The 288358-nt window shown below is 46.9% G+C and overlaps 3 protein-coding genes and 3 non-coding genes across 8 annotated transcripts; 3 read left to right on the forward strand and 3 right to left on the reverse strand.

Annotated features, from left to right (window-relative positions):
* Window positions 1–1357: 1357 nt before the first annotated feature.
* On the reverse strand, window positions 1358–124521 carry REXO1 (RNA exonuclease 1 homolog). The gene is made up of 16 exons (XM_038770601.1): window positions 124219–124521; window positions 85082–86817; window positions 73530–73631; window positions 70259–70478; window positions 49075–49235; window positions 47476–47613; window positions 37883–38006; window positions 25358–25471; window positions 24489–24626; window positions 15069–15182; window positions 14359–14432; window positions 10480–10590; window positions 9807–9922; window positions 9001–9139; window positions 3117–3237; window positions 1358–2825 (listed from the first exon to the last, which is right to left on the reverse strand). The coding sequence occupies exons 1-16, from the start codon at window positions 124373–124375 to the stop codon at window positions 2737–2739; spliced, it is 3654 nt and encodes a 1217-aa protein (XP_038626529.1). The 5' UTR covers window positions 124376–124521; the 3' UTR covers window positions 1358–2736.
* On the forward strand, window positions 21618–21755 carry LOC119949773. The gene has a single exon (XR_005457308.1). It is a non-coding gene; the product is annotated as a small nucleolar RNA SNORA7 (small nucleolar RNA).
* A 30419-nt stretch (window positions 124522–154940) lies between the features above and the next one.
* KLF16 (Kruppel like factor 16) lies at window positions 154941–170766 on the reverse strand. The gene is made up of 2 exons (XM_038771274.1): window positions 170265–170766; window positions 154941–157758 (listed from the first exon to the last, which is right to left on the reverse strand). Exons 1-2 carry the CDS (start codon window positions 170764–170766, stop codon window positions 157466–157468), a joined length of 795 nt encoding a protein of 264 aa, XP_038627202.1. The 3' UTR covers window positions 154941–157465.
* A 35709-nt stretch (window positions 170767–206475) lies between these two features.
* ABHD17A (abhydrolase domain containing 17A, depalmitoylase) lies at window positions 206476–223364 on the reverse strand. Of its 3 annotated transcripts, XM_038771115.1 has the most exons (6): window positions 223202–223364; window positions 221488–221854; window positions 221289–221430; window positions 212453–212647; window positions 208652–208831; window positions 206476–207641 (listed from the first exon to the last, which is right to left on the reverse strand). In XM_038771115.1, exons 2-6 carry the CDS (start codon window positions 221615–221617, stop codon window positions 207416–207418), a joined length of 873 nt encoding a protein of 290 aa, XP_038627043.1. In that variant the 5' UTR covers window positions 221618–221854; window positions 223202–223364; the 3' UTR covers window positions 206476–207415. The 3 variants fall into 3 exon arrangements, with proteins under 3 accessions (XP_038627043.1, XP_038627042.1, XP_038627044.1); XM_038771114.1 differs by having other exon boundaries at window positions 221289–221854; window positions 223202–223361; XM_038771116.1 differs by lacking the exon at window positions 212453–212647 and having other exon boundaries at window positions 221289–221854; window positions 223202–223362.
* A 16644-nt stretch (window positions 223365–240008) lies between these two features.
* LOC119949719 lies at window positions 240009–240146 on the forward strand. The gene has a single exon (XR_005457261.1). It is a non-coding gene; the product is annotated as a small nucleolar RNA SNORA7 (small nucleolar RNA).
* Window positions 240147–245614: 5468 nt separating this feature from the next.
* Window positions 245615–245752, forward strand: LOC119949741. The gene has a single exon (XR_005457279.1). It is a non-coding gene; the product is annotated as a small nucleolar RNA SNORA7 (small nucleolar RNA).
* The last annotated feature ends 42606 nt before the right edge of the window (window positions 245753–288358 follow it).

Here is a 288358-nt window from a genome sequence, read left to right on the forward strand (position 1 = left end):
ACACATAGGCATAGACTTCCACACTTTTTATTTAAAAAATTACAAAAAAAGTAACAGATTAGAATACTTATGTACAATCAAAAATCCCACCTTCGCTTGATAATTTTTTTATGTTTCAAAAGTGTTTCAGTGATTCATTGCATTTCAGAATTCAGAACTTTAACTCTAAGGCCCTGAACCCCAGCTCCGGTTACCCTGTATCAACCAGAGAGCCTTACAGGTGAGAAAAAGATGTACTAACATCAATGGTTACATGTTGGCTTAGCCAACCCACAGCTACACTTGGCATCCACTTACCTAACTGGAACTATAAGATCCCAATTGAATAATGAAGACAAGAGGAAGGTAAAGGTCATGGTTTCTTAAATTGATGTAAATACCATCATTATCATAAGGAGAGAAGACTATACATTACTTAGTACACCTGCTTTGCCCCTGCACATCACTTTGATCCAGCCACTTCTGAGGCAGCTGCTGGTTCCCAGTGCTTCAGATCGGTTTAGAAAATGGAAAAATTTGGATACTGGAGGAGAAACATAATTTTTTGAAATCTTTCTTGACCCACCCCTTCCCAGCCATTTCTCCTTCCAAAAGGAACCTCAGACTTTACTCCTAAACATACTAGGCTTCTGTATTTCCTGGGGGGAGTGGTGATGTTGGAATAAGGAACACACCAGAGGTCCATGGCTGACAGACTGCCCTTTTCTGAATTTTCCATGCACCTTCTGATTGGCATAAGCCAATTTCTGAGAAGTACAAATTACCAGTTTCCATATCTTGAAGTTAAGGCAAAGAGGCAGCTGCCCTTCCAATGCTACTGCTTGGAAAAGGAGTTGGTGGCTATTTCCTGCTGCTTTAGTCTGAGCTCTCAATGACAGGAAGCTGGAGGGTCAAGGATGCAATGCAACATGGAACATTGAAAAGCGTTTCATTGCCTATTCTTTTGACTACTGATTTCTAGTCACCGAGAACATCTTTAAGTTAAGTGACTTGCCCAAAGTCACACAGCTGACGTGCCAGAGCCGGGATTTGAACCCACGACCTCTGACTCCAAAGCACGGGCTCTTTCCACCGAGCCACGCTGCTTCTCCCCAGCGCTTAGAACAGTGCTTTGCACATAGTAAGCACTTAATAAATGCCACTACTATCATTATCTTTACAAAAAATGAAATCTATACCTTTTTTTTCTTTCAGGAGAGCTGGCAGGAAGAAAACCGGACAGTGGAAGAGAAAGGGCCCTCGGCTGTAAACTTATCTCTAGCCAATTCACTGAAAATTTGTTTTGAATGCGTATGCCTTGTTGTCTACTTTAATTCTATTCAACTTGGCAAGCCATCAAATGGGGGGGGGGGGGGGGAGGAGGGAAGAGAGGGAGAAGGAGAAAGAGAGAGGGTAGAAGGGGGAGGGGGCGGGAGGGAGAGAGAGAACATACGCACACCAGAGCCAGTAACCAATTCCAGCTGGAGAGTGATGCTTAGCTATAGGCCCAGCACCTTCCATTCTGGAAGCTGGGCTCAGTCACAGTTATGGGTGAAAAAATGGCAGGACCAGCAGTCAGTGATGCTGTGGCAAGCTCCTAGGAAGTCAGACCGCCTTATCAGTGGTAGCACCAACTACAACAGGTTCCAGCACCACAGCTCTCAGCCACACTACAAAGTACCAGAGCAAACCACTGAGCATTTATTAAATCCTCTCAGTTTTTAATACCACATTCCACCCATTTTAAACAGATGCACAAGAAGCCTTCTCTGGACTCAGAACCAAGACTACTTGAAGGGCAGACAGAGCATGATAATTAGAAAAGCTTGATCAGGAGTTACAAACCAACCGGTGTAGGTTCAGAGGCTTCCTTGTCAATCCCCTGACATTAGCAAGGGCAGAGCTGCAAAGCCCTTTGTGCAAGAACAGGCAACGGTTTCCCTGATGCCCCAGGCACATAAGACACTGTTGGCTCCTTCAACTTTTGCTGTGCATCCTCTCCCCACAGAAGCCTCCAAGACCTCATAAGAATCTCCTGGAGCTGTGGGCCCAGTGGCCACCATGATACCAGGCTAAGGAACAGGAAGTCTGGCAGCCCTTCTGTACTCCTGTCCCACATCCTCTGTGGCTAAGAAGTCACTGCAATTTTAGCGATCAAGGTCATCCATCCCCCTGGAAACTTTCATGAGGCTTAGCTCTTGTTTATGCTCTGGGACGCTGGAAGTCAACCTCTTGACATATGCCTTGGGCCAAAATGTACGCAAATTATTTCCCAGTCCTTAGGCAAGGCGGCAGAGGATGCTTTCCAGAAAGCAGGTGCTGTGCAATTTTTCAAGTTTAAATTAGAAAAAATATATAAAAATAATAATAATAAAAAAAAACACCAACACACCTCAACCAATCTCTAAGTCACATCAAAAGGATCGGTACTTTGGGAACTACTCAAAGTGCCTCTTGGGCTCCTCATAGAGAATAAAAAACTGATTGTGCCACTCAAAACCACCTTGTTGTGCCAGAAATACAGGTACCAGGATTGGGCATCTGACTGGACAAGAGGCTTCTGAGTGCTACAATCTTCTCGCTGAGCCAACTGAATTCCATCAATATCTGGAAAGTGCATAGGAAACCTGGGGTATGCATGCTGCTTTGCTAGGTTTATTTTTTGCAGGTTCAGAACAGTGTTAAATCTCAGTATTTATTGCACTGCTTTTAAGGAAGATGAGGGAATGGGGAGAGGAAAAGGAACGGGAGCACAAGTCATCGCTTGACTTTTGCATCTTCTTTAATCTTCCAGATCATCAGCTCCATGCAGGCGCTGGCGTCTTCACTGGAGTCATGTCCTTCCACTGGTGAGAAACAGACGGAGGTGGGGGGGAATCCAGTTAATTTCTATGAGCTGAAAATTAACTGGCCTAAGAATTCTTCCCTTAGAGTAACAAGAACCTGTTTCCCAGTGATTCAAAGGGCAAGCATTTTAACCCTCACTATTGCAACAAGGGGAAAGTAAACCACAGGAATGTTTAAAAACTTGCTCAAGATTATGGTAAAATAAGCAACTTGAGGCAAAAATCAAACCTCAGCAATTCACCTTTTTTTTTTAAACCCAGTCCAAACTGCTCCCTTTGGCAGCTTCTTACCATTATCTTGGATGATGCGCTTGAGGTAGTCTGCCATCAGCGTCCGTAATGCCCGCTTATAGGGAAAACCCAGTCGGTGTGGAAAAACAACTGAAGTGTCCACCACGGTGGTATGGATAAGCTGGTGAAGGGAGAAAAACAGAGTCATGGTCTGTTTCCCCATTCCTTCATTCTCCTTGAAAAATCAGTGACATAGACTGGATTCTAAAAAGGTGCAGCCCATGACACCTAATGGAATAACAAGTCACCCCAAACTTCCTCCCTAGCCAGCCCCAATGGAGTCTCTGTCTGGCTGAGGACAAAGGCCCAAAGCAGGACACGGACACCTGATAAGTTGCCACCGTGCCTGAGAGTGGACTGTTTAATTCTCTGAACATTCAAAGCTCCTTAACTTTGACATCTAGATCTAATCAACCAAACTTCAGAAACAGGAGGGGATAATCTCTTTAGTGAGGGCTGAGAGAACCCAAGAAAACCACACCTGATTTCTTTCCAAAAAAAAAAGAAAAAAAAAACACTAAAGCAAACTGGGCAAGGTGCCAAGTTCCACTAGAGTTAACTGGAGCTTCGAGAAGATCTATTGTTCCCCAATTTGCATGCTTCACTCCTCTCATTCCAGTCTAATCACTGTGCCTCTCTTTCTCATCTCTCTCTCAGCCAACCTCCTGCTCACCCACTCCCCCCGTCCTGCCTGGAACTCACTCCCCGTTCACATCTGGCAGACCGCTGCCTCCCCGTTTTTAAAGCACTTCAGAAAACATGTCTCCTCCAGAAGGCCTTCTCTGATTAATCTCTCATCTCTTTCTCTAACCCCATTTCCCCACCTATTGCCACTTACATCACGTAAGCAGTTGGAGCTCTTCCTCCAGACTGTCAGCTACTTTTTTTTTATTATGTAAGGTATTTGTTAAGTACTTACTATGTGCCAGGCACTGTACTAAGTGCTTGGGTAGATACAATATAATCAGGTTGGACACAGCCCATGTCCCACATGGGGCTCACAGTCTTAATCCCCATTTTACAGATGAGGTAACTAAGGCACAGAGAAGTTAAGTGACTTCCCTAAGGTCACACAGCAGACAAGTGAAGAAGCTGGGATTAGCGCCTTGTGAGCAGGCAGTGTGTCCACCAATTCAGTTACATCCACCAACTCTGTTATACTGTACTCTCCCAAACGCTTGGTACAGTGCTCTGCACACAATAGGTGTCTGATAAATACAACTGATTGATTAGCCCCTTAGATGCTCAACCTCTGGGTAGGTGAAGGGATGGGGACTTTCAGAACAGTGCTTGGTACATAGTAAGTGCTTAACAAGTACCATTAAAAAAAAGAAAAAAAAAGAAATAGGCATCTGATTCCCCTCTAGATAGAAAGCTCCTTGTCGGCAGGGAACATGTCTACCAACTCCATCTTATTGTACTCTCCCAGGCACTTAGTACAGTGCTCTGCACACAGTAAGCACTGAAAATATACCATTAATTGACTGATCTGGCTTTCCATAGCCTGGCTGGGGCATCCTGAAGGAGAGATGGGTCAATTGTGGCAAGATAGTGGAGGCAGAAACTATGAACAAACTACACATAACCTGAGTGGAAGAGACAGTCTAGGATGGAATTATTCAGCCACATTCATGCACACAAGGAAGAAGCACATTAAAATTCAAGGACATAAATACAAACACAGTGTGCAACACATGAAAATTTCTATTTCATATTTATCTGCACTTCCCAAGTCACACCCACCCTCTAAGCTTGTTCCAAAAAAACCCTCTAACTTGTGTGAATAGTCCTGTTTACAGGCATAGAACTCCAAATCTGCTTTTCCTCAAATAAAGTGTACGAAATTAGGATAAATAGAAGGACCCCAGATCCCATTCAGACTTGGTCTGAAGGAAAAGATGAAAGGTCAGATCACTTTGTGATAACAGAGTTCTTGCAACTGACCACTTGTTGTGGAAATACCCTTTTTAAAAAAAGTATTAATTTCCTTTTATTTGTTAAGTGCTTACTATGTGTCAAGCACTGTTCTAAGCAGTCGGTAGATGCAGGATAATCAGGTTGGATACAGTACCTGTCACACACAGCCTAAGCTGTAGAGAGGAGGATTTAACCTCCATTTTACAGATGAGTTAAAAGGCACAGAGAAGTTAAGTGACTTGCCCAAAGTCACACAGCAAACTGGAAGGGTTTGGATTAATTCAATTATGAAAGGTCTACGATGGGTTGGAGTCCTTCCCTAAACACTGGAGACAAGGCCCAGAAGGGCAACCATTACACGGCCCTCACCAAGCAACTTGGTGCCAGTTCTGGAGAAAGAAGACTGAAGTGGCCCAATAATGGCAAGTGGGCTTAAGAATCTAATACGGAAACACAGAGTCAAAAGCACCATTCAACCTCCCCTATCCCTCTCTTTCCCTTCCTACCACCCACTCCAGATACTAGTGGCAATCACCTACCACCCTCCAGGCCCCACCTCCAACCTTCTGAACCATTTTGATCCCTTTCTCACACTTCTCACGTTCCCAATGCCTACATTGATCTTTGGGGACTAGAATATCCACACAGATGTTCCTGACAACCCTTCCACTACCCGCTTTCTATCACTCCTCAACTCCACTGACCTCCTGCCCCACCTCAGCTCTCCCACTCACCAACTTGGATACACGCTTGATCTCATCACCTCCAGTCACTGTACAATCTCCACCCTCACCAACTCTGAAATCCCTCCTGACCTGCCTTCTCTCCCACACACCTCTTCCTCACAAATCTGTCCTGTTCCCCCAGAGACCTCCGATCTTTTGATGCCATCCGATTTTCTCAAGTCATCATGCCCCATTTAGCCTCCATACCCAAACTACCTTCCCTAGACTACCAAACTGATGCCCTCAACACCACCATCTCTACTGAACTCAGTGCACACGCTCCCCTATCCTTTCAATCTTGTACCACTAACCCACCGTCCTGGATCAACTCCACAATCGGCTTCCTTCTCTCTTGTGCATGAGTTGCAGAGCGCTGCTTATGGAAAACCAGATATCAGGTCAACTGTGTCCATTTCCAGTTCATCCTTGTGTGTTTTAACTCTGCCCAACAATTATTTCTCCATCCTTATTGACCCCCATGCCCACTGCTCTCACCAGTTGTTCCAGATGTTTAACTCTCTCCTAAAGCCCCCTACCTCCCGCCTCCCCATCCCTCACGCCTAATGACCTGGCTACCTAATTTATTACTTAGGCATGATCTCCCTAAAATCCCCCCTGCCTTCCAGTCCCTCCCTCCTCCCTCCCTCCTTTCTTCAACTCTCCCATCCTTCCCAGTAGTACCTCAAGAGGAAATCTTCTGCCTTCTCTGAAAATCCACCCCCTCTACCCACATCTGACCCCATCCCTTCACACCTTATCAAATCACTTGCCTGACCATTGGCTTTAAAGCACTCAATCGCTTTGTCCCCTCTTACCTCTAATGTTAACCTTCTCACTGTATCTCGATCTTGGATATCTCGCCGCCAACCTCTCACCTATATTCTGCCTCTGGCCTGGAACATCCTCCCTCCCTCCTAGTATACGACAGAAAATTACTCTCCCCACCTCCAAAGTCTTATTGAAGGCACATCTCCTCCAAGAGGTCTTCCCTGACTAAACCCTGCTTTGCTCTCCTCCCACTCCCTTCTGCATCACCCTGACTTGCTCGCTTTATTCACCCTCCCTCCCAGCTCCACAGATTTATGTATATATCTGTAATTTACTTATATTAACGTCTGTTTTTCCCCCTCTAGCCTGTAAGCTCATTGTGGGCAGGGAATGTGTCTGTTTATAGTACTCGCCCAAAAGCTTAGTACAGTGCTCTGCACACAGTGAGTGCTCAATAAATATGACTGATTGATTGACCCCTTCCCTTTTCATTCATTCATTCAATCATATTTATTGAGCACTTACTGTGTGTAGAGCACTGTACTAAGCGCTTGGGAAGTACAAATCGGCAACATATACAGTCCCTACCCAACAACAGGCTTTCCCTTCTTCCCTCCCTGACCTTCTTCAACCATTCGCTCTCCAGTGGCTTCTTCCCCACTGCTTTCAAACATGCTCATGTCTCCCCATCCTAAAAAAACCCCTCCGTTGACCCCACAGCTCCCTCCAGCTATCACCCCATTTCCCTCCTATCATCCCTCTCCAAATTCCTTGAGTTAAGTTGCCTTTACCCACGGTCTCAAGTTCCTCTCCTCCAATTCTCTCCTTGATCCCCTCTAATCTGGTTTCTGTCCCCTTCAATCCACAGAAACTGCCTTCTCAAAGGTCACAAATGATCTCCTTCTTGCCAAACCCAATTGCCTCTACTCCATCTTAATCCTCCTCCACCTCTCAGCTGCCTTCAACACTACTGACCGCCCCCTTCTCCTGGAAACCTTACCCAACTTTGGTTTCACTGACACTGTCCTCTCCTGGTCCTCCTCCTGTCTCAGGCCACTCATCCTCAGTTTGCTTTGCAGACTCCTCCTCTGCCTCCTATCCCCTAACTGTAGATGTCCCTCAAGGTTCAGTTCAGGGTCCCCTTCTATTCTCCATCTACACCCACTCCCCTGGAGAACTCATTCGCTCACATGGCTTCAACTACCACCTCGGTGCAAATGATTCCCAAATATATATCTCCAGCACTGATCTCTCTCCCTTTCTGCAGTCTTGCCTTTCCTCCTACCTTCAAGACATCTCTACCTGGATGTCCTACCATCACCTCCAACTTAACATGTCCAAAACAGAACTCCTTATCTTCCTATCCAAACCCTGTCCTCCCCTTGATTTTCCCACCTCTGTAGACAGCACCACCATTCTTTCTGTCTCACAAGCCTGTAACCTTGATGTTATCCTTGACTCCCCTCTCTCATTCAACTCGCATATTTAATCTATCACTAAATCCTGTCAGTTCACCCTTAACAACATCACTAAAATCCACTCTTTCCTCTCCATCCAAACTGCTACCATGTTAATCCAAGCACTCATCCTATCTCGGCTTGATTATTGTATCAGCCTCCTTGCTGATCTCCCTTCCTCCTGTCTCTTCCCACTCTTCTCTCTGCTTCCTGGATCATTTTTCTATAAAAACGTTCAGTCCATGTTTCCCCACTCCTCAAGAACTTCCAGTGGTTGCCCATCCAACTCCACATCCAACAGAAACTCCTTACCATCGGCTTTAAAGCAATCACCTTGTCCCCTCCTACATCATCTTGCTACTCTCCTACTACAACCCAGCCTGAACACTTCACTCCTCTAATTCCAACATACTCAATCTTGTCTATCTCCCTGCCAACCTCTTGCCCACGTCCTACCTCTGGCCTAGAACGCTCTTCCTTTTCATATCCGACAATTACTCTCTCCACCTCCAAAGCCTTACTGAAGGCACATCTGCTCCAAGAAGCCTTCCCTAACTAAGCCCTCATTTCCTCTTTTCCTACCTCCTTCTGTGTAACCCTGACTTGCTCCCTTTATTCATCAGTCACCCTCCCCCAGCCCAACAGCACGTATAATAATTATGCTACTTAAGCGCTTACTATGTGCCAAGCACCATTCTAAGTGTACACTTATGTACATATTCATAATTCATTTATTTATATTAATGTATGTCTCCCCATCTAGACTATAAGCTTGGTGTGGGCAGGGAATGTGTCTGTTATATTATTGTGTTGTACTCTCCCAAGCGCTTAGTACAGTGCTTTGCACACAGTAACTGCTCAATAAATACAAGTGAATGAATGAATGGGTGCAGTGCCTTGGTCACAAAAAAGGCCAGTTAGGAGACAGGCCGCAAATACAATACTGAAGGAAAGGATTAAACCACCAAACAAAGGGACAACTGCAACAATCAAAGGGCACAGAAAGAATAAAAGTACCTTTAGTGCAAATAAGTCGCTTTCCAAACTGTGTCCAATCAAGATGGTGTCAGCACTGAACATGTTTAATAAAACTGCTTGAACATCCCGAAGAGTTATACAAGTATTCCTCAGATCTTCTTCTGTCACACCAGAAAACCTGTGGGATGGGAGAAGGACCAAAATCCTGAAATAAGCTGGATCTACTCCTCCAGACAATAAGCAACCTAGAGGTATGTAAGCTTCTAATTTTTGTAAACACTCCATCCTCAATCCACAAGCAAGTAATCCTGGGTCTGAGTACTGTAAAAGCTACAACTTTGAAAGGAAGATCCCAAAGTGGTAAGCTTTTTTCAAAATACTTCAACTTTGTGTCTCCTAATGAGTTTTGCTGTAAGTGTTGTCCTAGGAATACTAAGATTTACCAAGAGTATCAATAAACAGGTAGGGTGAACGGATCAAAAGTTGAAACTTTGGGACTGAGCTTTTAGCTGACTGGTATTTAAACTGTTCAGCTTGAGTTTAATCCATTAGCTCAAGGATGGATGTAGGTGGGATGAGTGGCACACCTACTGCAATTAACATGAGCACAGAGCTATGGTATCTTCAAAAGGAGAGATGACGGTCATGAAACAAGTCAGAAACTGGTGAGAAGGAGGAAAAGCCCCAAGCCTCAGAGAAAAAGAATGGGCCTCAAATGGAAATTCCAGTAATGAATTAAGCCAATAAAACATTACCTAAGTGCAAAAGCCACTGGAATGGCCTCAGAGAGCTACACACCATTAATAATACAGGACGTCGTCCTTTGGGGAAAAGGTTGTTCTTACCTGGTGTTGTAATCCACCACTTTGTTGTCAGGTTTGACAAAGGTGTCATAGACTACTTTCAGGTCTGAGTTTATCACGGTTATACGTGTCAACTCTAACCCCTGTTTGGTGTAACACTGAAAAGAGTACCCAAAAAAAAAAAAAGTTTTAAACTCGGTCAAGTGACAGACTGCATTTATTCCTCTTGATACCACTGTTAGATGCACACAACTTCAGATTTGGATTCTCACCACATTAACTCTTCCAAGAAGAAAAAAGCTGCATTACAAAAAGTTTCAAATCAAGTCTTTTGCTCTCCGTTACTTTCCCCCATAGGAATCCCTTTCTATCTTCAGAAGTGCCACTGAAGCAAGTGCTTAAAATAAGAATTTCAACACCAAAGTTTACAAAAATAAATCTGACCCTATGTAATTGTTTTTTTTGGGTTAGTTAATAAACCACATTTTGCAATTTGCAGTTTTCAGAATTTATGTGCAGGGGAACGGATGAGCTTAACTGGGTAGGCAGGGGTGAGGAGTTCTTAATGTAGAAAGGAAACCAAAGCTGTCTACAGTCTGTGTAGTTTGGGGGAAATAAGACAAAAGGGAGAGAATTGCAGGCGGTTTGCTTAGAAATAACCTGCTACTATTTTGTGTTCTCTCCTGTAAACCAGGTGACCTTCCTAAAGACCCACCATTTCACAATCCAGAGCGTATATTCCTGGATACCCAGCAGTGGAAGGCAGTTTCTCAAAAGTCTTCACGAAACCCCCAAGGTTCTCTTTCCGACCATCTTGGACGTGTTGCTGCAGAGGGGAGAGAAGGAAGTCAAAGCACATTTACGACAAACAAAAGACACCAGCAATGAGAACAATTTCGGGGAGGTTAAGGGGATTTCCTGCTCCGTCCAATCTCTACTCAGAAGCAGTCACTAAAATGTTCCATTCCTGCAGGCTCAAAGGAGGAACAATTCTTGCTAATAAGCATTTTTGCTATCCAGGTGTCCAGCAAAGGTGGCTAGTGCAAACTGCTTTATTCACCGGAGAGCTGAACAATCACTAATTCCTTTCAAATGGAGAAGAGGTCCTAGGGCCTGGATTTTCAGGCTGCGGAGGAAACCTGGCCTCCAGACACCTCCCGCCTGAATATATTCCAAATAACGCAGGTAACACTATACCCAAACACTCAGCTGCTTACCTATAATTCTTTCTTAGGGATGGACGAACAATGGGAGTCTTTGTTAGAAATAAACATAATTTGATATCCCTGCTTAACTCGTATTCTCACAAACATAAACAATGTTATACATGGAGGTGTTCCATCTGAGTGATATGTATTCAGCTGGAAAAAGAAAGCTTTTTAAACAAAACAAAAAACATTCTTCCCCCTCCCCAAAAAACTACACAAATATAAGGGAAGATAATTGCAGGTTGAAACAGCATTTCCCCCTTCTTTTAAAATTCGGCCCAGCACCTGGGAGTTTATCATGGTGGCGTCAGACTGCCTGATTCACTTGCCCTACAAATATCCTTCTCAGAAAACTTTAGGATAAATGCAGTTTACCAACATCCCCCTTCTCATACGTTAGAGGCAAAGGGATTTCTTTGATGCTTTTGACATAAGGAAGGGCTTCTCCGTTGTGCCATTTGATTGTGAATAAAGTATACCCCACTGAGCTCCAACCCAACTGATCGTTGAGGGGAGAGATCAAGATGTAGAGTTGCAGGTGCTCAGCCATGGCAGAAACCTTCACTGGACTTCCTACCCCAGGCCTCAGTTTCCCAAACTTGAGATTTGGAGAGGCGCTAGAAAATAGCTGTAAGTAGTTTTCTGCCTAGAACGCTGTTTCAAATTGCCTCAAAGGCTTTAAAGCACTCAATCACCTTGTCCCCTCCTAACTCATCTCACTACTCCACTAGAACCCACACTGCACACTTAGCTCTTCTAATGCCAACCTTCTCACTGTACCTTGATTTTGTCTATCACAGCACCAACCTCTCACCCATGTCTTGCCTCTGGCCTGGAAGGTCCTCCCTCCTCCAGCAAATAATTACACTCCCCAAGCCTTCAAAACCTTACTGAAGGCACATCTCCTCCAAGAGGCAGTCCCTGACTAAGCCTTCTTTTCCTTTTCTTCAACTCCCTTCTGCAACGGCTTGACTTGCTCCCTTTATTCATACCTTGTATCCTCCCCAGTGCTTAGAACAGTGTTTTGCACATAGTAAGCGCTTAACAAATGCCATTATTATTACAATCCCTCCTCCCAACCCCACAGCACTTATGTACACAAGTCTCTCCCTCTAGACTGTAAGCTCACTATGGGCAGGGACTGTGTTTGGTTTTTGTTATATTGTACTCTCCCAAGGGCTAAGTATAGTGCTCTGCACATAGTAAGTGCTCAATAAATACTATTGACCGATTGACTCTACAGCAAAGAGAAAAATGAAAGAAACATACAAATCCCAGTCTGAATTACAAAGCTCAGGTTTCCAAAGGAGTCAGAGCACCAAGCTAAACAATAATTATCTTTACAGTCTTTTGGCTGGCCTTTGAGCACAAAAGAGGAGGAAATCTTCACAATACAGAAACCACACAAAAGCAACTGGGATGGAAACTAAAGCTCACTGCATTTTGCCCAGAAGGTGCCACAGACATATCATCAGATATCACTGCATTATTTTCAAAAACTACAGAGTGGAGGCAAGAAGTTTCTTGGGTTCAAAAATACCAAAAAAACCCACCAATGGGAGACACAAAATTTCTAGGGACTAAAGGAGTTACAGCAACCAAGTTGGCTGGTATCACTAAATATGCTGATTTCTGGTTCCCCTTTCTTCACTCCACTGCCTCTTGTCTGTGGCTGGACTATTTTAAGGCTCAGCTGAGAATAGTTCAGGTCAGAATAACATTTCTGACATGCTTGAGAAGCAGCATGGCCTGGTAGAAAGAGCATGGGAGTCCGAAGGACCTGGGTTTTAATCCCGGCTCCGTCATTTCTCTGCTGTGTGGCCTTGGTCAAATCACTTCACTTCTCTGTGCTTAAGTTCCCTCATCTGTAAAATGGGGATAAGCCTGTCAGCCCCATGTAGGCCAGGGACTGTGTCCAATCTGATTATCTTGTATCTACCCCAGCACTTAGTACAGCGCTTGGCACATAGTAAATGCTTAACAGCGTGGCTCAGTGCATGGCTTTGGAGTCAGAGGTCATGGGTTCAAATCCCGGCTCCACCACTTTGTCAGCTGTGTGACTTTGGGCAAGTCACTTAACTTCTCTGTGCCTCAGTTACCTCATCTGTAAAATGGGGATTAAGACTGTGAGCCCCATGTGGGACAACCTGATCACCTTGTAACCTCCCCAGCGCTTAGAACAGGGCTTTGCACATAGTAAGCGCGTAATAAATGCCGCCATCATCATCATCAACAAATACCATAAAAAAATGCTCGCAATTCACAAGGCTCACTCTGCCCTCTGCTGCTAAATTTCGGAACTACAATTCAGCTCTCAGCATTTCAAAACACAAGATGAATTCGTCATTCAGGCTTGGGTTGTTAATCCACCTGGAGGAGAACTAGCAGACCCAGATTTCACCCCTTCACTTACCGCACTGCAGCTGAGCACAGCATCTGCTGCAACTGCCACCTTCCCTCCCACTCCCAAGGGTCCCTGCTCCGGACATGCTCTTGCGCAGCAAGCCACAGGGATAAAAGTTGCTGTCACACACTCTACCGCAGCCAAGCTGTGGCCCTCACATCAGCGAGAGTCCCTGCTCCCAACATACTCCGTGCGCTCCACACCATTGATAAAAAACGCTGCCACGTACTCTCAGCGTGCCCCTTCCCCAACCAGACAGCCAGCCACCATGCCGCCTCAGGAACCGGCATCGTTTCTCCTCTGAGACACCAAGGAGACTCCTCCTGCTTCCACCACACTGGGGGTAAAGAGAAGAATCACCCACAGCATGAGGCCTTCACAAAACCTCATACTGGTGACTGCTGTAGCAAATACTGTGGCTACAGATATGCCTGCGACACTAAGCCACAAAAAGCCTGAAATTCTGCTCCTCTAGCCACAGCACTCTACTGATTTTATTTTTATTTTGTATATTTGCCTGTGTTGTGTTTTATTACTTCATCTTCCCTGATGTGGCTGTCACCAGTCCCCTCTCCTACTGATATTTTTAGATTGTGAGCCTCCTTAGGGACAGGGGCCATGTTTAATTCCTACCTGGGTATTTTCTCCCAGTGCTTAATATAACGCTCTGCACACCGCTAAGTGCCTAATAAATACTATTACTATCAAGTCAAAAGTGCCTGGGAAAACTCATCCTTTCCTCCAAAACATCGCAGGGGCTGGCTGACCCTTCAGAGAAAGGCTCTTTGGAGAAAGGCTCTTTGAAGTTCTAACCACAAATTTCTCCTGTCTCCCTCAGAATAAATTCAACAGTTAATGGACTCCAAAAATGGAGAGGGGGGGAAAAAGCCAAAAGAATGAGGTTAACCTATAAGAGTGGGGAAAGACATTATTTGTATGAAGGGTTGAATCCTGGGGTGGAAAAACTTGTTTGAGAACTTACTTTAGCAACTTGGCAACCAGTTGATCCAACAGGTCCAGAGCAGCAGGAGTATTGGGTTTCCCATCCACCAGCAACTAAAATCCCAAAACATGAAAAATATAATCAGTCATCCATGTTTATGGGATAAGCCATTTACAGGGAGATAATTCTACAGCTTCTCCACAATCCTCATTACGATATCTGCATTCATTCTCCAAGAATGAGATTGGTGACATGGAAGTAAGGACTTACTACTTAGGACATTTCCTTAACAAGGAAGGTTGTTAATCAGCAACTACGCACTGGAAGCAGGTGGGAAAAAAAAACACCACCACAAGCTTCGGATAAAAGCTTTGGTTTTTGTTCAACTTTCTGCCTCATTTGTAGAGCCCTCCCTAAAATCATTACCCTCCAAGAGTGAACAAGGCACCTGGATAATGCTCCAGCTTAAAAATGGCTACTCCGCAACATATCCAACTACAGCTTCATGTTTCAGCTTCAAGAACCAACAACACAGCTAGAGTGCTTTCCTTTTGGGATGTGTTGACACCATCTTGGGGTCAATTCACACACCTGTCATGAGGTTATTTTCCTGCACAAGCTGAATTAGCCAGGTGAAGGAGAGGGAAAGAATAACTGACTCCTAAGAAGTCATACTGGTGAGAAGAGAGGAAGAAGCATCCTTCCCACCCCTCCACCCTCAATTTCTTGGGGGGGGGCAGGGTCACAACCTCGCTGTCTGCGGAGTCTTCCCCAATGGTAAATACATTCTTCACTCCGAATGCAGTTGCCAGTCGCAGAGACGACGTATTCTGTACCACAGCGACAGCATATCCGGCAAGAAGCTGCAAATCAATAACAGATAGGGCAATGATAACCTGTACCTCAGCCATTTCAAATATCACCACTTAAAACTCAACTTTTAATTTACAACACCCGGGAAAATCCCCCATATCCCTCTTGCCACATAATTACACCTCAAAAGAGGTTGAAAAATTGCCACGGCAAAGACTCTGCTGCCGAGAGAAAAAATAATAATAATGATGATGGTGGTATTTGTTAAGCGCTTACTATGTGCCAAGCACTGTTCTAAGCGGGAGGGTGGGGGGGGGTAAATACAAGGTTATCAGGTTATCCCACGTGGCGCTCACAGTCTTAATCCCCATTTTACAGATGAGGTAACTGAGGGACACAGAAGTTACGTGACTTGCCCAAAGTCACACAGCTGACAAGTGGCGGAGCCGGGATTAGAACCCACGACCTCGAACTTCCAAGCCTGTGCTCTTTCCACTAGGCCATGCTGCTTCTCAAAATGAGAAGGGAAAGTGGGAGATGCTGAAAGGAAAGAAGCAAATCAGTCTGTTGGGTGCCCAATTTGTACAAAGCACTGAGCTAGGTATGGAGTTTCCAAGTAAGAGCAAAGCAGTCCTTGCCTTCATAGATCTTACAGATCCAACAAATAAACAAAGAAACAAAAGTTACAGAGGTATAGAAAAAAAAAGATTCAAATCCCAAAGATAGACACCTGTACAATAATTTAGAACATATGAACGAGAAGCAGCATGGCTCAGTGGGAAGAGCCCGGGCTTTGGGTTTTGGTCATGGGTTCAAATCCCGGCTCGGCCAATTTTCAGCTGTGTGACTTTGGGCAAGTCACTTAACTTCTCTGGGCCTCAGTTCCCTCATCTGTAAAATGGGGATTAAGACTGTGAGCCCCACGTGGGACAACCTGATCACCTTGTATCCCCCCAGTGCTCAGAACAGTGCTTTGTACATGGTAAGCGCTTAACAAATACCATCATTATTATTATTATTAAAAGGGACCTGAAGTGCTTGGAATGACCAAAAAACAGCAATGACCTGGGAAAGCAGCACTGAAGAAGGGGAGTTTTTACTTAAGGAGGGTAGAGCTTATTTAATGAGAACAGGGAGACAGAGAAGGCCTGAAAATATTAAGGGCAAAAAAAAAAAAAAAAAAAAAGAAATGGGGCTAGGGGAGATTTTTTTTCCAAGAAAGAATGAGAAGGGGGCAAGTGAAATAAATCTGATGAGCAGAGGAGTGGCCACTTAAATTAATCCCAGTCCCAGAGAGTTCTTGGATCTAGAGTGTCAGGATGTAAACAGCCACCCACTCTCCCTGCCTAAACTTCAGCTTTGGGTCTCAAAGGAAATCACCTTTTCAACCCCACCCCTCGAGGTGTAGAACAAGACAATGCTTTTGATTAGTTTCATAATCAATATTCATTCATTCAGTCATACTTATTGAGCGCTTACTGTGTGCAGAGCACTGTACTAAGCACTTGAGAAGTACAACTCGGCAACATATAGAGACGGTCCCTACCCAACAACAGGCTCACAGTCTAGAAGGGGAAGACAGACAACAAAACAAAGCATGCACATAGGTGTCAAAACCATCAGAATAAATAGAATTATAGCAATATGCACATCATTAACAAAATATATAGAGTAGTAAATATGTACAAGTAAAATAAATAGAGTAATAAATCTGTACAAATACATTCAAGTGCTGTGCGGAGGGGAAGGGGGTAGGGCAGAGGGGGGATGGGGAGGAGAGGAAAAATGGGGCTCGGTCTGGGAAGGCCTCCTGGGTGAGGTGAGCTCTCAATAGGGCTTTGAAGGGAGGAAGAGAGCTAGTTTGGCGGATGTGTGGAGGGAGGGCATTCCAGGCCAAGGGAAGGACGTGGGGCGGGGTCGACAGCGGGACAGGTGAGAATGAGGCACAGTGAGCAGGTTAGTGGCAGAGGAGTGGAGGGTGTGGGCTGGGCAGTAGAAGGAGAGAAGGGAGGTGAGGTAGGAGGGGGTGAGGCGATGGAGAGCCTTGAAGCCGAGAGTGAGGAGTTTTTGCTTGATTCGTAGGTTGACAGACAACCATTGGAGATTTTTGAGGAGGGGAGTGGCATGCCCAGAGCGTTTCTGTACAGAGATAATCCTGGCAGCAGAGTGAAGTATAGACTGAAGCAGGGAGAGACAGGAGGATGGGAGATCAGAGAGGAGGCTGATGCAGTAATCCAGTTGGGAAAGGATGAGAGACTGAACCACCAAGGTAGCGGTTTGGATGGAGAGGAAAGGGCAGATCTTAGCCATGTGTGGAGGTGAGACTGGCAGGTTTTGGTGATGGATTGGATGTGTGGGGTGAATGGGAGAGCGGAGTCAAGGATGACACCAGGGTTGGGGGCTTGTGAGAAAGGAAGGATGGTACTGCTGTCTACAGTGATGGGAAAGTCAGGGAGGGAAGATAGGGAGCTCAGTCTTGGACATATTGAGTTTTTAGATGGCGGGCAAACAGCCAGATGGAGGTGTCCTGAAGGCAGGAAGAGATGTGAGCCTGGAGGGAGGGAGAGATAACAGGGGCGGAGATGTAGACTTGGGTGTCATAGCGTAGAGATGATAGTTGAAGCCGTGAGAGCAAATGAGTTGAGCAAGGGAGTGAGTGTTATCATTAGGGTTTGCCCGCTACACATCATCATCATCATCAATCGTATTTACTGAGCGCTTACTATGTGCAGAGCACTGTACTAAGTGCTTGGGAAGTACAAATTGGCAACATATAGAGACAGTCCCTACCCAACAGTGGGCTCAACATCAAAGGCATTTGAAACAGAAAACACTCTAGAAGTTAGTACTGGATCAATTCCACATAGTATAGTGTAGGATAAGGGCTCGATATAATAACTGACCAGGTTACCTTGAAGTCCTAAATTCAACAGTTCCTTAAAATTGATTATCTATTTATTCAATTTTTAAATCTGTTCCCTTGTATAATCTAAGAGAAATAATAAGTATATAGTGGTTATGGATATTTAGCACAAGCCCAAATCTAGAAAGAAGCTAGGCCAAAGCATCAAAAGCAAAATATGTGAAGGAAAATCAAGCTTTGGGCAAAGAACCAAAAAGCCAACCCACATTGATGCTGTACTTCTTCAAGCTATTAGGACACCTTGAAACACCAGAAAGCATAAAATTTTGCATATCAGGAAAACTGGTGGGGTTCCTGACAATTTGAAGTCATATCTGTAAATGTGGTTTAAAATATTAATAAAACAATTGCAACCAGGGACCAAAGGCCAAAATAACGTGAGGGGGCCAAACCTCAGGCACGGCCAGGTTCTGAAAGCTAGAGCACCTTCCACACAACGAGAACTTTACAGGAACCTCAAAAATCTCCACAACACTGTAAAGGCCAAAAGGGGCTACACCTGAGTTTTCCTCTATTTTTGAAGTGGGGAGCCTGAAGAGAAAGAGCCCGTGATTTAGTCAAATTCATAAAAGAGGTCGGCAGTGAAGCTTAGAAAAGAATTTGGACTGCACGCTAGCTTATAGGTAAGGGCATAACCTGGGTTAGGGTCACCCCGCAATATGCACAACCTGGATAGATGGATGAACGGCTGACATTGCCCACAATCCCTAAGCCGGCCCTCAAAATTGCACCTAATAAATGCTAGTAAATAATTCCTTCCCCACCCACTCCTCCCTGCACCCCATTCTCCCATATTACAAGCAATTTCCACCCAATCCTGAAGTCAGTCCCCACCTCCCAGGTTCACTGTATATATTTTTTTAAAGCTGTGATGCACACAGTGCCCCACTTAAGTCATGCACTGCCATCACCAGCAGGAAGGTGATAGGAAAAAGTTACCAGGGTCCCAAAGCCTCCTTCTTTGATGCCCACATCAGGGTTCCACAGTTCCTGCAGCTGCAGTCCTGCTCAAGCTGCTATGCCTGCCCCAGAACCCCATGGAGCTCCATCCCTGGGGCATTTGGGTCAACATCCCTGTGCCCTTCCCTTTCACCTGGCCACCTCACTCCCCACTGCCTCGTGGAGGTGAATGGCTCTCTGCTTGTTGGCTCCTTGTGACAGGAGCTGATAATAATAATAATGGCATTTATTAAGTACCATTCTCCATAGCGACAGGGCTGACTGCTCTGCTAGAACCAAGAAAGGAGGATTATGAAGGGAAAGAGAAGGAGGGAGCTGGCCAAAGAGTGGTCCAGGAAGACTGAGCAACTGCAGAGACCGCAGAGCCCAGAGACAGGCAGGGGTAGGTCTGAGACAGACAGAGCAGTGAGAGAAAGGTAGCTTGTGCCAAGGCAAGCTGGCTCCCAGCTGCCTGGGGCAAGGAGAAGCAGGAGGGCCTAGGGGACAGAGCACTGGCCTGGGAATCAGGACCTGGGTTCTAATCCCTGCTCTGCCACTTGTCTGCTTTGTGAACTTGGGCTTAACTTCTCTGGGCTTTAGTTACCTCACCTGTAAAATGGGGACTAAGGCTGTGGGCCCCATATGGGACATGGACTGTGTCCAACCTGATTAGCATGTATCTATCCCAGTGCTTAGTAAAATGCCTGGCACATAATAAGCGCATAAATAGCATTAAAAAAAAAAGAGGCAGGGCCAGGACCTAGACAACCAGTGATTAGGAGGGCCCCAGCTGGGATCCTGGTGGTAATTTCCTCTCCTCTCTTGCTGGCAGCAGCACGCAGCTTGAAAGGGGCATCCCATGCATCACTGATTTAAAATTTAAAATAAATCAGAAGTGGGGTGGTTTGGGGAAGCAGGGGAAGAGGAACTGAGCCTGCATGCAGGGAGGTCAGGAAAATCCCTAGAAATAGAAAAGGGCCAAAAGGGATGGGGGGTGGAGAGAAATTTATACTGTAATTTTTTTACTTACCTTAAAGCTCAGCCGTCAAATCAGGCCAGCCCCTGAACAGAACCTACTTAATTGTATATACATTTATGGGAAAACATACCCAACAAGACAGCCCCATTTTTAATGGACTGGGACCCGGCACTATCACAGGGCATGCCTGTAAAATTATCTTCCTTGTTACAGGCAAATTTTTCATAATGTTCTCATTTTTCTAATTGAGCAAGGTATCTTTAGGAGAGGATGCATGCATATGCGAGAATAATGGGAAGAAAGAGATGAGGGAAGAAAATTTTATGTAATGACTGTTCACTTCTAGAAATGTGAGATGACCATAAACCTACAATACTTTAATGTCAAAACTGTAACATCTCCTTAAAACTGCCTAGCTTTTGATCATCATGGCACAGGGAGGGCACGTGGGTCTACTGTGATTTTACTGTCACTTGATAATTTTTCCATTTCTGAGCTTTCCATATTTCTGTGCCCATTCTAACTAAATTTTGTGGCCCCTCACATTTTTTTTTTACCCTCACACCATTTCTTCTCATTTTCCCTCAAATGGTTAGCCTTAGTACCTTCTTCCCCTCACAATATTCCATTTCCTTAGCTCTCTAAGGCCTTGATCCTAATTCCAAGAATTAGTAACTGAATGCCATCCTTAACACAAGGCATCCTGAATCTTAATCCAAAATTCCATTTTAACTAATTTTCCTCTTTATAAAAGTATATAAGCATTTACCATTCTTAAAACTGACTGCAGCCATGCTTTGTAGTCCACACAGTCTCGTCTTACGCAGTCATCTCTGACCCATAGCGATGCTATGGACACATCTCTCCCAAAACACCCCACTTCCACCTGCAATCGTTCTGGTAGTGGATCCATAGAGTTTTCTTGGTAAAAATGCAGAAGTGGTTTACCACTGCCTCCTTCTGCGCCGTAATCCTGAGTCTCTGCCCTCGACTCTTTCCCATGTTTCTGCTGCCCAGCACAGGTGAGATTTGACTTGTAGCAGATTGCCTTCCACTCATTAGCCACGGCCCAAGCTGGGAATGGAATGGATATGACTCTCCCTCCCATAGTCAAGACTGGTAGAGTACTGGAAACCCTCCAGGTTGTAACCCTGAGAGAGGTCCACACTAAGAATTAGCATAAAAAGTAGAGAATGGACACTGTGCATCATCAATAGTGTAGCTGCAATACAGTACATGGGCAAGTAAAACTCTAACCAGTGTATTTTGGTTCACAGAGGAAGCTAGTGATAGGTCTGACGGGTTCCAACTTCCCGTAATGCATCAAAATTTGCAAGAACAGCAGTGAAATTATGAACTCAACCCAACCTGCAGATGATGTTGCATCTTTGGAGTAGATGCTCTCTAATGCGATAAAAATGTGACGTTTCACAAACAATACTGGAAACAAGTTTGGAGGAGGGTTACTCTGGCAGCAGATGTAACATTTGACAAATAATATTGGAAATGGGTTTGGAGTTTCTGACAGTTACTCTGTCAGCTGAGTGCAAACGTTGTCATTAATAAGAGTGGAGAACACAAAGCAAGTGGATTGCCAGGCCTCTCTATTGTTCAAGGAAATTAACACAACTAAATCGACCATTCACCCTCTCAGGGTCGCATCTGGGGAGTTTCCAATACTCTACCAGTCTCGACTACGGGAGGGAGAGTCAAGCAGAGGCATATCCATTCCATTCCTAGCTTGGGCAGTCGTTAGCTAGTGGAAGGCAAACTGCTACAAGTCAGAACTCACCTGTGCTGGGCAGCGGCGGCAGGGGAGAAAGTCGAGGGCAGAGACTCAAGTTTACTGTGTGGAAGGAGGCAATGGTAAACCACGTCCGTATTTTTACTGAGAAAACTCTCTGGATACACCATCAGAACGACTGCAGATGGAGAATGGGGCATTCTGGGAGAGATGTGTCTGTGCTATCACTAAGGGTCAGAACGACTTGACAGCATACGACAAGACAAATTGGCCATTCACTAGTCGAAAAAAAGTCTTGAGACTGTTTTAGTTTTTCTTGATCTTCACAACCTTCCAGATATTGCTTGCACTGGTTGTGTACCTAGTCCAGTAATCTCAGAAAAAAAACAAAAACCCTCACACTATTAACCAACTCTCAGTTACCGCCTCTCTGATGCCAGGAAATAGGAGTCAGTAGGGAGCAGGATGCAGGAGTGTAGCCTGGCAAGGGATGCTCCATCTTGAAATGATAATGGTATATTACAGAAAGCCCCTACCCCTACAGCCTCGCCTTGCAGTTCTTTCAAATTACAACCTCGATTACAAAGATTTGAGCTATTTTCAATGCACTTACATAATCACTACAAAGGTTTGTCTGCCTTATTGTGGGGATGACTGTGAGCTTGTTGTGGGCAGGAATGTGTCTGTTGTCATATTGCTCTCTCCCAAGCACTTAGTACAGTGCTTTGCACACAAGTGCTCAAATACGACTCAATGAGTGAATATTTTAATACTAGTCAAGATCTACCAGTCCTCAATTTCCAAGCACTGGGTTAAGAAATTTGGTGAATTTGGTGAAGTTCAAGGAGCTGAATGTAGCTCATGAAATAAAGGGTATATGGCCAATGGAGAAATGGTTTATGGTAACCTCCAAGGGAGACAATGTACTGCTTTCCTAGGAAGAACTTTCAGAAAGCAGGAGTAATCTTCTTCAAAAGGACTTTGTCTACAATTCTTAAAAATCACTACCAAATTAAAAACACACTAGGACAACATACTATTCGATCGAATTACTTCAGTCTCCAGCTAGCTTGCAAACTGCATAAAGGCAAAAATCAGGTCTACTAACCCAAGAATGGAAAACTATAATTCTACCTGAAAATTGGATAATGTGCAAACTTGATGCAAGGGCTCAATGAAATCAGCCCCCAAACTCCACTATTTCTGACTGTGCCTGATCAATGATGTAATGTATTTTATAATCAGGGCTTAGGAGAAGCAGTATGGTTGAGTTGGCTAAATCAAAATGTAGGGTTCAGGAACTCTGCCATTCTAATCCTGCCTTCAGAACCTAACTCTGTGACTTAGGGCACACAGCTCAAATAGCATGCAAGGCTTAATCTTCCTGTTTAGTTAAGAGCACAAATAAAAGAGGAAATATAATGCTGCCCACCCTGCTGGAAATGATACTTGAATTAGCCTTTGTTTTAATATGGTGAATCAACCACATGGAACCATGAACCACATGAGTCAGTCTGGGACTCAATATGTCCAAGACTGAACTCCTTATCTTCCCTCCCAAACCCTGTCCACTCCCTGACTTTCCCGTCACTGTAGCCAACACTACCATCCTTCCCGTCTCACAAGCCTGCAAATTTGGTGTCATCCTCGACTCCACTCTCTCATTCACCGCACACATCCAATCCGTCACCAAAACCTGCCAGTCTCACCTCCACAAAATCGCCAAGATCCGCTCTTTCCTCTCCATCCAAACTGCAACCTTGCTGGTTCAATCTCTCATCCTATCCCGACTGGATTACTGCATCAGCCTCCTCCCTGATCTCCCATCCTCCTGTCTCTCCCCACTTCAGTCTATACTTCACTCTGCTGCCCAGATTATCTTTGTACAGAAATGCTATGGGCATGTCACTCCCCTCCTCAAAAATCTCCAGTGGTTGCCTATCAACCTACGAATCAAACAAAAACTCCTCACTCTCAGCTTCAAGGCTCTCCATCACCTCGCCCTCTCCTACCTCACCTCCCTTCTCTCCTTCTACTGCCCAGCCTGCACCCTCCGCTCCTCTGCCATTAACCTCCTCACTGTGCATCATTTTCGCCTGTCCTGCCGTCAACCCCCGGCCCACGTCTTTCCCCTGGCCTGGAATGCCCTCCCTCCACACATCCAAACTAGCTCTCTTCCTCCCTTCAAAGCCCTACTGAGAGCTCACCTTCTCCAGGAGGCCTTCCCAGACTGAGCCCCCTTTTTCCTCTCCTCCTCCCCATCCTCCCCAGCCCTACCTCCTTCCCCTCCCCACAGCACTTGTATGTATCTGTACAGATTTATCACTCTATTTATTTTACTTGTATATGTTTGCTATTCTATTTTGTTAATGATGTGCATATCGCTATAATTCTATTTATTCTGACAGTTTTGACACCTGTCTGCATGCTTTGTTTTGTTGTCTGTCTCCCCCTTCTAGACTGTGAGCTCGTTGTTGGGTAGGGACCGTCTCTGCATGTTGCCGACTTGTACTTCCCAAGCGCTTAGCACAGTGCTCTGCACACAGTAAGCGCTCAATAAATATGATTAAATGAATGAATGAATGAAAGAACCATTACTCTGGCCTGGAAATAGAGGGGATTAAATGCAATGTCAAGTGCTGTCACGGGCAAGATGAAAATCATGCATGTCATTACAGACAGCTGATTTCAATTACTTAACTATATTCTAGAGGCTCAAATGCCATTTTCCATCAGGCACTTGCAAAAGATGGCAATTTTAAAGAACTTACAGTCCATAACTTTCTTCTCTTCTGTGGTAAAAACAAGAGCCCGGCCTGGCTTCTCAGGGTGTGGAAGAGGGTAACCATTTTCTTTCAGCTGCTCCTCTGTGAGCAGATATTCCTTTAGTCTTCTGAACAGTGCAGCTCCTAGAAAAGACACTGTAGTCATTTAAATGCACGGCCCAGCATTAGAAACTGTCTGAAGCAAAAAGTGCAGCATTCCAAAGTCTCCATAAAGGGATATTCAAAAGAAATGGCAAATGATAATAATAACAGTGGTATTTGTTAAGCTCTTACTATGTACCAAACACTGAATGGGGTTGGACACAGTCCCTGTCCCCCGTAGGGCTCACAATCTCAATCCCCATTTTATAGGTGAGGTAACTCAGGCATAGAAGAGTGAAGTGACTTGCCCAGCAGATATATGGCAAAGCCGGGATTAGAACCCATGACCTTCTGATTCCCAGGCCCGTGCTCTATCCACAACACCATGCTGCTTCTCATACAAAGCCTTAACACAGTACACACTGAAATTCATTTTTTCATAAAGTATTTTACTAGTAGTAGAAAGGGCATTTACTGGGTGCAGTGCACTGTACTAAGTGCTTGGAAAAGTACAACAGAAGCAGGAGACACATTCCCTGCCCATAAGGGAGGGAATCATGCTTAACTCATTATGCTTAATGAGCTTCACAAATGACATGGCTATAGAGAGCCCCAATCTTTAACTGAGGAGGGGCTGGGAAGGGGAGTGAGAAGAAATTTGAAATTTGCTTGAAATTCCTGGGATTTGCTTACTACTTAGAATGTCTCCTAATCCCTTAAAGCCCATGCAAAGATGAACTGTAGACAGGGAGCTAGAGAAACCAGGTACTTGCCTGTCAAGTCTTCTGCTCGCAGGCTGCCCGAACGATTCAGTGTAAAACTTGTTTTAGCTGCTAGTTTCCCTCCAAGGACTGCTTCATGGGACACCACTTTACGATTACTGTTTCCTGAAATAAAGCAATGGTACAAATGAAGACATATCCAGTTACACCCTCCTCCCCATTACACACTTTAAGCACGTGCAGCAGGGCTCAACTGTCTTGGACACTGTGAACCTAAGCCCTTATTCCCCGCCCCCCTTACCCATTCTCCCCTCTGTGTCGACTAGGCACTTGCCTGTGTACCCCTAAAGCACTCTGATGCTCACCTCAGCCCCACAGCACGTACGTAAATATTCTTATATTCTACTATTTCCCCTATTTGCAATTGATTTTAATGTCTCTCCCTCTGTAGACTGTAAGCTCCTTGTGGGCTGGGATAGCACCTACCAATTCTGTTGTACTGTACTTTCCCAAGCACTTAGTACAGTGCACTGTACACAGTAAGCATTCGAAAAATATGATCGATTGTTTGCTTGATTGATTGACTGACTACCACCTTCTCCCGGAAGCTTGATCTCACTTTGGTTATGCTCTCCTATTATCTCTGGCTGATCCTTTTTAATCTCTTTGGCTAGTTCTTCTTCGGCCCCATTCTATAACCACGGGTGTCCCTGATGGCTCTGTTGTGAGTCCCCTTCTCTTCTCAGTTTATACCCCTTTGGGGAGCACACTAGCCCCAAAGGCAGAAACTCTGCAAACTGATTCCTGCAGTGGCAGCATGGGGCCCTGAGCAAGTTATCTTAGGCTGGGCTGTCAGGTGTCTGCTGCGCAGGAGAGGGGCCACACACGTCCTCTCACCTCCCGACTCCCTGGGACTCCCACTGGACCCTTCTTTCCAAGCCAGGAGGGTGAGGAAGCAGCAGCAGCAGCATGTCTTTACTACTTTCAGAAAGTTGGGAAGGCTGTGGCCACTGCTGCACCTGTGACTAATTTTTCAACTCTGATCCGGGAAAAGCCTGAAACGCTGCTCCTCTAGCCAGTGCCCTATTCTTCTTGTTGTATTTATCATTCTCCTTGTCTTCTACGGCTTTTGTTTTCTTATTGCTTCCTCTTTCCTCATGTGTTTGTCACCTGTCCTCTAACCCCCACCTGATTCTAAGATTGTGAGCCACTTGGGGATCAGGGACCGTATCTAACTTTCACCTTGATATCAGTTTTCCCAGCGCTTAGCGAAGGATCTGCATCTACTACTACTGATCAATCAATCAATGGTATTTATTGAGTGCTTACTGTGTACAGACCACTGTACTAAGAACTTAGGAGAACAGAGTTAGTAGACCTGTTTGTTGCTCACGACAAGCTTACAGGCTAGAGGGGGAGACAGACATTAATACAATATAAATAAATAATTGATCTACCTCCTCCACTGCAACCTCGTATTTCCTCCTACCTCCATGACATCTACACCTGAATAACTCAACACTACCTCAATCAAGTTAGACATGTCCCAAACTGAATGTCTCACCTTCCCTCCAAAACTCTCTCTTCTACTTAACTTCCCCATCACAGTTGACAACATCACCCTTCTCCCTAACTCCCAAGCTTGAAACTTTGGTATTATTTTGACTCGTCCCCCCTTTTAGACTGTGAGCCCACTGTTGGGTAGGGACTGTCTCTATGTGATGCCAATTTGTACTTCCCAAGCGCTTAGTACAGTGCTCTGCACATAGTAAGCGCTCAATAAATACGATTGATTGATTGATTGATTTCAACCCCTATATCCAGTCTGTCACCAAATCCTGTCAGTTCTGCCTTCGCAATATTTCCAGCATCCATCTCGCTTATCTTGCCACTGACCTCTCACCCACATCTGGCCTCTGGCCTCGAATGCCTTCCTTGTCATATCTGACAGACAATCACTCTCCCCATCTTCAAAGCCTTTTATTAAAAGCATATCTCCTCCAAGAGACCCTCCCTAAGCCCTCATTTCCTCTTCTCCCACCCTCTTGTGTCACCCTTGCACTTGGATTTGCACCCTTTATTTACCACTCAGTCCCACAGCACTTACATACCTATCCATAATTTATTTATATTAATGTCTGGATCCCCCTCTAAACTGTAAGCTTATTGTGGGCAGGGAAAATGCCCACCAAATCTTATGTTGCACTCTCCCAAGTGCTTGGTACAGTGCTCTGCACAAAGTAAGTGCTCATTAAGTAGACTGATTGACTGATCCATCCCTATGGCCCAGCCTACTCCTGCACATAATAGTTTGTATCTGCTCTCTGTGACATCATTATCTGCCAATTTTATTATTGCCATAGCATATTGATTAACTGCACCCTGTGATGCCATCGCCTACTTATATCATTGCTACTGTTTTATTGTTTCTGCATCTCAATTGTTAACCTCCCGCTGTACTGTCACTCGCCCTGCTGACCTCACCATGAACGTTCAATTCCCTTGCTCCCAACTGCCATTCCCATTCCTCACCTTCCCCTTCCCCTCTCCCACCCAGCTTTTTCCCTCCCTCTCCCCCACCAAGACCACTCCCCCTCACGCCCCACCAAGGATCCCTCTGTACCAGTGCCAGTCCTCCACTCCTTCCTCCCGGGCCCCTCCCTCCCCTTCTCCCTGCCCCCACCTCATCCCAGTTCTCCTTTCCCATCGCCACCCCTCTTCCCACTCTCCCCGCCCAGGCCCCCGCCAACTCATCCCAATCCAAACCCTCCCCACCCCTCGCACCCTTCCCCCTCCCTCCCCTCCCTCGACAGCTGCTGCCAAGTGTGGCCTTTGGAACCGCCGCTCCATTTTAAGTAAGATCCCTTTCATCCTGGAGCTATTCCTTTCCAGCTCTCTACTCCTCCTCGCCCTAACTGAAACATGGCTGTCTCCAGACGACACGGTCTCTTCTGCTGCTCTCTCCAGTGGAGGCCTCTTCTTCTTCCACTCCCCCAGACTCACCGAAAAAGGAGGAGGTGTCGGTTTCCTTCTCGCCCCCCAATGTCGCTTTCGCACTATCCCTCCTCCCCCTTCCCTTTCCTTCCCTTCCTTTGAAGCCCACATTATTCGCCTCTACCACCCCCTCCAGATTCTTGTAGCCATCATCTACCGCCCTCCCGGCCCCACTTCCAACTTCTTTAACGACTTTGACCCCTTCCTCACCTTCCTTCTCTCCTTCTCCATGCCCACTCTGATCCTCGGAGACTTCAATATCCACATGGATATCCCTGACGACTCCTCTGCCGCCCGCCTTCTATCTCTCCTCGACACTGCCAACCTCTTCCTCCACCCCACCTCACCCACTCACCAACTTGGTCATACCCTCGACCTCATCATCTCCTATCGCTGCACTGTGTCCACCCATACCAACTCTGAAATCCCTCTCTCTGATCATAATCTTCTCACCTACCTTCTCACTCACACTCCTTTCCCCTGCAAATCCATATTACTCCCTCACAGAGATCTCCGCTCTCTGGACCCCATCCATCTTTCGGAGCGCCTCACACCCCACCTTGCCTCCCTCTCCTCTCTACCCAGTCTTGATGATCAGATTACTGCTCTCAACTCTACCCTTTCTACTCAGCTAGACTCACTCGCTCCCCTTTCCCTTCGCCACTCTCGTACCACTAACCCACAGCCCTGGATCACTGCCACTGTCCGCCTCCTTCACTCTTACGCTCGAGCTGCCGAACGCTGCTGGCGGAAGTCTAAACACCATGCAAACCTCGTTCACTTCAAGTTTATCCTTTCCTGCCTTAACTCAGCCCTCTCTTCTGCCAGACAAAACTATTTCTCCTCCCTTATTGACACCCATGCCCATCACCCCCGCCAGCTCTTCCGTACATTCAACTCCCTTCTCAGGCCCCCGGTTCTTCCCCCTCCTCCTTCCCTCCCCCGCAACGATCTGGCCTCCTACTTTATTAACAAAATTAAATCCATCAGGTCCAACCTTCCCAAAGTCACTTCACCCCCTTCTCCAACCCCCCGGCTCTCAACACTCTGCTACTCTCCCATCCTTCCCAGCAGTATCCTCAGAGGAGCTCTCCTCCCTCCTCTCAAGTGCTACTCCAGCCACCTGTGCTTCTGACCCCATTCCCTCTCATCTCATGAAATCTCTCGCTCCATCCCTTCTCCCCTCCTTAACTTCCATCTTCAACCGCTCACCCTCCACTGGTTCCTTCCCCTCTGCCTTCAAACATGCCCATGTCTCTCCCATCCTAAAAAAACCCTCTCTTGACCCCACCTCACCTTCTAGTTACCGCCCCATATCCCTCCTACCATTCCTTTCCAAACTCCTTGAACGAGTTGTCTACACGCGCTGCCTAGAATTCCTCAACAACTCTCTCCTCGAACCCCCCCAGTCTGGCTTCCATCCCCTACATTCCACGAAAACTGCCCTTTCAAAGGTCACCAATGACCTCCTACTTGCCAAATCTCTCCGGTCGTTCATTCTCAGTCTCTTTTGCAGGCTCCTCCTCGCCCTCCCATCCCCTTACTGTGGGGGTTCCCCAAGGTTCAGTTCTTGATCCCCTTCTGTTCTCGATCTACACCCACTCCCTTGGTGACCTCATTCGCTCCCACGGCTTCAACTATCATCTCTACGCTGATGACACCCAGATCTACATCTCTGCCCCTGCTCTCTCCCCCTCTCTCCAGGCTTGCATCTCCTCCTGCCTTCAGGACATCTCCATCTGGATGTCTGCCCGCCACCTAAAACTCAACATGTCGAAGACTGAACTCCTTGTCTTCCCTCCCAAACCCTGCCCTCTCCCTGACTTTCCCATCACTGTGGACGGCACTACCATACTTCCCGTCTCACAAGCCCGCAACCTTGGTGTCATCCTCGACTCCGCTCTCTCATTCACCCCTCACATCCAAGCCGTCACCAAAACCTGCCGGTCTCAGCTTCGCAACATTGCCAAGATCCGCCCTTTCTTCTCCATCCATACCGCTACCTTGCTCATTCAAGCTCTCATCCTATCCCGTCTGGACTACTGCATCAGCCTTCTCTCTGATCTCCCATCCTCGTGTCTCTCCCCACTTCAATCCATACTTCATGCTGCTGCCCGGATTGTCTTTGTCCAGAAACGCTCTGGGCATGTTATTCCCCTCCTCAAAAATCTCCAGTGGCTACCAATCAATCTGCGCATCAGGCAGAAACTCCTCACCCTGGGCTTCAAGGCTCTCCATCACCTCGCCCCCTCCTACCTCACTTCCCTTCTCTCCTTCTACAGCCCAACCCGCACCCTCTGCTCCTCTGCTGCTAATCTCCTCACCGTACCTCGTTCTCGCCTGTCCCGCCATCGACCCCCGGCCCACGTCATCTCCCCGGGCCTGGAATGCCCTCCCTCTGCCCATCCGCCAAGCTAGCTCTCTTCCTCCCTTCAAGGCCCTACTGAGAGCTCACCTCCTCCAGGAGGCCTTCCCTTCCCTTCCTTCCTCTCCCCCTCGCCCCCCTCTCCATCCCCCACATCTTACCTCCTTCCCTTCCCCACAGCACCTGTATATATGTATATATGTTTGTACATATTTATTACTCTATTTATTTATTTTACTTGTACATATCTATTCTATTCATTTTATTTTGTTAGTATGTTTGGTTTTGTTCTCTGTCTCCCCCTTTTAGACTGTGAGCCCACTATTGGGTAGGGACTGTCTCTATATGTTGCCTACTTGTACTTCCCAAGCACTTAGTACAGTGCTCTGCACACAGTAAGCGCTCAATAAATACGATTGATGATGATGATGATGGCCACTACGCTGGTCCAAGCACTTATCATATCCTGACGTAACTACTGCATCAGCCTTCCCTTTCAGACCTCCCAGCCTCCAGCCTCTCCCTACCCCAAACCATATTTCACTCTCCTGCCCGGATCATTTTTCTAAAATCATATCTCTTCATAAGTCTCCCACTTCTCAAAAACCTCCAGTGGCTGCCCAATCCTCTCTGCGTAATTATGATAATTGTGGCGTTTATTAAACTTTGGGATAGAAACAAGGTTATGAGATTGGACACTGTCCCACTGTGGATGCACACCCATTTTACCCCCAATTACTTGCCTAAGGTCACACAGCAGAGAAGTTGGCAGAGCGGGGACTAGAACCAGGATCGACTACCCACCCTGTGTTCTTCCCACCAGGCCACATTATAACAGATAGAGCACGGGCCTGGGAGTTGGAAGGTCATGGGTTCTAATCCCAGCTCTGCGCTTGTCTGCTTGCTGTGTTGCCCTGGGCAAGTCACTTGACTTATCTGTGCCTGTTACCTCATCTGTAAAATGGGGATTGAGACTGTGAGCCCCATTTGGGACAGGGACTGTGTCCACCTTGATTTGCTTGTATCCACCCCAGTGTTTAGTACAGTGCCTGGCACATAGTAAGCGTTTAACAAATAACCTCATCATCATTATTAGGCATGCTGAGCAAGAATTCCTGACCATTAGCTTCAAGGCACCAACCAGCTCTCTCCCTCTCACTTGTCCAGTTTCTCCCTCCAATTACACCTCAGCTCACCCTTTCCGTTCCTCTCAAGTAAACCTACTCACTGTGCTTCATTCTTTCATCTTGCTCATGCTCTCCTGAAACGGCCTTGAATTCCCTCCCTCTTCACACCCAATACACCACTGCTCTAAGTACCCTGCTCTTCTGAAATCACATCTTCTCCAGGAGACCGACCTTGATTAATCTCTCATCTCCAAACCTTACTTTCCCACAAACTGCCACTTCCTCATCACCTTGGTTATTCATTACTCCCCTCCCCTGGGCCCCGTTAATGTGTATTTGCACTTTATTTCTTCCTCTTACCTGTAATTAATTTTATTGTTGTCCCCCCACCCCCCCATTAGATTGTAAACTCCTGGACAGCAGGGACTGTGTTTCCTACTGCTATTGTACTCTCCCAAAACCTCAGTACAATACTCAGCTCAACAGAGTGCTCTTTGCAAAAAGTAAATGTTCAAATTCTATTGATTGAATGAGGCTTTCCCCAATTATTTTCTAATCTCCCCACCTCCCACATTAACATCTTGTGCCATCTAAGCATTCAAGTACTCACAACCCCCGTCCTCAATAGATATCAATTACATCCAAGTCTCATGCCCTCTATTGCTTCCTCCGATCTGTAATTTATTTTAGGGTCTGTCTCCCCAACTAAATTTTAAGCTTCTTGAAGGGCAGGGATGTCTTCTAATTTTACTGTACTATCCCAAGTGATTAGTACACTGCTCTGCCCACAGAATGTGCTCAGTAGTACTGATGGAGTGGAAACCAAATAAGAGCTAGTTAATCTCTTTGAACCAACGTGATGCTTCTGGAATAATCCACAAATCTGTCTTTTAAAAGTTTAACCCAAGTACATAGACCTATTTCCTCTACCCCAAATTAGTTCAGCCAAGAAAATCAAATTATTCTGAATTCCAACTTAAGCTTTTTGGGTTTTTTTTTTTGGGGGGGGGGCGATGGTTATGGTATTTGTTAAGCACCTACCCCCTTCTCAGGGTCGCACCTGAAGAGTTTCCAATACTCTACCAGTCTCGACTATGGGAGGGAGATTTTTACCAAGAAAACTCTATGGATCCACTACCAGAACGACTGAAGATGGAGAGCGGGGCGTTCTGGGAGAGATGTGTCCATGGCATTGCTATGGGTCGGAGACGACTTACAGCATAGGACAAGACAAGCACCTACTATGCGCTGGAGTATATAAAAGCTAATCAGGTTGGACACGGTTCATGTCCCACATGGGGCTCATAAATCTAATCCTCATTTTACAGACGAGGTAACTGGGGTTCAGAAAAATTAGTGACTTTCTCAAGGTCACAGAGCAGACAAGTGGCAGAGCTGGGATTAGAAACCAGGTCCTTCTGACTCCCGGACCCGAAATCTATTTACTAGATACAGTGGTGTGATATGGCTTCTCTAGAGCTATACAATCAAGGGAAGCCATCAAGAACACGGCACCTGCTTCCTTGCTCTCCACCCTTCTATTCCACCTACCATCAGTACCTCAACAGTGCAGCATCCTCAGCTGCAGGCCACAGTGGGGGAACGCAAGGGATACAGTTAGGTCTGTCAATAAGAATTAGATGGGGCCTTTCAGATTGAATACTTTTGGTGCTCCTAAACACTTTCAAAACCAGCAAACAAGGCAGCTTCCATTCTGCAAATACACTGCTCTGCCAATAAATCCCTACAGATCAATTTCTGCACTGGAGTTTTCACTCAGAGTAAAAAAAAAAAAAAAAGTCAGAGGAGCTTGTCTCTTGGGAATTCATTTAACACTATCTACTTTTGACTAATCATTAACTGACAGCCATCCTAAAGACAACCTCCCCAAGTTCTGAGTAATGGCTGTGATCATAATGGAGATGGAGGGTGGGGGGAGAGGAATGAAGAGATCAAGAAAATTAGGAGCAGGCACAAATTGATTGCTTGATGAACCCTCTTGAGAGCCAATAATGAAATGTTTAGACTCTGTTAGGGTTTTTTCTTCCTTAAAACTTAAAATGTGAAACAGAAGTCTGCCTTGAAGCCCAAGTCTATCACTCTGAAGACATGTCAAAGTTACTACACTAGTAGAACTTTCCAATTAAACAACATCGGCTTTTAAAATAAGATGAAGGAAAAAAAAACCCTATATTTCAGTAGTAGTAGTAAACAGGCACTTAATAAATACCATTGATAATAGTATTTACAGAGCACCTGAGTGCAATGAATTGTACTTAAATCGATGTGCATGTTCCCTAAGGATCTTACACTTTAACTAGGGAGACAAACATAAGAAATATTGAATATATACATGTGCTAAGGACAGTCAAATACAAAAGATCAAGAGGTGGCCAAAGAGTCTACATTTCTGCCCCTGCTGTCTCTCCCTCCCTCCAGGCTCATATCTCCTCCTGCCTTCAGGATATCTCCATCTGGATGTCTGCCCGCCATCTAAAATTCAACATGTCCAAGACTGAACTCCTTATCTTCCCTCCCAAACCCTGCCCTCTCCCTGACTTTCCCATCACTGTTGACGGCACTACCATCCGTCCCGTCTCACAAGCCTGCAACCTTGGTGTCATCCTCGACTCCGCTCTCTCGTTCACCCCTCACATCCAATCCATCACCAAAACCTGCCGGTCTCACCTTTGCAACATCGCCAAGATCCGCCCTTTCCTCACCATCCAAACCGCTACCCTACTCGTTCAATCTCTAATCCTATCACGACTGGATTACTGCATCAGCCTCCTCTCTGATCTCCCATCCTCATGTCTCTCCCCACTTCAATCTATACTTCACGCTGCTGCTTGGATCGTCTTTGTGCAGAAACGCTCTGGGTGTGTTACTACGCATCAGGCAATCTACGCATCAGGCAAAAACTCCCCACTCTCGGCTTCAAGGCTGTCCATCACCTCGCCCCCTCCTACCTCACACCTCCCTTCTCTCCTTCTACAGCCCAGCCCGCACCCTCCGCTCCTCTGCCGCTAACCTCCTCACTGTGCCTCGTTCTCGCCTGTCCCGCCGTCGACCCCCGGCCCACGTCCTCTCCCTGGCCGGAATGCCCTCCCTCCGCACATCCGCCAAGCTGGCTCTCTTCCTCCCTTCAAAGCCCTACTGAGAGCTCACCTCCTCCAGGAGGCCTTCTCAGACTGAGCCCCCTCCTTCCTCTCCCCCTCCCCATCCTCCCGCCTTACCTCCTTCTCCTCCCCACAGCACCTGTATATATGTATGTTTGTACATATTTATTACTCTATTTATTTTACTTGTACATATTTATTCTATTTATTTTATTTTGTTAATATGTTTTGTTTTGTTGTCTGTCTCCCCCTTCTAGACTGTGAGCCCGCTGTTGGGTTGTACTCCACAAGCGCTTAGTACAGTGCTCTGCACACGGTAAGCGCTCAATAAATATGATTGAATGAATGAATAATGATCAGGATAATCATAACTAGTTGGGGAAACCTTGTTGGAGGAGATGGGATCTTAAGGAGGGCTATGAGGGTGATATGGGCTGAGGACTGATGGATTTGTGTAGGATGGGCGTTCCAAGCTCTGGGGACAATGTGAGCAAGGCGTCAGAGGCTGGCAAGGCAACAAAGTACAGTCACAGGAGGTGGACTTGGGAGGGGCAAAGAGTGCAAGCAGGAGAGAAGGGAGGAGGGCTGATAAATACGATGGAAAGCCTGGAAGCCAATGGTAAAGAGAATTTCCTTGACAGGAAGGGTGACAGGCAACTAACTATTGGAGGATTTTGACAAGAGGGGAGACACACACTAAGTGTTGTTTCAGAGAGTTACTCTGGGCAGCCCCTTGGGGTATAAACTGAAGGGGGAAGATCAGCGAGGTGATCAATACAATGGCCAATTGTGACGTGATGAGCGCTTAAACCTGGGTAGTGACTGCATGGATGGAGGAAGGGGCAGACATGTAAAATGTTTTTTTTGGGGAAAATTGGCAGGTTTTAGCAGCAGATCAGGTGTGAGAGTAAAATGATAGTGAGGAGTTGGACAATATCAAGAAGGTTGCAGGCTTTAGGAATAGGGAGTATAGTAGTGTTCAAAACGGAGATGGGAAAATTGGGAGAGTATAAGAAGTTTAGTTTTGAACATCATGAGTTTGAGGTACCAGTAGGCCACCCAGGTGGAGGATATCCTCAAGACGAGATGCAGGATTCGATAACAGGGCTAGAGAGTAGATTTGATATAATTATCTTGCATCTCCCACAGTGCTTAGTACAGTGCTTGGCTATAGTAAGCACTTAAATGCCACAAGTAGTATCATTATTATTGAGAAGCAGCCTAGTGGACAGAGCATGGACCTCGAAGTCAGAAGGACCTGAGTTCTAATTCCAGCTCTACCACCTGTCTGCTCTGTGACCATGGACAAGTCCCTTCACTTCTCTCTGCCTCAGTTACCTTATCTGCAAAATGGGGATTAAGACTGGGAGCCCCGTGTGGGACATGGACTGTGCCCAACCTGATCTACCCCAGTGCTTTGTACAGTGCCTGGAACATAGTAAATGCTTCACAACACCATTATTATTAGTGAATCATCTGCATAGAGATGTTAGCTGAAGCCACTGTGAATCAACAGACTGTAAGCCCTATGTGGGACAGGGACTGCTGTCCAACCTGATTATCTTGTACCTACCCCAGTGCTGAGACCAGTGCTTGGCACGTAGTACGCATTTAACAAATATCATTAAAAAATTGATAATAATAATAATAATAATAATTTTGGTATTTGTTAAGCGCTTAGTAAGTGCAAACCACCGTTCTAAGCGCTGGGGAGGATACAAGGTGATCAGGTTGTCCCGTGTGGGGCTCACAATCTTAATCCCCATTTTACAGAAAAGGTAACTGAGGCACAGAGACTTGCCCACAGTCACACAGCTGACAAGCGGCAGAGCCGGGATTTAAAACCATGACCTCTGACTCCCAAGCCAAGGTTCTTTCCACTGAGCCATGCTGCTTCTCTAGTTCCCCAAGTGATTGAGTTTAGAGTGAGAAGAGCAGGAAGAGTAGTTGGAGAGGCAAGAGAGAGAACCAGGAGAGTTGAGTCGGCATAACCAAGATCAGAAACCACTCTGAGGGGAATGGGGTGGTTCGTAGTGTCAAAAGTTGTCAGGAATCAAGGAATACAGTATTATTTTAATTACAAAGTCTAAAAAAGCAAGAATAGGCTCCTCTTGAAGAAACCAATTCAAGATTGCCAAATATGCCAAAAACATCTGTTTTGCATTTCCATGGGCGTCTGAGACTTTCATCAGACCAAGTCTGGATCCACTGGCCCAATATTGGCTTTTCTGCCTTCATTTTCAGATTTTGAAGCCAAAAAAATTTAGGCCAGGGAAAATGTAGCTAATAATAATAGTAATAATAATAATAACTGTGGCATTTATTAAGCACTTATTATGTGCCGGGCACTGTACAAAGCACTGGGGTGGATACAAGCCCCCTGTCCTGCATGGGGCTCACAGTCTTAATCCCCATTTTACAGATGAGGGAACTGAGGGACAGAGAAGTGAAGTGACTTGCCCATGGCCTCACAGCAGACAAGTGGCGAAGCCAGGATTAGAACCCATAACCTTCTGATTCCCAGGCCATGCTGCTTCCCCAAATCTGCAGCTGAATCTGTAAACACTTCATGAGCTCCATTACCAATCTGATAATACTCCACGATTCCTCTCCAGGCGGAGATATGGAAATGTGATAGAAGTAAATAAAATGGTTTTCCCAATTTCTAGATTTCAAGAGTCCTTAACCCATACCTTCTCTCACCCCACCTTCCAGTGTTGTCTTGTGGCTGTGCCACTAAAGGCTCAGTTGGAAGAGTGTCCTATTCCAAACCATGACAATACAAATAAAGTGCTGGTCCCCTCACCTACTACACAGAGTGATGGCAAGTGTCAGGCAGCAGTTTTTTGCAGCAGCTAGTCTCTAAACCCTACATTCTCCTTTCCCACAATCCCTGCCCCTGTTTTTGCACAGTAGATACAACAGATATAAAAATAAACGGAGGAAAGTTGACTGCCGCTTCAGTACTTACTGTTCATAGGTGAAGTGGAGTTGGGTGCTAAGCCTCTTAGCTTCTTCAGCGTATTCACTGCCACATTCAAATAGATATTCCGACTGGTACTGCGTTCATAAGCCACCTTCTCCTCTGAGAGAGCCTGACAATAAAGCATGCTTTGTTTAGATGTAGATCGAAAAAAAAAAAGCAAGCTATTACCATGAATGACCAAATAGAAGAAACAAAAAGATCATCTAAATACTATAGAAATTAAAGGACACTTCAGTTTTCCCATTTCCTTGAGCTGAAGGGGTCTATGAGGTTCCAGAAGTCAAATATTGGTGCACTTCAGTACAAGCAAGTTTCTTCCTGTTCCCGTAAAATCACTTCTGTCTAGGCAGGCTGGAGGAGCAGGTCTGAGGGTCTCAGGTCCAAGAACACTGCCAAATAGATGTTCCCTTGAATCAATCAATCAAGAGCATTTTAGTGCCAACTGTGTGTGGAACTCCATAGGAAGCATTTGGGAAGAGTACAGTAGTGGTAAGGGACACAATTCCTGCCCTCAAGTGGCTTACAAACTAACAGCGGAGGGACAGGCACAGAGAGGGGGAGAGACTAGAAGGCTGGAGAAGTGAAAAAGCACTTAATATTAAGTATACAAATTGATAAGTACAAAAGGGTCCCAAATGGCTGTGGGTGTAAAAGTGCAGAAGTGGCAGTTGAGAAGATATAACCCAAGGAGAAGAAAATGCATTAGGGAACACCTCCCGGAGGAGCTGGAATTTCAGAAGTGAAGAGGCCCAAGCAGGATAAAGCAAGAGAATTGAGAACAAGGAACAGTGAAAAGGTCATCTTGGGAGGAAGGAAGACTGTAAGTTCGGGTGTAGTGGGAAAAGCAAGCTGAGAAGTAAAAGAGGGAGTGGTAGTAATAGTGATGGTATTTATTAGGCAATCACTGAGTAAAATGCAAGGTTTAAAACAGACATTGTTATTGGCCCAAAAAGGGCTCACAGGTTAAGTACGGGTGAGGGAGAGAACAAGGTAAATAAAACAAAAGGAAGGTAAAACAAAGAACAGGAAGTGATGGAAAAAAACCAAAATAAATATCATAAACGTTTCATGTTCCTGACTATCTAGGTGGCACTGTTTAGAATCTAAGTCACAAAAGTAATTGCCACAAGAACCCAAATTCTACCATTCTAAGAGCTTGGAAAATATGCTGCCATTTCATCCTTATCCCGCCGTGACAGAATGAGCAGATGTTGAGGGGAATGGACGCTGCAGGGCATCTTCTGGGTGACGGGGCTGGAACCTCAGTATCGGGGGAGCGGGAAGAGACCTCGGGCTGCTTTTTCTTATCCCGCTGAGATGAAGAGAGCAGGATGGGGGCCCAGTGAGAGAGCTGATGGAATGTCTTAAAATCAATAAACAGGAGTTTCAGGACATGTGTGCAGAAACACATTTCAGAAAAATGACCTTTGCAATAGAAGTACGGACTAGACAAGGAGACCAATCATCAGTTAATCAATGCTATTTATTGAGTGCTTACTGAATGCAGAACACTGTACTAAGCACTAGGGAGAATACAATGGAATAAGTAGACATGGTACCTACCCTTAAGGAACTTACAATCTAACAGTGGAGACAGACATTAAAATAAATTACAGGTAGGGAAAGCAACCTAGTACATACCATGTACATAAGTTCTGAGGAGTGTCAGGTGGGGTGAGTACGTAAATGCTTAAAGTACATGGGTGAAGCATTAGGGAGGTAAAATAGGATGGGAAGTTGAAAGATTAGATGAGAAAGAGGGTGGAAGGCATAGGAGGAGCCAGAAAGAGACTGAGAAGGAATGGCCAGAGAAGTAGGAGAATCAGGAAAGAACAATGTCAAAGAAACCAAGGATAATAATAATAATGATAGCATTTATTAAGCGCTTACTATGTGCAAAGCACTGTTCTAAGTGCTGGGGAGGTTATAAGGTGATCAGGTTGTCCCACAGGGGGCTCACAGTCTTCATCCCCATTTTCCAGATGAGGGAACTGAGGCCCAGGGAAGTGAAGTGACTTGCCCAAAGTCACACAGCTAAGTGGCGGAGCCGGGATTTGAACCCATGACCTCTGTCTGACTCCAAAGCCCGTGCTCTTTCCACTGAGCCACGTTGCTTCTCTGATGATAGTGCTTCCAAGAGAAGGGAATGGCTGCAGTGTCAAAGCAACAGCCTGAGAGGTTAAGGGAAATTAGGATGGAATAAAGTTCATAAAATCTGGCAAAGAGGAAGTCATTGGTGACTTTAGAGAGGGAACTTGGAGAGGGAGTGGAGCAGGAGGAAGCCAGACTGCAGGGAGGTAAAGAGGGAGTGGAGGCAGCAGGAATACACTGTTCGTTCAAGGAGTTTGGCCAGGAATGGTACAGGGGCAAAAACTGGAGGGTACAGTGGGTTTGGGAAGAGTTCTTTTTTTTCCTTAAGACATGAAATACATGGATATGTTTGAAATTGCAGGGGAAGGAGCCATAGAATAGTGGCAGTCAGGATGAGAAGACGGGTGGGTACAAGTGTACAGTGCTTCACGCTGTGAAGCAGCGTGGCTCAGTGGAAAGAGCACAGGCTTTGGAGTCAGAGTTCATGGGCTTGAATCCTGGCTCCGCCAATAGTCAGCTGTGTGACTTTGGGCAAGTCACTTCACTTCTCTGTGCCTCAGTTACCTCATCTGTAAAATGGGGATTAAGATTGTGAGTCCCCCGTGGGACAACCTGATCACCTTGTGACCTGCCCAGCGCTTAGAACAGTGATTTGCACATAGTAAGCGCTTAATAAATGCTATTATTATTATTATTATTAAGTGCAAAGGAATGAGATGAGGTCAGAAGCACAGGCAGAGGGGATAAATTTAGAAAAGAACCAGGAAATCTCCCATTAAGAGACGCTGGAATCGATAAATTGTATACACTGAGCATTTACTGTGTTGGGTGCAGAGCACTGCATTGTTTGGGGGCGTACAATGTAGCAGAGTTGGTAAACATGTTCCCACAGCACATACGTATATATCTGTAATTTATTTATTTAATCTATTTATTTATATTAACGTCTGTCTCCCCCTCTAGACTGTGAGCTCACTGTCGGCAGGAATGTGTCTGTTTGTTGTTGCATTGTACTCTCCCACATGCTTAGTGCAGTGCTTTGCACAGTAAGTGCCCAATAAATATGATGAAACGAATGAATAGAAGGGGAGACAGACATTAAAATAAATTACAGACATAAACATAAGTGCTGCAGGGCTAAAGGTAGAGTGAATACAAATTCAAGTGCAAGGGTGAGCAGACGGGAGAGGGAGTAGGGGAAATGAGAGCTTAGTCAGAGTAGGCCTCTTGGAGTAGATGTGATTATAATAAGGCTTTGAAGGCGGGGAGAGTGATGGCTGTCAGATATGAAGGGGGAGGGAGATCCAGAGTGGAGACAGGACATGGGCCAGAGAGATAAGATCAAGGTACAGTGAGTAGGTTGGCATTAGAAGAGAAGTGAGTGTACTGGGTTGTAGTAATCAGTAAGGTAAGATAGGAGGGCAAGGTGATGGAGTGCTTTACAGACAATGGTAAGGAGTGTCTGTTTGATGCAGAGGTGGATAGACAACCACTGGAAGTGTTTGAGGAATGTTCGGTTACGGGTCTCCTTCTATTCTCCATCTCCACCCACTCCCTTGGAGAACTCATTTGCTCACATGGCTTCAGCCACCACTACTATGTGGATGACACCCAAATCTACATCTTCAGCCCTGATCTCTTCCTCCCATCACCTCAAACTTAAATGTCTAAAACAGAACTATCTTCCCACCTAATCCCTGTCCTCTCCCTGACTTTCCCATCACTGTAGATGGCACCACCATCCTTCCTGTCCCACAAGCCTGTAACCTTGGTGTTATCCTTGACTCCTCTCTCTCATTTAACCCACACATTCAATCCATCACTAAATCCTGTCAGTTCCACCTTCACATCGCTAAAATCCGATCTTTCCTCTCCATCAAAACTTCTACCATGTTAATCCAATCACTCCTCCTATGGCACCTTGATTACTTTATTAGCCTCTCTGCTGACCTCCCTGCTTCCTGTTTCCCCCCACCCCAGGCCATTCACCACTCTGCTGCTGGGATCATTATTCTACAGAAACATTCAGGCCTTGTATCCCCACTCTTCAAGAAACTCCAGTGGTTGCCCATCCATCTCTGCATCAACAGAAACTCCTCACCCTTGGCTTTAAAGCACTCAATCACCTTGCTTACTCCTACCTCACCACGCTACTCTCCTACTACAACCCAGCCCGCGTGATTCCCTACTCTACTGCAAACCTTCTCACTGTACCTAGATCCTATCTCACGGCTGACCTCTCACTCACATCCTGCCTCTGGCCTGGAAGAACCTCCCTCCCCATATACGACAACTACTCTCCCTTGTTTCAAAACCTTATTGAAGGCACATCTCCTCCAAGAGGCCTTCCCTAAGCCTTCCTTTCCTCTTCTCCCACTCCCTTCTGCGTCGCCGTTGCTTGCTCCCTTTATTCATCCCCCACCAGATGCATAGCACTTATGTACATATTGCTGTATTGTACTTTAAGAACTTAGTACAGTGCTCTGCACACAGTAAGCGCTCAATAATTACAATTGAATGAATGAATATCTGTAATTTATTCATATTAATTTCTGTCTCCCCCTCTAGACCGTTGTGTGCAAGGACTGCATCTACTTATTGTTATATTGTACTCTCCCAAGTGCTTAGTACAGTGCTCTGCACAAAGTAAGCGCTCAAATACAACTGACATGAACTGAATGGTTTTGTAGGAAAATGATCTGGGCAGCAGAGTGAAGTATGGACTGGAGTGGGGAGAGACAGGAGGCTGGGAGATCAGCAAGGAAGCTGATAGAGTAGTCAAGGAGGGATAGGAAAAGTGCTTGGATCAAGGTGGTAGCAGTTTGGAAGAAGAGGAAAGGGTGGATTTTTGTGATGTGAAGGCAGAACTGACCGGATTTGAGACGGACTGAATATGTGGGTTGAATCACAGACGAATCGAGGATAATGCCAAGGTCATGAGCTAGGGAGAATGGTGGTGCCGTCTACAGTGATGGGAAAGCCACGGGGACGACATGGTTTGTGTGGGAAGATAAGGAGTTCTGTTTTGGACATGTTAAGTTTGAGGTGTTGGCGGGACATCCAAGTAGAGGTGTCCTGAAAGCAGGAGGAAATACGAGACTGCAGAGATTAAAAAGCACAGAAGCAGTGTGGTCTATTTGATAGAGCACGGGCCTGGGGGTCAGAAGGACCTGCGTCCTAATCCCAGCTCCATCATTTGTCTGCTGGGTGACCAGAGGCAAGTCACTTCACTTCTCTGTGCCTCAATTACCTTATCTGTAAAATGGGGATTAATACTGTGAGCCCCATGAGAGACATGGACTCTGAACAACCCGATAAGCTTGCATCTACCCCAGCACTTAGTGCAGTGCCTGGCACATAGTAAGCACAACAAATATCTCCAAAAAAAAAAATTATGAGGGCTAGAGATGTAGATTTAGGAACCATCTGCATGGGGATGGTAGTTGAAGCCATTTGATCGAATGAGTTCTCCAACAGAGAAGGTGTAGATGGACACTAGAAGTGGGCCGAGAACTGAGCACTGAGGGACTCCCACAGTTAGGAGGTGGGAGCCAGAGGATGAGCCTGTGGAAGAGACTGAGAATGAGCAGCCAGAGAGATAGGAAGAAAACCAGGAGAGAACAGTGCCAGTGAAGCCACGGTTAGATAATGTTTCCAGGAGAAGGGGGTGGTCCACAATGTCAATGGGAGTCGAGTGGTGGATGATTAGGATGGAGTAGACTCCATTGCATTGGGCAAGAAGGGGATCATTGGTGACCATTGAGAAGGTAGTTTCCATGGAGTGAAGGGGGCGGAAGCCAGATTGGAGGAGGTTGAGGAAAAAATTGGAGGACAGGAAGTGGAGGCAAGCAGGTACAAACAATTTGTTCAAGGAATTTGGAGAGGAATGGTAGGAAGGAAATGTGGAGATACCGGGAGGGATGTATGGGGGCCAAGGGAGAGTTTTTTTAGGGTGGAGTATACCTGAGCATGTTTGAAAGCAGTGGGGCAGAGCCATAGGAGAGTGAACAGTTGATGATGGCGGGCAGGAAGGGAAGAAGTGAGGGGGCAAGTGTTTTGTTAAAATGCGAAGGGATTGGGTCGGAGACCCAGATGGATGGGGTAGATTTTGAGAGGAGGCAGGAGACTTCCTTCACTGCTGGGAAAGATGGGAAAATCAAAGCAGGAGAAGGAGAAAGTGAGGGAGGGACTGGAGAGAAGCAGGAAAGACTTTAGGGAGATCTCACCTGTTCATTTCAATTTTCTCAAAAGTACATGGCCAGATTAGGGGCAAGAGAGGGGGAAGAGGGAGGACGAGGGCATTGAGGAGGGAGTTAAACTTCGGAAACAACGGGTGACGGTAATGGACGTGGGAGTCAATAAGGAGGAAGAAGCAATACTGCCAGGAGGAAGAGAAGGCAGGGTTAAAGCAGGTGAGGATGAATTTAAGAAAGGATGAAAGAGTGCATGAAGCGGTAGGGGCAGGGTCTGGAGAAATGAGGGAGATTTTGAAGAGTTTATGGCTGATGGTTTCAATTTTACAGTGCGGGGGACGGAATGGTGTGAGAGCCGTATTGGGGGACAAGTAGCAGGCCAACTCTTTCCCCTTTCCCAGCGAGTGTTGGAAAATGGGAGATAAAACCCCTTCAGGAGAGCAGCGGCAGAGGAGACAGTGTCATCTGGGGACAGCCAGGTTTCAGTGATGGTGAGGAGCAGTGACTGGATCAGAAACGGGTTGAGGATGTAAGGCAGTTTGCCCACATAGCAGCAGGGGTTCCACACGGCTGCATCTGGCATTTGGCTGGAGCTGTACGGCAGAGGAAGGGACAAAGGGATGGCATGAGGGGTGGAGTGCAGTTGAATGGGAACGAATTGCCTGGGACCAGGATAGAGTGATTATATGGAGTGGTTCAAGGGGACACAATGAGATCAGAGAGTCTTAAGGGAGGTAGACTCTAGATCATGACATGAAGTGACAGTCCAGGGAAAGCAAGGCAAATTCTTGATCTGGAGTTTCTGTGGTGTCTAATTAGGGATCTTTCTGATGGTTGTAACAAGTTGTTGCCAACTTGTACTTCCCAAGCGCTTAGTACAGTGCTCTGCACACAGTAAGCGCTCAATAAATACAATTGAATGAATGAATGAATGGAATGGTGACTCGCTCCCAGCAGGAGGGGCAGGTGGGAAAGGGTCTCTGATGTACATTGAAGCAGCGCTGGGCTGGGCCGTTAGTTGAATCCCGGAAGGTGATTGAAGCTTGGAGGGAGGGCAGCAATGAGTGGATGAAGAAGGGTGGTCGGGTTCTCAGAAGTGTATCTAACCCAGGTCAATCGGGTTCCCTGGTGGGGATTCGGACCAGATGAGTACAGTTCTCAGATGTGGATTCAGGTCACCTCAGTCAGGCTCTCTGGTGTGGATTTGGTTGGGCCACCCAGAGAGACAACACGTGGTGGGGTTCAGTCCCCAGATCCAGAAGTGTCATTTCAATGACAGACGGTAATGTTTCTGTGGAGTTTCCAATAATGTAAAAGTCTTAGACTTGGAGGGGCAAGCAAAACAAGAGTGGTTTTCGGGGCAGATTCGAGCTGATCAGCAATGGGGGAGCAGACTAAGGTGGTCTCGGAGACTCAATTCAGTCCCAATAGACGAAATTGTAGTCGTAACATAAAAATAAGATGTAATAATAAGCGCTTAACAAATACCATAATAATAATATGTATATAATTATAATTATTATTATTGTGATATTTGTTAAGTGCTTACTATGTGCCAAGCACTGTTCTAAGTGCTGGGGTAGATACAAGGTAATCAGGCTGTCCCACGTGGGGCTCATAGTCTTCATCCTCATTTTACAGATGAGGTAGCTGAACAGAATTTCAGTACTGAACAGTATACAGTACTGAAAGGCAACAGTATCAAGTGCATACGGTGTGCAGAGCATACTAAGCACCAGGAAAGAGTACACAGATGGGAACTAGACACAGACTCTCTCTCAAGGGGCTTGCAACTTACAACGGTGGAGTTTCCAATGTTAACATCACCTTGGGCACAACAGAGTTAGTAGAAGGAGCAGTCTCAGTGAGGTGGGGGGCGGCAGGATGAGGAGTTCGGATCTGTGGTCCCTACTGTAGTCACTGCAAGCTGTTCCTTTAGAGGTTTCCAGTTGGGCTGCCCACTACCCAATTCTGGCTGGGCTGGTGAAAGGTTCGGCTCAGCGGCCCGAGACCAGTGAGGAGGCTAATAGAGTGAAAGGAAGTTGGAACTGCCTGGAATGGAGCACTGGTAAAAAAGATTAGGCCAGGGCTGCTTATCTGACATTATTTCAGAATGGACTTGGTTTTTTTTCCTTCCTTCAATGCTGAGTCTCCCTGGTTCTCCAATGGAGAAGCAGCTGTCTGTCCCTGGTTTATAAATCTTTTGAAATCTTACTGTAAGCAGAGTTGTTAATGGGGAGACAAATATGGGAAAACAGTGGTTGGTTAGAACCCAAAGGGATGATTAGCACTTTGGCACCTAACATGCAAGACAAAAGCAACGTTCAGGGTAGCTGCACCAGTGGTTGTCTCCTGGCATTCACAAAGTGCCTCAAAAACTCCAAGTCCCAAACTGCAAGTTCCATTTGGGAGAGGGCTTTCCATCTTTTATCATACCATACGTAGGTGGGGAAGGGCTTTCCCCAGAGAATCCAGAATCAATCTGTTTAGGATGGCTGGCGATCCTGCCTTGGGGACCAGGAACCGTCTTCCATCTTCGGGATTCCAGTCTTCCTGAATGATATGACCATCTTGGGGCTGGCATAATGATGGGGTCTCCGGACCAGACCAGAAAGTCCATGGCAATGCCAAAATCACAATGGGATGGGTATGTGGGGAAAAGCCAACCCATGCTGTAGTTCTTCCATCTGGCATGATGAAGCCCCCCATCAGCCCAGCCAATGCACCTGTGGGGCTCCCACTGTCCTCACCTGGATGAATGGTGAGCTGGAGCAGCTCTCACTTCAACAGGGGCCTCTACCGACAAACCCAACCCCCTAACCACCCATCACCTCCAACCCCCTGCACCATCCGCTTACCATTCAGGAGCCCCTGCTGATACCACAATCTAGCTAGGATTATGACAAATGTCTGGACCAGAGTGATGGCTATTTGGATTAAGAAAAGGTCCAGAAAATGATGTGGAGGAAAAACTGGCAGGATTTAGTGCCAGACTGAAAAATGAACATTAAAGGACTGTAACCAGTCAAGAAAAGTGCCATGGTTTTAGGCTTCTGGCACAGTGATGATGGATATGGCTTCCTTGGGGATTAGATCAGATAGGCCTGAAAAGTACTAACATAGGTACAGAAGAAATACATAGAGGTAAAGGAATTGGTGCCGTATGATCAGAGCCTAGATGCCCCAACGCTTTGTGTAGATGAGTATTTCACGCCCCAAAACTCCACAGTGCAACATTTTACATGGAGATGGATAGGACAATTCCTCCCCTTCCACCCCATCAAAGATACTAACCTTGTCAAAAGCTTCCTGGGATGATGAGCAGAATTTAAGGCACTCATCAATAAAGAGATTGAGATACCTTTGACGGATATTGGTGGGCACTTTGGCACCAAACTCCGTCGGGATAACTGGCCTCTTTAAGCTTGCACTCTGGCAGGACACAAAACAAAAATATGAAAGATGTCAGAGAAAGAGAAAATTGTAGATTGCCTTTCGCATTCCTCAAGACCCCTCTATCCAAAATAATCCCCAGACTTTTCCTTTCTGAAAAACTGCCTTTAGTTTCCAGTTGATGTATCACGCTCAGTCCTAAAATAACACTTTCCAATTGCTCTTTTATTACTCTAGCAGCAGGGAATTTGGGGTGAGACTTCTGTTGGGCAATTTTTCAGCAGTTGTTGAGGGATAAAATGAAGAGTACTAGAATGATGCACATAAAACCTGCTTTTCCTGTGACATACATTTGGAAAGCACTTGAAGGACAAAGGAATCACCTAAATTTACAAGCTGCAATTTTACTGCTGTTATAGATCTGACCCGGGAATGTCTTGTCAAGGGAAGGTGTCCTTTCCCAAAAGTATTTTTTATCTTATACCTAGGTCTTTATAAACAGCTAAAGGGGAAGCATGCCTGCTATATCTTCCAAGACCTTCCAGATTTAGCCAAATTTCCATGGTATTTAAGGATGATAATAATAGTGTTTGGTAAGCACTTACTATGTGCCACACACTGTAGATACAAGATAATCAGGTTCCATATGGACTCAGTCTAAGTAGGAAGGAGAACAGGTATTTAACCCTCATTCTGCAGATGAGGGAACTGAGGACAGAGAAATTAAGTGACTTGCCCAAAGTCACACAGCAAACGAGTGGCAGAGCGAGGATTAGAACCCAGGCCTTCTGATTCTCAGGCCAGTGCTCTTTCCACTACGCCCGTGCTGCTTGATTATCCTTATTATTAGGATAATCTAATGCTGAATTGTAAAAGAGTTTATATCATTTTAGGTTCAATAACCACAGTAGCAGTTCCTTAGTACCCGCTGCTAATAAAAAGATGTTTTTTTATTAGATGGTTAGAGAGCTAAAAATTAAGTTCAGACTGGCCATAAAAGGGGAGGTAGGAAGCTGATAATGTTTTAAAAATTACATTTCAACATTATCTCCAACTCTCAAGATGTCTCACTGCTATAGGTACTGTGGCAAAAGATTGCTAGGTACTTCAAATCTACAATTACAATCCAATGTTCCTACCTGAAAGGCAGGAATCAACCTTAACTATGAATAATAATAATAATAATAATAATTATGGTACTTGTTACGTGCTTACTTTGTGCCGAGCACTGTTCTAAACCATGGGGTAGATATGAGTTAATCTGGTTGGACACAGCCCCTGTCCAACATGGGGCTGACAATCATCATCATTTTACAGATGAGGGAACTGAGGCCCAGAGAAGTTAAGTGAGTTGCCCAAGGACACACAGCAGACACGGGGCACATCTGGGATTAGAACTCAGGTCCTTCTGACTCCCAGGCCAGGGCTCCAGCGGAGCTTTTAAAACCAAGAAAGAAGCTTACAACTCTTCAGAGGAGTAAAATTTCTGAACTTGCTTACTTGAAGAGTGGGCAGATGTGCTATCCTCTTCGATATGGATGTAGTGGTAGTCTTCGAAGCCATCCCAGCTAAAGTCCGGGCCTTCAAGGCTTGATTGATAGTTGAGCCATTGGCTCTTGGAATGCTACAAACTGAAACAGTCTTCTTGGCAACCTCTGGGACTAAAATAATTACGGGAGACATGATGATACAGAGAAACAATGTTCACCACTTTGCACCACATGATCAAGCAATACCAACCATTTAATGTTACTAAAACACGCATCCCGCTCTAGAAACACCTCCCTCTAGTCTGTAAGCTCACTGCATGTAGGATTGTGTCTACCTACACTTTTTTTTAATGGCATTTGTTAAGTGCCTATTATATGCCAGGCACTGTACTAAGCACTGATACACAAGCTAATCAGGTTGGACAGTCTATGTTCCACACAGGGCTCATGGTCTTAATCCCTGTTTTACAGATAAGGTAACTGAGGTTCAGCAAAGTGAAGTGACTTGCCAAAGGCTGTAGTATACTCTCCCAAGTTCTTAGTAGAGGGCCCTGCACATAGTATGGGTTCAATAAAACAACTGACTGAGTGATTCTGGGAGATTAGTCCAAATATGGTTTTAAACAACACTGTAGAAAGATGACATAATCCATCTTTGGCAAACTCAGGGAAATAGCCAATACTCATTCATTCATTCAATCGTATTTATTGAGCACTTACTGTGTGCAGAGCACCGTACTACGCGCTTGGGAAGTACAAGTTGGCAACATATAGAGACGGTCCCTACACAACAATGGGTTCACAGTCTAGATAACTGATGGGCTAAATGCAGGTTATGCCTCATGGTCAAGTCACTAATGCTGAAGCATTTAGTGTCTAAGTTATCAGTGTGATGAGTAACTGTTCTTGGCCCTATGTTCCACTCCCTCTTATGTCATGAATAAAACAGTCCAACAGACAGTGAACAAGGGACTACTTGCAGTGCAGCTTAGTGGAAAGAGACCGGGCTTGGGAGTCAGAGGTCGTGGGTTCTAATTCCGACTCCACCACTTGTCAGCCGTGTGACCTTGGGCAAGTCACTTCACTTCTCTGTGCCTCAGTTACCTCATCTGGAAAATGTGGATTAAGACTGTGAGCCCTACGTGGGACAACCTGATTTCCTTGTATCTCACCCAGCACTTAGAACAGTGCTTGGCACATAGTAAGCACTTAACAAATATCATAATAATAATAATAACAATTATTATTTTAAAGGCATAAAAACCAATCACCAGCAAACAGTCCCTTCACTGCATGGCCACCAATGACCTCTTCATGCCAAATCCAATAGCCTCTACTCCATCCTAATCACCCTCAACCTCTCAGCTGACTTCGACACAGTGGACCATCCCCTTACTCTGGAGCGAAGCAGGCGGGATTTTAGGAAATCATGTCTAATGGCTTCAATTTTATCAATATCGCCAGGTCATTAGGAGCAAGAGATGGGGAGGGGGATGGAGGTTTGAGGAGGGAGTTAAACACTTGAAGCAGCTAGAAAGAGCAATGGGCTTGGGAGTCAATAAGGACGGAGAAATAATGGTGCTGAGCAGAGGAGAGGGCATAGTTAAAACAGGTGAGGAAGAATTTGAGATCAACAGGGTCAGCCTGATTTCTGGATTTCCACCAGCAGTGGCATTCGACCAGCTAGTATACAGAAGTGAAGGAAGCAGACTTGTGGACGTAATCTAGGGCTATGGGTTAGTTGTATGAGACTAGTGAAGGAATAGAGGGCAGTTTCCGTCCCCTACATTCCACGGAAACTGCCCTCTCAAAGGTCACCAATGACCTCCTGCTTGCCAAATCCAACGGTTCATACTCTGTCCTAATCCTCCTCGACCTCTCAGCTGCCTTTGACACTGTGGACCACCCCCTTCTTCTCAACATGCTATCTGACCTTGGCTTCACAGACTCCGTCCTCTCCTGGTTCTCCTCTTACCTCTCCGGTCGTTCTTTCTCAGTCTCTTTTGCAGGCTCCTCCCCCCCACCCCCCATCCTCTTACTGTGGGGGTTCCCCAAGGTTCAGTGCTCGGTCCCCTTCTGTTCTCGATTTACACACACTCCCTTGGTGACCTCATTCGCTCCCACGGCTTCAACTATCATCTCTACGCTGATGACACCCAGATCTACATCTCTGCCCCTGCTCTCTCCCCCTCTCTCCAGGCTCGCATCTCCTCCTGCCTTCAGGACATCTCCATCTGGATGTCTGCCTGCCACCTAAAGCTCAACATGTCGAAGACTGAACTCCTTGTCTTCCCTCCCAAACCTTGCCCTCTCCCTGACTTTCCCATCTCTGTTGACGGCACTACCATCCTTCCTGTCTCACAAGCCCGCAACCTTGGTGTCATCCTCGACTCCGCTCTCTCATTCACCCCTCACGTTCAAGCCGTGACCAAAACCTGCCGGTCTCAGCTCCACAACATTGCCAAGATCCGCCCTTTCCTCTCCATCCCAACCGCTACCCTGCTTGTTCAAGCTCTCATCCTATCCCGTCTGGACTACTGCATCAGCCTTCTCTCTGATCTCCCATCCTCGTGTCTCTCTCCACTTCAATCCATACTTCATGCTGCTGTCCGGATTATCTTTGTCCAGAAACACTCTGGGCATACTACTCCCCTCCTCAAAAATCTCCAGTGGCTACCAATCTGCGCATCAGGCAGAAACTCCTCACCCTGGGCTTCAAGGCTGTCCATCACCTCGCCCCTTCCTACCTAACCTCCCTTCTCTCCTTCTACAGCCCAGCCCGCACCCTCCGCTCCTCCGCCGCTAATCTCCTCACCGTACCTCGCTCTTGCCTGTCCCGCCATCGACGCCCGGCCCACGTCATCCCCCGGGCCTGGAATGCCCTCCCTCTGCCCATCCACCAAGCTAGCTCTCTTCCTCCCTTCAAGGCCCTGCTGAGAGCTCACCTCCTCCAGGAGGCCTTCCCGGACTGAGCCCCTTCCTTCCTCTCCCCCTCGTCCCCCTCTCCATCGCCCCCATCTTACCTCCTTCCCTTCCCCACAGCACCTGTATATATGTATATATGTTTGTACATATTTATTACTCTATTTTACTTGTACATATCTATTTTATTTTGTTAGTATGTTTGGTTTTGTTCTCTGTTTCCCCCTTTTAGACTGTGAGCCCACTGTTGGGTAGGGACTGTCTCTATATGTTGCCAATTTGTACTTCCCAAGCGCTTAGTACAGTGCTCTGCACATAGTAAGCGCTCAATAAATACGATTGATGATAGAGGAGTGAGGGAGTGGAATTCAGTAGAGAGGGCAGTGTTGAGGGCATCAGTTTGTGTGTCAAGGGAAGATAGTTTGGGTATGGAGACTAAATGGGGCATGATGATTTGAGAAAACTGCAGTGGTTCAAAAGATTGCAAGTCTCTGTGAGAGAACAGGACAGATTTGTGGGGAGGGGCTGTGGAGGGGAAAAAGCAAGTGAGGAGGTTGTGGCCGGATAAAGGGATTTCAGAGTTGGTGAGGGTAGAGATTGTACAGTGACTAGAGATGAGGAGGTTGAGCAGGTGTCCAGGTTGGTTAGTGGGTGAGGTGGGGTGTAGCAGGTCGTCACTGGGGTAGAGGAGTTGGACAGTAGAAGCGCTGTCAAGGACATCCACATGGATACTGAAGTCCCCAAGGATCACGGTAAGAATGGAGAAAAAGAGAAGGAATGTGAGAAAGGGATCAAAATGGTTCAGAAAGTTGCAGGAGGGACCTGCGGGGTGGTAAATGACTATGACTAGTAACTGGAGTGGGTAGTAGAGGTAGATGATGTGGAGTTCAAAGCAAAGAGAGGAATGGGGGAGGTAGAATGATGCAAAAGCAGCACTGGTGAGTGAGAAGGGAGTTGACTCCTCCCCCTTTCCCAGTAAGTCTTAAGGGATTGGGAGAGAGTGAGGAACCCTCTAGAGAGAACAGCAGGGGAGACGGTGTCATCTGGGGAGATTCAGGCTTCAATAATGATGAGCAGCAGCAGTGACTGGGTAAGAAACAGGTCATGGATGAAGGGAAACTTTCTCCATGACCAAGCTGATTGCGAGGGCCGGGGGTGCAACCCACAAACCGCACTTGGCTGAGGCTGTGGAGAAAGTACTGGGGGAGAGGACAGTGAGAAAGGTAAGGAGTTGTTGGATGGGAGTGAGTTGAATGGGGCCAGGGTGGAAGGAGGGGAATGAGCAGGGGAAAAAAGGATAGATATGGGATGGGTGCGGGGAGGCCAGGAGGAGTGGGGAGAGTGCGGAGGGGTTGGATGGAAGGGGGATAAGGGGAATTGCTGGGAAGGAAGGACAAAGATGGGCTGATTAGAAGGAGGGGATCGAGGGGACTTGGTGGGGCCAGTGAAACAAGGGTTATAGGTGAGGTTATCAGCAGCAATAGCTGCTTAATCCTGGATTCCCTAGGTTAATTGCTGAACTGAATGTGAATCCTTGGGTCCTTGAGAGTGGAGAGGCAAGTGTTTGGGAATAACTAACTCCTCACCATTGGCTTTAAAGCACTCCATCACCTTGTCCCCTCCTACTTCACCTAACTTCTCTCCTACAACCCAGCCCACATACTTAGCTCCTCTGGTGCTAACCTTCTTATTCTGCCTTGATCTCTCCTGTCTTGCCACCGACCCTTGGCCCGAGTCCTGCCTCTGGCCTGGAACACCCTCCCTCCTCAAATCCGCCAAACAGTTACTCTCCCCACCTTCAAAGCCTCATTGAAGGCAAATCTCCTCCAATAGGCCTTTCTAGACTAAGCCCCACTTTTCCTCATCTCCCACTCCCTTCTGCATCACCCTTACTCCCTTTGCTCTTCCCCCCACTCCAGCCCCACAACACTTATGTATATATCTGTAATCTTATTTATTGTATTGATGTCTGTCTCCCCCCGCTTAGACTGTGAGCTAGCTGTGGGCAGGGATTATCACTGTTTATTGTGGTACTGTTCTTTCCCAAGTGCTTAATATAGTGCTCTGCACACAGTAAGTGCTTAATAAATACAACTGAATGAATAAAGAGAGGGCTGTGTTGATTTGAAGGCAGGCAGCTGTTGGTATATAAAAAGCCACATTGGTTTCCTCAGGGAGTCAGACAGCCACAGGCAGGGCTGCAGGGAGAGGGAAAATGAAGGAATGGCCTTCTAGAAAGTAAGCACTTTGTGAGCAGGGATCCATCTACTAACTCTGGTATATTGTACTCTCTAAATCTCTGAGTATAGTGCTCTACAGTAAGTGTCCAATAAATATCATTAATTGATATGCAACTGGAAAAACTCCCTGAAATGTTAAAACACTATCTTCTTCAAACCTAGAGCCACTGCTCCCTGTTAGGAAAAGACGTTCGGGACAGATGTTGCTAAAAAGCTGGTCCCTTACAACTAGCAAGAAAATACTCCCATCAAGGCTTTTTAAGACAGCAGGTAGAAAGATGGAATACATCCAAGATTCAGATAGGAGAACATTTAGCTAATATAAAGCAAGTCCTCACTGACCACCCTGCATCCTGTCTCTCCTCTCTCCAGTTCACACTCACTCTATTGCTTGGATCATTTAAAAAAAAAAAAAAAGTTCAGCTCATGTCTCCCCCTCCTCAAGAATCTCCAGTGGTTGCCCATCCACCTCCACATCACACAGAAACTCCTTATCAACTGGTTTAAAGCCCTCAATTAGCTCTCCCCCTATAATAATAATAATAATGGCATTTATTAAGCGCTTACTATGTACAAAACACTGTTCTAAGCGCTGGGGAGGTTACAAGGTGATCAGGTTGTCCCATGGGGGACTCACAGTCTTAATCCCTATTTTACAGATGAGGTAACGAGGCACAGAGAAGTTAAGTGACTTGCCCAAAGTCACACAGCTGACAAACCTCACTGATTTCCTACTACAACAACCCAGCCCACACTTCACTCCTCTAAGGCCAACCTACTTGTTACCCTTGCCCTCCTCAGGCTTGGGCTCCAAGGGACGGTCTCTGAGCCCCATGCCTAGAGCCTATGCTGCTACATCCCCAATCAATCAATCAATCGTATTTATTGAGCGCTTACTATGTGCAGAGCACTGTACTAAGCGCTTGGGAAGTACAAATTGGCATCACATAGAGACAGTCCCTACCCAACAGTGGGCTCACAGTCTAAAAGGGGGAGACAGAGAACTGAACCAAACATACCAACAAAATAAAATAAGTAGGATAGAAATGTACAAGTAAAATAAATAAATAAATAGAGTAATAAATATGTACAACCATATATACATATATACAGGTGCTGTGGGGAAGGGAAGGAGGTAAGACGGGGGGATGGAGAGGGGGACGAGGGGGAGAGGAAAGAAGGGGCTCAGTCTGGGAAGGCCTCCTGGAGGAGGTGAGCTCTCAGCAGGGCCTTGAAGGGAGGAAGAGAGCTAGCTTGGCGGATGGGCAGAGGGAGGGCATTCCAGGCCCGGGGGATGACGTGGGCCGGGGGTCGATGGCGGGACAGGCGAGAGCGAGGTACAGTGAGGAGATTAGTGGTGGAGGAGCGGAGGGTGAGGGCTGGGCAGTAGAAGGAGAGAAGGGAGGTGAGGTAGGAGGGGGCGAGGTGATGGACAGCCTTGAAGCCCAGGGTGAGGAGTTTCTGCTTGATGCGCAGATTGATCGGTAGCCATTGGAGGTTTTTGAGGAGGGGAGTAATATGTCCAGAGCGTTTCTGGACAAAGATAATCCGGGCAGCAGCATGAAGTATGGATTGAAGTGGAGAGAGACACGAGGATGGGAGATCAGAGAGAAGGCTAGTGCAGTAGTCCAGACGGGATAGGATGAGAGCTTGAATTAGCAGGGTAGCGGTATGGATGGAGAGGAAAGGGCGGATCTTGGCAATGTTGCGGAGCTGAGACCGGCAGGTTTTGGTGACGGCTTGGATGTGAGGGGTGAATGAGAGAGCGGAGTCGAGGATGACACCAAGGTTGCGGGCTTGTGAGACGGGAAGGATGGTAGTGCCGTCAACAGAGATGGGAAAGTCAGGGAGAGGACAAGGTTTGGGAGGGAAGACAAGGAGCTCAGTCTTCGACATGTTGAGCTTTAGGTGGCGGGCGGACATCCAGATGGAGATGTCCTGAAGGCAGGAGGAGATGCGAGCCTGGAGGGAGGGGGAGAGAGCAGGGGCAGAGATGTAGATCTGGGTGTCATCAGCGTAGAGATGATAGTTGAAGCCGTGGGAGCGAATGAGGTCACCAAGGGAGTGAGTGTAGATTGAGAACAGAAGGGGACCAAGCACTGAACCTTGGGGAACCCCCACAGGAAGAGGATGGGAGGGGGAGGAGGAGCCTGCAAAAGAGACTGAGAAAGAACGACCGGAGAGATAAGAGGAGAACCAGGAGAGGACGGAGTCTGTGAAGCCAAGGTCAGATAACGTGTTGAGGAGAAGGGGGTGGTCCACAGTGTCAAAGGCAGCTGAGAGGTCGAGGAGGATTAGGACAGAGTATGAGCCGTTGGATTTGGCTCCCCAGGCTGCTACTATCACAGAGCCCCGCCTAAAGAGCTTTTGCTGCCTCGGTGCTTTATCCCCACTGTTCCTTCCCTTTCCTTTATTCATTCATTCAATCGCATTTACTGAGCGCTTACTGTGTGCAGAGCATTGTACTAAGCGCTTGGGAAGCACAAATCGGCAATCGGCAACAAATCGGTTTCCTGACTTCAAACCACCGTCTGGGTTGAGGTCTGAGGTGTGGGGAGGGAGATTCAAGCCACATCGTTGCCCTCGCGGTCCAAGATGGCCCTGCAGCACAGAGGGGGCTCCAACCTGCTGATGCCTCCCCTCCTTCCCTGTCCCCTCTCACCTGCAGCACCCGCCACAAACACATCCCAACATCAAAGGGGTTGCAGCGTGTGCCACAGCCTGCAGCTGTTCCTGAAGCCGCTGCCGCTACAGGCCACCTCCAAAGCCCAGCCTATCGTAGCCTGGGACTGACCCTAGTGCCCCGTGTTTCCCCAACATCTTGGTATTTTGAGGGTGCTCCCCCACCCCCACCCAAGGCCACATGGCTCTAAAATGGCAGATTGGGCCACGAGGTGGAAATCAATGGACCGTTGGAGGAGGGACTAAGAGTGATGGACAGGGGACCAAGAGATGCCAACTTAATGCTCCACCACCAATGAGAAGCCATTGAACCCAACGGACAGCCCGGGGACTAATGAAGGTTGGCTCCGGTGGGAGCATCTTCGGGAGGCCCAAGCTGACTGTGTCAGGTCCCAGTGGGCTTTTGCAAATGAGAGGATTTGTTAAAACCCTGCCCCTGGGATTAACTAGTCAGGGTGCCTGACTAACAGCAAGCTCTGGTTTCTGTATTCTCGATGCTACATCTCACTGGGAGTAGTAGTACTACTGACTGTACCTCAATCTTATCCATCTCACCGCCAAGCCCTTGCCCTCTGGCCTGGAACTACCTCCTGCTTCATATCTGACAGACCACCACTCTCCACACCTTCAAAATCTTAATAAATTCACACCTCCTCCAAGGGGCCTTCTCCAACTTTCCCCTACTCCCTCTCCCTTCTGTGTTACCCATGCACTTGGATCTGTAGGCTTTAAGCACTTGATATTCACCCCCACCTTGGCCCTACAGCATTTATGTACATAACTATGATTTAATATATGTCTCCTCCTCTAGATGGTATGCTTCTCGTGGGCAGAGAACAAGTCTACCAACTCTGCTGTATTATACCCTCCAAAGTGCTTAGTACAGTGTCCTCTACTCATTAAGCATTCAATAAATACCACTGATAGATGTCAATATTGACAGGAAGGAAAAATCAAATAGCACAATAAGACAAACCAGTTCAGCAAACTACATTTTCCACAGAAAATGAAGATTCATTTTTCAGATTTTAACAGCTCATAACTGTCTTGGGAATGAGATTTTAAGGTTTACCCAGATTTACTGGAGAATTCCTTCTGAAATGGTCTTTATGCTTTTGTGTATTTAAACAAATGCCAATTAAATATTAAATTATTGAGCACTTAACAGTGTGCAGAGCACTGTACTAAGCACTTGGGAAAGTATGACAGGCAATATTCCCTTTATTGATAACTAGAAAACTGAACTGCTTTTAAATGGCTCATTTTACCATATATATGTGATTTGCATAAATGTATTCCTCATTTTATATCCATATTTTTACAATACAATTTGTGTTCTTCCCCTTATTCATACTCACTACTTGGTTCTTAGTTTATTTAAAATTCCAAATAGTAGACAGGGATAGGGAGAGATAAAAGGTTAAAAACTCAAATCATTTCATTTTAATTCTATTTAGTATCTCTTGCAAACATTTAGTACGAGACCGGATTGAAACCAAAGGTTAAGACTTTTGGAATACCTATGGAACTCATTTAGGGGTGCTATCCCTTATTCTTCACTTACAGAGGTGATCCTGATTCCCAGAGCCGTGTTCTTTCCATTGGACCAACAGCTGGATATTGCACAGATACAGTGACACAGCCTCCAACTGTGATGCAGCGTGAAGCAGCGTGGCTCAGTGGAAAGAGCACAGGCTTGGGAGTCAGAAGTCAAGGGTTCCAGTCCCAGCTCCGCCACATGTCTGTTGGGTGACCTTGGGCAAGTCACTTCACTTCTCTGAGCCTCAGTTACCTCATCTGTAAAACGGGGATGAAGACTGTGAGCCCCATGTGGGACAACCTGATCACCTTGAATCCCCCCAGCGCTTAGAACAGTGCTTTGCACATAGTAAGCGCTTAACAAATGCCATCATCATCATCATCATCGAAGGATGGCTGTTCTGTACTTATGCTTACCGGTCTACCATCTCCAATTCTCCACTTTAGGAACTGGTAGATTATTTTAAAATTAGCAAATTCTACTAAATTTCCATTTTGAGATTGATTCTTCCACAATGCCTATTAGATTACAAGTGATTTTAACACAAAGAATTATGAAGATGTTCTAAAGGACAAAAATGTTTCCTAATTCTCAAAGAGAATACAGAATTAAACTTTTAACTAAAAATGTGAAGCCCAATATTATTGTTTTCTTCAGAGAGGTGGGAGAGGAGCTGGACCCTCCTCTTCTGCCTATTCTTAAAAGTTTCATTTAGCCTTCTTCCCCCCCCGCCCCCCCCACAAAAAAAATGGGAGAGAGTTCAAAATTTACAGAGAGAATAAGGAAAGTATTCATTTCATCCAGAACCACTATAGAACAATTATTCCACCAGGTGTTTTACATAGTAGTTACACATACTTGTCAAGCGCTTACTGTATGTTAAATACTGTTCTATGTGCTTGAGGAAGGTACAAATTAATTAGGTCGGACACAGTCCCTGTCCAACATGGGGCTCACAGTCTAAGTAATGAAAAAATATTTTGTTTGATGTCAGCAATCCACTGTAGTAATAATAATTATGGTATTTGTTAAGCACTTACTATGTGCCAGGCACTGTTCTAAGCACTGGGATAGATACAGTATAATCAGGTTGGACACAGTCCCTGTCCCACATAGTCTTAATCCTCATTTACAAGATGAGGGAACTGAGGCACAGAGAAGTGGAATGACTTATCCAAGGTCACACAGCAAACAAGTGGTGGAGCCGGGATGAGAACCCATGAGCTTCTGACGCCCAGGCCCATGCTCTATCCGCTAAGAATATTTTTAATCTCCTTTAAAAAGATTAATACAAAGAACTTACATGCACCGTAATAAAGTCTTTCAACATTGGTGCCTTTGGTTTCATTACAAAGAAATTCTACTGCATTAAGCCAATTAGCTAGAAATTAAAATAAACCACAATCCAAAACAGATTTAATCACCTTTACTGGGACTCAAGATGTTTTTCTCAAATGTCTATCTGCTAAATTGAATTTGTCAAACACAATCTTTAGACAATTCTCTCCTTCACTTGATAGTGAATATCCACTTGGTTATAGGTAATAGGTCAAATCCGGGCTCTGCAACTTGTCAGCTGTGTGACCTTGGGCAAGTCACCTAACTTCTCTGTGCCTCAGTTACCTCATTTGTAAAATGGAGATGAAGACTGTGAACCCCACATGGGACAACCTGATTACCTTGTACCTACCCCAGTGTTTAGAACAGTGCTTGGCACATGCTCTGTGACTTTGGGCAAGTTACTTAACTTCTCTGTGCCTCAGTTACCTCATCTGTAAAATGGGGATTAAAGTCTGTGAGCCCCACGTGGGACAACCCAATTACCTTGTATCTCCCCCTGAGCTTAGAACAGTGCTTGGCACATAGTAAGCGCTTAACAAATACTATCATTATTCCAGCACTTAGAACAGTGCTTTGCACATAGTAAGCGCTTAACAAATGCCATCATTATAGTAAGCACTTAACAAGTACCAACATTATTATCTTCTAGACTGTGAGCCCGTTGTTGGGTAGGGACCATCTCTATATGTTGCTGATTTGCACTTCCCAAGCGCTTAGTACAGTGCTCTGCACAAAGTAAGCGCTCAATTAAATGAATGAATTTGGTTCTAACAATACTAACTAGAGATAAACATCAACCATATTTATTGAATGCTACTGTGTGCAGTGCACTGCACTAAGCACTCGGGAGAGTACAATATTACAGAGTTGGTTGCCCACAATGAGCTTGCAGTCTAGAGGGGGAAACAGACATTAATATAAATTACAGATATGTGCAGAAGTGCTACGTAGCTGTGGGAGCAGTGAATAAAGAGGACAAAACCAAATGCAAAGGGAAGACAGGCAGTGGGGAGAATGAGGAAATGAGGGCTTAGTTAGGGAAGGCTTTAAAGGAGGGGAAAATGATCAGCTGTCAGATATGACGAGGGGGAAAGTTCCAGGCCAGAGGCATGAAACTCCTTACCATCAGCTTTAAAGCACTCAAACACCTTACCCCCCTCCTACCTCACCTAACTACTCTCCTACTACAACACAGCCCGTACACCGCACTCTTCTAGTGTCAACCTACACACTAACTTCAATCTCATCTATCTCGCCATCGACCTCCCACCCATGTCCTGCCTCTGGCCGGTAACGCCCTCTCTCCATATCTGACAGACAACCACCGTCAAAGCCACAGCTTCTCCTCACCTTCAAAGCCTCACTGAAAGCACATCTCCTCCAACAAGAGGCCTTCCCTGACTAGGCCCTCATTTCCTCTTCTCCCACACCCTTCTGTGTCGCCCTTGCACTTGGATTTGGTCCCTTTATTTACCCTTCCCTCAACCCCACAGCACTTATGTAAATATCCATGATTTATTTATATTAATGTCCGTTTCCCCCTCTAGACTGTAAGCTCACTGTGGACAGGGAACATGTCTACCAATTCTGTCATATTCTAATATTTTACTCTACCAAGTTCTTAGTACTGTGCTCTGCACAATAAGCCCTCAATGTATACAACTGATTGATTCATTCATTCATTCAGTTGTATTTATTGAGCTCTTACTATGCGCAGAGCACTGTACTAAGCACTTGATGTGGGCAAGAGGTCAGCGGTGAGAGATACAATATGACGGTACAGTGAGTAGATTGGCATTGGAGGCACAAAGTGTGTGGGCTTGGTTGTAGTAGGAAATCAGACTGTGAGCCCGTTGCTGGGTAGGGACCGTCTCTATATGTTGCCAACTTGTACTTCCCAAGCGCTTAGTCCAGTGCTCTGCACACAGTAAGTGCTCAATAAATACGATTGAAAGAATGAATGAAATCAGGGAGGTAAAGTAGGAGGGGGAAAGGTGACTGAGCACTTGAAAGCTCTCAAGGAGTTTCTGTTTAATGGATGGCCAACTACTGGAGGTTCTTGAGGAGTGGGGAAATATCGATTAACTGGTTCTCTAGAAAAATGATTCAGGCAGCAGAGTGACGTATGGACTGTAGTGGGAGAGACAGGAGGTAGGGAGGATAGCAAGGAGACTGAATCAGTAATAATAATAATGACGGTATGTGTTACGCGCTTACTATGTGCCAGGCACTGTACAAAGAGCTGCAGGGGGTACAAGAAAATTGGGTTGGATACAGTCCCCGTTCCACATGGGGCTCACAGTCTCAATCCGCAATCTACAGATAAGGGAACTGAGGCACAGAGAAGTGAAGTGACTTGTCTAAGGTCACACAGCAGACAAGTGGTGGAGTCGGGATTCGAACCCACAACCTTCTGACTCCCAGGCCCAGATTCTATCCACTAAGCCATGCTGCTTCTGAGAGCTCACCTCCTCCAGGAGGCCTTCCCAGACTGAGCCCCCCGTCCTACCTCCTTCCCCTCCCCACAGCACCTGTATATATGCTTGTACAGATTTATTACTCTATTTATTTGACTTGTACATATTTACTATTCTATTTATTTTATTTTGTTAATATGTTTTGTTTTGTTGTCTGTCTCCCCCTTCTTGACTGTGAGCCCGCTGTTGGGTAGGGACCGTCTCTATATGTTGCCAACTTGTAATAATAATAATAATAATGATGGCATTTGTTAAGCACTTACTATGTGCCAAGCACAGTTCTAAGCGCTGGGGAGGATACAAGGTGATCAGGTTGTCCCACATGGGGCTCACAGTCTTCATCCCCATTTTACAGATGAGGTAACTGAGGCTCAGAGAAGTTAAGTGACTTGCCCAAAGTCACACAGCAGACACGCGGCAGAGTTGGGATTTGAACCCATGAACTCTGACTCCTGTACTTCCCAAGCGCTTAGTACAGTGCTCTGCACACAGTAAACGCTCAATGAATACGATTGAATGAATGAATACTTCTCTGTAACCAAGGTGCAAGAGGATAAACGCTTGGATTAACTTGGTAGCAGTTCGGATGGAGAGAAAAGGGCAGGCTTTTGCAATGTTGCAAAGGTTGAACGGACAGGATTTGATGACAGACTGAATATGTGGGTGGAATCAGTGGGATGAGTTAAGGATAACACCAAGGTTACAGGCTTGTGAAACAGGAAGGTTGGTGGTGGTGTCCACAGTGATAGGAAAGTCAGGGGGAGGAAAGGGTGAGGGTTGGAAAATAAGGAGTTCTGTTTTGGACATGTTAAGTTTGAGGGGTTGGCGGGACATCCAAGTAGAAATGTCCTGAAGGCAGGAGGAAATACGAGACTGCAGAGAAGGAGAGATTAGGTCTGGAAATGGAATTAACTGTTACCATGGTAATACAATTACTGATCCTTCCTCCCTTCCTTCCTCTCCCCCTCGTCCCCCTCTCCATCCCATCTTACCTCCTTCCCTTCCCCACAGCACCTGTATATATGTATATGTTTGTACATATTTATTACTCTATTTATTTATTTTACTTCCACATTTCTATTTTATTTTGTTAGTATGTTTGGTTTTGTTCTCTGTCTCCCCCTTTTAGACTGTGAGCCCACTGCTGGGTAGCAACTGTCTCTATATGTTGCCAACTTGTACGTCCCAAGCGGTTAGTACAGTGCTCTGCACACAGTAAGCGTTCAATAAATACGATTGATTGATTGATTATCCTATTTCACCTCAATTACTGTATCAGCCTCCTCGCTGACTTCCCAGCCTCCTGTCTCTCCCCACTCCAGTCCATACTTCACTCTTCTGCCCAGCTCATTTTTCTACAAAATCTTTCAGGACACATTTCCCCACTCCTCAAGAAACTCCATTGGTTACCCATCCACCTCTGCATCAAACAAAAACTGCTCACCACTGGCTTCAAAACACTCAATCACTTTGTCCCCTCCTACCTCACCACTCTCCTACTACAAACCAGACCGCACACGTTGCTCCTCTAATGCTAATCTTCTCACTGTTCCTCGCTCCCATGTTGCCAACTTGTACTTCCCAAGTGCATAGTACAGTGCTCTGCACACAGTAAGTGCTCAATAAATACAACTGAATGAATGATCGCAGCTATCTCACCTCCAACCCCCCACCCCCGCCTGTAACCAGGAACACCCTCCCTCTTCAAATCGCACAATTACTGTCTCCCCATTCAAATTACTCAATTAAATCAATTACTTTCTCCACCTTCAATGCCTTATTGAGGGCACATCTCCTACAAGAGGCCTTCCCTAAGCCCTCCTCCCCTCTTCTCCCACTCCCTTCTGCATTGCCCTGACTTGTTCCCTTTATAATAATGATGGTATTTATTAAGCGCTTACTATGTGCAAAGCACTGTTCTAGGCGCCTTTTCAGCCCTACAGCACTATGTACATATCTGTATTTTATTCATTTATATTAATGTCTGACTGCAAGCTCAATGTGGGCAGGGAACGTGTCTGATCATTGTTGTATTGTACTCTTCCAAGCACTTAGTACAGTGCTCAGCACATAGTAGGCACTCAAATATGACTGAATAAATGAATTTGGGGATAATAATATTAACGGAATTTAGTGCTTTGTATATGCCAGGCACCATACTAAGTGCTGGGGTGGACATAAGCAAATTGGGTTGCACACAGTCCCTGTCCTACATGGGGTTCACAGTCTCAATCCCCATTTTACAGATGAGGTAACTGAAGCACAGAGAAGTGAAGTGACTTGCCCAAGGTCACACTGCAGAAAAGTGGCAGAGTCGGGATTAGAACCCATGACCTCAACTCCCAGGCTTGTGTTCTATCCACTACGTCACGGGGAATCATCCGCATAGAAGATAGTTGAAGCCATGGGACCCCCTCCCCTTTCTCCATCCCCCCAACTCTCAACCCTCTCCACTACTCTCCCATCCTTCCCAGCAGTATCTTCAGATGAGATCTCCTCCCTCCTCTCAAGTGCTACTCCATCCACCTGTGCTTCAGATCCCATTCCCTCTCATCTTATGAAAACTCTCACCCCCTTCCCTTTTCCCCTCAACTTCCATCTTCAACCGCTCACTCTCCACTGGTTCCTTTCCCTCTGCCTTCAAACATGCCCACGTCTCCCCCATCCTAAAAAAAACCCTCTCTTGACCCCACTGCTCCTTCTAGTTATCGCCCTATTTCCTTCCTACCTTTCCTTTTCAAACTCCTAGAACGAGTTGTCTACACTCGTTGCCTCGAATTCCTCAACTCCAACTCTCTCCTAGACCCCCTCCAATCTGGCTTCTGTCCCCTACACTCCACCAAAACTGCCCTCTCAAAGGTCACCAGTGACCTCTCTGCTGCCTTCGACACTGTGGACCACCCCCTTCTCCTCAACACGCTATCCAACCTTGGCTTCACAGACTCCGTCCTCTCCTGGCTCTCCTCGTATCTCTCTGGCCGTTCATTCTCAGTCTCCTTTGCAGGCTCCTCCTCCCCTTCCCATCCCCTCACTGTAGGGGTTCCTCAAGGGTCAGTTCTTGGTCCCCTTCTGTTCTCTATCTACACTCACTCCCTTGGTGAACTCAGTCGCTCCCACTGCTTCAACCATCATCTCTACGCTGATGACACCCAAATCTACATCTCCGCCCCTGCTCTTTCTCCCTTCCTCGAGGATCTTACCTCCTCCTGCCTTCAGGATGTCTCCATCTGGATGTCTGTCCGCCATCTAAAACTCAACATGTCCAAGACGGAACTCCTTATCTTCCCTCCCAAACCCTGGCCTCTCCCTGATTTTCCCGTCACTGTAGATGGCACTACCACCCTTCCCGTCTCACAAGCCCGCAACCTTGGTGTCATCCTTTACTCGGCTCTCTCATTCACCTCTCACATCCAATCCATTACCAAAACCTGCCGGTCTCACCTCCGCAACATCGCCAAGATCCACCCTTTCCTCTCCATCCAAACCGCTACTTTGCTGGTTCAATCTCTCATCCTATCACGACTGGATTACTGCATCTCTGATCTCCCATCCTCCTGTCTCTCCCCACTTCAGTCTAAACTTCACTCTGCTGCCCAGATAATCTTTGTACAAAAACGCTCTGGGCATGTCACACCCCTCCTCAAAAATCTCCAGTGGTTGCCTGTCAACCTATGAATCAAGCAAAAACTCCTCACTCTCGGCTTCAAGGCTCTCCACCACGTCACCCCCTCCTACCTCACCTCCCTTCTCGCCTTCTACAGCCCAGCCCGCACCCTCCATTCCTCTGCCGTTAACCTCCTCACTGTGCCTCGTTTTCGCCTGTCCCGCCGTCGACCCCCGGCCCACGTCCTTCCCCTGGCCTGGAATGCCCTCCCGCCACACATCCGCCAAGCTAGCTCTCCTCCTCCCTTCAAAGCCCTACTGAGAGCTCACCTCCTCCAGGAGGCCTTCCCAGACTGAGCCCCCTTTTTCCTCTCCTCCTCCCCTCCCCATCGCCCCCGCCTCTGCCCTACTTCCTTCCCCTCCCCACAGCATTTGTATATATTTGTTCATATTTATTACTCTATTTTACTTGTACATATCTACTACTCTATTTTATTAATGATGTGCATATAGCTATAATTCTATTTATTCTGATGGTTTTGACACCTGTCTACATCTTCTGTTTTGTTGTCTGTCTCCCCCTTCTAGACTGTGAGCTCACTGTTGGGTAGGGACCGTCTCTATATGTTGCCAACTTGTACTTCCCAAGTGCTTAGTACAGTGCTCTGCACACAGTAAGCGCTCAATAAATACGACTGAATGAATGAAATGCATTCTCCACGGAAGTGGGTGCAAATGGAGACTAGAAGGGGACCCAGAAGTGAGCCTTGAGGAACTTCCACAGAAAGATTGGGAGGCAGAGGAGGAGCCCATGAAAGAGACCGAGAATGAGAGGCCAGAGAGACAGAATCAGGAGAGGATTAATACTAGGTCAGCAAACCCAAGGTTGGATAATGTTTCCAAGAGAAGAGCGTGGTTAGACAGTAACAAAGACAGCTGAGAAGTTGAGGAAGATTAGGATGGAGTAGAGGCCACTGGATCTGGCAAAAAGGAGATCATTGGTGACCTTTGAGAGGGCGGTTTCTGTGGAGTGAAGGGGACAGAAGCCAGATTGGAGAGGGTCAAGGAGAACTGGAGGAGAGGAATTTGAGACGGCGGGTGCAGACAACTCGCTCAAGGAGTCTGGAGAGGAATGGTTGAAGGGAGATGGGGTGATAACTGGAGGGAGCCATCGGGTCAAGGGAGGGTATTTTTTTTTTAGAACAGGGGAGACATGAGCATGTTTGAAAGCTATGGGGAAGCAGCCACTGGAGAGTGAACAGTTGGAGATGGCATTTGGGGAGGGAAGAAGGGAAGGGGCAAGGGGGCAAACATGATATTCAGAGCTCTTGGACTAAATCAATGCCCTAGAATAGATCTAAGATTAAAAATAGAGTGCACTGTGGCTGCTTCCCAGAAATTACCAATTCACTTGGCTGCTATGAATTCTGTACATTTAAGAAAATAAGTAAAAGATAAATCAATAGACTATCATTAGAACACTAAAGAGTTCTTTAGCACTAGGTTTTAGAGCCTATAAACAGAATTTGAAGATGTAAAGACAGTATAAAGTTTATTGCGAGCAGGGAATGTGTCAACTCTCCCAAGTATTTATTATACTGCTCTGCACACAGTAAGCAGCATGGCCTAGGGGACAGAGGACAGGCCTGGGTTCTAATCCCAGCTCCTCCACTTGTCTGCTGTGTGACCTTGGACAAATCACTTCATTTCTCTGGGCCTCAGTTACCTCATCTGTAAAATGGGGGTTGAGACTGTGAGCCCCATGTGGGACATGGACTGTGTCCACCCTGATTATTTTGTATCTACCCAGGCGCTTAGTACAATGCCTAGCACATAGTAAGTGCTTAACAAATACCATGGGGGTGGGAGTGAGGGGGGGAAGGAAGCCCTTAATACCATTAATTGATTAATCAATTAATTAATTGATTAATTAAGCACCATGATGAGTCCACCAGGTAGACGAGCTTTCAGAGATACGGTTTGCATTATGCCTCAAAGAAAGTTCAATAATTTGGTTAGTTCCACTTTAAGCTGCTCTCATCTCTTAGTACAGTGCTCTGCACATAGTAAGCGCTCAATAAATACGATTGATTGATTGATCTCTCCAGCCTGTCTGGAACTCCCTCCCCCTTTCCACACCACAGGCCACTGCTCTCCTCATCTTCAGGGCCTCTGGCAAATCACATCTCCTCCACGAGACCTTCACTGATTAATTGATAATTCCCCAGCTCCTACATTAGCATTTTTGTACCACCTATGTGTTTTAAGTACTCAGAACCACTCTCTGTACCATTTATGTACATGTCTTATGCATGCTATTGATGATGGTGATATTTGTACCCAGTTACTATGTATCTAACACTGTTCTACGCACTGGAGTAGGTACAAGATAACAGTGCTTTACACATAGTAAGCGCTTAACAAATGCCATTATTACTACTATTATTATGAAGATGGACACAGTCCCTGTCCCACATGGGCTCACAGGCTTAATCCCCATTTTACAAATGAGGTAACTGAGGCACAGGGAAGTTAAGCAGCTTGCCTGAGGTCACAAAGCAGAAAAGTGGCGGAACTGAGATTAGAACCCATGACCTTCTGACTCCCAGGAGTGTGTTCTATCCACTAGGCCTTGCTGCTTCCCCATAACTGTAATTTACTTTAGAGTCTGTCTCCCCTGCTAGATTGTAAACTCCATGAAGGCAGGGAGCCTGTCTATTCAGACTATTGTACTCTCTCAAAGCACTTAATCCAGTGCTCTGCATTTGGAAGGCACTCAAACAATTCTGATTGACAGGGGTCCAATCATCCAATTAAGTCATACACTGTACTTCCCCACCATTCAATCACATTTATTTATTGAGCACTTACTTTATGCAGAGCACTGTACTAAGCACTTGGAAAGTACAACAGTATGCTGCTACAGAGAAGTAGCGTGGCTCAGTGGAATGAGCACAGGCTTAGGAGTCAGAGGTCATGGGTTCTAATTCCAACTCCGCCACTTGTCAGCTGTGTGACCTTGGGCAAGTCATTTCAATTCTCTGTGCCTCAGTTACCTCATCTGTAAAATGGGGATTAAGACTGTGAGCCTCATGATTGCCCTGTATCCCCCCAGCGCTTAGAACAGTGCCTGGCACATAGTAAGCGCTTAAATGTGACAGCACTACCATCCTTCCCATCTCACAAGCCCGCAACCTTGGTGTCATCCTTGACTCCGCTCTCTCATTCACCCCTCACATGCAAGCCGTCACCAAAACCTGCCGGTCTCAGCTCCACAACATTGCCAAGATCCGCCCTTTCCACTCCATCCATACCACTACCCTGCTCATTCAAGCTCTCATCCTATCCCATCTGGACTACTGCATCAGCCTTCTCTCTGATCTCCCATCCTCGTGTCTCTCCCCACTTCAATCCATACTTCATGCTGCTGCCCGGATTGTCTTTGTCCAGAAACGCTCTGGGCATGTTACTCCCCTCCTCAAAAATCTCCACTGGCTACCAATCAATCTGCGCATCAGGCAGAAACTCCTCACCCTGGGCTTCAATGCTGTCCATCTCCTCGCCCCCTCCTACCTCACCTCCCTTCTCTCCTTCTACAGCCCACCCCACACCCTCCACTCCTCTGCCGCTAATCTCCTCACCGTGCCTCGTTCTCGCCTGTCCGACCCCCGGCCCACGTCATCCCCCTGGCCTGGAATGCCCTCCCTCTGCCCATCCGCCAAGCTAGCTCTCTTCCTCCCTTCAAGGCCCTCCTGAGAGCTCACCTCCTCCAGGAGGCCTTCCCAGACTGAGCCCCTTCCTTCCTCTCCCCCTCTCCATCCCATCTTACCTCCTTCCCTTCCCCACAGCACCTGTATATACGTATATATGTTCGTACATATTTATTACTCTATTTATTTATTTATTTTACTTGTACATATCTATTCTATTTATTTTAGTTTGTTAGTATGTTTGGTTTTGTTCTCTGTCTCCCCCTTTTAGACTGTGAGCCCACTGTTGGGTAGGGACTGTCTCTAAATGTTGCCAACTTGTACTTCCCAAGCGCTTAGTACAGTGCTCTGCACACAGTAAGCGCTCAATAAATACGATTGATTGATTATTATTATTATTATTATTATTACTATTATTACTACAACACAGCAATAAACCACCATTCTGTACACCACTCTTCATAACCTAAAAACTTGTGTCTGTTTGGACAGAGGCAATTTGCACTCTCTAGATATCATCAGGCTGCATTTCAGAACAACCTTGAGTTTAAGGTAAAAGAAGATATTACTTCTTTCCCCCTTTGGGCATTTTACTGTTTGCTACCCTGAGTCGTCAAAGCACCAGGTTTTGGTAGGCTAGCTAGAGAAAAATCCAGGGAGACACAGCCTCAGTAATTACCTTGTCTGGCTGCTGAGACCACCGATGCATTTGGCACATGGGCAATCCTCTTCTTTTCTCCTGGCAGGGACAGCTTGGTAGAATGCTGCTGGGATGCCAACTGAGCGGCTTGCACCATTTCTGATGCCTGTTGCTGAGCCAGTTGAGTCCTCCGATAGCAGATCTCCTGAGCAGTTGGAAGTTGGTATGACCGGATTACTGATTTGTTCGGGACATCTGCCTGCAGGAACACAAAAAAAGGTGACCTACTCCCAAGTCTAGACATCCGCTTCCGGCATTTGCGATGCCTCTTGTTCTGGCAGCTGAGTACCATGAGACTTGGGTCTCACAATCTAAGAGGGAGGGGAAAACAGGCATTTTATCACCAGTTTTTGCAAGAGGAAATGGTGACTCAGAGAAATTAAGTGACTTGCCCACGTTCACAGAGCAGGCAAGTAGTGGAACCAGGAGTAGAACCTGGGGTCTTCCGATCCTAGGCCCGGGCTGGGCACTTTCCACTTAAGCTGGCCTTCCCACTCTCCTTTCTGTGTTGCCTATGCACTTGGGTCTGCTCCCCTTAAGCACTTTGATATTCACCCCTCTCCCAGCAGCCCCACTGACCATACGTACATATCCATCTGTAATTTATTTTACCATCTGTCTTCCTCTTTAGTCCGTAAACTCCTTGTGGGAAGGCATCGTCTATATCTACTCTTTTGTACTCCCCCCAAGCGTCTAGTACAGTGATTACTTAAATACTATTGATTGACTTATTGTCTGACTGAGTCTTGACATCAGTTACATCACTTCTGATGTTGGCAGTTGGGTCAGCCAAGAATTTTGGCAGCAGAATCAATGATACTTACTGAGCTTTTTTTTTTTTTTTGGTATTTAAGCACTTCCTATGTGCCAGGCACTGTACTAAGAGTACAATACAACAAAGTTGGTAGCTACGTTCCCTGCCCACAATGAATTTACAATCTGGAGAGGAAGACAGGCATTAATATAAGTAATTTATAGAGATGTACATAAGTGCTGTGGGGCTGAGGGTGGGGTGGAAAAGGGTACAGGTCTAAGTGCTTAGTACACAATGCAGAAGGGAGAGGGAGTCGGGGAAAAGAGGGCTTAATCGGGGAAGGCCTCTTGGAGTAGATGTGACCACAGAATGACTTTGCAAAAGGGCTGATTCCCTTGCCTGTTCTGATGCCTACTGAAGGCACCCAAAGAGAAGATCGTCCTGTTTTTCTAGCAAATGGCACTTCAAAGAGGCAACTGAAAAAGAAACTGAACACTTCCTAACATTTTGATTTTCAAGAGCACTCATGGAAGTAAACAGATCCCCATGAGTACTGCTGCCTCCATCCTTTCTAATCTTCAGTCCAGGCTGAAAGAGACTCAAAGCTACATAGTTTAAAAGCCTCTGTCTGGGAGGAAGAAAAGCAGATGCAGCAAAAGTAGTAAGTACATCAACTTCATTGTCAGATGACAGAATACGGACTGGCAAAAATGTCAAATTTTGAAGGCAAAGAATGTATGTAGTGATCCCGTGAGAGTTTAATACAATGATTACCAACTTGTAATGGTAATGTTGCCAACTTGTACTTCCCAAGAGCTTAGTACAGTGCTCTGCACACAGTAAGCGCTCAATAAATATGACTGAATGAATTACGTATGAACCACCAACATGGGACCGGTAAAAGTCATCCAGGCTGGCTGAGTTTTTTTGGTTTTTTTGGTGGGCTTTTTAATGGTATTTGTCACGTACTTACTACATGCCAGACACTGTATTAAGTGCTGGCATAGATACAAGATAATCAGGTTGGAGGTGGTCCCCGTCCCACTGGGGGCTCACAGTCTTAATCCCCATTTTACAGATTAAGTAACTGAGGCACAGAGAAGTTAAGTGACTTGCCCAAATTCACACAGCAGACAAATGGCGGAGCTGGGATTAGAACCCAGATCCTTCTGACTCCTAAGTCCATACTCTATACACCAGGCCACACGGCTTCCCAGGAAGAAGGGTGGGACTGTTAGCCCCATACAGGCCTCTAGACTGTATTCTCATTGTGGGCAGGGAATATGTCTGCTACATTGTTATAAAATGCTTCTCAGTGGACTTGAGTAGTTGAAAGCTGAACTGCGTGGCTAAGATTTTGTCAGTATTTTTACTCTCCCATAGTACAGTGTTCTGCACACAGTAAGTGCTCAATAAATACAACTGATCAATTCTCTCACAAAATGGGATTTTCACTTAAAAGTTTTTCTCCCTCCTTTTAGAGGCTCAGAAGTGCAACCGTAGGTCCAGGATCACTTACAGCTTTTCACCATCATTTTCTCATTTCTTTCAGAGAGAAAAGGCCCAAATATTAAGATGTTTTTGGTCTCATGGCAACAAAGATAAATTAATGCATTCTGACAATTGTAAAATAAAAACACAGACCACTCATGTTTTAAAACAGAAACTTAGGCTTGGAGCCTGAAAGGAGCAAGACTAAGTCTAAGAGCAAACAAGCTTGCAGGCAAGTAGTAGTAAACTGAAAAGGTGTCTTTTTGTACTGCTACTCATGTTTTCTGCTACAATGCCTTCAGATGGATCAACTTCCAGCCACATATTATAAAAGGGAAGACTTAAAAAAGGTCCCACAGGATACAATCCTCTCCATAACCTAAGAAATTAGTAGGAAGAGATGCTGCTGCTCAGAAGTCACCGCTCCACTACTGGCAGTCTTTTTTGGCCTTTTTTTTTTTTTTTATCCCGTCATGCTCCTCCTCCTCTCCCACTGAGACTTTGAAAAATGAGGAATTGTGCAAAGAGGGAGATAAGGGGGCGGTCGGGGAAGTGAGGGTGAGAAGAGGGGAAATGGACAAGCCCACTGCCATACATTCTTGATATTTTTATGGTACTAAAAACGAGCACCCCTCTCAATATCACACCTGGAGAGCAACCAGTACTCTACCGGTCTCGACTATGGGAGGAAGAGTCAAGCAGAGGCAAACCAATTCCATCCCTAGCTTGGGCAGTGGCTAGCGAGTGGTAGGCCATCTGCTACAAGTCAAAACGCAGCTGTGCTGGGCAGCAGCGGCACGGGAGAGTCAAAGGCAGACTTGGATTTACTGCACAGAAGGAGGCAATGGTAAACCACTTCCGTATTTTTACCAAGAAAACTCTATGGATACACTATCAGAACGACTGCAGATGGAGGTGGGGCGTTCTGAGACAGATGTGTCCATGGAGTCGCTATGGGTCGGAGACGACTCGACGGCATAAGACAAGACAAAAATGGGCACTTACATTTTCTTGCTTAGAAAGATGAGAAATTCTCCTTTTTTGTCCCGGAAACAGGGTGGTCAAGTTGTCCTCGGTCTTTTCATCATTGTTCTCTTCCCTGGATGGCTGAAACACAAAGAGGAAGAGGAAACTTCTCCAGCAGGTTGCTCACATGCTCCTTTTCTCTGGGGGTGCTGGAAAACTTCCTCTTTGCCATCTTAGAGAAAAAGTGTTACCAGATAACAGGGAAAAACAAATCACTGAATCACTGAAAGGCTCAACTGCAGAGTGAAAAGTTCCGTGACAACACACACACAAAGGTTCTCATTTCACAAATCTCTTCATCAGCCGTTGAAGGAAAAAAAGCTTCCCACAACATCAGGATATTTTGTTAGATCTGCAGTTTTAATCTTTTACCAATACAGACACTTCATGAAAAAAAATTAAGACTCAAAATCTTAGCCAGGCAGTTCACCTTCCAACTACTTAAATCCAGAGAAGCATTGTAAAACAAGAAATTTTTAAGAGTACGAGAGAGACTAATTTCCTCCCCATGGTAATCATGCCCTAAAGAGAAGATCCTGAAAAGCAACAAGCAACATAATGTCACCACTTACGACATAAGAACCATCATACACTTGGCTGAAAAAATATTAGTTCCATTAATTCTTTGGGGCAAAGTTCACCAAACAAAACCCCCAATATTGCAAACTATTAAATACTGTAATATTACAATATTACAAAACCCTCATTACAAAATCCCTTTCAATAGAAAAAACTTCCTAAAACCCCTTCCCCACTGCTTATGTCAAGGACTGCCTAAGTTCTTGCCAGAGTCCTTCATGTATGAGGATAATGCCACTGATGGTGAAATTCAACTACGGGAGTAGCTGAAAAGGCCAATGTGGGATTGTCTCTCCTACACCACGCACACCCAACAACTGTGCATTGTCTTTTGTTGTGCTTTCATGTTTGCTTGCAGGGCCTGGCACCATTATTGCTTTGGCTTCCTTTTTTCATGATCCATACAAACCTTCTGGTCTTTTCTTGATTGCAGTGTGCCACGCTGGTCCATTCATGTTAACTAACTCCCAGTTTACAACTCAGATGATGATGATGGCATTTGTTAAGCGCTTACTATGTGCAAAGCACTGTTCTAAGCACTGGGGGGGATTCAAGGTGATCAGGTGGTCCCACATGGGGCTCCCAGTCTTAATCCCCATTTTCCAGATGAGGTAACTGAGGCTCAGAGAAGTGAAGTGACTTGCCCAAGGTCACCCAACAGACATGTGGCGGAGCCGGGACTGGAACCATTGACTTCTGACTCCCAAGCCTGTGCTCTTTCCACTAAGCCACGCTACTTCACGCTGCATCACAGTTGGAGGCTGTGTCACTGCATCTCTGCAATATCCAGCTGTTGGTCCAATGGAAAGAACATGGCTCCGGGAATCAGGAGACCTGGGTTCTAGTCCCAGCTCTGTGAGTTGCGGGGAGGTATGTGCTGGGGCTCTGCCAACAGTGGTAAAGGTTTCTGACTGAAGAACCACTTAGTGTGTTCCACAAGGTGGGCAGGCCCAGAAAGAATCCTGAAAAATAGCTGGTAGGTATGGGCAGCAAAGGCTACAGTGGCTTTGACACATTGCCAGGTCATGTCACTACAGCACAACACTGGCAATGTGTGGCAAAGTGAGGCCCGCACATTAAAAAAAAAACAGAATGAATGAATGATGGCATTTGTTAAGCGCTTACTATGTGCAAAGCACTGTTCTAAGTGCAGAAAAAAACCCCACAACAGCATGCACTTCACAATATGCTGCATCCCTGCTGGCCTACTGGCTTGGGGCACTTTGCACCAATAATAATAATAATAATAATGGTATTTGTTAAGCACTTACTATGTGCAAAGCACTGTTCTAAGCGCTGGGGAGGTTACAAGGTGATCAGGTTGTCCCACGGGGGGCTCACAGTTTGAATCCCCATTTTACAGATGAGGTAACTGAGGCCCAGAGAAGTTAAGTGACTTGCCCAAAGTCACACAGCTGACAGTTGGCGGGGCTGGGATTTGAACCCATGACCTCTGACTCCAAAGCCTGGGCTCTTTCCACTGATTACAACTGGCAGGGAAGAGAAACTGCATGTGGTGTCATGCAACCACTAGCACTATAATCAAATCTTCAACGCACTTTTCAGCCTCCAAACTTCAGGATGAAATTTTGTCTGCCGTAAGCCAGAAGACTCCATCTTCATCTTGAAAACACTCTGTCTACTTGGCTTTTAGTTTCAACTCAGTATCTGGGTATCTTACTGTCATCCATTCTCCTCACATGTCCCACTCAGTGCCGCTCTGCTAAAGTAGGCAGAGTTGGAATGATAGGAGACTGGCTTCTTTCTAGGGCTCTGCTGCTTGTAATCTTGCCCTGCCATTTGATGTGGAGTAAACCTTTAAGTGTCACTGATGGAACAGCTGAAAGTCAGATGCGGCGTCTGCAGGGGTCCGGGGTCTCACAGCCGGAAAAAATGCTGGACCGCACTTCAGCCCTTTAGTTTGGTCTAGGTGACAGTCTTCCAAAGGCTGTGTCAGCCTTCTTCACTCTATTCTCTACTTCCTTACCTATCTCTGCTGCTGCCCCTGGCTTCTTCCCCATCCCACGTGGTGCAAACATGAGTGCAAGTGGCAGCAGGACTCAACTGGCATGAACTCTGGCCGGTCCGGCTTGAGCAGTGAGGAGCATGAAAACAGCCATCACGCTTGGAAGCTTTTTACCATATTCACTGTTCCCCTTGCCTTTCATGATATTGTTCTCTGTTTTTACCGTTTCACCTTTCCCCTTGTGTCTTTTGCTAACCCTCCCCTGTTTATTCTCAGGTTGCGAGCCACTTGGGGCACAGAGACAGCATCTAATTCTCATCTGCATTTTTTCCCTTAGGCCCTCAGTACAGTACTTTGCACACAGTAAGCATTCAAAACAATACTGCTAACTGCATCACTGACTAGTGTGCTACTGTCTAGGTAGAATCAGTTGTAATGTCTCTTACTGAGCAATTAATATATGCAGAGAAAGCACTGTACTAAGCACTGGGAAAGTACACAGAGGTGAAATTAGGCATGGCCTCTGGCCCTCAAGGAGCTCACAATCATAGAATATAAGGGGGAAGAGAGAACTGACAACAGGCACATAAGGGACAATAAATCACAAAAGTGGCATACAAGGACAAATGCACCACATCAAAACAAAAAAAAATCAGTACGGTGCTGTGGCTACAGGAACAGAACCTTGGGCTCCTCGTGGCTCAGAATCTAAGGAACATCTGTAGCCACAGCAACTGCTACAGCAGCCCCCAGTCTTCACGAGGTTTTGTCAAGGCCTCGCGCTATGGGTGGTTTTCTCTTTCGCACTGGGATGGCAGAAGGTTGGATGGGATGGAGTCTCCCCCGACGGCACAGAGGAGAGCTGGTGCAGGTTCCCAGGTAGGCAGCATGGATGTTCGGTGGTGGATGGGAAGGAGGGGGACACCGAGGGCATTCAGCGGCAGCTGAAATCCCTGCGGCCTGGCACACACCGTGAATTTCGGGAGCAGGAACCCTGGGTGGCATAGAAGGAAGGCAGCAGGGTTCACGATGAATTCTCTCAGCTGCGGTGAAGCGGGGCTGAGGCGGCTCGGGTGCAGTTTAATTGCCCGTGGCTCAATGTGCACAGAGCATCTGGGAAGCAGGGGCCTTAGGTGGCACAGAGGGAAGGCAGCAGTGGCCCCAGAGGATTCACTCGGCCGCAATGCAGAGGCCGAGTGAATGATAGACTTCTGTGACCCCATATAGCTCTGTGCTACTGTGAACATTTCTGTAACATCTGGCTGATTCAGTGAAGCAGTTCAGAATAACCTGCACATCTCGGGTTGGTGCCCACCCACATTTAGCAATCCTTGAATAACTGTCTCTACGACTTCGGGTGATGGGCAAAGCCTGTGGAGTTGGAAGTATTTCCCAGGGGAGCATAAGACTATACTAACACCTAAATCCCATCAAGGAGTATTTTTGGCGAGGATCTTGTGGCAATAGAGAGGAATGAGATGCCATGACAACTTATCTACCTTTTTTTCCCCACCTTAACACAGTTATGCTGGGTGGGAAAGGTGAGGAGAAAGAAGACAACAGGATACCCAATACAGCTACTGGATGGAAAACTGAAATTGAGAAACTCAAGGCAAGGAGGGCGGAAGAAGCATTTTAAGGATCCAGTAAAACAAAACTTAAATATAAACACTGAATCCCAGCTAAAAACCTGGGGGGGGGGGGAGGGTTCAATTGCTGAGGACAGACCTGAATGGCACACTGCCCCATCATCAGGAAAGGACGAGTCTCTTTGAGCAAAAGCTACAGATGGAACGTGAGACATGGAGAGAAGTGAGAAAACAGCACGAAGCACTGCAAACATTACGCATATCCACATGTCGAGGGATTACCTTACAGTTTGGCCAAGACTGCCAATTCCACACTGGCTTTTTTCAGCCCCCACCACCACCACACTCATATGCAAACTTCACCTTCAGTGGTGTCTTCTTTGAATATGGAGAACAACTCTACATGTTCTTCTTCAGGATGGCAAATCCTATGGCATCTCCTCAGTGTTGAGGAAGAGTTTATATATGTCTGAGTAGGGTGCACCCTCCATGCTTGTAAATCTCAGCGGGTATCCCAAAAGGTCCAAGTGCTTTACGATTTTCCATGGCTCTGACTGCTGCAGTGACTTCCTGGGTCCCTCATGTTGTTCCTGACAGAAGACTCCATCATCACTTGCTTTCCTACGAATACTTTTGCATCTTGGAGCCATTTTCACCAAACCAATCTTGATGACTTCATCTGCCAATATGTGGTGCTTTGACATGTCTTAAGCGAGGCAACGTTCAAGCCAAGAGGTGGCAACAGACTGTTCAGAGGACACACTTAGCTCCACTGGGTGCACTGCCCCAATTCTATTTTTTTACGGCATTTGTTCAACACTTACTATGTGCCAGGCACTGTACTAAACACCAGGATAGATACAAGCTAATGAGGTTGAACACAGTCCATGTCTCACATGGGACTCACAGTCTTAATCCCCATTTTACAGATGAGGTAACTAAGGCACAGAAATTAAGTGACTTGTCCAAGGTCACACAGCGGACAAGTGGCAGAATCTGGATTAGAACCCTGGTCCTTCTGACTCCCAAGCCTGTGTGCACTTTCCACTAGGTCATGGTGCTTCTCTGATTTGATCAGAGATATGACATGATCTCTGATCTTCACTTCTCTAGATTCAGCCCCTTCCTCTCCACCCAAACTGCCATCACACAGGTCCAAGCACTTATCATATCTTCCAACTATTACATCACCCCCCTCACTGACCTCCCTGCCTTCTGTTTCTCTCCACTCCAGTCCTTACTTCACTCTCCTGCAAAGATCATTTAAAAAATAGTCCACGTCTCCCCACTCTTAAAAAACCTCCAATGATTGCCTATCCACCTCTGGAAACAGAAACTCCTCATCATTGGCTTTAAGGCACTCCTCTAAACTACATTCTAAGCTGCTCGTCTAGCCTCTGCACCCAGCTGATTTTTGAGCACCTGTGTGTGTGTCTATTACTTATTTTGTCTGTGTTGTGTTTTAATGCATGTCTTCAATCCTTTCTCCTCGCTTACACTATTAGATTGTCAAGGGACAGGCAGCATGTCTAATTCCCACCTATGTAATTCTCTCCCAACACTTAGTACAGTGCTCCACATAGAGCAAGCACTTAATAAAAGCTATTACTACTACTACCACCACCAACAACAACAACCAGCTCTTTCCCTCCTACTTAACTTCACTCCTCTTCCACTTCCATTTCACTCCTCCAACCCCAACCTATTTTCTGTGCCTTAATCTTGTCTCTCTCACTGTCAATCCCTTGCTCCTGTCCTCCTCACTGCATGGAACTCTCTCCCCTTTCCTATCCAACCCACCACCACTCTGTTCCTATCTGCAAAGTCCTACAAAAATCACATCTCGTCCAAGAAGTCTTCCCTAACTAACCTCTCAATTCTACACCCTATTCTTAATAATAACAGTAATAGTAATAATAATTGTGGTATTTGTTAAGTGCCAGGCACTGTATTAAATGCTGGGGTAGACACAAGATAATCGGGTTGGACACAGTCCCTGTCCCATACAGCGTTCACATTAATCCCCATTTTCCAGCTAAGGTAACTGAGGCACAGAAGTTTACTGAGCTAAGGTCACCCAGCAGAGAAGTGGCGGAGCCAGGATTCAAATCCCGGTCCTTTGACTCCCTGGGCCATGATTTTTCTACTAGGCCACACTACTTCCTCTCTTCTGCATTTCCCGCACTTGGGTCCGTACTAAGAATTTTGATACTCACCACTCCCCCAGTAGATTATAAACTCCTTGAGGACAAGGATCATGTCTTCCAATTCTACTGTCTACCAATAATAGGCTCTTAATACAGTGCTTGGCCCACAGTAAGTGCTCAATACATACCATAGATTGATTTTTTTTTTCCTACAAAAACTGGTCCCAAAACAGCCAACCTCCAGGCCCAAACCTGATAGTAAGTCCCAGAGTGTGTATGAAAGGATTCCTTAGTAATGTTGGGCCTAGAGACCAGAGGTAGGAGGCACTGAATAGTTATATGGGGATATAACCCCCCTCAACCGATTATCCCTTCCTTGGTGTTTGCATACCTGCTGTGGCATTTATTGAGCAACAGGGTTCTTTTCATCTTTCCCAACTCATGCTTTTTTCAAAATAAACAAGTCCAATGGAAAATTGTCTCAAAATACATACATTCATCATTCCATATTGCCCATTCACTCTATCCTTTCTTCTCAATTCCTCCCTTCTTCATGTGACTTCCTACCTCCTCTCAATGTTTGGTTGCTTCCTTCTCCCTCTGACTCTCCCCCCTCAATCATCAAGCAACAAAGAAATACTCAATGTAACCACACAAAAATGATTTGATTAACTATCATGCTTTGCATGGGATGATGATATTTTACCATCCCTTAGCAAGGGCTATGTACCTTTGGATGCACCTCGGTATATAGCACTTTGCAATTCACAAATATTTTTTAAAATGTTAATAGTAAGTCCTTAGAAAGCAGCAGTAAGTACCAAATACACACTCAAATCATCAGACACACACACACACACACACACACACACACACCTACTGGTGAATTTCACCATCAGTGGAGTTTTCATCGATTACAAAAGTCGGCAGTAAACTCTCAATATGAACTAGCTGTGACATCTAATAGAACATAAAGTCATATGGACAACTGGTATTTCAGCATTTACTGTTTGCTTGAGGCCACTACAGACTGTTATATTATCTACCTGAAATCACATGAAACTCTCTCACCCTGATTAATTCACTTTTGGAGACATTTTTCAGCAAACTGTCCACTTCCAAAAAAACCTCAGAAAAAACAGACAAAAATAGCAGTTGCCAGCCAAATCAGAGCCTTCATAACTAGCAATCTGTAGGACCAAAATTGCTTTTAATGAACAAAAGAATAACTTTATCTAGCTGGTGGACAATTAAGTCAGGTAGCCACACTGGGCCTCTTTTAGTCTTCCACATCAAAATTAAGTTCAGGGGTTGAGAAAAGGAAAGGCAAGAGGAATTCTTCATCTTCATTATATATTTATATGATCCTTAAAAAGTCTGAATCTTCCCAAATCTCTGCTACCTGCAGCTCTCTTACGCACTATGTCAGGTTCTTGAGTCAACAAGTCACTTACCCTTTAGTGCTGGACTTCATGCACGATGTGCATGCAAATATGGGTGTGATGCTCTATAAAGCACTTGGGAAAGTAAAACAAAAGCAAGAGAAATGACACCTGCCCACAGGGAGCTTACACTCTTAACATGACAGACAGATATTAAACTATTCACCAATAGGATAATCAGAATACTGACTGTGAAAACAATTATACATATGTACGTAAGTGCTGGATGAGAAAAATCGATAAATGCGAAGGGTTCGAGGTGGATGATGGGCTGATGTGACTTGGGATGTTGAGAGTAATTCTGGGAGCTAAGTGACCATCTAAGACATGAGATCTAGTGAACCATTTCTTCCAGCATGGCGGCTGACTGTTAAAATGAGCTCTTCAGTGACGATTGTGGCCACACAACAAAAGGCAGCAGAACTCTGAAGGGCTCCAAAAACCAGCGACGATCCCTCACACTCCAATTCAGCAGGCAGTGGTTACAGTTGGGGTCCGGTAAAATTCGGAGAGCTGCAGATCTCGGAGCTAGTGAGACCACTGAGCTGCCTGAGATGCAAGCTCTCCTCTGTCTCACAAGCACCAACATTTAAACCTCTGCCTTGCTCAACAGCCTCATGACCCCAAGTACCCAGACGTGTGCCCTTCGCACTTCTTAATCAGTAACAGATGGTCCGTGGGCTCCTGGCATTCGTACCCTGTATCTTCACCCAATGCAGAAGGTCCTGGGCCTTTCTCCTGTGGGTTGAACCCTGGTGAGTACAAACACCCTATCAGTCACACCCTATAGAGCTGCAGTAATAGTACTTATTGACTGCCCACTAGGTGCAACGCACAGTCTCCTAGAGGGAATGACAGATGAGAATTAAGGACTGAAAACCCGGTGTGAAGGAACTGATTAGAGTATGAGTGGTTCGCGCAGCACCACTAGCACTCTCTCTTCCCTGTCAAACACATTCCCGTTGAAGGCATGTGACTAGGCAAGAACAGATGCAGCACAGTGTGAAGTTCATGGGAAGTTTTTTTTTTTAATACTCGTGACCCATTAACAGCACGGCATCGTGTTGATGCTGTGCCACAGTGCCATGACTCAAAAGGCAGTTGCCTTGGTAGCTACTGAGATCCTTGCTGCCCACATCAGCTAACTATTTTTCAGGAGCCCTCTGGACCTGTCAGCCTTGCACAATGCCTTAGTTGGTCCAGCAAGGCAGAAAGCCTCACCACCCAGAGCACTGACCAAAAGGCAGAACTGGGACTAGAACCGAGAACCCGGCTCTCCTGTCCTCACCAGCCTCTAGACGGTAAGCTCGTTGTGGGCAGGGAACATGTCTACCAACTCTGTTATACTGTGGTCTCCCAAGTGCTTGGGACAGTGCTCTGCACCCAGTAAGCACTCAAATACCACTGACTGACTTACCTCCTATCTTCTTCCACTGAACCAACAGTACAGTACTGGGTTGCACTGTACTAAACATTTGGGAAAGTACCAGAGAAACATCAACCCCCTGACCTTCTAAAAATACCTGAGTCCCCTCTTCTTCTCCTCTCCCTGACTGCCATCTCAACAACTCACTCTCGTAACTCCTTCCCTTCTGCCTTGAACTACACTCACAACTCCACTGTGCTCAAAAATTAAAAAACCAAAAACAACCCCTTCAGCAGACCACAGTGCCCTCATCTCTCTCCTCCCATTCCTGTCCAAGCTCTATGAGTAGGCTGTACACACTTGTGGCCTCCAACTCCCTCTCTGACCCTCAGAAGTCTGGTTTCCAACCTTTCCCTCCACCGAGCTCACTCTCCACAAGGTCACCAATGGGCTTCTTGCCAAATCTAATGTACTCTAATCGGTCCCAATCTTCCTCGAACTTGGCCTGATTCTACCAACTCTTGTTCTGTACTCCCCCAACTGCTTAGAACAGTGCTCTGCACAAAATAAGCATTTCAATGGCTTCAATCATCATATGCAGATAGATGAATGACTCCCAAATTTACTAGCCTGACCTCTCTCCTTCTCTGCAACCTCACATTTCCTCCTGCCTTCAGAACATCTCTGCCTGGATATCCTGACAGTATCTCAAACTCAAAATTCCAAACGTGCCCACCTGCTCCTCCAAGTCCTCTCCTCCAACTAACTTTCCCATCACAGTTCACAACTCTGCCATCCTCTCCGCCTCTCAAGCCCTCAACCTTGGTATTATCCTTGACACCTCCCACTCTTTCAACCCCTATCTTCAGTTTGCCACTAAATCCTGTTGGTTCTTCCTTCACGTCATTTCCAGAATCCATTCCCTCTACCAAGCAGCTATGATATTGGCCCGGGCACTTGTCATATTCCGGATTGACCACTGTATCAGCCTCCTCACTGATCTCCCGGCTCCAAACCTCTCCACTCTCCAGGTAAGAATTCACTCTACTACCCCAATTATTTTTCTAAAACATTCTGCCCACTTCTCCCCATTCCTCAAAAACTACCAATGGTTTGCCCGTCCTCTCCAGATCAAACTCCTGGCCATTGATTGGATTCAAGGCATTCAATCAGCTCTGATCTCCACATCCACTCTTTCCCCACTATACTCCAGTTCTCACAATCCGTTCCTCTCAAGCTAACCCACTCACCGTGTCTTGTTCTCATTTCTCCCACTATGGACCTCTTGTTCATGTCTTCCCTGCTGTCTGGAACTTCCTCCCCCCTTCATATCTTCAGCTTTCCCCATCTTCAAACCCCTTCTGAAATCACAACTCCTCCAGGAGGCCTTCTCCCTATTTTATATCCCCCAACTACTATCGCAGCATTTCTTTCAGCCATCTTAGCACTTAGGTACTCATAAACCCCTACGTGCTTAAATTATAGAATTTAAGCACGTACCTTTGTGACTTCCTCCTATCTGCAACTTATTTTTAGTGCCTGCTTCCCTTGCTATATTGTAAGCTCCTTGAGGGCAGAGATCATGTCTACCAATTCTCCTATACTCTCCTAAGCACTTAGTGCACTCTACACACAGCAGGTGCGCAACAAGTACTACAAATTGAAGGAACTTACATTGTAATGGGGGTTACGGGGGAGACACACAAAAATACAAATAGGGCAGTTAGAATATAGATAATTGATTGTACAATTGATTACACACATTTACAGCTGAGGAAGGGTATAAATAATGTACCTCATGTTAACAGGGGGCTTTGGGGAATGCTTTGTGCTGAGTTTCATGGCCGTGAGCTGGCCAGGTAAAACTCATCACAGTCTGTTACTTACCCTTAGTATAAAAATAAGAGGAATCTGCTTCCTCCAAACACACACACACACACACACACACACACACACACACACACACACACACTGTGTGAAGAGTTACAAACACTTCATAGTATTTTTTGTTGTTTCAACTGTCCTCTCAGCTTCTTCCAGTTGCAAAATAGTTTATCACCCAGGCCTCTCAGTTCCCATCAAGTCCCGTTTACAAGTTACTCCAAAATTTCTCTGTCCTTATAAGCTGCTTTCCTCTTTCACTAAATACCAAAGAGTACAGAGAAAGGGTCAACTAACCTACTTTACCATTCTTAGACACTTCAAAACATGACTAGTAAGAGATACCAACTCTAAATACAAATAAAAATACTACACATTCCAGAAAACCCCGGGGCCAAAACACAACAAAAAACCACATAAAAAAATCCCCTAGTCATTATACTAGCGTATAAATGGGAGATTATCTGAGAAATCAAAAAGGAAATGGATAGATACCTGCTTAAAGTAGAATAGATGAAAGGAGAGAAAAGTGACCAGCTCTAACTGGAAAAGTATTATTACCTGCTTGCCTAGCCTCCCCTTGTCCTCAGTCTTTACATCTGTAGATTCATTAAAAATCCGGAGACATTCTTCCATTGGGTCAGAATCATAGTCTACGTCTTTCTCCAAAATGGAATAGTCAATATCATCTGAGGTCATGGAGGACGAAGAGGACGTAGCGGGCCAGGAACGTTTGGGGTGCTTTACCCCCTCATCACTCTGCGAACTCCAGTCACCTTCGTCTCCATCTGAATCTGACCTGGTGTTTGCAAGAACAGCAGGCATAGACTGAGATGCCCTTTCGCCCTCGTCTCCACTCTCATCACCAAAGAGATCAACATGACTCAATGGCCATTTCTTTTGGCTAGATTTGCCCTTGGAATTTTCTTTTAGGGAATTTGCTTTCTCCTCTTCCAGCCTGCCAGATGCAGGGGCCTTTCCCCCTTTATCATCTATACATTTACTACTAGATGCGCTTTTCCCACTTTTCGTACCAGCTGCCTTTAACGAAGAGCCTTTTTTGCTAATTGCTCTTTTCTCTGTGTTGAGATTATCATTCTTGCTTTTTTCTGAGTTAAGCTTTGGTTTCTCCACTTTAGTCATATCTACCTTTTCAGATTTTTGCTGTGCAGGTTTGGTAATATTCCCATCTGTCCTGGCATTTGTACTTTTCTCATGTTTTGTTTTTGCCTTCTCTTTGCTTGCTTTGTCTTTCTCTAGGATTTTACATTTTTCTTTCCTGTTCATCCTATTCTTATGGCTAGAGGTCCTACTGTAATCTGGCTTTTTCATTTTCATTTTGTTGCCCTTACTGCCATTCCCCTCCTCTTCATTTGTCCTAGAAGGCACCTTGGTGGCTTTCACGGTTCTCTCAGGAGGATCTTGGCCTAGATTTTTGCATGTACGCTGGAGATCCTCCATATCATATTGCACTGCCATTTCCTTCTTTCCACAGGAGTCTGCAGCCTCAAGCTTGGAGTGCTTTCCTTTGGTGGACAATCCATCGTTGGTCACGCTCTCTAAACCAATTCTAGATTTCAACGGGCTAACAGGGCTTGGTTCTTCTTCAGAGTCAGAAAACTTGGCATCTGTCTCATAACCGCTGAGGTCATCACAGTGCTTCTTGAGTGCGAGAGGGTAGCACTCATCTTGACTTGATCCCCTTCTCCGTTTGGTCCCCTTCCGATCTTTTGAGTTGGTTTTGCTTAAAAGTCTGGCAGAGTAATTTGAAAGAGGGTCATATTCTAAATCCGTCAAAGGTTTAGAGTTATCAATTACATACTTGCTGTTGGGAACAGTTTGGCTATATTTTCTGGGCTGGGCCACAGCCCTGGGAACGTATTCCAGAGCACTGCCTTTGGACTTTGATTTGTCGGAAGAATCCAAGGTATATTTGTTTGATTTATTAACAGCAGCAAGAGGAGTTGGGTGGTAGTCTGTGTTATTTAAGCAATAACTACCTGGATTATATTCTAAAGAATCAGCTAAGGAGTCAATTATTGGCCCAGCAGTGTTAGTGGGGCTTTTGGAAATGCTAGGTGAGGCCTCAGAAGTGTTGTACTCCTTGGTGTTCTCCAAAAGCTCTTCATATTTCTTCTGTTCACGCTCAACCTCATTTCTGACTACTTCGATGGCTTTATTAACCAATTCCAGCTCCAGAATCCCAGCACTTGGCTTGGCAATTTCCCCCAAGGATCCATTTTCTATTCTAGATGATGGTTTAGGAAGTTCTGGATTGTATGGATCATAACCAAGCTCTGAAATGGAAGCGGGGAGGGGGGGAAAAAAAACACAAAATATACTGAGTTCTTAGGAGGACAGGTACTATCAAGAGTATCTATTGAGTGTCTACTGTATTAAAATAGAGGACTGATTATAACGCTACTTTTTCAAAGGAGAGCCTGCTTTAATAGTCTGAAAAACAGTTCAGAGTTAAGAAAAAAAATCATCCTAGCCCTAACTCGCTCTCAGAGCTCTCTTTAAAAATTGGGGAAACTACTACACACTTGAGGGTGACTGTTGGCTAATAATGATAAGCCTCCCACAGCTGATGGTCAGTACTGAACTATTTTGGAAATATTTTTAAATCGTAGTAAATGAGAAAAGATCAACATAAGAGATACTGAAATTGTACACTGGCTACTGCATATAGGTCCACTCTGTTTTATTAAGGCTGGGGTTCTTAAACCTCATGATAAGAAAAAGACACATTCTAGAAGTACACGCACCTCAGCCTGACATCATGCACACATGCGAACAACCATTTTTTCCAGCATTACATCATGTTCTAAAAGATACGGCTACTCTTTCAAGTGGGTATCAACTGCACTCCCTTACATTTCTTCCCTAGCCTCCTCTCTCTCTCTCTCTCGTCCCCCTCTCCACTACATTAGACAGGCATATGCTGTTGGAACTTTCCCAATTCTCTAAGAATTCTCTCCAGAACATATACTGAAAACACATTTAGACCGTGAGCCCACTGTTGGGTAGGGACTGTCTCTATATGTTGCGAATTTGTACGTCCCAAGCGCTTAGTACAGTGCTCTGCACACAGTAAGCGCTCAATAAATACGATTGATGATGATGATTCCAGAAGAGCTGAAGTGTACTTATTTCTCCTACCTGCTTTTATGCACTTAATGGTCTAACAAAGTGTTTGCCAGGAAGTACAAAACGCGGAGCTGGATTTCATTCTACAATAGCTAGTAATTTGTTTGTCAATGCTAAAGCTCTGACTCCAGAATCTTTACTGCGGGATTTGCAGCAAAATAAACCATTTCCTCTTTCCTCAACTGAACCATTTCCTCTTTCCTCAACTGAATTTACTGTAGTAACGGGAAAGCAAGGGAATATAAGGAAAGTAGCAGGGCCCGGTGGAAAGAGCACAAACCTAGGCGTCAGAGAACCTGGGTCCTAATCACAGCTCCAACTCTTGCATGTGTGTGACCCTGGGCAAGTCACCTAACTTTTCTGAACCTTGGTTTCCTCATCCATAGAATGGGGACTAAACAACTGTTCTCCCTCCTACCTTGGACTGTGAGCCCAATGAAGGACGGGGGCTGTGTCCAACCTGATTATCTTGTATCCACCCCAGTACTTAATACAGTGCTTTAATCAATCTATCAATGGTATGTATTGAGCACTTACTATGTGCAAAGCACTCACTGGACTAAGTCCTTGGGAGAGTACAATGCAACTGGTGGGCAGGTTCCGGCCCTCTACAAGCTTGCAGTTTAGAGTATCTGTGCTTGGCACACAGTAAGCACTTAAATACCACCATTATTATAGCTCTCCATCCAAAAGGTATGCTTTGCATTAGAGGGGATGTCTAATATGTCCCATCAACAAATATTAGCATAACAAAAATGGAAAGAAACAATCTCTCTCAGAGTGAACCATTTGCCCCCATCAGGACAATTCTCTTCCACCACATCACTTTTCTAAAGCTACCAATCAATCGTATTTATTGAGCGCTTACTGTGTGCAGAGCACTGTACTAAGTGCTCAGATCCTAAGACTACCAATTTTCCTCAAAAGCTGGCAAATTTCTATTTGGTATCTTAGGATGCTGTTCTTGGTTTAATTTCCTGGTGCTAAACATCCTGTGCGCATCCAATAAATAACTATTAATGTTGAGCATCTGAATTTTTTAAAATTCTAAAATATTTGGAAACTTTTTGACTTGGAAATCAATAGCTCTCTTCCCTCATACTTCTTTCCTAGCTTCAACTCTCACTTTCTTCCCGTTCCACTTCAGCAGGGTCAGCTTCAGACATTTGGCCACCTGAAGGAGGGAGCAAAAGGGCCACCCCCATATTCCACATGATGCCATCACATCATGCTGCAACACAAAACAACATACCCACATTATGGGCAGCTTTTCACAGAAGAGATTCTTTTCTGTCGCTGCGACCCACACAGCTGCTTCTCAACTGAGCACTCAGGACAGTTTGGTACTGAGACTCCAACCTACTCCTAAGACAGCACTTCCTTCTAGTTGCCATCTTTGTAAAAGTCCCTCCCGGCTACCACCTTTGGATCACTCCACGCAGTCCGCCATCTTCGCAAAGTCCCACATGCCTTTCCGTTTTCCCCATGCCTCCCTGCCCACTACCTCGAGACAGCAGCTTGCTATGCTCATCATCTGAAGCCATACCTGTAATAAAGTAGCAGCTACCTATGGCGGGATGGAAAAGGGAAGTGGTAGCTGAGGCTCCCTGGGGATTTGCCCGACCATGAGGTTTCTTGTCAAACAGAGACAGCGTCGTGTGAAGAATAAAAAAATAGGCTGCAAAACAGCTCCATCATCTTCTGGCTATTCCAGAAGATGAAGCACCTACAGCTACCTTTTGAACTTCTGGAAACTAAGACACTGACACGACTGGACGTTTCAGTTGGGGTGAGCCCAGAGTCCCTGCTCTAGAACACAGTTACCTTAAAGTCTACTTTAAGTCTACTCTTGGCTGGACTCAATCAATACTACTTGTTGAACACTTACCCCAGAAAAGCCACTCAGAGCGTCTGGGCAGAACGAACACCTGCAGCTAAGCTACCTCTCCTTTTGGAGCTGGAAAGCATCCAGAGGTGAAGCCCTAATGTCAGTTACACCTAATTTCCACTATTGGCAGGACACAGACCTCAGCCCTGTGACCTGAGGAGTTCTGATCAAACCTCCCTGTGCTGTGAGACCTCACCAGAGGCTCTTCTCACCCCTGGCCCTGGCACTAGTGAGAAGAAGCCATTGCATTCCTTCCCAGCCCAGTAGTGCCAGAGCTATCTGTCAGCAGCGGTGCCAAGGATAAGCCAGCTGAGCCCAGGTGTGGCGGACAGCACTGGGCAGGGAAGGGGTACAACATCTCTGGACGGCTTGCCCTTGCCAGAGCCATGGGAACAGACCAACCCCACAACCTGGGGGCGGACTGGCTATGTGGCAACAGTGCCCAAGGAGGAAGGTGAGACAGTGATGAACCAGTGAGAAGGATAAGTTCTTTCATTGAGCAGCTACGTACAGAGCACTGTACTAGGCATTTGGGAGAGTAGAACAGGAGAAGAAACACAATCAAGTGCCCTCTTACATTCCTCTCCCCTTTCCCCTCTCATTCCACAATTCAGTCATTCAATCATATTTATTGAGCGCTTACTGTGTGCAGAGTACTGTACTAAGTGTTTGGGAACGTACAACAATAAACAGTGACATTCCCTGGCCACAAGAAGATCACAATCTAGAGGTGGGGGAGACAGACATTAAAACAAGTAAATAAAATTACTGATAAATACATAAGTGCTTTGGGGCTGGGAGGGGGGGAAGAGCAAAGGGATAAAGAAAATTACAGATATGTACATAAGTGCTTTGGGGCTGGGAGTGGGGGAAGAGCAAAGGGAGCAAGTCCGGGTGACGCAGAAGGGAGTGGGAGATGAGGAAAAGTGGGGCTTAGTCCGGGAAGGCCTCTTGGAGATGTGCCTTCAATAAGGCTTTGAAGTGGGGGAGAGTGGTTGTCTGTCTGATTAGAAAAGGGAGGGCATTCCAGGCCAGAGGCAGGATGTGGGCTACGGGTCAGCAGCAAGACAGGCATGGTCGAGCCACAGTGAGAAGGTTAGCACTAGAGGAGAGAAGTTTGCGAGCTGAGTTGCAAAAGGAGAGAAATGAGGTGAGGTAGGAGGGAGCAAGGTGATGGAGTGCTTTAAATAATAATAATAATAATAATGATGGTGTTTGTTAAGAGCTTACTATGTGCCATGCACTGTTCTAAGTGCTGGGGTACATACAAGGTCATCAGGCTGTCCCACTTGGGGCTCATAATCTTAATCCCCATTTTGCAGATGAGGTAACAGGCACAGAGAAGTTAAGTGACTTGCCCAAAGTCACCCAGCTGACAAGAGGCAGAGCCGGGACTGGAACCCATGACCTCTGACTCCCAAGCCCGGGCTCTTTCCACTGAGCCACGCTGCTTCCTAAAGCCAATGGAGAGGAGTTTTTGTTTGATGAAGAGGAGGATGGGGAAACCAATGGAGTTTTTTGAGGAGTGGGGTGACGTACCCAGAACGTTTTTGTAGAAAAATGATCCAGGCAGTAGAGTGAAGTATGGACTGGAGTGGGGAGAGACAAGAGGCTGGGAGGTCAGCAAGGAGGTTGATGCAGTAATCCAGGCAGGAGAGGATGATGAGTGATTGCATTAACATGGTAGCAGTTGGGATGTAGAGAAAAGGACGGATTTTAGTGATGTCATTAATGGTGAACTGACAGGATTTAGGGATTGATTGAATAAGTGAGTTGAATGAAAGAGATTAGTCAAGGATACAGGCTTGTGAGACAGGAAGGATAGTGGTGTCATCTACAGTGATGGGAAAGTCAGGAGGAGGACAGGGTTTGGATGGGAAGATAAGTTCTGTTTTGGACATGTTAATTTTGAGGTGATGGAAGGACCCATCCATCTTTCTGAGCGCCTCACACCCCACCTCGCCTCCCTTTCCTCTCTACCCGATCTTGATGATCAGATTACTGCTTTCAACTCTACCCTCTCTACTCAGCTCGACTCTCTCACTCCCCTTTCCCTTCGTCACTCTCGTACCACTAACCCACAGCCCTGGGTCACTGCCACTGTCCGCCTCCTTCGCTCTTATGCTTGAGCTGCTGAACGCTGCTGGCGAAAGTCTGAACACCGTGCCAACCTCATTCATTTCAAGTTTATCCTTTCCTGCCTTAACTCTGCCCTCTCCTCTGCCAGACAAAACTATTTCTCCTCCCTTATTGACATCCATACCCATCATCCCCGTCAGCTCTTCTGTACATTCAACTCCCTTCTCAGGCCCCCGGTTCCTCCCCCTCCTCCTTCCCTCACCCCCAACGATCTGGCCTCCTACCTTCCTTAATAAAATTAAATCCATCAGGTCTGAGCTCCCCAAAGTCACTCCTCCTCCTTCTCTAACCCCCCGGCTCTCAACCCTCTCCGCTACTCTCCCATCCTTCCCAGCAGTATCCTCAGATGAGATATCCTCCCTCCTCTCAAGTGCTACTCCAGCCACCTGTGCTTCTGACCCCACTCCCTCTCATCTTATGAAATCTCTCACTCCGTCCCTCCTCCCCTCCTTAACTTCCATCTTCAACCGCTCACTCTCCACTGGTTCCTTCCCCTCTGCCTTCAAACACGCCCATGCTTCTCCCATCCTAAAAAAACCTCTCTTGACCCCACCTCACCTTCGAGTTATCACCCTATCTCCTTCCTACCATTCCTTTCCAAACTCCTTGAACGAGTTGTCTACACGCGCTGCCTCGAATTCCTCAACGCCAACTCTCTCCTCGACCCCCTCCAATCTGGCTTCCATCCCCTACATTCCACGGAAACTGCCTTCTCAAAGGTCACCAATGACCTCCTGCTTGCCAAATCCAACGGCTCCTACTCTAACCTAATATTCCTCGACCTCTCAGCTGCCTTCGACACTATGGACCACCCCCTTCTCCTCAACACGCAATCCAACCTCGGCTTCACAGACTCTGTCCTCTCCTGGTTCTCCTCATCTCTCCGGCTGTTCATTCTCAGTCTCTTTAGTGGGCTCCTCCTCCCCCTCCCATCCCCTTATTGTAGGGGTTGCTCAAGGGTCAGTTCTTGGTCCTCTTCTGTTCTCTATCTACACTCACTCCCTTGGTGAACTCATTCGCTCCCACGGCTTCAACTATCATCTCTACGCTGATGACACCCAAATCTACATCTCCGCCCCTGCTCTCTCTCCCTCCCTCCAAGCTCATGTCTCCTCCTGCCTTCATGACACCTCCATCTGGATGTCTGCCTGCCATCTAAAATTCAATATGTCCAAGTCTGAACTCCCTATCTTCCCTCCCAAACCCTGCCCTCTCCCTGACTTTCCCATCACTGTTGACGGAACTACTATCCTTCCCGTCTCACAAGCCAGCAACCTTGGTGTCATCCTCGACTCTGCTCTCTCGTTCACCCCTCACATCCAATCCGTCACCAAAACCTGCCAGTCTCACCTCTGCAACATCGCCAAGATCCGCCCTTTCCATCCAAACCGCTACCCTGCTGGTTCAGTCTCTCATCCTATCCCGACTGGATTACTGCATCAGCCTCCTCTCTGATCCCCCATCCTCCTGCCTCTCCCCACTTCAGTCTATACTTCACGCTGCTGCCAGGGTCATCTTTGTGCAGAAACGCTCTGGGCATGTTACTCCCCTCCTCAAAAATCTCCAGTGGCTACCAGTCAACCTACCCATCAGGCAAAAACTCCTCATTCTCGGTTTGAAGGCTCTCCATCACCTCGCCCCCTCCTACCTCACCTCCCTTCTTTCCTTCTACAGCCCAGCCCGCACCCTCCGCTCCTCTGCCACTAACCTCCTCACTGTGCCTCATTCTCGCCTGTCCTGCCATCGACCCCCGGCCCACGTCCTCCCCCTGGCCTGGAATGCCCTCCCTCAGCACAGCCGCCAAGCTAGCTCTCTACCTCCCTTCAAAGCCCTACTGAGAGCTCACCTCCTCCAGGAGGCCTTCCCAGACTTAGCCCCTCCTCCCCCTCCCCATCCCCCCGCCTTACCTCCTTCCCCTCCCCACAGCACCTGCATATATGTTTGTACATATTTATTACTCTATTTATTTGACTTGTACATATTTACTATTCTATTAATTTTATTTTGTTAATATGTTTTGTTTTGCTGCCTGTATCCCCCTTCTAGACTGTGAGCCCGCTGTTGGGTAGGGACCATCTCTATATGTTGCCAACTTGTACTTCCCAAGCACTTAGTACAGTGCTCTGCACACAGTAAGCGCTCAATAAATACGATCAAATGAATGAATGAATGACATCCAAGTAAAGATGTTTTAAAGGTAGGAAGAGATGTTAGACTGGAGACGGGGAGAGAGATCAGAGCTGGAGATGTAGATTTGGGTGTCATCTGCATAGAAGTGGTAGTTGAAAACATGGGAACAAATCTCCCCCCTTCTACACTGTGAGCCCATTATGGGCAGGGATTGTTTCTGTTGCTGAATAGTACTTTCCAAGCGCTTAGTACAGTGCTCTGCACAAAGTAAGCACTCAATATGACTGAATAAATGAGTTCTCCAAGGGAGTGAGTGTAGATAGAGACTAGAAGGGGACCCAGAACTGAACCTTGAGAGATCCCCACTGTTAGGGGGTGGGGGGCAGAGAAGGAGACCGCGAAGGAGGCTGAGAATGAACAGCCAGAGGCATCTGTACTTCCCAAGCGCTTGGTACAGTGCTCTGCACACAGTAAGCGCTCAATAAATACGACTGAATGAATAAGAGGAGAACCAGGAGAGGACAAAGTCAGTGAAGCCATGGCTGTATAACATTTCCAGGAGAAGAGAGTGTTCCACAGTGCCCGAGGCAGCTGAGAGGTCAAGGAGGATTAGGATGGAGTAGAGGCCATTGGATTTGGCAAGATCATTGGTGACCTTTGAGAGGGTGGTTTCTATGGAGTGAAGGGGACAGAAGCCAGATTGGAGGGGGTCAAGTAGAGAATTTGAGGAGAGGAATTTGAGAAAGCAGATGTAGGCAACTCACTCAGGGATTTTGGAGAGGAATGGTAGGAGGGAGATGGGGTGATAACTGGAGGGAGCCGTAGGGTCAAGGGAGGGGGTTTTTAAGATAAGGGAGACGTGCATGTTTGAAAGCTCACCTCCCTTCTCTCCTTCTACAGCCCAGCCCGCACCCTCCGCTCCTCTGCCGCCACTAACCTACTAATCACTGCACCTCATTCTTGCCTGCCCCGCCGCTGACCCCCAGACCACGTTCTTCCCCTGGCCTGGAATGCCCTCCCTCCACAAATCCGCCAAGCTAGCTCTCTTCCTCCCCTCAAAGCCCTACTGAGAGCTCACCTCCTCCAGGAGGCCTTCCCAGATTGAGACCCCTTTTCCCTCTCCTCCTCCCCATCCCCCCCGCCCTACCTCCCTCCCCTCCCCACAGCACTTGTATATATTTGTACAGATTTATTACTCTATTTATTTTACTTGTACATATTTACTATTCTATTTACTTTGTTAATGATGTGCATATAACCTTAATTCTATTTGTTCTGACAAATTTGACACCTGTCTACATGTTTTGTTTTGTTGTCTGTCTCCCCCTTCTAGACCGTGAGCCCGTTGTTGGGTAGGGACCGTCTCTGTATGCTGCCGACTTGTACTTCCCAAGCGCTTAGTACAGTGCTCTGCACACAGTAAGTGCTCAATAAATACGATTGAATGAATGAATGAATGAAAGCAGTGGGGAAGAAGTCGTTGGAGAGTGAATGGTTGAAGGTGGCTGTTAAGGAGGGAAGAAGGGAGGGAGCAAGAGTTTTGATGAGGTGTGAAGAAATGGAGTATGACGCACATGTGGAGGGGGTGGCTTGAGACGAGGCAGGAGATGTCCTCTAGAGAAATTGTTGTGAAGGACGGGAGAGTTGTAGAGGGGGTTGGAAGGGGGAGGATCTGAGGAAGGGCTGGGAGGATGTCCCACCCACCTTAAAAAGAAATGTTGGAATGCTTGGAGCCTATTGTATACAAAGCACTATATGCAGAGCGAAGGAGATGTTTTAGGAAGATGATCTGGTTCCGGCAGGAGCGGTTTTGGAAAGATTAACTAGACTTCAGGACTGAAGAGGGGAGTGGCTGGAGGCAGGAAACACAGGGAGGCAGCTGATACAACAATCTACCCATGAGATAATTAGAACATGAACCAGTGTGGTGATAGTTTGGGAGAAAAGAAAGGCAGCAGATCTGAAAAATACTGTGAAGATAGAGCCAGCATGATAGAGCAACAAAATGTCCGTGAGAGTTAAAAGAGTGAGGAATCAAAGGTGGAACCAAGGTTGTGGGTTTCTGGGGGCAAGAAGATGGTGGTGTTGTTGAGATGGGATCCTTAGGAGAATGGATGGGGTTTACGAGGAAAGAGTCATGCATTCAATTGTATTTATTGGATGCCTACTGTGTGCAGAGCACTGTATTAAGCACTTGGGAGAGTACACTACAACAATAACCAGACACATTCCCTAACCACAACGAACTTACAAGTCTAGAGGGGGAGATGGACATTAATATAAATAAATTATAGATATAAACATAAGTGCTGTGCGGCTGGGAGGGGGGGAATGAATAAAGGGAGCAAGTCAGGGCAACGCAGAAGGGAGTGGGAGAAGAGGAAAGAACTTAGAAGGCTGCTCGGAGGAGATGTGTCTTCAATAAGGCTTTGAAGGTGGGGAAAGTAATTGACTGTCAGAATTGAGGAGGGAGGGCGTTCCAGGAAAGGGAGGATGCGGGCGACAGGCTGGCAGTGAAATAGATGAGACTGAGGTACAGTGAGAAGGTTGGAATTAGAGGAGTAAAGTGTGTGGGCTGGGTTGTAGTAGGAGAGAAGTAAGGTGAAGTAGGAGAAGACTTTGATTGAGTGTTTTGAAGCCAATGGTGAGGAGTTTTTGCGTGATGCGGAGGTAGATGGACAACCACTGGAGTTTCTTGAGGATTAGGGAAACACGGCCTGAACGTTTTTGTAGAAAAATGATCCGGGAAGCAGAGTGAAGTATGGACTGGAATGGGGAGAGACAGGAGGCTGGGATATCAGCAAGAAGGCAAGGTGGGGTAGGATAAGTGATTGTATTAATGGTAGCGGTTTGGACAGAGATTGTGAAGATGGAACTGACAGGATTTAGTGATGGATTGAGTATGTGGGTTGAATGAGAGAGAGAAGCCAAGGAAAACCCCATGGTTACAGACTTGTGAAAGAGGAAGGATGGTGGGTGATGCTCTCAAAACTACCCACTCTACTAAACTCAACTCACTCACTCCTCTACCCCTTCAATCTCGTACCACTAACCCACAGCCCTGGATCACCTCCACAGTCTGCCTGCTTCACTCTTGTTTATGAGCCGCAGAGCGCTACTGGTGGCAATCTAGATAGCAGGCTGACTTTGTCCACTTCAAGTGTATCCTTGTGTGCTTTAACTTGGCCTTCTCCTCTGCCCGGTAAAATTATTTCTCCACCCTTATTGACACCCATGTCCATCGCCTGTGCCAGATGTTCCAGGCATTTAACTCCCTCCTCAAATCCCCTGCCCCCAATGACCTGGCCACCTACTTTATTGAGAGAATTGACACTATCAGGTGTCGTCTCCCTAAAATCTCCCCTGCCCCTTCTTCAATTCTCCCATCTCTCCCAGCTGTATCTCTAGAGGAAATCTCCTGCAATCTCTCAAAATCCACCCCGCTACATAGATGTGCATCCAACTCCATTCCTCTGCACCCTATCAAAACACTTGTCCCCTCCCTAGCAGCCATCTTCAAATGTTCTGAAGAGTTCAATTTCAGATATGTTCATCTTAAAGTGCTGGTGGGACAAACACATGGAGATAATCTCAAGGCAAGAAGAAAGGTGAAATCTTAAAAGAGAAGGGTTAGGGCTGGTGAGGTTGACTTGGGTAGCGGAAACAATGTGAGTGGATGAGCTGCCCACAAGAACAGAGCTTTGCGGGATACCCATTGCTGGGATTATGAGATGGAAGAAGAATCAGTTAGAAGAGACAGAAAGGCAGGCATCAGAGAGGTAGCAGAACCAGGAAGCTATCTAGGTGGTGAAACCAAGGAGATACAGCACTTTCGGGAGTAGGTAATAATAATTATGGTATTTGTTAAGAGCTATGTGCCAAGCACTGTTCTAAGCACCGGGGTGGATACAGGGTAATCAGGTTGTTCCACGTGGGGCTCACAGCCTTAATCCCCACTTTACAGAAGAGGTAACTGAAGCACAGAGAAGTTAAGTGACTTGCCCAAGATCACACAGCAGACAAGTGGAGGAGCCGGGATTAGAACCCACATCCTCTGACTCCCAACCCCGTGCTCTTTCCACTAAACCCTGCTGCTTCTCTCAATCACCAGTGTCAAAGGCAGCCAAGAGGTTGTGGAGGATTAGGACAGAGCTGGGAAGGAATACAAAGGATATGGAAGTAGGAGGGCAGTAAAAAGGTGAGGGTAAAATTTAGGGAAGTTCAGATCCGATGGTGTGTATTTTGCCAATAAAGTAGTTGAGGAGGTCATCAGGGGTTGGTGTGGGGAAGGGCCCTAGTAGCTTCAGGAAGGAGCCAAAGGTCAGAAATATTTGGTAAGGGGTAGTGCACATGAACCTCAATGGAAGAGGAAAAGTACTATTGCTGGGCAGAAGAGATGGGTGAGTTATAGCAGGCCAGGGTACATTTGAGGAGCAGCAGAGCATGGGTTTGGGAATCAGAGGTTGTAGGTTCTAATTCCGCTCCGCCACTTGTCTGCTGCGTTACCTTGGGCAAGTCACAACTTCTCTGTGCCTCAGTTACCTCATCTGTAAAATGGGGATTGAGACTGTGAGCCCCACGTGGGACAATCTGATTACACTGTATTTACCCCAGTGCTTAGAACAGTGCTTGGCACATAGTAAGCGCTTAACAAATACCACAATTATTATTTGAAACAGCATGGTCTAGTGAAGAGAGCACAAACAGAATCAGGAGGACCAGAATTCTAATCCCAGCTCTGCCACTTGTCTGCTGTGTGACCTTGGGCTAATCAATTAAATTCTCTGTGCCTCAGTTAACTCATCTGTAAAACAGGGATTAAGACTGTAAACCCCACGTGGGAGAGGGATTGTGTCCAGCCCTATTTGTTAGTATCCACCCCAGCACTTAGTACAGTGCCTGGCACACAGTAAGCACGTAACAAATACAATTATTATTATTATTTGAAGTGGTGAAAGTCAGGCTGGATTCTGGATTTGTGTCATGGAATGACAGCCTACGGTTTTGTACCAGGCTGGGAACTTCCAAAAGTGAGCAGATTGGGGACTGGTGGGCAGGTGTGAAGTGAATTCAAAACCACTTCACCCAAACTAGAATTCTGGGCTCAGCATGAAAGTCTGGGGTTGGTCAACAAGTGGCAGAATGGTCTGGTGTGCCACACTCTGGCAAGGGGAGTGAAAAGGAGCATGGCCTAGTGACAAGAGCATGGGTTTGGGAGTCAGAGGATGTGGGTTCTAATCCCAGTTCCTCCACTTACCTGCTGTGTGACCTCGTCACTTAATTTCTCTGTGCCACAATTACCTCATCTATAAAATGGGAATTAAGACTGTGAATCCCATGTGGGACAGGGACTGTGTCCAACCTGATTACCTTGTATCTATCCCAGAGCTTAGGGCAGTGCTTGGCACATAGTAAGCACTTAAGTACCACAATTATTAATTACTATTATTAAGGGGTTCCAGGTTCCTGATTTAGCACTACTGGTGGGACAGTGGCTCACTAAACAAAAATTTGTGTTTGATATAATTGTCCCATCTTTCCCCAATACACTCTTCAATGGCCTTGCACTTACTTTCCTTCCTTAACTACAATAAACTGTTGGGCTTTTATTATCAGTTAATGATTAGCAAAATAACCAATTTTGTTAAACAACCTTCCAAATTCAAACAGAATTCCCTTTGCATCCCTCCCCTTAAAAAAGGGGGGGGGGGGAATGAGAGGCGGGATCAAAACAATTCAGAAAATTGGAGGTGGGGGCCGGTGGATGACTGCAACTCTTAGTTGAAGTGGGTGGTAGAGGTGGATGACGTGATAAAATGGGGGGGGGGGGGGGGCGGGAAGAGAGGGAGAGGGGGAGGGGGAGAGAGAGAGAGAGAGAGAGAGAGAGAGAGAGAGAGAGAGAGAGAGAGCAACAAAAAAGGCTGGAAGAAGTAGTGACTGCATCAAGAACAAGTCAAGGATGGAACCAACTTGTCCACCAAAGTCTGTTTGGACACTTTACACTCTCCCAACAGGTAAAACGCACATCAAAATTATCCAAATTGAGGTTATTCAGAATTAGGGCAGACTGGTCCAGTTCTGTGAGCAGTGGGAGAAGAGGTGGGTTATCAAATATTCTTGAGTGCTACCAGTGGCCACCATATTCAGAGTTCTAATAGCACCACGCGATTTGCGGCATATACTAAAGGGAATAAAACACCCCCAAAACTAGCACCTCCACATCTCTAACATTCTTTTTTGTTTCTCCCCCCCCCAAAAAAAACCCTCCTTGCCCCACTACCAGAGAAATCATTGGTAAAACATACTTAAAAAGAAGCAGCAATCTTAGTGGCAAGAGCCCAGGCCTGGGAGTTAGAAGTATCTGGATTCTAACCCTGGCTCTGCCACTTGTCTGCTGTGTGACCCTGGGCAAGTTGCTTAACTTCTTTGTGCCTCACCTGTAAAATGGGGATTAATACTGTGACCCCCATGTGGGACATGGACTGTGTCTAACTTTGTATACACCCCAGCACTTAGTACAGTGCCTCAAACATAGTAAGCACTTAAACACCATTAAAAAAAAAAAGCTGACCATTTTCACCCTGTTTTGGTTACTTTCTAATTGGGGTTAAAAAAAAAATCAAATGAATAACACTTCATTAATATAAAATAATAAAATAGTGCCTACCAAACTTAAGACATTTTTAAAGGGAAATATGCAATAGTAACCTATGCAGAGTGTTTGTTTTTTTAGTTTTTCTGGATTTTTTTATCTCCACCTTTCAACAGTAAAATGTTCTCTAGTTTAAATACTTCTGTTCACCTTTTCTTACAGATCTTCTGAGATACCTATAGTTTCTCAGGCACTTCTAGCAAAGTCTGAACTATGTGTTTCCTCAATTGTAAAACTTATTAAAGCAGTTCCCAAACTGTGTTAACAATGGGATGGAGTGAAGATACGATTAAGTTCGGGGGGGGGGGGGGGGGGGGGGGGGGGCGGGGGGGGGGCGACACACACAATATTTTCTAAATGAGACGTGGAGGGAAAAATGTTTTCCAAAATCAAAGACAAAAAGATGAGAGAAGATCAAGCCAACAGTTTAAACTTCGTAGTCAAAGGTTGATATGCTTGTAAGGATAAAAAGTCAAATAATATATACTTAAATTGGATCACTCAGTTATTCAAGTTAGTTCATCCAATTTGGGGATTATCCAAACTTCACACTCCTCCCTCCCTCCTTCTCTAAATATTTCACATTAGAAGAAAGCAAAGCAGGTGAGAACCCAAGTCCAGAATAAATCTGGGTGAGAGAAGATAAATCAAGTAGGTAAAATGAGGATTTGAACTGTTCTGGTTTTCCTTCATCCACGCTATTAATCAATGGTACCTACTGAGAGCTTACTGTGTGCAGAGCACTTGTACCAAGCATTACCATAAGCACTTCTTCCCCCTTCCCATCCTCAACAGATTTTGGCAAAATCTTTCCATGTTCTGGGAAATTTGGATCACCTAATTTCAAGGAACACATAGTTTGATACAATAGCAGAAGTGAGACAAAAATATTTGAGATAAATGCTTTTCTTGTCAGGGACTCTCTAATTTATGGGAAGAGTGAATCCAAGTGGTTGGAAAGATAAGTGTGCCTTCAAGAACTACTGTCTGGCCCAATACCTTGCTCATGAACTGAAAATAATTTATACTTTACCTCTCAAAAATGGGAATTCTGAATACCGAATGGCCAAATTTCAAGGTGCATACCTCCTGTTGGGAAGCACAAACTTGAAACCCCCTAACACCACTAACTGTATGGGCATGGAATGTATATGCTTTGTTGTTGTGTTGTACCATCCCAAGCACTTAGTGCAGTGCTCTGCACAGTCAGTGCTCAATAAATATGATTGACTGAAGGGGAGAAACAGACTTGAGTGTAGTTGTCTAAGGAAAAAGCCAAAACAAATTTTAGCCCAGGAAAAAAAAAGGCACTGGCATTTTTTTTTTAAAGACCGAGTAACAACTCTACAGAAGGTAATAAAAACAAAGGGTATGGAGCTGTAAAGACACATTCAAACAACTGAACTACTATTAACAACTGAAGCTGAACTATAAAAGCCTTCCATAATTACCCCGAGCATTTCAGTCCACAAAGTCCTTTTCAGTAAACAACTAGAAGCCAGCCTCTTTCCAGGGTTAAAGTTTTAGGTCTTCAGAAACAAAGCAAATGCCTAAATATTTGAAACCACAAAAAACAGGAACTAAGACGCGATCTGCTCAAAAGTAGAAATTAAAGAACTGAAATAAACCTGACTTTGCAATTGCTAACCCATTAAAAGCAGGAACTGATCATATACAAGTCAATCAACACAGTCTTCAAAAATGTACCTGATACCTCCTCGGTTAGTAAGTGATGAAGATATTTGTTCATGTCGATTCATTTAGTAACATCTGCTTTTCGCTTGGATAATCCAGAGAAAACACATGTCTATGCTGCTGACCTGTAAACCGAGCTCCTTCTGGGCTCAAAGATAATCTTGCTAGGAGTGTAGTTGTTAGAATCCCTCCTCCCCTAATTAACTCTTGAAGCACTTTACACTGAGTAAGAAGTCAGTCATGTGAGTGGTGAAGGATGTGTCACAGCTGGGATTTAGAAAAACCAGTTTTGCATATACTGTATGTTATACCAAATGGCAGATAGCTCAAATGAACACCTGCAAAGGAAGTCATAGTTTTAGAGCATTTGAAGCCACTCAGTACAGGATGTGAAGGGCTTTGAATTATTTGATGTTCTCCAAGATATACTCGAGGTCAATTTACGTTATACCATACAAAACTTTTTTGGTAGAAAATATTCAGTATTGTAGTGCCCCTAAATCCTGAAATAATGGGGTCACAAAAACTCTGTTCCTGCATTCTTCGGGTCAATTTCCCCAACCTTCCCTAAGCCCCTGAAACATTTCAGAACAGCCTAAAATAAAGAGAAAACCCCTCTCAAATGAAAAGTCTTATTTCACTGCTTCACTGTTGCACATTTATCTGGGCTGCACTTTAATTCATTCATTCAATCATATTTACTGAACGCTTACTGTGCACAGAGCACAGCACTAAGCACTTGGGAGAATACAACAGTCACACTCCCTGCCTACAACGAGCTTACAGTCTAGAGGGGGGGAAAGGCATCAATACAAATAAATAAAATTACAGATATATAAACTACAGATATGTACGTAAGTGCTGTGGGGGTGAAGGGTGGGGGGAAGGGAAAAGGGAGTAAATTGGAGCGACACAGAAAGGGGTGGAAGATGAGGAAAGGTGGGGCTTAGTCTGAGAAGGCCTCTTGGAGGAGATGTGCCCTCAATAAGGCTTTGAAGGGGAGGAGAGTAATTGTCTAATTTAAGGAGGGAGGGCATTCCAGACCAGAGTCAGGATACAGGCTAGGGGTCAGCAGCAAGACAGAGATGGAGCCAGTGAAAAGGTTAGGATTAGAGGAGCGAAATGTGTGAGCTGGGCTGTAGAAGGAGAGAAGCAAGGTAAGGAAGGAGGGGGAAAGGTGGTGGAGTGCTTTAAAGCCAATGAAAAGGAATTTATGTTTGATGCAGAGGTGGATGGGCAGCCACTGGAGTTTTTTGAGGATCGGAATGACATGTCCTGAACGCTTTTTGTACAAAAATGATCCAGGCAGCAGACTGAAGTATGAGCTGAAATGGGGAGAGAATGGAGGCTGGGAGGTGATCAAGGAGGCTGATGCAGAAATCCAGGCAGGAGGGGATGAGTGACTGCATTAACGTGGTAGCAGTTTGGAAGGAGAGAAAAGGGCAGATTTTAGCGATGTTGCAAAGGTGGAACCGACAAGATTTAGTGATGGATTGAATATTTGGGTTGAATGACAGAGAGGAGTCAAGGATAACACCAAGGTTACAGGCTTGTGAGACAGGAAAGGTGGTGGTGCCGTTTACAGTGATGGGAAAGTCAGGGGGAGGACAGGGTTTGGATGGGAAGATAAGGAGCTCTGTTTTGAACATGTTAATTTGGAGGTGATGGGAGGACAAGCAAGGAGAGATGTCTTGAAGACAGGAGGAGATGTCAGACTGGAAAGAGGGAGAGAGATCAGGGCTGGAGATGTAGATTTGGGTATCACCCTGTCCTCTCCCGAACCTTCCCGTCACTGAAGATGGTACAACCATCCCTCCCATCTCGTAAACCCGTAACCTTGGTGTCATCCTTGACTCCGCTCTCTCATTCACCCACATATACAATTAGTCACCAAATCCTGTCGGTCTCACCTTCACAGCATCACCAAGATCCACCCTCTCCTCTCCAACCAAACCTCTACCACGTTAGTACAATCACTTATCCTATCCGGACTGGATTACTGCATCAGCCTCCTTTCTGACCTCCCAACCTCCTGCCTTTCCCCACTCCAGTCCAAACATCACTCTGCTGCCCAGATTATCTTTCTACAGAAACGTTCAGGGCATGTCACCCCCCTCCTCAAAAATTTCCAGTGGTTGCCTATCAACCTCCATATCAAACAAAAACTCCTCACTATTGGCTTTAAAGCTCTCCATCACCTTACCCCTTCCTTCCTCACCTCCCACCTCTCCATCACCTTACCCCTTCCTACCTCACCTCCCACCTCTCCTTCTACATCCCAGCCTGCACACTCCACTCCTCTGGTGCTAACCTTTTCACTGTGCCTCAATCTCGCTTGCCTCGCCACCAACCCCTGGTCCACGTCCTACCTCTGGCCTGGAATGCCCTCCCTCCTCAAATCCACCAATCACTTCCCCGCCGCCACCCCCCGCCATCAAAGTCCTACTGAAGATGCACCTCTTCCAAGGGACCTTCCCAGACTAAGCCCCACTTTTCCTCAGCTCCCACTCCCTTCCATGTCACCCTGATTCGCTCTCTTTGCTCTTCCCCCCCACGACCACCCCACACAGCACTTACGTATATATGTATATATCTATAACCGTATTTATTTATATTGCTGCCTGTTTACTTGTACTTACATCTGTCTTCCCCTCTAGACTGAAAGCCTGCTGTGGGCAGGGACTGTCTCTCTTTATTGCTGTATTGTACTTTCCAAGCACTTATTACAGTGCTCTGCACACAGTAAGCGCTCAATAAATATGACGGAATGAATGAATGAATCATCCGCATAGAGGTGGTAGTTAGAGCCATGGGAGCGAATGAGTTCTCTAAGGGAGGGGGTGTAGATGGAGAATAGAAGGGGGCCTAGAACTGAACCTTGAGGGACCCCCACAATTAGGGGGTGGGAGGCAGAGAAGGAACCCGCAAAGGAAACTGAGAATGAACAGACAGAAATAAGAGAATCAGGACAGGACAGAGTCAGTGAAACCAAGCTTGGATAACATCTCCAAGTGAAGGGGGTGGTAAACAGTGTCCAAAGTGGCTGAGTGATCGAGGCGGATTAGGATGGCATAGAGGCCGTTGGATTTGGCAAGAAGGAGATCACTGACATTTGAGGGGGCGGTTTCTGTGGAGTGAAGGAAACGGAAGCCAGATTGGAGGGGGTCAAGGACAGTATTCGAAGGGAAGAACTTGAGACGGTGGGTGTAGACAACTTTCGAGGATTTGGAGAGGAATGGTAGGAGGGATAACTGCAGGGAGCCACGGGGTCAAGGCAGGGATTTTGAGGATGGGGGAGATATGGGCATGTTTCCATCATTCCTGATGCATCTGTCTCCAGCCCCTTCTCCCTACTTATAATTCTTGCAATGTGAGCCCCACCAAGGACAGGAACTGTGTCTTATTCCTACTTGGGGTATTCTCTTCCAGTGCTTAGTATCACGGTCTGCACACAATAAGCACTTAATAAAGAATATTACTCTTACTAAATGAAAAATATAACCTAATAAACTTTTCTATTTACCCCGAAACCCATGCAAAGCCTTTCTAAAGGTTTTCCACAAAAGGATACCATCAAGGCAGACTGGAATTTGGGTGCCAATAACAACACTAATTGTGGTACTTGTGTGTCAAGCTCAGAACTAAGCATTTAAGGGTTTTCTGCTTATAGTCAGTTTCACAGCTCTTCCCAAAGCCTTCCCAAGAAAAAGATACGGTAATCAAAAATTAAATCCCTGTTTTCAGAAAAAAAATGCTAGGCAAAATTATGAAAAGCACTCTGAGCATAGGGTTTTTGGGGTTTTTTGGCCTAACACTCATTTTGAATTGCAATTTTACTTAGAAAATGATTTTTCTTTCAGATTGCATAGTCCATCAACCAATGGTATTTATTGAGAGTTTACTATGTGTAGAGCACTGTACTAATTGCTTGGGAAAGTACAACAATTAGCATATACATTCCCTGACCAAAACAAGCTTACAGTCTAGAGGGGGAGATTGACATTAATATGAATAACTTGTAATATATAATTTAAGGATAGGTACACAAGTGCTGTAGGGGTGGGGTGGATATCAAGTGCCCAAAGGTCACAGATCCAACTGCACAGACACAGAAGGGAGAACAAGCCAGGGAAGATTGGGCTTAATCAGCGAAGGCCTCTTGGAGTGTCCTCAACAGTGATTTGAAGGTGGAGAGAGTGGTGGTGTGGCATATATGGAAGAGGAGGAAGGAGTTCCAGGCTAGGGGGAGATCGTGCGAAAAGGGTCAGTGGCAAGATAGTTGAGATCAGGGCACAGTGAGTAAGCTGACGCTACAGAAGCGGAGTGTGTGGACGGGGCTGTAGTAGATTAGTGAGAAGCGGTACGAGAGGGCAAGCTGATTGCTTTAAAAGCCGGATCGGGTAAGGAGTTTCTGTTTGATGTGGAGGTGGGTGAGGAGTCACTGGACGACCTTGAGGAGTGGGGGTGATGTGAACTGAATGTTTTTGTTGATAATCCATCCAGCAGAGTGAATTATGTTTTGGAGTTGGGGAAGACAGGAAGCCATGAAGTCAGCGAGGATGCACATGCAATAGTTAAGGCAGGCTAGGATAAGTGCTTGAATCAGCATGGTAGCAGTTTGGATGAGGAGGAAAGGGTGGATTTTAGCAATGCTGTGAAGGTAGAACCGACAGCATTCATGTTAGTATGTTTGGTTTTGTTCTCTGTCACCCCCTTTTAGACTGTGAGCCCACTGTTGGGTAGGGACTGTCTCTGTATGTTGCCGATTTGTACCTCCCAAGCGCTTAGTACAGTGCTCTGCACATAGGAAGCGCTCAATAAATACGATTGATGATGATGATGATGACAGGACTTGGTGACAGACTGAATATGTGAGTGGAATGAGAGAGATGAGGTGAGGACAGGCTATGGGCTTGTAAGAGAGGTTGGATAGGGTGTTGTCTAGAGTGATGGGAAAGACAGCGGGGAGGAGAGGGTTTGGGTAGGAACATAAGTAGTTCAGTTTTGGACATGTTTAATTTGAGGTGTCAACAGGACATCTAAGTAGATATGTCTTGAAGGCAGGAAGAAATGCGAGATTACAGAGAAGGAGAGAGGTCAGGGCTGGAGACGTAAATTTGGGAATCATCTGTACAGAGATTGTCATTGAAGTTATAGGAGCGTATGAGTTCTCCAAGAGAGTGGGTGTAGAGAGAGAATAGAAGGGGACCTAGAACAGAGCCTTGAGCAACCCCTACTGTCATCGGGTGGGAGGCAGAGGAGGAGCCACCAAAAAACAACTGAGAACGAGGGGTCAGAGAGATGGGAGGAGAACCAAGAGAGGACAGTGTTAGTGAATCCAAGGCTGGATACAGCTTCAAAGAGAAGGGAGTGGTCTACAGAGTCAGAGTCAAAGGTGGCTGAGAGGTCTAGGGTGATTAGGATGGACTAAAGGAGATCAGATTTGACGAGAGGGTCATTGGTTACCTTAAAGGGGGCTGTTTCTGAGGAGGGGAAAAAATTAATAATGGTATTTGTTAAGCACTTACTATGTGCAAAGCACTGTTCTAAGCGCTGAAGGGATACAAGGTGATCAGGTTGTCCCACGTGGGGCTCACAGTCTTAATCCCCATTTTACAGATGAGGGAACTGAGGCACAGAGAAGTTAAGTGACTTGCCCAAAGTCACACAGCTGACAACGGGCGGAGCCGGGATTTGAACCCATGACCTCTGACTCCAAAGCCCGTACTCTTTCCACTGAGCCATGCTGCTTGGAAGGGGGCAGAAGCCAGATTGGAGGGGATTTAGGAGAGAATTGGAGAATAGGAAGTGGAAACGGAGAGTGTAAACAACTCTCTCAAAAAGTCTGAAGAGAAATGGTAAGAGGGAGATGGGGCAGGAAGCCAAGGGGCTTTTTTAGGCTAGGGGAGACATGGGCATATTTGAAAGCAGTGGGAATGAAGCTGCTGGAAAAGTGAACTGTTGAAGATGGCAGTCAAGGAGGGAAGAAGAGAGGGGGCGAGTTTTAAAAAAGTATGAATGGATGGGGTCAGAAGTACAGGTAGAGGGAGTGGATTTAGAGAGGAGGCGAGAGATTTTATCTTGAGTTACTGAAGCGACTATAGGGAGAGTTAAAGAGGGTTGGGGGGGGGATTGGAGAGGAACTAGGAGATTTTAGGTAGATCATGCTTGATGGTTTCCATTTTTTTTTGATGATGTGGCCAGGTCATTAGGTGAAAGAGATGGTGGTGGGGGGGGGGGGGGGGACAGGAGGTTTGAGAAGGTAGTTAAAATGGCTGGAACAGCTGGCAGTGGGTATGGAGTGCTTTAGAAGGATAAGTATTGTTGTGGGGCAGTGGAGAGAGCCAAACTGCAAAAATACAAAAAGTCAGTGCTGGCAGAAGAATTGACACGCCTTTGAAAATGAAACAAAATTTCTGGATGCCTGCAACTAGGTAAAAACTTGTAAGCCTGTGAACCTGGGCTTAAATCATTCTGTTATTCAATCAAAAGTCCAAATCCAGATAAAGTGTCAGTTCCATTATTTCAAGTCACTACTGCTTACTGCTTTTAAGATGCATGGCTTTAGGAGAGAGAGATCAGAGTATTCTGCCACGGTGTTTTAATTTTTCACTAGATTCAGGTCCAGAAAATCTAACATCTAAAAGTTAAAGTGTTTCTAGCTCTTTAGAAAGTCACCTTACCTCACAGTGCCCTATTTCCAGTGCAGCAAAATGGATATTCTCTGCACTCCATTTGTCATGGAAGCAGCATGGTCTAGTGCAAACAACATGAGCCTGTGAGTCAGAGGACCTGGGTTCTAATCAGAACAGTGTTTTGCACATAATAAGCACTTAACAAATACCATTATTATTATTATCATTATTATTATTATTATTATTATTATTAAACCAGGCTCTGCCACTTGTCTGCTGTGTGACCTTGGGCAAGTCACAACTTCTCTTTGCCTCAGTTACCTCATCTGTAAAATGAGGATTAATATTTGTTCTCCCTCTCCCTAGACTGTGATCCTGAGCAACTATGTCAGGCCAAATTATCTTGTACCTTCCCCAGCCTGGCACATAGCTAGTGCTTAATACTATTATTATTATTATTATTATTATTATTATTATTATTATTGTTATTAGGGTGCTATATGGGAAACAGCACAGAGTGGTGGATAGGGCCCAGGCCTGGGGGTCAGAAGGTTCTAATCCTGGCTATGCCACTTGTCTGCTGAGACCTTGGGCAAGTCACTTCACTCCTCTGGGCCTCATCTGGAAAATGGGGATTGAGACTGTGAGCCCACATGGGACAGGGACTGTGTCCAACCTGATTTGCTTGTACCCCACCCAGTGCTTAGTATAGTGCCTGGCACAGAGTAAGCGCTTAACAAATATCATTATTATTTCATTTCCAAATAGAGGTGGCCCAAAAGACTCATGCTTCTTGTTCTTGTGAACTGTCAGGTTTAGGAAAAACTCCCCATGGATGCGCCTGAATATCCCTGAGGTCTGAAGGTGTGACTGCATAAAAGTAAAGTAGGCGATGGCCCCTGTGGGGTTGTTCCTGAGCTTGTGAAGCCATTAGCTTCACTCCCCTAGCTTTTTGGGTAGGTGGGGGCAGGCGCAGTTAGTCCAACCTGCTCTTTGGAGTCAAAAAGGGATCAAGAAGTTCACCCATGATGCTGAAGTTACCTCTTGCCTCCTCTGGTCAGAGGGAGGAGGATAAGAAAGATCTCAAGGCGGCTTTCCTGATCCTTGCTAGGAACCACTCACATTTAATAGCTGTAGCCCCCGGCCCCAAAGTACTGGGAGGATGAACCACCCACAGTCTCACTTTGCCCGACTTGATCCACCCCAAACATCTGGGGGATCCACTAGGAAAGGGAAAGGAGTTGGAGCTCCAGAGCTTGCCATGAGAAGCCGCATGGGGTAGTGGATAGAGCAGGGCTGCTGTGTAACCTTGGGCAAGTCACTTCACTTTTCTGTGCCTCAGTTACCTCATCTGTAAAATGGGGATTGAGACTGTGAGCCCTGTGTGGGACAGGGACTGTGTACAACTCTTTTTGCCTGTATCTGCCCCAGCCCTTACTACAGTGTCTGGCACATAGTAAGCATTTAAATACCATTGTTATTATGGGACACAAACACAATCAGGATATGCTAAAGATGCTTTCTGCATGAGTTGTCATTTATGAATGACAATACATCTTTAGTTCACTGCAGTAATCTGTTCAGGGGGATTTTCAGCACGCAATCTGTAAACATGTTGCTCTCTTACGTGTTTGACCCCAATACAACAATGTGGGCAGGAAACATATCTATGAGTACGGAACATATCTACCAACTCTGTTATATTGTACTCTCCCAAGTGCCCCCTCCCAGCACCACAGCACATATATAAACATCTGTAATTTATTTATTTGTATTGATGCCTGCCTTCCCCCTCTAGGTTGTAAGCTCATTATGGGCAGGGAATGTGTCTGTTTATTGTTGTATTGTCCTCTCCCAATCGCCCAGTACAGTGCTTTGCACATGGTAAGTGCTCAATATGACTGAATGAATTGAATGAATGCTTACTACAGTGCTCTGCATACAGTAAGCACTCAATACCACTGATTGACTGACTGATTGATTGATTACATGGAAAAAATGTTGTGAAACACTTGAAAATCTCCCACATGCTCCTGCTGGCCAACTGGGCAAAAAGAGTTAGGAGGCCTAACTTTCTCACCAAACCTAGCAACCTGGGTATATCAAATAACACTTTTATTCTGGTCTAAGACCCACAATATGATATTTTTCCAAGAATGGCCCTTCTGACTTAATCTTTTAATCTAAATTCTTGAAAATGGGCCATTTTTATAATGGAATAGTATGATTAATTGTGCTTATTAGTTACACAAAAGACCAAAGATGTCTATAATAAATTCATCTGCTAAACAACTTCAAAACACTGAAGATTACCTCACCCCTAAACATGTCTAATAACTATGTGATGCCATGTTTGTCATATCCTCGTGCCATCCCCATCCTCTCCATCCCCCCCATCTTACCTCCTTCCCTTCCCCACAGCACCTGTATATATGTATATATGTTTGTACATATTTATTACTCTATTTATTTATTTTATTTGTACATATCTATTCTATTTATTTTATTCTGTTAGTATGTTTGGTTTTGTTCTCTGTCTCCCCCTTTTAGACTGTGAGCCCACTGTTGGGTAGGGACTGTCTCTATAAGTTGCCAATTTGTACTTCCCAAGCGCTTAGTACAGTGCTCTGCACATAGTAAGTGCTCAATAAATATGATTGATGATGATGATGATATCCAAAGTGGAAGCCACAGGGGGAATGTAGACCAATACAAATATTATTTTTATTAGTAATAATAATAACCACCTCTGCTGAAAATTTGGCACGGCAGTGGGGTTAACACTTTGGCCTGGCATGAGAAGCAGCATGGCTTAGTGGAAAGAGCCCAGGCTTGGGAGTCAGAGGTTGTGGGTTCTAATCCTGGCTCTGCCACGTAGCTGTGTGACTTTGGGCAAGTCACTTCACTTCTCTGTGCCTCAGTTCCCTCAACTGTAAAATGGGGATTACGTCTGTGAGCCCCACGTGGGACCTGATTACCTTGTATCTACCCCGATGCTTAGAACAGTGCTTGGCACATAGTAAGCGCTTAAATACCATTATTATTATATTTAATCCACTAATCATTAGCATTTACTGAGTACCTATTGAGTGCAGGTGATGTAAAAGCACTGTTTCACATTTCTCACTTGTGCCAATAAAGGCACAATCTACAATAACACCAAATGTACAACTACACTTTCTGTTGAGCCTGAAATGTCCTCCCAGGTTTCATTTCAATTACTGAGGAAAACCTAGGTAACTCTGTGTAGCAAACAAGATCCAGCAAAACCAGGCTACACTCAATTCTTCCAGAATCTGTATTTTCACAAGATGTGTTGTCCAGATTGGAACAGCAAGTTTAGGGAACACTCCCAGCTATCACCCTATTTCCTTGCTCCGATTTCTGCCCAAATGTCATAAATGGATGATAAATAGCTGTTCCTCTACTTCCTCTCCTGCGATCCCCTTCTTAATCCCCTACAATCTGGTTCATCCTCCTTCACTTCACAGAGGCCACTCTCTCCACGGTCACTAATGATGTCTTTCTTACCAAACCCAAAATCCTCCTCAACCTCCTGGCTGACTGACATTACGGACCACTCCCTCTTCCTGGAAAAATCTATCTAACCTTAGTTTTACAGACCATTCTCTCCTGGCCTTTCTGACCACTCCTTCTCAGTCTCTTTCACTGGCACTTACTCTGCCTCTCTTCCCCTGGGGCTTTGTTCTGGGTCCCCTTCTCTTTTCACTTTACACTCTCACCCTAGGGAAGCTCATCCCCTCTCAAGGTCTCAACTACAACATGGATTGCTGGCCACCACTTCTCACCTCCTCTTCAATCTGGCATCTCCTCTTGCCTCTAGGACATCTACACACGGATGTCACAAAGGTTCCTCAAGCTCAATCTTTTCCACCTAACTTTCCCATCTTAGCTGAAACCACCACCAACCTCCCTGTCCCTCAAGCCCTCTTCCTTGGGATTATTCTGGACTCCTCCCTTTTAAAAAAACAAAACAAAACAGTATTTGTTACATGCTTACTATGTGCCAGACATCTTATCACGTAGTTGCAAGCTAATCAGGTTGGACACAGTCCATGTCCCACATGGGCTCACAATTTTATTCCCATTTTTCAAATAAGGGAACTGAGGACAAGAGAAGTGAGGTGACGTGCCCAAGGTCCCACAGCAGAGAAGGGGCAGAGCCGGAAATGGAACCCAGGCCCTTCAAACTCCCAGGCCTGTGCTCTATCCACTAGGCTACGCAGCTTCTCAACCCCTCTTTCAATCCCCATATTCGGTCTGTCACCAATCCTGCTGGTTCTTCCCCCATAACATTTGCAGACTCCACCACTTCCACTCCATCCAAACCACCACCACACTGGTCCAGGCCCTTGTCACATTCTGTCTTCATTATTGCATCAGTCAGTCAGTCAAATGTATTTATTGAGCACTTACTGTGGGCAGAATACTATACTAAGTGCTTGGAAGAGTACAATATAACAGACACGTTCCCTGCCCATGATGAGCTTACAGTCTAGAGGGGGGGACAGACATTAATATAAATAAAATTACAGATACATACATAAATGCTGTGGGGCTGGGAGGGGGAATGACTAAAGGGAGCAAGTCAAGGTGACAAAGAAGAGAGTGGGAGAAGATGAAGGGAGGGCTTAGTCAGGGAAGGCCTCTTGGAGATGATGTGCCTTCAATAATCAATCAATCAATCGTATTTATTAAGTGCTTACTGTGTGCAGAGCGCTTGGGAAGTACAAGTTGGCAACATATAGAGACGGTCCCTACCCAACAGTGGGCTCACAGTCTAGAAGGGGGAGACAGAGAACAAACCAGACATATTAACAAAATAAAATAAATAGAATAGATACGTACAAGTAAAATAAATAGAGTAATAAATATGTACAAACATATATACGTATATACAGGTGCTGTGGGGAAGGGAAGGAGGTAAGACGGGGGGGATGGAGAGGGGGATGAGGGGGAGAGGAAGGAGGGGGCTCAGTCTGGGAAGGCCTCCTGGAGGAGGTGAGCTCTCAGTAGAGCCTTGAAGGGAGGAAGAGAGCTAGCTTGGCGGATGGGCAGAGGGAGGGCATTCCAGGCCAGGGGGATGACGTGGGCCGGGGGTCGACGGCGGGACAGGCGAGAACGAGGGACAGTGAGGAGATTAGCGGCAGAGGAGCGGAGGGTGCGGGCTGGGCTGTAGAAGAAGAGAAGGGAGGTGAGGTAGGAGGGGGCGAGGTGATGGACAGCCTTGAAGCCCAGGGTGAGGAGTTTCTGCCTGATGCGCAGATTGATTGGTAGCCACTGGAGATTTTGAGGAGGGGAGTAACATGCCCAGAGCGTTTCTGGACAAAGACAATCCGGGCAGCAGCATGAAGTATGGATTGAAGTGGGGAGAGACACGAGGATGGCAGATCAGAGAGAAGGCTGATGCAGTAGTCCAGACGGGATAGGATGAGAGCTTGAACGAGCAGGGTAGCGGTTTGGATGGACAGGAAAGGGCGGATCTTGGCAATGTTGCGGAGCTGAGACTGGCAGGTTTTGGTGACGGCTTGGATGTGAGGGGTGAATGAGAGAGCGGAGTTTGAAGGAGGGGAGAGTAATTGTGAGATAGGAAGAGGGAGGGCATTCCAGGCCAGAGACAGGACACGGGCGAGAAGATGGCAGCAAGATAGACGAGATTAAGGTACAGTGAGAAGGAAAACGTTAGAGGAGTGAAGCGTGCAGGCTGGGTTGTAGCAGGAGAGTAACGAGGTGAGGTAGGAACGGGCAAGGTGCTCACTGATCTCCCTGCTCCAGTCTCTTCCGTTTCCACTCCATACTTCACTCTGCTGCTTTATAAAATGTTACTCTGCACGTACCTTTTCACTCCCGGTTACCCATTCCGCCCCATGTCAAGCAGAAACTCATCATTGGCTTCAAGACACTTCATCAGCACTCTCCCCCTTATGTATCCACTCCCTTCTTCCACTGTTCCTCCCCCTCCTCCATCCCTCACCCCCAACGATCTGGCCTCCTACTTCATTAGTAAAATTAACTCCATCAGGTCCCCAAAGTCACCCTTCCCCCTCCTCCATCCCCCCAGCTCTCAACTCTCTCCGCTACTCTCCCATCCTTCCCAGCAGTATCTTCAGATGAGATCTCCTCCCTCCTCTCAAGTGCTACTCCATCCACCTGTGCTTCAGACCCCATTACCTCTCATCTTATGAAATCTCTCACCCCACCCCTCCTCCCCTCCTAACTTCCATCTTCAACCGCTCACTCTCCACTGGTTCCGTCCCCTCTGCCTTCAAACATGCCCCGTCTCCCCCATCCTAAAAAAACCCTCCCTTGACCCCACCTCCCCTTCTAGTTATCACCCTATCTCTCTCCTACCCTTCCTTTCCAAACTCCTAGAATGAGTCGTCTACACCCACTGCCTCGAATTCCTTAATGCCAACTCTCTCCTTGACCCCCTCCAATCTGGCTTCCGTCCCCTACACTTCACTGAAACTGCCCTCTCAAAGGTCACCAATGACCTCCTTCTTGCCAAATCCAACGGCTCCTACTCCATCCTAATCCTCCTCAACCTCTCAGCTGCCTTCGACACTGTGGATCACCCCCTTTTCCTCAACACGCTATCCAACCTTGGCTTCACAGACTCCGTCCTCTCCTGGTTCTCCTCTTATCTCTCTGGCCGTTCATTCTCAGTCTCCTTTGTGGGCTCCTCCTCCCCCTCCCATCCCCTTACTGTAGGGGTTCCTCAAGGGTCAGTTCTTGGTCCCCTTCTGTTCTCTACACTCACTCCCTTGGTGAACTCATTCACTCCCACGGCTTCAACTATCATCTCTACGCTGACGACACCCAAATCTACATCTCTGCCCCTGCTCTCTCTCCCTCCCTCCAAGCTCATATCTCCTCCTGCCTGCAGGACATCTCCTTCTGGATGTCTGCCCACCATCTAAAACTCAATATGTCCAAGACTGAACTCTTTATCTTCCTTCCCAAACCCTGCCCTCTCCCTGATTTTCCCGTCATTATAGACGGCACTACCACCCTTCCCATCTCACAAGCCCGCAACCTTGGTGTCATCCTCGACTTCGCTCTCTCGTTCACCCCACACATCCAATCCGTCACCAAAACCTGCTGGTCTCACCTCCGCAACATTGCCAAGATCCGCCCTTTCCTCTCCATCCAAACCGCTACCCTGTCGGTTCAATCGCTCATCCAATCCCGACTGGATTACTGCATCAGCCTCCTCTCTGATCTTCCATCCTCCTGTCTCTCCCCACTTCAGCCTATACTTCACTCTGCTGCCCGGATTATCTTTGTGCAGAAACGCTTTGAGTATTTTACTCTCCTTCTCAAAAATCTTCAGTGGCTGCCTGTCAACCTATGAATCAAGCAAAAACTCACTCTCGGCTTCAAGGCTCTCCATCACCTCGTCCCCTCCTACATCACCCCCCTTCCCTCCTTCTACAGCCCAGCCCGCACCCTCCGCTCCTCTGCTGCTAACTTTCATTCATTCATTCAATCGTATTTACTGAGCGCTTACTGTGTGCAGAGCACTGTACTAAGCGCTTGGGAAGTACAAGTTGACAACATATAGAGACGGTCCCTACCCAACAACAGGCTCACAGTCTAGAAGGGGGAGACAGACAACAAAACAAAACATATTAACAAAATAAAATAGAATAGTAAATATGTACAAGTAAAATAGGGTAATAAATATGTACAAACATATACACAGGTGCTGTGGGGAGGGGAAGGAGGTAGGGCGGGGGGGATGTGGAGGGGGAGAGGAAGGAGGGGGCTCAGTCTGGGAAGGCCTCTTGGAGGAGCTGAGCTCTCAGTAGGGCTTTAAAGGGAGGAAGAGAGCCAGCTTGGCGGATGTGCGGAGGGAGGGCACTCCAGGCCAAGGGGATGACGTGGGCCGGGGGTCGACAGCGGGACAGGCGAGAACGAGGCACAGTGAGGAGGTTAGTGGCCGAGGAGCTGAAGGTGCGGGCTGGGCTGTAGAAGGAAAGAAGGAAGGTGAGGTAGGAGGGGGCGAGGTGATGGACAGCCTTGAAGTCGAGAGTGAGGGGTTTTTGCCTGATGCGTAGGTTGACTGGTAGCCACTGGAGATTTTTGAGGAGGGGAGTAACATGCCCAGAGCGTTTCTGCATAAAGATGATCCGGGCAGCAGCGTGAAGTATAGACTGAAGTGGGCAGAGTCAGGAGGATGGGAGATCAGAGAGGAGGCTGATGCAGTAATCCAGTCGGGATAGGATGAGAGATTGAACCAGCAGGGTAGTGGTTGGATGGAGAGGAAGGGGCGGATCTTGGCGATGTTGCGGAGGTGAGACCGGCAGGTTTTGGTGACGGATTGGATGTGTGGGGTGAACGAGAGAGCGGAGTCGAGGATGACACCAAGGTTGCGGGCTTGTGAGACAGGAAGGGTGGTAGTGCCGTCTACAGTGATGGGAAAGTCAGGGAGAGGGCAGGGTTTGGGAGGGAAGATAAGGAGTTCAGTCTTGGACATATTGAGTTTTAGATGGCGGGCACACATCCAGATGGAGATGTCTTGAAGGCAGGAGGAAACACGAGCCTGAAGGGAGGAAGAGAGAGCAGGGGCAGAGATGTAGATTTGGGTGTCATCAGTGTAGAGATGATAGCTGAAGCCGCCTCCTCACTGTGCCTCGTTCTCGCCTGTCCTGCCGTCGACCCCCGGCCCACGTCCTCCCCCGGCCTGGAATGCCCTCCCTCCGCACATCCACCAAACTAGCTCTCTTCCTCCCTTCAAAGCCCTACTGAGAGCTCACCTTGTCCAGGAGGCCTTCCCAGACTGAGCCCCCTTTTTCCTCTCCTCCTTCCCATCCCCCTTCTGTCCTACCCCCTTCCCCTCCCCATAGCACTTGTATATATTTGTTCAGAATTACTCTATTTTACGTGCACATATTAACTATTCTATTTATTTTGTTAATGATATGCATATAGCTTTAATTCTATTTGTTCTGACGATTCTGACACCTGTCTACATGTTCCCTTCAAAGCCCTACTGAGAGCTCACCTCCTCCAGGAGGCCTTCCCAGACTGAGCCCCCTCCTTCCTCTCCCCCTCCCCATCCCCCCGCCTCACCTCCTTCACATCCCCACAGCACACGTATATATATATATACATATGTATGTTTGTACATATTTATTACTCATTTTTATTCTATTTATTTTATTTTGTTAATATGTTTTGTTTTGCTGTCTGTCTCCTTCTTCTAGACTGTGAGCCCACTGTTGGGTAGGGACCGTCTCTATATGTTGCCGACTTGTACTTCCCGAGCGCTTAGTACAGTGCTCTGCACACAGTAAGCGCTCAATACGATTGAATGAATGAATGAATATTCCTCAGCTTGCACTCTTCATTCCTCTGAAACTAACCTACTCTTGTGCCTCATTCTCATCTCTCCCCCTGCCACCCTCTTCCAAAGTGAACCAAGGCATGCACCATCTCAAGGTCAAAAGCTATCTCGTGACTGCCCGAGCTAGAAAAGCAGAACTAGAAGCACAGGTGGGAAACCACCCCCAGATTCACTAGGCATCCCACGCCAGGAATACAGAAGACATCCCTGTATTCCTCCCGAGAGGGAAGCTTTCGTGGGTGGGAACTAGTTATTTCACCATGTGCAAGTAACACATAAGTACATTCCTCCCGAGGGGGAAGTTCAACTCGCCGCATGTGAATAACTAAAAATAAATGTATACCTCCCCAAAGGGAAGTTCAATTTGCCACATAGAAAAAATGTGGCATGGTTCAGTGTGACTAACACAGCCAAATTTTCAAGGAATACAACATGGCCATATCATGGCAAATGGCTATATTTCTACTGAAATGTACTCATGTACTCAAGAGCTTAGTACAGCACTCTGCACACAGTAGGAACTCAAATATTAGAGAATGATTAATATAAGTGCCACCCTCAACAGTAGAGAAGCAGCGTGGCTCAGTGGAAAGAGCATGGGCTTGGGAGTCAGAGGTCATGGGTTCAAATCCCGGCTCCACCGCTTGTCACCTGTGTGACTTTGGGCAATTCACTTAACTTCTCTGTGCCTCAGTTACCTCATCTGTAAAATGGGGATTAAGATTGTGAGCCCCACATGGGACAACCTGATCACCTTGTAGCCTCCCCAGCGCTTAGAACAGTGCTTTGCACATAGTAAGCGCATAACAGATACCAAAATTATTATTATTAGCTAAGAAATGGGTGAGGGCATAAGAGTGTCTGATGAGTGACCACTAAGGGTGCTAACGTTTCTATTTTGCAAGTGCAGCAGAGGAGTGAAATTGGGACTGGGATGCCAGAAAGGAGGCTAGGAAGAGGGGGAGAAAAAAAAAGCATCATACACCTATGTGGGGCCACACTCATAAGGTTGGGAGGGCCCCTAATCCCTACTGCCTACTGAGATCAGGGACAGGGTAGAGTCACGGTCCTGTACCCTGTTGTGGCTCCAACTTCAGGCCAGCCCCCATTTTATATCAAGGAGGAAGGGACATGGTCCAAAAAGCTGTGGACCCAAAGCTAATGACTGCCGGAGTCCCAATCCCAAAGGTCCCCACTGAGATTGCCACCCCCAGTAACCGGAGTCCACAACCTTCTCAGTTGACACCTTGCAATGTATGCTGCTGGCCACATGAGTCTGGGAGTGAGAGGATGGCTCGGCACAACCCATCACTACATCAAAAGGACACCCTGCCTATTGAAAAATTCTCCCTCCATCATGCACCTGCTTTGGTTCCAGAAATGGCAGCACTTAAAATCAAAGCAGCTCTATTTAGGAATGTGCTGCTCAGCCCAGTTGGCCCAGTGGCTGGAAAAAGGTGCCCACCTATCCATACTTATGGTTGTTGGGTGGGCCACACATCACAGTGGGGATGAACTCTCATCACAGACATTGTGGCAGCCATGAATAAGCAACCATACCCTGCATGGGGTGGGGGGGAGTTAGAGGAAGGAATCTGTCCAAAGTCCAGCCAAACACTGAAAGAGCTGAAACTCACCACATGTAAGAATGACAGGTGGGCAGAAGCAAAAAACCACATGGCCCAGAAATTCTGCTCCTCTAGCCACGGTACCCTCCTGATTGTTGTTTTTTTCTTTATGCTGTCCGTGTTTTGTTTCACCTCTCCTTGCGTATCTGTCACCAGAACCTTTCCCCCTTTATAGTCTTAGACTGAGAGCCAACTGAGGGACAGAGGGCTTACAAGGGACACCTGCCTTCCCAACTTTTAAAATGTTGGGCAGATGGCAGCAGTTTGTATCTGTTGGCCTGGGGCAGTGAGAGAATCCAAAGACTGCCCCCATTTGAGTACTGTTTAGCTGACATTTTAAACTGTGGATATATTTATTGCTGAATTTTTAACAGGTTTTTCATTATGTTCACATTGCATCCTTTTTTTCTATCTGCCCTCCCCTACTTAGACTAACTGCCCCATATGGAGGGCCTGAGTGTGAAATTGATTTGCTTGCAATTACCTTAGCATTTGGGACAGTGCTTAGCCATCTAAATGATTAATAAATTTTAGTAATGAAAAATTAATACTATCACCTTCCAAAACAAAATGACTGCTACGCATAGATGCTCTACTGTTCTTTAATAAAAATTCAAGCACATTTTCTGGTCTCTCATAAATTAACTTTAAATGATTCTTGTAATTTGGAGGAATTAGCTCCAAGAACTATCCCAAAAGAGATCTCAGCAGTAATAAAAGTCATATGCCTGACACAGCTACAGAACAATCAAGTGGCAAGGGGGAGGAAAGTGAGCTTTTTTCCAAAATAATTCTTAATCTTTGAAAATGTATGTTTGGTACCTAATTAATCAGGCAATAATATGGATTTTATAAAATGTCATTAACAATGGTGAACGAGTAGTATATTAGAGATTTTGGATGGCACCAAGCACTTTAATGCTATTTATTCCATTATTCAATGATGTAAAGTCTCACTATAAGTATGCTCAGAAGACTAACTCATCATTGGATGGATTATAGAGATGTGTATGAAGGTCATCCACTACTGTATTCTAAAACTAGCATCTTTTGTAGGGAGAGATCTTTTACTTTTCTAATTTAAAATCTAGTGCCAAACAGGTTTCTCATTACTGGCTTCATAAAGGGTCCTTAAAATACAATATTAATTCCTCAAAATGCTCTTGAAATAAAATAAGTGTTCCCAAAAGAATCACATAAAAAGAATAACCTACTACTAATCTTCTGAAATTCGCAGGCTTTATTTATTGTTCAGCTTCTGACAATCCTTTCTTTTGAAATTCTCTGGGAATTTCTTTTTCCAGTTTATGGTGCAAGTTCTTTCATTGAAAGGAACGTGCTCCACAATTCACCTCTAATTAGAAAATGTAGATCTGGAAAGCACTGCCTGGTCCCAGAAGAAATCATAACACAACTGTGGAAAGATATTCCCTGGTGTGAATTTCATAATTGCACCCTACAAATTAGGTGCACAAGATAAAAAAAAAAATGTTATTTTATCCATTCACATTCAAAAGTGCTTCTTATGAAATTGAAGGGCTCCAAGGTTTATCCAACATTAATGGCTCTCCCTTTCTCATCCTTAATTAGTTTATGAAAAAGATTCAAACGGCCTCTCCAATAGGAAAAGCTGTACTTTACATGTCCTATACATTTTATTTTTGTCCTTTCTATCCTGAAAAGTTTCTAAGGTAGCAGGAAGGAAAAAAAAAAAAGATTGGATCCTTCTCCATTCCCTTGCATTTCCCAATTCCCCATCCTGCAGATCTATGATTGCATACAATCTTGCCCTATTGAAAATCTGTGAGAAAAGGATAAATTCATGATTTGCTTAGACTTTAAATCCAAAATAGCTGTCATATTAAGAATCTTACCTTTTTTGGTCTGGACAGTTATCTTCCACTATTGTCCTAGTCTAAAACAGTACATTTTATTCTTTGACAAAATGGCATTCAGTTTTATCCATTCCTTGGCTTTTAGGCTAAGTTTTCCTCATTATTTTATACATGCTGCTACCTGACAAGAGCCACATTTTCCCCATTTCTCACTGTTAAAGCTTGGAATCTAGCTTTCTGGGACATGACAAAATTGGCAATCGGCTTTGAGCAACTGCAGGTTGTTGTTCATCATGAATGAGTCAGGATAACAGCAGCCATGCTTGCACAAGTAACCAAATCACCACTCAAGACTATCACATCTGCTTATGAATACACTTGAAATATACTGCATGGTTTGGCCACGTGACAAAAGCACAGTGAACACAACCAAATATTATTATTCCAAGTGCAAATTACAATCTTGTGCTGCAAAACCATCACTTGTGGAGACTATCTAAAGAAGACTAATATTTAACATGTAAGAAGTATTTTTGACGCTTCAAATTGAAATATTTACAAATCCTCCCTGTGCCCTTAAAAGGTAGAAAGAAATGAAAGTTTACTGAAAGCCATCTTGAATTCAGTAGGCCTATTTTAAAATTGGCTATGTATTAGTCATATTTAAGACAGGGATACTGAATTAGAAAAAGTACCAAAGTAACCCTGAGACAGACAACATACATTTACACTGGATGTCGCATTCACATAGCTGTGATTACTACAACACTATGAGTCAGACTGCTACTGATAAAAGATTTCATTTTCCACAGTGCAATAGCTAAATCTAAATTTTTTGCTTCAAATTTGAAATACCCACATTCCTTAAATGTGCAGGATGAGGCAAAATGTAGAGTTGCACATATAGTTTTTTTTACAGCTGGAGAAAGGTTTTGATACTCAATTTTGCTTTGTCTTATTTGTTATCTTCTCAACTTTCAATAAAGTGAAAATCGGTAGCCAGCTGCATTCAAGAACTCAACATTCTTCACAATTTGTGCCCTAAGCAGACCCCAAGAACACATGGACAGAGGAACACAAAAATAAGTGGACGTCTACCTTTATGCTACAAGGCCAAAGATAAGGAATTTCTTCCCCAGAATGAAAAGGGGACATGAGGTGAGCACTGATCTCCAAATCAAGCTACAGTCCTTGGAGTAGCAACAAGAAAAAGTTCAGAATGCAGCCTTCGGCTGATAGTCACAGCCATTTTGTTTTGAGGCAGAGAGAGGGTCCTCCTTGTGGACTTTATGCCAAAGGGCACGATGATTAACTCTGAATGATATAGTAATTGTGTCTTTTTAATATGTTTTAAGAGCTAGTTCTCACAAGCATGAGGAGCTTTCCCTGCCTAACGGAACAGGGCCTTCCAAGAGTCCTACTCAACCAGGAGACAGCAGTTTTAGGATGAACCCGTCCTCCCTCTTCCTTCCCCCCCTTGCCTTTATCTCTCCCCCCACCCAGTCCTGTCGCTCAATGGTATTTATTGAGCGCTATGTGCAGAGCACTGTTCAAATCACTTGAGAGAGTACAAGAGAACCGGACACGTTCCCTGCCCACAATGAGCTTACAGTACTAAAGGATAAAGAATTAATTATGCTACAGACAAGTTTAATGACGTGAGACTATAGGAGGGCTTTCAACTGAAGTTGAGGGAGATCAAACACAATTATTTTGTTAATATGCTTTGTTTTGCTCTCTGTCTCCCCCTTCTAGACTGTGAGCCCACTGTTGGGTAGGGACCGTCTCGATATGTTGCCAACTCAAGCGCTTAGTACAGTGCTCTGCACACAGTAGGCGCTCGATAAATACGATTGAATGAAAGAATGAGGGAGATGAAGCTACTGTTTTGAGAAGAGGAGAAGTCGCTCCTATTGGACACAGTTCTGATCCCAGAAGAAGAAAAGGGGGTCAACCCAAAAGAGATTAACCGAATCTCCGGGAGAAGATGAATACTGTCTCAGGTTAGGTGGAGGGAAGGGGGGCAGAAGGGAAACAGGGAATAATGAAGCTGGGCTCTTGTGGAAATGATGGATGGTCCCGGGAAATAGCGTCTTGCCACGAGACGGGAAGGGCACACGGGGATGCTGATCGAAAGGGGGGGAAGGGAATAGGAGAAAGGAAGCGGTCCCACAGTCCTTTGCGCCCACCGCGGAGGACGAAGGTGGGAGAAACGGGGCCTTGTCACGGGGGCAGCCGATTACAGCGTTAACACGGCCTGAGCTAAAGTTGTCAGGGGGCTGGGGGGAGAATCAAAAGCCGGAGCAAACCGGGCTGTGGGAATCATCGAGAGGATGGCGGCTGACCTAAAGGCGGCTTGACAAAGGAGTGGAGGAAAAGAGGAATGATGCCAACCCTGGAAAAAATGTGCCAGAAAGGGAGACGGGGAAGAGGAAGGTCGGCGAAGGAGCGCAACGCCGCAGGAAGGGTGGGGTGGCCAGGAGAAGGAAGAGAGGAAAAAAGGCAGGTTCCCTAGGACACGGGGTCGGGGGCCTCTAGGGGAACTGGAAGACAATGAGACGCGTCTCCGGCGTTACCTGCTACAGGATTGAGCGTGGTGCCCTCGGTGATGTTACTCCCTCCACCAGGTCCCCGGCATCCGCGGTGCCGAAAGTGGCAGTAGGGACGCCTGCAGGCGCCCCCGGCCGAATATGGACAGTCGATGGCCCGAAAAAATCCCGTGGAGCGCAACATCTTCCTCCTTGTTCGGCCGCCTGCGGGGACGGGGGGGGGAGAGGGAGAGAATCCAGGGCCGCCGCCGCGGGGCTCCTGGCCGAGACGGAGGCCTGGTCCGCCTCCCACACTCACGGGGACAGGGGCCGCCTTCCAGTCGCCACCGCCGCCATCTTGTCTCTGAGGGCGGGGGCTTCAGGACCCGTCGCTAAGGAGACGCGCGAGGCTGCCCGCGGCGCGCCTGACAAAAACGCCTTCTTCCGGTCTCGGACTGGGCGGGGGGAGGGGCTGTAGCTCTGCTTCTCCGGCCTTTAGCCGTTGCTGCCGTTAGTTGGAAGTACTGGAAAGAAGGGGAAGGGAGATGAGGAGCGAGTGGTGCCAGTGCTGCGGTCTCTTAAATAAATACGGACGTACCTAAAGGCCGGGCTCCGGGCACGAGTTAAATAGCGATTTTGTTGGGCTACACCGACTGGGGGAGGAAATCGGCAGGGCCCAAGTCGTCACTCCGCACACAAACCAAACAAGGGATTTTAACGTCATAGACGGAGGGACAGGGGTTGCACAGGCAGACTTCGATGGAGAGATAGGCAAAAGCAAAGACGCCCTGGTTGGAGGAATTCCTGCCCGGTTTCGCCTTATGCAGCAGCCGTGACCCCTCCCGACATCTTTACCGAAATAAGCCGAAGAACCTTCGGCCTCTCCTCGGGAAAGGATTCGGTGGGATGCCGTTACCACAGCTGAGGAAATGCTACTGATAACAATCCCTGCCTTTCCTCTTGGGCTCACATAAATAACTTCCAATATACAGGCAGGGCCCTACCTCCCAGTTTTCCAGCTCTCCACTGATTAGAAGGCCTTTTAACTGCCTTAGAACTTATTAGAAGGCCCTTTAAGTGACCTACAGTAGCGTTGTTCTTTAACACGTCCAGTCCCCAGGCCATTTTTCCAGTGCACAACATTCACCCCTCCCCCGGTCCCCAGGCCATTTTTCCAGTGCACAACATTCACCCCTCCCCCGAGGCCTTCTGCCCGTAAAACCCATCAGCGGCAGATGTCAGAATGAATACAATAAGCTCTGGGTTGTGTTGTCTCTTTTTAACATTCTAACACTAATACAATCTGGGTTCTTCTAGGCCCAATTTAGATTATTTCCAGCCCAGGCAAATACTGTGACCTTCCTATTGACCCACAAAGGTTAGAACACCTCCCCAAAGTCTGTGATAGGATCAGTCAGTAGTATTTATTGAATGTCTACAGTGTGCAGAAGATTGTACTAAGCCCTTGGGGGAGTACAACAGAATTAGAAGACACAATCCCTGACTAAAGGAGCATATGCTTTAATGGGGAAGACAGACACATGCTAACGTACAGATAGGAGGAAGAAGAGACTATAAGGATGGAGAAGCAGTGTGGCTTAGTGGAAAAAGCCCGGGCTTGGGAGTCAGAGGATGTGGATTCTAATCCCAGCTCTGCCACTTGTCTGCTGCATGACCTTGGGCAAGCCACTTCTCTGTGCCTCAGTTACCTCATCTGGCATGTCACTCCCCTCCTCAAAAATCTCCAGTAGTTGCCTATCAACCTTCATATGAAGCAAAAACTCCTCACTATTGGCTTCAAAGCTCTCCATCACCTTGCCCCCTAGTACCTTACCTCCCTTCCCTCCTTCTACAGCCCAGCCCGCAAACTCTGCTCCTCTTCCGCTAACCTCCTCACTGGGAGGTCTTCCCAGACTGAGCCCCCCTTTTCCTCCGCTCCTCCTCCCCTCCCCGACACTCCTACTCCCTCCCTCTGCTCTACCCCTTCCCTGCCCCACAGCACTTGTGTATATTCGTACATATTTATTATTCTATTTATTTTATTAATGATGTGTATATATCTATAATTCTATTTATTTTGATGCTATTGATGCCGGTCTACTTGTTTTGTTTTGTTGTCTGTCTCCCCCTTTTAGACTGTGAGCCCGTTGTTGGGTAGGGATTGTCTCTATCTGTTGCCGAATTGTACTTTCCAAGCATTTAGTACAGTGCTCTGCTCACAGTAAATGCTCAATAAATATGATTGAATGAATGAATGAATGAGCTCCACGAGGGACAACCTGATTACCCTGTATCTACCCCAGCACTTAGAACAGTTCTTGGCACATAGTAAGCACTTAACAAATACCATAATAATAATAAGTACTTAAATAGCAGAGTACAGTATATAGGTCGAAATTCACAGTGCCTCACGTGGTTGTAAATACGTAACTGTGGAGGTGGTGCAAAGGTAGTGAGGTGGTGGTAGTTGGGAAAATATGACCTTGGGAGAAGAAAAATTGGCAAAAGCCTCCTCCTCAAAGCTTTGAAGGTGGGAGCTATGGTCTGGTGACTGCATTCTGAGTGATAGTGGGAGAAACGAGTGGATAAGTAACAGGAAGAGAGTTGATGAAGTGCCTGAAGACCAGTGAGGAGTCTGATAACGATATCTGAAAACTGAATTCCCCATCTTCCTTCCCAAATTCACCCTTTCACCTAACTTTCCCATCACAGTTGATCGCACCAACATCCATCCTATGTCCAAAGCCTGCAACCTTGGAATTATTCTTGACTCCTTGGTCTCCTTCACCACTCACATTCAGTCTGTTCCTAAATCATTTGGGACTTTCCTCCACATTTGCGGGACCCACTCTTTCCTCTCAAACCAAATGGCCACCACCCTGGTTCAGGTGCTTGGCATATCCTGGCTAAACTAGGCCTCTTCACTGCCCTCCCTACCTCCGGCCTCTCTCCATCCAGTCCATAATTCACTCTGTTGTCCAGCTCATTTTCTAAAAAATATTCTGTTCGTGTTTCCCCACTTTTCAAAAGCCTCCATCAATTGCCCATCCATCTCCACGTCAAACAGAAACTTCTCACCATTAGCTTCAGGTTACGCAACCAACTCTCCCCCTCCTCTTTCCTCTCCTACTACAATCCAGCCTGCCCACTACAGTACTGAAGCACCAACCTACTTACTGTATCTTGATAATAATAATAATAATAATGGTATTTGTTAAGTGCTTACTATGTGCCAAGCACTGTTCTAAGCACTGGGATGGATACAAGGTAATCAGGTTGTCCCATATGGGGCTCACAGTCTTAATTCCCATTTTACAGATGAGATCATTGAGGCACAGAGAAGTAAAGTGGCTTGCCCAAGGTCACACAGCAGACGCGTGGCAGTGCTGGGATTAAAACCCACATCCTCTGATTCCCAAGCCCATGCTCTTTACACTAAACCAAGCTGCTTGCTGTCAATCCCTTGATCACAGCCCTCCTACAGCCTCAGCTACCAGGGATGATTCTCAGATCTTCCTCTCCAGTCCTGCCCTCTCTCCTGCTCTGCAGTCTCGCATTTCCTCCTGCCTTCAGGACATCTCTACTTGGATGTCCTGCAGGCACCTCAAGCTGAACATGTCCAAAATAGACTCCTTATCCTCCCACCCAAACCCTGCCTTCCCCAAGACTTTCCCATCACTGTAGACATCATCAACTTTCATATCTAATAAGCCTGTAAACACATTTTTATGGCATTTGTTAAGTGCTTTCTATATGCCAGGCTAAGTGCTGGGGTAGATACAAGCTAATCAGGTTGGACACAGTCCATGTCTCTCATGAGGCTCACAGTCTTAATCCCCATTTTACAGATGAGATCACTGAGGCACAGAGAAGTTAAATGACCTGCCCAAGATCACACAGCAGACAAGTAGTGGTGTCAGGATTAGAACACAAGTCCTGCAGACTCACAGGCCAGTGCTCTATCTACTAGGCTACTCTGCTTCTCACAGCTTGACTCATCTCTCTCATTCAGCCTACATATTCTCCACAGTCTCCAAATCCAGTCAGTTCTACTTTCACAACATCGCTAAAATCCACCCTTTCCTCTCCATCCAAACTGCTACCAGGCTGATCCAAGCATTTATCACGTCCCGCCTTGACTACTGCATCAGACTCCTCACTGACCTCCATGCCTCCTGTCTATCCCCACTGCAGTCCATTTTTCACTCTGCTGCCTGGGTCATTTTTCTAAAAAATCATTATGTACACATCACCCCACTTCAAATACCTCTAATCGTTGCCCATCCACCTCTTTATCAAATGGAAAATCCTTACCATTGGCTTTAAAGCACTCAATCAGCTCTCCCCCTCCTACCTTCCTTGGCTGATCTCCTACTATAACCCAGCCTACACATTTCACCCCTCTATCACCAACCTACGCTGTGACTCCATCTCACCCGTTTCATTCATTCAATTGTATTTATTGAGCGCTTACTGTGTGCAGAGCACTGTACTAAGCACTTAAGCGTTTCTTCACCAACCCCTTACTCGTGTCCTCTCTCTTGTCTGGAACTCCCTCTCCTTTCATATTCATTCATTCATTCATTCAATCGTATTTATTGAGCGCTTACTGTGTGCAGAGCACTGTACTAAGCGCTTGGGAAGTACAAGTTCATTCATTAATTCATTCAATCGTATTTATTGAGCACTTACTGTGTGCAGAGCACTGTACTAAGCGCTTGGGAAGTACAAGTTGGCAACATATAGAGACGGTCCCTACCCAACAACGGGCTCACAGTCTGGGGGAAGGGGGGGAGACAGACAACAAAACAAAACATGTGGACAGGTGTCAAGTCATCAGAATAAATAGAAGTAAAGCTAGATGCACATCATTAACAAAATAAATAGAATAGTAAATATGTACAAGTAAAATAAATAGAGTAATAAATCTGTACAAACATATATACAGGTGCTATGGGGAGGGGAAGGAGGTAGGGTGTGGGGGAGGGGGAGGGGGAGAGGAAGGAGGGGGCTCAGTCTGGGAAGGCTTCCTGGAGGAGGTGAGCTCTCAGTGGGGTTTTGAAGGGAGGAAGAGAGCTAGCTTGGTGGATGTGCGGAGGGAGGGCATTCCGGGTCAGGGGGAGGACGTGGGCCGGGGGTCGACGGCGGGACAGGCGAGAATGAGGCACAGTGAGGAGGTTAGCGGCAGAGGAGCGGAGGGTGCGGGCTGGGCTGGAGAAGGAAAGAAGGGAGGTAAGGTAGGAGGGGGCGAGGTGATGGACAGCCTTGAAGCCGAGAGTGAGGAGTTTGTGCCTGATGCGTATCCAACAGACCATCACCCCTCCCTATCTTCAAAGCCCTACTAAAATCATATCTCCTCCAAGAAGCCTTTCTTGACTAATCTCTCATTCCCCCTACCTTTCCCTCTGTGTTGTCTATGGACTTATGTCTGTATAACTTAAGATACTCCACCCCCAGGCCCACTCCACTTATGTACATATCCTTATATTCTGCTGCTCCCCCTCTCTTCGATTTATTTTAATGCCTGTCTTCCCAACTAGATTGTAAGTTCCTTTAGGGCAGAAATCATCTCTACTAACTTTGTTGTATTGTACTCTCCCAAGTGCTTAGTCTTGTGCTCAATACATGCCATTGATTGAACTCCCTCAGCACCCCCCGCCCCCGCCTTCCCTCTGTAGATCTTGCACCTTCAATTCCCAGCCCTGGGTCATCTTCACAGTATGATGTAAGGATGTAAGCTCCTTTTGGGCAAGGGAATGCACCTAATGCACCCAGATCTACATCTCTGCCCCTGCTCTCTCCTCCTCTCTCCAGGCTCGCATCTCCTCCTGCTTTCAGGACATCTCCATCTGGATGTCTGCCCGCCACCTAAAGCTCAACATGTCGAAGACTGAACTCCTTGTCTTCCCTCCCAAACCTTGTTCTCTCCCTGACTTTCCCATCTCTGTTGACGGCACTACCATCCTTCCCATCTCACAAGCCCGCAAACTTGGTGTCATCCTCGACTCCGCTCTCTCATTCACCCCTCACATCCAAGCCGTCACCAAAACCTGCCGGTCTCAGCTCCGCAACATTGCCAAGATCCACCCTTTCCTCTCCATCCAAACCGCTACCCTGCTCATTCAAGCTCTCATCCTATCCCGTCTGGACTACTGCACCAGCCTTCTCTCTGATCTCCCATCCTCGTGTCTCTCTCCACTTCAATCCATACTTCATGCTGCTGCCCGGATTACTTTTGTCCAGAAATGCTCTGGGCATATTACTCCCCTCCTCAAAAATCTCCAGTGGCTACCAATCTGCGCATCAGGCAGAAACTCCTCACCCTGGGCTTCAAGGCTCTCCATCACCTTGTCCCCTCCTACCTCACCTCCCTTCTCTCCTTCTACAGCCCAGCCCGCACCCTCCGCTCCTCCGCCACTAATCTCCTCACTGTACCTCGTTCTCGCCTGTCCCACCATCGACCCCCGGCCCACGTCATCCCCCAGGCCTGGAATGCCCTCCCTCTGCCCATCCGCCAAGCTAGCTCTCTTCCTCCCTTCAAGGCCCTGCTGAGAGCTCACCTCCTCCAGGAGGCCTTCCCAGACTGAGCCCCTTCCTTCCTCTCCCCCTCGTCCCGCTCTCCTTCCCCCCCATCTTGCCTCCTTCCCTTCCCCACAGCACCTGTATATATGTATATATGGTTGTACATATTTATTACTCTATTTATTTATTTATTTATTTTACTTGTACATATCTATCCTATTTATTTTATTTTGTTAGTATGTTTGGTTTTGTTCTCTGTCTCCCCCTTTTAGACTGTGAGCCCACTGTTGGGTAGGGACTGTCTCTATATGTTGCCAATTTGTACTTCCCAAGCACTTAGTACAGTGCCCTGCACATAGTAAGCGCTCAATAAATACGATTGATGATGATGAGAAGCATTAGCGGAAAGAGCTCAGGAGGCGGTGGACCTGGGTTCTACTCTGGGTTCCGCCACTTGTCTGTTGTGTGACCTTGGACAAGTCACTTCACTTCTCTGGATCTCAATTTCCTCATCTGTAAAATGGAGAAAATACCTGCTTTCCCTTTGCCTTAGACTAAGAGCCCCATGGGAGGCAAGCACTGTGCCTGACCTAATTCTCTCGTATCTCCCCCAGTGCTAAATACAGAGGAGTAGTGTGGCTCAGTGGAAAAAGCATGAGCTTGGGAGTCAGAGGTCATAGGTTCTAATCTCGGCTCTGCCACTTGTCAGCTGTGTGATTTTGTGAAGTCACCTCAGTTCCCTCATCTGTAAAATGGGGATTAAGACTGTGAGCCCCACGTGGGACAACCCAATTACCTTGTACTCCCTCCCCCCAGTGCTTAGAACAGTGCTTGGCACATAGTATGTGCTTAACAAATACCATTATTATTGTTATTATTATTACAGTGTCTGGTACATAGTAAGCACTTAGCAAGTACCACAGTTATCATAATTACTTAGTACAGTGCATTATAGCCAGTGGGTGCTCAATAAGTATCTTTACTACTACTACTATTATTACTATTAATAATGATGGCATTTATTAAGCGCTTACTATGTGCAAAGCACTGTTCTACTATTCTACTACACTACTACTACTGTTCTATTACTACTACTGATAGAAAAGAAGGTGGAAAGTGGATATTTAGGTGAATGCTAAAGCAACAGGGCATGAACCAAAGTGCTACAGGTGGTTCATTCATTCATTCAGTCATATTTATTGAGCACTTGCTGTGTGCAGAGCACTGTATTAAGCACTTGGGAGAGTACAGTACAACAAAAAATGGACACATTCCCTGCCCACAACCAGCTTACGGTCTGGGGGGAGGGGGGGTGGAGACAGACAGCAATATAAATAAATAAAATTACATTGCTTAGTACAGCACACAGTAAGCGCTCAATAAATACGATTGAGTGAATGAAAAAATAAAATAAAATTAAGTGCTGTGGGATTGACAGGGGAGAAGAGCAAAGGGAGCAACTCAGAGCAATGCAGAAGGGAGTGGGAGATGAGGATAGGTGGGGCTTAGTCTGGGAAGGCCTCTTAGAAGAGATGTGCCTTCAATAAGGCTTTGAATGGGGAGAGAGTAATTGTCTGTCCAATTTGAGGAGGGAGGGCTTTCCGGGCCAGAGGCAGGACATGGGCTAGGGGTCGGCGGCGAGACAGGAAAGATGGACCCACAGTGAGAAGGTTAGCACTAGAGGAGTAAAGTGTGCAGGCTCGGTGGTAGGAGAGAAATGAGGTGAGGTAGGAGGGGGCAAGGTGGTGGAGTACTTTAAAGCCAATGGTGAGAAGTGTTTGTTTGATGCGGAGGTGGATGGGCAACCACTGGAGTTTTTTGAGGAGCATAGTGACATGTACTGAGCGTTTTTGTAGAAAAATGATCCAGGCAGCAGAGTGAAATATGGACTGGAGTGGGGAGTGACTACATAGGTGTGTGGTTCATCCAAAGCCTTTTGAGAAATGGGGAGACATTCCAAATGATGTTTTAGGAAATGATCCAGGCAGCAGAGTGATGTATGGATCTGTCTGTCAGTAAGTCTGCTTGCCTACCTGCCTGCCCTCTTCTCTCATGGCCACCGCCACTGCCACTGCTACCGCCGAGTGTTGATGGGCGAGGAGCAGGGCCGCAAGCTTAGGCTCCATGCCCGGGTAGGTGCCCAGGATGGCCTGCTCAGCCTGGAGAGCAGAAAAGGTCGAACCCATATGGCCCTGGGGACCAGACACAGAGTGAGCCGGGCGAAGGCCCACGGGGCTGTTTCCGTGTTGAGGGTGCAGGCAGGGCCGAGTCTCACTGGCAGCACAGCTAGGCAGCCAATTCTGCTGGGGTCAGGCCATCCTCAGGGGGTACAGCCATCCTGCTGGGGGGCCGGCCATCCTTCCAGAGTCTGGCCATCCTGTTCAGGTCTAGACACCCTGCTGGGGTCCGGTCATCCTGCCAGCATCTGGACAACCTGCCAGAGTCCGCCGACCACCCTCTAGACTGTAATCTCGTGGTGGGCAAGGAATGTGTCTGTTATATTGTTATATTGTACTCTCCCAAGTGCTTAGTACAGTACTCTGAACACAGTAAGTGCTCAATCAATACCACTGATTGGAGAGGGGAGAGATCAGAGGCATGGAGACCTGTGAGGAGATTGCCAAACTTGGATATGACTAGTGCCAGGAAGCAGCATGGTTTAATAATAATAATAATGGCATTTATTAAGCACTTACTATGTGCAAAGCACTGTTCTAGGTGCTGGGGGGATACAATGTGATCAAGTTGTCCCACGTGGGGCTCACAGTCTTAATCTCCATTTTTACAGATGAGGCAACTGAGGCTCAGAGAAGTTAAGTGACTTGCCCAAGGTCACACAGCAGACTTGTGGTGGAGCTGGGATTCGAACCCGTGACCTCTGACTCCAAAGCCCGGGCTCTTTCCTCTGAGCCATGCTGCTTCTCTCAGTTTAGTAGATAGAGCCCAGGCCTGGGAGTCAGGTCATGGATTCTAATCCCGGCTCTGCCACTTGTCTGCTGTGTGACCTTGGGCAAGTCACTTCACTTCTCTCAGCCTCAGTTACCTCATCTATAAAATGAGGATTGAACCTGTATCCACCCCAGCGCTTAATACAGTGCCTGGCACATAGTAAGAACTTAACAAATACCATAATAATAATTATTATTATTATTTGGATGGAAAGGAAGTGGGAAATCCTGGATATGTTGTGGAGGAAAAACCAACAGGATTTAGTGACAATTTGAATATGGGAGTTGGAAGAGAGGGAAGAGTTAAGGACAGTGCCAAGGTTACAGAAATGGAGGAGAATGGTTATGGTATTAACAGTGGGTGGAAAGTTAGATAGAGGAGAGGATTTGGGAAGGAAAATGAGAAGTTCAGTTTTGAACATGTTGAGCTTGTGCTGCTGGCAGGACATCCATGTGGCGATGTACTGGAGGCAGAAGGAAATACGAGATTGCTGAGAAGGCAAGAGATCAAGGCTAGCAAGAAAGCGCTGAGAGTCATCTGCAAAGAAGTGGTAATTGAAGCCAAGGGAGCAGATGAATTCACCAAGGGAGTGAGTGTAAAGTGAGAAGAGAAGAGTATCAAGAACAGAGCCCTGAGGGACAGCCATAGTTAGTGGGTAGGAGGCAGAAAAAAGCTTGTGAAGAGGCTGAGAAGGATTGGCCAAAGTGGGAGGAAGAGAACCAGGAGAGATTCATTCATTCATTCATTCATTTATATTTATTGAGCACTTAACTGTGTGCAGAGATCTGTCAGTAAAACCAAGTCTAGATAGTGTTTCCTGGAGTAGGTAGTTGTCTCTCATTATCTACAGCAGCTGAGAAGTAGTGGAGGAATAAGGCAGATAGTTTGATTTGGCAAGCAGAAGATCATTGGTAATCTTGACAAGAGCAGTCTCACCAATGTAAAGAGGGTATAAACAAGAAGGGAACTGGAAGAGAGAAAGTAGAAGCAGCAGGGGTATGTAACCTGATTGAGGACTTTGGACAGGAATGGAAAGAGGTGATGTGGAGCAATAGCTGGAGGGTGCAGTGTGATCTAGAGAGCAACTTTTTTAGGCTATGAAACACATGAGCACATTTGAAGATAAAGAGAAAGGAGTCATCAGAGTCATCAGAGGAGTCACCAATCACAGTTAGTGGCTGGTGATGGTGGGCACAAGTACTTTTAGAAGGTGAGATGGGGTAAGGTCAGAGGAATAGGTCTGGGGGGAGGTTTTGAAAGCAGGTGAGAGATCTCAAGACAGCTGGGAAGGAAGATAGAGTGGATATGGGGGTGAGAGGGAGTTGGGGAGGTGAAGGGGAGGCTTTGTGGAGTTCAGAGTTTGTGAAGAAGGGAGAGGGAGGTAGCTTAGTCTTGTGCCTTCCACATTCCAAGATGTATTGTGACCAGAGGAGCACTGTCAAAGCCAATCCCAAAACATTCATCAGGAAGCATATACTGTGCTTCTGACAACAATCATGTTAGTGGAATAGGATGTTAAATTGAGGACAAGACAGTTGCCTGCTGTGGAAAGAGGAGCTGATTCAACAGAGCTTTAAGCTCCCACTATCAGAGGCCCTCAAAGAACACTAAAGTCGTGTCATCATCTTCTTCATCTTTATCTTCTGTTGATGGCAATACTATTCCACTGGGTTGAAGGGAAAAAAAAAACAAGTTTATTCCCATTCATAGAGTCCATGAAGGAGGTCAATGAAGGGAAGGTTCTGGTCAATGTATGTTCCTTATGGCTCCCTCTTTTTTTTTAAGGATCACAGAACCGCAAGGCTTAATTTTTTATGGAATTTATTAAGTGCTTACTATATGCCAAGCACTGTACTAAGCGCTGGGGTAGATACTAGCATATCAGGTTGGACACGGTCCATGTCCCACATGGGGCTCACAATCTTAATCCCCATTTTGCAGATGAGGTAACTGAGGCACCAAGAAGTTAGGTGACTTGCCCAGGGTCACACAGCAGACAAATGGTGGAGCCTGGATTAGAATCAGGTCCTCTAACTCTCAGGCCCATGCCCTTTCTACTAGGCCATGCTGCTTCTCAGTAGATCACACCTACTGTGAAAGTGTCAATGGCCAAGGTGGCCCCTCATTCATTCATTCATTCAATCAATCGTATTTATTGAGTGCTTACTGTGTGCAGAGCACTGTACTAAGTGCTTGGGAAGTACAAGTTGGCAACATAAGCTATTTTAAAAATCACACCCCCTCCAAGTGGTCTGCCATGACTAAACCCTCCTTTCCCCTACTCCCTCTCCATCTCCATTCTGTGTTACTTATGCACTTGAATCCATACAGCCCCACAGCACTTATGTACATATCCATAATTTATTTTAATGTTTGTCTCCCCCTTTAGATTGTAAGCTCTTCGTGAGCCGGGAACATGTCTACCACCTTTGTTGTAGTGTAGTCTCCCAAGTCAGTTAGTCAGTCAATCATATTTGAGTGCTTACTGTGTGCAGGGAACTTGTACCATTCATTCATTCATTCAATCGTATTTATTGAGTGCTTACTGTGTGCAGAGCACTGTACTAAGCGCTTTGGAAGTACAAGTTGGCAACATATAGAGATGGTCCCTACCCAACAGCGGGCTCTCAGTCTATAAGGGAGAGTACTAAGCTCTTGAGAGACAATATAACCATATAACAGACATATCCCCTGCCCACAAAGAGCATACAGACTAGAGGGGGAGACAGACAATAATATAAATAAAATTAAAGATATGTACACAAGTGCTGTGGGGCTGGGAGTGGGAGCAAGTCAGGGCAAAGCAGAGGAAGTGGAAGAAAAGGAAAAAGAAAAGTCAGGGTAGGCCTCTTGGAGGAGATGTATCTTCAATAAGGCTTTGAAGTGGGGGAGAGTAATTTTCTGTCTTATATGAAGAGGGTGTTCCAGACCAGAGGCAGGATGTGGGCAAGAGGCTGGTGGCAAGATAGACAAGATCAAGGTACAGTGAGAAGGTTACCATTAGAAGAACAAAGTGTGCGGGCTGGGTTGTAGTAGGAGAGAAGGAGAAATGAGGTAAGACAGAAGCGGGTAAGGTGATTGAGTCCTTTAAAGCAGATGGTAAGGAGTTTCTGTTGGATACGGAGGTGGATGGGCAACCACTGGCGGTTCTTGAAGAATGGGGAAATGTGGCCTGAAAGTTTTCGTAGAAAAATGATCTGGGCAGCAGAGTGAAGTACGGACTGGAGTGGGGAGAGACAAGAGGCTGGTAGGTCAGCAAGGGGGCTGATGGAGTAATCCAGGCAGGATGGGGTAAATGCTTGGATTAAGATGGTAACAATTTGGATGGGGAGGAAAGGGCGGATTTTAGCGTGTTGTGAAGGTCAAACCAACAGGATTTAGTGATGGATAGAATATGTGGGTTGAATGAGAGAGAGGAGTCAGGGATAATGCCAAGGTTAGTACAGTGCTCTTCAGATAGTAAATAATAAGTACCATTGATCTATTGATTGATTGATTGTCCAGGAATCTGACTCTACAAAGGGGCCTCCATTGCAGCCGTTAATTGGAAAAGGGGGAGGATCAGGGCCTAATGCTTATTTTCTTGCTTTCCCGTTTTCTCCGCACTTGAAGGTGGGATTATGGGAAATTTCCTTCAGTGGAGATTGAAAGAACCGGGAGGAGAGTCAATGCTCTTTCTCAGCAACAGGGGCTTGGCTGGGGAAAACCCTGAATTTCCTTCCAGCCTCCCTACTGAGGCAGGCTCTAGACCAGTAGGAACCAATTCACTCCTCCCATTTCACTTCCTTCTCCTCCTTCTAGGGGCCCATTAGATTCTTGCCATTTTCATATAATGAACCAGAAGCTCAGCAAGGCTAAGTAACTTAGGCAAGGTCTACACAAGAACAGAGGACTAGGCTGCCTTCTGTAACCAAAACCCAGATCAGGGTCAACTCGATATTCTGGGCCCCAAATTGCCTTCTCACCACCCCTCATATGACATGTCCAAACTTTCAGTTGATCATAGCTTTAGGTTGGTGAGAAGGAGGCCTTGAGTCATGGAAGAGGCCAGCAGCAGATTAGCTCTAGCTTACCACTGCCAATCCCTAGACCTCTGACCCTTAAACATCTATTTCCCCAGAATACTAGTGTAACCAACTGGCAAGAGATGCCAAGAGATCTGGAGAGGGGGGAAGAAGGGTGAGGAGAATGGTAGACAGGGGAAAGATACAGTGCTTGAAACAGTACAGAGTACTTGGTACAGTGCTTTGCACACAGTAAGCCCTCAGTAAATACCATTGATTGATCAATTGAGAAGTCTTGTCCTGTAGGAGGTGAGATCAGGTTTTTCCTCCATGTTTGGAAATTAGGTGTATATGATACATCTTTCAGCCCCAAGAAACTTGGGCAGCAGGATGCTTGGGAAGCTCTGAGAAGCAGCATGGCCTAGTGGAAAGAGCATGGGCCTTGGGGTCAGAGGACCTGGGGTTTGCTCCTGGCTCTGCCAATTGCTTGCTGCGTGATCCTGGGCAATTCCTTCAACTTCTCTGTGCCTCAGTTGCCTCATCTGTAAAATGGGGATGAAATTCTCCTCCCTCCAACTTAGACTGTGAGCCCCATGTGGGACAGGGATCTAACCTGATCAACTTGTGTTTACTCCAGCAATCAATCAATCAATCGTATTTATTGAGCGCTTACTGTGTGCAGAGCACTGTACTAAGCACTTGGGAAGTACAAGTTGGCAACATATAGAGACAGTCCCTACCCAACAGTGGGCTCACAGTCTAAAAGGGGGAGACAGAGAACAAAACCAAACATACTAACAAAATAAAATAAATAGAATAGATATGTACAAGTAAAATAGATAAATAAATAAATAGAGTAATAAATATGTACAAACATATATACAGGTGCTGTGGGGAAGGGAAGGAAGTAAGATGGGGGGATGGAGAGGGGGACGATGGGGAGAGCACTTAGAACAGTGCTGGAAACATAGTAAGCACTTAACAAATACACTTTTAAAAAAATAAATGGAAAACTTTAGGACCTGTCAGCACTTAGACTGCCCCACCAGTGAGAGGAAACCCTACTTCTGGATGCTCTGGCCACCCTCCCTGACCCTGCCAGGAACATAGGTGGGAAACTGGAAAAAAGATCCTGCCCACCTGCCCAAGGGCATATATTGTGTCTATCACGTCTCTTGTACTCTCCCAAGGACTTAGTAATCTGCACACAGTTAGTGCTCAATAAATATCACTGAATGATTCATAAATATATTCAAGTTTGCCTCAGGCACTGGCTCCCTGGATGTGGTATCAGATATCACTAGGGGCTGCAGACTCTTCTCTGAGAAGAAGGCTGTCAAAAAATCCATGCTTCTTGCAGCTGCACCACACATCCAAATAGTTAAACAGGCAGATATAGAGCTCCACAAACACACACAAACACCTACACAGGTAAACACACACAAACACCAACACACCTACACCTACACACACCCCCTACACTCCCCAATACGGAGCAGAGAGCACAGGAAAGGAGATGGGATACATGAAAAAATCCCATTCTTGCAGGAAGTAGGGCCGAGGCCGTATCAGCAAGGTGGATGGTTGGGAACCAATTCCTCCAGGGCCTTTCTTGCTATAGCCCCACTCACCTAGGTGGTAGAGTTGTGGCCAGTGAAACATGCAGAAGTGTGCATTTTGGTCATGTCTTTCCAAGCTCCAGCCCTCCCACCAATCACCACCTGGAAGCTATCTAATTCCTTCATTCACAAGGTCGGAAGTCAATCCAAACCAGGAGCTCCTCCACATCTCCCTTCATGGGAAAAAAATTAGGATTCTTCCCTCATTTTATTCATTCATTCATTCATTCAATCGTATTTATTGAGCACTTACTGTGTGCAGAGCACTGTACTAAGCGCTTGGGAAGTACAAGTTGGCAACATATAGAGACGGTCCCTACCGAACAACGGGCTCACAGTCTAGAAGGGGGAGACAGACAACAAAACAAAACATATTAACAAAATAAAATAAATAGAATAGTAAATATGTACAAGTAAAATAAATAGAGTAACAAAAATCTGTACAAACATATATACAGGTGCTATGGGGAGGGGAAGGAGGTAGGGTGGGGGGAGGGGGAGGGGGAGAGGAAGGAGGGGGCTCAGTCTGGGAAGGCCTCCTGGAGGAGGTGAGCTCTCAGTAGGGCTTTGAAGGGAGGAAGAGAGCTAGCTTGGCGGATGTGCGGAGGGAGGGCATTCCAGGCCAGCGGGAGGACGTCGCTATCCAACCTTGGCTTCACAGACTCCGTCCTCTCCTGGTTCGCCTCTTATCTCTCCGGTCGTTCATTCTCAGTCTCTTTTGCAGGCACCTCCTCCCCCTCCCATCCCCTCACTGTGGGGGTTCCCCAAGGTTCAGTTCTTGGTCCCCTGCTATTCTCGATCTACACTCACTCCCTTGGTGACCTCATTCGCTCCCATGGCTTCAACTATCATCTCTACGCTGCTGACACCCAAATCTACATCTCTTCCCCTGCTCTCTCCCCCTCCCTCCAGGCTTGCATCTCCTCCTGCCTTCAGGACATCTCCTGAAGGCATCTTCAGGATGTCTGCCCGCCACCTAAAACTCAACACGTCCAAGACTGAACTCCTTGTCTTCCCTCCCAAACCCTGCCCTCTCCCTGACTTTCCCATCACTGTTGACGGCATTACCATCCTTCCCGTCTCACAAGCCCGCAGCCTTGGTGTCATCCTCGACTCCGCTCTCTCATTCACCCCTCACATCCAAGCCGTCACCAAAACCTGCCAGTCTCAGCTCCGCAACATTGCCAAGATCTGCCCTTTCCTCTCCATCCAAACTGCTACCCTGCTCGTTCAATCTCTCAGCCTATCCCGTCTGGATTACTGCATCAGCCTCCACTCTGATCTCCCATCCTCCTGTCTCTCCCCACTTCAATCCATACTTCATGCCGCTGCCCGGATTGTCTCTGTCCAGAAATGCTCTGGGCATGTTAGTCCCCTCCTCAAAAATCTCCAGTGGCTACCAATCAATCTGCGCATCAGGCAGAAACTCCTCACCCTCGGCTTCAAAGCTCTCCATCACCTCGCCCCCTCCTACCTCACCTCCCTTCTCTCCTTCTACAGCCCAGCCCGCACCCTCAACTCCTCTGCTGCTAATCTCCTCACCGTGCCTCGTTCTCACCTGTCCCGCTGTCGACCCCTGGCCCACGTCATCCCCCTGGCCTGGAATGCCCTCCCTCTGCCCATCCGCCAAGCTAGCTCTCTTCCTCCCTTCAAGGCCCTACTGAGAGTTCACCTCTTCCAGGAGGCCTTCCCAGACTGAGCCCCTTCCTTCCTCCCCCCCTCGTCCCCCTCTCCATCCCTGGTCTTACCTCCTTCCCTTCCCCACAGCACCTGTATATATGTATATATGTTTGTACATATTTATTACCCTATTTATTTATTTCTTTTACTTGTACATATCTATTCTATTTATTTTATTTTGTTAATATGTTTGGTTTTGTTCTCTGTCTCCCCCTTCTAGACTGTGAGCCCACTGTTGGGTAGGGACTGTCTCTATATGTTGCCAACTTGTACTTCCCAGGCGCTTAGTACAGTGCTCTGCACACAGTAAGCGCTCAATAAATACGATTGATTGATTGATTAATACATCAACACAGAGCAGAAGTGCCCAGAATTCTCCTGCTTACATATATATCTGATATGCTGTATCTCAGAGAAGAGGCTGTCGACATGGGTGTATTTGCTTGCTTCTGAAAGGGAGCTAATATGGGCTTAATTCATTCTGAGGGTTCTTTTGGGGAAGGAAAGAAATTTTGCCCCCAATATCCTAATTTTCCCTGACTTTATCTAGTTTCTGTTTGGAGGGTTCAAATGAGAGGTCACCTAGTCCTCCATCTATGTAGTATTCATTGAGCACCTACCGTGTGCTCATCTTAAATTGAGGGGTGTCCATCTTATTATTGAAGAGTTCTGGGGAAGGAGATTCCACAACCAATATCCAATTTGAATCTCTGCATTGCAAATGAAACACCCCAAATCTCATGAGGTCCAGAAGGGGAAAAGAGGTCAATAGGAGAAACCTCTCTGATAGCTGAATAGCAGCATGGCTTAGTGAGAAGCAGCATGGTCTGGGTTCCAATGCGCAGCATGACGTAGTGGACAGAGCACAGGCTTGGGAGTCTGAAGGTCACGGGTTCTAATCCTGGCTCTGCCACGTGTCTGCTGCGTGGCCTTGGGCAAGTCACTTAACTTCTCTGGGCCTCAGTTACCTCATCTGTAAAATGGGGATTAAGACTGTGAGCCCCACGTGGGACAGAGACTGTGTCCCACCCAATTTGCTGGTATCCACCCCAGCTCTTAGTGCAGCACTTGTCATATAGTAAGTACTTAACAGATACCACTATTATTATTATTACTATTGTTATTCTAATCCCTGCTCTGCCCCGTGTCTGCTGTGTGACCTTGGGCAAGTCACTTAATTTCTCTGGGCCTCAGTTATCTCATCTGTAAAATGGGGATTGAGGTTGTGAGCCTTATGTGGAATAGGGGCTGTGTCCAACCTGATTAGTTTGTATCTGCCCAAGTGCTTAGTACAGTGCCTGGCACATAGTAAGCACTTAACAAATACCACTGAAAAAAGCTCCTTTTAAATCTCACTCACTGGCTCCTCCTCTATTACCCCTTAACTGTGAATGACCTGCAAGACTCTCCCTATTCTTCTCACCCACACTCACTCTCTTGGGGAGCTTCTCTGCCCACCTAGCTTCATCCAGCACATCTTTGCAGGGGACTCCCAAAGCTACCACTCACCAGTTCTACAATCCAACTCTTCCTCTTATTCCAGAACATCTCAATTTATATGTCCTTCCAACTGCACTTCAAATCGAAATGCTAACACTGCACTACTTATCTTCCCTCCTAAACCCTCCCCTCCTAACTTTCTCATCTCTGTCTATAACACCACCATCCCCTCTGTTTCAGAAAACCCACAACCTGGGTGTCATCCCCTACCCTTACTATCCTACAAGTTCCTCCACAGCATTTCCTCTTCACCCAAGCAACTTATCCTATCACAGACTCACTGGTCTTCCTGCCTAAAGCCTCTCCCCTATTTGATCTACCCCGTCTGAATCAATCGATCTGGTATTTATTCAATATGTGCAGAGCACTGTTCTTGGGAGAGTACAGTAGTGGATCCCTGCCCTTAAGGACCTTACAATTGGTGTAGGAGTCGGACATTATAATAAATTACAGATAGGGGAAGTAACAGAGTATAAAGGTATGTGCAGAAGTGCTGGGGGAAGGGGTGGGGTGAGTATCAAAGTGCTTAGGGGGTACAGACCCAAGTGCATAAGCAACACAGAAGGGAATGAAAATGGGTGAGGAGATGAGAGAAGGCAGAGAAGGCTTTTTGGAGGAATAGGGCTTAGAAGATGGGGAGCGTAGTGCTCTGTCCACTTCTCAGAAACCTCCAATAGCTACCTATTTCCCTCTGCATCAAGCAAGGACTCTTTACAATTAGTTTCAAGTCTCTCCACTAGCTTGCTCTATCTTACGTGTCAACTATCTTTACCTGCTACTCCCTAGCACACACTCTATGATCCTCCCAAATTCACCTAACCAAATTCCCCAAATTCACCTTTTAAGATTGTGAGCCCACTGAGGGTCAGGGAACCTGTCTAACTCCCAACTGTATAATCTCTCCCAGTGCTTAGTACAGGGGTCTGTTCCCAGTAAGAGTTTAATAAATCATATTACCACTACTATCCTCTGTCCTGGAACACCCTCCCTCTTCATATTTGACAGACAATTACTCTCCCCCACCTTCAAAGCCAACTGAAGGCACATTTCCTCCAAGAGGCCTTCCCTAAGCCCTCATTTCCTCTTCTCCCATTCCCTTCTGCATCGCCCTAGCAGCTGGATTTGCTCCCTTTATTCACCCCTCCCTCAGCTCCACAGCACTTGTGTACATATCTGTAATTTACTCATATTGATGTCTGTCTCCCCCTCTAGACTGTAAACTCATGGGCAGGGAATGTGTCTACTAACTCTGTTAATAGTATTATATTGTGCGGCTCAGTGGAAAGAGCACGGGCTTTGGAGTCAGAGGTCAGGGGTTCGAATCCCGGCTCCGCCACATGTCCGCTGGGTGACCTTGAGCAAGTCACTTAACTTCTCTGAGCCTCGGTTACCTCATCTGTAAAATGAGGATTAAGACTGTGAGCCCCATGTGGGACAACCTGATCACCTTGTATCCCCCCCAGTGCTTAGAACAGTGTTTTGCACATAGTAAGCGCTTAACAAATGCCATTATATTATTACTGTACTCTTCCAAGCACTTAGTACAGTGTTCTGCACACAGTAAGTGCTCAATTAGTGCGATTGATTGATTGATTGATTGATATTACCTTGTTCTCATTTCTCTCCGCTCCAACCCCTTGCTCATGTTTCTCGGGCCTGGAGCTCCCCCAACCCCAAATATTTCGGACCATAGCTCCCCCCATCTTCAAAGCCCAAAGCCCACCTGCTCCTCTCTCTATCAAATGGCTGACTAAATAAATCCACCGGGAACCTCTCATCACGACTCCCAGGGCCCTTACTTCTGGCATGCCTCCAGCAACCAGGCCACAAGATTCTAAGCTGCTGCAGTGTACCCCTCCAGCCTCCCTCTCCACCAAATGGCCAAGCAAATCCACCGGGAAACTGCCGCTGTCTCCCCACAGCAACATCCAGGCCCCATAGCGTCCTCCTCTACTGGACTGCCACACTGCCTCTTCAGAAACCTGTGAGGAGACTTCATCCCGACCTGCCGTGCTCCACACTGGCAGGGCAGAGTGAAACAACCACAGCCTGGCGCCGCCTCTGCAAAAGCTCAGGAAGACTGTGGCAGCTGCTGCTGGAGCGCTCACTATGGCTGCAATTGTGACTGTGGACTCTGAGCCATGACGAGCCTGAAATCTGCACCTCTGGCCACAGTACCCTACTGAGTTTTGTTTTTTGTCTTTATGTTGTCAATCAACCAATCAATCAATCAATCAATCGTATTTATTGAGCGCTTACCGTGTGCAGAGCACTGTACTAAGTGCTTGGGAAGTACAAGTTGGGAACATATAGAGACAGTCCCTACCCAACAGTGGGCTCACAGTCTAGAAGGGGGAGACAGAGAACAAAACCAAACATATTAACAAAATGAAATAAATAGAATAGATATGTACAAGTAAAATAAATAAATAAATTAATTAATAAATAGAGTAATAAATATGTACAAACATATATACATACATACAGGTGCTGTGGGGAAGGGAAGGAGGTAAGACGGGGGGATGAGGTGACGGGGGGGAGGTAAGACTGAGAGCCTTCCTTCCTATCCCCCTCGTCCCCCTCTCTATCCCCCCCATCTTACCTCCTTCCCTTCCCCACAGCACCTGTATATATGTATATATGTTTGTACATATTTATTACTCTATTTATTTATTTATTTTACTTGTACATATCTATTCTATTTTATTTTGTTAGTATGTTTGGTTTTGTTCTCGATCTCCCCCTTTTAGACTGTGAGCCCACTGTTGGGTAGGGACTGTCTCTATATGTTGCCAACTTGTAATTCCCAAGCGCTTAGTACAGTGCTCTGCACACAGTAAGCGCTCAATAAATACGATTGATTGGATGGAGAGGGGGACGAGGAGGAGAGGAAGGAGGGGGCTCAGTCTGGGAAGGCCTCCTGGAGGAGGTGAGCTCTCAGCAGGGCCTTGAAGGGAGGAAGAAAGCTAGCTTGGCGGATGGGCAGAGGGAGGGCATTCCAGGCCCGGGGGATGACATGGGCTGGGGGTCGACGGCGGGACAGGCGAGAACGAGGCACGGTGAGGAGATTAGCGGCAGAGGAGCGGAGGGTGCGGGATGGGCTGTAGAAGGAGAGAAGGGAGGTGAGGTACGAGGGGGTGAGGTGATGGAGAGCCTTGAAGCCGAGGGTGAGGAGTTTCTGCCTGATGTGCAGATTGATTGGTAGCCACTGGAGATTTTTGAGGAGGGGAGTAGTATGCCCAGAGCGTTTCTGGACAAAGATAATCCGGACAGCAGCATGAAGTATGGATTGAAGTGGAGAGAGACACGAGGATGGGAGATCAGAGAGAAGGCTGATGCAGTAGTCCAGACGGGATAGGATGAGAGCTTGAACGAGCAGGGTAGCGGTTTGGATGGAGAGGAAAGGGCGGATCTTGGCAATGATGCGGAGCTGAGACCGGCAGGTTTTGGTGACGGCTTGGATGTGAGAGGTGAATGAGAGCGGAGTCGTGGATGACACCAAGGTTGCGGGCTTGTGAGACGGGAAGGATGGTAGTGCCGTCAAAAGTGATGGGAAAGTCAGGGAGAGGGCAGGGTTTGGGAGGGAAGACAAGGAGTTCAGTCTTGTCTCAATGTTTTATGTCATCTCTCTTTACATGTCTGTCTCCAGTTCCCTCTCTGACCTTATATTCTTAGATTGCGAGCCCCCTGAGGGGTAAGGACCCATGTCTAATTCCCACCTGTATATTCTTTCCCACTGCTTAATACAATATTTGGTACAGCTCTGAGAAAGCAATAAACACTATTACTATTACCACTATTGCTACTACTACTGAAATCCTACTTCTTCCAGTTAATTTACAATTAATTCAAAACACCAAAGTTGTGTTACTCAAACACCCACCCTTAACATTAACGTACCAATGTATACTATTTATTTAACTGTTTCATCCTGACATTTGTATTGCTACCATTTGGTCTCTATACCCAAACTACCATCTCTTGATGCGCAAAAGTAACGCCCTCAACACTACCCTCTCCACTGAACTCAACTCCTTTGCCCCCCTGTCCCTCCGCTGGTCTCGAACCATTAACCTGCAACCCTGGATCACCTCCACTGTAAGCTTACTCTGCTCCTATGCCCAAGCTGTGGAACATTGTTGGCGAAAATCCAGACATCTCTCTGATCATGTCACCTTAAATTCATTCTTACCTATTGGCCCTATCCTCTGCCCATCAACAATACTTCTCCTTCCTAATTCACTCCCTTACCCACTGCCCCCCAATGACCTAGCCACATACTTCATCAACAAAATTGAAACCATCAGGTATGATAGCCCTAAAATCTCCCCTGCTCTTCTCCAATCCCTCTCTCTCCTTCACCCTCTTCAACACTCCCTATATTCCCTGTAGTAACTCAAGAAGAGCCTTGAGTTATTTCTCTATCTCCACCCACTCCACCTGTGCTTCTGACCTCATTCCCTTATACCTTTTTAAAAATTCACCCCTTCCCTTCTTCTCTCCTTGATTGCCATCTTCAACTGTTCACTTTCCAACAGTTTCTTCCCCACTGCTTTCAAACATGCCCATGCCTCTCCTATCCTAAAAAAACCCTCCCTTGTCCCCGTGGCTCCCTCCAGTTATCACTCCATCTCCCTCCTACCATTCCTCTCCAAACTTCTTGGGAGAGTTATTTACATCCATTGTCTCCACTTCCTGTACTCCAATGCTTTCCTTCATCCCCTCCAATTTGGCTTCCACCCCCTTCACTCCACAGAAACAGGTAACCAATGACCTTCTTCTTGCCAAATCTGATAGCCTCTACTCTATCCTAATCCTCCTAGACCTCTTAGCTACCTTCCACACTATAAAACACCCCTTCGCCTTGAAACATTATCCAACCTTGGATTAACTGACACTGTCCTCTCTTTGGGTCTCCTCTTTAACCACTCCTTCTCAGTTTATTTTGCTGGCTCCTCCTCTGCCTCCCACCCTCTGCCAAGAGGAATCCCTCAAGGCTCAGTTCTAGGTCCCCCTCTATTCTCCATCTACACCTACTCCCTTGGAGGATGCATTCACTCCCATGGCTTCAACTACCACCTTTATGCAGATGATTCCCAAATCTACGTCTCCAGACCTGATCTCTCTCCTGCAATCTCACATCTCCTCCTGCCTTTAGGACATCTCTACCTGGATGTCCTGTCGACACCTTAAACTAAACATGTCTAAAACTGAACTCCTTGTCTTCCCACCCAAACACTGTCCTCCCCTTGTCTTTTCCATCACTGTAGACAATACACTATCTTCCCTATCTCACAAGCCCATAACCTTGGTGTTAGCCTCTTTGTTTTTAAGGTATTTGTTAAGTGCTTACTATGTGCCAGGCATAAGTGCTGGGGTAGATACAAGCTGGGGTAGTCCCTGGCCTACTGGGGGCTCACGGTCTTAATCCCCATTGATTTATTTATTCATTCAATCGTATTTACTGAATGCGTACTGTGTGCAGAGCACTGTACTAAGTGCTTGAGAGAGTATAATATAACAATAAATAGATACATTCTCTACCAATGAGCTTGTAGTCTAGAGGGTGAGACAGATATTAATATACATAAATTACAGCTATGTACATAAGTGCTGTGGGGTGGGAGAGGGGATGAATAAAGGAAGCAAGTGAGGACGATGCAGAAGGGAGTGGGAGAAGAGGAAAGGGGGGCTTAGTCACAGAAGGCCTCCTGGAGGAGATGTGCTTTCAGTAAGGCTTTGAAGCGGGGAAGAGTGACTGCCTGCCCAGTTTGAGGAGGGAGGACACTCCAGGCCAGAGGGAGGATTTGGGTGAGGGGTTGATGGGGATATATCCAAGATGGAGGTACAGTGAGAAGGTTGGCATTAGAGGAGCGAAGTGTGTGGGCTGGGTTGTAATAGGAGAGTAGTGAGGTGAGGTAAGAGGGGGCAAGGTGACTGGGTGCTTTAAAGCCAATGGTGAGGAGTTATTGTTTGATACAGCGGTGGATGGGCAACCACTGGGGTTTATTGAGGAATGGGGAAACATGTCCTGAATGTTTTTGTAGAAAAATGATCCAGGCAGCAGTGTGAAGTAAGGACTGGAGTGGGGAGATACAGGAGGCTAAAAGGTCAGCAAGGAGGCTGATACAGTAATCAAGGCGGGAGAGGATAGTGATTGTATTAACATGGTAGCAGTATGCCTGGAGAGGAAAGGGCAGATTTTAGCGATGTTGCAAAGGTGGAACCAACAGGATTTAGTGATCGATTGAATATGTGGGTTGAATGAGAGAGAGGAGTCAAGGATAATACCAAGGTTATGGATTTGTGAGACAGGAAGGATGGTGGTGCCATCTACAGTGATGGGAAAGCCATGGGGAGGACAAGGTTTGGGTGGGAAGATAGGGAGTTCTGTTTTGGACATGTTAAGTTTGAGGTGACTGGAGGACATCCAAGTAGAGATGTCCTGAAGGTAGAAGGAAATGTGAGGCTGCAGAGAGGGAGAGATCAGGGCTGGAGCTGTAGATTTGGGTGTCATCCGCATAGAGGTGGTTGTTGAAGCCATGGGAGCGAGTAAGTTCTCCAAGGGAGTGAGTGCAGATGGAGAATAGAAGGAGACCCAGAACTGAACCTTGAAGGACCCAACAGTTAGGGTGTGGGAGGCAGAGGAGGACCCCGTGAAGGAGAATGAGAATGAGCGGCCAGAGAGATATGAGGAGAACCAGGAGAGGACGGTGTCAGTGAAGCCAAGGTTGGATAATGTTTCCAGGTGAAGCGGGTGGTCGACAGTGTCCAAGGCAGCTGTGTGATTGAGGACGATTAGAATGGAGTAGAGGCTGTTGGATTTGGCAAGAAGGGGATCCTTGGTGACTTTTGAGAGGGCGGTTTCTGTGGGTAAAGGGGACAGAAGCCAGATTGGAGAGGGTCAAGGAGAGACTTGGAGGAGAGGAATTTGAGACAGTGGGTGTAGACAACTCGTTCAAAGAGTTTGGAGAGGAATGGTAGGAGAGAGATGGGGCAATGACTGGATGGAGCCATGGGATCAAGGGAGGGGTTTTTTTAGGATAGGAGAGACATGGGCATGTTTGAAAGCAGTGGGGAAGAAGCCATTAATAAAAATGATGGCATTTGTTAAGCGCTTACTATGTGCCAAGCACTGTTCTAAGCGCTGAGGGCGGGGGGTACAAGGTAATCAGGTTGTCCCACATTTTACAGATGAGGTAACTGAGGCACAGTGAAGTGAAGTGACTTGCCCAAAGTCACACAGCTGACAAGTGGCGGAGCCGGGAATAGAACCCATGACCTCTGACTCCCAAGCCTATGCTCCTTCCACTGAGCCACACTGCTTTCCTAACTCAGAGAGTTAGGGAGAGTGAGATGAGGCAACTGAGGCACAGAAAAGTGGAGTGACTTGCCCAAGGCCACACAGTAGACAGGTGGTGGAGCTGGCATTAGAACCTAGGTCCTCAGACTCCGAGGCCCATCCTCTCTCTGCTAGGCCATGCTGCTTCCCACGAGACTCAGTCCTTGCCCATCCTAGGCTTGAACAGGCAATAAGGTTTCGAGAGTCCTGTGTGTGGGGAGGCTGACTCCAGAGCTCTGGGCTTAAGGGGGCTCTGATCCATGTTTGTCTTGCCTATCCACCAGAAGAGTTGTCTTCAAGCCCATAGATGGAGTTTGAAAAGCAGAAAGCCTTTCTGGAATCCTTTTCCTCTTGAATGTTCTTTCTTCTGGGGAGACAGCTAGACAACTTTTGACTTTCTGCTTTTGGGGGTTTTTATGGTATTTGTTAAGCACTTACAATGTATCTGGCACTGTACTAAGTACGGGGGTAGATATAAGATAATCAGGTTGGATATGGTCCTTCTCCCATATAGGACTCACATTCTAAGTAGGAAACCCTCTCCCTTCTGTGTCATCTATGCACTTAGATGTGACTTTTGAGCATTTGATATTTGCCCCACCCTCAATCCCACAGCGCTTATGTACATATCTTTAAACTATATCAATTATTTATATTATCTGTCTTCCCCTCTAGACTGTAAGCTCACTGTAGGCAGGGAAAATGCCTGCTAACTCTGTTGTATTGTACTCTCCCAAGCACTTAATACAGTGCTCTGTACATAGTAAGCACTCAATTACTAGACTGTGAGCCCACTGTTGGGTAGGGACCATCTCTATATGTTGCCAACTTGTACTTCCCAAGCGCTTAGTACAGTGCTCTGCACACAGTAAGCGCTCAATAAATATGATTGATTGATTGAATTAATACCACTGATTGATTAATGATTATTCCTGCTCCCATTATCTATGACTACATTTTGTCTTTGCCTCCCCTACTAATAATAATGGTATTTGTTTGTTAAGCACTTAACTATATGTAAGCACCTTATTAAACGCTGTGGTAGATACATGATAATCAGGTCCCACATGGATCTCCCAGTCCAAGGAGGAAGAACAGATATTGAATCCCATTATGCAGATGAAGCAACTGAGGCACAGGGAAGTTAAGTGACTTGCCCAAGATCACAGAGCAGGTACTTGGTGGAGCTGAGATTGGAACTCTGACTCCCAAGCCCATGCTTTTCCCCACTAGGCTGCTTCTCATTAGACTGGGAGCTCTTAGATGGCTGGCAATGTACATTTTGCTTCTTTTGAACATGCCTTTCATCTTTAAACCAAAGGACAACTCTACTACTATTACTGTGTTCCCAAGCACCTAATACAGTGCTCAACACAGTGCTTAGTAGGCACTCATTGTAGGGCCCTACAGTGAGTTAATAGTGGGTCTGGAGTTACAACCCACATAACCTCCTCTTCAGGGCAGACTTGGGCCCACCTCTACTCCCACCCCAGAGAACAGCTGTCTTGAGGGAAGCGAGGGAGTGGCAGGCCCAACAGAGCTGGTGTTAACAGCTGATTGCTCCTAGTTGCCTGGCAACAAGCAAGGGAAGCCTGAGTGAAGAAGGATGCTGCAGGAGGGGAGAGGCAAGGGAAGCTTGAGTGAGTCAATAATGTACATTGAGTGTTCACTCCACAGAGCACTGTACTAAGCAATTGGAAAAGCACTATAGAGTCCTGAGTGAAGAAGGGCAGAGGTGGAGCTAGGGGTGCATCTCTGAATAGCGACGATGGTGACAGAGTCAGATGAGAGTGGCTTCCTGCGGTTCCAGCAGCTCTGCTCTCCAGCCACTTCTGAGCATGGCCAAAGTCTCTCCTGTCACCCTTCTTATCCCTCCAGCTACTTTCTAGCCCAGTCTGAGAGGTGGAGGAGGAAAACCATATCATTCCAGGGATACCATATCACCCCCTTACCCCCCACCAACCCATCTCCCCAAATCCTAAATTGCTCTGCCTTCATGGGGAACTGGGTTCGCTAGGGAAACCTAAAGGGGCTTTATTGATGTTTAGGCCTTTCAGCATCCAAGTTTCCCCCTTCCTCCCTATCTCTTAGATTGTGAGTCCATTGCGTGGGCTAGGGACTGGGTCCAACCAGGTCATCTTTTATCTAATTCCAGCTCTCAGTACAGTGCTTGGCACAGAGTACATAAATGCTTAATAAATACCATAACCACCTCCCCTCAAGGCTAAAACTCACCAGGCCCCCTGCTACCAGCTGGTCTATTTTCAGCCCTGTGAGCCTTGGCCAAACTTGGCCTACAGACAGCAGAATGAGGCCAAAAGGGAAAGGCTCAGTTCACCCAAGGCCCTCCAAGAGCTCTCTATAGCTTCAGCAGCCAGGGAAGAGGAGGTCTGGTCCACAAAGGCCTTAAGGGGAATGTGTGATGGAAGGAGGTAGAGGCTAATGACTAACCTGCTACTCTTGGAGCATAAGGTTTTTGCAGACCTCATGCTGTGCTCTGAGGTCAGATAACTACCCAGGCTCATTGGGCTAATAGTGTGGACCAGTAAGGAGCTTGCAAAGAGGCTTAACTCAACCATCTGTGGTGTTAATGAGGGGTACCATATGCTCCCCAAGCTTCCTCATAGCTAGTCCTGAAGTTGCTTGCCCTTTTCCCTCACCATGCCTTTCACCAAGGCTGAGTGGTTGCAATCCCCACCTTCTCTGTTCTTCCTCCCCTGGAAGGGGCATAGAGACAATGAAGCGGCACAAAATTAGGACGAGAAGAGAAGCAAGATCCCTGCGCTCTCTTCATTCTGAAACCCTCCCAGCCCCAGAGATTCCAGACACCAGTAACAAGGGGTTTAAAATTTTATTGTTTTAAATACAGCTAGACCACGCTCCACCTCCACAGCATAAAGGCAACGGAAAAATCTGGATTTTTGTATGTGTGCACATGCACTCATACACACGCATACGTACACACACACACACATCCTTCCTGTCCCATCTCAGATGGCAAGACTAGCTTTGGGCTCCATACCCTCAACCTCCCTGAGCTGGGCTTCCCCAGATGATGTAGGACCAGACTGTCTTGAGAGGAATCTCTCAGACCTAGAGGGGAGCTGGGAAGAACCTCTGCCTTCCCACCCCCTCTTACCCCCGACACACCCACAACCTTTCCTGCCTCCTCAGAGTTGCTCTGAAGAGACATGGAACCCAGACAGATAAGTTTCCAAAACGCTTAAAACACCTCACTAGGTGGATGTCACCAACACACATGACTTGGTCATTATCAGGTTGGTTGCTTTTCTGCTAAAAATTGGTTCGCTCATTTTTGTGATGACCCAATCCTGCCCTGGATCTATGCATCAGGTTGAAGCAAGATAGGGGAAGAAAGAGGGGGCCTTCAATTCCTAAGGCAGAAGTAAATGGGACACCTTTAAGGGAGCAGCAGGAAGAATATAATAGGGATGGCCAGGAATTGGGCACAAATGAAATCTTTCTTCTAAGAAAATTTAGGCCAGGGACTATGGGAGCACAATAGGGATGGCCAGGATTTTATTCACTGGCCAACTATGAGGCAGAGTTCCTCTGCTACCCACCTTCCTCCCTTCCCCAACTAAGACTGCAGCATGCTAACCTGGCACATAGCACCAAGGCCCATTTGCAACCTCCAGGGGTGAGGTAGAGGGCATACTAACTGGCAACTTCTCCCCTTCTGATAGTTTCCTAGAAGGACAGAGCAATGGGCTCTACCCAAAATTCCAAGGAAGAAACCAGGAGGGAGAGTATCATTAAGGTTTGGGGTGAGGTTGGAGACAGAGGGACTCTCCTGGAGGAGCTACCACAATGCTATCTATCCTATACACTGTAAGCTTACTGTGGGCAGGGAACATATCTACTAACTGTTACTTTGTACTCTCCCAAGTGCTTAGTACAGGGCTCTACACACAGTAAGCATTCAATAAATACGGTTGATCGATGTAAACAGGGAGGATCCCAGAGAAGAGTGCTGAAAAGCCAAGACCACTGCCCCTGGCTTTAGGGAGGGCACAAGTGGGGAGGGGAAGTACTTTATCTGAGGACCATTGAGTTCCCTACACTACAAAGGAGGGACAGGACTCTCCCCTAGTCCCCTGCCTACCTGGGGCCAAGTCCTTTTAGGGTTAATGGACAATTCCACTTAGTGAGGTCCCTGAGACATTCTTAGATTCTTGGCTCCACTTGCTACAAAGGAATAACCCAACATATACCAGGTTTTCACTATAAGGGGCAGAGGAGGTAGGCAACTTATCAACAGCTTGCATCAAATTCTCAAAGAGAGGAAATATCAGTCACCAAAAATGAAATGCCACATTTCTAACCCTGCCTTCCACTTGCTCATGAACCCAGTCATACTCTCTCCCCATTGATAGCAGAATGTGAGGCCTGGAGCCCAAGGAACTGGGAAAAAACACATTCAAGCTTAAAATCTCATATGGCTAACACTTTTGCCTCTTAAAAAACATTCCAGTTTTGTAATGGCTCAGATGGAAAAGGTACCTTGGTCCAGAGCAACCCAGGGCAAGAGAAGAGGCCAAGAAATGGGTGCCCCTTGGCCCTGAGACCAAGATTCCAGCCCTGCTGCCCACAGTCCCAAGCAGATCTGTTCCTCCCTGCAGTGGGCAGATAGGGGGGAAAACTCAGTTGTCTATCTTTCTATGACACTTAATAATAATATTATTTTTATTCTTGTGGTATTTGTTAGTGATTACTACGTGCCAGGCACGGTACTAAGTGCTGGGGTGGATACAACGTGGCTTAGTGGAAAGAGCCTGGGCTTGGGAGTAAGAGGACATGGGTTCTAATCCTGACTCCTCCACTTGTCTGCTGTGTGACCTTGGGCAAGCCACTTAACTCCTCTGTGCCTCAGTTACCTTATCTATAAAATAGGGATTAAAACTGTGAGCCCCCGTGGGACAACCTGATTACCTTGTATCTACCCCAGCACTTACAACAGTGCTTGGTACATAGTAAGTGCTTAACAAACACAGTAATAACAATAATTATTATTATTACACTGTCCCTGTCCCACATGGGTTAACAGTCTTAATCTCCATTTTACAAATGAGGCAACTGAGGCACTGAGAAGTTAAGTGATTTGCCCAAGGTCACACAGCCAACAAGTGGTAGAGCCAGCATTAGAAACCAGGTCCAGCTGGGGCCAATTTTTTGCTTAAAGGTAATAAAAGTTTTCTATAGGTCCAGTGTGAATGCAAATGAAATCCTGACACCCCTGCACAGAATCCAGGTATAGCGGGCCAGACACAAAGGAGAATGTGCAGAACTGAGCCAAAGATCACAAGGGTTTTGGGGAAATGACAATCATTCTCCCTGGGAAGTAGCCTGGAAAGATAGTAGGGAATGGTTCCAAAGAAACAGCTTCTGAAACTACGGCTTGCAGAGAGTACAACTTGGTTTGAGAAGATGCAGAGAAAGGCAAGTGGGGATCATGGGTGACAAGGAACCATCACGTTGGGAGAAGGGAATGGAGCAGTGCAGTGTACTGGGGGAATCCGAGGGAGCCGGAGGAGGCTGCATGGATGCCAGGCAGATTCTAATTAACCCAGAATAATTCCAAACTCACCCCGATATAGACCTGTTCCTCCTGCCCCCAGGCCAAGAAAGTAAGCAGGCTGCCTGCCAGACTGCCCCATCCCAGAAGGGGTAGAGAAAAATTAAATTCAGCTTTCTGCCCTATTGTCATTCACCCTAGACAGGAGAAGTACATGCCAGGATGGATTTATGGGGGAGGGCCTGACAAAGGCACCCTGCTCAGGTCTAAACTGATTTACCAGTTCTTTGGAAAGGGCCATATACCCCTCCTCGCCTATAGGTGAAGAAACCAAACACATGTCTGTAAACAGAGAAATAAATAAGCCTGCCTGCCAGCGGTCAAGTCCCCTGCCGCAGTTCCACTGGAAAGTACAGTAACAAGACCCTACTGACACCTGAGATTAACAAGAAGTGTAATTGCGTGGAGAGAGAGGGCAGCAGGGAGGCAACTCAGATTTTGATAGGGGTTACCTACCAATTTCCCCAAACATCTTTAATAGTTTCCCTTTAAGAGGAAGGGACTGGGCTAGAGACTGAGGCAGACTCATGAGGCCCAGACAAGATAAACCAGAGGCCAGCTCACCACCAAGCTTCACATTCACTGCCAGCCCCCAAGTGTCCTGTTCAGATCTGTTAGGCTAAAGGGAGAATGTAATTGGAGAGCATGGAAAATGTTACAACACTTGTTGTGGGGCTGGGTTAAACCAACTGAATTCTAACTCTCCTTACCCTGAGCAGTTAAACCCCTGGAGCTCAGGAGAATATTTTGGAGAATGACACCAGCAACTTAATCTGCTTTATAGAATTCCCTGCAAAGTGAATTCAAACTGACTTCTGAATCACATTGGCCACGGTGTCTCCCCCAAACACCTTAACAAACCCAATCAGTTTGTGTTATTTGCCCCATACTTGTGAATGAGCAATTCACAAAGGGCCAAATGAGGATCTGAAGGACCAAAAGTAGTGATTGTACACACAGTACAAGAGTCAAAGTATACACACATACACACACACACACCCTCACTCTCTCTCTTCAACTCTCCAAGAGGAATGAGCCAACATGGGCCTCCTCAGCTCCTTGAGGTCACAAACCCTGCTAGCTAAGACACACTAGGAGTCCCTGCTTCTCATCAACTTGGATTCCACATTTAATATATAGTTTTAAAAAAAGCCATCACTATGTACATAAATAGAAATTATTCCTTCTCCAAAGTCCTGCCTCCTTTTAGGCATGACAGACAATTAAGAACTGTCCTTCAACTGAATTCTTTTGATGGGTGCTCAACTCTATGGGGAAGGGTTTTCTGTAAGTTTAAGAGATAAGACATCCTAGGAGCTCTGGGAATTCTTGTTGCAAACGAGGCTTGGATCAGCTCATTTCCACCTGCAAAGGGGTTGTAACCTGAAGGACTGTGGAACATCTAGTGCAGAACAGAGGAAACAGAATCAGGGTTCAGCCCTTTTCCCAAACTCTCTTCATCCAGTCTCAGAAAAAGCTACTCCAAGCTTCCATGACTTGACAAAGTGTCCAGAAAGAACACCCACTCCTCTTCCTCAGCTTCCCCAGTAATAACTGCTGGTGCACGCCTTATGGCCCGCCCCACTCTGGCCCGAACCCTTTGTCAGACAGTCATCATGCCAAGGAAACAGGAAGAGGAGCTGTCACTTCTCAGCTGTTGCTTCACTTCTTCAATCTCACCACGATGGAGACAATTAAAACAATTGAGCCCATTCTCGTCTTATGACTTTGGCTCTGAGGAAGGTCCATGCCATTCACTCTGCTATGCAAGCGTTGGGTAGAGGGGAAGAAGGGAGTAGAAACGAGATGAAGTCAACCCAATCACTGAGCAGGAGCAACAGCAGGTGGACAGGAAGCTCAAGAGGGAAGAAAAAAAACGGAAGAAGGGATCAGTTCTCTGCCTTCTGTTGGCCTTTTTTTCTGGAATGTTGCTCCTTAGAGGGGCAGAACACGCCAGGCCTGGGAAGACGGGGGCCCAAGGCCTGGCCAGTCCTGTGGTGCTGGTGAGCTCGACAGAGTTCCTTCTCACCCTGGCCAGGTGAGAGGAGTCCTGGGGTTGTGCTGAGCGCCCAATCCCTGCACCCTATAGGAGGAACTTGGCAGGGCTGGTTGTGGGACTGGGACTGCAAGGCGTAGAGGCCGGCATGTCACTGGGACCTGTGCTTTGGGGGCCCTGGCGCTTGATCATGGCAGGGTGAAAGGTGGGGTGGCGGCGAGCATGCTTTGTCAGGTGGTCGCTGCGCATGAAACGCTTATCGCAGAGTGGGCAGCAGAACCTCTTCTCCCCTGTGTGGGTGCGGAAATGCCGGGCCAGTTCATCTGAGCGTGCAAATTTCTTGCTGCAGCCCAGCCAAGTGCAGGGGAATGGCCTTTCACCTGCAGGGGAAATAAAGCAACAGACTGAGAATCAACATGAACCCCCAAGGCCGGTGACAGCCGCCCTCTAAATTCCCTACTCCATTATGCAGATAATTCAGAACCCAATCCAAAATTGACAGGTCCTGTCCTTGGGGATCATATGCTATCCATCCCCAAAGCCCAGCCCTTGGATCTTCCATTTTCTGCACCAGGAACATGTCTCACCTTAGAGCTCATCTCCTCCTTACTCTTTCAGCAGTAACTATTAGCTCTAAGTTCTTTTGTTTTCCGTGGGAGTCTCTCAAGGCTCAGTTGTGGAGTCCTTCCTATTCTCCATCTACACTCACTCCCATGGAGAACTCATTCTCTTCTCCAAAAACTGCTTGTGCTTGACTTCTTTTTTCTTCCACCTCCCCTCCCTCCCCACAATTCCCTAAACTCAGCAAAAATGTCACTTTTAAGAGGACAGCATTTGTTTGAAACTTCTGAGCTTTATGATGCTTTACATCTTGTTTCCAGAGGCTTCCAGTCCCACATCCTAGAAACCTGGACACCTTTCCAGGCCTGCCAAAGGAAAATGGCACCTTGCAGCCAGTTTGATATTTCAGGGTACAGCCTCAAATATTGGGGGTGAAGGAGTGGAACAGCCTCAACTGCCTAAATTTCCTGAGTTAACACCCCAGACTCCACAGAACAACCCACAAAACAGGAGCTCACTCTCAGGGCCCTGTTGGAAAAACTGGAGCAGCTCCCCTACAGCCTTGGGCATGATTTTTTTTGACTGTTCATGCCCTGACTCCAGAAATGCCAGAACGTCTACATTCGGGGCTTGGAGTAGTGAATACATATTCATTGCTGTATTTTAGGAAGGACACAACAAAGCTGGAGTTGGTACAGAAAAGGCAACCAAGATAGTCAGGGGTGGTGGAGTAGTAATTCAAAGAGTTAGCAGTATGACCTTCACAACATCGCTAAAATCCGACCTTTCCTCTCCGTCAAACTGCTACCCTCTTAATACAACCACTCATCCTACCCTGCCTGGATTACTGCATCAGCTTCCTTGCTGAGGTCCCAGCCTCCTGCCTCTCCCCGCTCCAGCCCATACTTCACTCTGCTGCTCGGATCATTTTCCTACAAAAATGTTCATGATGTGTCACTCCACTTCTCAAAACACTCCAGTTTCAAACAAAAACTTCTCACCACTGGCTTTAAAGCAGTCCATCACCTTGCCCCTTCCTACTTCACCTCAATACTCTCCTACTACAACCCAAGCCGCACACTTTAGATCCTCTAATGCTAACCTTCTCACCGTGCCTCGATCTCACCTATCGCACCACCGACCTATTGCCCACGCCCTGCCTCTGGCCTGGAACACCTTCTCTCCTCAAATCCGACAGACAATTACTCGGCCCCTCTTCAAAGCCTTATTGAAGGCACATCTCCAGGAGGCCTTCCCTGACTAAGCCCCTCTTTCCTCTTCTCCCACTCCCTTCTGTGTCACCCTGACTTGCTCCCTTTGTTCTTCCCCCCTCACAGCCCCACAGCACTTATGTACCTATCGGTAATTTATTTATATTAATGTCTGTCTCTCCCCCCTGGCCCCCACTAGACTGTAAGCTTACTGTGGGCAGGGAATGTGTCCGCTTATCGTGGTATTGTACTCTCCCAAGCGCTTTGCACAGTGCTCTGCACACAATAAGCACTCAATAAATACGACTGAATGAATGAAGGAATGAATGCAGAGCATGGGTCTGGGTGTCAGGGGACCTGGGTTCTAATCCCGACTCTGCCACATACCTGTTGGGTAACTTTGGGCAAGTCACTTAACTCCTCCGTGCCTCAGTTTTCTCATCTGTAAAATGGGGATTAAATACCTGGCATCCCTCCCCTCTTAGGCTGTAAGCCTGGAATTGTGTCTGACCTGTCTATCTTGTTCCTGCCAGAGTGCTTACTACACTGCTGGGCACAATAATAAGCGCTTAAATACCACGGTTGTTATTAACGGAGTTCCATGAAGAAGAAAGGGCATGAGCCAGGGGTGGGAAGTAAAAGAGATGAGAACAAGGCACAGTGAGAGTAACAAAGAGCATGATCTGAGATTTGGTAGAAAGAGTGGATAAGTAAGAGGAAGAGATCTGATGAAGTGCCATAAAAGCAAAGACCAGGAATTCCTGCCTTATACAGAGAGAAACAAGTACCCATTAAAGGATTTTGAAGAGGGGGGAGATGTGAACAAAACAACATTATAAATAATGATCCAGGCAGCAAAGCCCATTATGGCATGGAGAGAGGAGTCTGAAGACAAGGAAACCAGTAAGGAGGCCGATGTAGGAGTCTAGTCGGGAGTCGGGATATGATGACTGCCCGGTCATCATCATCATCATCAATCGTATTTATTGAGCGCTTACTGTGTGCAGAGCACTATACTAAGCGCTTGGGAAGTACAAGTTGGCAACATATAGAGACGGTCCCTACCCAACAGTGGGCTCACAGTCTAAAAGGATGGTAGTCGTTTGGATGGAGAGGAAAGGGTGGATCTCGGAAATATAGTGAAGGAAAAACTAACAGGGCTTAATACAAGAGTTGAGAGCGATGAGGATAATAGCAAGATCAGGGGCTCCAGAAACAGGGACAAGGGTCGTGCTGTCAACTGCGACGGGAAAATGAGGTAGAGGAAAGGATTTGTACAGGAGGATGAGAAGTTCAGTAATTCAGTTTTAGACATATGGAGCAAAATATGTCATATTTAGACATATTGGTCATGGCAGAACATTCATGCCCTAGTGACAGTGAGGCAAGAAGAAAGGGGAGACTATAGCTGAGAGGTTGGGGCTACTGAGAGAGGTTTGGGAGTCATCTGCATTGAGGTGGTAGGCAAAGCCATGGGAGAGGATGTCAAGTGAGAAGAGAAGGGGACCTGGAACAGGGCCTTGAGAGACACCATCTTTAGGGGGTGAGACGCAGAGGAAGAACTGGCAAAAAAAAAAACCCAGCCAAGATCAAGGAGGGACAGTCAGAGAGGTAAAGAGGAGAACCAGGAGAAAATTTGGCTGGAAAACTAAAGCTAGATGGTGTTTTCAGGAGAAAGAAGTGGTTCACAGTGTCAATACAGTAGAGTCCATCAAATTTGGCAAAGGGAGAAGTAGTGTGGCCTGGTAGAAAGAGAACGAGCCTGAGAGTCAGAGGACCTGGTTTCTAATCCCGGCTCCACCACTTGTCTGCTGTGTGACTTTGGGCAAGTCATTTAACTTCTCTGTGCCTCAGTTACCTCACCTGTAAAATGGGGATTAAATCTGTGAGCACCATGTGGGACTGTGTCCATCCTGAATAACCTGTATTTATCCCAGAGCTGGCACATAGTAAGTGCTTAACAAATACCATAAAAAAATAAATAGAATTAAAAGAGAGATATCCTTGGTGATTATGGAAAGGGTGGTCTTGGAGTGAAGGGGGCAGAAATCAGATTGTAGTGAATCAAGATAGGCACTGGAGGAGATGAAGTGAAGTTAACAGATATATACAATCACTCAGTGATTTGGACAGGTACTGGAGCACAGAGATGGGGGCAATAGCTGGAAGATGTAGTAGATTCCAAAGAGGATTTTTTTCAGCACAGCATACTCCCAGTTCTGAACAACATCAGTAAATAAAATCCAGAGCCACGTCACACAATAATGACACAGGCCAGGACTGACGCTTCTCCTGACATTACATCCAACCACTACAGGGAATTCAATTCCCTCCCAGCTTCTCCAACACAAACTGAAAATTGACTTCTCTGCTGTATCCAAAATCAGCATAAAATTGTAGCGTGGTACAGAAGGCTGCCTAAATCTAGTTAAAATCTTTACCCAACTACCTCATCAATTCTATGCCGCTTTACGATGAAGTGGAGAAGGAAGAGTTTGTCATGGATGCTAAGGTTAGAATAGAATTTCAGCTCCACCACCAGCTAAGACTTTTTAATTAAAAAGTATTGCCATCAATTAAAGAAAGTAGATGAACTTATAAAAATGATCAAAGACCCTGACAGGCATTCAAAGGTTTGCAGAGACGTTCGGAAGGGCTATTCCTCCTACAAGGTGCTTTATAATAATAATAATAATAATGGTGGCATTTGTTAAGCGCTTACTATGCGTGAAGCATTGTTCTAAGTGCTGAAACGGTGGTGGCTGTGCTGCTTAAATTTGGCAAGTTTTCACTTAAGTTGAAAAACCACTATCAGACAGCAGAGCAGAGCTGTTATTTCTTAAGCCTCCTGCAAAGACTAATAATATATTATGACAACTTATTTAATGTTGTAATGTTATGCTTCAGTGAAAGCATAACATGGGAAGCAGTGTGGTCTAGTGGAAAGAACATGGTTCTGGGAGTTAGAGGACCTGGCTTCTAATCCCCTGGACAAGAAACTTAACTTTTCTGGGTCTGTTATCTCATCTGTAAAATGGGAATTAAATCATCTTCCCTCCTACTTAGAATGTGAGCCCCAACTGGGACAAGGACTGTGTCCAACATAATTATCTTGTATCTGTCTCAGCATTTAGTATAGTGTTTAGCACATAGTAGGCACTTTTCATTCATTCATTCAATCGTATTTATTGAGCGCTTACTGTGTGCAGAGCACTGTACTAAGTGCTTGGGAAGTACAAGGTGGCAACATATAGAGACGGTCCCTACCCAACGGCGGGCTCACGGTCTAGAAGGGGGAGACAGACAACAAAACAAAACACGTGAACAGGTGTCAAGTCATCAGAATAAACAGAAGTAAAGCAAGATGCACATCATTAACAAAATAAAATAAATAGAATAGTAAATATGTACAAGTAAAATAAATAGAGTAATAAATCTGTACAAACATACAGGTGCTGTGGGGAGGGGAAGGAGGTAAGGCAGGGGGGATGGGGAGGGGGAGGAGGGGGAAACGAAGGAGGGGGCTCAGTCTGGGAAGGCCTCCTGGAGGAGGTGAGCTCTCAGTAGGGCTTTGAAGGGAGGAAGAGACCTAGCTTGGCGGATGTGCGGAGGGAGGGCATTCCAGGCCAGGGGGAGGGCGTGGGCCAGGGGTCAAAGGCGGGACAGGCGAGAACGAGGCACAGTGAGGAGGTTAGTGGCAGAGGAGCGGAGGGTGTGGGCTGGGCTGTAGAAGGAAAGAAGGGAGGTAAGGTAGGAGGGGGCGAGGTGACGGAGAGCCTTGAAGTCGAGAGTGAGGAGTTTTTGTCTGATGCATAGGTTGATTGGTAGCCACTGGAGATTGTTGAGGAGGGGAGTAACATGCCCAGAGCGTTTCTGCACTGCACAAAGATGATCCGGGCAGCAGCGTGAAGTATAGACTGAAGTGGGGAGAGACACGAGGATGGGAGATTAGAGAGGAGGCTGATGCAGTAATCCAGTCGGGACAGGATGAGAGATTGATCCAGCAGGGTAGCGGTTTGGATGGAGAGGAAAGTGTGGATCTTGGCGATGTTGCGGAGGTGAGACCGGCAGTTTTTGGTGACGGTTTAGGGAAGTAGCGTGGCTCAGTGGAAAGAGTACAGGCTTTGGAGTCGGAGGTCATGGGTTCAAATCCCGACTCCGCCAATTGTCAGTTGTGTGACTTTGGGCAAGTCACTTAACTTCTTTGTGCCTCAGTTCCCTCATCTGTAAAATGGGGATTAAGACTGTGAGCCCCACGCGGGACAACCTGATCACCTTGTATCCCCCCAGCGCTTAGAACAGTGCTTTGCACATAGTAAGTGCTTAACAAATACCATTTTATTATTATTATTATTATGTGGGGGTGAACGAGAGAGCAGAGTCAAGGATGACACCGAGGTTGCGGGCTTGTGAGACGGGAAAGATGGTAGTGCCATCAACACTGATGGGAAAGTCAGGGAGAGGGCAGGGTTTGGGAGGGAAGATAAGGAGCTCAGTCTTGGACATATTGAGTTTTAGATGGCAGGCAGACATCCAGATGGAGATGTCTTGAAGGCAGGAGGAGACACGAGCCTGAAGGGAGGGAGAGGGAGCAGGGGCAGAGATGTAGATTTGGGTGTCATCAGCGTAGAGATGATAGTTGAAGCCGTGTGAGCGAATGAGTTCACCAAGGGAGTGAGTGTAGATAGAGAACAGAAGGGGACCAAGAACTGACCCTTGAGGAAACCCTACAGTAAGGGGATGGGAGGGGGAGGAGGGGCCAGCAAAAGAGACTGAGAATGAACGGCCAGAGAGGTAAGAGGAGAACCAGGAGAAGACAGAGTCTGTGAAGCCAAGGTTGGATTAGACAGGGCAGATTTGAAATGCAGATGGGAGATTGACAGACCGCTGGAAAGGATGAGAGTTGATGTAGGCCTGAGAGAGAGTTGGGGAAAGGGCTATAATAATAATAATAATGATGGCATTTATTAAGCGCTTACGATGTGCAAAGCACTGTTCTAAGTGCTGGGAAGCTTACAAGGGGATCAGGTTGTCCCACGTGGGGTTCACAGTCTAAATCCCCATTTTCCAGATGAGGTAACTGAGGCCCAGAGAAGTTAAGTGACTTGCCCGAAGTCAAGCTGACAAGTGGCAGAGTCGGCATTTGAACCCATGACTTCTGACTCCAAAGCCCGTGCTCTTTCCATTGAGCCATGCTCAGCAAGGTTTTCAGGACAAGAAGGGCAGAAGTGGGGATACTGAGGGCTTCAGAAGGTAGATCTACCTCCTGAAGAAGCAGTGTTGACTAGTGGATAGAGCCCGGGCCTGGGATCTAATCTCGGCTCTGCTAATTGCCTGCTGTGTGACCATGGGCAAGTCACTTAACCTGTGCCTCAGTTACCTCATCTGCAAAATGGAGATTAAGACTGAGGCCCATGTGGGAGGACATGGACTGTGTATGTTATATCTACCCCAGTGCTTAATAAAGTGCCTGACACAAAGTAAGCTCTAACAAAACACCATTAAAAAAAGGGATATACGTCTAGAGTAATTGGTGGAGTCAGTGAGCATGGTAGAAGTAATTTTCCTGAGCAAAGACGGCACAGTTGTAGCAAATGACGGTGAATGAAGTGGCATAAGTCTGGTGCCTGGGTTTCCACCAACAGTCTCTGCAGCCCAGCACAAAAGTGAAAGAAGTGAAGTGGAGGTGATCCAGGGCTGGGAATTGGCGGTGACAGAGGAACAGTGGGGAAAAGGAGTTGAGTTTGGAGGAAAGAATGGAGTAGAAAGGGGAGGTTTGGTAGATAACCCAACTGACAAGATGCCTTGAGATGAGTGGGGGGAGGGAGAGGGAGGGAGAGGGAGAGAGAGAGAGAGAGAGAGAGAGAGAGAGAGAGCGCGAGAGAGTGTGTGTGTGTGTGTGTGTTGGAGGGGGAGAGGGGTATTCTGAAGACTGGAGGGAGATCTCTTAAGGGAGAGCACTTCCCTGTAACCTAAGCACTTAGGTATTCAAGCAATTTATCAACAATAATAATAATTGGGGTATTTAAGTGCTGCAGTAGAGACAATGCAATCAGATCAGAAACAGTCCCTGTCCCACAAGGGACTTACAGTCTAAAGGGGAGGTTAATTTATTTCAATGTCCATTTCCTCCACTAGATTGTAAGCTCCCTGAAGGAAAGTATCAGATCCCAACCACTTAATTTAATTTCTGAAGCATGTGCTCAATAAGTACTATTAATTGATAGAGAGAGATGAGAAAAGGCTCTTTTAGTATGTACACTATATGCTCCGGGTGGGTAGGGAATGGGTCTACCAACTCTATTTTATTGTACTTTCTCAAGCGTTTAGTACAGTGCTCTGCACACAGTAAGTGCTCAATAAATGATTGAATGAATGAAATAAATACTACTGTTTGATTTATATTTAATGGAAGAGGGGAAGGAAATAGCATAGAGCCTGAAAATGACAGTAAGAAAATTTAGACGGGCGGGAGAAAGTGTTTTCACCCATCCCCAATGTTTAAGTGGAAAAAATGCTGGACTGCACGTTCTGAGATTTGGGAAATAAATCCCACTTTCCCCTGACCCCAAAAGTCCCTTTCATTTTCCCAAAAAGACTCCTCACTCCAAAGGATATGCCTCTCCAAAACCTATTTCCAAAGTCTGAGTCCGAAAACCAGAAACAGGTCAATTAAGGCCAAATTATATTCAAAGGCTTCTGAGAGAAGTTTCCTTCCTTTTAATCACCTAGGCTCACTGTGGGAACACACCCCTTTCCCTCTAGATTCCCTCATTCACCCTTAATCAGGGAAAGGTCCTAAGTCAAAAGACTCTAAACTCACAGAGTTTTGGGCAGAGGGAAAAGAAATCAAGAACAATGTAAACAATCCCAACAAAAAGAGAACCATTTTTGGATTAAACAAACCACTTAAACCACAGAATGGAGAGAACCCAGTGAAATGGACTTTTACCCTTATGGATAATTCACTCCTCATTAGCAGCTCCCTAAAAGAATAAAAAGCAAAGAGGTTCCATTTGGGTTGATTTTGCTCCTCAGCAGTCTAGGAAAAATGTTAGTGGGAGAAGAGGTTGAACCTTTGGCTAAAATGAGGTCTCTGTCCTTTGTTCAATAACAATCTATATTCTCCTGGTTAGAGATATTTAGCACTGACTATAGTTGGCTGGGTCCACAATTTGGCTTTAATCCAAGTAATTTGGAAAGGAGTTTACAAAAAAAATCAGTGCCAATGCATAATAAGTGCCCTGGGTGCAGAATTAAATACCAAATTTAACACCTCTTTCGTGGGTATGGGCTGTTAAAATAAGTGACTAACTGTTAACTAACTCATTGTGCACAGGGCACATGTCTACCAACTCTGTTATATGTACCCTCCCAAGTGGTTAGTACAGTGGTCTGCACAGTAAGCGCTCAATAAATATGATTAATTTGAATTTCCCACCTCATAAAAATAATCTAAAGCCACCAGCCCTCCTGAACCTACATTAAACCAAAATAGATCACCTCCAGACACAGCTCTCTGCTCTCCCCTACTCTTCCTTTTCACTGGCAATTTACAGACCATACCACAAACTCCACAATATGCCCCATAGGCCAGCCCAGTCACTGGCGGGAGAAGCCACCCAGGAAATTAAGCTGGAAAGGCAGAAAAGAAGTTTATACTGATGGGGACCTAGGGCTGGGGCCAGGTCAATTCAAGGTTTCCAAATTGACACTCATCAGACTACGGGGAATGGACTTTGCCTCCAGTGAAGTTACTAGTAGTAATAATAACACTGGTATTTGTTAAGCACACACTATGTGTCAAGCACTGTACTAAACTCAAGCCAGAAACAGTCCCTTTCCCTCAGGGGGCTCACAGTCTAATTAGGAGGGAGAATAAATATTTAATCACCATATTACAGATGAAGAAACTGAGGCACAGAGAAGTTAGGTGACTTGCACGCAAGAGGCAGAGCCAGGATTAGAAAATTTGTAACTGTCAGTGACAATTTTTTTTTCTTTTCTTCCTATGGTATTTGTTAAGTGCTATGTGCCAGGCACAGTACTAAGCACTGGGGTAGATGCAGATTAATCAAATCTGACACATGGGTTTCGCAGTCTTAATCCCCATTTTACAGATGAGGTAACCGAGGCACAGAGAAGTGAAGTAACTTGCCCAAGGACACACAGCTAACATGTGGCAGAGCCAGGATTAGAACCCAGGTCCTTCTAACTCCCAGGCCCATGCTCTACACATTAGGCCACGCTACTTCTCAGTTAAGCCCCTTCTCTGGTGGGAACCCCATGACAGTCAAGAAGGTGGAAACAGTATTGAACAGTTACACAAAACACCAGTTAAAGGGGTCTCTGAGATCTTCAATAAAAATGGGGAAAACAAAAGGCAGCAGAACCATTTTATTCCCCACCAAATGGGGGCCGCCTTCCCTGGTAACCCTTTAGGCATCTTGTATTGGGGTATTATAATAATAATAATAGTATTTGTTAAGTGCTTACTATGTGCCAAGCACTGTTCTAAGCGCTGGGGTAGATACAAGGTACTCAGGTTGTCCCGCGTGGGGCTCCCAGTCTTCATCCCCATTTTAAAGATGAGGGGACTGAGGCCCAGAGAAGTTAAGCGACTTGCTTGTCTTGGGCAAGCCACTTAACTTCTCTGGGCCTCAGTTACCTCATCTGTAAAATGGGGATGAAGACTGGGAGCCCCATGTGGGACAACCTGATCCCCTTGTATCCCCCCAGCGCTTAGAAGAGTGCTTTGCACATAGTAAGCGTTTAACAAATACCATCATCATTTTTATTATCATGTGGCAGAGCCGGGATTAGAACCCACGACCTCTGGCTCCCCGGCCCGTGCTCCTTCCACTGGGCCACGCTGCTTCTCTGTTGTGTGTGGAGGGGGGTGGGGGAGGGGGAGAAGAGAGCCTTACCAGTTCTGTCTTTGACCGGCAACGAATCTTAACCCCAAAACCCTTCTCCCCTTTCATTTCCAAACCTAATCATTCTAAAAACAACAAAAAGCACACCCTTCCCAAGGCACGTCGCCCCAACCAGAGCCTGTCTAGGGCTCCATTCCACCCACTCAGCCCTGAAGTTAGTCCCATCCACTCTCGTGAACTGAGCTGCCTTCCCGCTCCTCCGTAGCTCTTCTGCACCTCTCTCTTCCGAACTACACCCATCCTCACTTATCACCAATTAAAATGCAAACGTCGCCACTCCCGCTATCCTAGCCCGTCTCGATTCCTGCATTGGCCTCCTTGCCGACCCCCCTGACTCCTGGTCTCTCCCCACTCCGGTCCATACTTCACTCTGCTGCCCGGATCATTTTTGTACAAAAACGTTCAGTCCATATTTCCCCCCTCCTCAAGAACCTGCAGTGGTTGCCCATCCACCGCCGCATCACACAAAAATTCCTCACCACTGGCTTTATGGCCCTCCATCACCTTGCCCCCTCCTACCTCAGCTCGCTACTTTCCAACTACAACGCAACTCGCACACTTTGCTCGTCTAAATGACAAGCTTCTTACGGTACCTCGATCCCGTCTATCTCGCCGCCTAACCGTCGCCCACGTCCTGCCGCTGGCCTGGAACGCCCTCCCTCCTCAAATCTGCCAGACAACGCCTCTCCCTCCACCGCCCCCCTTTCCAAGGCACATCTCCTCCATGGGGCCTTCCCTGACTAAGCCCTCTTTTCGTTTTCTTCGAGACTCTTCTGCGTCGCCCTTTATTCACCCCTCCCTCAGCCCCACATCCCTTACATACTTATCCCTAATTTATTGATTTATATTGTCTGCTCCCCCTCTAGCCTGTAAGCTCGTTGTAGGCAGGGAACGTATCTCTCCCACGTAATTAGTACAGTGCTCTGCACACAGTAGAGGCCTTCCCAGACTGAGCCTCTTCCTTCCTCTCCCCCTCGTCCCCCTCTCCATCCCCCCATCTTACCTCCTTCCCTTCCCCACAGCACCTGTATATATGTATATATGGTTGTACATATTTATTACTCTATTTATTTATTTATTTATCTTACTTGTACATTTCTATCCTATTTATTTTATTTTGTTGGTATGTTTGGTTCTGTTCTCTGTCTCCCCCTTTTAGACTGTGAGCCCACTGTTGGGTAGGGACTGTCTCTATGTGTTGCCAATTTGTACTTCCCAAGCGCTTAGTACAGTGCTCTGCACATAGTAAGCGCTCAATAAATACGATTGATTGATTGATTGACAGTAAGCAGTCAGCCTCAAAAACCCAATTCGGGGAGGTGGGGCCGCAACACCACCCGATGAGACGGCCAGGACATCACTTAGATGGAAATATCTTAAGAATTTAGTACACTTTGTACCTTCTCGGCCCTTCCTCCCCTCCCCAAATGGGCACCAGGCCAAACTCGCAGTCACACCACACCGCCTAGCCCCACCCCTCCCACTCCTCACCCACCCGGTCCCCACTATGAAGGCGGGAATTGACTCCCGCTTTGCAACTGTACTAGCCACCCTCCCTTCCCCATTTAGCCCGTTTCACATCTCTCTCGCCACTCATTTTACAAGAGGGGGCGGGGAGGTTGAAACAGACCAACTCTTTCGGCACAGTATTCCCTTAAACTTCTATACTCCGCTGTTCCCAAACCCTCCCCATCCATACACAAAACCCCGCACACCCGGACCGGCCAGCCCGCTGGCCCATCCATCCCTTCTGAGCCACGCCAAAATCCCTTTTGCCGAAAGAGGGGGAGAAATCTCTGGTCCTCCGCGTCCCCCCGGCTCTACGATGCCCTGGCCCGTACTAGGAAGGGGGACACCACGCGTGGGTGGAGAGGGTGGGGGAGAGAGAATGTGGCAGGGGCCGCGTGGAAAATCACCGATCCAATCTCCCCCACGCCCACCAAGTTGCGTTAGAGGCGTTTTCTCCCTTGTAGCCGGCGGGGAACGAAAGGGGGAGGGGGGCGAGGGATCGGGGGTGAAAGTGGAAATAGGAGGGCAAGAAACGGAGAAAGGGGTGGAGGTGAGACGACCGGGGAAGGCAGGGTGAGGGGCGGAACCGGGGTGGCGGGGTGTGATAAAGGCGGAAGGGGGACTACAGAGAAGTTCCAGGGTCGAGGAGCCTCTGGCGGCTGGGCTCACCTGTATGCGTTCGCATGTGAGCCTTCAGGTGGGACGATTTCCCGTAAACTTTCAGGCAGTCCGGGAAGAGGCACGGATGGCGCTTGCCAGGCGGCGAAGGGCTGTGGCAGCGGGCGGCGGCGGCGGGGCGAAGCGGGCTAGCGGTACCACTCTCGGGATCTCCTGCCTCCCCGGGGTAGGAACAGGACGAAGAGGACGATGAGGAGTTGCCGCCGTCCGAGCGCGTGGAGGTGGGGCGCAGCCCGCCCAGGTCCGTCAGGATGGTGGCCACGGCCAGCAGGTTAGGGGGCGCCGGGGCCGCAGCCCCGGGAAGCGTGGCCAGCCCGCCGCCGGAGCCGCTCCCCGCCTTGGGCAGCGTTTCCCGCACCTCCCGGCTGCAGTCCCCAGGGGGCGGGGGGTCGGGCTGGGCCAGGGCGGCGGCCGGCCGGTGCACCACGGCCCCTGTGGAGATGGACATCAGGCACTCGGCGGCGAAGTAGTCCAGGCAGGCCACCGCAGACATGCCCCACCCAGGCCGGGCCCGAAGAGTTGGGGGAAAGCGGAGCCCAGGTCGATGCCGCCGCCGCCGCCGCCGCCCACGCCGGTTCCTCGGTGCCTCCCCCCCGCTGTACTCCCCGGCTCCGCCCGCCCCGCGCACAGAATGACGCGTCCTGACGCACCGAAGAGCGAGGGGGGCGGGGGACCCCGCCTAGGGGGCTTGAGGCGCGGCGGGTTCCACCTCGAGGGGAAGGACAGTCCCGCCCCCCCCCAGATAACAACTCTCGGAGAAACGGGGGCCCGCCCCGCCCCCTTTTCAACTTCCCGCCACCCCGCCCCTTTTCGGCTTCGGCCCCGGGATGTAGTGGACCGCCCTGCCCCCGTGGCTCCCCTTCCACGTGCTCCGCGGGCAGCGCCCGCCTCCCCCCCCCCCTTCCAACGCTCCTCCCCTCCTCCCCTCTAAGGGGGTTGTTCTCCTACTTCTTCCTCTGTTCGCCTCCTTCTCCTGTCACCGAGACACGCCTCCATTTTCCAGAGATCTCCTCTCCCCTCCTTCCCCTCCCCACAGCACCTGTATATATGTATATATGTTTGTACCTATTTATTACTCTATTTTATTTGTACATATTTATTCTGATTATTTTATTGTGTTAATATGTTTGGTTTTGTTCTCTGTCTCCCCCTTCTAGACTGTGAGCCCACTGTTGGGTAGGGACCGTCTCCATATGTTGCCAACTTGGACTTCCCAAGCGCTTAGTACAGTGCTCTGCACACAGTAAGTGCTCAATAAATACGAATGAATGAATGAATGAATGAATGAATGAATAATGCGCTCCCCCTCCCACTTTTGCTGGACACTGCCTGTTTTTTCGGGCACTCCCTTCTCCGTCTCTCAGAGGGGCTCTCCCTGGATCCCTCTCCTCCTCTTTTCCCCCGGCACTCACCCTGCCTCGCTCCCAGGTACTGCCCCTGCCCCTCCCTTTCCTCTCCAGACAGCATTCCCTCCTTACCCCAAGCACATTCACTGTAGCCCTGATAATAATAATAATAATGATGGCATTTATTAAGCGCTTACTATGTGCAAAGCACTGTTCTAAGCGCTGGGGAGGTTACAAGGTGATCAGGTTGTCCCACGGGGGGCTCACAGTCTTCATCCCCATTTTACAGACGAGGTAACTGAGGCACAGAGAAGTGAAGACTGTGAGCCCCTTTTAGACTGTGAGCCCCCTTTTAGACTGTGAGCCCACTGTTGGGTAGGGACTGTCTCTATATGTTGCCAATTTGTACTTCCCAAGCGCTTAGTACAGTGCTCTGCACATAGTAAGCGCTCAATAAATACGATTGATGATGATGATGAAGTGACTTGTCCAAAGTCACACAGCTGGCAATTGGCGGAGCCGGGATCTTCTCTCCCACTATCTTTAGTACTCCATCCCCCACCCAACGGCTCAGGATTGCCCCTCCTTAGGTCATTATGCCAGACCCCATGGGCTGCGTGTCCCTGAGTCTCTTCACATTAGTAGGTGCTGTTTGTCTCCCTTCTCCTTGAGATCCTATCCCCACCCCTCCTTGCCCCCTTGTCAGGAAGGTGAGCAAAGTTCTCACCGAGGGCAGGGTCCAGATACCATGAGGGGGGCATCATTCCTTAAACGCAGTGATTTTTGTCTTCGACTGTACTCTCCCAAGTGCCTCGTACAGTACCAAAAGGCACTCAATAAATGCTGGTGATTAACTGTTTGGAAATCGGGGAAGTGGAGGGGGGAGGATTAAAAAGCAGAAATTATCCCCTTCTCTCCACCCCGAGCCCAAGGGGGCCCTGTACAGGCCTTGTACCCTCCCCGTCTAGGGATAGCCCTGCCTGTGCTTTTCGAATGTTAATTAGCTGGGTAGAGGTGGAACAAAGGGGGGCAGTGGGGAAGGACCTATTCCAGGGGGTTAAGCAAATTATTCAATCAATCAATTGTATTTATTAAGCACATACTGTGTGCAGAGCACTAATGATAATAATAGTGGCATTTGTAAAGTGCTTACTATGTGCCAGGCACTGTACTAAGCGCTGGGGTAGATACAAGCAGATCGGGTTGGACAGAGTCCCTGTCCCTTGTGGGGCTCACAGTCTCAACCCCCATTTTACAGATGAGGTAACTGAGGCACAGAGAAGTAAAGTGACTTGCCCAAGGTCACACAACAGACAAGTGGTGGAGCCGGGATTAGAACCCATGACCTTCTGACTCCCGGGCCCGTGCTGTATCCACTACACCATGTTGCTTCAAGGAGTTTACAGTCTAGAGGGAAAGACAGGCATTAATATAAAGTGATATATTTATATTATATTAGAGATAATATTAATTATGTAGAGTATGCTATTCAAGACCTGTGCAACCAGTTTTCCATACTGCCTTGGCCCCAGACTCCCCAGCTTCTCTGAGTAGAAGCAGCGTGGCTCAGTGAAAAGAGCACGGGCTTTGGAGTCAGTGGTCATGTGTTCAAATCCTAGCTCCGCCACTTGTCTGCTGTGTGACTTTGGGCAAGTCACTTCACTTCTCTGTGCCTCAGTTACCTCATCTGTAAAATGGGGATTAAGACTGTGAGCCCCCCGTGGGACAACCTGATCACCTTGTAGCCTTCCCAGTGCTTAGAACAGTGCTTTGCACATAGTAAGTGCTTAATAAATGCCATTATTATTATTAGTAGTAGTAGTAGTATCTACTGAGCATCTACTGTGTTCAAAGCACTGAACTAACCACTGGGGAAAAATACATGAGTGAGAATTAGATATGATCACTGACCCTCAAGGAGCTTACAATCTAAGAATTAGGCAGAGGTGAGATGGTATTTCACAACAGATATAAGGAAATATAAAAACAATAAAAACAACATTAAAAAAGAATCCAACAGGTCTGTTGGTAAAGGGAACAGAGAGGAGCCTGAAGTAGCCACCCAGATCATCTTGAGTTCAGCCACAACCATTTCTTCCCAATGTTCTAAAATTTATGGAATCGTGCATTCAACTCCCTCCTGGCTTTGTTGGTGCAGGTCAGGGGCTCCAGGTAGGTGTTGCTTGGTGGTCTGGTGAGGTGGGAGGTTGAGGGGCACACTGCTGCGGCTGAGAACATCTGTACCTCACAGATGCCCGTTGAGACTTGCTGAGCTTCTGCAAACTTTGTGACCTGGGTGGCAGGTGAGGGGATCTCATGGCAGTAGAAGGAATGATGCCCCCCCCAGCATGGTATCTGGAACCTGCCTTCAGTGAGAACTTTGCTCACCTTCCTGACAAGTGAGCAACGAGGAGTGGGGTAGGGTTTCAAGGAGGAGGAAGGCAGCTAAGCAGCATTTGTTAGTGTGAGGAAACTGAGGAACACACAGCCAATCGGGCTGTGGGCTAACTTGGGGTGTGGCATAATAAACTAGGGAGGGGCATTGTTGAACTGTTGGGTTGGGGAGAGAGCACTAAGGCTAGTGAGTGACTAGCTTTAGTTGGGGGTGTGATTGGGGTATTACAATCTAATGGGGAAGACAAACACAAAATGAATTACGGGTAGGAAGAGGGGAATGGAAAGATGGATTTGTGGACAAGTAAGTGCTTGAATAGTAGATGGTGTAAATCAAATGTATAGAAGTGTTATTGGTGACGATGAGTGAATTATTGCTATGGTAGTTAGTTGGAGGAGGAGGAGGCCCCAGCGAGAAGAAAATTAATCGGAAAAAGGCTCCTGGCAGAGGTGGGATTTCAGAAGGGTTTTGAAGATGGGGAGAGCTGTGGACTGGTGGATCTGAACTGGGGAGAGGAGAGTTCCACTTGAAGGAAGGGTGTGAGCGAGGGGTGGGAGGAGGTGAGAAGAGTCACAGGAAAATAAGTTTAGGAGAATAAAGTGTGAAGTAGGGTGAAGTGAAAGAAGAGAGTGGATAAGTAAGAGGGATAGAGTGCTTTAAAGACAATGGTCCGGAGTTTCTGCTTGATGACCGAAGGAATAGGTAAATACTAAAGGTTTTTGAGGTGGAGAGTGACGTGCGCAGAATGACATCTTAGAAAAATGATATGGACAGCAGAATGAGGTATAGACTAAAGAAGGGAAGAGGCTGGAGACAGGGAGACCAGTAAGGTGGTTCAAAAAGTTGTCTAGCCAGGATACAACTAGTGCCCGGACCAAGGTGGTGGCTGTTTGGGTGGAGAGAAAAAGGTGTACATGTAGATTGGTAAGCTTCTTCTGGGGAGGGAACATGTCTAGCAACTCTTTTATATTGTAGTCTCCCAAGAGCTTAGTACAGTGCTCTGCACAAGAGTAAGTGCTCAATAAATTTAATTGATTGATCTGGGAAATGTGGAGGAATAACTGGCAGGATTTAGTGAGCTGAAAGAGAGTGAGGAGTCAAGAATTGCTGACATGGGCAGCCCATCTCTTCTGAATATCTTGGAGTTGCTCAACTCCAGCAACTCCAGCCATATCCAGCTTCCAAATTTTATCCATTTATCCAGCAAGCCATACCTTCGCCAGTCTTTCGGGGCCTAGAGCAGTTGTTTCTGTCTAGTTTACTCCCCGGCACAATTAGCTCTTTAAGTTTCCCTTTTCCATTTTACCAGTCTCTGGGGCTGTCCTAGAGCTCATTAATTTCCTCTGTAAGGAATAATGTAGGGGTGTAGGAAAAATTGGGCTGGGGGATTGAGAAGGAGAGAGAGATGTAAGAGCAGTGTGAAGTTGGGTATGGGGCTGGGGGTGTGCCAAAGAGATATATCTAGGGCAAGGGAACATGGGCCAAAAAATATTATTATTATTATTAATAATCATGCTTACTGTGTGCAAAGCACTGTACTAAGCACGTGGGAGAGTACACTATAACATCAGACACATTCCCTGCCCACAACGAGCTCACAGTCTAGAGGCTCCCTACCTGAAAATGGCTTCCTACCTGAAAAATCTACTTGATGCTGCTCAAAAGGGGGTTTTATTATTACAGGGGTGGGTAAGCAAAGTTACTTCAGGCTGAAGCAACCATGGGGGAGAAGAGTCAGGGCATTCTGCCGATCATAACATAATCACGATGGCACCCCTCAGGGTTGTGCGTCCTTAGTGCTCTCCTTGCTCCTCTTTCTTATTCCCATTTCTTTTCCCAGTCCTCTTATGCTCATCCATTTGCTCCCTACCCATCTTCCAAAGTGTTTTGTGGCCAGGAACAGATATCCTGTTCATGGGCACAAAAGTAGCATTGCAGCACCAGGCCCAGGGGCTAGTGGAGATGGGGTTGCCATGGTTATATATCTCTATCATACTCTCCCAAGCACTTAGATCAGTGTTCTGAACACAGTAGGTACTCAATAAATATTACTGATGGATTGACCATTACATTTCTAGGAAGGAAAATCTTGCCTGGCTCCATGCTTGGAGAGCTGGGCAAAGCCCTCTGTAGCAAATCTGTGAATCCATTTGCTCTTTCCTCCACCTCAATCTATCAGTGGTATTCACTGAGAACTTATTGTATGCAGAGCACTGTACTAAGCGCATAGGAAAGTACAATACAAAAGAGTTGGTAAGGTCAATTCCTGCCCACAAGGAGCTTACAGTCTACAGGGGGAGACAGATATTAATAATAGTAACAATAATAATTGTGGTGTTAAGCATTTACTATGTGCCAAGCACTGTTCTAAGCACTGGGGTAGATACAAGGTAATTAGGTTGTCCCATGTGGGACTCACAGTCTTAATCCCCTTTTTATAGATGAGGTAACTGAGGCACAGAGAAGTTAAGTGGCTTGCCCAAGGTCACACAGCAGACAATGGAAAAGTCGGGATTAGAACCCATGTCCTCTGACTCCCAAGCCCGTGCTCTTTCCACTAAGCCACGCTGCTTCTCTATATTAAATTACAGATGGGGGAAATAATAAAGCATAAGGATATGAACAGAAGTGCCATGGGGCTGAGGTGTGGGTTGAACAAGAGAGATGAGTTGAGGTTACAAGCTTGTGAGACAGGGAGGATGGTGGTGTCGCCTACAGTGATAGGAAAGTCATTCATTAATTCAACCGTATTTATTGAGCACTTACTGTGTGCAAAGCCCTGTACTAAGCACTTGGGAGAGTACAGTACAATAATAGACACATTCTTGCCCACAAAAAGCTCACAGTCTAGAGGGGGAGACAGACATTAATATAAATAAATAGATAAATGAATTACAGATATATACAGATCTATACATATATGCTGTGGTGATGGGAGGGAGGATGAAGGAGCAAGTAAGAGTGGTGCAGAAGGGAGTGGGAGAAGAGGAGGGGAGGGTTTAGTCAGAGAAGGTTTCTTGGAGGAGATGTGCCTTCAATAAGGTTTTGAATAATAATAATAATGGCATTTATTCATTCAATCATATTTATTGAGCGCTTACTGTGTGCAGAGCACTGTACTAAGAGCTTGGGAAGTACAAGTTGGCAACATATAGAGACTGTCCCTACCCAACAGCGGGCTCACAGTCTAGAAGGGGAAGACAGACAACAAAACAAAACATATTAACAAAATAAAATTAATAGAATAAGTATGTACAAATAAAATAAATAAATAAATAGAGTAATAAATACGTACAAACATATATACAGGTGCTGTGGGGAGGGGAAGGAGGTAAGGCGGGGGGAGGGGGAAGAGTGGGAGAGGAAGGAGGGGGCTCAGTCTGGGAAATCCTCCTGGAGGAGGTGAGCTCACAGTAGGGCTTAAGCACTTACTATGTGCAAAGCACTGTTCTAAGCGCTGGGAAGGTTACAAGGTGATCAGGTTGTCCCACAGGGGGCTCACAGTCTTATCTCCCATTTTATAGATGAGGTAACTGAGGCCCAGGGAAGTTAAGTGACTTGCCCAAAGTCACACAGCTGACAACTGGCGGAGCCAGGATTTGAACCCATGACCTCTGACTCCAAAGCCCATGCTCTTTCCACTGAGCCAAGCTGCTTCTCCTTTTGAAGTGAGGGAGAGCAATTATCTGTCTGATATGAGGAGAGAGGGCATTTCAAACCAGAGGTAGGATTTGGGCGAGAGGTCGATGGAGAGATAGACGAGATCGACGAGATCTAGGTACAGTGAGAAGGTTAGCATTAGAGGAATGAAGTGGGTTGTGGGCTGGGTTGTAGTAGGAGAGTAGCAAGGTGAGGTAGGAGGGGGCAAGGTGAGTAAGTGCTTTAAAACCAATTGTGAGGAATTTTTGTTTGATAGGAAAGTCAGGGAGAGGGCAGGGTTTGGGTGGAAGATAGAGTTCTTCACCTTTCCCTTTCCCTACCAGATTGCAATGTGACTGAGAAAAACGGGTGAAAACCCAGTTTGCCTCAGGTTGAAAGAAGTAGTCAAAGGCAGAGGCAACCCTTCAGCGCCTCTCAATTCCACCTCTCTACTCAGTGCCAAAGAAGTCAGTCAGTCAGTCAGTCAATTGTAATTATTGAGCGCTTACTATGTGCAGAACACTGTACTAGGCACAGTCAGTCAGTCAATTGTAATTATTGAGCGCTTACTATGTGCAGAACACTGTACTAGGCACTTGGGAGAGTATAGTATAACAAAATAACAGAAACATTCCCTGCCCACAACAAGTGGACTTGCCCCCAGGGCTATTTGGGCCTTGTAGGTAGGGACTTGAGAAGCGGCATGGTGGGCAGGAAAGCAGCAACAAAGGGGGAGGAAGGTCTTTCCCAGCGAGACCCCCCTGCTGCCCTCTGCTTTCCTCTTGCCCTTCTTCTTCAGACCATCCTTTTTCTTTCTAACTTCCAGGCTCTTCCAACTTTTCCTGAAGGAGAAACAAGAAGGAGTGTCTTGAGGTAACAATAGCAACTTCTAGGGGGTATAGTAGTTGTGTTAGGTGGTGCTGTTGTTGGTCCTAATCACACATAATGCAGAGGGTACAGGAGCCTTAGGATCCCGCAGACCCTAAACCTGTCTCCACACTGGCAGCATTTTGAGTCTGAGCCCCCACAAGGAAAAGAACTCTGATATGAATCCCCCCACTCCCAACCTAACCATTTCTAGTATAATCCAGTTTGGTTTAACCCAATCTGTTGATGTTCCTCACTCAGGCCACGGAGTCTGCATGAATGAATGAGTGACCCCAGGGGTTCAGCATAGGTTTTGGTTTAGTCAGCCCAACCTCCATGTTTAAAACAGGGATTTGGATGAACAGGACCTGACATGGTCAGGTTAGGTCACTTTAGATCTTGTACCTTTTGGATTTATAATGGTTATTTGGCCTTGGTTTAGGTCTGCTAAACGAAGGAAGTTCATCATTAAGAGAGAAAATGCCCTAGGTATATGGGAGGGGATGGGACTACCCCACAGGGACTGTTTAACAAATGAGGAAACTGAGGAAGGACTCTATTTAGGTTCACAGCGCCTCAGAAGAGTCAGAGCTTCTCTGCAGGCCCCTGGGGTAAATGCCCATAATCCACAGGAGTCATCTGGCTCTGTAGTCTGTTTAGGCACCACTGTGAGTAGCATTGAGTTCCAGAATGGACCCAGCACTACCCCAGACTCTCCAGAACTCTCAGAATATGGGCTAACTTGAGGCTGGTTCAGACTTCATGGAGTCCTTCAAACTGGACCAGTAGTCCTAGGGTTGGGCCACAGCCACACTGGATGTTTTGAGGAGGAGGATTAGGGGACTAGCAAAGGGGCTGGGGAGCAAGGAGTTGAAGATGGGCAAAGGGGTGCCAAGGTGAAGGATCAGATAGGAGATGGGTAGGAAGAGAAGATGGGCCAGGCCATAGTTGGCTCAGCGGGGACAGAACTCAGGGAATCTTGATGATCAGATTACTGCTCTCAACTCTACCCTTTCTACTCAGCTAGACTCACTCGCTCCCCTTTCCCTTCGCCACTCTCGCACCACTAACCCACAGCCCTGGATCACTGCCACTGTCTGCCTCCTTCGCTCTTATGCTCGAGCTGCCGAACGCTGCTGGCGAAAGTCTAAACACCATGCCAACCTCGTTCACTTCAAGTTTATCCTTTCCTGACTTAACTCAGCCCTCTCCTCTGCCAGACAAAACTATTTCTCCTCCCTTATTGACACCCATGCCCATCACCCCCGCCAGCTCTTCCGTACACTCAACTCCCTTCTCAGGCTCCCGGTTCCTCCCCCTCCTCCTTCCCTCACCCCCAGTGATCTGGCCTCCTACTTCATTAACAAAATTCAATCCATCAGGTCCGACCTCCCCAAAGTCTCTTCCCCCCTTTCTCCAACCCCCCGGCTCTCAACACTCTCTGCTACTCTCCCATCCTTCCCAGCAGTGTCCTCAGAGGAGCTCTCCTCCCTCCTCTCAAGTGCTACTCTGGCCACCTGTGCTTCTGACCCCATTCCCTCTCATCTCATGAACTCTCTCGCTCCATCCCTTCTCCCCTCCTTAACTTCCATCTTCAACCGCTCACTCTCCACTGGTTCCTTCCCCTCTGCCTTCAAACATGCCCATGTCTCTCCCATCCTAAAAAAACCCTCTCTTGACCCCACCTCACCTTCTAGTTATCGTCCCATATCCCTCCTACCATTCCTTTCCAAACTCCTTGAACGAGTTGTCTACACTCGCTGCCTAGAATTCCTCAACAACAACTCTCTCCTCGACCCCCTCCAGTCTGACTTCCGTCCCCTACATTCCACGGAAACTGCCCTCTCAAAGGTCACCAATGACCTCCTGCTTGCCAAATCCAACGGCTCCTACTCTGTCCTAATCCTCCTCGACCTCTCAGCTGCCTTTGACACTGTGGACCACCCCCTTCTTCTCAACACACTATCTGACCTTGGCTTCACAGACTCCGTCCTCTCCTGGTTCTCCTCTTACCTCTCCGGTCGTTCTTCCTCAGTCTCTTTTGCAGGCTCCTCCTCCCCCTCCCATTCTCTCACTGTGGGGGTTCCCCAAGGTTCAGTGCTTGGTCCCCTTCTGTTCTCGATCTACACGCACTCCCTTGGTGACCTCATTCGCTCCCACAGCTTCAACTATCATTTCTATGCTGATGACACCCAGATCTACATCTCTGCCCCTGCTCTCTCCCCCTCTCTCCAGGCTCGCATCTCCTCCTGCCTTCAAGACATCTCCATTTGGATGTCTGCCCGCCACCTAAAGCTCAACATGTCGAAGACTGAACTCCTTGTCTTCCCTCCCAAACCTTGCCCTCTCCCTGACTTTCCCATCTCTGTTGACAGCACTACCATCCTTCCCGTCTCACAAGCCCGCAACCTTGGTGTCATCCTCGACTCCGCTCTCTCATTCACCCCTCACATCCAAGCCGTGACCAAAACCTGCCGGTCTCAGCTCCACAACATTGCCAAGATCCGCCCTTTCCTCTCCATCCCAACCGCTACCCTGCTCATTCAAGCTCTCATCCTATCCCGTCTGGACTACTGCATCAGCCTTCTCTCTGATCTCCCATCCTCGTGTCTCTCTCCACTTCAATCCATACTTCATGCTGCTGCCTGGATTATCTTTGTCCAGAAACGCTCTGGGCATATCACTCCCCTCCTCAAAAATCTCCAGTGGCTACCAATCAACCTGCGCATCAGGCAGAAACTCCTCACCCTGGGCTTCAAGGCTGTCCATCACCTCGCCCCCTCCTACCTCACCTCCCTTCTCTCCTTCTACAGCCCAGTCCGCACCCTCCGCTCCTCCACCGCTGATCTCCTCACCGTACCTCGCTCTCGCCTGTCCCGCCATCGACCCCCAGCCCACGTCATCCCCCGGACCTGGAATGCCCTCCCTCTGCCCATCCGCCAAGCTAGCTCTCTTCCTCCCTTCAAGGCCCTGCTGAGAGCTCACCTCCTCCAGGAGGCCTTCCCAGACTGAGCCCCTTCCTTCCTCTCCCCCTCGTCCCCCTCTCCATCCCCCCCATCTTACCTCCTTCCCTTCCCCACAGCACCTGTAGATATGTATATATGTTTGTACATATTTTTTACTCTATTTATTTATTTATTTATTTTATTTGTACATATCTATTCTATTTATTTTATTTTGTTAGTATGTTTGGTTTTGTTCTCTGTCTCCCCCTTTTAGACTGTGAGCCCACTGTTGGGTAGGGACTGTCTCTATATGTTGCCAATTTGTACTTCCCAAGCGCTTAGTACAGTGCTCTGCACATAATAAGCGCTCAATAAATATGATTGATGATGATGATGAAGAGCAGGCTGTGGTGCACAGCCAGGGCTATTGCAGAGAATAAAAAAGAGAGGTCCAAACCTTGAGGACAGAGGGAGGGAAAACAAGCCTGGAGGGATGGGAACATTGCAGAGGAGCCCCAGGCAAGAATTATCCATGACATAGACCCACACACAGGTATTCATGTATACACATCACACAGAGACACTTATGCACATAAGTACACCCACACATTTTGCCTTCCCTCTCCCTAGTGCTTCCACCCACTTCTCCCTAAGCTTCCTCAGTGAGAACTGTGCTATAGTCAGTCTTTGGTGAGAACTGTGTGATTTCAAACCATCCTAATCAGGGGTCTGGTTGAAAGGGTAAGGGAACGTGTCTACCAACTTTGTTATATTGTAATAATAATAATGATGATGGTATTTGTTAAGCGCTTACTATGTGCAGTGTGGTTCAGTGGAAAGAGCACGGGCTTTGGAGTCAGAGTTCATGGGTTCAAATCCCAGCTCTGCCAATTGTCAATTGTGTGACTTTGGGCAAGTCACTTAACTTCTCTGTGCCTCAGTGACCGCATCTGTAAAATGGAGATTAAGACTGTGAGCCCCCTATGGGACAACCTGATCATCTTGTAACCTCCCCAGCGCTTAGAACAGTGCTTTGCACATAGTAAGTGCTTAATAAATGCCATTATTATTATTCTGTGCCAAGTACTGTTCCCTGTCCCTCCCAAGTGCTTAAGTGCAGTGCTTTGCCCACAGTAAGTGCTCATTAAATATTATTGATTGATTAGAATTGTTGAGAAGGGAGAAAACTACATTTCCCAGAAGGTAAAGTGGCTGACATTGTATTTCCCAGTAGTATGAGGTAGTCTGGCTGAAGCCAAGCTCCCAGAGTTCACTTGAAAGGGCAAAGCTAAGCCCTGGTCTCTTTGCCCCCCGACTCTGCTAAAAAAAGGTGTGTACCTGCCTTGCTTCCAGTCTGACCCAAGAGAATGTGGTGCTTAAAGGAAAATAAGCCCGAGGAATAAAAGTTGATGATTTACGTTGAGATTTTAGGGTTTTAATTTCAGTTTTTCCAAATGAAAGCTTTAGTGTGAAGGTGTCCCTAGCCCCGGGGCTTATCCTGAGTACATGGTAAGTAGCCTCTTTACCACCTAGTCAATTCATGCCTTAAGGTTAATCAAGCAATAAGGGGCTTTCGGTTTGTGATCTACTTCTGAGTTCCTCTGGTCTGTAAACTCCTCCTCTTGTCTCTAAGCTCCTCCTCTAGCCTGTAAGCTCCTTGTAAGCATATCTACTCTTTTGTGCTGTATTCTCCCAAGTGCATAACACAGTGTTCTGCACCCAAGAATCACTCAGTGAGTACCATTGATTGATTGATCCATGGTTTCCATTTGAATCTCCTCTTGTATTCTTTTCAATTGTAGCTTTGATTAAAATATTATTTATTGGTAATCATTTTGTCTGGGAAAACATTCTCTCTCAGCCAGTTTTACCAAGATCTTTGTAGAACTCTCATTTGAATCCTGGACAGACTCCTTGTTACCTTTATTCCTTCTGTCCTTTATGTCCTGTTGGTAGGAGGGCCAGTATTTCTGCTCCTCATTCATTCCACCTCATAGGTCAGCAAGAAGGCCCCAGTCTTTCTTTCAAATCAAGTGACTGTGGGTGGGTGGGCAGGAGAAGGATCTCAGTGACATCATCATATAAATTCATTCTTAGTCCTTATTGAATACAATATTAGGCACAGCAGAAGCTGTCTTTGGCTCTGTGCTTCATTCTTCAGCAGCCAATGTGGAATTGTGGATATGAACACTGTTACTGAGTGTTAGACTAAATCTCTCTCTCTCTCTCTCTCTCTCTCTCTCACACACACACACACACACACACACACACTCTCTCTCTCTCTCTCTCTCTCTCTCTCTTACCCACATTCATATCTTCAATACACTCCCACATGAGCACACACACAAACACAACTCTATTCATGTGTTGGAAACGTTCAGGGCACGTCACCCCCCCCTCCTCAAAAATCTCCAGTGGTTGCCTATACAACTTTGTATCAAAAACTCCTCACCATTGGCTTTAAAGCCCTCCATCACCTTGTCCCCTCCTACCTCACTTCCTTTCTCTCTTTCTACAACCCAACCCTCACACTTTGCTCCTCTGATGCTAACCTCACTGTGCCTCAATCTCACCTGTCTCACCGCCGACCCCGGGCCCACGTCCTACCTCTGGCCTGGAATGCCCTCCCTCCTCAAATCCACCAATCACTTCCCCCCTACCCCCCCCCATTTTAAAGCCTTACTGAAGGCACAGCTCCTCCAAGACTAACCCTCACTTTTCCTCATCTCCCCACTCCATTCTACATCACCCTGATTAGCTTCCTTTGTTCTTCCCCCTCTCCTCGCCCCACAGCATTTATGTACATATCTGTAATTTTATTTATTTATATTGATGTCTGTTTACTCGTTGTGGGCAGGGATTGTCTCTCTTTATTACTGCATTGTGCTTTCTCAAGCACTTAGTACAGTGCTGTGCACACAATAAGTGCTCAATAAATAATAATAATAATGGCATTTGTTAAGTGCTTACTATGTGCCAAGCACTGTTCTAAGCGCTGAGGGGAATACAAGGTAATTAGGTTGTCCCACGTGGGGCTCACAGTCTTAATCCCCATTTTACAGATGAGGTAACTGAGGCACAGTGAAGTTAAGTGATTTGCCCAAAGTCACACAGCTGACAAGTGGTGGAGCCAGATTAGAACCCATGACCTCTGACTCCCAAGTCCATGCTCTTTCCACTGAGTCATGCTGCTTCTCTAATACAATGGAATGAATGAATGAATGAATGAATGTTGGTGTGCATCACTGGCTCTTCTGACCCCATTATCTCCTTGCAGAGGGGTTTGATCCAATGTTGAATCCTCCTGGCCCCAACCAGACTTGCTGAGGGTCCTGTTGTTGCTCCAAATAACCTGCACACCTCAATTTTTCTTTTTCATGACTCCTCCCTTCCAATAGACTGCGGCTCTTCCCCAGGGGAACCAACTCCATGGGGGCCTCATTTCACCCATCCAATCTCTTCAAGGTCTAGGTGCCTGATACTAAAAGGAAAACCTTCAACGGGCACCAACAGTGGGGGAGATTGTCTTTTTTCTTCTCCCTGCCTGCTTCAGGTGCCCTGATGAGTACAGAAAACACTCACATACTTGATATGGGCCCTAATCTACGAGGAGTCCAATGGATGGGAGAAGGTAGAGGGTACAGAAGCAGTAGCAAAGAGTCTGTGGACCAAATGCAAATAGGTGGGGAGAGTGAGGAAGTCCTGGAAAGGGAGGTGGGAGAAGAAGGGCTGAGGCAGCTTCTATCCATTTGAAGCTCAGGGGCAGGGGCAAAGTGAGGGCAAGAAGTTATTGGTTTTTTTAGGGGAAGGGGAAGTGGGATGGGACTTGAAAGTGGCAGGCAGAGTCAAAGCAGAGTAGATCAGAGACCCAATTTCAAAATTGGGACCTTTCAGCACCACTTTTCAGCAGAAACTTTCATCTCTTTAGAGTCTTTTCTGAAGTTCTCAGAGACCTAGGGTGAATGAGGATGGGAGCTATGGTGGCAAAATCAGTGGTCTTACTCCTTTGCCGGAAATACAGGGGACACATGGAGCTGACACCAAACTCCCTCCTCAGGTCACCTGTTCCTCCCCCTCCCCCCATCCCTCACCCCCAAAGATCTGGCTACCTACTTCATTAGGGAAATTAACACCATCAGGCCTGAGCTCCCCAAAGTCACCCCTCCCCCTTCTCCATCCCCCGACTCTCGACCCCATCCTCTACTTTCCCATCCTTCCCAGCAGTATCTTCAGAGATCTCCTCCCTCCTCTCAAGTGCCATCCCCTCCACTTCTGCTTCTGACCGCCCCCCCCACCTTATAAAAACCCTCAGCCCTTCCCACTTCCCTTCCTTAACTTCCATCTTCAACCCCTCACTCTCCAACGGCTTCTTCCCCTCTGCCTTCAAACATGCCCCAAAAGCCCCTCCCTTGACCCCACTGCCCCCTCCAGTTATTGCCCCATCTCCCTCCTACCCTTCCTTACTCCCCTCCTCAAAAATCTCCAGTGGTTACCAATCAATCTGTGTATCAGGCAGAAACTCCTCACCCTGGGCTTCAAGGCTCTCCATCACCTCACCCCTCCTACCTCACCTCCCTTCTCTCCTTCTGCAGCCCACTCCGCACCCTCCGCTCCTCTGCCTCTAATCTCCTCACTGTACCTCGTTCTCGCCTGTCCCGCCATCGACCCCCGGCCCACGTCATCCCCCGGGCCTGGAATGCCCTCCCTCTGCCCATCCGCCAAGCTAGCTCTCTTCCTCCCTTCAAGGCCCTACTGAGAGCTCACCTCCTCCAGGAGGCCTTCCCAGACTGAGCCCCTCCTTCCTCTCCCCCTCATCCCCCCTCCATCCCCCCCATCTTACCTCCTTCCCTTCCCCACAGCACCTGTATATATGTATGTTTGTACATATTTATTACCCTATTTATTTATTTATTTATTTATTTATTTATTTATTTTACTTTTACATATCTATTCTATTTATTTTATTTTGTTAGTATGTTTGGTTTTGTTCTCTGTCTCCCCCTTTTAGACTGTGAGCCCACTGTTGGGTAGGGTCTGTCTCTATATGTTGCCAACTGGTACTTCCCAAGCGCTTAGTACAGTGCTCTGCACACAGTAAGCACTCAATAAATATGATTGATTGATTGATTCCTTTCCAAACTCCTAGAATGAGTCATCTACACTCGCTGCCTCAAATTCCTCTCCTTCCAACTCTCTCCTGGACCCCCTCCAATCTGGCTTCCCTCCCCTCCACTCCACCAAAACTGCCCTCTCAAAGGTCACCAATGACTTCCTTCTTGCCAAATCCAATGGCTCCTACTCTATCCTAATCCTCCTCGACCTCTCAGCTGCCTATGACACTGTCGACCATCCCCTTTTCCTCAACACGTTATCCAACCCTGGCTTCACGGACTCCGTCCTCTCCTGGTTCTCTTCTTATCTCTCCAGCCATTCATTCTCAGTCTCCTTCGCGTGCTCCTCCTCCCCCTTCCATCCTCTAACTGTAGGAGTTCCTTAAGGGTCAGTTCTTGGTCCCCTTCTGTTCTCCATCTATACTGATTCCATTGGTGAATTCATTTGCTCCCATGGCTTCAACTATCATCTCTACGCAGATGATACCCAAATCTACATCTCCTCCCCTGTTCTCTCTCCCTCCCTCCAGGCTCGCATCTCCTCCTGCCTTTAGAACATTTCCATCTGGTTGTCCTCCCGTCACCTAAAACTCATAATGTCCAAGACTGAGCTCCTTATCTTCCCTTCCAAACCCTGTCCTCTCCCTGACTTTCCCATCACTGTGGATGGCACTACCATCCTTCCCGTCTCACAAGCCCGCAACCTTGGTGTCATCCTTGACTTGGCTCTCTCATTCACCCCACATATCCAGTGCATCACCAAAACCTGCCGGTCTCACCTTCACAACATTGCCAAGATCCACCCTCTCCTCTCCATTCAAACCGCTACATTGTTAGTACAAGCATTCATCCTATCCCGACTGGATTACTGCATTAGCATCCTTTCTATTCTCCCAACTTCCTTTCTCTCCCCACTTCAGTCTATACTTCACTCTGCTGCCCGGATTATCTTTTTAAAGAAACGCTCTGGGCATGTCACCCCCCTCCTCAAAAAGCTCCAGTGGTTGCCTTTCACATGAAGTGAAAACTCCTCACTATTGGCTTCAAAGCTCTCCATCTCCTTGCCCGCTCCTACCTCACCTCCCTTCTCTCCTTCTACAGCCCAGCCCGCACACTCTGCTCCTCTGGTGCTTACCTCCTCACTGTGCCTCGTTCTCACCTGTCTCACCATCGACCCCTAGCCCACGTCCTCTGGCCTGAAATGCCCTCCCTCCTCACATCTGCCAAACGAGCACACTTCCCCCCTTCAAAGCCCTACTGAAAGCTCACCTCCTCCACGAGGCCTTCCCAAACTGTCCCCCTTTTCCTCTGCTCCTCCTCCCCTCCCCATTGCCCCGACTCCCTCCCCTGCTCTACCCCCCTCCCCGCCCCACGCACTTGTGTACATATGTACATATTATTCTATTGATTTTATTAATGATGTGTATATATCTATAACTCTATATGTTTATATTGATGCTATATTTATATTGATGCCTGTTTACTTGTTTTGTTTTGTTGCCTGTCTCCCCCTTTCTAGACTGTGAGCCCGTTGTTAGGAAGGGATTGTCTCTGTTGTTGAACTGTACTTTCCAAGTGCTTAGTACAGTGCTCTGCACACAGTAAGTGCTCAATAAATACGATTGAGTGAACGAATGAATGGTAGGTACCATTCCAGCTCCAGGATCTGGCAGAGGCGTCATTCATTCATTCATTCAATCGTATTTATTGAGCACTTACTGTGTGCAGAGCACTGTACTAAGCGCTTGGAAAGTACAAGTTGGCGACATATAGAGACGGTCCCTACCCAACAACGGGCTCACAGTCTAGAAGGGAGAGACAGACAACAAAACAAAACATGTGGACAGGTGTCAAGTCATCAGAATAAATAGAATTAAAGCTAAATGCACATCATTAACAAAATAAATACAATAGTAAGTATGTACAAGTAAAATAAATAAGGTAATAAATCTGTACATACATATATACCACGAAGGTCCCCAAATTGTTTTTACCAGGATTTGGAATGGGTAGCTACCATGCTTACCTGACTATGGATGCCTTGAAAACTGCTCTTGCCCTAATGACCTGGTCTCATACTTCACTGAGAAAATTAAACCATCAGGCATGATCTTCCCAGAATCTTCCCTGCTCCTCTCCAGTCTCTCCCTCCTCCTCTCCAGCCTCCCGCTCCTCCTGCCCCTTCTTCAAGTCTCCCATCTTTCCTAGCAGTATCTCAAGAGCAGATCTCCTGCCTTCTCTCAAAATCTATCCCCTCCACCTGCACCTCCTACCCCATCCCTTCACCTCCTACCCCATCCCTTTGCACGTTATCCAAACACTTGCCCCCTCCCTTCTTCCCTTCCTGATAGCCATCTTCAGCTGTTCACTCTCCAGTGGCTTCTTCCCCACTGCTTGCAAATGTGCTTATATCTCCTCTATCCTAAAATAACTATCCCTTGACCTCACGGCTCTCTCCAGTTATCCCCTCCATCTCCCTACTATTCCTCTCTAAATTCCTTGAGTTAGTTGTCTACACCTGCTGCCTCCACTTCCTCTCCTCTCCAATTCTCTCCTTGAACCCCTCCAATCTGGCTTCCACTGTCTTCACTCCACAGAAACTGCCGTCTCAAAGGTCGCCAATGATCTCCTTGCCAAATTCAGCAGCCTCTACTCCATCCTAATTATCCTAGCTGTCTTTGAAACTGTCGACCACCCCCTTATCCTGCAAACATTACCCAACTTAGGTTTCCCTGATATTAAATAAATCATATTCAATCTGGCTTCTGCCCCCTTCGTTCCACAGAAACTGCCCTCTCAAAGGTCACCAATGATTTCCTTCTTGCCAAATCCAGTGGCCTCTACTCCATCCTAATCCTTAGCTGTCTTTGAAACTGTCGACCACTCCCTTCTCCTGGAAACATTATCCAATTTAGGTTTCACTGACATTGTCCTCTCCCCATTCTGCTCCTATCTCGCTGGACTTTCATTTCAGTCTCTTTTGCAGGCTTCTTCTTGGCCTCCCACTCCCTAACTGTGGGAGTCCCTCAGGACTCAATAATAATAATAATAATAATAATGGTATTTGTTAAGTGCTTACTATGTGCAAAGTGCTGTTCTAAGCGCTGGGAGGGGGATACAGGGTGATCAGGTTGTCCCACGGGGGGCTCACAGTCTTAATCCCCATTTTACAGATGAGGGAACTGAGGCACAGAGAAGTTAAGTGACTTGCCCAAAGTCACACAGCTGACAATTGGCGGAGCCGGGATTTTAACTCATGACCTCTGACTCCAAAGCCCGTGCTCTTTCCACTGAGCAACGCTGCTTTGCTGCTTCTCTTCTCAATTCTGGGTCTCCATCTATTCTCCATCTAAACCCACTCCCTTGAAGAACTCATTCATCCCCATGGCTTCAACTACCATCTCTATGTGGTTGATTCCCAAATCTACATCTCCAGCCCTGATCTCTCTCCTTCTCTGCAGTCTCATATTTCCTCCTGCCTTCACAGCAGCTCTACTTGGATGTCCCTTTGACACCTCAAACTTAAGATGTCCAAAACAGAACTCCTCATATTCCCACCCCAACCCTGTCCTCCCCATGACTTTCCCAACATTGTAGAAAGCACCACTATCATCCTTTGTTTCACAAACCTGTTTCATAACCTTGGCATTATCCTCAACTCAGCTCTCTCATTCAACCCACATATTCAATCTGTCACCAAATCCTGTCAGTCCAACTTTCACAACATCACAAAAATCCATCCTTTGCTCTCCAAACTGCTACCATGTTAATCCAAGCATTTATCCTATCCTGGCTTGATTACTGCATCAGCCTCCTTGCTGAACCTCCCTGACCTCCTGTCTCTAACTATTTCAGTCCATACTTCATTCTGCTGCCCGGATCATTTTTCTACAGAAACATTCAGTCCATGTTTCCCCACTCCTCAAGAATCTCCAGTGGTTGCCCATCCTTGTGAAAGGCTTTAAAGCATACAATCCCTTGCCCCCTCCTACCTCATCTACCTGATTTCCTAATCTATCTACCTTATCTACCCAGCCCACACACTTCACTCCTCTAATGCCAAACTACTCACTGTACCTCGATTTTGTCTATCTTACTGCCACCCCTCGCCCACATCCTGCCTCTCGCCTGGAACTCCTTCCCCCTTCATATTGGCAGATGTTCACTCTCCCCCACCTTCAAAGACTTATTTAAGGCACATCTCCTGCAAGAGGCCTTCCCTGATTAAGCCCTCATTTTCTCTCTTCTGAGTCACCCTTAATTAGGATGTGCACCCTTTATTCGCCTCTCCCTCAGTCCCATAGTACCTATGTGTCCCCCCCCCCAGTGCTTAGAACAGTGCTTAACAAATACCATCATCATCATTATTATTATGTACATATCTGTAATTTAATCTATTTATATTAATGTCTATCTAAGCTTGTTGTGGGCAGGGTACGTGTCTACCAACTCTGTTATATCGTACTTTTCCAAGTGCTTAGAAGAGTTCTCTGCACACAGTAAACACTCAAAAATATGATTGACTGCTCAAGTCAAGGGGGGAAGGGGATTGGGGTGGCTGGAGTGTCTGGGACAGGAACCCATCCCTCTGGGTTCCCAGCCTGGTTCTGGGTTTCCCAATCCCCAGGAAGACTCTGATTCTGTCACTGCTCCTCTTCACCATCACCAAGGCTTGGCTGACTCCACTCTCCACTGGACTCACTGGGAAAGGGGAAGGAATTGGCCTACTTCTTCTTGATAACCAATGCCACTTTTGCATCATCCCACCCTCTCCATACCTTACTTTCTCTTCCTTTGAAGCCCATGTCATCTGCTTCTACCACCTACTTCAATTTCTAGTCATTGTCATCTACTGCTCCCCAGGCCCAGCTGCCAATTTTTTGAGCAATTGTGATACCTTTCTTAAGTTTCTTCTCTCCTTTTCCATCCTAAACTGATCCTTGGGGACTTCAATTTTCACGTGGATGTTCCTGATGACCTCCCAGTCATCTGCTTCCTCTCACTCAACTCTTCTGACCTCCTGCTCTAACTCTTGGGTACACACTTGGTCTCATCACCTGTAATCAACCTATAATCTCTAACCTCACCAACTCTGAAAGGCCACTCTGATCACAACCTCTTTACTTGCCTTCTCTCCCACATACCTCTTTTCTGCACAACTGTCTTCTCCCTATACAGAGAACTCTGATCCCTTCTCCCAGGCCATCATGTCTCATTTGATCTCCCTACCCAATGTCCCCCTCCCTTTTGAGGCACAAATCCCTGCCCTCAATTCTTTCTGCCTTCTCCACCAAACTTGAGTAGATTCCCTTGCACCTCCCCCTTCATCAGTCTCATACCACCAACCCTTAACCCTGTGTACTTTCATAATTTGCTTTCTCCACTCCTGTACTCATGCCATAGAGCACTGTCGGTGGAAATTCAGGCACCAGACTGACTCCATCCATATCATATTCATCCTCACCTGCTATAATTCTGCAACACTACTTTTCCTTATTGACTCCCATTCCCACTGCCCCCCACTAATTATTTCAGTCTAACACCCTCCTGAAACTCCCAGTGCTCCCATATCCTGTTGACCTTGCTAACTACATTATTGATAAAATGGAAGTCAGGTGGAAACTCCTCAAAATCATCTTCCTAGCTTCCTCTTATCCCCTAATCCACTCTCTCATCCTTCCTGGCCATTATCAGGAGATCTCCTACTTGCTTTCAAAATCCACTCCCTCCTCCTGTGCCCCAGACCCCATCCCTTCTCACCTTATAAAATCACTTGCACCTACTCTTCTTCCCTCCCTGACTGCCATCTTTAACTGCTCACTCTCTGATGGGTCTTTCCCCTTTGCCTTCTAGACTGTGAGCCCGTTGCTGGGTAGGGACCGTCTCTATATGTTGCCAACTTGTACTTCCCAAGCTCTTAGTACAGTGCTCTGCACACAGTAAGCGCTCAATAAATACGAGTGAATGAATGAAAATAAGCCCATTTGTCCCCTAGCCTTAAAAAAACAAAACGAAACAAAAACCCCTTGACCCCACTGCACAATCTAACTTTTGTCCCATCTCCCTCCTATCATTCTGGCCCAAACTCCTCCAACAAACTCCTGTTTATACCCTCTGCCTCCACTTATTCTCCTCTAACTCCTTGGACTCACTATAATTTGTCTTCTGCCCTCTGGACTCAACTGAAACTGCTCTCTTGACTCCCTCAGGAGTGGATTATCTATGGTCACCAATGACCTCCTCCTCACCAAATCTAATGGATTCTACTTTGTCCTAATCCTTCTTGACCTCTTGGCTGCCTTCAACACTGTATTCATTCAATCGTATTTATTGAACTCTTACTATGTGCAGAGCACCATACTAAGCATTTGGAAGAGTACAATATAACAATAAACAGACACATTCCATGCCCACAATGAGCTTACAGTCTTGTACCACCCCTTCTTCCGGAAACATGTCAAACCATGGTTTCACTGACACTGTGCTTTCCTGGATCTCCTCCTAACTCTCTGGTTGTTCCTCTTTTTTTTAAAAAATGGTGTGTGCCAGGCCCTCTACTAAGCACTGTGGTAGATACAAGATAATCAGGTTGGACTCAGTCCATATCCCACATTAATCCCCATTTTACAGGAGAAGTAACTTAGGCACAAAGAAGTTAAGTGATTTGTCCAGTCTCTTCTCAGACTGAGTTCTTCTCAGTCTCTTTTGCTGGTTATTCCTTTCCCTCAAATCCCCTAGCTATGGAGTTCCCTCAAGGCTCAGTTTGGAGACCCCTTCTACACCTACAGCTTCAACAACCACCTCTACGTGGATGACAGAGAAGCAGTGTGACCTCGTGGAAAGAACACAATCCTGGGAGTCAGAAGATGTGGGTTCTAATCCTGGCTCTGCCACTTTCCTGCTATGTCACTTAACCTCTCTGTGCTTCAGTTTCCCCATCTGTAAAATGGGGGTTCAATTTTACAGTCCAGTAGACTGTAAGTTCCTTGAGGGCAGGGATCCTGTCTACTAAGTTCTACCTCCTCACACTGGGACAGTGTGACATATGGGACAGGAACTCTAGCTGACCTGATTATCTTGAATCTATCCCAACACTTGGCACATAGTAAGTGTTTACCAAATACTACAATCATTATTATCATTAAGGAGTTCCAGATGGAAGAGAGGGCATGAGCAAGAAAGAGGTTGATGGTGGGAGGGATGAGAACAAGGCATGATGTAGGTGGGTGGGCTTGAGAGAAACAAAGAATGTGAGCTGCGGTGAAGTGAGAGAAAAGGGTGGGTAAGTAGGAGAGCTGAGTACCTTAAAGCCAGTAGTCAGAAGTTTTTGCTTGATGCAGAGAGGAATGAACAGCCCGTAAAGAGTTTTGAGGTGAGGGGAGAAGCGTGCAGAATGTTCAGGTCAGCTGAGTGAAGTATGGACTGGAGAGGGGAGAGATTGGAGGCAGGGAGGTCAGCAAGGAGGCTGGAGCAGTAGTCAAATCAGTGCCTGGACTAGAATGGTAGAAGTTTGGATGGAGAGAAAAGGGCAGATCCTAGAGATGTTGTGAAGGAAAAACGGACAGGATTTGGTTATGGACTGCTTATGGTGGTTGAACGGGAGAGGACTCATGGTTGTAGCCTTTCCCCTTCACATCCAGCAAACTACTGGATCTTCAAGACCCATGTGAAATTACATCTCCTTCAGGAGGCCTTTCTTGATCCCTCTCTCAGCTCCCCAACCTATTTCCCCTCTCCTGCCACTTCAACACTTCCCAGCCCCCAAGCACTTGAGTACTTACCCCCTCCCCAACTCCCGGGCACTTATGTAGATATCTTTCTAATTTATTGCTTCCCCTACATGTAATTTATTTGAGTGTCTGTCTCCTCCAGTAGACTGTAAGTTCCTTGATGGCAGGGATCATGTCTCCTAAGTATAATACTCTCCTAAGCACTTAGTACAGTGCTTTGCACAGGGCAAGCACTCAATAAATATCACTGATTAATTGACTGCTTGAAGGCTGAGCCCCTTCCTTCATCTCCCCCTTCCCCAAAGACCTCCAAACTAAACTTCTCCTTCTACCACTTTTTAAAACTGTCTTGCTTCCAACCCTTCCCCCTGCCCTTCCTCTTGCCTAGAACTTCCACCCTCTAGGCCATAGCTTGTCCCATCTTCAAAGCTTTCCTAAAATCCCACTTCCTCCAGGGAAGTCCTACCTCCCTAGGTGGTGTCTAATCACGCATATTTGTTCACTTTAACAGTTATGCATAATTTCAATTTATAGTAGAACACTTTTTTAACTATTTATTATTCTATATTATTGCTTTCTCCAACTATTTGTCAATGGCTTGTGTCTATCGATATGCAGTGATAAGCAGCAGAGAAGCAGCGTGGCTTAGTGGAAAGAGCACAGGCTTGGGAGTCAGAGGACATGGGTTCTAATCCCGGCTCCGCCGCTTGTCTGCTGGGTGACCTTGGGCAAGCCACTTAACTTCACTGTGCCTCAGCTACCTCATCTGTAAAATGGGGGATTAAGACTGTGAGCTCCACGTGGGACAACCTGATTATCTTGTGTCTACCCCAGTGCTTAGAACAGTGCTTGGCACATAGTAAGCGCTTAACAAATGTCATAATTATTATTATTATTATCGATCTTCTCTTTTAGATTTTAAACTCCTTGAAGTCAGGGACCATGCCTCTTAGTTGTACTTTCCCAAGAACTTAGTACAGTGCAGTGCACACAGTAGGCACTCACTAAATACCATTAATTGATTGATTGATCCTCCCTGTCTGGGATAGAGACTTGCATGCTAGCTCAGGATAGTACATTGCCTTCTGTGTTCACCCTCCAAACCAACTCCCACCACTGCTCCTTAGTCCTCCAATTTATTGCAGGGGACAAGGGCTAAGAAGACTCCCCTGCCATCTTGGATTCTCCCTGAAGAGAAGGGCTGACCTCATTTGTGGCTGTGAGCGGTAGCCAAGTTTAGATGCCATCATTGATTCCTTGGCACCATCACATTAGAGTGGAAGTAACCCCAATAACCTCAATTCAAAATTCAATCCCTTATGTAGACAATATGTCCAGTGAAATTCAGACAGGGCCTTTCTCCTGGGAATTGGAGGAAAGGACAGAGAGTAGCTCCTTTGCCCCACCCTGGGAACAGCCAAGAGTTTAGACCTAAACTCTCTGAGGGCCTGAATCATGTCTACCAATGGTATTGTACTCTCCCAAGCACTTTAGTACAGTGCTCTGCACAAAGTAAGAGCTCAATAAATAACACTGATTGATTGATCTAGGGAACAACTGGATCATTGATCTTCCCTGGGGAGGTGGCCCCGAGGTAATGAACATTCTCTGACTCTGAGCAAACCCTCCCTTGCTTGGAGATTAGGGGGCAAAAGCAGCAAAGATGGCAGCACCCCCAGCCTCCCACCCACTAGACAGTTGAGCTGCCTCGCTATCAGGCCCCTGTGCATCATCCTAGACCTGGGATTCCATTCTGCCATATACCACTATGGTTGGAAGGACAGGAGCAGAAACAGCATAGGGCCACCACAAAATTTTGAGCAGTAGTTCAGCTGTGGCAGTTGCTGTAGCTGTGGTGGGTACTGTGGCTGCAGTTGTGACTATTGGAATCTGAGTCTTGAAGACCCTGTACCTCTGCTCCTCTAGCCACAGTACCCTACTGCTTTTGTTCTGCTTGTTTTTACTTTAGGTATATTTTTCCTTGCCCTGTTTTTTGGTGCTTTTGTTGTTTCATCTCTCCCTATATGTCTGTCAAATGTCCCCTGCTCCACCTTTATTCTTAAATTGCAAGTCCCTTGAGGGCCAGGGTCTGTTCTAATTCCCAGCTGTGTCCTCTTTCCCAATGCTTAGTACAGTGCTTTATACACAGTAAGCACTTAATAAATACTACTGCTACTACTAGCAGTAGTACGAGAAGCAGCGTGGCTCAGTGGAAAAAGCACGGGCTTGGGAGTCAGAGGTCATGGGTTCAAATGCCGGCTCTGCCACTTATCAGCTGTGTGACTTTGGGTAAGTCACTTAACTTCTCTGTGCCTCAGTTACCTCATCTGTAAAATGGGGGTGAAGCGTGTGAGCCCCACGTGGGACAATCTGATCACCTTGTATCCTCCCCAGCGCTTAGAACAGTGCTTTGCACATAGTAAGCGCTTAACAAATGCCATCATTATTACTACTACCCTGGGGCTTGGGGGTGCTCTTAGGAAGCAGCTGGCTCATGGGGCAGGAGAGGCAAGAACAGCCAGAGGGGTGGGCGGGTAGGAGTACTGTGCCAGGACTGCAGGAGGGGCCTGGAGATAGTGTTTAACATTCAACAATAGCAAATGGTTTTTTTTCCCTCCTCTTTCTCCACCTCCTTCTCTTCCTTCTCCTCCTCTTTTTCCTCTCCCTTCTCCTCCCTGTACCTTCCTAGGTCACATCATCACCTTTCATCCATACAGTGCAAACCTTCATTTTATCAGTCATTGGCTGGGGACCTGAAGGAGCAGGGCAGTCTCTGTGGATACTCAGCCAGACAACAGAACCAAACCTAAAAAGAGTTCTGATGCTAGGACCCTTCATTGTCTAAGTGAAGGGTCCCTTTCTCATTCATTCATTTATTCAATAGTATTTATTGAGCACTTACTGCGTGCAAAGCACTCTACTAAGCCCTTGGGAGAGTACATATAACATAAGACACATTCCCCTGCCCACAATGAGCTCACAGGCTACAGGGGGCGACAGACGTTAATATAACTAAATAAATAAATTACAGATATATACATATGTGCTGTGGGGAAGGGAGAGAGGATGAATGAAGGAGCAAGTATGAGCAGCGCAGAAGGGAGTGGGAGAAGAGGAGAGGAGGGCTCAGTCAGGGAAGGCTTCCTGGAGGAGATGTGCCTTCAATAAGGCTTTGAAGTGGGGGAGAGCAATTATCTGTCTGATATGAAGAGGGAGGGCATTCCAGGACAGAGGTAGGATGTGGGTGAGAGGTCGGCGGTGAGATAGATGAGATCAAGGTACAGTGAGAAGGTTAGCATTAGAGGAATGAAGTGTGCAGGCTGGGTTGTAGTAGGAGAGTAGTGAGGTAATGTAGGAGGGGGCAAGGTGATTAAATGCTTTAAAGCTAATGGCGAGGAGTTTTTGTTTGATGCGGTGGTGGATGGGCAACCACTGGAGTTTCTTGAGGAGTAGGGACACATGGTCTGAACATTTTTGAAGGAAAATGATTAAGGCAGCAGAATGGAGTATGGACTGGAGTGGGGAGAGACAGGAGGCAGGGAGGTCAGCAAGGAGGCTGATACAATAATCAAGGCGGGATAGGATATGTGCTTGCATTAATGTAGCAGTTTGGATGGAGAGGAAGGGGTGGATTTTGGTGATGTTGTGAAGGTAGAACTGACAGGATTGAGTGATGACTTGAATATGTGGGGGCAACGAGAGAGAAGAGTCAAGGATAATGCCAAGATTGTGGGCTTTTGAGACAGGAAGGATGGCGATGCCATCAACAGTGATGGGAAGATGAGTGGGAGGACAGGGTTTGGGTGGGAAGATAAGTTCAGTTTTAGCCATATTAAGTCTGAGGTGATGGGAGGACATCCAAGTAGAGATGTCTTGAAGGTGGGAGGAAATGCGAGACTACAGAGAGGGAGAAAGATCAGGGCTGGAGATGTAGATTTGGGTATCATCAGCATAGAGGTGATAGTTGAAGCCATGTGAGTCAACGAGTTTTGCAAGGGAGTGGGTGTAGATGGAGAAAAGAAGCGGACCCAGAACTGAACCTTGAGGGATCCCCAGTTAGGGGATGGGAGGCAGAGGAGGAACCCGTGAAAGAGACTGAGAATAAGCAGCCAGAGAGATAGGAGGAGAACCAGAAGAGGAGAGTGGTAGAGAAGCCGAGGTTGGATAATGTTTCCAGGAGAAGGGCGTGGTCGACAATGTCAGAGGCTGCTGAGAGATCGAGGAGGATTAGGATGGAATAGAGGCTGTTGGATTTGGTGAGGAGGAGATCATTGGTGACCTTTGAGAGGCGGTTTCTGTGGAGTGAAGGGGACGGAAGCCAGATTGGAGAGTGTCAAGGAGAGAATTGGATTGGAAAGAATCTCCTTCTCTCCCAGGGCTTGGGCACCCAGCCTAATCTCTGAGCCCGTGACCACATTCCTGTTGGCTATCACTTGGAGGCTGAGGCCCAGAAGGAATGAGGGGATAGGGTTGGGAGGAGATGCCCTGCAGGGCATTTTGGAAGGTTGGTGGTCACCAGAGCTGAGGAGAAAAGTGGAAGGATGGGGTTGGGGAGTTGAAGGATGTGGCTGAGAGCAAAGGACAGAGACAAGAGAGGATGAGGTAGAGTGTGGAATGGGGTTAGAGAGCGGGGTAGAGGGATCATGGGTTAGAGAAGTGGGGGGACAGGGACAGAGCACTTCAACCTAATGAAATGATAACAGGGAGCTGAGGTTGATTGCTGGGGGGAGAGATTAAATCTGTGGGAGTGGTGAGTGCTGGCCCACACAGAAGGAAGAAGTAGAAGTGTCAAACTGGGACACTGGAGAGGAAGCAGGAGAACATGCCTGAGCCCCTTTAACTCTGTGAAATTCCTCATTCTGAGAAGATCTAATGAATATGGAGAGAGCTAACAGCCACTGCTCACACCAAATGGGCTCTTTGAGTTGTTTTGAGGAATTAGGACCAGAATAAGGAGGGAGAGGGGAGGAGAAAAAGGAGATGGTGGCGGTTGGAGCAGCACAGGACTCAGTGAGTCTGGAACAGGAGGGAAATGGCTGCTAAGTGGGACAGGGAAGGAATGGGCAACTGGGGCAAGTGAGATTCCAGAGTGGAGTGGTTAGAGGAAAAGATTGCAGGTTCAATTCATTGGGGTTCTCTGCCTTGACTTGGGAAGTAGGGTGGGGACAGGTGAATTGAAAAATGTCCACTGGAAATTCCTTCCCACCATGTTCTTCCCCCAAACCTGTCTGAACTAAGTTGTATTTGCCCTGGTGCTTAGAACAGCGTTTGACACAGAGTAAGGACTTGCCTAATACCATAAGAATAACTGTTTCAGAGCTCTCTTTTACAGACCCTGAAACTCTTTGCCTCAAGAAGCTCCCCAGAATAGGTCATGGAATTCAAAAGTCTGGGCAGGGAAAAGAGCACAGCTTGGACCTTGGAGTTGCATCTATCCAACTTGCCCTTAGCCCTTATGTTTATTCACCTACTCTTAGCATTTATGGATATTTTCAACTTACACTTATTTATCTAATTCACTACTCCTGCTATTAGCATCTGTAGTATTGATGTTTTCTACCTCTCCAACTATTAGTGAATGGCTTGTGTCTGTAAATCTCCCTTGTTTAGATGGTAAACACCTTAAGGTCAGGGGACCACCTTCCCTACTCAATTATGCTCTCCCAACTGTTTAATACAGTGCTCTGCACACAAGAGAAACTCGAAAAAGACCACCAATTGATTGATTGATTGGAGAGAAAGAGAAGGAAGAAAGAACAAAGGAGCCCCACAGTGAGGAACTACAGGAGAAGCAGGAAAGGAGAAGAGGAACCTGCAGGAAGCAGGAAAGGGTGGTGTGGTCAGAGCGAGCTGATATATATGAAGTCTCCAGAGCCCTTGGACCATCAGTGCCTCCCCTCTGGAGATTGGAGGTGAGCTCAATCAATCATATTTGCTGAGCGCTTACTGTGTGCAGAGCACTGTACTAAGCATGCGGGAGAGTATTGTATAACAAAGTTGGTAGACACGTTTCCTGCCCACAAGGAGCCTACAGTCTAGAGGAAATGAGATGCACCAGTTGCCAGCAAGACCTTTTGGGACCTCAGGGCTGGAAGGAGGCAGGAAAACCATTTAATTTTTCTGTGCATCAGTTACCTCATCTATAAAATGGGTTTAAGACTGTGAGCCCCATGTGGTACATGGACTGTCTCCAACCTGATCAGTTTGTAATCAGTGCTTAGTACAGTGTCTGGCACATAGGAAGCCCTTAACAAATACCATAAAACAAACAAACAAAATAAAGAGGGGCAGGGGTGGGGGCAGGGACAGGGGCAGCTTTAGTCAGGTCTGGATTTCACAGACCCTGAAGGACCAGAACCAGACAGAACAAAAGACTGGAGAGGGTTTCCTTTCTGTCTGTCCTTCCTCTTCACCTTCCCTTTTCATCCATCCCTTCACTCTTCCCTCCCTCTCTTTTCTCCCCCGCCCCCATTAATCCATGCTCCAGTCCAATTTCCTCGCCCCCCTCCCTCAAATCAATCAATCAATGAATGGTATTTATTGAGGGCTTTCTGTGTGCAGAGCACTAGAATAAGAACTTGGGAGAATACAATAGAGTAAGGAGCTTGCTATCTAGCTGGGAGACAGACATTGAAATAAATTATAGGTAGAGGAAGCAACAGAGTATAAGGATGTGTATGTAAGTGCTGTGGGAGTGGGGGTGGGAGTGGAGTGAGTACCTACATGCTTAGGAGGTACAGACTCAAGTGTAGTGGTGACACAGCAGAGAGAGAAAATGGGGTGAAGAGATGAGAGATTAATCAGGGAAGGCTTCCTGGAGGAGATATGATTTAAGTAGGGCTTTGACGATGGGGAGAGTGGTGGACTGTCAGATATGAAGAGGGGGAGAGAGTTACAGGCAGGAGGGATGGAATCAGCAGAGGGTCAACAGCGAGAGACAAGAGTGAAGCCCAGTAAGTAGGTTGACATTAGAGGAGTGAAGTGTGCAGGCTGAGTGGGAGAGGTGATTGGGTGCATTAAAGCCTATGATGAGAAGTTTCTGTTTGGTGCAGAGATGAACGGGCAACCACTGGAGTTTTTGAGGAGTGGGGAGATGTATGCAGAACGATTTTTTAGAAAAATGATACAATATGGATTGAAGAAGGGAAAAGCTGGATTTAGGGAGGTGAGCAATAGTCGGGATAGGATATGACAAGTGCTTGGACCCTTGGACCGGGGGGGTAGCAGTTTGACTGGAGAGGAGGGGGAAGAGTCTAAAGATGTTTAAAGATAGAACCGACAGAATTTGGTGACGTACTGAATATGTGGGTTGAAGAAGCAATTATAAGTCAAAGTTACTGTTAAGGTTATGGGCTTGTGATACAGGGAGGATAGTGATGTTGTCAACAATGAGGGAAAACTCAGTGGGAGGAGAGTGTTTGGGTGGGCAGATGAGGAGATAGGGAAGCAGTGTGGCCTAGTGGAAAGATCATCGGCCTGGAAGTCAGAGGACCTGGGTTCAAATCCCAAATCCACCACTTGTCTGCTGAGTGACTTTGGGCAAGACACTTAACTTCTTTGTGCCTCAGTTCCCTCATCTGCAAAACGGGGATCCAATACCTGCTCTCCCTCCTACTTACACTGTGAGCCCCATGTGGGGACCTGATTATCTTGTATCTACTCCAGTGCTTAGCACAGTGTTTGATACATAATAAGTGCTTAAAATACAATTATTATTATTATTATTATTATTATGAGTTCAGCTTTGGACATGTTGAGTTTGAGGTGTTGGTAGGACCAAGAAGTGATGTCCTGAGGGCAGGAGGAAACATGAGATTGTAGAGGAGAGAGGTAGGGACTGGAAAGGTAGATCAATCAATCAAGCTATCAATCAATAGTATTTATGGAGTGCTTACTGTGTGCAGAACATTGAACTAAGCACTTGGGAGAGTACAATACAACAGAGTTGGAAGACACATTCCCTGCCCACGGTGAGCTTACACCTAGAGGGGGAGACTGACATTAAAATAAATTACAGATATGTACTTGTGCTATGAGGGTGAGGGTGGGGTGAGTATCAAGTGCTTAAAGGGTAAAGATCCAAATGCATAGGTGACACAGAAAGGAGAGAGACTAGGAAAAATGAGAAGCAGCATGGGACCTGATTTCTAATCCTAGCTCCAACACTTGTCTGTTGTCTGACCTTGGACAAGTCACTTAATGACTCTGTGCTTCAATTACCTTATCTGTAAAATGAGGATTAAAGCTGTGAGCCCTATGTGGGACAGGGACTGTGCCCAACTTGATTACCTTGTCTCTACTTCAGCACTTAGTACAGTGCCTGGCACATAATAAGCACTTAATAGATACCATTTAAAAAAAAAAGAGGGCTGAATTGGGGAAGGCCTCTTGGAGGAGATGTGACCTTAATAAAGCTTTGGAGGTGGGGAAAGTGGTGGTTTGTCATGTATGAAAGGGGAGAGAGTTTCAGACCAGAGGCAGGACATGGGCAAGGGAGTTGGTGGTGAGACAGATGGAATCGAGGTAAAGTGAGTAAATCGGCATTAGAGGAGTAAATGTGCAGGCTGAGTTTTAGTAATAAATCACTGAGATAATGATAGCATTTATTAAGCGCTTAGGCAGGGAAGAGGTGATTGAACTCTTTAAAGCCAATTCTAAGGAGTTTCTGTTTGATCCAGAGGTGGATGGGCAACCATTGGAGGCTCTTGAAGAGTGGGGAGACATGGACTGATTGGTTTTTCATAAAAATGATCTGGGCAGCAGAGTAAAGTATGGACTGGAGTGGGGAGAGAGCAAGGAGGTCACTGAGGAGTCTGATGCAGTAGTTAAGGCAAAGGATATGATAAGTGGTTGGATTAACGTAGTAGCAGTTTGGATGGAGAAGGAAGGGTGGATTCCAGAGATTTTGTGAAGGTAGAACCGATAGGATTTGATGACAGGTCTGTCCACTGTCTGCTGTGTGCTGAATGAGAGTGATGAGTCAAGGATAATGCCAATTTTATGGGTTTATGAGACAGGGATAGTTGTGATGTCTATAGTGATGGGAAACACAGTGAGAGGACAGGGTTTGGGTGGAAATCGCCAGTAGTTGCCCATCCACCTCCACATGAAACAGACACTCCTTTCCAAAGGGTTTAAAGTACACAATCACCTTGCCCCCCACCCCTAACCCCAACCTTATCTCCCTCATTTCTTACTACAATCCAGCCCACACTTTGCTCTGCTAACGCCAACCTACTCACTGTTCCTCGATCTTGTCTATCTCGCCCGCATCCTGTCTCTGGCCTGGAACTCCCTCCCTCTTCATATCCAACAGACAATCATTCTCCCCACCTTCAAAGTCTTATTAAAAGCACATCTCCTCCAAAAGGCCTTCCCCGACTAAGCCCTCATTTCCTCTTCTCCTACTCCCTTCTGTGTCACCCTTGAACTTGGATCTGCACCCTTTATCCAGCCCTCCCTCAGCCCCACAGCACTTAATGCACATACCCGTAATTTATTTATATTAATGTCTCTCTCCCCCAGTGCACTGAAAGCTCAATGTGGGCAGGGAACATGTCTACCAACTCTATTATAGTGTACTCTCCCAAACGCTTAGTGCAGTGCTCTGCACACAGCAAGTGCTCATTAAATACAATTGATTGATTGGGAAGATAAGGAGTTCTGTTTTGGACATTTGAGGTTTGAGGTGTCGGTGGGATATCCAAGTCCTGAAGGCAGGAAGAAATGTGAGGTTTGGGAGCCACCCAAGTTGTAGAAGCAAATGAGCTCCCCAAGGCAGTGGGTGTAGACAGAAAATAAAAGAGGGCCCAGAACTGAGCCCTGAGGGACCCCCACAGGTAGGGGATGGGAGGAAGAGGAGGAGCTACTGAAAGAATCCAAAAAGGATCAGTCAGAGAGGTAGGAGAACCAGGAGAGGATAGTGCAGTGTAGCCAAGGTTAGATAATGTTTTCAGTCAGTTAATCATATTTATTGAGCCCTTACTGTGTGCACAGCACTGTAGTAAGTGCTTGGGAGAGTACAATACAACAATATAACAGACACATTCCCTGCTTATAGTGAGGTTACAGTTAAGAGGGGTAGTGGTCCTCCTCATCAAAGGCTGCCAAGAGGTCTAAGATTAGGATGGAGTAGAATCTCTGTAACTCCCATATCTTCCGGCTGCCTCCCTTAACTGCTTCCAGTCACATTCCCCACAAAGGGACTAAGGGTCCTTCTCTATACCTGCTTCCCTCCTCCATCCCCCCTAACCAAGATAAGGAGGATGGGAGGAGGTAATGGAACTCTGAGATGTTCTAGAAGGGTAGAGAAGCAGTGTGGCCTAGTGGAAAGGACACTGGCTTGGGAGTAAGAGGACCTGGGTTCTAATCCCAGCTCTGCCCATTGCCTGCTGTGTGATCTTTAGCAAGTGGCTTCTCTGTGCCTCAGTTTCCTTACCTGTAAAATGAGGATTAAACCCTATTCCCTCCTACTTAGACTGTGAGCCCCATATGGGACAGGGATCATGTCCAACCTGATTATCTTGTACTCAAGATTATTATTATTTATAATAATAATAACAATTGTGGCATTTGCTAAGTGCTTACTATGTGCCAGGCACTGTTTTAAGCACTGGGGTGGGTACGGTGGAAAGAGCCCGGGCTTTGGAGTCAGAGGTCATGGGTTCAAATCCCAGCTCTGCCAACTGTCAGCTGCATGACTTTGGGCAAGTCACTTAAGTTCTCTGGGCCTCAGTTACCTCATCTGTAAAATGGGGATGAAGACTGTGAGCCCCCTGTGGGACAACCTGATCACCTTGTACCCCCCCACCGCTTAGAACAGTGCTTTGCACACAGTAAGCGCTTAACAAATGCCGTTATTATTATTATTATTATTATTATTACAAGCAAATAGGGTTGGGTGCAGTCCCTGTCCCACATGGGGCTCACAATCTTAATCCCCATTTTACAGCTGAAGTAACAGGCACAGAGAAGTTAGGTGACTTGCCCACAGGATTAGAACTCAAGTCCTTCTGACTCCCAGATCCATGCTCTATCCACTAGGCCACACTGCTTCCTCAAGTTGAACTCAGTCCCTATCCCACATGAGGCTCACAGTCTAAGTGGGAGGGAGAACAGGTATGGAATCTCCATTTTACAGATGAGGAAACAGAGGTTCAGAAAAGTGAAGAGACTTACCCATGGTCACACAGCAGGCAAGTGGCAGGGGTTAGATTAGAACCCGGGATTAGAACGCAGGTCCTCTGACTTTCAGGCCCATGCTCTTTCCATTAGGCAACACTACTTCTCAACTGCTCCACTGCTAGCTCTTCCAAATTTGTGCTTCAAGAACTCTGGGGCTACTTCTTGCTGTCTCTTGGAAGAGGTACAAGCTCCAGGGAGTTTGTGGGCATGACAATGACAACAGCAGGTGTTTCTCTCCACCTATTGTACTTGCTCCTTTTTTTAAAAAAATGGTATTTGTTGAGCACCTACTATGTGCCAGGCACTATTCTACACGCTGGGGTAGATAAAAGGTAATAAAGTTGGAACCAGTCCCTGTCCCACATGGGGCTCACAGTCATAATCCCTGTTTTACAAATGAGGTAACTGAGGTTTAGAGAGGTAAGTGACTTGCTGAAGGTCTCACAGCAGACAAAGTGGCAGAGCCAGGACAAGAACCCAGGACCTTCTGTCTCCCAGGCCCATGCTCTACCTGTTAGGCCATGCTGCTGTTACCATAATAGCCATGCTTATCAAAGTACCCTAGGGTACCTGTACCCCTGGTTGAAATCTGGGGACTCCTTCCCATCTTCCTGGTCAGGTTGAGAATGACCCACTTGTTTCCTGGATGTGTGAAAAGCAGGGCTGGGTTTTCCCTCAAGCCTCTGGCCAGGACAGTTCCACCTGCAAGGAGAGGCTAAAGTGAGAGATGTGTGTACGTGCAATGGGGAGGTGTGGCCCTTCTCCACAAGTCTGGGAGGTTGTATGACCTTCAAGGAGCACCAAGCCTCACTTTACATGCTAGAGAGCCAGTTGTAACGGGATGATGGAAATGGAGTCCAGGATTGGGGATAGTGTCAGTTTGAGGGGTGTAAAGGACCCAGTCTTCCCCAATAGGTTGCCTGGGGGTGAAGAGCAGTGGCAGGGGCATAGGCTAGAAAGAAAGAGCTCCAATAGAAAAAAGAGAAAAGTTGTAAAATTTTAAACCTTTAATTTCTTTCTTTCTTTTTCTTTTGGCTTCCAAAACCATTTGAGAGATGTAGCTTCATTTAGCTAAATATCTGTACATGATGGGGGCAGGCTAAAGGACTATGGGGGGCGGGGGGAGAGAGTGAGCAGTCCTGGGCCTTCTTTTCCTGCTGTCCCACCAGTACGGGCTCCTGTGGTAAGGGAAGTCTCCCTTTGGGGAGAGTCACTGGGGATGGGGAAAGTGGACGGAGGTCAGGCCCATGTCTCTGCTGGGGGAAGAGTTGACTTCTCTGGGGATGGGAGGGGACAGTAAGGTGGAGCAAGCTATTCAATGGGTGACATGCAAGTCAACAGCTCCTTGGGGCGGCAGGAGCAGTGAGGTACAACAGGGAGGCCCCAGCCACCAGATGCGCCACCCAATTCTGGGCAGGCGTTTTATTGCTCTTGTTGCAGTAAAGGAGGGCAGCAGGGGGAGTCTTTGAGGGGAGATTGCTCAGCCTGTCTTGAGCATAGGGCAGGCCCCAGGCCAACTGCATGAGCAGGAATTGGCGGAGGGAGGGAGGGGGCACTGCTGCAGGTCAGTAGGGGTGGCGGGGGAGGAGGAGGGGCAATTTGCTCACCTGCTGGTAGAGGCCACCAGATAGGGAAAGAAAGGGGTTGAGAGGATGCGGGGGGAGAATTCCCCTTCCCTTTCCAGGACCAACCTTAGTTTGCAGAGTCTGTGGTAGGCACCGGGGAAGGCCCCAGGAGTTCCCATGTCTCAAACGACTGGGTCCTCTCAGCAACCTTGTCAAAATCTTTGAGCTCCATCTGTATTTGTGGCAACCAGAAGCTGCTGACCTGTCTATTTGTCCAGTCCCAACTCCAGCAACAGTCACGGGTGTGAGTCCCTGGCAGGCTATCCCTTAGGATGGGGGCCAGGAGGTTGGGGAAGCCCCTCAGTTGCGCTGACTGGTCAGCTCTTGGGAGATGAACCGGCGCAGGCGCTCCAGGTACTGGCTGTACAGTTCAATGTCATTGTGGCCAGCACCCTCCACCCAGAGGGGCTCCACAGCCTTAGGGCAGCGCTCATACAACGCCAAGCCATGGGAGAAGTCGATTACCTCGTCCTCGGTGCCGTGGATGATGAGCACTGGAGATGTGATCTTCGCCACCTTCTCAATGCTGAGGAAGGGGAGGACAAGAGTCAGCCCAGGGTAGGGGAAGGGGGCAGCCCAGTTTCTCCCACCTCTCACCCTTCTGATCCTCCTGCTCTCCAATCCAGCCTTACCCCAGGGTACCCAGATGACAGCAGATGGCTTAATTTCTCCAGAGGCCGAGCCATTAGCCAAACTGATCTCTGCCTCCCACCCTGAATCACTCCTTTCTCCAGGAACCTCCCTCTTCTAGATTTCAAAGCAGTTAAGGAGGCAATTGGAAATCAGAACTCCTGGGTAAATTTCCTCTGTATTCTGGATCTGACCCATCACTTCCTCCTCTTTGTCTTTCTCTTCTCTTCTGTCCGCTCCCCACCCAGCAAGCAGTTGCTCAGCACCTCGTCTGAGAAATGGAGCACTCTGAGATTACTCAGGGAACTCTTTGGAGGTGGAGAGACTTGAGTTGGGCTGAATTCTTTTGATTTCCCCTCTCCCTCTCCCATTCCCCAACCACACCCCACAGGAGGCCAGAGAAGGTGAATTGGGCTTGGAAACCCGGTCCTTTTAACCATTTGTGGTCAGTTTCCCTCTAAGATTTCAAGTTTAGGGCTGGGAAGGGGCAGAAAGATCCCAACCCAGGGTGCCCACAACTTCCACCCTCCAGGAAAATTTAGCTTCCTCCCAGATCTGCTTGGTCCAGAGTCCTTTACCCCCTTAACGGTGGGGAGGGCCACAGTCAAGGACAAGAGTTCTAGAAGCCTAGTTTGGACAGGAGGGTGCTCCTGGCACCCCAGCAACAAACTTTTCTTTAGAAGGAAGACTTTGGCCCTTGGGATAAGATGACACAAGAGGGCACCCCCTCCCCACCCAACCCAGCCACCATCTGTCAGAGATCTTGGGCCCCAGCCATACCTATGATCCCATCAATACTATGCCCCCATCCCCACTCCATGCCCCTGCACCTCCATAACCCAAGTGCCACCCCCTCTAGTCTGTGTGTTTGCCCCACCCAGCTCCTTGGCCACCAGGCACCCTCACTTGGGGAAGGCGTCAAAACAGTAGGTCTTCTTGGTGTCAGGGAAGGCGACGCGCATGCCGGAGGTGAGGGGTGAGTGCAGCACCACAGCAGCACACTCGTAGCGGGAAGCCAGATCCACAGTGGGCACAGTGCCGATGCTCTGTCCATACAGGATAATGTTCTCCGGGCTGATGCCATACCTGGCGTGGGGGTGAAGGGGTGGGGAGGGGGTAGAGGCAACTGAGTCATCCACTGGCTCCAAATCCTGGCTCCATCCTCCTTCCTCCCCGTAGCCCAGTTTTCCCCCTCCAGTTCCTCTGGGCTCTGCTCATCTCCCCTGCTACACACCCATGCTTGCTTCTTTCCTGGACCACAATCACAGGGCAGTGTTTGAAAGGGCAGTTTGGATTTGGAGATCTGGGGAGGGATGGACAAGAGCAAGAAGGGGAGAACAATGGGCTAAAACAGAAGGTACCTAGGAAGTCATGGCAGGGCCAACTGTGCTGGGGCAGGGAATCTGTCAGGGGAAAGGGCTTTGAGCTGGGGTGAGAAGAAGCTGATGGCCAGCCAGGAGCAAGAAACAGGCAACCGAGTGACATTTGCCTGTCTCTCATTTTCTTTCCAGTGAGGCGGAAAAGGGTCTTGAGCCTCCTAAACTGATAAGATGGCTCTTCTCAGGGGCCTGCATCTGTGGGCAATGGACCCTGGGGGCATCTGGATCCATCCTGATGCTGAGCTCCTGGTAGAGTCTAGGTACCGGAGTAGCTTGAGGGGGTAGGAAAGGTGAGGACCCAGATTAAACTGGACATTGATGCTCACAGACCCATAACTGGACTCTATGACCATCTTACATACTCACTCTCCAAGGGAGACTCAGGATGACCCAATTTTGACTAGGATCCAAGGGTTTTGGTGTAGAACTAGATCAAACCCAGAATCACAGGGAATGGAGTCAACTGTGGCTTGCTGGCTTCTCCTTTAGGCTCCCTGTAATGCAAGTCCAGTGCTGCCTTATACTGAATTTACTCGCATAATTGCCCTCACCACATACCTCCCCCTCTCCCCTCCCCTCATTTCTTGAAGAGGAAATTAAAGATTCTTTTTGTAAGCAGTGATAGCGGAACATGCCAGGGTAGAAAGAAAGGTAGGGTCAGGTCACTGCAGATACAGGCTTGAACTGAGGAGAGCAAGAGAAGAGGGGGGATTGTGGAGGTGGGGCAGGTAGATTCAGAGGTGTGGTGGGGTTGGGAGGCAAATGAGAGTTGCAGGGTAATGGCAAAACATGTTTAAAGCTGAAATGGGGGTGGGGGGGGGGGGGTTGAAGAGCCACCGAGAGGGTGGACGGGAAGGGGAGGGAGAGGTCAGAAGGTGGGGAGGTGGGCTTATCTGGTCATCAAGTTGGAGACTGGTGAAATACATGTTAGACCTGCAGGAATCATACTGCAACAGAAGTCACCCTGCTCCCAGGTCTGCCAGCTGGGGGCAAGTTTGCTACCCTACATCTGACACGGAAAAGAAAGATGGGGAGGCTGGGCCCCAGTGGGCTCCAAAACTCTTCAGTCGGAATCAGCCTTTTGCCCTGGTCACTCCCTTTTCTCTGAAGACTCTTCCTGTCCCAAGCTCTACGAGGAGAGAAGTGCAATGGCTGACATGTAGCGAGGTGATGGCAGATCTGGGCATGAGACCAGTCAGACACTTTTTCTACGGGCCCAGATGTCCTAAGATCAAAGGGCCCAGTTCTTCCAAATCTCCACGTTGTAGAGAGGGGGAAGAGGTTGAAGGAACAAAGTCTCTTCATCTGGCTTTGGCTGGGGCCAGCTGAGAATAACTCAAACCTGGAGGCTGGGGAAGCTGGTCAAACAAGGCATCCAATGGAAATGGGCCCGAGATCACTTTGAAACTTTCATCGATGGTGCCTCTCTAGGACTCACTAATGTGAGAATTCAACCCAAACCTGCCTTTGGAGCATGTCCTGAGGTGGCCCAGGGGTGCAGGCAGAGCAGACATCTGCAGAACTGAAGGTACAGGGAGAAGTGTCAGAGCAGCAGGAGGAACAGCAGAACTGAGGTGAAGAACTGGAGCAGACTGAGGAAAGGATCCATGTAGGGAACAGAGGGCTGGGTTAGGAAGGGAGGACAGAAGTAAAAGACACTCCTGGTCTCCCCTGAGTTCTCCCTGGGCCCATCCTTCTCTTTGGACAGTTGGGCAAGTAAACTGAGCTAGCCCACCACTCTGGATTGGGTGCCATCAGGAAGTTAGATGTGAAGACCAACTCATCATTTCATGAGTCAGCTCCAGCCTCAGGCCCAGTGGGAAGCAGTGAATCTCCATGTGCCTCACCCTGCCATACTCCTACATCATCAAGATCATCATCAGCTCCAGGAAGGGCCCATGCCAGAGGTGAATGGGGGAAGCAGGAAAGGGGCAGGGTCCACAGGTTGTCATGGTAACCATTGCATTGCCAACCCTGCCATCAGCCCCAGGCTTGGCTGATTCAGCAGTAGCTGCCACCCCCTCTCTCACCAGCCCTGAGAACAAGTGGAACTGGTCCGGCCAGTAGCACCACTGGGCCACATGCTGGGATCTAAGCAGAAGTATCAGCCTGGGGCCCAATTCGGGAGGCCGAGGGATTGGCCCAAGAAGAACAGTATGTGCTGCCAGCACAGGAGGAAGCGTAACATGGTTGCATAGTTTCCTCTCCCTCTAGCTCTTCTTCCAGTCTTCTCCCCTGCCCCCTGGGGCCAATGGCTTCCAGGTCTTCCTATTCAGATAGGCAGTGGCTTCAGAACTGCTTCCTAGGAGCCTTCGGTTCCCTGAAAGGTTCTGGTTCCCAACAGGGTCTTGCCAGTCCAGAGTGTAAAGACGAAGCCACCGGGGAACTCTAGGCTACTAAAGTCTCAGGTTCAGCTGGTGGCCATTTTGGTGCTGTTTTCTCCACCATGTGTGACCAGGTCACTTGCTTGTCCCAGAAGGGACTGACATGTTCCCCCTTGTCCCATCTTGATATCTTCCAATTCCCATCCCAAGAGTCCTTTCCGAAGAATTCCCCCAGGCAAGTGACTACCCACACACTCTCATCCTCCTGTCTTGCCACTCCCAGTGGGAGGTCTGAATCTGGTCCAGGTCAAGGTGAGTTTGAACCAGTAGTTCTGGGGCTGTCATGGAGGATCAGGCTTATTCCATGAACCAGACTGCCCAGTCTACAGTACAGCAAACAAGAACCTCCAGGGTTGCCAGAGTGGTCCTGCCTCCTGGGGCCTATTACCCCAGAAACAACCAGGGTCATCCCCATGACCCAGCCAGGAACATGTAGTTTGCCCCTTAACTCCCAGTGAGGTCTCAGGCAACTTCCCCCAGCCAGAGCTAGGTGCTTCAGTTTCCCCACACAGGTAACCACACTTTCCAACCATGTCTCCTTCCCACATGGAGAACCAGGTAGGATCAATCTGAACATTTGGGAGTCAGGTGGCCACCCAGTGGGGTAAGCTGCCGGGGTGGTGTTTTTCCTGTCCTGGAAGGGAGCCTGGTACTGTGACCAAAGTCAGGCCGGGTGGACAAATTGCTTCTTTTTCTACCGTTTCCAAGAATTGTACTGTGATCTCAGAATGAAGAGAAACGAACAACCCCAAATTGGAGTTTTCATCCCTAGTGGAAAACAAGAGAACTCTCCAGCTGGATTCCCAAGGGCCAAAAGGGAGTTAGTGGGCTGGGCCCTTCCATCGAGATTCACATTCCTCTTTCCGCATCCCCAGACCCTCTCTGAGCAACCAAGCCAGCCTGACCCAACCAAGGGATTACCAGCAGGCAGAGTGGGGGCTCACCGGGTGCGCAGGGCCTGCCAGGCTGCATCAATATCAGCATATAGGTTCTTCTCCGTGGGTTTCCCTGTGCTCACTCCATAGCCCGAGTAGTCGTAGGAGAAGATGTTGCAGTTGATCCGGGTACCGAGTCCAATGTAGAAGCTGCTCATCTGGCCTAGGTCCACCGCGTTGCCATGGGAGAAGAGCACCGTAAACCTGGGAGGGGTGAGCAGTGGCCGAAGCCTTGTCACTCCCTGACCCCTTCCCTCTGGGCTCCCAGGCACAGCTTTCCCTCTCTGCTGGGAAGGGCTGAGGAGGTGAATCCTGGCCTCCCTGAGGGCTGAGTGTGTCAGACATTCCCAGGACAACCAGGAGTAAGGGTCACTGGGGAATGGTAGAAAGAAAAGGGATGGGGCAGAGGAATGAAGAGATGAAAAACAGGAAGGAGAAGCAGGGACTGGATGTGAGTGCACTCACATGTGTATCACTGCAGACAAGGAGGGAATTTTAAAAAGCACAAAGGAGGAGCTCAGTTTATGGCTCTACCCCCTCAAAACCATCACTGCCCCCCACATTTTTTGTTTTGATCTCCACAGAGGGCCTTTGCATGCATGCACGCATGCACAAGAACATGTACGCACACACACATGCAAATTCTATCTACTCTTTCAAGCACTCAACAAATGCTATTGATTGATTGTTTGAGAACACGCTTCTTGTTCACATGGCACACACACAAACCCAGAGCTAATACTCTCTTGTGTGCACTTCTCCGAGCCTTTACATCCCCTGACACCTGCATCCATAGTGCCATTTAAAACCCCCAAGGGAAAATGGGCAGCAGACAATTGCTTGGCTTCCCCATGGCTCCCTTTGCCACTCACTTTTTTATCTTCTCCATGCCTCTGATCAAAGAGAAGGGAGAAGGACAAGAGGATTGGTAAGGGTGGAGACTGGTGAGTCCTAGTGGCAGGCTTGAGTGTTCAGGGGCAGCAAGGGGATATGCAGGGGAGAGGGTGCCTGCCCCCCTTTGGTTCATGTTCTTCGCAGGACTCTTCCAGCTGCTACTGTAAGGAATCAGGCCTCAGTGCTCCCAAGAGCCAAGAGAAAAGGTGGCAGCTGGAGAGAACAGAAACCTGGCACCTGATGGTTGGGAGGACACGCAGGCTGTAGCCCCAACAGGGCTTCTGGGAGGTAGACCGTGGGATTGGTCTGGGTGACAACTTGCCCCATGGCTCTAGCTGCTATAGATTGGTCCCTGAGGTCCTCAGACTGGTCCATGGGGCCACTCCAATCCTAGTCCTTCTGACCGCCCCTTCTGACATTTCCTCGGCCTAATTCTCTGAGCACAGGGAATCCAAGTGTTGTGTTTAGGGAGGTCCTGAGCCACAAGCCAATGGTGACGAGCCCCAGGCTGGATTTAGGAGCATGGGGTAATGGAGGCCCTGATCCTTCCCATTCAGAACAAAACACCAAAGCCAATGAGAACTAGCGCAGCTCTAGGGAGGGTACCCCAGAGTTAGGTCCCAATCAGGGCCCTCCATTTGCAGCATCAGCTCCCATTACTATTATGCTACAGAGAGATAGCCTCTTAGGAGCTGTAGCGTATAAATATCTGCTCCTGTTACTTAAACAATCTTAATCTCTGCCTCCAAAAGTCCCACTGACCCCTAGGTCATCCAGACCATGCTATTACTGGTGGTCCTGTCTTGGGGTCCCTGAGAGCAAGAGGACATGTGGCTACCCAAATGCCCAGGACTTGTCAAGCCTTAATAATAATAATAATAATAATAATAATGAAATTTATTAAGCACTTACTATGTGCAAAGCACTGTTCTAAGCACTGGAGAGGTTACAAGGTGATCAGGTTGTCCCACGTGGGGCTCACAGTCTTAATCCCCACTTTACAGATGAGGTAACTGAGGCCCAGAGAAGTTAAGTGACTTGCCCAAAGTCACACAGCTGACAAGTGGCAGAGCTGGGATTTGAACCCATGACCTCTGACTCCAAAGCCCGTGCTCTTTCCATTGAGCCACACTGCTTCTCTTACAGAATACAGGATGCCCAGGGCTAGCTAGCCTAGAGAAATGAGGGGCTCTTTTCCTTCCCCTACACCTACAAGATCACTTTGTCCCTACAGCCCACATAATGCCACCTTACCAAAACTTCCTTTTTCAAATTCTGTCCTCACCTCTCACAATTCTGGGCCCACTCAACTCACACCAACTTGGACTCCCTACCATCCTCCCATCCCTTGATGCTGAAGTCCATACTTTCAATACAGCCCTCACTACCAAACATAACATCCATCCATCGCTCTCTCACCACCAACTCCCAGTCTTGCATCACCCCTTCAGTCCACTTCCTCCACTTGGGCTCCCTTGTGCAGCTGAGTGCTGCAGAGGAAAATCCAGGCACTGGGCCGACTTCTGACCCTTTAAATTCACTCTGTCCTGCTGCAATTCAGCCATCTCTCCTGCTCAGCAACACTTCAATTCCACCTTTACCTATTCTTAGTCCCAAATTTCCTACCTACAATTCCAGACCTTTAATTCTCTTTTGAAACTACCAGTGTCTCTGCCGCCTCCTTTCCTAACTCCTGATGACCTCTCCAGCTACTTGGCTGACAAAACAAAAACAATCAGGGGTGAACGTCCCCAAATCCTTCTGCTCTACTTCTCACTCCTCTTCTTTCTCAACCAATCAATGGTATTTACTGAGTGGTTATTGTGTGCAGAGCACTGTACTAAGTGGCTGGGGAAGTACAATACAACATAATTAGCAGACATGTTCCCTGCCCATAATGAGCTTAGTCTAGAAGGGTAGACAGACTGTAATATAATTTTCTCCTCCTTAGCAGCTTTCTCTCAGAACTCCTGCTTTGCTCTCTAACCCAACCCCCTCTACCTGCGTGTCTGACCCCATACCCTCCCATCTCTAAAAACGCTCAGTCCCACACTCCTCCCCTCCCTTACTGCTATCTTCAATTTCCCGTTCTCAGATGGCTCATTCTTCTCTGCCTTCAAACACACTTATGCCTCCCCTACCTTAAAAAGCTTCCCCTGCATCCTTCGCTGCCAAGGCTTTGAGCCTATTCGGGATATTTGTGTTGTATTTTCATGTTTCATCACTCCTGATGTGTCCATCTCCAATCCCTTCTCCCCACTTAAAAACTCTTTGTGAGCCCCACGAGGGACAGGGACTGTTCCCACCTGTGTATTCTCTCCCAGCACTGAGTACAATGCTGAAGAAATGCTATTATTAGTACACAGTCGCCTCCAGCTATCAACCCATCTCCCTCCTCCTTTTCCTGTTCAAAGTCCTTGACATCTACAATCTTCACTTCCTATCAGTTGTCTTCTTGACCCACTACAGGTCAGGTTTTCACTCCACTTCATTCCACTGAGAATGCACTCCCTAAAGTCTGATAATCTCCTTAGAGTTAAGTCCAAAGGGCTCTACTCCCTAACCTCTCAGCTGCTTTCGACCACACCGTTCTTCTTGGAATGCTATTAGATCTTAGTTTTTGCTGATATGGTACTTCACCTAGTTCTCTCCATACTTCTCGTATTTCTCCATTTCTTTCGCCAGCTCCTTTTCCACTTATCCCCTAAATGAACCATCCCTCAGGGATCTGTTTTTGGTCACCATCTCTTTTCCCTTGGGGAGCTCCTCTGCTCCCTTCGCTTTTACCACTTTGTAAAAAAATGATATGTGTTAAGTGTTTACAACTGGCCAGGCACTGGAGTAGATAAAAGATAATCGGGTTGGACACAGCCCCTGCCCCACAAAGGGATGACAGTCTTAATCCCCATTTTACAGATGAGGTAACTGAGACCCAGAGAAATAAAGTGACTAACCCAAGATCACACAGCATACAAGTGGCAGAGCTAGGATTAGAACCCAAGTCCTCTGACTCCCAGGCCCACTAGGCCATGCTGCTTCCCATGTGTACCTCTCTAGCTCCTCCTGTTATTCAATCTTGCATCACCTCTTGCCTCCAAAACCTCTCCACTTGCATGGCCCACCAACACCTCAAACTCAACCTGTCCCAAAGTGGACTTCTTGTCTTACCTCCTAACCTCTTTCCTCTGCCTAACCTTCCCATCTTGCAACCTTGATGCCATCCTCAACTCCTCATCCTCCTTCAGCTCTCAAATTCTACATCCTGGCCATTCTTCCTCCAGAACATGTCTCCCATCTGCCCCTTGCCACCCAGTCACCACTCTGGATAAAGCACCTCTTATACTGTGGCTAGACTAGTGTATTGACCTCCTCACTGTTTCTAGTTTCTCCCTCCCTCAGTTCTTACTACATCAGATTAGCTTCCTGAAACATCTCAGAACCAATCTCTCCAGTCCTCAAAGACCTCCAATAGGAATCCTTCTCCCTCCATAACACATAACAAACAAAAACTCCTTACCAGTGGCTTGAATTCAAGTCACCCCACCAGCTTTCTCCAGTTTTCATATATCAGCTCTCTTCACTTTGCTCCAGTCTAGGTCTAACTCCATGAGGGCAAAGGGAACAATTATACCCACAAGCTTGGCACCCTGGGGCAAACTTAATGACTCTGTCCCCATACCTTTTAGGGCAGGACGAGCAGCCAAAGCTAGCCTACCCTATCCACTGAAGCTAGAAGTGGAACCAAGATGACAACTCCGTCTTGCCCACTGCTGGAAGGATGACCTCACTCTCGATTTTTCCCCCTCTGATCCCTTGCTCATGCTGTTCTCCCAGCTTAGACCTCCCTCCCCCAACAATATGTTCAACTACCGCTTTCCCCATCTTCAACTTTCCAAAAATTTCACCTCTTCCAGGAAGCCTTCACCCCCAAATTAATTCACAACATCCCAGTGACATCAACCCACTTATGTTTTCTATTCCTATCCTCAGCACTCATTTAGATATGTATATTTTGATTTCTGCATGCAACTGTTTATTCAGCTGTTTCATCATGATGTATTTGCCCTAATTCCTACTACATCATTATTCTTTCTCTTGCTTTCACTTATTTGCAAAGCATTTTTGTGTCTCACCCATTAAACTGTAAGCTCTTTGAGGTCTGGGCATTTGTATCCTGCTACTCTTGTACTTTCCCAGTTGTTCTGTACAATACTTAGAATTCAGTAGACTTTCAATAAATACCACTGGTTCACTGATTGACATGGTGCCCAGCTTCCGGTATCTGTGGGGTTTCTGTTGTCCTTAATGGGCTGTGGGGCCAGGCCAGAGGCCCCCACCTTGTCCCTGGTACCCCCGGGGGGGGGGGGGGGGAAGCGAGGGGAGGAGGGAGGGGCAGGAGAGGCTGTCCAGAGCTGCTTCACCCACTGCTAAAATTGGCAGATGGTGGCAGCACCAGGTTCAGGCTGGCTAAGCCAGAGCCATCAATCAGTAGTGTTTTTTGAGTGTTTGCTCTCTGCAGAGACCTGAACCAACTGCTTGAGAGAGTTCAACAGAGTTAGTAGACATAGTCCTGTCCTCAAGAAGCTCAAAATAGCAAAACTGCCACCACTGAAACATGAGTTGTGGTTACCTTGGCACGGCCGACTGCCAGGTCGGGATACGCAACGGCTTCAAGCGGCCCTCCAGGGCCAGGGGCAAGGGCAACCTCTGGCCTGGCCCACAACACAGTGAGAACGACCTAAACAACAGCAGCAATGCCAGTGGAGGAGTGTAAGATGGTGACAGTGCAGCAGGACGTTAATTCACTGAGCATCTGCTCTGTCCAGAGCACTGTATTAGTCACTAGGAAGAGTACAACAGAAAAGACACATTCACAAGTGCCCTCTAACCTTCCTCTCCTCCTCCTTTCCTCTTCTCCTCCTCCACCACCTCATACTTTCTCTGCCCCTCCCTCCGTCTCCTTCTCTGTCCCTTCTACCTGCCGCTTTTCTTCTCTCCCCCTATTTCTCCCTCTCTTTTCCATCACTCCCTCAGTGCCTTGTCCCCTCAATACTCTGTGTCAAGTTAACCGCCTGCTCCTCAGTTCATTCTATGTTCCTGCCAAGCGTACCTTCTAACTGTACTCCACTCCTGAACAGCCCACCTCTGATCCATTGCTCACACTGTTCCAAAGGTCTGGAACTCCCCATCCCTCCAAATCTGCCATACCTCAGTCCTCCCAATCTTTAAAGCCCCGCTAAAATATTACCTCCTCCAGGAAGCCTTCCTTAGTGAATTGCCAACATCCCGCATCATAGCAACCCAACAGTTACCATTAAAATCCATGTATGTATTTAAACCCAGCCTCAGTATTTACATATATGTGCATATTCAGTTGTACACTCAATTAGATATTCTGATATTTCATTCTGTAATATTCACTCTACTCCTTATCTGATTTTTTGGCCTTCCTACTGCTCTCACAATTTGTAAATATTTTGTAGGTCTGCTTCTCCCATTAAATCATAATGAATCAATTGTACTTATTGAGCACTTACTATGTGCAGAGCACAGTACTAAGTTCTTGGGAGAGTATAATTCAACAGAATTAGCATACACATTCCCTGACCATAATTATTATCATTATTATTATTATTTTGGTATTTAAGTGCTTACTATGTGCCAGGCACTGTACTTTCCCTGACCATAATAATAATAATTATTATTATTATTATGGTATTTGTTAAGTGCTTGCAATGTGCCAGACACTATACTAATCACTAGGGTGGATACAAACAAATCAGGTTGAACACAGTCCCTGCCCCACATAGGGCTCACAGTCTTAATCCCCATTTTACAGATGAGGTAACTGAGGCACAGAGAAGTGAAGTGGCTTGCCCAAGGTCACACAACAGACAGGTGGCAGAGCAGGATTAGAACCCATGACCTTCTGATTCCCAGGCCCATGCTCTATCCACTACGCCATGCTGCTTCAACCAGGCCTTGACCACAGAGCCAGTCATCGCCAGCCTGAGGAGTGGGTTGTTTGCTTCATTCAGCCATCGATCATCCTACTGGGCTACAAAGAGGACCTTCACAGGGCAGGCCTAGCCTGGAAATCAAACCTGGCCAGCTCAAGTGCCCCTCCAGCATCCAAATCAAGCCAGGTGCAGCTAGGAACACACACAGCTTCACTGTAGGTTGTGGGATGGCAAGCCATAACAAGCTTACAGTCTAGAGGGGGAGACAGACATTGATATAAATAAATAATTTATAATATATAATTTAAAGGTAAGTGCTGTGGTGTTGGGAATGGGGAGAATATCAAGTGTCCAAAGGTCACAGATTGAGGTGGATAGACAGACCAGAAGGGAGAATTATAAGCTCCTCATGGGGAGGGAGCAAGTCTTTTGCTTCTGCTGTACTTTCCCAAGCACTCAGTACAAAGTGTTGCACTCAGGAGATGCTTAATAATATTTCATAATGCCCCCAGTTCTAAACCCTACATCAGACCCAGGTATATAAAAGCCTGTCATGCAATCAATCAATGGGATTCATTGAGCATGTACCACATGCAGAGCACCTTACTAAGTGGTTGGGAGAGTACAATAGCATTAGTAGATATGATCCCTACCCTCAAGGAGCTTGCAGCCTAGTGGAGGTCCTTACAACGTAGTGGATTGTTACAATTGTTACAACCACACAATCACATTTGCCCCACCATAAATAAGCGCTATTGCCCTTCCTAAGATTCTCATGCTCAATTTTACTTCTGTTCCTGTCCGTTTTACTTATGTCCAATAATACACACTCACACAAACTGAGACACGACAAGGTTTCTTTACACTGGGGCTGGGTTCTCCACCCTAATGGCCAGGGTCCAAGAACAAAGAAAGGTGAAATGAGAGTAGTTCTCCATATGCCCAAGTTCTGCTGCTCCTCACAGAACTGAGGTCCAGGGCCCTGAGCTTGGCTAAGGATCAATTCAGGAATCTTTCTAGGAAATATGACTCAAGACAGCAAGAAAGTACTGCCAGCAATCTCCTCTGACCCCTTCAGGTGTCTCCCAGGCATGGGGGGCTTGAGGTAACCTTTTGGGTCCCACACTTCAGCCTACAGAAGTCCTGGAAGCCTGGGGGAAAGAGTCACAGCAATTATAGTAGACAAAGAGGGAGCAGAACACAGAAGCCAAAAAAAAAAAAAAATGATGCCCGAATTAGGAAACCAAAGTGATAGAATGAAAGCCGCGTAGGGGTAGGGGAAAGAATAGCGTTGAAAGAGCCCAGGGACCAGATAGGCTCCCTGCCAAGACCCCCAGCAAAGAGGACAAATAGTTCTGGCCTATCCAGGGAAGAATGTTCTGGACACTGGCTGTAGGTTTTACATTGTCATCCGTTAAAGGGAGAGGTCCGGGCCCAAATTGGTGGGGGGTGGGGGGGTGGGGGGGGGGGGGGGGGGGGGAGAGAGAGAGAGAGAGAGAGAGAGAGAGAGAGAGAGAGAGAGAGAGAGAGAGAGAGAGAGAGAGAGTGTGTGTGTGTGTGTGTGTGTGTGTGTGTGTGGCAGAGGATGGGGGTGGGGGATCTTGAGGATTTAATTCTCCACCAGAAACAGGTTATTAAGCAAGAAATGTCCCTTTCAAGCCCCACCATTCCCTGGAAACCTACCCTGGTATATATGTCCTTGTATGCCTGGGAGGAAGGGGCCACAGCAAGGTGGGTGTGGGAAGAGGAAGAGAGCTGCACTAAATCTCTTAGGATAGACCCCAGGATGAATGCCTCTCCACCACCTAGACTGGAGAACTTTCAGAGACCCTCCCCGCTGCCCCACCAATGGGTAAGGGGTGTGTTGAGCTCTGTGATATTAGCCAAATACCTCAACTCCAAAACGACTGTGGCCTGAACCCAGCCTCAGAGGGCTCTCCCCAGTTCCCCACTCCTCCCATTCCCCAAGGCAAGGGAAGGGCATAGCTTACCTAGCACCCGGCGCACAGCGGACATACATACAGCTGATACGGTTGCCCCGATTGCTTTTGGTCAAGAACACCTCCATGGTATCCAGCTCCCTCTGAGTGTACTGGAAATCTGCCCGATCTGTCAGGTGTAACTTCCAGTGACCTGGGGCCCCAGCCCCTCCGTGGAGGATCGCAGCAGAGGAGCCCCCACCCCCAGGACCTGGATCCAGTTCAGGGACAATGGTATAGGTAGACTCTGGGGGCAGAAAAGCCAGCTTGGCAGCAATCCGGCTGGGGCAAGGAGGACAGCAAAAGAGGCAGCAGAGCTCACTAACAGAGAGGCCGTTCATGGCGGGGGACAGATCAGGCTAGCTGGATGGAGGATATAAAATCCCAGAGAAAGGACTGAGGACAGCAGAGAATCCTGGGATCACAATTTCTTAAAATGTAAACAAAAATAAAAAAAAGCACTAAAACGAGGAGAAGCTACGTTTTCCTTCCACCCTGTAAAAATCTGTTAGGATCGTCCAACTCCAGCCTTCTGGGGCAAACTGTTCATTCTCCTTCCAACTCCAGTTGGGAACATCCTGCAGAGAAAAGGGGGGAGGGAGAAAAAGGAAGCCATCAGGAGCCAGGCACTAAGGTGATATCTCCTTCTTCCCCCTAAGCGAAAGGGATGATGAGGCAAACCGAGAGAACGGAGGTGAAAGTCTAGCTAGATTCAGGGTTTGCAGTGAACCGGAACAGAGTTCCTAGGTCCCACTTCCAATCGCTAGGGCTGAGGACCCAACCGACCTCACATCCTGCAATCCTCCATCTGCTCTGGAGTTGCAAGGAAATCCAAAGAGCAAGAGGGGGAGGGAGGGAGAGGAGGTAAAAGGGTGAAGTCACAGAGGCAATCGAGGGAGATGATGATAAAGGACAAAAATCAATCAATCAATCGTATTTATTGAGCTCTTACTGTGTGCAGAGCACTGTACTAAGCGCTTGGGAAGTACAAGTTGGCAACATATAGTACAAGTTGGCAACATAGGTATGGCTAGGTATGACAAAAATAAATCATCGGATGGATTTGCCTGTTTAATGGGATTCCCCTGCAATGAGGAAAGTGCGAACTGGTGGGAGGATGCTCTGGGGAATGAGGTGGAGGGTAAGAGGCCCGGAACCACGACTCCTCCATGTCCCCCGAAGCTCACTGCATTCTCCATCCCTTGGCCTTCCTCTCCCAGGGATTACTGCTCGACTCACAATAATAATGATGGCATCTGTTAAGCGCTTACTATGTGCAAAGCACTGTTCTACGCGCTGGGGAGGATACAAGGTGATCAGGTTGATCATATAACACGCAGTACGAGGGGCCCTCCCCAATGACTGTTACAAGTACAAACCTACACCCAAAATGGGGTAAGGGGGGCTGTTGGGTGAACGTACAGGCTGTGGATATCACAGCCACAAACGTCCGTGCCCAGCTAACAAACCCCGGCGGGGTACACATAATGGGCCTGAATATTTTTACACACTCACACCGCGAACACGGACGGCGGCAAGCACCGCCAGTTTCACAGACACGACACAGCCCGCAAGCGCGCGTCAGAACCGGGGGTGGGGGAACAGAGGGAGGAAAAGGCGCGGAGGACCCTTCTCCGGAAACGGTCGCATTCGGGCCTGGGGCAGGAGGGGGTGATCCCCGCCGGCCCCCGCCTCCCTTCAAGCAGCCACTTGGGACTGAAGAAAGCGGGGGCGGTGGTGATGGGCTCGATCGATCCATCGTATTTATTGAGCGCTGACTGCAGGCTGTACTGAGCGTTTGGGGGAGTACAAGACGACACTGTACTGAGCGTTTGGGGGAGGACAAGACGACAATGTAACGGACACAGAGTCTCCAGGGGATGAGGGGCAGGTGCGCTCCCGGTCCCCATGAGCCCCGCACTCACCGATCTCGGGCTCGAGGCCACCCCTCTCCGGGCCCGCGCTCCATGCCGGGCAAGGGCTGCGGGCAAGGGCTCTGGGCTTCTCCCGGGCGCCGCCGCCCCAGCCTCGCCCGGCCCGGGCCCGCGGCGGATGTGACCGCTTCGGGCTCCGCTGCCTGGAAGTGACGCAGCTGCCGCCACCGTCGCCGTCGCCGCCCGGGTCCAAGAGGGAGGGAGGAGGAGCTCGGAGAGAGCGGGGGAGGGAAGGGAAGAGAAGGGAGGCGTTTCCTTCGACCCCTGACAACCTCCTCTCAATCATTCACTCATTCACTTGTACTTACTGAGCGCTTACTGTGTGTAGAGCACTGTACTGAGCGCTTGGGAGAGTACAGTATAACAATAAGCAGACACATTCCCTGCCCACAACGACTCTAGACTGTGAGACAGACACCAATGTAAATAAATGAATTACACTGCTGTGGGACTGGAGGGAGCAAGTTAGGGCGATGCAGAAGGGAGTGAGAGAAGCAGAAAAGTGGAGGGGGGGGGTCTTAGTCAGGAAAGCCGTCTTGAAGGAGAAGTGCCATCAATGAGGTTTTGAAGGAGGGGGGCAGCAATTGTCTGTCGGATTTGAGGAGGGAAGGGAGGGCGTTCCAGGCCAGAGGCAGGATGTGGGTGAGGGGTCGGAGGTAGGATGATGAGATCGAGGCCCAGTGAGTAGGTTGGTGTTAGAGGAGCGAAGTGTGCTATCAGAGTGGCGGTAGGAGGGGATTAAAGTGACGGAGGGCTACGAAGCCAATGGTGAGGAGTTTTTTGTGTGATGTGCAACCGCTGGAGTTTCTTGAGGAATGGGGAAATATGGCCTGGACGTTTTTGTAGAAAAATGACCCGGGCAGCAGAGTGATGTTTGGACTGGAGTGGGAAGAGACAGAAGGATGTGAGGTCAGCAAGGAGGCTGATACAGTAATCAAGGCGGGATAGAATAAGTGATTGCCTTAACGTGGTAGCAGTTTGGATGGAGAGGAAAGGGCGGGTTTTAATGATATTGTGAAATTGGAACCGACAGGATTTAGTGATGGATTGAATATGTGGGTTGAATGAAAGAGAGGAGTTAAGGATAACGCCAAGGTTACAGGCTTGTGAGACAGGAAGAATGGTGGTGCAGTCTAAGTGATGGGAAAGTCTTGGGGAGGACAGAGTTTTGGTGGGAAGATAAGGAGTTCTGTTTTGGACATGTTAAGCTTGAGGGGATGGGAGGACAGCCAAGTAGAGATGTCTTGAAGGCAGGAGGAAATACGAGCCTGCAGAGAGGGGGAGAGATCAAGGCTGGAGATGTAGATTTGGATGTCATCCACAAAGAGGTGGTAGTTGAAGCCATGGGAGTGAATGAGAATAGAGAATAGAAGGGGACCCAGAACTGAACCTTGAGGGATCCCCACAGTTAGGGGGAGGGAGGCAGAGGAGGAGCCCTTGAAAGTGACTGAGAAATGACTGGCCAGAGAGATAGGAGGAGAACCAGGACAGGGAAGTGTCAGTGAAGCCGAGGTTGGATAATGTTTCCGGGGGGGGTGGTCGACAGTTTCAAAGGTGGCTGAGAGATCGAGGAGGATTAGAATGCAGTAGAGGCTGTTGGATTTGGCAAGAAGGAGATCATTTGGGGACCTTTGAGAGGGCGATTTCTGTGGAGTGAAAGGGGATGGAAGCCAGATTGGAGAGGGTCAAGGAGAGAATTGGAGGAGAGGAATTTGAGACAGTGGGTTTAGACAACTCGTTCAAGGGGTTTGGAGAGGAATGGTAGGAGGGAGATGAGGTGATAACTGGAGGGAGCCGTGGGGTCAAGGGAGGGTTTTTTTTAGGATAGGGGAGACATGGGCATGTTTGAAAGCAGGGGGGAAGAAGCCATCGGAGAGTGAACAGTTGAAGGTGGCTGTTAGGGAGGAAAGAAGGGAGAGGTCAATTTTTTGATAAGGTGTAAAGGAATGGGGTCGGATGCGCAGGTGGAGGGGGTGGATTTTGAGGTAGGAGGTAGGAGATCTCCTCTAGAGATACTGCTGGGAAAGATGGGATAGTTGAAGAAGGGGCAGGAACGGGGGAGGGACTGAGAAGGGACAGGGGAGATTTTAGGGAGATCATGGCTGATAGTGTCAATTTTCTTAATAAAATAGGTGGCCAAGTCACTGGGGGAAAGGGATGGGAGAGGCAGGGGGACAGGAGGCCTGAGGAGGGAGTTAAATGTCTGGAACAACTGGTGGGGGTTATGGGCATGGATGTCGATAAGGGTGGAGAAATAATTTTGCCAGGCAGAGGAGAGGCAGAGTGACAGCACGTGAGGATCAATTTGAAGTGGATGAAGTCGGCCTGATATCTAGATTTCCATCAGCAGCACTCTGTGGCTCATGCATAAGAGTGAAGGAGGTGGACTGTGGAGGTGATCCAGGGCTGTGGGTTAGTGGTACGAGACTGATTAAGGGATAGAGGAGCAAGTGAATTGAGTTCAGTAGAGAGGGTGGTGTTGAGGAAGTCAATTTGGTCATCAAGTAGTTTGGGTATGGTGGCTAAGTGGGGCACGATGAGTTGAGAAAATTGAATGGGGTCAAAAAATCGGAGATCTCTGTGGGTTAACAGTACAGATTTATGGGGAGGAGATGTGTGGGAAAGAAGGCATGTGAGGAGGTTGTGGTAAGATGGAGGGATTTCAGAGTTGGTGAGGATAGAGATTGTGCAGTGGCTAGAGATGATGAGATCGAGTTTGTGTCCAAGTTGTCCTCACTAACTCCACCCACTCAAATCCCTTCCCAAATTACCCCCCTCCCACACATACAACACCAACTAACACCCCCATCTCCCTTTCATTGACCTCTGTCTCTAACCCTCCCCGCCTCCACCCCTTACTGATAATTGCCTTCCTCTGGCACTGGTTCTGACTCCTAACTAGTAAACCACTCCTTCCACCCAACACCCACTTACACAGCCACCTAGTTGTGACCCCATCCTTCCAGTGATTTCTAGGTCTGACCTTCCCTCTCTGACTCTCAGGTTCTCTTAGTTTTGGTAATTGTTAAGTACTTACTATGTGCCAACAATGTGCTCAACTCTGGGCTAGATACAAGTTGATCAGGTAAGACACAGTTCCTGTCCCATATGGAGCTCACAGTCTAAGTAGAAGAGAAAGCAGGTATTCCATTCCCGTTTTACAGATGAGGAAATGGAGGCACAGATAAGTTAAATGACTTACCCGAGGTCACAATGCAGGCAAGTAGCAGAGCTAGGATTAGAACTCAGGTCCTCTGACTCTCAGGCCTATGTTCCTTCCACTAGAAACAGCATGGCTCAGTGGAAAGAGCACGGGCTTTGGAGTCAGAGGTCATGGGTTCAAATTCCGGCTCCGCCAATTGTCAGCTGTGTGACTTTGGGCAAGTCACTTAACTTCTCTGTGCCTCAGTTACCTCATCTGTAAAATGGGGATTAAGACTGTGAGCCCCCCATGGGACAACCTGATCACCTTGTAACCTCCCCAGCGCTTAGAACAGTGCTTTGCATATAGTAAGTGCTTAATAAATGCCATTATTATTATTATTATTATTATCAGGCAACACTGTTCTCTTCCCTCTGAACCACATTGTGGGAAGAGTGCCCTATCTGTGAATTCACCCCCTCCCTTCCTCCTGAGCAACCCACAGCAAGGACACGGAACTGCTACATTACAAGGTTGTGGAACGGGAACTGTCCCAATCAGATAGACATCCTGGGAATATGGGGAGGGCTAACCAATATGAGGGGGCTTCGTATATAAGAGGCATTGTTGCTATTTTTACTTGTAGGCATTTAGACTGAGCCCTGGAGAGCCTGCCCTGCTGATTAGGACTCGGACCCCCTCCTTGGCTTGCTTGCTGCACTACAGCTATATGAGTACACCCAGTAAAGAGGCAGAACTGATCATTCTGGCTCAACGTCTGGTTTTTGGCTCATCATCGCCCAATCTAAAGAACCTGGAGCCACCCTCTGGTTGGCAACCCCAGCTGACCTGGGAGGCATCTCCCCACAGTTGGCGTAGTCGGCAGGATCGGGTGGTGATGCCCCAAACCCAGACATGGGTAAAAAGGAGGCGGGATGCCCAGGATCTCAGATCCCGGGGTGGAACTAGGGGGTGTGGACGTGTGTAGCTGAAGTACTTGATATGGCTGCCCGCCCCCCCCCCCCCCAGGAATGAGGTGCTCTAGTGGAGACCCCAAAGGGCATAGAGCTCTATGAGCCCTGGACATACATAAGATGTTGAAATCAGAGTGGAACTCGGGGATGTGGTTGGGTGTAGCTGAAGTGCTTGATATGGCTGGCCCCCCTGGGAATGGGGTGCTCTAGTGGAGACCCCGAAGGGCATAGAGGACACTCTACAAGCCCTGGACATCCAGAAGATGTCAAAATCAGAGAGGAGAGCCGTTGCGAACCTAGGGTGGCTGCTGCTGGCGGCATGCCAACGTGAAATAAATATGTGCCTGGAAAGTAAAAGTAAGGCCTGCGAAGCCAAAAAGGTGGCTCGCGAAAACCAGGAGTCAAAAGCGTTTTATGCAGGACTCCTACAAATGGTAAATAATACCACCGAAGAAGCAGTTGAGAAGGGGGTCATCTTGGGGTGCAGACTAGCAAAGCTGAAGGGGCTACCGATGGGCCGCCCCAGGGTACGGGCACTTATAATGGGCACCAACTGGAACCCAGACTCCTGGCACCCAAATGAAGAATAGGGTGATGAGGAAATGATAAACATCATAGAAGAAGACATCGAGGGAAGGGTACAACCCCTCATCACTCAGGAAACTAAAACCATCCTGAGCCCTGAAGGGATAGGGAACCCCAAACCTAGAGACCACATCACTGTACGGGATTATACCCCGGCAGAATTGATTGAGGTGCACAAGCAATACCAGCAGCAGCCTCGAGAAACACTGCTGTCCTGGATGGTCCGATGCTGGGACCAGGGGGATGACGGGATTATGTTAAGATCACAGGAATTAGCTAAACTAACTGGAGTTGCAGCTACCCCCCAAGTCAGGCAGCATGTGCCATGTGCCAGCTCACCGGGGAACTCCCGGGAATGAGGAGGCAGATGCGCTAGCACAAGTGTGGGAGGCATGGCCCACCAATGCCATCCAGGGGGTACATGAGGCACTAGCTCATAGCAGGGCAGATGCCACGTAGTGAGCCCTTTGGGGACCCGGGTGGGAAGGAACCCACAGGGAGGTACGCAAATTCTTCCGAGACTGTAAACATTGAACACAAAAGAATTCATGGACCTATTGCTAACATAGGGCCCCTGCCCCTAAGCCAGGGAAAGAGATACGTGCTCCCCATGGTGGATACTCGTACGGGAGTGGTGTTCGCCTACCCGGTGGTGGCAGCCCTGCAGGTTGCTACTATACAAGGGCTTCAGGTGATGGGGTCTGGATACGGCTTGCTGGCCTACATAGATTCGGATCAGGGGACCCACTTTACGGGACATGAGGTCAAGGAGTGGGCCGCGCAACGTGACATTCTGTGGCCCTTACCCAGCTGGAAGGTGACACCACCACTCCAGCACTGTGGGATGCTGCCCCTAAAGGATGACAGTTGTCTGCCACTGTAATCGCAGCTGGAGAATGCAATGGGATGTGGGAGACTGTGATGGTATTCAACGCCACTGTGCAGGTGCCCTGCCACATGATGGATACATCTCATGATTGGGGTGTGAACGTCACGATGTCAAAGACAAGTGTCACAAATGTCACCGCGGTGGGCACCGCGTCATGGCAGATCACCAATGACACGGGCACGAAAGCAGCATGGCTGCGCCTCAACCCAATAACTGAGAAACCGGCCAGATGTGAGGATCAGGGAGCATTAGCGGCACACATCACACTGCCCGGGAGATGCCCCTCCCGGATCACCCCTCCATGGCACAAGTTTGGTTATTGGCTGAACACCCCTGCCCTGGGCAGGGACAATGGCACAGATCGTTCCTGGAACTCCGGATCTGGAAAGCCAGATCCAGTAGCTAATTAGCACTGGAATGTTTCAGGATGCTGGGGAGTGGAGAAGAATGGCACTGTCAGAGGGAGCTCTGAAGACATGGGCGGGCATATTCACAGGGGAGCTGGCCCATTGGGTCCAAAATGTCACCTGGTCAGATGCCTGCATTCAGACTCAGTTAGGACTGCTACCATATCTCACCACTTTAACGGAAGAAGTAAGATGAGCACAGTGCCCCCCCCCCCCCACCCCAGCCTGGCTTGCCTGTATCCAGCCTCTGTCCCGTGGCCGGCCATTCAGGTACTATACGGAGTGTGTACCACCCATTACTGTAAGCTGAGGGTACCCCACCCGGTGGGCCACCTGCCCCTGCGAGCCACGACTTTAGGGGATTAGGGATAGTGCAGGATGGCAAGCGGGTGGTCCCCCTGGAAGAGAGGTGGGGATGGTGGAATGGGTCCAGGAATCAATGGGAGCCCTTCTCCCCTTCTGGATGTACCCAAGTAAAGAGGGATTGGCTCTGCTCACATGACCCCAGGGGGCGTGAGAGCATATAGGACAGTTGGCTGATTTCCATCACCAGGGTGGAAGAGGGAGACTACTGGTATTTAGATAATGGGAAATTCTGTTGGACATGTGAAGAACATATACACATAACCATGATCACTTTTAATTATAATGTTAGTGCTGTCTGTGCTAATTTAATGCTTGTTTGTAGTAATGTCTTTGCTACAAAGACGCGCGTTGGTAATCATATCAACCTCTCCGGATGGGAGCGGCATGAACACCACACCCTCCTCTGAGATGTTCCGACAGATCTAGTGGACTCAGTAGCTTGGCCAGAGCAAGTGGCGGAGGCCACGAAAGTGAAATGACAAGCCCTGGTGGACATGCAGCAAGACTGGAACTGCACTGCACTCCGCCCAACCAAAGCCAGACTGCAGATACGAACACTGAACCAGAAGATGATGACAAATAGTGGGTGGTTCTCATGGCTGTGGGGATGCGGGGGTGTAGGAATGGGACATTGGTCCCAGTGGATCGTGCTAGGGTGCATCGTGCTCTGTGCAGCTTTGGTGCTGTTGCTCACGCAGGCCCTCCACCAAAACTATCATGGTCCCCAGCTCCAGGTTGCTCTAGATGTATGGAAGGGGTGAAGGGGTGGAGTATAGGAAGAGTGCCCTATCTGTGAATTCACCCCCTCCCTCCGCCTGAGCAACCAATAGCGTGGCCTGCCTGCCAAGACTATTGGGTCCCCAACTCCAAGTTAACAATAATAATAATAATGATGGTATTTGTTAAGCACTTACTATGTGCCAAGCACTGTTCTAAGTACTCTAGGCATATGGAAGGGGTGAAGGGGTGGAGTGTGGAAAGGGTGCCCTATCTGTGAATTCACCCCCTCCCTCTGCCTGAGCTACCCACAGTGCGGGCTCCCCTGCCAAGACTATTGGGGCCCCCAGCTCCAGGTTGCTCTAGGCATATGGAGGGGATGAAGGGGTGGAGTGTGGGAAGAGTGCCTTATCTGTGAATTCACTCCCTCCCTCCTGAGCAACCCACAGCAAAGGCACGGAACTGCTACACTACAAGGTTGCAGAATGGGAACTGTCCCAATCAGATAGACATCCTGGGAATATGGGGAGGGCTAACCAGAGAGGCAGCGTGGCTCAGTGGAAAGAGCACGGGCTTGGGAGTCAGAGGTCATGGGTTCAAATCCCAGCTCCGCCGCTTGTCAGCTGTGTGACTTTGGGCAAGTCACTTAACTTCTCTGTGCCTCAGTTACCTCATTTGTAAAATGAGGATTAAGATTGTGAGCCCCACATGGGGCAACCTGATCACCTTGTATCCTCCCCAGCGCTTAGGACAGTGCTTTGCATGTAGTAAGCACTTAACAAATACAAAAATTATTATTATTATTATTATTATTATTATTATTATTATTATTATTATTACGAGGGGGCTTCGTATATGAGGCCTTGCTGCTATTTTTAGTTGTAGGCGTTTAGACCGAGCCCTGCAGAGCCTGCCCTACTGATTAGGACTCTGACCCCCTCCTTCACTTGCTTGCTGCACTACAGCTATGTGAATACACCCAATAAAGAGGCAGAACTGATTACTCTGGCTCTGTGTCTGGTCTTTTGCTCGTTGTCACCCAATCTAAAGAACCCAGAGCCGCCCTCTGGTCGGCGACCCCAACTGACTTGGGGGGCATTTCCCCACATACATCCTCTGCAGAGAAGAGAGGAGCGGGGACGGGGATGTTCATTCATTCATTTATTCAATCAAATTTATTGAGCGCTTTACTGTGTGCAGAGCACTGTACTAAGCGCTTGGAAAGTACAAATCGGCAACAAAGACAATCAACCACGTGCCTCATCCGCTCAGCTTCCTCATACCCCCACATCCACTCTTTAATCCTTCTCGGCCAACTCTCAAGAGATTTACAGCCTGCTTTAAAAATCAGCCCCCTCTCCCTCTGAGCCCATCCCTTCTCACCCTTTAAAAATACTTGTGCCCACTCTTCTTCCTCCATGATCGCCATCTTCAGCCACTCACTCTCGATAGTTCCTTGTCTGTCTTCAAACATGCCCATGCCTCCTGTATCCTATGAAACATTCTCTGAACCCCACAGCATCACTTAGCTAGCGCCCCATCTCCCTCCTTCCATTCCTGTCCAAACTTCTCCAGTGAGTTATAATCACCTACTTCTTCCATTTTCTTTCCTCTAATTCTCTTCTTGGCTCTCTACAATCTTGTTTCTGCCTTCTTCACTCCACTGAGACTGCTCTCTCCAAGGTCATCAATCCTTTATTATTATTATTAGTATTATTATCAAGTTGACATTGAACCATTTCTGATTCATAGTGACTCTGTGGATATATTTTCTCCAGAACGTCCTGTCTTCTGTCATAACATCAATACTTCTACCTTGCCAAATCTAATGGATGCTATCTTGTACTAATCCTCCCTGATCTCTTGGTACCTTCAATCACTCCCTTCTTCTGGAAATACTATCTAATCTCAGTTTTTCTCACAGTTCTTTCCTGGTTCTCCTCTAACCTCTGTGACCTGTCCTTTTACCAGCTCTTCCTCCAGCTCCCACCCCTTTATCTGCAGGTGTCACTGAGGCTCTGTCCCTTCCTCTTCTTAATTTACACCAGAGCTGGGTAATAATAATGATAATAATAATAATAATTCTGGTATTTCTTAAGCACTTACTATGTGCCAGGAACTGTACTAAGCACTGGGATGGTTACAAGGAAATCAGGTTGGACACAGTCCCTGTCCTGCAGAGGGCTCACAGTCTTAACCCCCATTTTACAGATGAGGAGACTGAGGCACAGAGAAGTGAAGTGATTTGCTCGAGGCCACACAGCAGAGCTGGGATTAGAACCCATGACCTTCTGACTCACTGGCCCGTGCTCTATCCACTACGCCATGCTGGTTCAGCAAGGATGCTGAATATAAGTGCTTGGATATAAGTGCTTGGACAAGTGTGGTGGTCACTTGGATAGAGAGGAAGTGGTAGATTCGGGAAATGTTGTGGATACAGCTGACTGGATTCGGTGACAGATTGAATCTGGAGTTTGAAGGAGAGAATGGAGTCAAGGATAATGCCAAGGTAGTGGATTTAGAAAATGGGGAGGTTGGTGTCATTTTCAATTGAGATGAGAAAATTAGGTAAAGGAGATTTGTCAGAGAAGATGAGGTTTGGACATGTTGAACTGGAGGTGCTGGCGGGACATCCAGGTAAAGATGCTCTGGAAGCAGGAGGAAATTTGAGATTGCAGAAAAGGAGGACAGGGCTAGGGAGGTTGATTTGCGAGTCATATGTGTAAGGGAAACAGAAAAGGACCTAAAAGAGAAGAGAAAAGGGCCCAGAACAGAACCGCTCATTCATTCATTCAATCGTATCTATTGAGTGCTTACAGTGTGCAGAGAACTGTACTAAGCGCTTAGAGCACTGTACCTTGAGCAACACCTATAGCTATAGTTTATCGCTATAACTGCTCACATGCATGTGCAGTATGTGCAGCACATGCACAGGAGTGGAAGATGTGTATTATAGAGGTGCTCCAGGGCAGGGGTTGGTGGTGCAAGATCAACAGAAGGACATGAGAGGTGAGTTTGGTGGAGAGGGGGAAGTTAAGGGAATAGATTTGTGCATAAAGAAAGGGGAGGTTGAGTAGGGAGTCTGAATAGGGCTCGATGGCCAGGGAACAACGTGGCCTAGTAGAAAGAGCCCAAGCCTGGGAGTCATAGGACCTGGGTTCTAATCCTGACTCTGCCACATGTCTGTTGTGGGATCTTGGGACTTCACTTCTTTGCACCTCAGTTCCCTCATCTGCAAAATTGCTTAATGCCTGTTCTCCCTCCCATTTAGGCTGTGAACCCGATGTGAGAACTGATTATCTTATATCTACCCCAGCGCTTAGTACAGTGCTTGACATCTAGTAAGTACTTAACAAGAGAAGCAGCGTGGCTTAGTGGAAAGAGCACAGGCTTGGGAGTCAGAGGTTGAGGGTTCTAATCCCAGCTCTGCCACTGACCAGCTGTGTGATCTGGGGCAAGTCACTTAACTTTTCTGTGCCTCAATTACCTCACCTGCAAAATGGGGATTAAGACTGTGAGCCCCATGTGAGACAACCTGATTACCTTGTATCACCCCCAGTGCTCAGAACAGTGCTTTGCACATAGTAAGCGCTTAACAAATACCATCATCATCATCATCAAATTCCACAATTACTATAAGTGGAAGGGGTCTGGGGATTAGATGTTTCTGTTTGGTCAGGATGAGGGAGGTGGAAGAGAAGGCAGTTTAGGAAGTTGTGGTCAGAAAGTAGGATTTCAGAGTTGGTGAGGTTAGAAATGGTACAATGTACCACTAAAATCATATCTCCTCCAGGAAGCTTTTCTGGACTAAACTCCCTTCTCCCTACCCAATAACAATAATAATAATAATGATGGTATTTGTTAAGCGCTTACTATGTGCCAAGCACTGTTCTAAGCACTGGGGTAGATACAAGGTAATCAGGTTGTTCCACGTGGGGCTCATAGTCTTAATCCTCATTTTACAGATGAGGTAACTGGGGCACAGAGAAGTTAAGTGACTTGCCCAACGACACACAGCTAAGTGGCAGAGCCAGCATTAGAACCCACGACCTCTAACTCCCAAGCCCATGCTCTTTCCACTAAGCCACGACCAGTACATTTGATTCCTTACCACCAAAGCACTCATCCCCACCCCTTTATCCCACAATTTACATACATATCTTTATATTTAATTGCTTCCCCTACCTGTAATTTACTTTAGTGTTTGTCAACCCCATTAGATTACAAATTGTTTGAGGGCAGAGATCTAGTAACTCTACTGTATTCTCCCAAGTGCTTAGAACAGTGCCCTGCATAGAGAAAACATTCAATAAATACTACTGATTACCCCACAGCTTGAGTACACAGCTTGAGTTTTGTTCCTTTTTAGCCCACTGTGCCTCATTTTCATATCTCTCTTTCTCTCATGCGCTCTCTCTTCCAACTTCTTGTTCATATCCTCCTTCCTGCCTGGAACTTCTCCTTTCTTCATTGCCTACACAGCACTGCTTTTCTCATCTATAAAGCCCTTCTGAGATCACATCTCTTCCAAGAAGCCTTCCCTGAGTAATCTCTAATATTCTAATGTGCTCACCACTGCTGGAAGTAAATTGTAATCTGCCTGAACTCAACTCTGGAATAAGAAAAAGTCTTGGCACAGGCATCCTGGGATAGCAGAGACTGTAGGCATGTTGGAGAGGGTGGCGGCAGCAGCAACAGCAGTGGGGATTGGCATTCCCACCTACGTAGGGATGGGCCCACCCTTCCAGATGGGGCTGGGTTGGGAAGAGCCTATGATGCCCAGCCCCACCTGCAGCCCCTGCTGTGTACTGTCTCTGGTCCTCCACTCCAAGGCCATGGCTGGACGGTCAGGGTGGGGGACTGTTGATCTCGGCTATCTCGCTGCAGACCCCTTACCTTTGTCCTGCCTCTGTCCTGGAATGCCCTCCCTCCTCAAATCTGACAGACAATTACTCTCCTCGCCTTCAAAGTCTTATTGAAGGCACATCTTCAAGAGGCCTTCCCTGACTAAGCATCCCCTTTCCTCTTCTCCCACTCCCTTCTGCACCGTCCTGACTTGCTCTCTTTATTCTTCCCCCGACCCAGCACTTGTGTCCAAATCTGTAATTAATTTATATTATGTCTGTCTCCCTTCTAGACTGTAAGCTCCCAGAAACCTGGCCTTCCTAGCCATCCAAGAGATAGTTACAGTGCACTGCCCAATGTGGGAAATGCACTCAGCAACAGCCGCGGTCATGCCAGGGACAGTTCACTCATTCAGTGATATTTATTGAGAACATACTGTTTGCACTGTACTAAGAGCTTGGGAGAGTGCAATATAACAATAAACAGACACATTAATATAAATAAATAAATAAAAGACAGATATGTACATAAGTGTTGTGGGGCTGGGAGGGGAGGGATGAATGAACGGAGCAAGTCAAGGTGGCACAGAAGGGAGTGGGAGAAGAGAAAAGGAGGGCTTAGTCAGGGAAGGCATCTTGGAGGAGATGTGCCTTGAGTAAGACTTTGAAGGGGAAAGTAATTGTCTGTTGGCCATGAAGAGGGAAGGCGCTCCAGGCCAGAGGCTGGGCGTTGGTGAGAGGTCGGCGGCGAGATAGACGAGATTGAGGTACAGTGAGAGGATGGCATTAGGGGAGCGAAGTGTCAGGGCTGTAGTAGGAGAGTAGGGAGGTGAGCTAGGAGGGGGCAAAGGTGATTGAGTGCTTTCAAACCGATGGTAAGGAGTTTCTTTTTGAAGCGGAGGTGGATGGTCAATCACTGGAGGTTCTTGAGGAGTGGGGAAACATGACCTGAACATTTATGTAGTAAAATGATCCAAGAAGCAGAGTGAAGTATGGACTGGAATGGGGACAGGCAGGAGGCTATGAGGTCAGCAAAGAGGCAGAGGATAAGTGATTGGATTAAAGTGGTAGCAGTTTGGATGGAAAGGAAAGGACGGATCTTAGCGATGTCATGAAGGTCAAACTGACAGGATTTAGTGATAGATTGACTACGTGGGTTGAATGAGAGAGAGGAGTCAAAGAAAATGCCAAGGTTACAGGTTTGTGAGATAAGGGAGGATGGGGGTGCCATCTACAGTGATGGGAAAGTCAGGGGAAAGTCAGTCAGCTTAGGCTGAGCTCAGGGAGCCCCCAGGGAATGCTCCTTATTCTCGTCGCCATTGATGGGTATCAGTATTGTCAAGTTTTCAATTTTAAATCAGAGTTCAAAAGGACTAGCTAGGGGAAGAATAATAATGCTCTAGGGACATTGAACTCTCATTTTGATTGTTTTTTGATGCACAAAACTAAGAGTTGAATGGCGGGAAAAGTGGTAAAAAAAAACAAACGCTGCAGCCCGTCTTGTCCCTGTACACTTAACAGAGCCCTTATACAGTTAGTAGAGAATCGGACCCTTCTCCATGCATGGGGGCCCTGTCTAGGAGTTTAGTTCGTTTTGGGCAGGGAACGTACCGGCTAACTCCCTTGTATTGTACTCTCCCAAGCGTTTAGTACAGTGCTCTGCATATAGTAAACGCTCAATAAATGCCATTGATTGACCGATTGATTGCATTGGGCCGGCTTCTGGCATTTAGTACAGTGCACTGCACACAGTAAGCGCTCAATAAATACGATTGATTGATTGATTGGCATTTCACCATCCACCTCCCACTCCGAAGGTCCCCAACACAGGGCTCTGCAAGTGAATGACGTCACGAGGAAATGACTCCAACTCGGAACGATTCTTCCGAGAGATGAAAGACCCCCCCCCGCCCACCCCTTGCTCCAGCACTCTTGCATCCCTTCACTTCCCGCCCCCTTCTCTCCCTCCCCCTCCGTAACGCCCCGCCACCGCAGGTGACAGATCACGCACAGGCACCACTTCCGACTCAGCCTCCTCGGTTTCTCCCCGGTCTTCCCCTGCCCCTCCTCCCTTGCTGTTCAGCCCCCACTTCAGCCCGCAGCCTGTTCCTCTCCGGTTTTTGGCTCCGTTGCCCGCTCTGCACCGACGCCTCTCCCGGCCCCCTCCTTCCCCACCCCTCCCTGCTGGACTCCAGAGGCGGAGCTGAGGCTGGGAGTCCCGGGTTTCCCCACCCTCCCTCCGTCCCCGCCACGGGATCTCGTGCGACAAGTCGGGGTCGCAGACCAGCCGGGTGGCCCCAGTCCAGCACTGGCTCCTCACCGTGGGTGGCGGCGGCTAGGAGCGCGGACATGCCAACAATCAATCAATCGTATTTATTGAGCGCTTACTGTGTGCACAGCACTGTACTAAGCGCTTGGGAAGTACAAGTTGGCAACATACAGAGACAGTCGCTACCCAACAGTGGGCTCACAGTCTAAAAGCCAACAGCCAACAGCCAGCTGGTGGTGCCGGGGGTCCAACCAGGAGGGGAGTCTGTTCTCCTGGGCTAGGAACAGACTGCCGTGCTCCCTGGGTCCCAACCGGATCTCCTGGGGGTCCTGAGGTTGAGGCTGAGGGTGGGGGGAATGGGGGCACTTCCAGCCAGGTGAGGCCACGAGCTAGAGGAACTGTGCGACCTCCCCGAGAATCAATCCATCAATCGTATTTATTGAGCGCTTACTTTGTGCAGAGCACTGTACTAAGCGCTTGGGAAGTACAAGTTGGCAACATATAGAGACAGTCCCTACCCAACAGTGGGCTCACAGTCTAAACTTATGACCGCGGCCCGGTAGAATTCACTCTCCCGCAGTTCGAAACTGCTCCCTGCAGGCTCCCCCGCTCCGATCATGACTGTCTGCCTGGGCTGTCCATGGGGCTCCGTCCAGAAAAGCAGCGGCTCTGGCTGCTGCTGCTGCTCCGCACCCCTTCCTCCAGTTGTGGCAAGCTGCACGGATTAACTCGAGTTTGTGCCCCTGGCCCATCCCGTGCCAGGATGGGCCTCGCTCAGTCACCAGTCACCTGCTCCTCCAACCCCAGCCTCTCCCCACCTGCTTATCTACTGCCCCATGATGCACAGTACAACAACCGGAGTCCCTGCCCACAGAAGCAAAGGTGAAAGACTTGGAGGGAGTCCTTGGGGGGCCGAGCTCAGTTCAGAAGAAATCTGCCAACTTTCATGGGTGAACGGGATGTGTAAAAGCACTGTTCTAAGTGCTGGAGAAGCAGCGTGGCTCAGTGGAAAGAGCCCGGGCTTTGGAGTCAGAGGTCATGGGTTCAAATCCCGGCTCCACCAATTGTCAGTTGTGTGACTTTGGGCAAGTCACTTCACTTCTCCAGGCCCCAGTTCCCTCATCTGTAAAATGGGGATGAATCCTGTGAGCCCCACGTCGGACAACCTCATTACCTTGTACCCCCCCCCCCCCAGCACTTAGAACAGTGCTTTGCCATCCAATGCCATCCAGTGCTTAATAAATGCCATTATTATTGTTATTACAAGTTAATCAAGTCCCACACAGGGCTCACAGTCTAAGTAGGAGGGAGAACAGATATTGAATCCCTATTTTACAGTTGAGGAAACAGGCACAGAGAAACTAAGTGTCTTATCCAAGGTCACATAGCAGGCAAGTGGCAGAGCTGGGATTAGAACTCAGATCCTCTGACTTCCAAGCCCATGGTCTTTCCACTAGACCACACTGCTTCCTTGTCAGTAATTGGCCCACAACACAGTGGCATGGGCTGAATCTCCCAAGGGTGCAAAACTTAAAAGTGAAGAAGTCCAGCCAGATTTGCTAGGACTGATAATAGTGTCCTGCCATCACATCAAACCTAACATGTCCAAAACAGAACTTCTTATTTTCCCACCCAAAGCCTGTCCTCCCCCTGACTTTCCCATCACTGTAGATGACACCACCATTCTTCCTGTCTCACAGGCCCATCAGGAGGGGAGGAGGGGAAGGAGAAGACCGGGGAGTAACCAAGGAGCCCTTCTGCCTCACTTTTTCACTTGAATCTGTACCTTTTAAGCGCTTGATATTCACCCCACACTCAGCGCCACAGCACTTATACACATATCCATAATTTATTTAATGTCTCTCTCCCCCTCAAGACTATAAACTCCTAGTGGGCAGGGAATGTGTCTACCAACTCTATTGTTTTGTACTAACCCAAGTGCTTAGTGCAGTAATCTGCACAGACTAAGCCCTCAATAAATACCACTGATTGATTGATTGCTTGATTGAGCTCCAGCTTGGTTTGGATGCCAAACCTTTACCCTTGGATAATTTTGCAAAGGGCAGCAAGTCCTTGCTGCATCTTCTGTTCATGAAGCACCAAGTGTTATGAATTGGAAGTTTGTATTTGAGTTAATAATTCTGATGAGTGAAGGCTAACAGATCTTACCCTTCTGACAGAGATGAAGCCAAATGATCATCTCTCACGGCAAATAGCCTCTAGGCTGCTCAACCTGCTTTAGGACATATTGCTCTAGAGCTTGGGGGAGCTCATTCACCATAAGCTTTCTTCATCAATAGGCACAAAATTATTACTAGAAAATTCTAGCATGAATGCTGAAAAGCAGATGGCCCGGGGGGAGTGGGTTAGAGGATCAGAAGCTCTTCTACTCAATCAATCAATCATATGTATTGAGTGCTTACTGTGTACAGAACACTGTACTCTGTACATCTTTCAATGTCTGATTCCCCTGGTAGCTCTTTGTGGGCAGGAATTGTGTCTCCCTACTGTTTATATTGTACTCTCCCAAGCACCTTGTACAGTGCTCTGCACCCAGAAAGTGATTGATTGATTGATTGATTTATCTACCTCTCTGGCCCTCAGCCCCATCTCAGGGTTTCACCTGGAGAGTTTCTAGTACTCTACCAGTCTTGACTACGAGAGGGAGAGTCAAGCAGAGGCATATCCATTCCATTCCTAGCTTGGGCAGTGGCTAACGAGTGGAAGGCAATCTTCTACAAGTCAAAACTCACCTGTGTTGGGCAGCAGCGGCATTAGAGAGAGTCAAGGGAGGAGACTCAAGTTTACTGCACGGAAGGAAGCAATGGTAAACTACTTCTGTATTTTTATCAAGAAAACTCTACTGATCCACTACCAGAACGATTGCAGATGGAGGTGGGGTGTTCTGGGAGAGGTGTGTCCATGGTGTTGCTATGGGTCGGAGATAATAATGATGGTATTTGTTAAGTGCTTACTATGTGCAAAGCACTGTTCTAAGTGCTGGAGATGACTTGACAGCATGATAACACAAGACCAGCCCTCAGTCAGGCAGTCAATCGTATTTACTGAGTGTTTTCTGTGTGCAGAGCACTGTACTAAGGGCTTGGGAGAGTACTATATAACAATATAATGGACACATTCCCTGCCCACAGTGACCTCTCTCCTTCTCTGCAGTCTCGCATTTCCTCCTGCCATAGGACATCTCTATTTGTATGTCCTGCTGACACCTCAAACTTAGTACGTCCAAAATAGAACTTTTCATCTTCCCATTCAAACCCTGTCCTCCCCATCACTGTAAACAACCAATCAATCATTTGTATTTATTGAGCAGTTACTGTGTGCAGAGCACTATATAAAGTGCTTGGGAGAGTTCAACACAGTAATAGAACAGACACATTTCCTGCCCACAGTGAGCTTACAGTCTAAAGGGGAGACAGACATTAATATAAATAAATAAATTACGGATAGGTACATAAGTGCTGTGGGGCTGGGGAGGTGGTGAATAAAAAGAGCAAATCAGGGTGACACAGAAGGGATGGGGGAAAAAGAAATGAGGGCTTAGGGAAAGCCTGTCAGGGGAGGCCTCTTGGAAGGCTTTAAGGGAGAGTAATTTTCTGTTGCATATGAAGAAGGATGGCATTCTAGGCCAGAGACAGGATTTAGGTGAAAGATTGGCAACAAGATAGATGAGTTTGAGGTACAGTGAGTAGGTTGGCATTAGAGAAGTGAAGTGTGTGTGCTGGACTGTAGTAGGAGAGTAGTGAGGTGAGGTAGGAAGGGACAAGATGATGGAGTGTTTTAAAGCCAGTGATAAGGAGTTTTTGTTTGATGTGGATAACATCAAAGAGACAACAACACTATGGTCCCTGTCTCACAAGCCCATAACTTCAGCATCATCCTCAGTCAGACATAGTCTGTCACCAAATCCTATCAGTTCAATCTTCATAACATTGCTAAAATCCGCCCTTTTCTTTCCATTCAAATTGCTACTATGTTAATCCAAGTAGGGTACTTGGGTTCTAATCCCAACTCTGTCACTTGTCTGCTGTGTGATTTTGGGCAGGTCACTTAGGCAGGGCATTGCACTGTGCCCCAGTTTCTTCATCTATAAAATGAAGATTCAATGCCCGCTCTCCCTCCCCCTTAGACTGTGAGCACTATGTGGGACAGGGATTGTGTCTGACCTAATTGTATTGTTTATTCCTCAGCACTTAGTACAGTGCCTGGTATATAGTAAGCTCTTAACATATACCACATTTATTATTTTTATTATTATTATTATTACTACAACCCGGCATGTTCATTTGGTTCCTCTAATGCCAACCTACTCACTGTACCTTGATTTTGGCTATCTCTCCACCGACCTCTTGCCCATGTCCTCCCTCTGGTCTGGAAGCATCCACTGGGTGCAATACAAAGTACTAAGTGCTTGGGAAATACTAAACTGAAGGGTGATACATTCCCTGCCCTCAAAGTGCTTACATTACACTCTAATGGTGGAAATGGACATGAAATATTTACAAATACTGTAATCAAAGCCATTGACTGTACAACTGAATAACATATATTGAAATGTGCCCAGGTTACATACGAATAAGTGCATACCGTAAGTGCTAGAGATGGCTTGTGGGTTTGTACCATTTGGGGTGCTGGGAACTAAATGCTTGACACATAGTAAGCACTTAACAAATACCATCATCATCATCAACTAAGTGGGGAAGGATTGATGGAGGAAGTGGAATTTTAGGGGGATATTGAATATGGAGAATTCTATGGCCTGTCAAATTTGGGGAGGGAAGGAGTTCCAGCCCAGGGGAACAGTGTAGGCCAGAGGAGAAAAGCAGGAATGATGAGCGAGGTACCGTGAAAAGGTTACTTTGAGTAGCCAATAGAGAATAGAGCAAGTAGAGGATCAAGAGAGCAAAGGTGGTGGAGATCCTTGAGGCCAAGTGTGAGGAGTTTTTGCTTGATGCAGAGGGTCATGGAAATCCAGTGGAGGGTTTTGAGGATGTGTGCAAAGTAAAGCTCTGAGGAGTCCAGCAGTGTGCAGTATAGATTGGAGGGGGAGAGATTGGAGAAAAGGAGATCAGCAAGGAGGCCGATGCAATAGTCTAGATCCAATCAATCAATCAGTCAATTGTATTTATTGTGCACTTACTGTGTGCAGAGCACTGTACTAAGTGCTTGGGAGAGTATAATACAACAGAGTTGGTAGATATGTTCCCTGTCCACAAGAAGCTTACAATCTAGATGGGGAGGTAAAAATTAAAATAAATTATGGATTTGTACATAAGTGCTGTGGGACTGAGGGTAGGGTAAATATCAAGTGCTTAAAAGGTACAAATCCAAGGGCAAGGTTGAAACAGAAAGGAGAGGGAGTATGTATAGGAAATAAGGTTTAGTTGGAGAGGGCCTCCTGGAAGAAATGTGATTTTAATAAGGCTTTGAAGGCGAGGAGAGTGGTGGTGTGTCAAATATGAAAGAGGAGGGAATTCCAGGCCAGAGTCAGGACATGGGCAAGAGCTTCATGGCAAGATAGACGAGATCAAGTTTCAGTGAGTAGGTTGGCATTAGAGGAGTGAAGTGTGTGGGCTGGGTTATAGTAGGAAATCAGTGAGGTAAGATAGAGGGCAAGGTGATTGAGTGGTTTAAAGCCAATGGTAGGGAGTTTCTGTTTGATGTGGGGGAGGATGGGCAACCACTGAAGGCTCTTGAGAAATGGGGAAACATGGACTGAACAGTTTTGTAGAAAAATGGCCCGGGCAGCAGAGTTTAGTAAGGAATTTAGTGGGGAAAGACAGGAGGTGGGGTGGTCAGCAAGGAGGTTTATGCAGTAGTCAAGGAGGGATAAAATAAGTGCTTGAATCGGTATAGTAGCAGTTGAGATGAAGAGGAAAGGGTAGATTTTAGCAATAATGTGAAGGTAGAACAAAGACGATTTGGTGACCGTTGCTCCCCGGGGTTTCGGGGGCAACTCTCGGGTTCTTACCCTCTCCGGGTCTTCGGATGTCTCCGGACGCGGCCCGCGCGTTCATACCAGGAAGAGTCAGCCAGAGGTTCAAAGCTTGGTTGCCGTTTATTTGCTATCAGCGGTTACATGGTTGAAAGAGAGAGAGAGAGCGAGATAGAGAGAGCGAGATAGAGAGAGCGAGACAGAGAGAGAGAGAGAGAGAGGGAGAGAGAGAGAGAGGGAGAGAGGCGCGCAGGAGAGAGAGGGCGGGCGCGCCCCCCCTTGTCTTGTTCGTCTCTTATACCCTCCGTTGCCCGGGGGCAGGGTTTTCTCGGGGGATGGCGTATCGAGGCTTTGCCATGTAGCACACACTGCCCTTCAGCCACTAGCCTAACAACAGCTCTGTCCAGTCACGAAGGGTTTGCTCTGGCTCGCCCCCAGCCACCCGTTGCCAACCATCGCTGGCTGCGGATATGGCCTTGAGGTTGCCTCCGAGCCTTGCAGGTGCAAGCTTGTTTTTCTTGCCCTGGTCTCTTTATCTCCTGTTGTTGAGTCTGTTTGGCCTTGAGCCGTTGGGTATGGTTTGTGTGCACATACCGCCTGTCTCATCGCCTTCCCCCGCTCCCTATGGGTGACAGATTGAATATGTGGGGTATGATGATGATGATGGCATTTATTGAGCACTTACTATGTGCACAGCACTGTTGTAAGTGCTGGGAAGGTTACAAGGTGATCGGGTTGTCCCATAGGGGGCTCACAGTCTTCATCTCCATTTTACAGATGAGGTAACTGAGGCTCAGAGAAGTCAAGTGACTTGCCCAAGGTCACACAGCAGACATGTGGAGGAGCCAGGATTCGAACCCATGACCTCTGACTCCAAAGCCCGGGCTCTTTCCACTGAGCCACGCTGCTTCCCTATGACTAGAGCTTGGACCAGGGTGTAGCTGTCTGAGAGTTGCTACTGTGCAGGGCAGAGAATGGGATCAGGAGCATTTGTTGGAATAGATGCTACAAATGATTACTTGACAGGGCCATGTGTGCAGGCTTGCCCTAAGGTGAGAGTGGGACCCAGAGCAACTAATCTGGCACATTTGGGAAACGGAGAAAAGGAACTCTTAAACAGTGGAAGTTTAAGAATTAAAGTGGAAAATTGCCCTTAAATTTTCCTCCTCTTCTGGATCAACATTGTGCTGGCATTTCCCTGCCCCTCCTGGTGAGAGTCCCAGTGGTCCTTGGCTCCACACCCTAGAAGGCCCCATCCTTTTCAGTGAGTAGGACTCTTTAGAGCTGTTGCTGCATAGAGCAGTGAGGGAAGGAGGATGGGATACTGGTGTGACCCTAGTGTGTGACGATTCTTGCCCTCTCCCCTCTGCACTGTGCATTAACAACTCTCCGGAGTCTTTCTCACCAGGAGGGACAAGGTCCCTATAACAAGTTAGGAGTTCCCCAGCTCTTCTCCTAATGGAAAATCCTAGGCTCTAGGCTATCTGGACTTTCACTGCATTGTTCTAGAACCATTGGAGTTTTCCTTCCAGGTACAGGGTAATCTCTAGAAATCCTTCCCTTTATTCCCCCCACCCTCATCCCCATAGCACTTATGTACCAATCCATAATTTATTTATTTATATTAATGTCTGTCTCCCCCTCTAGACTGTAAGCTTATTGTGGTCAGGGAATGTGTCCCTGTTGTGTTATGTTATGTGTAATGTTGTGTTATACTCATCCAAGCTCTTAGTACAGTGTTCTGCACACAGTTATCACTCAATAAATATGATTGAATGATTGTCTACAGTGATACAGAGGACAGGGTTTGAGTGGGAAGATGCAGAGCTCTGTTTTGGACATATTAAGTTTGAGGTTTTGGCGGGGCACCCAGGTAGAGATGTCCTAAGGCAGGAGGAAATGTGAGACTGCAGAGAAGGACAGAGATGAGGGCTGAAGATGTAGATTTGGGTATCACCCATATAGAGGTCAGAGCTGGAGAGGAAGATCAATCAATCAGTGGTATTTATTGAGCACTTACTGGGTGCAGAACACTGTACTAGGCACTTGGGAGAGTGCAATGCCACAGTTGGGAGACACGATCCAAGTCCACAAAGAGCACACAGTCTACCAGGGGAATCAGACATTGAAATACATATACTGCTAATTGTTATCTAAATAAGAAAAAATATATCAGTATTGGAGAAGTGTGAAGCAGTGTCATCTAGAAGGACTCATATTCAATACTAAACTGTTTTGCTTCCCATTACCACAGTTAATCCCTCTCAGGATTGCATTTGGAGAGTTTCCAGTACTCTACCAGTCTCAGTTATGGGAGGAAGAGTCAAGCAGAGTCCTACCTATTCCATTCCTAGCTTGGGCAGTGACTAGCGAGTGGAAGGCAATCTGCTACAAGTCAAAACTTACCTGCAGTGGGCAGCGGCGGCATGGGAGACAGTCGAGGGCAGAGACTCAAGTTTACTGCATGGAAGATTATTATTAAGTGCCGTCAAGTTCTTTCCGATTCATAGAGGCTCTATGGATATATTTTCTTCTGTCTTCTGCCATAATCCGTAACCTTTCTAACAGTTCTTCATCAAATAATGATGGTATTTGTTAAATGCTTACTGTGTGCCAGGCACTGTACTGAGCTCTGGGGTGGATACAAGCAAATTGGGTTGGACACAATCCCTGTCCCACATGGGGCTCACAGTCTCAATCCCCATTTTACAGATGAGGGAACCGAGGCCCAGAGAAGTGAAGTGATTTGCCCATGGTCAAACAGCAGACAAGTGGCAGAGCTGGGATTAGAACCTAGGACCTTCTGACTCTCAGGCCCATGCTAAATCCATTATTCATTCATTCATTCATTCAATCATATTTATTGAGCACTAACTGTGTGCAGAGCATTGTACTAAGCATTTAGGAAGTACAAGTCGGCAACATATAGAGAAAATCCCAACCCAACAACAGGCTCAAAGTCTAGAAGGGGGAGACAGACAACAAGACAAAACATGTAGTCAGGTGCCAAAACCGTCAGAATAAATAGAATTATATCTACATGCAATAAAATAGAGTAGTAAATATGTACAAGTAAAATAGAGTAATTAATATGTAATAATAATGATGGCATTTGTTAAGCACTTACTATACACTGTTCTAAGCACTGATATATACAAGGGTTGTAGACAAGTGTCAAAACCATCAGAATAAATAGAATTATAGCTACACGCACATCATGAATAAAATAGAGTAGTAAATATGTACAAGTAAAATAAATAGAGTAATAAATATGTGCAAATATATACAAGTGCTGTGGGGAGGGGAAGGAGGTAGGGTGGGGGGCGATGGGGAGAAGAAGAGGAAAAAGGGGGATCAATCTGGGAAGGCCTCCTGGGGGAAGTGAGCTCTCAATAGGGCTTTGAAGGGAGGAAGAGAGCTAGTTTGGTGGATGTGTGGAGGGAGGACATTCCAGGCCCGGGGGATGATGTGGGCCAGGGGTCGATGGCGGGACAGGCGAAAACGAGGCACAGTGAGGAGGCTAGTGGCAGAGGAGCAGAGGAGTGGAGGGTGCGGGCTGGGTTGCAGAAGGAGAGAAGAGAGGTGAGGTAGGAGGGAGCAAAGTGTTGGAGAGCCTTGAAGTCGAGAGTGAGGAGTTTTTGCTTGATTCGAAGGTTGACAGGCAACCACTGGAGATTTTTGAGTCGGGGAGTGACATGCCCAGAGTGTTTCAGTACAAAGATAATCCGGGCAGCAGAGTGAAGTATAGACTGAAGTGGTGAGGGACAGGAGGATGGGAGATCAGAGAGGAGGTTGATGCAGTAATCCAGTCGGGATAGGATGAGAGATTGAACCAGCAAGGTAGCGATTGGGATGGAGAGGAAAGGGCGGATCTTGGCAATGTTGTGGATGTGAAACCGGCAGGTTTTGGTGACAGATTGTATGTATGGGGTAAATGAGAGAGAGGAGTTAAGGATGACACCAAGGTTGGGGGCTTGTGAGATGAGAAGGATGGTAGTGCTGTCTACAGTGATGGGAAAGTCAGGGAGAGGACAGGATTTGGGAGGGAAGATTAGGAGCTCAGTCTTGGACATATTGAGTTTTAGATGGCGGGCAGACATCCAGATGGAGATGTTCTGAAGGCAGGAGGAGATACAAGCCTGGAGGGAGGGAGAGAGAGCAGGGGCAGAGATGTAGATTTTGGTGTCATCAGCGTAGAGATGATAGTTGAAGCCGTGGGAGCGAATGAGTTCACCAAGGGAGTGAATATAGATAGAGAACAGAAGGGGACCAAGAACTGACCCTTGAGGAACCCCTACAGTAAGGGGATGGGAGGGGGAGGAGGAGCCCACAAAGAAGACTGAGAATGAACAGCCAGAGAGATAAGAGGAGAACCTTATTGCTGTTGAACATGGTGTGTGAATAATAATGTTTAACATGCTGGCTGTGGTCAAAATGTTATATTAGGAGTGTCATGAAATTTTAAATGTTCAGTTCCAGGTAAAATGGTAATACTGAATCAGAAGATGCTTACTCAGGTCCTTGCACTGTAGTATGCAGCCCCTTAGGAGTCTAGTTTTCATTCATTCATTCATTCAATCGTATTTATTGAGCGCTTACTAGGTGCAGAGCACTGTACTAAGCGCTTGGGAAGTACAAGTCGGCAATATATAGAGACGGTCCCTACCTAACAATGGGCTCACAGTCTAGAAGGGGGAGACAGACAACAAAACAAAACATGTAGACAGGTGTCAAAATCGTCAGAACAAATAGAATTAAAACTATATGCACATCATTAATAAAATTAATTGAGTAGTAAATATGTACAAGTAAAATAGAGTAATAAATCTGTACAAATATATACAAGTGCTGTGGGAGGGGAAGGAGGTAGGGCGGGGGGATAAGGAGGAGGAGAGGAAAATGGAGGCTCAATCTGGGAAGGCCTCCTGGAGGAGGTGAGCTCTCAGTAGGGCTTTGAAGGGAGGAAGAGAGCTAGCTTGGCGGATGTGCAGAGGAAGGGCACTCCAGGCCAGGGAAAGGATGTGGGCCGGGGGTCGACGGCAGGACAGGCGAGAATGAGGCCTGTATTATTTTTTTCTGTCATGCTAAGTAGGCAAATTGCATAAGAAAGTGGATCGAATGTGTGTTTCTCTCAGTCTTATCAAAGCCACTTGGTTTGAAACTTGTATGCCAATGAAATGCCACATGAACTCCTATAATTTCAAATGTTCAGTTCCATGTTCAACAGCAATAAGGTAACAGGAGTCTAGTGTTTTGTATGTGTCATTTTTAGTCTATCCTTCTAAGTAGTCAAGTTAAGTAAGAAAGTTGATTGATTTTGCGTGGGTCTCTAAATCCTAGCAAAGCCACTTACGTTAAAGCCAGCATGGCACGAAATTTCACATTAATTCTTCTTGTAATTCCAAATGTTCAGTTCCATGTACAACAACAAAACAGTAACAGGGTATCTGCACTGTACAGCCCATCAGAAGTCTAGTTTTCTGCATGTACTATTTTTCGTCTAAATGGGACAAGTTAAATAAAAGTTGTTTGAATGGGTATTTTTCTCAATCCTATCAAAGCCACTTGCGTTCAAACCTGTTTTGCATGAAATGCCATAGGAACTTATCTTCAGTTCCGTTTACCAACAGCAATACAGTCAGAGAAGATAGCTACACTGATCCTTGCCCTGCAGTTTACAGCTCATGGGAAGTAAGTCTTCTGTATGAGTCATCTATCTTCTAGCCTGTTAAGTAAGAGTGAATGTGCTTGAGTGAATGCTCATTTTCTCCATTCAGTGACAGTCATTTGCGGTGAAACCCTTTTGGCTTGAAATGCTAAATGGGAGCTTCATGGAATTCCAAGTATTCATTTCCATGTAAAATTATAATACAGAAATAGAAGATAGCTTGCACTGCTGTATGGGGCCAATTAAGTAGTCTAGTGTTCTGACTGTATCATTTTTCTTCTATCCTGTTAAGTAGGCAAGTTAAATAAGAAAGTTAATTGAATGTATGTGTCTCTCAATTCTATCAAAGCCACTTGCATTGAAACTTGCATGGCACAAAATGCCATATGAACGTTGCTTGTAATCTCAAATGTTCAGTTCCATCTACAACAACAATACACTCACAGAAGAAATCTACACTGATCCTTGCCCTGCAGTATACAGGCCATCAGGTGTTTACTGCATGTACCATTTTTCTTCTATCTTGCTAAATAGGGCAAGTTTAATAAGAGTTGATTAAATAGATATTTTTCTCAATCTTATCCAAGCCACTTACGTTAAAACCTGTTTGGCATGAAATGTCACATTAATTTATCTTCAGTTCCATGTACAACAGCAATCCAGTCAGAGCCGATAGCAACACTGAACGTTTGCACAGCATTTTACAGCTCATGAGGAGTCTAGTACTCTGCATGAGTCATTTGACTGCGAGACTGCCAAGTACGAGTGACTGTGTTGAGTGAATGTGTGTTTTCTCCATTCTGTAAAAGTCATTTGTGCTTTTATTCATTCATTCATTCATTCAATTGTATTTATTGAGCACTTACTGTGTGCAGAGCACTATACTAAGCACTTAGTACAATTCAGCAACAGAGACAATCCCTGTCCAACAACGGACTCACAGTCTAGAAGCAGACATCAAAACAAGTTAACAGGCATCGATAGCATCCATATAAATAAATAGAATTATAGATATATACACATCATTAATAAAATAAATAGAATAATAAATATGTACACCCATATATACAAGTGCTGTGGGGCAAGGAGGTGGGTAGAGCAGAGGGAGGGAGTCGGGGTGATGGGGCGGATAGGAGGAGCAGAGGAAAAGGGGGGCTTAGTCTGGGAAGGCCTCCTGGAGGAGGTGAGCTTTCAGTAGGGCTTTGAAGGGGGAAGGTGCTTTGGAGTTACAGGTCATGGGTTCAAATCCCGACTCAGCCACTTAGCTGTGTGACTTTGGGCAAGCCACTTAACTTCTCTGTGCCTCAGTTCCCTCATCTGTAAAATGGGGATTGAGACTGTGAGCCCCCCATGGGACAACCTGATCACCTTGTAATATCCCCAGGGCTTAGAATAGTGCTTTGCACATAGTAAGTGCTTAATAAATGCCATTAAAAAATAGTGTGCTAGTTAGGTGGATTTGAGGAGGGAGGGCATTCCAGGCCAGAGGTAGGATGTGGGCCAGAGGTCGATGGCAGGACAGGCGAGAATGAGGCACAGTGAGGAGGTTAGCGGCAGAGGAGAAGAGTGTGTGGGCTGGGCTGTAGAAGGAGAGAAGAGAGGTGAGGTAGGAGGGGACAAGGTGATGGAGAGCTTTGAAGCTAATAGTGAGGAGCTTCTGCTTGATATGAAGGTTGATAGGCAACCACTGGAGATATTTTGAGGAGGTGGAGTGACATGCCCAGAGCGTTTCTGTAGAAAGATAATCCGGGCTGCAGAGTGAAATGTAGACTGAAGTAGGGAGAGACAGGAGATTGGGAGATCAGAAAGAATGCTGACACAGTAATCCAGTCGGGATATGATGAGCGCTTCAATCCCTCTGGCACGAAATGCAAAATGAGAACACTATTGAAATTTCAACTGTTCAGTTCCATGTAAAATATTAATAGAGAGACAGAAGATGGCTGCACCGATCCTTGCACTGCACTGTGCAGCCCATCTGTAGTCTAGTTTCCTACAGGTACTGTTTTTCTTCTGTCCTTCTAAGTAGATTAGTTAAATAAGGAAGTTGATTGAATGTGTGTGTCTCTAAATCCAATAAAGCCTCTTGCGTTAAAACCCATTGGGCGTGAAATGTCCTATGAACTCATCTCATAAAATGTTCGGTTCCATGTACACCAGCAATAAGATAACAGAGGATCTTTGGTAACACTCCACAATGCCCTGCAGTTAAAAGCCAATCAGGAATCTAATCCTCTGCGTGAGTCAGTTTTCTCCTTGCACTGCAGTATGCAGTATGCAGCCCATCAAGAGCCTAGTGTTCTGCATGTACCATTTTTCTTATCCTGCTAAGTTGATTGAACGTGTGGTTCTGTCAATCTTATCAAAGCCACTTGAGTTGAAACTTGTATGCTTCTGTGGGAGTTGCCCCCCAAGTCAGTTGGGGTCGCCGACCAGAGGGCAGCTCCGGGTTCTTTCGATTGGGCTACAACGAGCCCAAGACCAGACATCGAGCCAGACTGATCAGTTCTGTCTCTTTATTGGGTATACTCACATAGCTATAGCACAGCAAGCAAGCGATGCAGGGAGTCCGAGTCCTAATCAGCAGGGCAGGCTCTGCAGGGCTTGGTCTAAATACCTACAACTAAAAATAGCAACAATGCCTGTTATATACGAAGCCCCCTCATACCGGTTAGCCCTCCCAGTATTCCCAGGATGTCTATCTGATTATTACAGTATCTGCACACAGGAAGAGCTCAATAAATATGATTGAATGAATGAATGAATGACAGTTCCTGTTCCCCAACCTTGTAGTATAGCAGTTCCGTGTCCTTGCTGTGGATTGCTCAGGTGGAGGGAGGGGGTGAATTCACAGATTAGGGCACTCTTCCCACAGTTGTGAAATGCTAGATGGACTCTTGTAATTTCAAATGTTCAGCTCCATGTACAATAGCAATAAGGTTACCAGAGGTATCTACACTGATGCTTGCCCTGCAGGAGTGTAGTCCTCCACACGAGTCAGTTTTCTTCTAGCCTGTTAAGTAAGAGTGAATGGGATGAGTTATGTATGTTTTTTCCATTCTGTAACAGTCACTTGCAATGAAACCCTTCTGGCACGAAATGGTAAATAGGAGCTTCTTGATATTTCAAATGTTCAGTTCCATGTAAAACAGAAATACAGAAACAGAAGATGCCTACAACACAGATCCTTGTACTGCAATATGCAGCCCATCAGGAGACTAGTTTTCTGCAAGTACCACTTTTCTTCTATCCTGCTAAGTAGGCAAGTTAAATAAGAAAGTTGATTGAATGTGTGTTTAATAGTAATAATAATGATGGCATTTATTAAGCACTTACTATGTGCAAAGCACTGTTCTGAGCTCTGGGGAGGTTACAAGGTGATCAGGCTGTCCCATGGGGGGCTCACAGTCTTCATCCCCATTTTACAGATGAGGTCACTGAGGCCCAGAGAAGTGAGGTGACTTGCCCAAAGTCACACAGCTGACAATTGGTGGAGCCAGGATTTGAACCCATGACCTCTGACTCTAAAGCCCGGGCTCTTTCCACTGAGCCATGCTGCTTCCCTTCCTGTTTCTCTCCAATGTATCAATGCTGCTGGCATTGAAACCTGTTTCGCATGAACTTAATGAACTCATCTTGTAATTTCAAATGTTCAGTTCCATGTGCAACAGCAGTAAGGTAAGAGAGGATATCTACACTGATCCTTGCCTTGCAAAGTAGAGCCCATTAGGAGTCTAGTCTTCTACATGGGTCATTTTTTTTTCTAGCCTGCAAAGAACGAGTGAATGTGATGAACTAATGTACATTGTCTCCAATCAGTAAAAGTCACTTACATTGACACCTGGAAGGAAATGTTCTACGGGAGCTTCATGAAATTGCAAATGTTCAGTTCTAAGTAAAATAGTAATACAGAAACAGAGGATGTCTACACTGATCCTTGAACTGTATTATGCAGGCCATAATGAGTCTAGTTTTCTGCATGCACCATATTTCTTCTATCCTGCAAACTTGGGAAGTTAAATAAAAAAGTTGATGGAATGTGTATATCTGTCAATCCTATCAAAGCCACTTGCATTTCAACCAGCATGGCATAAAATGCCCCTATGAACTTTTCCAGAAAAAATTCAAATGTTCCCTTCCATTTGAAACAGAAATACAGTCACAGAAAATATTTACACTGATCTTTGCCTTGCTTCTAGACTTCTGCATGAGTCATTTTTCTTCTAGTTCTCTAAGTAAGAGTGATTGTGATGGGTCAATGTCAATTTTTTCCATTCTGTGAAAGTCACTTGTGCTGAAACTCGTCTGGCTCAAACCTCTAAATGGGAGCTTCATGAAATTGCAAATGTTAAATAAGAAACTTAGATAAGTTAAATAAGAAAGTTGATTGAATGTGTATTTCTCTCATTCATATGTTATGAAATTCCATATGGATTCTTCTTGAAATTTCAAATGTGAAAAAGGCATGCAGTCACAGAAGATAACTACACTGATACTTGCCCTGCAATGTATAGCCCATCAGGAGTCTAGTCTTCTGCATAAATCATTTTTCTTCTAGCCTGCTAATTAAGAGTGAACGTGTTAAATGAATGTGCATTTTCTCCATTCTGTAAAAGTCACTTGCCGTGAAAGCCCTCCAACACGAAATGCCAAATAGAAACACTATGAAATTTCAACTCTTCAGTTCCCCTTAAAATAGTAATACAGAAGCAGATGTCTGTATCGATCTTTGCACTGCAGTATGCAGCCCATCAGGGGTCTAGTTTTCTGCATGTACCATTTTTCTCTATCCGTCTAAGTGGGTAAGTTAAATAAGAAGGTGGATTGAATGTGTGTGTCTCTAACTCCTGTCAAAGCCACTTGCATTAAAACCTGTTTGGCATGAAATGCTATGCTGAACTAGACATGAAGTTCAAATGTTTAGAACCACGAACAACAGAAATAAGGTAACAGAGGATCCTTGATAACACTGATTGTTGCCCTACAGTGAACAGCCTATCAGGGGTCTAGTCCACTGAATGAGTCATTTTTCTTCTAACCTACTAAGAGGGAATGTGAAGATGAGTGAATGTGCTTTTTCTCCATTCTGTGAAAGTCACTTGCACTTAGGCAGTGCAAAATCACTTGGGATGGGCAGTATGCAGCCCATCAGTAGTGTTGTTTTCTGCATGGAAATTTTTTTCTATTCTGGTAAGCAAGTAAAATAAGAAAGTTGATTGAATGTGTGTTTATTTCAATCCTATCGAATCTCAATCCCACGAAATGCTATATGGGAGCGTCATGAAATTTTAAATGTTCCGATCCATTTAAAATAATAAAGAAACAGACAGAAATGCCAATACAGATCTTTGCACTGTAGCATGCAGTCCATCATGAGTTTAGTTTTCTGCATGTATCATTTTTCTCCTACCCTGCTACACTCAAGCGCTTAGTACAGTGCTCTGCACACAGTAAGCACTCCATAAATACGATTGAATGAACACAGGCAAATTAAATAAGAAAATTTATTGATACATTGGTTGAGTGCTGATGTAAGCCTCCACAGTTGTCACGAGAGGGCAGCTGCCCTGATTACTCTGTCTAAGGCCGGCTCCTCTGGATTCACAGAACCCCGCTGCAGTCCAAACAAACAAACATCGAGAAGCAACGAAGCGAGGGAAAAGTGCACAGGACTGGGAGGTGGGAGAACTGGGTAAATCTACTATCTATACTATCAAAGCCACTTGTGTTGAAACATATATGGCACAAAATGTCATACGAACTCTTCTGATAATTTCAAAGGTTCAGGTCCATGTACAACAGCAATACAGTCACAAATGATATCTACACTGAATCTTTCCCTAAAGTGTAGAGCCCATCAGGAGTCTAGTCTTCTGCATGAATCACTTTTCTTCTAGACTGCTCAGTAAGAGTGAATGCGTTGAGTGAATGTAAATGTGTTTCTCCATTCTGTAAAAGTCTCTGGAGTTAAAACTCTCAGGCACAAACTTTATTATTATTATTTATAATGGGAACTTGATTAAATATCAACTGTTCAGTTCCATGTAAAATAGAAATACAGAAACAGAAGGTGTCTACAGTGATCTTTGCACTGCAGTATGCAGCTCTTTAGGAGTCCAGTGTTCTGTAATTATCATTTTTCTTCCATCCTGCTGAATACTGCAAGTTAAATAAGAGAGTTGATTGAAGGTGTGATTCTCTCAATACAATCAAAGCCACTTGTGTTGAAGCATGTACAACAAAAATAGTCACAGATAATATTTTACTTAATTTTCGGGGGGATAGTTCAGTGCACATTCTTCTTTCTTCTGGGGACTGTTCGAAGTATATATATACATTTACATATAAATATATATACTTTCATATATTATATATAGTTTTATATATACTTTTATACTTGTATATATACACTTTTATATACTATATATAGCTTTATATATACTTTTATGTAATAATAATGATAATGATAATAATGGCATTTATTAAGCACATACTACATGCAAAGCACTGTTCTAAGCACTGAGGAGGTTACAAGGTGATCAGGTTGTCCCACGGGGGGCTCAATCTTCATCCCTATTTTATAGATGAGGGAACCGAGGCCCAGAGAAGTGAAGTCACTTGCCCAATGTCACACAGCAGACATGTGGTGGAGCCGGGATTTGAACCCATGACCTCTGACTCCCAAGCCCGGGCTCTTTCCACTGAGCCACGCTGCTTCTCTATACTAAATATAGTTTTATATGTACTTTTATATACTATATATAGTTTTATATGTATTTTGATGTGTATACTATATGCTTTTATATTTATAAATATATATTTATGCCCTACCATCTTCCCCTCCCCACAGCACTTTTGAATATGTGTACGTATTTATTACTCTATTTTATTAATGTGTATATAGTTATAATTCTATTTATTCTGATGGTATTGACACCTGTCTACTTGTTTTGTTTTGTTGTCTGTCTCCCCCTTCTAGACTGTGAGCTCGTTGTTGGGTAGGGATTGTCCCTACCTGCTGCCGAATTGTACTTTCCAAGCACTTGTGTGCAGTGCTCTGTACATAGTAAGCGCTCAATAAATGCGATTGAATGAATTTTCTTTTAGCCTGCTAAGTAAGTGTGTATGTGTTGAGCAAATGTGTGTTTACTCCATTCTGTGAAAGTCCCTTACGTGCCCTGCAGGGTACAGCCCATCAGGGGTCTAGTCTTCTGCAAGTGCCATCTCACCTGTCCCGCCATCGACCCCCGGCCCACGTCATCCCCCGGGCCTGGAATGCCCTCCCTCTGCCCATCCACCAAGCTAGCTCCCTTCCTCCCTTCAAGGCCCTGCTGAGAGCTCACCTCCTCCAAGAGGCCTTCCCAGACTGAGCCCCTTCCTTCCTCTCCCCCTCGTCCCCCTCTCCATCCCCCCCATCTTACCTCCTTCCCTTCCCCACAGCACCTGTATATATGTATATATGTTTGTACATATTTATTACTCTATTTATTTATTTATTTGTTTATTTTACTTGTACATATCTATTCTATTTATTTTATTTTGTTAGTATGTTTGGTTTTGTTCTCTGTCTCCCCCTTTTAGACTGTGAGCCCACTGTTGGGTAGGGACTGTCTCTATATGTTGCCAATTTGTACTTCCCAAGCACTTAGTACAGTGCTCTGCACATAGTAAGCGCTCAATAAATACGATTGATTGATTGATTGATTTTTCTTCTATCCTACTAACTTTTGAGGGAAAGTGTGTTTTCCTCCAATATTGTAAAAGCCCCTTGCATTGCATGAAATACCAAACGAGCTCTTCTTGGTATTTCAAATGTTCAGTTCCATGTAGAGATCAGTTCCATCTAGAGTGATACTTGGTCTGCAGTGTGCAGTCTTTCAGGGGCCTAGTCTTTTGCATATGCTATTTTTCCTCAATTCTGTTAAGTAAGAAAGTTGGGTGAATGTGTGCTTCTCGCCATCCTAACAAAGCAACTTGTGTTGAAACCCTCTAGCAGGAAATGCCAAATGGGCTCTTCTAGGAATGGTTAATGTTCAGGTCCAGGTAAAATAGGAACAGAAGACAGCTACGCTGATTGTCGCCAGGCAGTGTACATCTGATCTTCTGGATCTGCCATTTTTCTTCCATCCTGCCTAATTGGGCAACTTTAGTGAATGTGTGAATTGGTCCATTTTGTCACACTGACTGCCACTAGATGCCATAGAGAGCTCACTAGATGCTATAAGAATTATCTTACTCATAGATTCATGGTTTTCTGTTTTATTCTGTTTTATTTTTATTTCTATTTTATTCTTTTGGGAATCTAAGAGGGTACACAGGTAAAAGGATGCTGTGCTGAGCAGTTTAGGCCTTTATCTCAAAACATATGTATTGTGTATTAGTAAGTTTATGCCTATCTATATGCATGGATTTATGTTTTCTCTGTACTCTGCTAATAGAGCGCCATGCAATTTGAATCGAAACGCCAGTCACCACTTTCTAGCAAGGCACGTGCATTGAAACATGTCTGGAACGAAAGGCTAAATCACCTCTTTTTGAAATTCCAAATTGTCAGTTCCAAGGACAATAGTAATACAGTACCAGAAGATAGCTACACTGATCCTTGCCCTGTAGTGTACATCCTTTCAGGCATCTTCAGGCATGTGCCATCCTTCTTCTATCCTGCTAAGTAAGAAAGTTGAGTGAATGTGTGTTTCTCTCCAGTTTGGCCAAGTCACTTCTGTTGAAAAACCTATGCCACGAATGGCAAATCAGCTCTTCTTGACATAACATTACATAGCATAACATTAGGCTTTACCCTACTCCTAGCCAGAACCCTAACCCTAACCCTGACCCTAAATCTAAACCGTGCCCTTGCCCTAGCCCTAACCCTAATCCTAAGCATATCCATAGCCCTAACTATCCCTAACCCTTAGCCTAACCCTAAAGGTATATCCAACACTAACCCTAAGCCTAACCCTAACCCTAGCTCTAACCTGAACCCTACCCCTAACCTTACCCCTAAACTGAAGCCCAAACCTCGACCTAATGCTAACAACTATCCTCAACCCTAGCCTTAGCCCAATGCTATCCTTAACCAAAACACTAAACTTCACCATAACCCATACCCCAAATATAACCCTGACTCTAGGCCTAATCCTAAACCTAGTCCTAGGCCCAGATTTAAATCTTGCAACAAATTGTAATGCTAACCTTAACTCTAGCTCTTGGTTTAGCCTTAGCCCTAGCCCTAACCATAACCCTACTTAGACCGGACCCTGACACTAGCCCTAGCCCTCACCCTAATCCTTATCCTAACACTATAATAATAATGATGATGATAGCATTTGTGAAGCACTGTTCTAAGTGCTGGGGGGGGGGATGCAAGGTGATCAGGGTGTCCCACTTGGGGCTCACAGTCTTAATCCCCACTTTCCATATGAGGTAACTGAGACCCAGAGAAGTTAAGTGACTTGCCCAAAGTGACACCGCTGACAAGTGGCGGAGCGGGGTTAGAACCCATGACCACTTGGCTCCCAAGCCCGTGCTCTTTCCACTGAGCCACGCTGCTTCTCACTAACACTAACTACTAATCTTAAACCAAACCATAACCTTAATCCTCATCCTAATCCTAAACCTCACCAAAATCCCAATCCTATCCTTAATCCCCTCTCTAAACCTAATCCTGACCCTGGTCCTAGTCCTAGCCCCATCCCTAACACTAACCCTAGCCTTAGGATTTGACTTAAACCTACCAGTAACTCAAACCCTAACTATAACTCTAGCTCTAACCTTAACCCTAATCCTAATCCTAACTCTAAACCTCACCAACATCCTAATCCTAATCATCGCTCTCTCTAATTCTAATCTGAACCCTAGTCTTAGTCCTAGCCCTCTCCTTAACACTAACCCTAGCCCTATGCCTACTCCTAAACTTTACAACTAACTCAAACCCCAACCTTAACCCTAAGCATAACCATAATTCTAACCTACCACTAACCTTAACACTAACCCTAGCCCCACTGGCTCTAGCCCTAAATCCAACAGTAAACCTAACTGTAAATCTAACACTAACCCTAAACCTAACCCTAACTTTAAACCTAGCTCTAACCCTAAACTTAACCCTAACCCTAACCTTAGGACCAAAGCTAGACTTAATGCTAACCTTATCCCTAACCCTAGACCTAGCCCAATTGCTAACCCTACCCATAACCCTAAACCTCACCATAACCCAAACCCCAACTCTAACCCTATCTCTACATCTAATCCTAAACCTAGCCCTAGGCCTAGCCCTAACTCTAAACCATAACCCTAGCCCTAGGTCTAGCTTCATGTCTACAACTAACCACAACACTACCCCCAACCCTATCTCTAAACCCTAGCTCTAACTTTAACCCTAGCCTAGCCCATAGACCTAGCCCTGGGCCTAGCCTTAGGTCTACAACTAACCATAACACCAACCCTGGACCTATCTGCAATCCTCACCATAACCTAAATCCCAACCTTAACCTTATTGCTACACCAATCTTAAAACTAGGATTAGCCCTAAACCTAACCCTAACTCTATCCCTAGGCATAGCTTCAAGTCTACAACTAACCATAACACTAACCTTAACCCTACGCTAATGGTAGCTCTAATCCTAACCCTAACCCTAGGCCCAAACCTAAACCAATCACTAACCCTATCTTTAACTCTAACCCCAGCTCAACTGCTAACCATAACCATAACCCATTCCCAAACCCTAACCCTAGCTCTATCCCTAATCCTAAACCTAGCTCTAGGTCCAACCTTAACCCTAACCATAACTCTAGCCCTAGGCCTAGTTTTATGTCATAACCACATTTTCTAATCCTAACCCTAACCCTAGTCCTACACCTAGATCTACCCCTAACCCTATACCTAACCCTTACAGAAGAAGCCCTTGTCTTACACTGACTGAAACACTACCCCTAAACCTAACCCTAACCTCAAAACCACACCTAATCCTACCCCAAACCCTAGCAGTAAACTTAATCCCAACCCTACCCAAACCCTAAATTTTACTCGAACCATTACCCTAACTTTAACTCTTAACCCCAATCCTAACACTAGCCCTAACCCTAACCTTAACCCTAACATGAGATTTAGCCCTTAATTTCACTTTGACCGGAACCCTAGTCATAGTCCTTAACCTTAACCCCAGCCCTAGCCCTAGCCTTAACCCCAATTCATACTTAACCCTAACCCTAAACCTAACACCATCACAAACTATGAACCTAGCCATATCCCTAATCCTAACCTTAACCCTCACCCTCACCCTAAACCCCATCACAAACCTAGCCTTCTCAAATACTTTCTATTTTCCTAACCTATTCCTAAAGACAACCCTAGGCCTACCTAAACCAAGTCCTAACTCCAATACTAGCCATAAAACTAGCCCTAGCCCTAACTCTATCACTAACCCTAACCCTACCTATAACCGTAAACCTAAAACCTAACCCTAACTATAACCGTAAACCTAAAACCTAACCCTAAACACTAACTCTACAACTTATTCTAGCCATAACCAGTACCCATAACCTTAACCCTAACTATATCTTTACCCTGTACAGGCAACCTAGCACTAACCCTAAACCTAACTTTAAACCTAACCCTAACCCTAAATCTAACTCTAAACTCAAGCCTTGCCTTAAACTTAGACCTAGTCCTATCTTAACCCTATCGTTAACCCTAGCCCTAAGAGTAATCTTAATCTAACCTTAATCCAAACCTGAACTCTAACCCTAAATTTAATCCTAACCCTGACCCTTACCCTAACCCCAACTCAAAACCTAATCGTGACCTAGCCCCAATAATTACTCTAACCCTAACCCAAACCCTCAACCTAACCCTAACTCTAACCTAATCCTAGCCTTTGCCTTAACCCTAACCACAGCCCTAACCCTAATTCTACCCATAACCATAATCATTACCCAAACCCTAAGCCTTAACACTAACCCTACCCCAAAGCCTAGTCTTAGCCCTAACCCTAAGCCTAACATTCACCATAACCTTGAGCCTAGTTGTAACTCCAACCCTAACACTAGCCTTGGGCCTAGCCCAGGCCCTAACCTTAACCCTAACCCTAATCCAGATGAACCCTATTGCTGGGGTATGGACTCTGGTTTTCAACCTCGGGGAAAGACAAAGACACACTAGACTTGGAGGGAGCAGGGTGTTACTGCTGGAGAGAATCCACCAGGACCGAATTCCCCCAGTGGCTTGCGCTGCTGTGACCGAACTGTTGAAGGACTTGTCGGCCAGGGGGTCATGCAGTCAGCACACTTCTCCATTCAATTCACTGGTGTGGCAGGCACAGAATCCAGATGGGACCTGGTGGCTGATAGTGGACTATTGGTCCCTGAACACCAAGATGAGACCATTGCATGCTGCTGTCCCTTCCATGGCTGACATTCTCAGCCAGATGGAAGTCCTGTCCCCAACATGGATGGCAGCCATCGATGTGAAAAACACGTTCTTCATGGTCCTGCTCCAAGACTAGGACCAGGAGGGGTTTGCCTTTACCTGGAAGGGGTGATAATACTGGTTTAGGAACAAGCACCAGGGATTCAAGCACAACCCTACCATTGTGCACAAGACACTGGCCTTGATGGATCGGGTCAAACTGCCAGCCAGAGATACCATCCTCCAGTGCACAGATGATATCCTGGTCGGGGGACATGACCAGGAACCAGTGGCAACAGCCCTGAAAGCAATCATCAAACATATGGAGGACCTGGAAAATACCCCCCTGGAAGATCCAAGTACTGGCCCAACATGTCATCTTCCTGGGCCCGAAAGGTAGGACCAACATGACCACCCTACCAACAGTACGAAGCCCTGCCTCTAAGGCCGACCTCTGAGCAGTCCTGGGAATGTTGGGATTTTGGAGGCTCCATTACCCGGGATTCACGATTTAGGCCCGGCCCTCATTCGCCCTGCTCAAGAAAGATGCCCAGTGAAAGTAGACGGAAATGCATAAGGCAACCCTGCATGCGATCACCCAAGCTATGCAGCAATACTGAGCCCTAAGACCCCTCAATAGGAAAGACCACTTGTCTTACACGTAGGGGTAGGAACTGCCTCGTGTCCAGATCAGTGGGATGGAAGGGAGCCCAGAGTCACTATTCTCCTTGAGAGAAGATGATCACTGCCATGTACGAGGCCCTTTGGGCTACTGAAAACATCACGGGGGAATGGGAAATTGCCCTGTCCAACCCTGAAGCAGGTTTGGTAGGCCATTCTCATGCCCCCAGGAGTTGCCCAGACCTCCACCACCTAGAGGATGGGCATGTATGTGACCCATAGAGACTGGATGGAGGGCAGGCCCACATGGCAAGGATGTATCACCAAGGTGTCTGTACTGTATGCCAGGGGGCCACCTGTGGTTTTCCTGGATCCAGTGATCCAGGAGGCACCTACAGTCATGCAGCCTTGAGATACCCAGATGTGGAACCGAACCTGGTTCACTGATGGCAGTGCTCCTAGGGAAGGGAAAACAACCAGCGGGTGGTGCAAGCAGCAGCCCTGTGCCCAGCCACGGGACAGGGGATCACTGAGGAGGTCGAAGAGTCTGCCCACAAGGTGGAGTTATTGGCTCTCCTGTTAGCAGCCAGAGTTGGTGCAGAGGTTGTCTACATGGGCTCATGGACCTCTTTTAAAGGTGCAACCACGTGGGCCCCTGCCTGGGAGGCCTGCGAGTGAAAAGCCCAAGGTCAGGAGGTCTGGGAGAAAGGAGCTGTAGTGAGGGTTGCTGGAAATTACGTTTCAGCAGCCTTTGCAGGTCAGACACATGGATGCCCATGGCGGGGGCTCTGATCTCACAGCAACTCACAGGAACAAGGAAGTGGATCGCCTGACCTGAAATTGGGTTGGCCAGACCCCAGACCAAAAACTGTTGGACTGGATCAACCAATATAATATCATTCCTTTATATATTGATTTATATTATATAATATATAATTCCCCACTTCAATCCATACTTCACGCTGCTGCCCGGATTGTCTTTGTCCAGAAACGCTCTGGGCATGTTACTCCCCTCCTCAAAAATCTCCAGTGGCTACCATTCAACCTACGCATCAGGCAAAAACTCCTCAGCCTCGGCTTCAAGGCTCTCCATCACCTCGCCCCCTTCCTACCTCACCTCCCTTCTCTCCTTCTACAGCCCAGCCCGCACCCTCTGCTCCTCTGCCGCTAATCTCCTCACTGTGTCTCGTTCTTGCCTGTCCCGCCATCTACCCCCGGCCCACGTCATCCCCCTGGCCTGGAATGCCCTCCCTCCGCACATCCGCCAAGCTAGCTGTCTTCCTCCATTCAAGGCCCTACTGAGAGCTTACCTCCTCCAGGAGGCCTTCCCAGACTGAGCCCCCTCTCCCCCTCCTCCCCCTCCCCATCCTTGCCTTACCTCCTTCCCCTCCCCACAGCCCCTGTATATATGTATATATGTTTGTACGTATTTATTACTCTATTTATTTATTTATTTTATTTGTACATATTTATTCTATTTATTTTATTTTGTTAATATGTTTTGTTTTGTTCTCTGTCTCCCCCTTCTAGACTGTGAGCCCGCTGTTGGGTAGGGACTGTCTCTATATGTTGCCAACTTGTACTTCCCAAGCGCTTAGTACAGTGCTCTGCACACAGTAAGCACTCAATAAATACGATTGAATGAATGAATGAATGAACCAAGAGAGTGGGCATGGTGGAATAGAGGGCTTGGTGGGTTAGAGCCGATGTATGGGATGGCCAGTCAAATGAAAGCAAACATATCCATTCATTCATTCAATCGTATACATTGAGTGCATTCTGTGTGCACAGCACTCTACTGAACGCTTGGGAAAGTACAACAAACGGTGACATTCCCTGCCCACAAGGAGCTCACAGTCTAGAGTGGGGAAGACAGACATCAATACAAGTAAATAAAATTACAGATATAAGTGCTTTAGGGCAGGGAGGAGAGAAGAACAAAGGGATAAATAAAATTATAGATATGTACATTAAGTGCTCTGGGGCTGGGAGTAGGGAAGAGCAAAGGGACCAAATCAGCATGATGCAGAAGGGAGTGGGAAATGAGGAAAAGTGGGGCTTAATCTGGGAAGGCCTCTTGGAGGAGATGTGCCTTCAGTAAGGCTTTGAAACAGGAGCTGTTGGATTAGAGGAGGAAGGGCATCGGCTTGGGGAGAAAGACTTCTGGGAGTTGTAGTGTGATGCTATTTCTAGACAGTATCCACCTCCACTTAGCAAACTACTACTCCCATCATGATCACGGTGGGGCCCTCTGCCACGTCTGGCCCTGTCACGAGGAGAGGGAGAGCTGCCTGGTGACTCAGGACACAAACATTTCTGGGAGATATAGTGTGATGTTCGTCCTGGACAGCATGCAACTCCATCTACTGAACTACCACTCCCATCCTGCCCCGAGGAGGAGAATCAGCCATGTCAGGCCCTTTCAGGAGGAGAGGGAGTGTATCATGGTGGCTCGTGGCACAAAGATTTCTGGGATTTGTAGTGTGATGCTGGTTCTAGACAGCAGTCACCTCCGCCGAGCAAACTACAACTTCCATCATGCCGCTTGGTAGAGCCCGTTGCGATTTCTGGCCCTGCCGCCATGACAGGGAGAGTTTCAAGGCAGCTTGGGGCACAAAGACCTCTGGGAGTTGTAGTGTGATTTTCGTTCGAGACAGCGTTCACCTCCACCTAACGAACTACCATCCCCTTTTTGCCCTGCGGTGGAGCCATGGCCATTTTGGGAAGCGCAGAAAGTGCGGGAAGTAGATGTTCAGAGCGTTTTCGCTTTTCTATTGACAGTAATTGTGGTATTTGTTAAGTACCTATTATCGCTCCATGGGAGGTGTAGCACAGAGAGCACGGACACCCCAACCTCGCTCAGAATCAGGCTCCTTTAATCACTTTGCCTCCCAGGAGAGTTTCCCACACCAACAAGTGTAAAGGCATTGAGCGGCTCCACATTCTGTGTTCAGGCATCTTACACGAGGTGGGTCAAAACACACCATTACATTTAAATGAGGCCACTCCAAGCTGTCCAATGCAGATGACCTTGTCTTTCACGAAGGGGCTCCCAAAAGAGCAAAGCTTCATTAGTCCCGGCCCTATCCATAGTGTTCCTATGGAGTCTGGCCCAGTCATCGACACTCGACAATCTGGCCCTAATCGTGAAGTTAGGATGAGTGGCTTGGCGGCCGATAGGACACCTTCTGGGAGCTATAGTGTGATGCTCATTCTAGACAGGGTTCAGCTCCACTTAGCGAAATACCACTCTTGTCATGGTTCACAGTGAGGCCCTCCACCATGTCTGGCCATGTCGCTAGGAGAGGGATAGTTGGGATTGTGGCTCGGGACACAAAGACCTCTGGGAGATATAGTTTGGTGTTAGTTCTACACAGCGTTCACTTCCGCCTAGCGAAATACCACTCCCATCATGCCCAGCGGGGGAGCCTGTGCTATGTCAGTCCCTTTTGGGAGGAGAGGGAGTTTGTCATGTTGGGTCGGGGCAAGAAGACTTCTGGGATTTGTAGTGTTATGCTGGTTCTAGACAGTATTCACCTCTGCCTACTGAACTTCAACTTCCATCATGCCGCTCGGCAGGGCCCAAAATTCAGATATTCAGTTCCCTGTACAGTAGTTATCCAGTTACAGCAGTTAGCTACACTGATCCTGGCTCTGCAGTGTACAGCCCTTCACATCACTATAGAGTTCTGCCTGTGCCATCTTTCTTCCATCCTGCTAAGAACGTTGAGCTAATGTGTGTTTCTCTCCATTCTGGTAAATCAATCGTATTTATTGAGCACTTACTGTGTGCAGAGCACTGTACTACACGCTTGGGAAGTACAAGTTGGCAACATATAGAGACGGTCCCTACCCAACAGTGGGCTCACAGTCTAGGAGACTGTGAAGAAGAAGAAGAAGGTAAAGTCAATAGTGTTGAAACACCTAGGCCAGGAAATACCAAATGGGCTCTTCTTGAAGTGGAGCGAGGCGACGGCAGAAACTCAGGTTTACTGCGTGGAAGAAGGCAGGGGAAAACCACTTCTGTATCTTTACCGAGAAATCTCGATGGATACACTACCTGAATGACCTCAGAAGGAGATGAGGTGTTGAGGGCGAGATGTGCCCACAGAGTCGCTATGGGTCAGAAACAACTCGACAGCATATGACAGGACACCCCCGATTGAGTAATAATAATAATGATGGTATTTCTTAAGCGCTTACTATGTGCCAAGCACTGTTCTAAGTGCTGGGGTAGATACAAGGTACTCAGGTTGTTCATTCAATCATATTTATTGAATATGCTTACTGTGTGCAGAGCACTGTACTAAGTGCTTGGGAAGTACAAGTTGGCAACATACAGAGACGGTCCCTACCCAACAGCGGGCTCACAGTCTAGGGAGGTTGTCCCACATTATAAATCCCCATTTGACAGATGAGGTCACTGAGGCACAGGGAAGTTAAGTGGCTTGCCCAAGGTCACATGGCTGATCAGGGGCAGAGTCAGGATTAGAACCCACGACTTCTGACTCCCAAACCCATCCTCTTTCCACTAAGCCATGCAGCTTCTAACCATAACACTGGTCTTCACCCTTCATTCTGGCTAGCCCTAGCCAGAAACCTAACCCTCACTCTTGCCCTAGGTGCTGCCTAGCACTAGCCATAACCCTGGCCTAATAATAATAATAAGAATTATAATAATGATGGTATTTGTTAAGTGCTTACTATGTGCAAAGCACTGTTCTAAGCGCTGAGAGAATACAAGGTGATCAGGTTGTCCCATGTGGGGCTCACAGTCTTAATCCCCATTTTACAGATGAGGGAACTGAGGCCCAGAGAAGTTAAGTGACTTGCCCAAAGTCACACAGCTGACAATTGGCAGAGCCGGGATTTGAACACCTGACCTCTGACTCCAAAGCCCGGGCTCTTTCCACTGAGCCACGCTGCTTCTCTGCCTAGCTGCCTAGCCTTAACCCCAAAGTGAACTCTGGGTTTACCCCTAGCACGAATGCTAGATGTAACCCTGGCCCTAGCCCTAATCCTAAGAATAACCCTAAAAGGCATATCTAGCACTAATGCTAAACCCAACCCTAATCATAGCTCTAACCTGAACCCTATCCCTAACTCTAGCCCTAAACCTAAGCTCAAACCTTCACCTAACACAAACACTATCACTAACCCTACCTTTAGCCCAAAGCTACCCTAAACATAAATCCTAAACCTTATCATAACCTATACCCCACCCTCACTCTATCTCTATGCGTGATCCTAAACCAAGCCTTTGGCCTAGCTTTAACCCTACTAGTAAACATAACAATAGCCCTAACACTAACCCTTGGCCTAGCCCTAGCCCTAACCCTAGCTCTAACCCTAACCTTTATTAGACCTGCCTGACACTAGCCCTAGCTCTCACCCTAACCCTAACCTTACCTATCATCTAACCTATCTAACCTATCATCTCTATGCTGATGACATCCAGATCTACATCTCTGCCCCTGCTCTCTCCCCCTCCCTCCAGGCTCGCATCTCCTCCTGCCTTCAGGACATCTCCATCTGGATGTCTGCCCGCCACCTAAAATTCAACATGTCCAAGACTGAACTCCTTGCCTTCCCTCCCAAACCGTGCCCTCTCCCTGACTTTCCCATCACTGTTGACGGCACTACCATCCTTCCCGTCTCACAAGCCCGCAAACTTGGTGTCATCCTCGACTCCGCTCTCTCATTCAGCCCTCACATCCAAGCCGTCACCAAAACCTCCCGGTCTCAGCTCCGCAACATTGCCAAGATCCTCCCTTTCCTCTCCATCCAAACTGCTACCCTGCTCGTTCAAGCTCTCATCCTATCCCCTCTGGACTACTGCATCAGCCTTCTCTCTGATCTCCCATCCTCATGTCTCTCCCCACTTCAATCCATACTTCATGCCACTGCCCAGATTGTCTTTGTCCAGAAACACTCTGGGCACGTTACTCCCTTCCTCAAAAATCTCCAGTGGCTACCAATCAACCTATGCATCAGGCAGAAACTCCTCACCCTCGGCTTCAAGGCTCTCCATCACCTCGCCCCTTCCTACCTCACCTCCATTCTCTCCTTCTACAGCCCAGCCCGCACCCTCTGCTCCTCTGCCGCTAATCTCCTCACCGTGCCTTGTTCTCGCCTGTCCCGCCGTCAACCCCCGGCCCACGTCATGTCCCTGGCCTGGAATGCCCTCCCTCCACACATCTGCCAAGCTAGCTCTCTTCCTCCCTTCAAGGTCCTACTGAGAGCTCACCTCCTCCAGGAGGCCTTCCCAGACTGAGCCCCCTCCTTCCTCTCCCCCTCGTCCCCCTCTCCATCCCCACCGTCTTACCTCCTTCCCTTCCCCACAGCACCTGTATATATGTATATATGTTTGTACATATTTATCACTCTATTTATTTAACTTGTACATATCTATTCTATTTATTTTATTTTGTTAATATGTTTGGTTTTGTTCTCTGTCTCCCCCTTCTAGACTGTTAGCCCACTGTTGGGTAGGGACTGTCTCTATATGTTGCCAACTTGTACTTCCCAAGCACTTAGTACAGTGTTCTGCACACAGTAAGCGCTCAATAAATACTATTGATTGATTGATTAACAATCACACTAATTACTAAACCTAAACCAAACTGCAAACCTAACCCTAATCCTCTCTTTAACTCTAGCCATAATCCTAGCCCTATACTGACCCTAGCCCTAACCCTAACCCTAAGCATACCCATAACCCTAACAATAGACCTAGTGCTAACCCAAACTGTAAACCCAATCTTATCCTTAGCCCTAACACTCACCCTAGCCCTGGGTCAACCCTCACACTAGCCCTCTATTTAAGCCAACACGGTAACCGCTCAAGAAATACGATTGAATGAATGAATGAACATCCAAGTAGTGATGTCTTGAAGGCAGGAGGAAATGGAGAGACTGCAGAGAGGGAGAGAGATCAGGGCTGGAGATGTGGATTTGAGTCATCATCCGCACAGTGGTGGTATTTGAGGCCACGGGAAGGAATGAGTTCTCCAAAGGAGTGGGTGTAGATGGACAATAGAAGGAGAACCAGAACTGAACCTTGAGGGAAACCCAGAGTTAGGGGGTGGGAGGTAGAGGAAGAGCCCATGAAAGAGATTGAGAATGAGCGGCCAGAGAGATAATAGGAGAACCAGGAGAGGACAGTGTCAGTGAAGCCAGGTTTGGATTCCAGGAGAATGGTGTGGTCGACAGTATCAAAGGCAGCTGGGAGGTCAAAGAGGATTAAGTCGGAATGGAGGCCATCAGATCTGGCCAGAAGGAGATCATTGGTGACCTTTGAGAGGGTGGTTTCCGTGGAGCGAAGGGGACGGAAGCTAGATTGGAGGGGTTTGAGGAGACAATTGGAGGAGAGTAATTTCAGGGAGCTGGGGGAGCCAACTCGCTCGAGGAGTTTGGAGAGGAATGGTAGCAGGGCAATGTGTTGATAACTGAAGGGAGCCATGGGGTCAAGGGAGGGTTTTTTTTTAGGATGGGGGAGACATGGGCAAGTTGAAAAGCAGTGGGGAAGAAGCCATTGGAGAGTGAATCTAGAGTAAATTGGTTTCTAACCCTAACCTTAGCCCTAGGCCTAGCTCTAGCCCTAAACTCAACCCTAACCCCCACCCTAAATACTAGGCCTTGGCCTAGCTTAGAGCCCTAGCCATAACCCTAACCCTAATGCTAACCCTAACCCTAATCTTCAAACTAATTTTAGCCCTAGCCCTAACCATAACCCACACATAAACTTCAGAATAAGCCTAAAGGTAACTCAAAACCCAAGTCGTATTCATTGAGTGCTTTCTGTGTGCACAGCACTGTACTGAACACTTGGGAAAGTACAATACAACAACAAACGGTGACATTCACTGTCCACAGGGAGCTCACAGTCTAGAGTGGGGAAGACAGGCATCAATACAAATAAATAAAATTACAGGTATAAGTGCTTTAGGGTAAGGAGGAGAGAAGAGCAAAGGGATAAATAAAATTACGGATATGTACATTAAGTGCTTTGGGCCTGGGAGTAGGGAAGAGCAAAGGGACCAAATCAGGGCGATGCAAAAGGGAGTGGGAAATGAGGAAAAGTAGGGCTTAATCTGGGAAGGCCTCTTGGAGGAGATGTGCCTTCAGTAAGGCTTTGAAACAGGGGCTGTTGGATTAGAGGAGGAAGGGCATTCCAGGCCCGAGGCAGGACATCGGCTTGGGGTCGGTGACAAGACAGGTGAGATCAAGGCACAGTGAGAAGGTTAGCACTTTAGGAGCGAAGTGTGCTGGCTGGGTTGTAGAAGGAGAGAAGCGAGGTGAGGTAATAATAATAATGATGATGGTATTTGTTAAGTGCTTACTATGTGCCAAGCACTGGAGTAGAAACTGTGCATACTGATACTGAGTGTACTGAGCATACTGATACTGAGATACTGATACTGAGTTACTGAGATACTGAGCACTGAGCATTGGAGTAGATACAAGCTTATCTGGTTGTCCCACGTGGGACTCCATTGTACAGATGAGGTAACTGAGGCACCAAAAAGTTAAGTGACTTGCCCAAAGTCACACAGCTGACAAGTGGAGATTCTGGGATTAGAACCCATGACCTCTGACTCCCTAGCCCATGCTCTTACCACTAAACCATGCTGCTTCTCAGGTAAGAGGGGGCAAGGTGATGGAGTGCTTTAAAGCCAATGGAGAGGAGGTTTTATTTGACACAGAAGTGTATGGGTAACCACTGGAGTTTTTTGAGTAGCGGGGTGATGTGTCCAGAATGTTTTTGTAGAAAAATGATCTGATTGTCCGATCCTGCACACTCTGTTAAGTTAGGCAAGAAGATGGTTGGCCAAGGTCCCATGTGGTAGAATTTCAAGGAAGGGAAGCTTCTCTGGTCAGCATGGCAGGTGGTCTTCATAGGGCCCCTTCCCAGCGTACAGATCTTCAGTGGTTTAGGCATGGATTAGCTCCCTTGTCCAACTGTCACCACTGGAAATGTCACCCATGGGTTGTATGCTTGGTTTTCACATCTACCCATGTCGAATGAAGTGCAGTCTGACAACGGCTCATTCATTCATTCATACAATTGCATTTATTGAGTGCTTCCTGTGTGCAGAGCACTGCACTAAGCGCTTGGTAAGTACAAATTGGCAACATATAGAGATGGTCCCTACCCAACAACGGGCTCACAGGCTAGAAGGTTCACATTTTGCCAATTAGGTAATAGTCCAGTGGGCAGAGGTTAGGGGGATTAGGTGGGTCCTCCATTTCCCATATCATACTTAGTCCAATGAAATGGTGGAAAGGTATGCATAAAGGGTTTAAAGGCAGGTTGGAGGTGGCCCAGGCCAACCCAGGCAAACAGGGGGTCTGACAAATCTACATCTCTGCCCTTGCTCTCTCTCCCTCCCTCCAGGCTTGTAACTCCTCCTGACTTCAGTACATCTCCATCTGGATGTCTGCCCTCCATCTAAAACTCAATATGTCCAAGACTGAGCTCCTTAACTTCCCTCCCAAACCCCATCCTCTCACTGACTTTCCTGTCACTGTAGACGGCACTACCATCCTTCCCATCTCACAAGCCCCCAACCTTGGTGTCATCCTCGACTCCGCTCTCTCATTTGCCTCATACATGCAATCCGTCACCAAAACCTGCCAGTCTCACCTCCACAACATCGCGAAAATCCGCCCTTTCCTCGCCAACCAAACCGCTACCTTGCTGGTTCAATCTCTCATCCTATCCCGACTGGATTACTGCATCAGCCTCCTTTCTGATCTCCCATCCTCCTGTCTCTCATCGCTTCAGTCTATACTTCGCTCTGCTGCCCGGATTATCTTTGTACAGAAATGCTCTGGGCATGTCACTCCCCTCCTCAAAAATCTCCAGTGGTTGCCTGTCAACCTTCAAATCAAGCAAAAACTCCTCACTCTCAGCTTCAGGGCTCTCCGTCACCTTGCCCCTTCCTACCTCACCCCAATTCTCTCCTTCTAGAGCCCAGTCTGCACACTCCGCTCCTCTGCTGCTAACCTCCTCACTGTGCCTCGTTCTCACCTGTCCCGCCGTCGACCCCTGCCCCACGTCCTTTCTCTGGCCTGAAATACCCTCCCTCCACACATCCGCCAAACTAGCTCTCTTCCTCCCTTCAAAGCCCTACTGAGAGCTCACCTCCTCTAGGAGGCCTTCCCAGACTGAGCCCCCCTTTTTCCTCTCCACCTCCTCCTCCTCCTCCTCCCCTCCCCATCACCCCACACCCCCTTCCCCTCCACACAGCACTTGTATATATTTGTACATATGTATTACTCTATTAGTTTTATTTGTACATTTTTATTTTATTAATGATGTGTGTATAGCTATAACTCTATTCTGATGGCATTGACACCTACTTGTTTTTTTTGTTGTCTGTCTCCCCCTTCTAGACTGTGAGCCCACTGTTTGGTAGGGACTGTCTCTATATGTTGCCGATTTGTACTTCCCAAGCGCTTAGTACAGTGCTATGCACACAGTTAGCGCTCAATAAATACAATTGAATGAATGAATGAAAAAATAGAATTATAGATATATACACATCATTAATAAAATAGAGTAATAAATATGTACAAATATACACAAGCGCTGTGGGGAGGGGAAGGGGGTAGAGCAGAATGTGCAGGCTGGGCTGAAGAAGGAGAGAACGGAAGTGTGGTAGGAGAAGGCAAGGTGATGGAGAGCTTTGAAGCCAATAGTGAGGAGTTTTACTTGATACGAAATTTGATAGGCAACCACTGGAGATTTTTGATGAGGGGGGCAACATGCCCAGAACGTTTTTGTAGAAAGATAATCCAGGCAGTAGAGTGAAGTATAGACTGAAGTGGGGAGAAGCAGGAGTTTGGGCGATCAGAAAGGATTCTGATGCTGTAATCCAGTCGAGATACGATGAGTGATTGTACTAATGTGGTAACAGTTTGGATGGAGAGGAAAGGGCAGATCTTGGCGATGTTGTGAAGCTGAGACCTGCAGGTTTTGGTGAGGGATTGAATATTTAGGGTGAATGAGGGATCAGAGTCAAGGATGACACCAAGTTTGTGGGCTTGTGAGAAGGGAAGAATGGTAGTGCCATCCACAGTTACAGGAAAGTTAGGGAGAGGACAGGGGTTAGAAGGGAAGATAAAGAGCTCAGTCTTGAATATATTGAGTTTTAGGTGGCAGGCAGACATCCAGGTGGAGATGTCCTCAAGGCAGGAGGGATACAAGCCTGGAGGGAGGGAGCAAGAACAGGGGAGGAGACATAGATATAACATCTGTGTAGAAATGGTAGTTGAAGCCATGGGAGTGAATGAGTTCACCAAGGGAGTGAGTATAGATGGAGACTAGAAGGGGACCAAGAACTGACCCTTGAGGAACACCTGCAGTAAGGGGATGGGGTGGGGGGAGGAACCCGCGAAGGAGACTGAGAATGAATTGCCAGAGAGATAAGAGGAGAACCAGGAGAGGACAGAGTTAGTGAAGCTAAGGTTGGATAACGTGTTGAGGAGAAGGGAACCGTGTCATCATCATCATCATCATCAATCGTATTTATTGAGCGCTTACTGTGTGCAGAGCACTGTACTAAGCGCTTGGGAAGTACAAGTTCGCAACGTATAGAGACAGTCCCTACCCAACAGTGGGCTCACAGTCTGAAAGGGGGAGACAGAGAACAAAACCAAACATACTAACAAAATAAAATAAATAGAACAGATATGTACAAGTAAAATAAATAAATAAATAAATAGAGTAACAAATATATGCAAACATATATGTACAAATATGTACAAACATATATATATATATGTACAAACATATATACATATATACAGGTGCTGTGGGGAAGGGAAGGAAGTAAGATGGGGGGGATGGAGAGGGGGACGAGGGGGAGAGAAAGGAAGGGGCTCAGTCTGGGAAGGCCTCCTGGAGGAGGTGAGCTCTCAGCAGGGCCTTGAAGGGAGGAAGAGAGCTAGCTTGGCGGATGGGCAGAGGGAGGGCATTCCAGGCCCGGGGGATGATGTGGGCCGGGGGTCGATGGCGGGACAGGCGAGAATGAGGTACAGTGAGGAGATTAGCGGCAGAGGAGCAGAGAGTGTGGGGTGGGCTGTAGAAGGAGAGAATGGAGGTGAGGTAGGAGGGGGCGAGGTGATGGAGAGCCTTGAAGCCCAGGATGAGGAGTTTCTGCCTGATGCGCAGATTGATTGGTAGCCACTGGAGATTTTTGAGGAGGGGAGTAACATGCCCAGAGCGTTTCTGGACAAAGACAATCCGGGCAGCAGCATGAAGTATGGATTGAAGTGGGGAGAGACACGAGGATGGGAGATCAGAGAGAAGGCTGATGCAGTAGTCCAGACGGGATCGGATGAGAGCTTGAACGAGAAGGGTAGTGGTGTGGATGAAGAGGAAAGGGCGGATCTTGGCAATGTTGCAGAGCAGAGACCGGCAGGTTTTGGTGACGGCTTGGATGTGAGGGGTGAATGAGAGAGCGGAGTCGAGGATGACACCAAGGTTGCGGGCTTGTGAGACGGGAAGGATGGTAGTGCCGTCAACAGAGATGGGAAAGTCAGGGAGAGGGCAGGGTTTGGGAGGGAAGACAAGGAGTTCAGTCTTGGACCTGTTGAGTTTTAGGTGGCAGGCAGACATCCAGATGGAGATGTCCTGAAGGCAGGAGGAGATGCGAGCCTGGAGAGAGGGGGAGAGAGCAGGGGCAGAGATGTAGATCTGGGTGTCATCAGCGTAGAGATGATAGTTGAAGCCATGGGGGCGAATGAGGTCACCAAGGGGAGTGAGTGTAGATCGAGAACAGGAGGGGACCAAGCACTGAACCTTGGGGAACTCCCACAGTAAGGGGATGGGAGGGGGAGGAGGAGCCTGCAAAAGAGACTGAGAATGAACGACCGGAGAGATAAGAGGAGAACCAGGAGAGGACGGAGTCTGTGAAGCCAAGGTCAGATAACGTGTTGAGGAGAAGGGGGTGGTCCACAGTGTTGAAGGCAGCTGAGAGGTCGAGGAGGATTAGGATAGAGTATGAGCCGTTGAATTTGGCAAGCAGGAGGTCATTGGTGACCTTTGAGAGGGCAGTTTCTGTGGAATGTAGGGGATGGAAGCCAGACTGGAGGGGGTCGAGGAGAGTGTTGTTGTTGAGGAATTCGAGGCAGCACGTGTAGACAACTCGTTCAAGGAGTTTGGAAAGGAATGGTCAGAGGGATACGGGGCGATAACTAGAAGGTGAGGTGGGGTCAAGAGATGGTTTTTTTAGGATGGGAGAGACATGGGCATGTTTGAAGGCAGAGGGGAAGAAACCAGTGTCAACCATGTCAACCATGTCAAAGGCAGCTGAGAGGTCGTGGAGGATAATGATGGAGTAGAAGCCATTGGATTTGGCAAGAAGGAGGTCATTGGTGACCTTTGAGAGGGTGGTTTCAATGGAGTGGAGGGGAAGGAAGTCAGATTGGAGGGCATCCAGGAGAGAGGTGAAGGAGAGGAATTTGAGGCAGTGGGTGTAGATGACTCACTCCAGGAGTTTGGAAAGGAGGGATAGGAGGGAGATGGGGAGATAACTGGAGGGGGCTGTGAGGTCAAGGGAGGGTTTTTTAAGGATGGGGGAGACATAGTGTCCTCCTGAGGGTCCTCATCCCGGGAATCACCTTCCAAATTATTGGGCAGAGTGAGTTAGACGTGGCCCTGTGGAACCTTATAGGCACCCTGATGCAGATGGTTAATGTGACCAAGGATGCAGTCACTACCCATCAAGAGGAGACTAGGGACTAAAGTGGATGGCCTTCCAGATTAGTCTTGCTTTGGATATACTCCTAGCCAGCCGAGGAGGTGTGTACATTCTCCTAAACCAATCATGTTGTATGAATGTAGACCAAACTGGGAGGGAGACCCGAGACACTGATCAACTCAGTCAGATAGTGCTTTCCCTCCAACACACCCAGGAGGAACTGAGTGGGAATCTCCTCTCCAGAATCGCTGGGTGGTTCACGGACCTGCCAAAATGGGCCCAATCATTTGTTTATCTTTTTTGATGCTTAATTTGCTAGTTGCTTTGCTTGTCTGTGCTTGGAAGCTGCCTAAATGCCTTTGGAATGCAAGTTGCATGTACCTGCCCCAAGAATAAGAGAGACCAGGCCAAACCTAGGCCTACCACCCTTCCCTGGACCTAACGATTGGTGGAACCACTGGCAGTGGTGGGGCCATCAGGTGGGATGTCACACGAGAGAAGTTTGGCTAAACTATTATTTCAGGGCAAGGCAGGGAACATGTGGAAGAAGCTTGATGTATGTGAGAGTCAAGGAAATGCTGGAATGTCTGTCCATGCCACACCATGGTCCTCTGTCTGTGAGCCCGCCAATTACAAATTTGAATAATGTGCTTGCACCCAGGGGAGGGGGCATGCAGAACCAACACCTGCTGCAACCTGGCTGTGGTAGAATGGGATTGGAGAACAGCCACCAATTGGCAGCCACCCTTATTTACTACCAGGTATAAGACTCCCACTCACAGGGGAGCAGTTGTGTTCTAGTCCATCAGAGGGTAAGTAGACCAACCTGGAGTGATTCCCGAATACCAGGGGGTTGCTGGTGGGGCTCTGTGGGCAGTAACACAGCATCATGCTAGTTCCAGATCAGTTTTGGTGTTGTTATGATCTCTTGGAGATGTGAGTCGATTCAAAGCTGGGTAGTGATATGAAGAGCACGGTGTTTTAAGAACAGATCATGATAGAGGGAGAGTGGGCCTTAGAATGCTTATTTGTGGGTGTCATTTATTCTGTATTTTGTTGGCATAACAAATTACAATCGTTTAAACAAGTGACTGCTCTGAATTTTGTGCCTCCTCTTCCCGGCCATATCCTGAATCACCTACCCAGGTCAGGGCATAGCCTAGCCCTATCTGTAAAATATATCCAACCCTAACCCTGGCCCTAGGCCTATCCTTAAAGCCTTCCACTAACCCTAAAGTTAAGCCTAACCTTAACCTTAACACGAACCCTACTCTACTGTATTTTATTTGTGCATATTTATTCTATTTATTTTATTTTGTTAATATGTTTTGTTTTGTTCTCTATCTCCCCTTTCTAGACTTTGAGCCCACTGTTGGGTAGGGACCGTTTCTATATGTTGCCAACTTGTACTTCCCAAGTGCTTAGTACAGTGCTCTGCACACAGTAAGCGCTCAATAAATACGATTGAATGAATGAATGAACCCCAAATTTAGCCCTAACACTAACCCTAATCCTAACCCGAAGAATAACTCTACCCCTAACTTTAGCCATAGCCTTAGTGCTAACTCTAAACGTAACACTAAACCTCACTACAATCCTTACCCTAACCCAATCTCTAATCCGACTTTAGGTTGGCCTAGCCCTCACTCTAACCTTAACCCTTGCCCAAGGAATGCCTGTAAGCCATTCCACAACCCTAATTCTTACCTTAACCCTAACCCTAACCCTAGCCCATACCCAAACACAAACCTTAACCCAAATTTCCCCTGTATGCAGAAGCATGTCTGGGATCTTGTCTGGGTAGTTTTGTTTCTTCTAGCCCCAATAATTTCTAGCCCTACCCCTATTCCTAGCTCTAACCAGAACCCTAGGCTTAGCCCTAACTCTAAGGCTAACCTTAAGCCTAACCTTAACCCCAACCCTAAAATTAACACACACCCTAACCCTAGCCCTAGGTGTATCCCTAGCCCTTACCCTAACACTAACTTTATCCCTAACTCTCTGGGATATGGAAGCATTTCTGGAAGCTCTTGTGGGTAGGCTCTACTAGCCCCAAGAATTTTGTTCACCCTTCAACTCTCTCAAACTCTCTCAAACCAACAAATTGCCCAAACACCAGCCCTGGCTGTAACCCATAAACCTCATTCATTCATTCATCCAATTCAATTGTATTTATTGAGCACATACTGTGTGCAGAGCACTATACTAAGAGCTTGGGAGAGTACATTACAATAACCCTAACCTTAACCTTAGGCCTAACCCTAACCATAACTTTAATTGTAACTCTAACACAAATCCTGACCCAAGCCCTAGCCCTAGCCCTACCATAGCCCTAATCCTGGCCATAAATCTAACCCTATCCCTAAACCTAGCCCTGAACCTAATCCTAACCCTAAATCTAACCACATCCCTAGTCCTAACCCTAGCCTTAACCTTAACTCTGACTTAACCTGAAATCTGGCCCTAACCCTGACCTTATCACAGCCCTTACCCTAAACCTAACCCTAATCCTAACCCTAGACTTAACCATAAACCAAACCTAATCCCAACACTAGCCACAATCCTAACCCTAACCATAACTATACCTAAACTGACCCTATCCCTAATGCTAACCCTAAACCTAACACTTACATTAACAGTAACAGTAACAGTAACCCTGGCTGTAGCCACAATGCTAAACCTAATTCTAACCCTAACCCTAACCTGAACCCTAACTGTAAACTCAAAATTAATCCTAAATCTAGCACTAAACTAGCTAAACATAACCCCAAACCTAACCTTAACCCCCTAACCAAAACCTAACCCTAACCCTAATCCTTGCCTTAGGCCTAGCCCTAAACCTAACCCTAACCTTAGCCCTAGATCTAGACTTAATCTTACCACTAACCCTAATCATAAATCTAATCCTAACATTAAACCTAGCCCTAACTCTAACTTAAATCTGACCCTTAGACCAACCCTAACCCAAACCCTAACAAATAACCCAAACAGTAAACCTAATCTCAACCCTAACCTTACACTAAACCTAACTAACCCTATTTTAACATTCACACCAACCTTTATCCTAACCCTAATCCTAACCCTAATCCTAACCTAACGCTAACCTTAAACTTCACCTTTCAAGTTCATCCTAACCCTAACCCTAATCCTAACACTAATTCTAATCCTAACCCTAACCTTAACCTTTGCACTAACCCTTATCCTAACCCTAACCCTAATCCTAACACTAATCCTAACCCTAACCCTAACCTTAAACTTAACCTTTCCATCAACCCTAATACTAACCCTAACCCTAAGCACTAAAACAAATTCTAAACCTAACCCTAACCTTAACCATTATGCCAACCCTTATCCTAACCTTTACACCAACCCTTATCCCAACCCTAACCCTAAACCTAACCCAAACCCTATACCTAACCTTAAATGTATCCCTAATCCTAGCCCTAACCCTAACCCCACACGTAGCCCTAAACTTAACACTAAACTTAACTTGAATCTTAACCTTAACACTAGTCCTCGGCCTAGCCCTCTAGATCAACCACTACCCTTAACCCTATCACTAACTCTTAGGGGAGCCCTACCCCTACCCCTATCTCTACCTCCAACCTTAACCCTAAACCTAACCATAACCATAACAAACACCACTATAACCATAACCAAAAACATAACCATAAATGTAACCATAAGCATAACACTAACCCTAGACCTTGGATTAACCATAGCCATACCTCTAACCCTAACCTTAAGCATAGACCTAGCCATAGTCCTAATCCTAATTCTAACTCTAACCCTAAACCTAACCTTTGCTCTGACAAAGTCCTATCCCTATCACTAACCCGATCATTAAGTCTAGCCTTAAGCCTACCTCTAACCCTAAACTCTTAGCCTAACATGAAACCTAAACCCAAACCTAGCCCTAACCCTAAGCCTAACATTTCCCCTAACCCTACCCCAGATCTGTTGCTAAACCTAATCAAAATATATACCAGGTCTTATTTCTAGCTCTAAACATAACCCTAAACCTAAACCTAACCCTAGCTCTAGCACCAGCAGTAACCATAACCTTTACCCTAATACTAGTCCTAAAAGTAACCCTAACCCTAGCCTTAGTCCAATCCCTAACTCTATGCTTTAACCTAACCTTAGCTCTAACCCTTACCCTAGCCCTAGCCCTAGGACTACTACTAGTCCAGACCTAACCCTAACCCTATTGCTAACCCTTACCTTATTGCTAACCCTTACAGGAACCCTAGCACTAACTCTAAAACTCACCCTAACCCTAACCCTAGCCCCAACCCTAGCTCTAGCCATGACCCTACCCCTAGCACTAACAGTAACCCTAACCCTATACCTGTAGTAATTTATACCTTTACCTATACTGTTCCCCAACCCTAACCCTAACCCTAACTCTAAACCTATCTCCAGATCTAGCCCTAGCCCTAACACTAGTCCTAACACTAACCCTAAATCTATCCTCAACATAAACCCTTACTCTAACCCTATCCTGAAATGCTAACCCTAAGCCTAACCCAAGCTCTATCCTGAACCCTAATGCTAGCCCTAGCCTTAAACTTAACCCTAGTCCTAATCCTAAACCCAATCCTAAACCTAACCCCAACACTAAATATAATCCTAACCCTAATTCTAACTTTATTCCTAACCCAACACATAGCTCTAGCCTAACTCAATCCTAAACATTACTCTAAGCTTAATCCTACTTCCAGGCCTAGTCCTAGCCCTAGACTTAACCTTAACACTAAACTGAACCGTATCCCAAGGCCTAGCCCTAACTCTTAAACTAACCCTAACAATAACCCTAGTTTTAACCCTAACACCCACACTAACCCTGGCTCTAACTCTAAACCTAGCTCTAACCCTAATCCTACCCCTAAACCTAACCATAGCCTGATCCCAAATTCTAAACTTAACCCTAACCCTAATGCTAACCCTAACCCCTCTCTTAACCAAAGTGCTAAATCTAACCCAAAGCCTAACCCTAACCTAATCCTAACTGTAATAATAATAATAATGATAATGGCATTTGTCAAGTGCTTACTATGTGCCAAACACTGTTGTAAGTGCTGAGATAGATACAAGATATCAGGTTGTCCCACGTGGGGCTCACAGTCTTAATTCCCATTTGACAGATGAGGTAACCGAGGCAGAGAAAAGTTAAGTGATTTGCTCAAAGTCATACAGCTGACAAGTGGTGGAGCCAGGATTAGAACCCACTACCTCTGACTCCCAAGCCCGTGCTCTTTCCACTAAGCCACGCTGCTTCTCTAACTTCTGTAACCCTAATCATCATCATCAACATCAATCGTATTTATTGAGTGCTTACTATGTGCAGAGCACTGTACTAAGCGCTTGGGAAGTACAAATTGGCAACATATAGAGACAGTCTCTACCCAGCAGTGGGCTCACAGTCTAAAAGGGGGAGACAGAGAACAAAACCAAACACACTAACAAAATAAAATAAATAATAATTAATATTAATAATAATGCTAACCCTAACACTGCCCCTAACACTACCCCTAACACTAAACCCAACCCTAATACGAGCTGTGGGACTAGCCCTAACCCTAGTGCTATCCCTAACCCTAAATCTAACCCTAACTCAAAATTTAGCCCTAACTCTAACTCTAACACAAATGCTAACCCTAACCATGACCCTAACTCTTAACTTAACCCTAGCCCTAGCCCTAGACCTACCCTTAACCCTAACCTTACACTTACTTCTTACAGTTGCCCAAACCCTAACCCTAATCTTAATTCTCAATTGAACCCCAATCCTAATCATAATCCAAAATCTAACTCTGAACCTAATCCTAAACCTGGTCCTAATCATAACCCTAATCCTAACACTATCTCAGCACTAATGCTAACTCAAACTCTAACAAAATCCTAACGCTTACTCTAGCCCTAACCTTAACCTTAACTTAACCCTAAATGTAACCCTAACCCTAACACTAACCCTAATGCAATTCTAGCCCTAGGACTAGTGCTAGGCCTAACCCTAACCCTAAACCTAGCCCAAAATGTAGCTCTATATCTAACACTAAATCTAAACCTAACTCTAATTATAACCCTGACCAGAGCCCCAAAACTGATACTAATGACTAATGACTAATGACTGTGGTATTTAAGATTAGGGATATGGTAGCAAGAACCCTAACCCTAACCTTAACCCTAGCCCTAGCCCTAACACTCACCCTAACACTAACAACTCTAACTTTAATACTAAGACTAACCCTAACCCTAACCATTGTTCTACTCCTATTTCTAACCCTGGCCATAGCCCTAACCCTAACTCTAACCCTAACCCTAAAACTAACTCTAACCCTAACCCTAAAACTAACTCTAACCTTAACCCTAATCCTAAACCTAGCCCTAACTCTAACCCTAACACTAGCCCTAACCCTAAACCTGACTCTAACCTACCCTTAAGCCTAAACCTCAACCAAACCCTAGGCCTAACCCTAACCCTCACCCTAGCCCTAACCATGAGCATAACCTTAACCCTAAACCTAACCCTATACCCAGCCCTAATCCTTACATAAACCTAACCATAGCCCTAACCCTTACCCTACCGCTTGCCCTAATGCTAAACCTAAACCTAAACCTTGCCATAGTCAAAGTCAAACCCTAACCCTAAAACTAACCCTAGCCCTAGCCCTAGCCATGACCCTAACCCTAATCCTAAACCTAGCCCAAGGCCTAGACCTACTCATAACCCTAACCCTAGCATAGCCCTAATGTTAACCCTACCCCCAACACTGACCCCTGTCCAAGCAATAACCCTAACCTTAACCCTAGCCCTAACACTAATCCTAATCCTAACCCCAACTTTTGACATAATTCTAATATTAACTCTAACCCTAACCCTAAATTTAACCATTAACCCTAGCCATAGCACTAACCCTAACCCTACCCTTAGCGCTAACCCTAACACTAACCCAAACATAACTTTAACCCTTACCACAATGGTAACCTTAGCCCTAGCCTTAGCCCTAGCCCTAGCTCTAGCCCTAGCCCTAACCATAACTCAAATCCTAGGCCTAAACCTAACCTTAAACCTAACTCTAACCTTAACCTTAATCTTAACTCTAACCCTAACACTAAACCGAATCTTAACCTAAACCCTAACCCCCACACTAGTCCTAATTCTATCCCTAATGATAACCCTAACCCCAATGCAAACCCTAACCCTAACACAACCTTAACCTAACCATATACCTAACCTTAACCCCCATGTTAACTCTAACCCTAAATTAGGGTTAGAACCCAGGTCCTCTGCCCCCCAGGCCAGTGTTCTTTCCATTAGGTCACGCTGCTTCTCATGGGCATGCTGCTTCTCCTGAAAGAGCTGGAGGTAGCAAGTCTCCTCCCCACACCACTATAGGAAGGCTGGAAGATGCTGGTGGGGTGAGTGAATGCCCTGGAACAGTGATTAAAGAATGGAAGGGACAGTGGGTTCTATGATAGTGACAATGGAGACATTTTTTCCCCAAGCTATGCTATTGGCAGACACTATTTTCGTTATTTGTGTTCAACTGCTCAGTCCTCAATTTTCCCATCTCTATGTTAACTCTGTGGTTTGCATATTCTGTAGACCTCTCATCTGAACCACTCTCCTCCAGTCAGGGTAGTGTCATTTAGATTTCAAAGTGGGAAATGCAGCCTGAAGGATTATCCAAATTGCCCTCGGGGAATCAGGGGATAACTAATAGAGGGACGGGGATTGAGGAAGAAGACAGAGTTGACCCTGAGTTTAGCATGTAGGGATTTCTGGTAACCAGTCTTAAATTAAAACCACTCCTCACTCAGGTCCCAATTCTCAAACACAGTGATAATTAAGTTTTTTTTTGTTTGACAATGGGCTAGTTTAGTCGTTACTGTGGAATAGAAAAGAGAGATTTGGGGGCCTTTATACCCTCTACTCTCATTTTCTGGAGGCGACTGAAGACAGTTTAGACACTCAGTTGTCTTGTTTCTTTAAAATGGTATTTGCTAAGCACTTACTATGTGCCAGGGACTATTCTAAGCACTGGGGTGGATACAAGGTGATTAGATTGGACATAGCCCATGTCCCACAGGGGGCTCACAGTCATAATCCCCATTTTACAGATGAGGTAACTGAGGCACAGAGAAGTTAAGTGATTTACCAAAGGTCACTCATCAGACAAGTGGTGGAGTTGGGACTAGAACCCAGGTCCTTCTGACTCATGCTCATAGAGCCCATGCTCTATCCACTAGGCCACACTGCTCCTCCAAAGTTAATCAGGTTGAACACAGTCCCTATCCCACATGAGGCCAACACTCTTATCCCTGTTTTACAGATTAGGAAACTGAGGCACAGAGAAGTGAAGTGACTCACCTAAGGTCACACAGCAGACATGTGGCAGAGCCAGGATTAGAACCCAGGTCCTTTGATTTCCAGCCCCATGCTCTATACCCTAAGCCATGCTGCTTCTCGTTTGTTTGTGATGATTTGGGGAATAGTGAATTCTAGAGCAATCATGTATAGGTCAGCTATGTGCACAACATGGAAGCAGCATGTCCTAGTGGAGAGAGCATGGCCTGGGAGTCAGAAGGATCTGGGTTCTAATTCCAGCTCTGCCAATTGCTTGCTGTGTGACCTTATGCGAATCACTTAACTACTCTGTGCCTCAGTTTCCTCAACTGTAAAATGGGAATACCTGGCCTCCCTCCTACTTAGTCCCTGTCTCACATGGAGCTCTCAGTCTATGTCCAACCTAATTAACTCATACCTTCCCCAGTTGCTTAAAACAGTGTTTGACACATAGTAAGTGCTTAACAAATACCAAAAAAAATAATACCTGGCTGCTTACTCAAGGTGAGTGGAAAATACTCTTTTGGGGGTAAAAATTTAGGAGAGGAACAGGAAACTTTATCTACTTTGGGTCCTGATAGTCACTCTGCTCTGCTGCCTTAACCAGCTCTTTTAAGCTATATGCAACATAGTTGCTCCTCTTCTTTGCTTCCATGGGTAGTGTGTTAGCAGGAGATGTTAATGGATCAGTTTTCCAGTCATGCTGTAGATTCTGGAAACTCACCCCCCAGTTATCACATCTCTTGATTTTCAGTCCAAGACTTTCCCTTGAGACTTCTCACAACTCTGCTTGAGAAGATAAGTTGTCCAAACAAAAAAAAATCCAAAAACCTGCTGTTTCACCTGCCAGAAGAAAATTGGACTGTCAGGTATAAGCCAGAGGCACTAGGCCTAGATCTTTTGGGAAGCAGATTTTTTGATAACTGCCGATACTACCAACTGTGAATGTCTTAGATCTGGTCCCAGGCATTGTGTTGAAGGTTAGGTTGCCAAACCTGGAGCGTTATCACATCTTCCTCCAAGCAGGGGGGTGTCACCCAGAAAAAGCCAGGAAAGTAGAGTCACATCTCCTTGACATAACACAGAGCTAGTATTAGAAATATCCTGTCCCTTTTTCAACTCTCCCATCTTTTCCAGCAGTATCTTTAGAGGAGATCTCCTGCCTTCTCTCAAAATCTTCCCCCCTCCACCTGCGGGTCCTATCCCACTCCTTTGTACCTTACCAAAACACTGATCCTTCTCTCCTTCCCTCCCTAACAGCCATTTTCAACTGTTCGCTCTCCAATGGCTTCTTCCCCACTGCTTTCAGACATGCCCATGTCTCCCTTATCCTAAAGAACCCTCCCTTGACCCTACAACTCCCTCCAGTTATCACCCCTATCTCCCTCCTAACATTCCCCTATAAACTCCTTGAGCAAGTTCTCTACAGCCGCTCTCTAAAATTCCTCTCTTTCAATTCTTTTCTTGACCCTTTCCAATCTGACCTCTGTCCCCTTTACCCACAGAAACCACCCTCTCAAAGGTCACCAATGATCTCATTCTTGCCAAATCCAATGGCCTCTACTCCATCATAATCCTCCTCGACCCCTCAGCTGACTACCCCCTTCTCCTGGAAACATTAACCAACTTTGTCTTCACTGACACTTCCCTCTCCTGGTTCTCCTCCTATAGTAATAATAATAATAATGTTGGTATTTGTTAAGCTCTTACTATGTGCCAAGCACTTTTCTAAGCACTGGTATAGATAAAAGATTATCAGGTTGTCCCACAGTCTTGATCCCCATTTTACAGATGAGTTAACTTAGGCACTGAGAATTTAAGTGACTTGCCCAAAGTCACACAGCTGACAAGTGGTGGAGTCGGGATTAGAACCCATGACCTCTGACTCCCAAGCCCGTGTTCTTTCCACTAAGCCACGCTGCTTTTCACATCTCTCTGGCCACTCATTTCTCAGTCTCTTTCACGGGCTCCTCCTCTGCCTCCCACATCCTAACTATTGGGGTCCCTCAAGGTTCAGTTCTGGGTCACCTTTCTATTCTCCATCTACACCCACTCCCTTGGAGAATTTATTTGTTCCCATGGCTTCAAGTACCACCTCTATGTGGATGATACTCAAATCTACATCTCCAGCCCTGATCTCTCTCCCTTTCAGCAGTCTCACATTTCCTCCTGCCTTCAAGACATCTCTACTTGGATGTCCTCCCATCACTTCAAGTTTAACATGTCCAAAACAGGACTCTTTATCTTCCCACCCAAACTCTTTCCTCCCCTTGACTTTCCCATCACTGTAGATGGCACCACTATACTTCCTCTCTCACAAGCCCATAACCTTGGTGTTATCCTTGACTCCTCTCCCTCATTCAACCCACATATTCAATCCATCACTAAATTCTGTTGGTTTGACCTTTACGACATCGCTAAAATCTGCCCTTTCCTCTCCATCCAAACTGCTACCTTGTTAATACAATCACATATCCTATCCCTCCTTGATTACTGTATCAGCCTCCTTCCTGATCTCCTTGCCTCCTGTCTTCCCCACTCAGTGCATACTTCGCTCTGCTGCCCACATCATTTTTCTACAAAAATGTTAAGGACATGTTTCCTCACTCTTCAGGAAACTCCAGTGGTTGCCCATCCACAACCGCAACAAAAACAAAAGCTCCTCACCATTGGCTTCAAACCACTCAATCATTTTGCCCCCTCCTACCTCACCTCACTATTCTCCTTCTACAATGCAGCCTGCACACTTCGCTCCTCTAATGCTAGCCTTTTCACTGTTCCTCGATCCCTTCTATCTAGGCACCAAACCCTCACCCACGTCCTACCTCTGCCTGGAATGCCTCCCCCCTTAAATCTGACAGACAATTACTCTCTGAATTGAATGAATTGGTAGGTTGATTGGTAGCCACTGGAGATTTTTGAGGGGGGGAGTGATATGCCCAGAGCGTTTCTGCACAAAGACGACCCGGGCAGAGGCGTGAAGTATCTAGATGGCGGCGGCGGCGGCGGGGTGAACCCTTTCCTCAGCGACTCGGAGACGACGACGACGAGGAGGCGGCGGCGGCGGGGCGGCGTGCGAGGGGCTCCCCGGCCCCGGCCCCGGGCCGGGTGGCGGTGGACGCCATCGCGGCGCAGCTGCTGCGGGACCAGTACGTGCTGACGGCGCTGGAGCTGCACACGGAGCTGCTGGAGAGCGGCCGGGAGCTGCCCCGGCTCCGGGACTATTTCTCCAACCCGAGAAACTTCGAGCGCCAGACCGGGATCGGGACCGGGATCGGGACCGGGATCGGTCCTCAGGGGCCCCCGACCCACCCGGCCCCCGGGCCCTCGCACCCTCTCAGCCGGGACCCCGCCGCCATCGCCACCACCACCGCCGGACACCTCAGTAAGTAACCACCGCCAGCAATCATTCATTACCTGTAGAGATATTTGTACGTATTGATTACTTAAGTGCTATGTGCAAAAAACACTGTTCTAAGCACTGGGGAGGATCCCACCTCCAGCAATCATCTAATCAGCGCTTAGAACAGTGCTATGCACATAGTAAGCGCTTAACAAATGCCATTATTATTATTATTATTATTATTATTATTATTATTATCTTTTAGACTGTGAGCCCACTGTTGGGCACCTGTATATATGCTTGTACATACTTATTACCCTATTTATTTATTTATTTTACTTGTACGTATCTATTCTATTTATTTTATTTTGTTAGTATGTTTGGTTTTGTCTCCCCATTCTAGACTGTGAGCCCACTGTTGGGTAGGGACCGTCTCTATATGTTGCCAATTTGTACTTCCCAAGCGCTTAGTACAGTGCTCTGCACACAGTAAGCGCTCAATAAATCCGATTGATGATGATGATGACTGTCTCTATATGTTGCCAACTTGTACTTCCCAAGCGCTTAGTACAGTGCTCTGCACACAGTAAGCGCTCAATAAATACGATTGATGATGATGATGATGATTCACTACCTGTAGATATGTTTGTACGTATTGATTACTTAAGCGCTATGTGCAAAAAGCACTGCTCTAAGCACTGGGGAGGATCCCCTCCCCATCCCCCCTGCCTTAGCTCCTTCCCCTCCCCACAGCACCTGTATAGATGTATATTTGTTTGTATGTATTTATTACTCTATTTTATTTGTACACATTTATTCTATTTATTTTGTTTCATTAATATGTTTTGTTTCGTTGTCTGTCTCTATTCTATCTAGAATCTATTCTATTTATTTTATTTTGTTAG

Source organism: Tachyglossus aculeatus, chromosome X2 (genome assembly GCF_015852505.1).
Source record: "Tachyglossus aculeatus isolate mTacAcu1 chromosome X2, mTacAcu1.pri, whole genome shotgun sequence".
Lineage (NCBI taxonomy): Eukaryota > Metazoa > Chordata > Mammalia > Monotremata > Tachyglossidae > Tachyglossus > Tachyglossus aculeatus.

Excerpts from the sequence above, each read along its gene's own strand:
- ABHD17A (XM_038771114.1), bottom strand. The coding sequence starts at position 221,617 with ATGAACGGCCTCTCTGTTAGTGAGCTCTGCTGCCTCTTTTGCTGTCCT. Across the intron at positions 212,648-221,288 it reads CGCTGTGCGCCGGGTGCTAG|GTTTACGGTGCTCTTCTCCC; the intron begins GTAAGCTATGCC and ends CACCCCTCCCAG. Across the intron at positions 208,832-212,452 it reads TGGCAGGCCCTGCGCACCCG|GTATGGCATCAGCCCGGAGA; the intron begins GTGAGCCCCCAC and ends CCCCCACGCCAG.
- KLF16 (XM_038771274.1), bottom strand. The coding sequence starts at position 170,766 with ATGTCTGCGGTGGCCTGCCTGGACTACTTCGCCGCCGAGTGCCTGATG. Across the intron at positions 157,759-170,264 it reads TCACATGCGAACGCATACAG|GTGAAAGGCCATTCCCCTGC; the intron begins GTGAGCCCAGCC and ends TTTCCCCTGCAG.
- REXO1 (XM_038770601.1), bottom strand. The coding sequence starts at position 124,375 with ATGTTGCGCTCCACGGGATTTTTTCGGGCCATCGACTGTCCATATTCG. Across the intron at positions 70,479-73,529 it reads ATCTTTCTAAGCAAGAAAAT|GCAGATGTCCCGAACAAATC; the intron begins GTAAGTGCCCAT and ends GTGTTCCTGCAG. Across the intron at positions 47,614-49,074 it reads CACATCTGCCCACTCTTCAA|AGTGCAAGCTTAAAGAGGCC; the intron begins GTAAGCAAGTTC and ends GTGTCCTGCCAG.